The sequence below is a fragment of the Delphinapterus leucas genome, chromosome 10 (assembly GCF_059928025.1).
Source record: "Delphinapterus leucas isolate spDelLeu-1000000601 "Yukka" chromosome 10, BTC_Dleu_Yukka2, whole genome shotgun sequence".
Classification (NCBI taxonomy): domain Eukaryota; kingdom Metazoa; phylum Chordata; class Mammalia; order Artiodactyla; family Monodontidae; genus Delphinapterus; species Delphinapterus leucas.
In genome coordinates, this window is record NC_143138.1 from 23,315,511 (window position 1) to 23,581,485 (window position 265,975).

At 52.8% G+C, this 265,975-nt stretch overlaps 27 protein-coding genes, 1 long non-coding RNA gene and 3 other non-coding genes across 68 annotated transcripts in view; 16 read left to right on the top strand and 15 right to left on the bottom strand.

Annotated features, from left to right (window-relative positions):
* The first annotated feature begins 2,594 nt into the window (after positions 1–2,594).
* On the top strand, positions 2,595–12,886 carry LOC111170725 (lymphocyte antigen 6 complex locus protein G6f). Of its 3 annotated transcripts, none has more exons than XM_089918583.1 (6): positions 2,595–3,027; positions 3,531–3,860; positions 3,945–4,208; positions 5,166–5,321; positions 10,700–10,846; positions 12,037–12,885. In XM_089918583.1, the coding sequence occupies exons 1-6, from the start codon at positions 2,970–2,972 to the stop codon at positions 12,249–12,251; spliced, it is 1,170 nt and encodes a 389-aa protein (XP_089774709.1). In that variant the 5' UTR covers positions 2,595–2,969; the 3' UTR covers positions 12,252–12,885. The 3 variants fall into 3 exon arrangements, with proteins under 3 accessions (XP_089774709.1, XP_022421951.2, XP_022421950.1); XM_022566243.3 differs by lacking the exons at positions 10,700–10,846; positions 12,037–12,885 and adding exons at positions 5,463–5,529; positions 5,663–7,678; XM_022566242.2 differs by lacking the exons at positions 2,595–3,027; positions 3,531–3,860; positions 3,945–4,208; positions 5,166–5,321 and adding an exon at positions 7,739–10,601 and having other exon boundaries at positions 12,037–12,886.
* Positions 7,433–9,214, bottom strand: LOC111170723 (lymphocyte antigen 6G6e-like). The gene is given in 4 exon segments (XM_030760237.2): positions 7,433–7,609; positions 7,612–7,884; positions 7,992–8,117; positions 8,813–9,214. Coding segments are annotated over 4 exon segments (489 nt in total). The 5' UTR covers positions 8,871–9,214; the 3' UTR covers positions 7,433–7,577.
* Positions 12,887–13,124: 238 nt separating the features above from the next.
* LY6G6C (lymphocyte antigen 6 family member G6C) lies at positions 13,125–15,868 on the bottom strand. The gene is made up of 3 exons (XM_022566221.3): positions 15,727–15,868; positions 14,245–14,355; positions 13,125–13,789 (listed from the first exon to the last, which is right to left on the bottom strand). The coding sequence occupies exons 1-3, from the start codon at positions 15,776–15,778 to the stop codon at positions 13,575–13,577; spliced, it is 378 nt and encodes a 125-aa protein (XP_022421929.1). The 5' UTR covers positions 15,779–15,868; the 3' UTR covers positions 13,125–13,574.
* On the top strand, positions 15,826–27,339 carry MPIG6B (megakaryocyte and platelet inhibitory receptor G6b). 2 transcript variants are annotated; one of them, XM_022566226.3, is made up of 6 exons: positions 15,826–17,719; positions 17,943–18,290; positions 18,449–18,539; positions 18,900–18,940; positions 19,070–19,149; positions 19,279–27,339. In XM_022566226.3, the coding sequence occupies exons 1-6, from the start codon at positions 17,659–17,661 to the stop codon at positions 19,483–19,485; spliced, it is 828 nt and encodes a 275-aa protein (XP_022421934.2). In that variant the 5' UTR covers positions 15,826–17,658; the 3' UTR covers positions 19,486–27,339. The 2 variants fall into 2 exon arrangements, with proteins under 2 accessions (XP_022421934.2, XP_022421936.2); XM_022566228.3 differs by having other exon boundaries at positions 19,051–19,149; positions 19,279–19,463.
* On the bottom strand, positions 21,427–25,049 carry DDAH2 (DDAH family member 2, ADMA-independent). 3 transcript variants are annotated; one of them, XM_089918574.1, is made up of 7 exons: positions 24,357–25,049; positions 23,151–23,514; positions 22,936–23,035; positions 22,746–22,819; positions 22,449–22,568; positions 21,816–21,909; positions 21,427–21,570 (listed from the first exon to the last, which is right to left on the bottom strand). In XM_089918574.1, exons 2-7 carry the CDS (start codon positions 23,445–23,447, stop codon positions 21,551–21,553), a joined length of 705 nt encoding a protein of 234 aa, XP_089774700.1. In that variant the 5' UTR covers positions 23,448–23,514; positions 24,357–25,049; the 3' UTR covers positions 21,427–21,550. The 3 variants fall into 3 exon arrangements, with proteins under 3 accessions (XP_089774700.1, XP_022421938.1, XP_089774699.1); XM_022566230.3 differs by having other exon boundaries at positions 21,454–21,570; positions 21,760–21,909; XM_089918573.1 differs by having other exon boundaries at positions 21,454–21,570; positions 21,760–21,909; positions 23,151–25,049.
* CLIC1 (CLIC family member 1) lies at positions 25,210–30,121 on the bottom strand. Its single transcript, XM_022566162.2, has 6 exons — positions 30,014–30,121; positions 27,809–27,918; positions 27,490–27,615; positions 27,226–27,332; positions 26,572–26,753; positions 25,210–25,606 (listed from the first exon to the last, which is right to left on the bottom strand). Exons 1-6 carry the CDS (start codon positions 30,050–30,052, stop codon positions 25,445–25,447), a joined length of 726 nt encoding a protein of 241 aa, XP_022421870.1. The 5' UTR covers positions 30,053–30,121; the 3' UTR covers positions 25,210–25,444.
* A 3,257-nt stretch (positions 30,122–33,378) lies between these two features.
* MSH5 (mutS homolog 5) lies at positions 33,379–51,185 on the top strand. 6 transcript variants are annotated; one of them, XM_089918561.1, is made up of 25 exons: positions 33,379–33,440; positions 33,802–33,952; positions 34,240–34,363; positions 34,821–34,901; positions 35,087–35,149; positions 35,865–35,986; positions 36,173–36,282; positions 36,541–36,576; positions 36,901–36,983; positions 38,117–38,162; positions 41,316–41,454; positions 41,570–41,632; positions 46,374–46,502; positions 46,800–46,872; positions 47,033–47,142; positions 47,379–47,459; positions 47,692–47,779; positions 48,030–48,219; positions 48,320–48,446; positions 48,861–49,010; positions 49,362–49,439; positions 49,641–49,784; positions 49,986–50,123; positions 50,282–50,355; positions 50,578–51,185. In XM_089918561.1, the coding sequence occupies exons 2-25, from the start codon at positions 33,815–33,817 to the stop codon at positions 50,687–50,689; spliced, it is 2,499 nt and encodes an 832-aa protein (XP_089774687.1). In that variant the 5' UTR covers positions 33,379–33,440; positions 33,802–33,814; the 3' UTR covers positions 50,690–51,185. The 6 variants fall into 6 exon arrangements, with proteins under 6 accessions (XP_089774687.1, XP_089774691.1, XP_030616086.2 ...); XM_089918565.1 differs by having other exon boundaries at positions 33,407–33,952; positions 48,822–49,010; positions 49,365–49,439; XM_030760226.2 differs by having other exon boundaries at positions 33,407–33,952; positions 49,365–49,439.
* Positions 49,435–62,714, bottom strand: VWA7 (von Willebrand factor A domain containing 7). The gene is given in 15 exon segments (XM_089918582.1): positions 49,435–53,935; positions 54,041–54,215; positions 54,418–54,940; positions 55,271–55,430; positions 55,433–55,626; positions 55,745–55,877; positions 56,342–56,527; positions 57,020–57,136; positions 57,631–57,743; positions 59,363–59,532; positions 59,647–59,842; positions 60,303–60,413; positions 61,011–61,107; positions 61,605–61,886; positions 62,212–62,714. Coding segments are annotated over 15 exon segments (2,862 nt in total). The 5' UTR covers positions 62,443–62,714; the 3' UTR covers positions 49,435–53,761.
* On the top strand, positions 51,208–56,778 carry SAPCD1 (suppressor APC domain containing 1). Of its 2 annotated transcripts, none has more exons than XM_022566165.3 (5): positions 51,208–51,330; positions 51,583–51,717; positions 52,224–52,319; positions 52,420–52,509; positions 52,604–56,778. In XM_022566165.3, the coding sequence occupies exons 1-5, from the start codon at positions 51,217–51,219 to the stop codon at positions 52,697–52,699; spliced, it is 531 nt and encodes a 176-aa protein (XP_022421873.1). In that variant the 5' UTR covers positions 51,208–51,216; the 3' UTR covers positions 52,700–56,778. The 2 variants fall into 2 exon arrangements, with proteins under 2 accessions (XP_022421873.1, XP_089774706.1); XM_089918580.1 differs by having other exon boundaries at positions 51,228–51,330; positions 51,450–51,717; positions 52,604–53,055.
* A 484-nt stretch (positions 62,715–63,198) lies between the features above and the next one.
* Positions 63,199–77,963, bottom strand: VARS1 (valyl-tRNA synthetase 1). 5 transcript variants are annotated; one of them, XR_016394586.1, is made up of 31 exons: positions 77,850–77,963; positions 77,235–77,656; positions 75,889–76,023; positions 75,655–75,793; positions 75,300–75,424; positions 75,130–75,217; positions 74,826–74,926; positions 74,563–74,690; positions 70,307–70,471; positions 69,979–70,060; positions 69,368–69,487; positions 69,180–69,288; positions 68,993–69,087; positions 68,665–68,755; positions 68,287–68,411; positions 68,099–68,202; positions 67,855–68,013; positions 67,651–67,741; positions 67,428–67,533; positions 67,281–67,351; positions 67,066–67,191; positions 66,659–66,763; positions 66,508–66,576; positions 66,349–66,427; positions 66,097–66,224; positions 65,558–65,713; positions 65,202–65,408; positions 65,006–65,117; positions 64,830–64,910; positions 64,585–64,740; positions 63,228–63,359 (listed from the first exon to the last, which is right to left on the bottom strand). XR_016394586.1 is itself a non-coding variant. In XM_022566169.3 (30 exons), exons 2-30 carry the CDS (start codon positions 77,619–77,621, stop codon positions 63,291–63,293), a joined length of 3,690 nt encoding a protein of 1,229 aa, XP_022421877.1. In that variant the 5' UTR covers positions 77,622–77,656; positions 77,850–77,963; the 3' UTR covers positions 63,199–63,290. The 5 variants fall into 5 exon arrangements, 4 of the variants coding, with proteins under 4 accessions (XP_022421877.1, XP_089774717.1, XP_022421876.1 ...); XM_022566169.3 differs by having other exon boundaries at positions 63,199–63,359; positions 64,585–64,910; positions 75,763–75,793; XM_089918591.1 differs by having other exon boundaries at positions 63,199–63,359; positions 64,585–64,910; positions 75,130–75,214; positions 75,330–75,424.
* Positions 77,964–78,878: 915 nt separating this feature from the next.
* Positions 78,879–84,478, bottom strand: LSM2 (LSM2 homolog, U6 small nuclear RNA and mRNA degradation associated; the record flags this gene model as incomplete). The annotated part of the gene is made up of 5 exons (XM_022566171.2): positions 78,879–79,358; positions 79,468–79,527; positions 79,646–79,676; positions 83,463–83,530; positions 84,143–84,478. Coding segments are annotated over 5 exons (621 nt in total), but the record flags the coding sequence as incomplete, so codon positions are not given.
* LOC111170664 (heat shock 70 kDa protein 1-like) lies at positions 84,412–89,548 on the bottom strand. 2 transcript variants are annotated; one of them, XM_022566115.3, is made up of 2 exons: positions 88,875–89,548; positions 84,412–87,717 (listed from the first exon to the last, which is right to left on the bottom strand). In XM_022566115.3, the coding sequence occupies exon 2, from the start codon at positions 87,702–87,704 to the stop codon at positions 85,779–85,781; it is 1,926 nt and encodes a 641-aa protein (XP_022421823.1). In that variant the 5' UTR covers positions 87,705–87,717; positions 88,875–89,548; the 3' UTR covers positions 84,412–85,778. The 2 variants fall into 2 exon arrangements, with proteins under 2 accessions (XP_022421823.1, XP_022421822.1); XM_022566114.3 differs by having other exon boundaries at positions 88,826–89,548.
* On the top strand, positions 89,369–91,808 carry LOC111170663 (heat shock 70 kDa protein 1B). Its single transcript, XM_022566113.3, has one exon. It carries the CDS (start codon positions 89,589–89,591, stop codon positions 91,512–91,514), a length of 1,926 nt encoding a protein of 641 aa, XP_022421821.1. The 5' UTR covers positions 89,369–89,588; the 3' UTR covers positions 91,515–91,808.
* Positions 91,809–100,338: 8,530 nt separating this feature from the next.
* Positions 100,339–102,843, top strand: LOC111170662 (heat shock 70 kDa protein 1B). Its single transcript, XM_022566112.2, has one exon. It carries the CDS (start codon positions 100,560–100,562, stop codon positions 102,483–102,485), a length of 1,926 nt encoding a protein of 641 aa, XP_022421820.1. The 5' UTR covers positions 100,339–100,559; the 3' UTR covers positions 102,486–102,843.
* A 4,364-nt stretch (positions 102,844–107,207) lies between these two features.
* Positions 107,208–110,321, top strand: LOC111170691 (uncharacterized). Its single transcript, XR_002643487.3, has 4 exons — positions 107,208–107,581; positions 107,778–107,817; positions 108,286–108,492; positions 109,404–110,321. It is a non-coding gene; the product is annotated as an uncharacterized LOC111170691 (long non-coding RNA).
* Positions 107,636–107,698, top strand: LOC115802027 (small nucleolar RNA SNORD48). The gene has a single exon (XR_004022389.1). It is a non-coding gene; the product is annotated as a small nucleolar RNA SNORD48 (small nucleolar RNA).
* On the top strand, positions 108,120–108,186 carry LOC115802026 (small nucleolar RNA SNORD52). The gene has a single exon (XR_004022388.1). It is a non-coding gene; the product is annotated as a small nucleolar RNA SNORD52 (small nucleolar RNA).
* Positions 108,523–108,603, top strand: LOC149748183 (small nucleolar RNA ZL8). The gene has a single exon (XR_016394784.1). It is a non-coding gene; the product is annotated as a small nucleolar RNA ZL8 (small nucleolar RNA).
* Positions 110,322–123,100: 12,779 nt separating the features above from the next.
* On the bottom strand, positions 123,101–129,951 carry NEU1 (neuraminidase 1). 2 transcript variants are annotated; one of them, XR_016394587.1, is made up of 7 exons: positions 129,658–129,951; positions 129,027–129,219; positions 128,042–128,304; positions 127,247–127,429; positions 126,837–127,059; positions 125,525–126,731; positions 123,101–125,434 (listed from the first exon to the last, which is right to left on the bottom strand). XR_016394587.1 is itself a non-coding variant. In XM_022566173.2 (6 exons), exons 1-6 carry the CDS (start codon positions 129,817–129,819, stop codon positions 126,505–126,507), a joined length of 1,251 nt encoding a protein of 416 aa, XP_022421881.1. In that variant the 5' UTR covers positions 129,820–129,951; the 3' UTR covers positions 123,101–126,504. The 2 variants fall into 2 exon arrangements, 1 of the variants encoding a protein (XP_022421881.1); XM_022566173.2 differs by having other exon boundaries at positions 123,101–126,731.
* A 230-nt stretch (positions 129,952–130,181) lies between these two features.
* SLC44A4 (solute carrier family 44 member 4) lies at positions 130,182–143,786 on the bottom strand. The gene is made up of 22 exons (XM_089919860.1): positions 143,753–143,786; positions 142,522–142,624; positions 142,110–142,235; positions 141,570–141,643; positions 141,357–141,435; positions 140,309–140,408; positions 140,101–140,226; positions 139,885–139,945; positions 138,265–138,349; positions 138,098–138,181; positions 137,585–137,820; positions 137,396–137,495; positions 136,805–136,897; positions 136,433–136,535; positions 132,305–132,558; positions 132,138–132,232; positions 131,915–132,018; positions 131,740–131,813; positions 131,461–131,531; positions 131,268–131,362; positions 131,068–131,152; positions 130,182–130,470 (listed from the first exon to the last, which is right to left on the bottom strand). Exons 1-22 carry the CDS (start codon positions 143,784–143,786, stop codon positions 130,352–130,354), a joined length of 2,301 nt encoding a protein of 766 aa, XP_089775986.1. The 3' UTR covers positions 130,182–130,351.
* Positions 143,787–144,284: 498 nt separating this feature from the next.
* EHMT2 (euchromatic histone lysine methyltransferase 2) lies at positions 144,285–158,829 on the bottom strand. Of its 8 annotated transcripts, XM_022566194.3 has the most exons (28): positions 158,755–158,829; positions 158,042–158,108; positions 157,727–157,945; positions 157,378–157,631; positions 156,614–156,698; positions 156,485–156,525; positions 156,167–156,322; positions 153,963–154,100; positions 153,728–153,842; positions 153,468–153,569; positions 153,099–153,247; positions 152,866–153,009; positions 152,544–152,779; positions 152,281–152,463; positions 152,075–152,157; positions 151,494–151,600; positions 151,291–151,413; positions 151,095–151,196; positions 149,187–149,291; positions 148,934–149,088; positions 148,681–148,848; positions 148,133–148,277; positions 147,678–147,755; positions 147,187–147,302; positions 146,996–147,082; positions 145,412–145,490; positions 145,093–145,268; positions 144,285–144,766 (listed from the first exon to the last, which is right to left on the bottom strand). In XM_022566194.3, the coding sequence occupies exons 1-28, from the start codon at positions 158,794–158,796 to the stop codon at positions 144,586–144,588; spliced, it is 3,636 nt and encodes a 1,211-aa protein (XP_022421902.2). In that variant the 5' UTR covers positions 158,797–158,829; the 3' UTR covers positions 144,285–144,585. The 8 variants fall into 8 exon arrangements, 7 of the variants coding, with proteins under 7 accessions (XP_022421902.2, XP_022421903.1, XP_022421900.1 ...); XM_022566195.2 differs by lacking the exon at positions 153,468–153,569; XM_022566192.2 differs by lacking the exon at positions 158,755–158,829 and having other exon boundaries at positions 158,042–158,336.
* Positions 158,830–158,945: 116 nt separating this feature from the next.
* Positions 158,946–163,345, bottom strand: ZBTB12 (zinc finger and BTB domain containing 12). 2 transcript variants are annotated; one of them, XM_089918600.1, is made up of 3 exons: positions 162,918–163,345; positions 162,178–162,410; positions 158,946–162,057 (listed from the first exon to the last, which is right to left on the bottom strand). In XM_089918600.1, exons 2-3 carry the CDS (start codon positions 162,388–162,390, stop codon positions 161,011–161,013), a joined length of 1,260 nt encoding a protein of 419 aa, XP_089774726.1. In that variant the 5' UTR covers positions 162,391–162,410; positions 162,918–163,345; the 3' UTR covers positions 158,946–161,010. The 2 variants fall into 2 exon arrangements, with proteins under 2 accessions (XP_089774726.1, XP_022421918.1); XM_022566210.2 differs by having other exon boundaries at positions 158,946–162,410; positions 162,918–163,342.
* A 16,507-nt stretch (positions 163,346–179,852) lies between these two features.
* On the top strand, positions 179,853–192,515 carry C2 (complement C2). The gene is made up of 18 exons (XM_022566205.3): positions 179,853–180,154; positions 180,316–180,525; positions 181,774–181,959; positions 183,786–183,959; positions 184,040–184,138; positions 184,331–184,464; positions 185,570–185,708; positions 186,325–186,465; positions 187,291–187,380; positions 190,086–190,226; positions 190,351–190,445; positions 190,542–190,653; positions 190,771–190,936; positions 191,047–191,123; positions 191,265–191,356; positions 191,561–191,687; positions 191,860–191,909; positions 192,060–192,515. The coding sequence occupies exons 1-18, from the start codon at positions 180,109–180,111 to the stop codon at positions 192,234–192,236; spliced, it is 2,256 nt and encodes a 751-aa protein (XP_022421913.1). The 5' UTR covers positions 179,853–180,108; the 3' UTR covers positions 192,237–192,515.
* Positions 192,516–192,854: 339 nt separating this feature from the next.
* Positions 192,855–199,760, top strand: CFB (complement factor B). The gene is made up of 17 exons (XM_089918612.1): positions 192,855–193,108; positions 193,206–193,439; positions 193,868–194,053; positions 194,190–194,363; positions 194,584–194,933; positions 195,238–195,376; positions 195,700–195,831; positions 196,112–196,213; positions 196,304–196,441; positions 196,953–197,050; positions 197,184–197,301; positions 197,523–197,676; positions 197,783–197,859; positions 198,070–198,182; positions 198,283–198,415; positions 198,496–198,545; positions 198,847–199,760. The coding sequence occupies exons 1-17, from the start codon at positions 193,045–193,047 to the stop codon at positions 198,991–198,993; spliced, it is 2,409 nt and encodes an 802-aa protein (XP_089774738.1). The 5' UTR covers positions 192,855–193,044; the 3' UTR covers positions 198,994–199,760.
* On the bottom strand, positions 199,050–205,070 carry NELFE (negative elongation factor complex member E). Of its 5 annotated transcripts, none has more exons than XM_089918607.1 (11): positions 204,924–205,067; positions 204,405–204,487; positions 202,966–203,035; positions 202,719–202,864; positions 202,175–202,249; positions 202,010–202,047; positions 201,517–201,809; positions 201,250–201,394; positions 201,036–201,090; positions 200,685–200,787; positions 199,050–199,362 (listed from the first exon to the last, which is right to left on the bottom strand). In XM_089918607.1, the coding sequence occupies exons 2-11, from the start codon at positions 204,477–204,479 to the stop codon at positions 199,265–199,267; spliced, it is 1,098 nt and encodes a 365-aa protein (XP_089774733.1). In that variant the 5' UTR covers positions 204,480–204,487; positions 204,924–205,067; the 3' UTR covers positions 199,050–199,264. The 5 variants fall into 5 exon arrangements, with proteins under 5 accessions (XP_089774733.1, XP_022421920.1, XP_089774732.1 ...); XM_022566212.3 differs by having other exon boundaries at positions 201,517–201,824; positions 204,924–205,064; XM_089918606.1 differs by lacking the exon at positions 201,036–201,090 and having other exon boundaries at positions 204,924–205,070.
* On the top strand, positions 204,874–215,135 carry SKIC2 (SKI2 subunit of superkiller complex). The gene is made up of 28 exons (XM_022566202.3): positions 204,874–205,224; positions 205,302–205,405; positions 206,244–206,353; positions 206,450–206,567; positions 206,659–206,773; positions 206,878–206,952; positions 207,249–207,302; positions 207,407–207,600; positions 207,768–207,896; positions 208,115–208,260; positions 208,609–208,755; positions 208,887–208,971; positions 209,153–209,259; positions 209,595–209,741; positions 209,816–209,912; positions 210,096–210,308; positions 210,392–210,502; positions 211,613–211,843; positions 212,196–212,333; positions 212,484–212,621; positions 212,761–212,865; positions 213,207–213,354; positions 213,450–213,576; positions 213,697–213,907; positions 214,058–214,168; positions 214,245–214,463; positions 214,648–214,788; positions 214,884–215,135. Exons 1-28 carry the CDS (start codon positions 205,203–205,205, stop codon positions 215,082–215,084), a joined length of 3,744 nt encoding a protein of 1,247 aa, XP_022421910.1. The 5' UTR covers positions 204,874–205,202; the 3' UTR covers positions 215,085–215,135.
* A 49-nt stretch (positions 215,136–215,184) lies between these two features.
* On the bottom strand, positions 215,185–217,771 carry DXO (decapping exoribonuclease). Of its 3 annotated transcripts, none has more exons than XR_002643489.3 (7): positions 217,297–217,771; positions 216,687–217,088; positions 216,288–216,523; positions 215,981–216,200; positions 215,722–215,857; positions 215,478–215,601; positions 215,185–215,392 (listed from the first exon to the last, which is right to left on the bottom strand). XR_002643489.3 is itself a non-coding variant. In XM_022566211.3 (7 exons), exons 2-7 carry the CDS (start codon positions 217,040–217,042, stop codon positions 215,242–215,244), a joined length of 1,194 nt encoding a protein of 397 aa, XP_022421919.1. In that variant the 5' UTR covers positions 217,043–217,088; positions 217,297–217,762; the 3' UTR covers positions 215,185–215,241. The 3 variants fall into 3 exon arrangements, 2 of the variants coding, with proteins under 2 accessions (XP_022421919.1, XP_089774729.1); XM_022566211.3 differs by having other exon boundaries at positions 215,478–215,572; positions 217,297–217,762; XM_089918603.1 differs by lacking the exon at positions 215,478–215,601.
* Positions 217,725–224,149, top strand: WHR1 (winged helix repair factor 1). 4 transcript variants are annotated; one of them, XM_089918610.1, is made up of 7 exons: positions 217,727–217,924; positions 218,082–218,218; positions 221,764–221,859; positions 222,149–222,288; positions 223,139–223,236; positions 223,348–223,544; positions 223,699–223,784. In XM_089918610.1, exons 1-6 carry the CDS (start codon positions 217,825–217,827, stop codon positions 223,497–223,499), a joined length of 723 nt encoding a protein of 240 aa, XP_089774736.1. In that variant the 5' UTR covers positions 217,727–217,824; the 3' UTR covers positions 223,500–223,544; positions 223,699–223,784. The 4 variants fall into 4 exon arrangements, with proteins under 4 accessions (XP_089774735.1, XP_022421923.1, XP_089774736.1 ...); XM_022566214.3 differs by having other exon boundaries at positions 217,732–217,924; positions 223,348–223,495; positions 223,699–223,853; XM_089918609.1 differs by lacking the exon at positions 223,348–223,544 and having other exon boundaries at positions 217,725–217,924; positions 223,699–224,149.
* A 651-nt stretch (positions 224,150–224,800) lies between these two features.
* On the top strand, positions 224,801–241,764 carry LOC111170700 (complement C4). Its single transcript, XM_022566197.3, has 41 exons — positions 224,801–224,877; positions 225,019–225,220; positions 225,423–225,615; positions 225,814–225,884; positions 225,969–226,057; positions 226,265–226,347; positions 226,531–226,627; positions 226,798–226,903; positions 227,016–227,148; positions 227,703–227,818; positions 227,929–228,105; positions 228,223–228,405; positions 228,536–228,721; positions 228,893–229,051; positions 229,318–229,444; positions 229,620–229,694; positions 229,971–230,168; positions 230,259–230,370; positions 230,463–230,533; positions 230,799–230,938; positions 231,047–231,256; positions 231,503–231,554; positions 231,656–231,745; positions 231,895–232,104; positions 232,284–232,359; positions 232,525–232,681; positions 232,782–232,895; positions 232,991–233,162; positions 233,382–233,614; positions 233,690–233,857; positions 234,228–234,287; positions 235,128–235,221; positions 235,299–235,485; positions 235,601–235,691; positions 235,825–235,899; positions 237,312–237,414; positions 237,551–237,640; positions 237,723–237,821; positions 237,991–238,074; positions 238,353–238,485; positions 238,631–241,764. Exons 1-41 carry the CDS (start codon positions 224,813–224,815, stop codon positions 238,770–238,772), a joined length of 5,223 nt encoding a protein of 1,740 aa, XP_022421905.2. The 5' UTR covers positions 224,801–224,812; the 3' UTR covers positions 238,773–241,764.
* Positions 241,710–244,454, top strand: CYP21A2 (cytochrome P450 family 21 subfamily A member 2). Its single transcript, XM_089918613.1, is given in 11 exon segments — positions 241,710–241,743; positions 241,746–241,979; positions 242,066–242,172; positions 242,174–242,251; positions 242,253–242,426; positions 242,512–242,869; positions 242,872–243,005; positions 243,179–243,379; positions 243,640–243,818; positions 243,900–244,003; positions 244,095–244,454. Coding segments are annotated over 11 exon segments (1,869 nt in total). The 3' UTR covers positions 244,361–244,454.
* Positions 244,188–265,975, bottom strand: part of TNXB (tenascin XB) — a 58,866-nt gene continuing 37,078 nt past the window's right edge. For 3 of the 4 annotated variants that reach the window (XM_089918588.1, XM_089918584.1, XM_089918586.1), the window contains 27 exons: positions 265,061–265,360; positions 263,479–263,766; positions 262,908–263,204; positions 262,072–262,386; positions 261,623–261,946; positions 260,913–261,233; positions 258,643–258,939; positions 256,576–256,908; positions 255,865–256,185; positions 253,488–253,811; positions 252,777–253,097; positions 251,870–252,157; positions 251,230–251,508; positions 249,651–249,938; positions 248,319–248,642; positions 247,669–248,004; positions 247,262–247,384; positions 247,003–247,146; positions 246,691–246,810; positions 246,443–246,586; positions 246,222–246,352; positions 245,965–246,097; positions 245,718–245,869; positions 245,531–245,627; positions 245,278–245,439; positions 245,027–245,190; positions 244,247–244,679 (listed from right to left, as the gene is read on the bottom strand). In XM_089918588.1, the coding sequence (XP_089774714.1) occupies positions 244,578–244,679; positions 245,027–245,190; positions 245,278–245,439; positions 245,531–245,627; positions 245,718–245,869; positions 245,965–246,097; positions 246,222–246,352; positions 246,443–246,586; positions 246,691–246,810; positions 247,003–247,146; positions 247,262–247,384; positions 247,669–248,004; positions 248,319–248,642; positions 249,651–249,938; positions 251,230–251,508; positions 251,870–252,157; positions 252,777–253,097; positions 253,488–253,811; positions 255,865–256,185; positions 256,576–256,908; positions 258,643–258,939; positions 260,913–261,233; positions 261,623–261,946; positions 262,072–262,386; positions 262,908–263,204; positions 263,479–263,766; positions 265,061–265,360 (6,428 nt within the window). In that variant the 3' untranslated portion in view covers positions 244,247–244,577. Of the gene's footprint in view, positions 244,680–245,026; positions 245,191–245,277; positions 245,440–245,530; positions 245,628–245,717; positions 245,870–245,964; positions 246,098–246,221; positions 246,353–246,442; positions 246,587–246,690; positions 246,811–247,002; positions 247,147–247,261; positions 247,385–247,668; positions 248,005–248,318; positions 248,643–249,650; positions 249,939–251,229; positions 251,509–251,869; positions 252,158–252,776; positions 253,098–253,487; positions 253,812–255,864; positions 256,186–256,575; positions 256,909–258,642; positions 258,940–260,912; positions 261,234–261,622; positions 261,947–262,071; positions 262,387–262,907; positions 263,205–263,478; positions 263,767–265,060; positions 265,361–265,975 lie in introns of all 4 variants that reach the window. The other variant, XM_089918587.1, reaches the window with a different exon arrangement.

The window sequence follows — 265,975 nt, forward strand, 5'->3', positions numbered from 1 at the left end:
AAAAAAAAAAAAGGATGGGGCTTCCCTGGTGGCGCAGTGGTTGAGGGTCCGCCTGCCGATGCAGGGGACACGGCTTCGTGCCCCGGTCCGGGAGGATCCCACATGCCGCGGAGCGGCTGGGCCCGTGAGCCATGGCCGCTGAGCCTGCGCGTCCGGAGCCTGTGCTCCGCAACGGGAGAGGCCACAACAGTGAGAGGCCCGCGTACCGCAAAAAAAAAAAAAAAAAAAAAAAAAAGGATGAATTATTGCACTTAAGCGTGAACAATTTCCAAAACCATAATGTTGAGTGGAGAAAAGAAAGCCACAGAAGATTACATACAACATGACACCATAGTACAAAATTCAAAAACACTTAAAATTTAACGATCAAGTATGTGAAAGATAAAGAGCAAATTTATAATACTGTTACACAGCATAGAGGATCTTTGGCTGAAAGGGTAATATTCTGTTTCTCGATAGATATAGAGGTTTGTTTTATTTTTTTTAGTACCTTACACCTACATAATATATAAACTCTTTAGCTTTTCGTTGCAGTAAACACATATAGAGAAAAATGCACCAATTGAATATGTCCATGTAGTCATCACCCAGATCAGGAATCTGATAACATCATTACATCATTACTGCATCTAGAAGACCCTCTCCAGATCACTACCAGTTGCTACCACCCCACCAAGAGTAACCATTACTTTTTCTTTCTGTTTAGATCTGAATTTATTTTTAAATTTTATTTTATTCAAATATAGTTGATTTACAATGTTGTGTTAATTTCTGCTTTAAGCAAAGTGATACATTCTTTTTCATATCCTTTTCCATTATGGTTTATCACAGGATATTGAATGTAGTTCCCTGTGCTACACAGTAGGACCTTGTTGTTTATCCATCCTATATATAATAGTTTGCATCTGCTAATCCCAAACTCCCAATCCATCCCTCTCCCACCCCCCCACCCCACCCCACCCCACCCCCCAACCACAAGTCTGTTCTCTATGCCTGTCAGTAGGTTTCGCAGATAAATTCATTTGTGTCCTATAAGTGATATCATATGGTATTTGTCTTTTTCTTTATTTTTGGCTGCATTGGGTCTTCGTTGCTGCGTGCGGGCTTTCTCTAGTTGCGGTGAGCGGGGGCTACTCTCGTTGTGGTGCTCGGGCTTCTCGTTGCGGTGGCTTCTCTTGTTGTGTAGCACGGGATCTAGGTGCATGGGCTTCAGTAGTTGTGGCTCACAGGCTCTAGAGCACAGGCTCAATAGTTGTGGCACACGGGCTTAGTTGCTCCAAGGCATGTGGGATCATCCCCGACCAGGGCTCGAACCCATGTCCCCTGCACTGGCAGGCAGATTCTTGACCACTGCGCCACCAGGGAAGACCTCTTTTTTTTTTGTTTGTTTGTTTGTTTATTTTGGCCGCGCTGGGTCTTCATTGCAGCATGCGGGATCTTTAGTCGCAGCATGAGGACTCTTAGTTGCGGCATGCAGACTCTTAGTTGAAGCATGCAAACTCTTAGTTGTGGCATGCATGTGGGATCTAGTTTCCCGATCAGGGATCAAACCCAGGCCCCCTGCACCAGGAGTGCAGAGTTTTAAGCACTGGACCACCAGGGAAGTCCCTGTCTCTCTCTTTCTGACTTACTTCCCTTAATATGATAACCTCTAGATCCATCCATGGGTAACCACTCTTTTAATCTCTAACCTCATAGATTACTTTTGTGTGTTTTTGCACTTTATGTAAATGAATCATACAGTACGTGCCCTTTGTTTCTGGCTTCTTTACTCTCATCATGTTTGTGGGATTCAACCTTGTTGCATGTCATTGTGGTTTGTTCATTCTAATTGCTATCGAGTGTTCCGTTATGTGAATATACCACAGTTTATTTAGCCAATATACAGTTGTACATTAGATATAGTCTTTGGTATGCATGAAATAGTTCATCAAAAACAATTTTTAAAAAATAGCCTTTAAAGATAAATAACACATTGGGACTTCCCTGGTGGCACAGTGGTTAAGAACCTGCCTGCCAATGCAGGGGACACAGGTTCGATCCCTCGTCTGGGAAGATCCCACATGCCGCGGAGCAACTAAGCCCGTGTGCCACAACTACTGAAGCCCGCGCACCTAGATCCCATGCTCCACAAGAAGAGAAGCCACTGCAATGAGAAGCCTGTGCACTGCAACGAAGAGTAGCCCCCGCTTGCCAAAACTAGAGAAAGCCCGCGCTTAGCAACGAAGACCCAGAGCAGCCAAAAATAAAAATTAATTAATTTAAAAAATAAAGAAATGCTTTACCAGGAGCCTTTTATAAAAAATAAATAAATCACACATTCAAAACTATTAGAGCAATATGAAGAGCTGCCTTAAGAGAGTCCTTCCTGAGGCAAAGGGATGAATCAGTGAATTCTCCAGGCCCCTGCTATCCTTCTCCTTGAGTAATAACTTAATATACTCATCAGGGGCTCAGAAGAAGTCTGTGATGTGCCAGGCAGCCACAGAGAAAGTCATTCTAAGTCCTCTAGGGAGTACTGACTGGATGTGCAGTCTTGCGCTGGGTTCCCTGGAAACCAATATGAAGACTCAGCTTCTTCCCTCATGGCTGGTGTCTCTTGGGCTGGAGGAGAGAACACGGAATGTACTTCCAGACTGATGGGAGGTGGACAGCTGTGACCCCTTCTGCACAGGCTTCTTCTTAGCGCATAGAGTCTTTGTTCTGAGTCCTTCAGCTGATGTGGAGTCTGAAGGGTGAAGAGGTCATCTTTGGAGTGGCCTGAACTTGGTCTTCTCCCTCTTGGCACAGAAAGGTGGTTGTCACTTTTTCCCCCATTAGACATGCAGCTGGGCTTTATCTCCCCAGCATTCGCATCCCCTTCAAAGGCCCATGTCACTCCAGAATAGGGAGTATGGGCCTTTATCTGGGCTCTGTTTCCTCCCTGGGGATAGCAGGTCCCAGGCAAGAGAACTTGGTAAGCTCTCCCCATGGCTGCCTTATTCCTCCTCCTTCTGTGCCTACATGGGCTCCCTCAGGCCGCTGCAGGTAAGGAGCAGGAATTGAGGGGTCCTTCACCTATTCACAGGGTTGGGGGGGACTGCTGCTGTTTCTCCTTAGCGGCCTGGGGAAGGCATCTGTCTCAAGAAGATAGATTTACCCCAGTTGACCTCCCCCTGCCTCTAATACTGGGAAAGATCCAGAGTCAGCGAGGGTCCAGGTCAGGTACAGTTTCCTTTAGAAAATAAGAACAGACAAGTAAATGCTCATCCAGAAGAGGAGAAACAAAAGGGAGGGGTATGGGCATTTGTCAACTATTCCAGCCTTTTCCCTCTTGCCCTCAGATTCCCTCGCTTGCCAGGAGAAGTGGGGAAAGCCCCACCCTCTTCTCTCCACCTTACTTTTTTGTTGCTGTCACTCGAGAAAAGTGCTCACAGTCAGGCCCAGTGCTGGGGGACCCCAGAAGGGGAAGAAGCCAGGGGTAGGAGGTTGACGGGTGGGGTTGTTGACCTGATGGAGGTCTCTGGTCTCACACAGCCCCCTCCCCACAGACAACATCCAGGCCATCTATGTGGCACTGGGGGAGGCAATGGAGCTGCCATGTCCTTCACCACCCACCCTGCATGGAGACGAATTCCTGTCCTGGTTCCGCAGTCCTGCAACAGGCTCCTCCACTGCTTTAGTGGCCCACGTCCAAGTAGCCAGGCCAGCCCCAGACCCTGGGAAGACCGGAAGGGAATCCAGGCTCAAGCTCCTGGGAAACAACTCTTTGTGGCTGGAAGGGTCCAAGGAGGGAGACGCTGGGCGGTACTGGTGCGCCGTGCTGGGTCAGCGCCACAAGTACCAGAACTGGAGGGTGTATGATGTCTCCGTGCTCAGAGGTGAGTGGGGAGCGTGCAGACCAGCAGCCACTGGGAAGCAGGGAAGCCCAGACAAAGAACTGAGGAGTCCCTCTCTCCCTCCAGGATCCCAGTTCTCTGCGAGGGCTGCAGATGGATCCCCCTGCTCTATCCTCCTGTGCTCTGTGGTCCCCGCCAGACGCCTGGACTCTGTGACCTGGCTGGAGGGGAAGGGTCCTGTGAGGGGGCGTGTGCAGTCCTTCTGGGGTGATGGAGCTGCCCTGCTCTTGGTGTGTCCTGGGGAGGGGCTTCCTGAGCCCAGGGGACGTAGACCAAGAAACATCCGCTGCCTCATGCCTCAGAACAAAGGGGTCAGCTTTAGCCTGGCAGGTAAACTGATGGACACTAAGGGAAGGGATGTTGCCTCCGACACATCCCGCACTGCTAGCTAGGGGAGGGGGCGAATCTGTTATTGGCTGTTTTTATCCTCCACTGCCTGGAGGAGGAGGGCTTTTTTCTCACTGACTGAATCTGTAACAGAGAAGAGGGCTGGTTAAGCCAACTTTCTGATGGAATAGACCATCAGTCAAGAGGGAGAAGAGGAATTCTGGTGGAATATACCTTTGTTTAGAAATAGGATAATCTATGATCTTTGTGGAATATCCCTTAGCAGTGAGGAAGAAGGTAAGAATTATTGCTGGGGCGGTTGTCTTTTGAAGAAAGGATATATGCACTGATGTTATAATGGCCCATTGATGGTGGAGGCAGAAGGAGAAAAAATATATAATTGTTTTACAATAAAAAGTCCATTATACAGAGAAGGAATGCTATTGGATGTAGAATAACCCATTTACAAGGCAGGAGGGAGGAGCAAATGACCATTATTTTGGTAAGCAGAGGCCAACTAACAGGCAGTGACTGGGTTTTACTTCCCTCTACATCCTCACACCTAATCTGGGGTCTGGCATGTGGTGGGCACTCAGCAAATACCTGTGGAGTGGATGAATGGAAGAATGAATAAACAGAAGCCATTTTCTTTTTTTCTTAAAAGGGTGGATTACTGTGAAGGGCTTGAGGAAAAAATCACAGTTATGGCTGGTGGTCCACCCTGGAGTTAGCCATCCATGTGTAGCCGGGGGGCATCACCACTCTCTATCAATGTTGGTTTATGGGATCAGGGTGAGAGGCCTGGAAACAGGCAAAATGGGGCGGTGGATATTGGGGGCAAGGAAGCCTTCTTTTGGAAGAGCCCACCAGACTATGGGGGAAAGCCTTTCTTTGGGGCATGAGGGACAGACCCCCCTCCCTGCCTCCCTCCTCATCCCTCTTGTCTTGCCCTTACCGCAGCCTCCATGGATGCCTCCCCTGTCCTCTGTGCCCCTTCCACAGAGTGGGATGCACCCTGGATCCTGATGCTGCTGCTCACAGTGGGCCAGGGGTTCACCATCGTGGTCCTCAGCGTCATGCTCTGGAGGCGGAGGATCCAGGGGACTAAGCACAGAAGTGAGTCCCTCCTTCCCAGAGGGGTGGGCTCATATCTTGCCTCTATACCCTGTCTTCTCTAGGGGAGGAGGGGAGTAAGGAATATAGCTCTGAGTTATCTGTGACTTCTCTGCCACACCTCATATGGCCCTTTCTCCCCAGATGCCTCGTTTCCTCAGTTCAAACCCGAGATCCAGGTCTATGAGAACATCCATTTGGCCCATCTCAGGTGAGGAACAACTAGGGGGCAGAGGCTTAAATCCCGGAGGAGACTGAGGTTGGGGTGGGGATGGGATGCTGGTTCCTGAGGACGTGGAGAATAGAAGTATCCTTAATGTCTTTCCGCTTTGCAAAACCCACAGCCTACCTGCCCCTAAGACCAGGTGATCTTGACGACATCTGCTGGGAAGTGTGACCTGCTGTCTCCCTGGCCATCTGGCACCTGAAACATTCCCGAAAACCTTGGCAAGGGGGCAGGGGCTGGGAGTGCTACTTCACAGTCCAGCTGGTCTCCAGCAGCCAAGCTTTCTGTGTGTGTGTGTGTGTGTGTGTGTGTGTGTGTGTGTGTGTAGGGGCTGGGGGCTGAAGGAAAGGAGAAGCATTATTCTGTGATGTCACCTATGAAAAGTGTGATTTTCTGTCTCACAGAAGCCAGTGGAGGGGTGGCCCTGAGCCTGCAGTACCATGGGGTTGAGGGGAGCTTGGGGTAGCTGGAAGGGGTTGAGGAGGGGTGGGGATGAAGAAAAGAGACAGAGGAATCCAGAGACTTGAGCAGTGGTGGAGAATCAGTTATGGGGGAACCAAAGGACAAATGGGGGAAACTGAAGAAGAGAGAAGGGAAGAGGCCCAAGTCAGGGTAAAGGGAAAGAGATGGAGAGAGAGAGAGAACAAATAGAAGTACAAAGTGGGAGGACAGAGGGACAGAGAGAATGGAAAGAAGACCCAACTTGCCTCTAAATTAAGCCAGATCCCCACCCCTGTCTCATCCTCACAAAGAAAAGAAATTGAGAGAGAAGCACCTCTAATCAGACCCCAGACTTCCTCAGATGGAAGTGGAGGGAACTGAGTCAGGATGGGGGTACCTGTGCCTGGCCACCACCCCCACGGCCCCCCCTTATCCTAGGCGCTCCACTGTGGCATCCGGAGCAGGGAGCAGCTTACCACCCTGACATCCTGGGGGCCCCTGGGCAGAGGGAGTGTCCACCGTGCTGGGTGGGGGAATTCCCTGGTGGGGTGAGTAATTGGGCCCTGCGTGCTTGGCTGTCAGTGAACCAGGACAAGTCTGGGCTGGTGAAGCGGGGGAGGGCACCGGTGCTCCCAGCTCCTAGCCTCACGCAGAAATGAGCTGGTCTCCTGGCCATACCCTCACCACTCCACCAGGGGCCCCTCTGTGTATCTACTCAAGCTTGGGCTTCACTGGAGAAAAGCTTTCTCAGAAATCTTACCTAAAGCCTTCACGCTGCAGTGGCTTAAGCTAAGTTAACGGCAAGAAGGAGGATATCAATGACAGATGGAGGATGATGTGAAAGTTGTGGTTCACGTGCCAGCACCCCAGCCCAACCCACCAAGCAGCTATAGTTTGCTGTTAGAGCACATGTGTGTGCGCATGCACACACACACACACACACACACACACACAGACATGGAGCAGTGTTACTGAACTCCCAGATAGCACTTTTTTTTTTTTTTTCGGTACGCGGGCCCCTCACTGTTGTGGCCTCTCCCGTTGCGGAGCACAGGCTCCGGACGCGCAGGCTCAGCGGCCATGGCTCACGGGCCCAGCCGCTCCGTGGCATGTGGGATCTTCCCAGACCGGGACACGAACCCGTGTCCCCTGCATCGGCAGGCGGACTATCAACCACTGCGCCACCAGGGAACCAGAGTCCAGCAGGTGAACTCTCAACCACTGCGCCCCAGATAGCACTTTTATTATATTTACTCTTCATAGTTCCCCAAGCCCTCCTTCCTGACCTACCAGATTAATCTCTCCTAGCAGGACCCTCATCCTCATCACACCTGGTGCCCCTTCGATCCCCTTGCCTGGGACCCACAGCTCTGCCAAACGCCTGCCTTGCCAGAGAGCTGGGGCTGAGAGAATGCATCCGCCACAGACATTTAGAAAAGACCAGAGATTTAGAACAGGTGTTCTTTATGAGGCTGGGCTCCGGGTAGGTGCCTCTGGGCAGGAAGAGGCTAGAGCAGTGCCTGTAGGAATCGGGTTTGGGGAGGGGTCCGTGAAGGTGCTGGGCCCAAGGGGTGTGAGGTCTCTGTACAAGATCAGGTTCTTGGGCAGATCTCAGAAGTGTCTATGCAGGTGTTTCCAGGGCCACGGCGATAGTGGAAGAGTCTTGGGTTGCAGGCTGGTGGAGGAGGTGGGCTCCCCAGGTGAAGCTGGCCACGAGGATGAGCGGGGTGATAAGGAGGAGCCTGGGGAGCCGATGCGGCATGGTGGCTGCATCGCACAGGTCCTCCTCGCAGCAGTGGTGCCGAGGAGTGTAGGAGAGTGACCAGTAGGTGGCATGGCCCTGCAGAGAGCGCTGGGTCCTTGGGAGGCAGGCTTTCCGCTCGATGACCTCACTGTTCTATGGGACAAAGAGGGGATGCTGAGGCAGGGGCAGGAAGGAGGCAAGGGCCAGGAGGCCACAGGAAAGGCAGGACGGATGGCGGTGGGGAAGGCCTAGGGAGTCCTCCCTGAGGTACCAATACTGATGCCACAAACTTCATCATCCGGACACTCGTTAGGAACAGGGTAGCAGGGTTTGGCGAAGTTGCAGGTGTAACAGTGGAGCCGTCTCCGGGCAGGGGAAGTGGCGAGACCTATGGGGTCGGTGGAGATCAGGCAGGGAGGAGAGGCAAACAGGACAGGTGAGAGGCCGAGCCCAGATTTGGGAACGGGATGCACAGACAGAGGTGATACACAAAGTGGGGAGAGAGGAGCAGTGAAGTGGAGGGGAAAATAGACAGAAATAGAAAAAGAGACACAGAGAAGGGAGGGGGGATAATACAGGAAAAGGAAACGACACAGAGGCACGAGGGATACAGGGAGTGTGAGAGACACACAGACATGAACAGAAGCCAAGAGAATCAGAGATGAGCACAGAGAATGACACAAAAAACCAGGCCGGGACGGGGAGGGATTGCCAGTGAAGAAGTTAAGCAGATGGTGCTAAGTCAGATGAGAAAATAGGAATTAACATTGACCAAGGGGCCCAGCAAAGAAACAGAAGGTGAGATAAGGGTCAGGGGAGACAGAGGCTTGTCAAAGATGCCACAGGAAAGAAACAGTTATTCTCAAATGCCTTTGAAAGGAAATTTTTCTTGTTCCACCTCATCAGGCTGTCCTGAGACCATTCCCAGTAGCTTTTCTTTCCAAAACCCCTACAACTCCCTCCTTGGCATTTCTCAGCACCCTCTCCGCCACCCCCCACCCCCAGACCGCAGGCTCCTCCACAAGCCCCTGCCAGCACCCCCACCCCACCCTGCGCCCAGCCCCCAAGGATTCCCCAGCCCACCCTTATCCAGTGCCCCACCGAGGAACAGAATGCAGAGGAAAATGCTGGAGGTGCCCATGGCTGGACCCGGGGCTCAGGAGTCTGGGAGAATGTGATCTGCACCCAGAGATCCTAGAGTTGGAGAGATGGAGCATCTAAGTGAGACAGGGAGGGAGCAGTAAACAAACACGCCTAGGGAGTGAATCTGAAGGTGGGGGACCAGATTTGGCAGACTGACATAGCAGGGACCCTGTTCTCACAGTTCTCACATCCTCCCTGTCTCCTACTAGAGCCTGCTCTTGCCTTAAGGGTGTTCTCCATTCCCACAGCGTTGGTCTGTTACTCTTAGCTGCGTCTGTCGCTCCTGAACCGGTGTCTGTCAGCGTCTGTCACTTCCCCTCCTACTCCTTTCCCTCCCTCCCCTTGTCTCAAGCTGTTCTTTGCTCTCTCATCTCCTTGTTTTTGTTTCTCTGTCTTTTGTCCTTCTGTGCATTTAAGTCTGTCAAGGTCACTCTCCTTGACCTTGAGCCCTGGCCCAGAGTTGGCGAGTGGTGTTTGAGTGTGGGCTCAACAATCCCCCACCCACCGGCCCACACACAGAGCCCAGCTGCAGCTGCATAAGGGAGGACGCCACCCAGCTTCCCATTCCTTTGATTCCCCCAAGCCTCAACATTCTTACCCCATAATTATCTCTCCCAGCCTTACTGCCTTAGAGGAAAGAATCATGGGTGCGGCCAGAGGGACTGCTGTGTTTCCACTGGTGCAGGGATGAGGGTCAGAAAGACCAGGAAGGAAGGCAACGTTAAGATTTGGGGAGTACGGGTGGTAGAGTCTGGAAGACGGGGGCTTAGAGATTGGGGAGAAGAGCTGCATCTGGGGAATCAGGGCAGAACGTACTGGGAGTAAGAGGCAGACAGGGTGGGGGAGATGTGAGGTGGAGGTGAGGCAGAGGAGACACAGGTATCCACTGAGCAACAGTTTTCAAAACATTTATCTCAGGACCTCTTTACACACAAAAATTACTGAACACCCCAAAGAGCTTTCCTTATGTAAGTTATATCAATATTTGCTATATGAGAAATAGAAACAGAATATTTTAATAGGTTCATTTAAAAATAAAAAGACAATAAACCTATTACATGTTAACAAAGCATAGTTTTGCGGAAAATAATTCCTTTCCCAACAGTGCAGTGAGAAGGGTGGCATGGCTTTACCCTTTGCGGAATCTGTTTAATGTTGGGCTTAATAGAAGAAATAGAAGATGGCTGGGTTTTCACATCTGCTTCTGCATTCAACCTGTTGGGATTTGTTGTTTTGATTGAAGTATCTGAAGAAAATCTGACAGATATGTAGTTGGAAAAGGAAGACGGTGGAGAACCCTCTAAAAGGGCCTTAGGGACCCGCAGGAGGTCTGGGGCCACCGTTTTAGAATTGTTCCTGAGATGGGAGAGTTTGGGGATGCCAGAGGATGCTGAGAGCTCTTTCTCCTGTGGGGGCCCCTCCCTGTCCCCACTGGGGCCCCCGGTGGCTGCTGGAGGAGTCTCTTTCCTCCCATTTTATTGCCCTATAAAGCCCAAGGCAAGCACAACTGGAGAAAGCCCACGCGCAGCAACGAAGACCCAATGCAGCCAAAAATAAATAAATAAAAAATTAAAAAAAAAAAAGCCCAAGACAAGGGGGATAAAAGGCTGGCAGAGCGGGGCCAGGGAGGCGGGTGGGCGGGAGGGAGAGGTGCTACGGACACAGGCAGACACAATGAACCCCCTGTTTGCTGGGATCCCGCTCAGCGCCCTGCTGCGGGCTGCCTTGGGTAAGGAGGCAGCCAAGGCGCCTGTCACAAAGGCCCGTCGCCCTGTGCCAGCCGCCCCCCACCCCCGCCCAGTTCCAGCACCTCTTCTCTCCTGCCAGGAAACCGCAAGCGGTGTTATGACTGCGGTGGACGCCCCAGCGGCTCCTGCAAAGAGACCGTGACCACTTGCGGCCAGGGCAAACGCTGCGGCTTCCTGGAGGGCAAACCCCAACCAGACCTGAGACAGACCAAGCCATCTGGAAACCGTGAGTCCTCCGTTTGTCCCCCTGCCTCCAGCCCCTACTACTTCAGTCCTTCTGGCTTCCAGAACCTTCCAGGCTCAGTCTGGCTCTGGGCAGATGGTGCCGCTGTCAGAGTGGAGCGGTCTGTAGCCCCTTCTGGCTCCTGGCACTGAGCCCCTGGAAGCCCGCTGTCTGTGTGGCCCCACCCCCTCCTCTTTACCCTCCAGAAAGAGTCTCAGAGACCCTTTCACTCACAAATGGGTGAAAAGCTCCCTTGAAGGCAGGGACCAAAACATTCAGCCAAACTTCAACTTGCAGGCATCAGCTAAGGACCAGGGAGGTATGTGTGTGTGTGTATTCTAATTTTTTTTGTTTCTAAATAATTTTAGGTTGACAGAAAAGTTAATTTTATTAGAAAAATAGTACAGATCAGTACTGTATAGCCTCACCCAGTTTCCTCTAATGTTAATGTCTTATATAACCATAGTACAATTAGCAAAATCAGAAAATAACACCGGTACAGTACAACAAACTAACCTACAGACCTTACTCAATTTAGCCAGTTGTCCCACTGATGTCCTTTTTCTGATCCAGGACCCACACCAGGATCCTACATTGCCTTTAGCTCTCCTGTCTTCTTAGTCGTCCCCACTCTGGGACAGTTCTGAGTCTTCCTTTGATTCCATGATCTTGACATTTTTGAAGAGTCCTGATGAGTTATTTTATAGAACGTCCCGCAATTTGGATTACCTGATATTTTCTCATGATTAGACTGAGGTCGTGAGTTTGTGGCAAGAAGTGATGTTGGTCCCTTTCAGTGCATCCCATCAGGGATTCACTTGGTTTCAGGGAGGTGGTTTTTTTGTTTGTTTGTTTTGTTTTTTTGGGTTTCTTTTGCGGTACATGGGCCTCTCACTGCCGTGGCCTTTCCCGTTGCGGAGCACAGGCTCCGGACGCACAGGCTCAGCGGCCGTGGCTCACGGGCCCAGCTGCTCTGTGGCATGTGGGATCTTCCCAGACCGGGGCACGACCCCACGTCCCCTGCATCGGCAGGCGGACTCTCAACCACTGCGCCTCCAGGGAAGCCCGACAGGGAGGTGTTTTTTGAGGGGGCAGAGGATCCCTTTGGGCTCCTTGGAATCACATCTGCTCTGCCCCAGAAGGCAAGTCCTCAAGCCAGGAGTCCAACAGCCCAATCTCATTCTCTCTCTCAGCCTCAGTGACCTTGATTCATCACCATGCAACCTGCGTGGCGGCCCATCATTGCAGTCGAGTGGAAACAGAGGTGGTGGGAGACGTGACTTATATGACCCACAGGGATTGCTGTGTCTGCGACCTGTGCAACAGTGCTGTGGCGAGCACTGCAGCCCCCGCGTGCATCGTGGCTGCAGGGGTCACCGCCCTAGCCTGGCTTTTGTGGAGAGGGTAGTGGGAGTAGGGGAAGAGAAGGGAGCAAGGGAGCAAGGGAACAAAGGGGATCTGAGGTGAGAAGATAAACACTCCTCTGTGAGCCATTAAAATCTACCGACCACTCTAGAGCTGACTGGAAAATTCCATCTTTTGTTGATGGGAGGGCTGATGGAGTAATGTGGGGGCAACCAGGCTCTAGTTTAGGGGTTATCAAGGATCAGTGGACTTAGTTGCAATGGTGCACTCCTTAACCAACTAAACCCCAAAGGACAATGGAGAATCTGCCCTATGTGACTCCTGCACCCTGTTGCTAGGGAGAATCTTCCTTAGCAACGAGGATCACTGAGGGGAGCAGGCTCTGGGCTGAGTGGGGGCCACCAGGAATCAACGAGCCTCGTTGTCTGGGCTTGTTCCCCTTCCCCGCATTTGCAACTTGGCTCCCAATATGACTACTTGGAATTGAGAAAGGAAATGTAAGCACTGTGATAGGAGGGTGGCTTGGTGCCCCACATACTGGGCCAGGTGAGGCCTCTGAATCTAACTTGAGGGACTGAGGCCTGGAAAGAGGGTCCCAGGTCCCATCCCCATGCAACTCTCCTACCCTTTCTGAGGAGCCCTCAAGCCAGACTGCACCTCTTTCTTGGCAGTACATCAGAGGTGTGGCCTAAATTTAAGGTAAATATTACTTCTCCAAACACTGGGCCCTGTACACCACAACCCAGACACTGGAAGAGAGGATGGAAGCCTGCAAAACCTGTTTTTCCATCTGCCCCAGCCCAGCCTCTGAGAGAAACTCCCTGAAGGGTTCTTGGGTGAGTGGTGTGTGTGAGGGCTGAGAGTGTTATTTCCTGGGAGGGCGCCTCTGACAATAGATCTTCTGATACACAACTGATCATATACAGACATTTATTACTCAAAATGGAAAGGGGTGAGCAAGGGGATGAGGTACGTATGGGAGCCAGGGTTTGGAGAATCAGCTCATACAGTGAGGTCATCAGGTCCTTCCTGGGAGCCTTCACTGGGGACAGGACAGAAACCCCATTTCAGGCCCAGATTCCAATCCCTCCTCACATAGGGCACAGGGGAGTTCAGGAGGCAAAGTGCGGAGCCCTTCTAGGAGACGATGGAGGATCTGGAGTGGTGTCAAGGGAAATGGAAAGAGACTCCAGAGAAGCAGAGTGGAGGGTGTGGGATGGAAGGATGGATCGGGGGACCACCGTCTAATTAAAGAAATGTGAAGGGTCTGGAGAAATGCTTTTCTGAGCAAAAGGAAGCAGAGGATATGAAGACACAAGAAGAGAGGCTAAGGCAGGTGGGAGGAGGGGCAGCCATGGGGTGAGTCTCAGTGCAACAGCCAGAGGCTAAGGCCAGCCAAGGAGGTAAGGAGGACAAGGGCCAGGGCCGGGGTGGGCCGAGGGGCTGGATTATTGCAGTTGTCCTTGTTGCAGCAGGTGGTGTTATAGGTCAGGCCTAGCTTGTGGTTGGTTTGGTTGAAGGCCTCCCGACAGGGCTCTTCTGGTGTGCCACAGCGTAGGTTGGAGAAAACCCACATCTTCCCTGGGGTTAGGAGGGGGCAGTGGGGACAGTTAAGATGGGCACCTGGCATGCCTGTGTCCACCTCCCCACCCCGTGCACCCCACCCAGGCTTCCTCCCTTCCCAACTCTGCCCTTGGCCTTCCCCTTCTGTATCTCTTCTCAGTCTATCCTTTCTCCTGCACTTCCTTACCCTGCCCCTCACCCCAATCCTGGTCCTATCACTTGCTGCCCGTGAGGCTTTGGACCTGTTACTGTCTCTTTTTGAGGCTGTTTTCTCAGTATAATAATAGCACCCACACTTCATAGGGTTGTCATGAGCATTAATTGAAACAATCCTTGTAAAGACATAGGATGGTGCCTGGCACGTAATAATCCTTGGCCAAATATTATCATTGCTGTAATTCCCTGTTCCACCTCAGCCCCAGCCACAGAGTCTCCCACTGGCCCCCTCTCCCCACTGAAGAAAGGAATGTTACCGAGGTACACATTTGTTGTCAGGCATTGCTGTCCTGGTTCCAGGTGGCAGGACTGCCGGTCCACACAGCCCAGCAAAGGGACCTTGTAGCAGGAGTGACAGCGAATGTCAGCTGGGAAGACACAAGTCGGGCTGAAGTGACGGAGTGTCTGACTCACCTGGGGATGAGCCCAGCTGGTGGGCAGGGTGGAGAAGAGCCAATCAAGCAGGTATTCTGACCTGTTTGTTCTGGTAGGGACAGAGAGGGTGAGTGATGCAGAAAAAATGCAAGTGGGTGAGGATGGAGTTGCTCTGTGAATGGCCCACACCCTAAATGTCTTCCTTCACTCCACCCCATCTGGAGATGAGTCGAGAGAGGCAGTTACCAACAATAGGGCTGGGGACAGATGAAATGTGAGAATACCATGGGGAAGGAATGGAGGTGGCGAGGGAGGAGATGAAGGAATTCAGAAGAGGTCACAGATGGAGTCTTGAAATAGGAAGAAACCTTAAAAGTAAAAACCATGGTGGTTACAACACTTGCAGAAATGGCTTGGAACTTGAGGCTGGCAAGAAAGCCACCTGGGGCCAGATTAGCAATGTATTCTTCACCTCCTGGGGCCGCCAAGAGCATGGGAAGAGGAACCAGACTTGAACTGAATCCTCCCACCCCAGTAGCTCTCTGACAGAAAGGAGAAGTATCTGGGAGACAGATCATCAGAATCCATCTGAGCACTTTACCAAAATGGAGAGGATGGGTGCAGAAAGGCAGAAGGTGGCACCCCGAAAGTTTCTGCTGCATCCGATTCAAGGTTTGAGGGACGGAAGGGTTCAGTCGGTGGAGGAGCCTGGTGACTGCACCTCAGTGAAACCCACCTCACCCTGGGGGTGAGCAACCTTGGCATTCCCTCCCTAGAAGGCCGGGAAATCTCCCTGGTTCCCTGGGAGGTTCTGAGAGGTCACTGGAGCCCTCCAGAAAGCTTGTGTTCCTGGAGGTATGCACCTCAGGGAGGAGCAGGGGGGCGATCTAGGAAAGGCCACTGCTCGAGGGACTGAGCACAAAGTCCCTGATGGAGTAGATGGGAGGAGGGGTCACAAAAGAAGCCCCAGACTGGTTGCCTAGATTTCTGGGAGGACGCCCTGGCTGAGTGCAGGTGGTGAGAGGAGAAAGCAGGTAAGCTGGATCCTGGAGAGTTCTGTATCAGAGTGGGGCTGGCAGGGGAACTGGATATCAGGGTTTCCAAGGAGTGGGGAACAGGGGACCTGGAACCCTGGGCAGGTCAGAAGAGTGCGTCTTGGAGGTGGGGAAGAGTCTGAAGATGGAGACATGGGTCCTTGAGAAACAGAGCAAGGACCCTGTCACAGCGGGGCACAGGAGAGCTGAGCCAGTTGGGTCTGGGGGCGCTTGGGACCTTGAGTAGCGGGTAGTGTAGGGCAGTGCCTGGGGCAGGGTGTAAAAGTCCTAACCAGGTGAACCAGGTCCTTGGGGCCCCCAGGTGCTCACCTGAGACCCAGCAGAGCAGAGAAGACAAGGTGATCAGCAGAAGGCCTTTCATGGTGAGGGTCCTGAGAACGGTAGCAACAGCAGCAGCTGACAGGGTAGAATTCCAGGGATCCTGCTCTGGGAGTTGAGTGGCCTTTTTGGAATTTATAGCCACAACAGTCCCGCCCTACCTGGCCTCTGGTGGCCCCTCCTTCCCCATTTAGGGAGGGGCTAAGCAGGACCCAGTGGGGCAGTAGGGATGGGGATGGCAGAGAGAGGTGGGGAGGGTAGGTAGGTGCACTAGTGGCCAACTCCATTTTGGTTCTTGGTTTCAGTCTAAGACACACCCTCCTGGCCCCCAGGAGTAACATCCCTGTCTGCCCAGTCCTCTGAAGAAGTATCACCAAAGGCCCCTGTGATGTTACAGTGGCTGTGGTGGTAGCAGTGTCTGCTGGTTCCTGGGAAATGGACAATGGGGTGTGGCCCAAGCTGACTGCAAAATTTTGCTCCCTGGGGGGCATTGGTAGGGGTATGTGGGCACAAATTGAGCACCAAATTCATCTCAGTCCACTTAGTTTTCCCAACCCCTCCTCAGCCACAGGATGGAGGAGTACGATTTGTGATGTGACCAAGAGCTTCTGTGATGTCAAAGCAGCAGAGGCATGGGCTGGAGCTGCCTGTTAGGGAGGGGCTGCCTTAGGCCCCCTGAAGGTTCTCAGGACCTCATCCTGGCTCCACCTGGGCTTGGCCTGGCCTTGGTTGCTCCAGTGCAGTGAGGGCTGATGAAGTCCTGGGTGTGGGGCTGTGCACCTGCTCCAAAGCACCTCCCCAATCAAAACCTGCCAATTTGGGCGGGCCACCTTGGGCCGGGAGGGACGAAGTGGGCACAGAGGGGTGAGGTAGCAGCTAAAATAAGAATAGAAATAGTAATAATGGCAAGCATATAGTACTCCTATGTCTTTGCCATTGTTCTAGGCATTTACTGGGTATGACTTTATTTAGTTCTCACAATACTCTGCGAGGTAGGTGCTTTTATTCCCATTTTACAGATGAGCAAGCAGGCCCAAAGAAGTTAAGCGACTTGCGCACATCACGCAGCTAGTAGGTGAAGTCGAGATTTGAATTCAGACAGCCAAGATCCAGAAACTGTGGTGTTCCCGGCAACTGCTATGCTTCAAGAGTTAAAGTCAAGGGCTTCCCTGGCGGCGCAGTGGTTGAGAGTCCGCCTGCCGATGCAGGGGACACGGGTTCGTGCCCCGGTCCGGGAAGATCCCACATCCCGCGGAGCGGCTGGGCCCGTGAGCCATGGCCGCTGAGCCTGTGCGTCCGGAGCCTGTGCTCCGCAATGGGAGAGGCCACAACAGTGAGAGGCCCGCGTACCGCAAAAAAAAAAACCAAACCAACCCTTGGGGACTTCTCAGGTATAATAGTATTGTAGGACTTCCCTGGTGGCACAGTGGTTGAGAATCTGCCTGCTAATGCAGGGGACACGGGTTCGAGCCCTGGTCTGGGAAGGTCCCACATGCCGCAGAGCAACTAGGCCCGTGAGCCACCAACTGCTGAGCCTGCGCATCTGGAGCCTGTGCTCTGCAACAAGAGAGGCCGCGATAGTGAGAGGCCCGCGCACCGCGATGAAGAGTGGCCCCCGCTCGGCGCAACTAGAGAAAGCCCTCGCACAGAAACAAAGACCCAACACAGCCAAAAAAAAAAAAAAGAGTTAAAGTCTGCTAAAGTGCTTGTGTAAAGGGCCCCAGCATGAATTCTAAGTGAGCATTGGTTGAGGGCTGTGAACCTGCCTGCAAGGATTCCCAGAGGGATGTGGGCAGCTGGTGGCCCCTCCCCCACCCCTTATCGGAGCCCCCAGACCTGCGGTCTCCCCCTCCACCCCCCTCTGATTTCCCTCCGGTCTCCTTCGCTGATTCACTGGCCTCCTCTTCCCACCACATCGCAGCCATGGCCTTGGTTCTGCAGCTGCTGCCGCTGCTGCTGTCGAGGGCCCAGGGGAACCCCGGGGGTAAGCCATCCCAGGAAAGTCGGAATGGGCGAGGAAAGACTGAGGCAGGAGAAGGAGGAGACCCGGTGCGGGTAGTGGGGGGGATGAGATGTGTATGGGAAGACCCAGGCTGGCGGGAGGGTAGAGGAGAGGGAAAAGGCGTAAGGGGGAGGGGCGTCTTGCTCTGTGGACTTGCCTTGACCACCGTCCCCCGCAACCCACCCCCCCCCCCCGCCTCCCCTAGCTTCACTGGACGGCCACCCCGGGGACCGGGTGAATCTCTCCTGCATAGGGGTCTCGCAACCCACCCGCTGGGTCTGGGCACCTAGATTCCCGGCTTGCAAAGGCCTGTCCAAAGGACGCCGCGCGATCTTGCTGGCCTCACCGAACGGGACCCCCACCGTGTCTCCCGTCCAGCCTTTTGCTGGCCGCCTACGTGCCCTGGACCTTGATATCCGGCGGCTGGAGCTGCTCCTGAGCGCGGGGGACTCGGGCACCTTTATCTGCAAGGGCCGCCAAGAGAACGAGAGCCGTACGGAGCTTCACGTGCTGGGGGACCGGGCCTATTGCAGAGCTCTGGGGCCTACCCACGGTAGGTCCAGGCCTTCACACAAAGGGGACCTAACTCAGACACACGCCCCCGTCAGGGAGGAAGCCTGGTCTGGGGGTTCCTGAGTGGGAGAGCTAGCTCTCTGTCCCCGCACCCTGACCTCGGCATCCACCGCTACCCCGCTACCAACGTTCCCGCAGGGTCCGTGTATCCCCAGACTCTAACCCCGCTGCTGGGCGCTGGGCTGGTGCTGGGACTCGGAGTACTGGGCTGGGCCTGTTGGCTGCGCAGGTGAGCTCTAGGGGCCGGGCCTGATTGAAAGGCTCTTGACCAGAGGCGGGAGGGGCAGGCCCAGAACTTTCGCGGGCCAAAACTACATCGGGAGCCCTCGGGTGTGGTTCGGAGACGAATGGGGGAGGTCGGAACTTGCGGGCGAGGCCGTGGGCTGGTGGGTGGAGCCCTAGCTAAGGAAGCCAAGCTAGAGGCCGAGCTGGCTCCAAGCGTGGGCGAAACTATCTGTGCGGGTGGGAACCGAGGTTGTTTTGCTGGTCAGAGCCGGCCTGTTGCTGGGTTGTTGTTGGCGCGTCCTGGGGCCCAGAACAAGCGAGACAAGATTAGTGGTTCTTAGAGACTCTTATCCATCCCTTACAGGCGCTCGCCCCCTCACCCGCCTCGACCACCCCCCAGATTTGGTGAGACTAACTCCACCCCATTTGCCTTCCCCGCACATTGCCCACCCAATTCCTGAGTCTGAGCCCTCGCTGGGAGCAGACAAGTTGGTCACCTTCTCTCAATCCTTCAGCTCTGTCCCCCCCACATAGTTCCATTCGTGAAAGCGGAGCCCCAGAGGCCAGTAGAGGAGGAAGAGCCCAAGATTGCAGGGGACCTGGACCAGGAGCCGGTAAAGGTTTCGGGGTGCGATGGGGGCTGGCCAGAATCCGTGAGTAAAGTGGACCAAGAAAGACATAGGCTTGGATCCCCAAGGGAGTCAGACATCTGAGACCCTCCTACCTTCCTCCCCACCTTTCAGAGCCTGCTCTACGCAGACCTGGATCATACGGCCCTCAGAAGATCCTGCCGACTGTCCCCAGTGGTCCCTGCTGATGCCTCCCCCACCTATGCGGTTGTAGTTCGAAAGGAAGCCCTTACTACCTCACAAGCTGGGGGCTCCCAGCTCTCCATAACACCCCTCCCCTTCTTGGCCCTTCACCTGGAAAAGGAAGGCACCATGGGATAGAAATGAGCACTAGACTGGGAGTCAGGAGACGGAGGATCCAGGCTATCTCTGCTGCTGATTTTGGTCCCCATCTCTCACACAGCTTTCAGGTCTCCTTCACCACTGATGTCCTTAAACCTGATCAAGCCCTGTCTCCCTATCTTAAGACATCAACAGCTCCTAGATTTTTGCCCTATCTCTTCCCTTCTCTCCACAGTCAAGCTCTTTGAACCAAGGGCCTACACCTGCCTCTTCCATTTTTCTCTTCACTCCACTCCCACTGCTCACGTGCTCGCCATGAGATTGCCAGTGAAGTCCTAATAACCACACCCACTAGACATTTATTAGCATTCATCTGGCTTGGCCTTTGATCGCTCTTATTTAAGCTGTTTTTCTTTAATGCTGTTGTCTTCCTTCTGGACTCCTCCTCCTTGCTCCCTACCCCTGCAGTATTCTCCACCATTCCAGGTTTGTCTTTTTCTTTATCTGCCTTCTCCCTCTCCTGGGATGCTGTCATCCACAGCCAGTCCTCAGCCTTTTTCTGTGCAAGCAACATCCATAACTCTCTCCAGTTCAGATCTCTGATAACGAGATTTCCAAACTGTCCCTCAGACATCCCTGCCTGGCTGGCCCTAGGCATTCTGCACACAGCAGGTCCAAAAGCCAACTCACTGTCATCTCCCAAGCCACTTACTTAATCCTTCCTCCTCTGCATTCTCTCTTGATCAACCCCATTGCCCAAGCCAGAAATGGAGAGTCATGTAGACCTCCTTCCTCTCACTCCCACACGATAAACCAAGTCCTGTCTTTCTATTTTAATGTCACTGTCAAATCCACACCCTTTTCACACCCAGCACTGCCACCTGAATGTACTCTTTATTTCCTCCCTGGATTACCCATAGCCCCACCTCATCCTCCTGCCCTTGTTCTCCTCCCTGAAACTAGAGATATTCTCCCCAAATGCTAACCTGCTCCTGACAGCCTATATTTCAGCAGTATTTCAGCTCTGGGCCCATGGGCCTCAGCTTTGGGTTCAAGGTGCTACAGTACTCTACTTACTCTCCAGGCTTATCTCTGTCACTCAGTGCCTAGAACAGGACAGCCTTAGAGAAATTCTCCCCAGCCCCCAAATGCGCCTTTGCCCAGCACAATTCCTTCTTCCTGGATTAGCCTTTGCCTCCTCCCCACTATCTGCCTGGCTGATTCTTATTTATCCTCAGGACTCAGTTCAAGTGTAGCCTTTTCTGGGAAGCTATTTCTGACCCACTTTGCCCACCCCTGCATACACTCTGATGCTCTAGGGAGCCCCCTTATTTCTCTCATAGCAACAGCCTCCTGTGAATTGTTCCATTACAACCTGTATTTCAATTTATAAGAAATTTTCATGTACTGTGAGTCCCCTGATATCAGGAGACTGACCCTTTTTATATCACCGCTAAGCCTCAGTAAATGAGTGAAAATGAATATCCCTGGAAATGTCATTTCCTCCTATCAACTAGGGATGGACTGTTGATCTCCCAGTCTCTGAATCATCTGACATTTAGATAAATTCAGTGAGTGATTCACCCATATTTTTTCTCTGCCCTGTACATGCTCCCCATCATAGAAATTCTGTCCTGTCCGTCTTGTGCCCAAGCAGCTATGACAGGGCTGGACAATGAGTCAGTGAGCACTGAATGAGGGTTTGATGAATGAAGGAGGCCTCCTTCCCAGCACTGACCCCAACCTCAGGTTTCAGCCCTGCCCTTGACCCCCTGCCCCAGTAAGACACCAGTCGCAGCCCAGTCTAAAAGGTCAGTTCTGTTTTATTAGTTCTTGGGGAGAGGACTCACCCAGTGACCTCCATCCTTTTTCTCACTCTATGCCCTCCCCCTACCTTGGGGCCATCTCCCCACTACTACCTATTCACTGTCCTCTATCTAACCTTCCTTCCCCTTCTACTCCTATGCCACCCTGCCCCTGGTCAGCCAGGACCCCAAGGCCAGGCTCTCAGCTGTGGGGGCGTGTGCTGAGCACCAGGCAGAGGGAGCTGAGCCCAGCGCCTGCCTTCTCCAGTTCCGAGCAGGACACAGGTACCAGGGTGACGTCAGAGAGCTTCTGCAGTGCCTGCAGGGAGGACAGTGTGTGGGGAGAAGGGAGTAAGACCCCAAGGCCCACAGCCGGGGCCCCATTTCAGCCAGCTAGAGTGGCCCCACCCTGGCTTCTAGAAAAGGTACCCCTTCTTCCTCCCACTAGGGAGGCCTGAGCCCCATTTCTCTGGTTGGTGGTGGTGGTGGAGCTCCTGCCTTCTCTCACCTCCTGGCTGTTGGGCAGGTCCCCGCCTCCACGGTGCAGGAGGAAAGGGGGCATACCAGGCAGCCCAGGACGCAGAAAGAGACAGTCAGCCGCTGCATCATCTGGGAGGGTCAGGGAGGCATACGGGTGATCCGTCAACACTGCCATTGCCTGGGGGAGAGGAGAGAGGAAGCATGCAAGGCTCAGAGCCTCTCCACAACTGAGTCCGGCTGCCCTACCACCGCTAAGGGCTGGGGACAGAGTTACATTATTGTGGAATAATAATGACAGCAATCACATAGCACTTACTATGTGTCAGGCACTAAGCGCTTTAATTAACTTGTCTAATTTCCACCTCGGACTCACATGCAGTTCTTTCCACCTGCTACCCACTTCTCCCCTACTTCAGACCCCACGGGTCGGTCCTGTCCATCCTTCAAGACACAGCTTGGGTGCCCTTTAGGGAGTTTCTTGAAACTCGGGAAAACGGTGTTAATTGCCCCTGTTCCTCCGTGTTCCAGCTGTCTGTCCCGTTTATAATAACTTCTTGTTTTCACACGTGTTTTCACATAGATGGACAGCTCCATGAGGGTAGGGGTTGGAGTTAATTCTCAGAGCCTCCCAACTCCCCGCCTCCCAGGCCCGGAGCCACGCCCACTTTTGTTGGCCGCGCCCCAACCTGCCCCACCCCAGCCCCAACCCCTTCTCACCCTGACAGCTTTTTGGGCAGCCTCGCTGCTACCTGCCACCACAGTGCGGGGTCCCCCCATGCCGCAGAGGCCACGCAGGTGGGAGGGGCTCGAGACCGGCACCGTGGAAACGGCAAAGTCCTAAGGAGAACAAGGGAAAGTATTCAGGGACGCGGGAAGGGTGAGAGGATACCCTCAAACACAGGCTGCTCTCAGCCTCTTCCTCCTCAGCGCGGCCCACCCCGCGCCCCCGCCCAGGTCCCTCAGACCCCCATACGCTCCCTGCTCCCCCCACCCAAGGCTGGTCCCGCTCCTCACCCGGAACGTGTCCGCCACGATCTCAGCTCCTCGGTGATTAGTCCACCTGGAGAGGCCTACGAAAAACTCCCGGCCTGAGCCCAGGGAGGCCGTCGAGGTATGAGGCGGGAGGGGGTTGGAAACAAGGCCCGAGATGGCCCAGTCTCCCTTCCCTGTGCCAAGCCCTAGGGTGCAGGCACCCCAGCCTCACCGGTGAAGAGAACATCAGTGCCATCCAGCGTCGCGTTCTCGTCCCCCATCTCCACAATTCGGAGCCCCAGGTCCTGGAGGGCTTTGCGGACGCCATCGACCTTAGGGCAGGAAAAGAGGGCGCGAAGCGGAGACATTCCCACCCCCATTCTTCCCTTAAGCCCCAGACGTCCAGATCCTCCCGTTCCCCTACCCAACCCGTGCCCAGGCGCTCACCTCCGGCCTGCGGGCGGGGCTCCAGGGCCGCGTGATTAGGGCCGTATCCCCTTGGATCACAGCGGTGTCACCAAGCAGCGGTCCCAGCGGCAGCGACTCTTCAGGAGGCAGTTCTAATAGCTGCAGCCCCAATCGCTGCCTCAGTTTACCCCCCAGCACCCCATGCTCCCTCTGAGCTTTGGCTAGGTCCAGAGCCGGAAGGCCAGCCCCCGCTCCCTCCCCCGACGCCAGGCTCTCCGGGACCCCCCGGATCAGGGCATGGGAACAGCGGCCCAGCCCCTCCCCTGGCGTCCCCATCCCATCCACACAGACGCCCCCACCGGCTGCGCTGATTTCTCAGTTGTCTCTTTTTAACTTCACCTGTCTGGGAGAAGAAACAGAACGGGGGTAGGCAGAGAGAGAGAGACATGCAAAGAAGGGCATAGGGGGATGGTTAAAAGCGCCCGGGTCTTCCTCCTGCCATCTCCGGGCGCCCCTCCCACTCCGCCCCACCCCTTCCAGACTTTCCTCTCCTGCCGACCCCACTCCACCCCGCATCCTCGCGGGTCTGCTGCTTTAGGGAAAGTCCGAGGAACGAGATCGGGATCGCTAGTCTCCAAAACACCTGTTGCCCCTGCTCGGGGTCTTCGAGAGGTCCCTGCCGGGCGCCCCTCTTGGCAGCCGCTAGGATGCGCTCACTCCCAAAAAATGCAGCGGCCCCGCCCCCTTAACCCTCTGCTGCTCGCTGCCTTAGGGACCCGAAGTGCGGCGAGGAGCCCACAAGGGTTATGGGACAGGAGGAGACAGCTGGGGAGAGAGTCAGGACCTGGGGGATGAAAGTCCTGGGTGTCCGAACGAGAACGGGAGAGAGGGACAAGGAGGGAGGAATTAGAGCCTAAGGAGTTAAACATCCTCTCTACCCTGGCCGGTCACTCCGTTCCTAGAGCGACCCAGTGTAAACCAGACTGAGTCCCGGAGGACTGGGAGAGGTCTAAAACGAAATCCGAGGGGCGGGGAAACAGGGGGGCGTGGTTCTGGGGAGCAGGCACCGCTCCGGGCGCCAGGACCGGGTGCCCCAGTCTCCCGATCCATCTTCCCCAAAGTCCACCCCGACTCAGCTCCGCACCCAAATGTCGACCCTCTGCACTGTCCGGCGCAGGCACGGGCCCAGCACCCCCAAACTACACACACACACACGGTCCGAGGAGCACCTCCCACCAGACTCACCTCCTGCGGCCACCCCCACTCTTGCAGCTCTGTGCTCTTGGCTGGGGCCCCACCCCCTGAGGACAGAGTTGGTGAAGAAGGGAGTCGTAGTCTTCAAGCCTAGGGGATTGGAGCTTTGGCTTTGAGGGGTCCCCGGGTAGGCGCGCTCAAGTACTACAGTGGGTCGGGGGCGCGACGGTCTGGCGGCTCCGGGGCATTGTCTAAGCGGGACGGGGCGGGGCTCCTCGATGTCACGCCCATTCCGCCCTGCTTTGCCGCGCCCACTCCACCCCGACTGCGCCCCCCCTTCTCGGAATTCGGCCCCGCCCCACCCAGATCTGGTCGGCTCTGGCGGCTGGGCTGCGAGTGCGACATGGAGCACAAAACAGCGCTACGGTGGACCCGCACTAAAAATGGCAGCCCCGTCACAAGCGCCCCTCTTCTAAATTCCCGGTTTCTGCCAGTTCGAGGTCATTGACCCACTCTTCATTCCGTGTTGCTCACACTTCAAGTCCCCTTTGTGTAAAAACACTAGATTTTCTTTTTTCCTTTAAAATTATTTATTTATGTTTGGCTGCGTTGGGTCTTCATTGCTATGCGCAGGCTTTCTCTAGTTGCGGAGCGGGGGCTGCTATTCTTCGTTGCGGTGCGCGGGCTTCTTCTTGTTGCGGGAGCACCGGCTCTAGGCGCGCGGGCTTCAGTAGTTTTTGCACCCGGGCTCACAGGCTCTGGAGCACAGGCTCAGTAGTTGTGGCGCACAGGCTTAGCTGCTCCGCAGCATGTGGGATTTTCCCGGACCAAGGCTCGAACCCATGTTCCCTGCATTGCCAGGTGGATTCTTAACCACTGTACCACCAGGGAAGTCCCAAAGCACTAGATTTTCATTCTGTACTTTATTACTGAAATACGTTGTCCTACCCACCCCACAGTAAAAATCTCACCCAGATCCCCCATCCTTTCTCCTCATCCCCCCAGCAAGCCCTGCACAGGTGCTCCAGGATTCTATGCCCACTGGCCATTTTGGAGTGTGTCCATTGGGTAACCATGTGGAAACCACCCAGGGCCTTTGTGGAGAAAATGGAGGGGGGCGAGGGAGCTCCAGGAGGGGCTTATTTGAGGGCCTTGGCCACTTGCTCATAGGCCAGCTCGATCTCCTCATCATCTGGACAGGTGGAGGCAAACTCTTCCCGAGCATAGGCATTGCGCAGGTACCTATGCACTCCCCGAAACACATCCGGAATGGAGAATCCTCGGTACTTCTTACATACCACCTAGGGGTGGGGAGAGGAGAACCAGTAGGTTTAGCTTCAGGGAAGTGACATTGGCTGCCATGCTCTTGGTCTTTCCCTCATCCCAAGGCTTCATGATAAAATCCAGGCATTCAAGTAGGTCCACTATCTGGTTTCTCTTCCGATGATTCTTATCTCCCATATAAATCATCTTCAATCATCTTTCTTAACTCCTCACTGTCTTGTAAGGCCTTCACCCATCCTCTCTGCTTACTGAAATCCTGGCCATTTATAACCAGCCCCTTTTCAGGCCACCCCAGTCCATGGTGCTAGTTTTCCCCTCTTGATTTTGAAATATAATTCACAAACCATAAAACTCTCCTCTTGAATTTCCACAGCAACTTTTTTCTACTTTTCATTTGGCTTTTAATCATGTATTATTAATCATGTGAATGTTTTATCTTCTCAGCTAGATTTCAGATCCTTTGAGGGCAAGGACCAATCACCACATATCTTGTCTTTCCGTGCCTAGTACAGAGATTTTCAGTACACAGTTCTGCAGCAGACTGACACTGGGCCCACATTTCAGAAACTAAACCGTACCTTTGAACTATGACAAAAACATGGGAACCAGCAGTTTTCATCTTCCACAAGAGGAAGTGGAGACTGAAGCTATAGACTTAAAACTTTGATTTTAGGAAAAGTCTGCTCTCTGATCTGGGGATTTGGCAATGACAGAGACAGGAAGAGCATTCTTGAAAGTAACACTGGGATGTGTTACCCTAGGCCAGTCTGTTTGCACCCACACCTTGCATCGTGGAATGTAATTCTCTCAAGTAGTGGTCTTGCCAGCAAAGACAGCAGAGAAGGAATGGGGTGGTGTCTGCTATTGAAAGCCACCCTAAGAAAGAAAGCATCTTTGGAGTGATTGTCATGGGAAGCCTGCGTGGGAGACCCTTAAAGAGCCATCCCAGCGACCAGCCTCTCCTCCCACAGTGACCACTCACCTGTACTATGTGGAGCTTTGGCAACAGGTTGCAGTCAGCCAGAGTGAGCTCATTGCCATCCAGAAACTTCCTCTGAGAGATGCCCTCATCCTCAGTGCTGGTCTCATCTACTTCATCTGGGAGAGGGGATGTCAAGTAATTGTCTAAAACTTTCAGGGCTTTCAGGAGTCCCTTCTCCAGGTCTGTGCAAGAGAAGGGAGTTGGTAAGAACATCAGAAGGCTAACACAGTCCAAGAAGGCCCATGAGGGGGTGAACACTAATGGTGAGGCCAGTCCAAAATAATAATAGCTAACACTAATGTAGTTCATTTTCTCTGTGCTATTCTAAGCAATTTACACACAAAAACTCATTTAATTCTCACATCAACCCATGAAGTAGGTACTGTTATCCTCATTTTATAGATCTGGAAATGGATTTACAGAGAAGTTCAATGAATTCCCCAAAGTCACACAGCTACTAGAATTTGTACTCAGGTCATCTGGATCTAGAGTCTCTCTCTCTCTCTCTCGCTCTCTCTCACTGACTCTCTTTTTTTTTTTTTTAATTGAAGTAAGATTTGCCAACATTCAGGGTATCTGAATGTCCAGGTGCCCCTAATCACTGGATCTTTTCTATTCCTCCTAGGACCCAGGCCTCCAACCCACAAGACTCACTATCATTGAGAGCTGGGTTTGAATTCTTGATGTAGGCAGAGAATTTGGCAAATATGTCCAGCCCAGCTGTGTTGGATTCAGGGTTCAGAGCTGCCAGCTTGGGGTACCTGGAAGCCAATGGGACAAACAGGATAAGATATCTTCTGAGGAGGAACCTCAGCTCCCCTGCCGCAGCCCCACCACCATCTCTGTTTTTCATTTCTTCAACCTCTCTCTCCCAGAGTCTCCCAGCTCCCCTACTCCCGTTTCCAAGTTCCTCTATACCTGGGAGGGCACAGCACCGCCTCCAGAAATTCCTCAATCTTGTTGGTGTCTGTGTGCACTTCAGTGCCATACAGCAGGAATGGGAGCTGCCCTCCTGGGCACAGCTTCTGCACCGTCTCAGTCCGCCTGGAGGAGAGACCAGGCATTAAGACAGGAAAAGGGAGTTAGGGAGACCCAGAAAGGAGAGATGGAGACACGTGGCAAAGAGACTCCGGATAGAGGGGAAAACAGTTCAGGATGGAAGGACTCAGGTGGGTGAGTGTGTAAGTGTGCATGTGTGTGTGCACAAGGGAGTTTAGAGGAACAGAAGTGCACCTACCTTTTGGTGTCAACGGTGGTGACATTGAAGGTGACTCCCTTGAGCCAGAGCACCATGAACAGTCTCTGGGAGAAGGGGCAGTTCCCGATCTTGGCCCCATCACTGCCAGCCTGGAAAGCAACCCCCAGCCCAAGGTTAGGCCTGGTGCACCCCACTCATCCCCAGGCCATTCTCTGCATCTCCTACTCCCAGATCTAGCTGGTTTCTGCCTAGTCATGACACATACTCAGTCTCACCGCTAAAAACACCCCTCCAGAACTGGGCTCTCTACCCTGGGGTCTGGGTCAAACCTAAGATGGGTCAGTGAGAATATCTTCTGCAAAGGTAGGCTTCTGGTTCCCCAGAGAGTTGAGGACGGATGGAGGTAGGCAGAGGGAATGGGCTTTGGAGAATCTGGAGGATTTGGACCCTAGAGAGGGAACACTAATGGTGGTGTAGTTAGTTTTCTCTGTACCATCCTAAGCACTTTACATACAAAAACTCATTTAATTCTCACATCCACCCATGAAATAACGCCTAGAGAGGGACTTTGGTGAGGCTAGAGTTGTGGGCTAGAGGCCTGGATTCCTGAATGGAGTAGAGCCTGAGAACAGGAGAGGTGGGGCAGGGTTTGGCAGCAGGAGTTCTGGTTCCCTATACCTCTACCCAAGCAGCTGGGTGGGGAGTCAAGGGGCTCAGAGCCTCGCCCTAGAGATGTGGAGGGCCTTGCAGAGGGGGGCTGCCCTCTAATCTGCAAGTAGTGACCTCATCCCCCAAAAGACACCTCCCCGTTAGCTGAGGGATTCATCTCACTGCGTCTCCGGTCTCAGCAGCTTCCTTCCTGGCAAGCAGTGGGGGCAGGGACCTGTGAGGCTGAGGCCTGGGCAGCGAAGGCCACCTCCCTCTTCCCTGGGCACAGCTGGGGTTTCCCAGGACAAGTCCCCTGGCTCCGGATAATCTTCCTCACACAGGACCCAGGGCTGGAATCTCTATAGCGCAGACTCACTCAGGAGTAAAAATAAAAATAGCCCCTGAGGCAAGTGTGAGAGTGAGGTGGGGACCACACCTAAGGGGGTCGACCCAGGCATGGCTGAGGGAGAGCGAATGGCTACCGGAGAAGCCCCAGCATAAAGGAGAGGGAGAAACGGGCTGGAACACACAAAGGCTAGATGAACAAAAGCGGGGAAGTGGAGAGAAAGGAGGCAGGAAAGCGAAGGGTGGGGAGAATGTGTGAACCGGGAGTTACCGACGGAGGGGGAGGTCGCTAAAGGGAGGGAGGGGCACAAAGAAGAGATCCAAAGAGGGGAGAGAATGCAGTGCTAGTGGGGAAGGGAGCGGGGAGGAAACGGCAGCCTGCGGTTTCGATATGCAAATGCCTTGGGACCACCTCTGCTCATCCACACCCGCAGAGAGCACAGAGCTGGGGCGACTCTTCTTCTTCTGTTTTTGTAACCCCCAAACCTTAGACGCCCTAACTCAGCTCTCCTCCTTCTGCTCTCTCCCCATCTACCCTCGCGGTAGCCACAACTCAACTCTCATCTCCTCGCCACCACCCTTTCTCTCGATTCTCCAAGTCCTCAGGACACTCATTCTCGACCCCATCACCTCTCTGAGCCAGCTTCTGGAACTCTACTCCCCCTCTCCCGTCTCTTTCCACCCCACCAATTCTTCCCAGTTCACCTGGTCCCACTCCCAGGCCTCCGGACCACACCCTCTTCCTTGAAACCTCCCCCGCCCCGACACCCCCCCCATCCAAGTCTCCCCCACTATGCTCCTCACCCTCTGATCTTCTTGTAGGGCCCTAATCCGGATGTTTCCCTCTGTCCCACCCAAAGCCTGTAGGTCTCCTGCTGCCCCCTTCTCTCTCGGTCCTCCTATCAGCTGTCCCCCCACACCCACTCCCGTCAATCTTCTCAGCTCCTGGGAACCCTCCCTTTTCTCTACTTTCCTGTCCTTCAGGCTGCTGGAAACTTGCAGTTCTACAAACTTTTCAGGGTTGAGCCTAGATTTCTCATTACCCGCGCACACATCAATTGTCTTCCCCTCCCAAACCCCGGCCGCCACCACCCCAGGCCCCTGCCACACACGCCCTAAAGACTGCACGTGGGCTTGGGGGTGGGGATCAAAGAGGAAAGGGATTAGGGAGTTAAGGCTAGAGCTGGGGAAAAGTGCAAGTTGCCTTCCAGTAACTCGGAGGGGGGCCTAGGAGGGAGAAGGTGTTCTTACCTTCACGAACAATTCGACCTGCGGTTGTTCTTCGGCCATGGTTGCGACGGGGACCAGGAAGCGGCCTTCTCTGGGGGAACTGGGAGGGGGCGGGGCCAGGGAGAAGGCGGTCGCACAGAAAAGATTCTCTCCCCCAGACCTGGGACTACTCGCCCTGCAGCGCCGCAAGAGCCCGATCAGACCCGCACACTCCAGACGCGGCCTCTCGACCAGTCCAGCGTCCTCCACACCCAGCGGATCTAGCTCTACCCCCTCCTGGGCTGGATCTGGGAGCTGACTCACGGACCGCCCCGCCCTGAACCTGCGGAGGGGACAGGCGCGGGGGCGGAACTCGATGACCTAGGGAGTGGGCCCGGAGGGGTGAGCCTCAGGTCTCCCAGATGATGGGGAAGGGGCTGTTGAGGAGAGGGAATCCTGGGAAACTTCTTGTGTCCCTGCCAGTCTCCTTGAACAAGGGACTTTTTTCTGCCTCAGTTTCCCTGCTTCATTAATCAGGTTACACTCCCACTCAACCCTCACACAAGAAATCTGACACCGACTGCTTGAGCACGTCCCTGAGGGCCCAGAAAGGGAATTATAGAAGGGAAAGGTGGTCCTTTATTACTTTCTCCAAGTTCCCTCGGAACTCCACTCCAAATTCTGGGTTGCTAGGACTGTGGCCCAGGAGAGGGACTTGCAAGTGGAAGGCTGGGTTGGAGGAAGAGAGCGGTGAGAGGTAGGGCAGGGGTGGGGAAAGGAGATAACCAGGCCTTGTGCTGGGGAAACCGGAAGCTGAGCCAAGGGGCTTCATCACTGGCAGAGGTACTCTCCCGCTCCGTAGCCTGGTCAGATTTAATGCTTCTACTTCTGCCCCCCCCCAACCCCGGTCTGGGGCCCTTTCCTGTGCCCCTTGCCCTTTTATCACTGACGGGTTGCCTTGGAGTTAGGGTGGAAGCATGGGGTTATTATGGCCCCAGAGTAGAGCTGCACCGATGCTAGGGGCTGGTGGTAGTTGGTCCTATCATGGGGGAAAAAAGTGAAGATCAGACAGAATAGTGTGAGTGGAGTCCTCAGAAGGACTAAGGACTCCGCAACAAGAGAAGCCACCGCAATGAGAAGCCCGCGCACACAAATGAAGACCCAATGCAGCGAAAAATAAATAAATAAATACAGAAAGAAAGAAAGAAAGAAAGAAAGAAAGAAGTAGGGAGGACAGAGGAAGAAGAGCTCTCTCCCTCCCTCCCCAATAACCTTGATTTTGGAGGTTCTATCAAACCCTTTATGATCTGCTGAAAAATAGCCCAAAAATATGTCCTCCAAACTGGACATATGCCAGCCTCCACATTTGAATCTCTCTCCTATCCAGCCATCCCTTTCTTCCTCACCACCCTCTGTCTAACAGGACACCTACAGTTTCAGAAAATCATGGTGGAATGCAAGGACATAGGAGCAAAACAGGGCTTGAAACTTAAAGAAAGGGAGAGAGTTGGGGGAGGAGGGGGTGGAGTGAAGAGAGGTGCTGGAACCAGCAGTTAGCGGTTTCCTCTCATGCTTCCTCTTCTGTGGGTTTTCTCCTCCATGGAGGAAGGCCTTTCTCTGTCCTCCTCAGATAGGGGATATATTTGGTGTTTGCTCCCTTGAATTGTAACATCCGATAAGGACGTAGAATGATTCAACGAGTATGGGAATCTCCTCCAGGGTGACCCTCAAAATCTGCACACATGACCCCTTCCATCTGAGGAAGGGAGGTCAAAGCAGCGCTACTTCTCAAGGTCCTTTTCTGCTCCAGCTGGTCCATGTCCACCAGAGAATCTGCCCCACAAAAATCTCCCTTCTGGGAGAAGCCTCAGGCAAATGGGGCCAGCCCTGAGCTCAGACAGGTTTGACAGCTTCTCTCCTGCCTCTCTTTCCCTACAGCTTTTATAGCTAGAGCTGCCTTGATCAATATTGACTTTGGCTAGCTGGCATGGCTACCCACAAGGTATTTTTCCTTAACTTCTCAGGTAACAACAGGTAATGCTGCCCTCTCCTTGTATCAGTGCCGCATGGGTTTGAAGCCAGGGGCTATACCCCCAAATCCTGCATCAGAGAAGTTTCCCTCCCATCTCAATCTCCTTGCCCCTGCTTTTCTCCTATCTCAGTATCTCCCCTTTTCTTCCCCAGCCTTTCTTTCCACTCCCTTCCCTTCCTCAGGTTGGTAAACCAGTCCCTAATCTCTTCCCACCCCAGATTGGAACGTGTGTCCCTCCCCAACACTCCTTAGAGCTGTCACCTGGCCTCCTCCAGGTTTCCATAGCCCCATTGCTAAACAATTTGCCAGGGGTAACCATTAACCTAGCCCTTAACTCACTCCCCCACCTTTCTCACTAGAAGGGATTTTCCAATCATTTGTTAGCAGAGCCAGGTTACCATCTTTCTTAAGCTCTTGGGTGGGATCTCCGCATCTCAGAGTACCCAGAACAAAGCTGGGGGTGAAGATGTATTTTAAGAGGTGTTTTTAAAAGTATATGATTGTTTATTTCTTTCTCCTTCACTATCTCCTTGCTTCTCCTCCCCTCAGACACACACACTCAAAAATTAGGCTCATGGAGTAGGGATTTAATTATGTTCCCTGTTTTGAGTCCACCACCTGGCCCAGAATGAATGAATGACACCCTTCTGTCCTTAGGGGTGTGTGTGTGTGTGTGTGTGTGTGTGTGTGTGTGTGTGTCGAATGCTTCCAACTTCTCTTGGGGCGCTGAAATTATTAATTAGGCCCTGTGGTGTCCCTATGGGAGTGATCATACTCTGCACCCAGGAAACAGGCAAAGGTGGGCTGAGATAGGAGTCTCGCTTCTTATTTCCGCTTATTTATTTAAAACACGTAGTTCTTACTATGTTTGCCAGGCACTGTTCTAAGCTCATTATAAATATTAAGTTAGAATTGTTGGCATAGGTTGAATTAATGCTGCTTATCTCCACTCTCCAGAAAAAACAAAAACAAAAACAAAAACCCCCCAAAAACGTGTCTCTGTTCCTTTAAGGTCGGCCTCCTCTCCAGATTACCCAACGCCCCTAGACCCGTTCCGGGGGCTCTGACTCCAGCTCTGCTAAGGACCTTCTCACAGGCTCCACCCCGTGTCAATCAAGGGCCAGAGGCCCGGTTGCTAGGCCACAGCAGAGGGCGGGAAGTTTGAACGTTCTGGCACCGCCCCATATGCGAATAGGCCAGTCATCGTCCAGCCTTCTCTGCGGTCCCCTCCTCCCTCTCGCTCTGTTGGATCTCTAGGCAGGATCCGGGTCTCTTCGACCAATAGCGGCTAAGAAGGCGGGGCGTGTGCGCGCGCACCCCGCCCCCGCGTCGCCGCACCCTCCCGCAGGCCCGCGGCGTTTAATGACGCGGTCTCGCGCACGTCGCGACCCAGGTGACTGAAAAGGCGGGAAAACGCCGCGAACTGTCCGCAACTGGGTGGGGAAGTCAAGAGCGTGAGGCTGTGATCTTGGGGGCTTGGTTGGCAGGGGCGGAGAGAGGAGGCGTGCAAAACTTGTCCCACAGGACCCTCAGTCTCCAAATACAACCTCCGCGTGACAGGAATAAGGGTGGGGCGAGTGGTGTTTTCCACAGTCTGTACTTTAGTTAAATACCCGAGAAGTCGCCCCTCCAGATGCCCTGCACCTGTGACCACAGCTCTCGAAGGCCCTAGCAGCCCTGCCCCTCAGCCCTCTCCCATTAGTTCTCAGTGGAGTTGCATTTCTGTGCGCCCCGCTACCCCCGCCTCCTCGCGGGTGAGATCTCGCTCCTGAACCGCCTTCATTTTCTTCATCCACAGAGCCTCCAAGGCCATGGCCTCCGTAGGAGCGACCCCAGGCAGGACGCCGCAGGGACCGGGACCCAGGGAGGCCTCGGCCAGCTTCCCCAGCCCGGCCCCAGTGCCGGACCCCCGGGAGGCCGAGGAGGAGGAAGAGGAGGAGCCCGCGGAGGTCTGGGGGCGGGGTGGAGAGGCGATGTCTGAGGAGCCAGAGCTCGAATCTGGAGAGCAGGGAGTTGATTGGAACGCCTGATTGTTAGCCTATAAAGGGGCTGGGAACAAGAGCTGGGCCAGTCACTTCCCTCCGCTGAATGTCGGTTTCACATTAACTGAATGGGGGTGATGATGCCTATCTCAGAGAGTTGATAAAGTAATTAAAATTAAATAAGGCATGCCTCGACCCTGCACTTAACGAGTGATTGGTTCAAATATTCGTTTCCTTTCTTCCTTGCCGGACAGATTCATCTGTGTGTGCTGTGGAACTCAGGATACCTGGGCATTGCCTACTATGACACTAGTGACTCCACCATCTACTTTATGCCAGATGCCCCAGACCACGAGAGCCTCAAGCTGCTCCAGAGAGGTGAGGGCAGAACTAGGAATTCCTCTACTCTGGGATTAGAAGCGTATTTCACTCGTAGATCCTTACCTGACTCAATCTATTTTTATTAGTTGACTCCTAGAGGCCCCCTTTGTTGTTTTTAGGAATTCATCTCATTATTCACAAATGTACCAGGAGCTGGAGATACAGTCCTGGGCAAATCAGTCCTGTCTGTCCTTTAAGGGTCTACAGTCTAGTGATAATCTCCTGGGCACCCCTCTTCCCTCCCACCACCCCATCAGTCTTACTACTCCTTCCTTTTCTAATCTCATGTCTGACTTCGACTTATGCTTCCAATGTGGGGGGCACTCCGTACTCTTAGAGGGAGGAAATAAGTTTCTGAGGGGTGAAGGGAGATAGCAAGGGGAGGGCTACGGGTTCCCTCTTAGTCAAAAGATAAAGATCCTTGAACTCATTTGGTCTCCATTCTCATTCCAAGTTCTGGATGAAATCGATCCCCAGTCTGTTGTCACGAGCGCCAAACAGGATGAGAATATGACTCGGTTTCTGGGGAAACTTGGTAAGGACTGGGTAAAGGAGAGAGGGAAAATGGGGAAGGACTAAATTATGGAATGTTCCAGGAGACTAAAGGGTCTTGGGCGGAGCTACAGCCAGGAGACCAGAATTGGGTGAGAGGGAAGGTGGGACAGCGGCAGAAGGACTGAGATGTACAGACTGACGGCCCTTTCTTTGCCTCCCTCACAGCCTCCCAAGAGCACAGAGAGCCTAAGAGACCTGAAATCATACTTTTGCCAAGTGTGGATTTTGGTATCTCCTCCCTTTTGCTTTGCCCAATCCCCCATCCCAGTTTTCTGACCCTTTCTCCTAACTCCACCTTCATCATCAGAGGTCTCCCCTCAGCCCTATCTCATTCTAAACCTTTGTGTTCTTCAAGCCCCATGACCAGTCTCCCCACGATCTCTCCTAATCCCTAGCCTTTAATAACCTGCAGCTTAGGCTTGTCTAGGGATGAGTGCCTTCTGTGAGAAGAGGGAGTAGTAACACTTTTTGGTCAGCTTTGATTGTTGGCATTTTCCCCTTTAAGCCAAAGCCATTTACCCCTTAAAAAAAAAAAAAAAAAAGGCACTGCCTCAGTGACCTCATTCATCTAGAAGACACTTCCATAACCTTCCCGGGTTTTGCAAAAAGGACAGGGAATGTTCTATCCTAAATTAGATGTTAGGGCATTCATGTTATTAGTTCCTCTGTTAATATGATTTTTTTTGACCCCAAGTCCCCAATTCCAGACAGATATCTTACTCTCCTGAGCCATTTATCTTTCTCAGTTTATGTTCCCAGCCAACCCTTTTTAAAGTGTATGTAGAATAAAGAGTGAAAATTTGGCTCTTGTCTCAGCTTTCCATTAACTGCCTGTGTGAATTTGGCAAGCCACATCATCTCTCTTGCTTCTGTTTTCTCATTCTTAAAATAAGGTGAAGAATCGGGCTATAAGATCTTTCCCTCCCTTCTTCCCTCAAAATAGGCCTGGAGATAAGCAAACAGCGCCTCCTTTCTGGAAACTACTCCTTCATCCCAGACTCCATGACCGCCACTGAGAAAATCCTCTTCCTCTCCTCCATCATCCCGTTTGACTGCCTACTCACGGTGAGATGGGTCCCGCAAGGTAAGGGCTGGGTTGCAGCAGGTTAGAGAAAGGCACAAGCACCTGGAGACTAGGTTTGAGTCCTGGGAGATACTAGCCCAGCCCTGGAAAATAATAGTTTTCCCTGGTGTCGTCCAGCCTCCAAGACGTTGGGATTTACCCCACCTCCATTACTGATCCCCTCCTAGGTTCGAGCACTTGGAGGGCTGCTGAAGTTCATGGGTCGAAGAAGAATCGGGGTTGAACTGGAAGACTATAACGTCAGCATCCCCATCCTAGGCTTTAAGAAATTTGCGTTGTAGGTCATTTACCCTAACCTCAACCAAAGTAAGGTGGGATTGGGAGGCCTGGAAAGTAAGACGGGATGGGGGGCGTTGGCAGTGACCCATCTGGTAAAGTGCTCTAGGACACACAGGAACTCCTGAGAGGGTGTGGAGCTCTGGGGAGAAAACTGAGACAGTACTCTTGAAGGAGAGCTAAGCGGGTATAACTTAAGAATGAACTCACACCTCATATACCCCAGCTACCTTCCTTTCTGCTTGTTTTCTGTCCTCAGGACCCATCTGGTGAGCATAGATCAAGACACTTACAGGTAAGGAGATGGAGGCAGGCTGTCATCTTTGGGGAGGGAGAAGGATTAAGCTTAATGCTCTAATAATCCTTAACGGGGCTCCAATTTCTTTAATCCTGGGGCTATTAAGAGCTCTCTCCCTGAAGGAAAGAGAAGAGGGGTGAGGGCAGAGAAGAAGAAAAGCACAAAGGTGTCACCCTCCTTTTCTAAAGGGAGAAACTGAGGCAGAGGGCAGTGAGGGACAAACCTTGCATCAAGACTTCATCTCAGGAGGTGTTCCCAATCCCCATTCCGTTTTCTCAATTGCCTTTTAAAATACAAATTACCCTAATTTCTCCCTGATAGTGTTCTGCAGATATTTAAGAGTGAGCCTCACCCCTCAGTGTACAAAGTGGCCAGTGGACTCAAGGAGGGGCTCAGCCTCTTTGGTAGGTTTGCCCCCTCCCTCATCCCACACTACACAGGCCTGCCAGAAAAACAGCTGCCTCCAAAGATGTATCCCAGTCCCTCTCTTTCCACTTCACCCCATTGCCAGCTGTCTCTTCTGCTCCAATCCAGCTTCTTTTTTTTTTTTTCTTAATTTTTTTAATTTTTGGCTGCCTTGGGTCTTCGTTGCTGCACTCAGGCTTTCTCTAGTTGCAGCAAACGGGGGCTGCTCTTCACTGCAGTGCGCGGGCTTCTCATTGCGGTGGCTTCTCCTGTTGCGGAGCACGGGCTCTAGGCGCGGGGGCTTCAGTATTTGCCGCGCGTGAGCTCAGTAGTTGTGGCTCGCGGGTTCTATAGCGCAGGCTCAGTAGTTTTGGTGCACGGGCTTAGTTGCTCTGCGGCATGTGGGATCTTTCCAGATCAGAGCTCGAACCCGTGTCCCCTGCATTGGCAGGTGGATTCTTAACCACTGCGCTACCAAGGAAGTCCCAATCCAGCTTTATTATCCTCTTTGTACCCTCCCTCAGTTTGGGCATCTTCCTGAAACCTTGTCCAGTATAGTTGTCCAGTGTCTTTTGCATATCATTTCTTACTCTACCAATTCCATGTTTATTCCTTGGGTTTGTATGAATATTTCTACTAGTGGTGTACCTGTCTAGGGACTTTGGGAGGCCCTGTGTATAGAGGAGAGTTATGTAACTGCATAACTCCCATGTTTGCTTTGCATAGAGTCTTTATCTCTTATAGTTGTTTCAGGCTTTAAGGTGTATTGGGGACATCACCCCAAGTAACCACATGGTTTCACCGTGCATCTCAGTGGGTTGTGTCTAATGTTTACGTGTATGTGTTGGGCTTTTTGTGAGTCTAATTATGCCTGCTCTGCATATTTTTCTGGCTGAGTGTTCCTGTGAGTGCCCATTCCTCCCCCAAGCCCATGTAAGGTAATCCCGGCTCAGACTTGTGGCCACACGCTGGCTTTGGCTGCCTTTGTGTCCTGTATCTGGGGAACGCTCCCCAGGCCAGCCAGCTGAACACCCAAACCTCTGACCCTGATGCCTCAGCTTAGACACATCCATACATTCCTTTCCCTGACCCTGCTTATAACAGGCTCACTCCCTACCCCAACTCCCAACAGGAATCCTCAACAGATGCCGCTGTAAGTGGGGAGAGAAACTGCTCAGGTGAGTAAGAGTCACACACGTGCTACAGGTTAATGCAGGCAATCTGTAGACTCAAACACACCACCCTTAGTAGTAATGAAAACAACTGCCCTTTCCTGAATGCTGGCTAAATGCGTTTAATCCTTACAACGACCCCACGTGGTAGCTAGTGTTATTCTCATTTTGTGTTGTCAGCACAGGTGCACATGTACCCACTGATGATACACGGACTTTCACACATACACACAGCAGAAGCAGAATCACAAGACAGCAATGTACACATGGTAATATCTTTTTTTTTTTTTGCGGTACGCGGGCCCCTCACTGCCGCGGCCTCTCCCGCCGCGGAGCACAGTCTCCAGATGCGCAGGCCCAGTGGCCACGGCCCACGGGCCCAGCCGCTCCGCGGCACGTGGGATCCTTCCGGACCGGGGCACGAACCCGTGTCCCCTGCATGGCAGGCGGACTCCCAACCACTGCGTCACCAGGGAAGCCCCGGTAATATCTTTAATTATTAAAAAACACACTTCAAATTTGAGCTGTTCTCTGATGACTCTCAAATTTGTATCTCTAGTTCCGAGCTCCATATGTGGAATGCTCTTTGCACATCATCGCCACCTGCAGTTTCCACAGGCAGCTCAAACTCAGAGCATCCACACTGACACCCACTGGCCCTGTTCCTCTTCCTGCATTCCCTTTTCTGGTTAATGGCATTGCTGGCAATATAGCTTCTCAAGCTCTGAACCTTGGATTGATGCTTCTCCCTCACCCCCCATATTCAATTATTCACTGAGACTTATTGATTCTATCCAGAAATGTCTCTCTCAGCCATCCCCTTCTCCCTCTTTCCTCTGCTCTAATTCTGTCTATCTTCATTTCTAACTTGGAGCATTGCATTCACCTTCAAATTGGTCTCTCTGCCTCTAAACGCTTCTTTTTCCAATCTGTTCTTCATTCCAAAATAGAGGTCTGAGCATGTCACTCCCCCACCCCCCTTTTTTTAAGCTTAAGTAGAAACAAAACATAAACCTCAGGAGGTTTCTGCATTACCTGCATAATTAAGGGCCGCATCTTTAGCAGTATGGCATTCAGGGCCCCTCAATTTTAATTTCCAGGCTTACCTCCTCATACCCATGTTTTGTTTTGTTTTGTTTTGTTTTTTCGGCCGTGCGGCTTATGGGATCTTAGTTCCCCACCGAGGGATTAAACCCAGGCCCTCAGCAGTGAAGGTGCGGAGTACTAATCACTGGACTGCCAGGGAATTCCCCCTCAAGCCATGTTAATGCTGTTCCCTCTGGAAAGTCTTTCCCCTGCTCTCCACCTGTCAAAATCTTACATCCTCTTGCAACCCAGCTATCACCTTTCTGGTGAAGCTTTCACAGGCACCTCTGAGGAGACTGACATGCACTTTGCTGTGTGGTCACATAGTGCTTGTTTATATTTTCTAGTTGCACTATCACAGCAGGTTGGAATTAGTTGGTGAATCTACTTGCCCTCATAGCTGTGAGTGAACTCTATGCAGTGGCCCATTCCTGCTAGCGCAGCACATGGCCTTGTATGCAGTAGAATGCAAGCACACTGGTTACATCGTCTCTAAAAACTCAGGAAACCTTTGCTAGCCTGCAGGTGTACAATCTTTTCCCCCTGCCACCTGCCCTGCAATGTATGTCTTTTGGAGGTTAATTTAGCATTATCTCTGAGGCCATCTCCAGGTAATTGGCGGGGTGATTTAATTACCTCGAAGTTCTCTAGTGCTTCAGGCGCAGATCTCTAGTCTCAACCAGGGATGAAAGGGAAGGAATTCTCAAAGGAGAAGAGAACTGAGTTAAAGGTGAGGGAGGGGTGCAGATTCCTTAGATAGGATCCTGCAGGGCATAGAATCACAATCTGACGGTCAGCCAAGGGCCCAGCTGGCCTGAAGCCAGACAGGGCACCTAGAAGGTGACTAAATGTCACAGTATGCTCTAAAGAGCACTGTCCTAGCAGTCTGGAGAGCTGAGTTTGAGATCCAGTTGTACTTCTTACTAGCTGCATGACTTTGGACAATTTGCTTACCTTCTAAGGGCCTCATCCCCTCAGCTGACTTGAGTCTGGCTCGACTAAGACTTCCAGGCACTCGAAGTACATGAGTCAGAGCTACCCAGGTGTTTTATAAGACAGTCTGATGAGGCTCGTGCTCTCCAGGTGGGGAGGGTATTCACAGACTAGCCCACACTGCCTCAGACACCTCTGCTCCCTTGTGGCCAAGGAGCAGGGGTGCCTAAAACCCACCCTCGAATCCACATGAGTCTTCCACTTCATTCTAAGCTGGGGTGTTCTAACCCGGGGTAACTGGCCGTAGACTACAGTGTGAGATACACATCCTTAGGCCCCAGTGTCTCCACAGGTTGGCTCTTATACAAAATGATATGCCTAATGGCTTGCTCTAATGTGGGAAAGAATCCATGGGCTCCCAGGTCCTTGTAGAATCTCACACTCTTCATAGCCATAGGGAGATAGGGATACCCAGAATTAGACAAACACAGATGAGACATTTATTTCTGTATAATAATTTAATTTATTAGGAAATAACCTCAGACACAGAAAAGGTAATAATAATAATAATATAAACCTCTGTGTTTCCACTAGCCAATTTAAAAATAAGACAATGTTATTGAAGCCCTTTAAGTATCTCTACCCAATACTTTCTTCTCTGCAGGGATGAACATTATCACGAATTGAGGACTTATTCTACATGGAACAGTTATATACTTTCACAGGAAGAACATGAAAAGACATGAATGTCTGTGCTATTTCACAGCTAAATACGGATATACAAACTCTTTCTGACTCACTCCTGCTCAGCTGCAGAGAGAGCTAGAGTGTTGGCATTCAAATGCCTCAACACACTGCTCTCCCTCTAAAATATTGACAAACTCCATCACGTATCCACATGGAATGACACATGGTCATATCCATCAAAACCGAGATACACACAGTTGTGCTCACATCCAGAGATTTTCAGTAGATGCAAGTAAACACACCTGCATAGATAGGACACTGTATTACCAGTGCAGATACATACTGCCGCAATCCCCAGGGACCTCCAGATGCACATTTTTCACAAATTGAGATCAAGACAGTGATGACAACAGAGGTAATTTCTGGTCTCCTCACTCCAACCCTCACTTCCAGGCTATGGTTCACACGTCCAACCCAGGACCTGGAGGAACTAAATTCCCGTCTGGATGTCATTCAGTTTTTCCTGTTACCCCAGAATCTGGACATGGCTCAGATGCTGCATCGATTGCTGGGTCACATCAAGAACGTGCCTGTGAGCTCGGGGTTGGGGGCAGGGAGGTGGGGAAGGAGGTGAGGGATGCTGGGCATCTTGAGGGGCATTAGGGTGGGAGAAGGAAAACAGCGGCTGTCTCCTTGTTTGACTCTAGCTGATTCTTAAACGCATGAAGTTGTCCCACACCAAGGTCAGTGACTGGCAGGTTCTCTACAAGGTAAGACCTCCCTTCTTGAATCTAGAAGTCCAGGTTAAGACCCCCAGCATGTGTTCCAAATCCTCTTTACTCTCGTCACCCAGTCCAACTTTATCCCGACACCTTTAAAAAAACTTTGCACTGTGGAAATTGTCAAAAAAAATTTAGAGAGAATAATACAAAGAACTCCCATGTACCCACCATGTAGCTTTAACACTTTGACTTATACAAATGTTGTTTCATGTATATCTTCTCTCACTTTCCTTTTCCTGTATTATTTTGAAGCAATTCCCAGCCATCATATCATTTCACCCATAAATATTTCAATATGCTTTCTAAAAGAAAATTATTTTTAAAAAAGAATAACAATGCCATTATCTTATCTAAAAATTAATGTAATTCTTTAATATTAATTATCTCATGTTTAAATTTCTATTCATCTCTTAAATATAATGATTTTTAAAAATTTACAATTAGTTTAATTAGGATCAAAATATGTTCATATAGCGATGGGATGATGTCTTTTTGAATCTCCTTTATGGGTTCCTTCTCCATTTCACCATTCTCCTTCCCACCCTCTCTCTCTCATTCTCTCTCTCTTTCTCTCTCTCTCTCTCTCTCTCTCTCTCTCTCTCTCTCTCTCTGTCCTCCTCTCTTCCCCTCTCCCCGCCTCTCCATATATATATCTTTTCCCCCTTGCAACATATTTGTTGCAGAAGCTGGATTATTTGTCCTACAGAGTTTTCCTTAGCCTGAATTTCACTGATTACATTCCCTGTTTTGTTTTTTGTTTTTTTTTTGCGGTACGCGGGCGCCTCGCTGTTGTGGCCTCTCCCGTTGCGGAGCACAGGCTCATGGACGCAGGCTCAGCGGCCATGGCTCACGGGCCCAGCCGCTCCGCGGCATGTGGGATCTTCCCGGACCGAGCACGAACCTGTGTCCCCCGCATTGGCAGGCGGACTCTCAACTACTGCGCCACCAGGGAAGCCCACATTCCCTGTTTTTGACATGTTTCTCTCTCTTCTAGAATTTCTGTAAATTAATAGTTGAATCTAGAAGCTTGCTCAGGTTCAAGTTTAATTTTTTTCAATAGTGTTTCATAAATGGAGGAACATAATGTCAGTATGTCTGACTCTCCTTTTGTGATGATAGCAGTATTTGATGTTTAATGTTTAAGTCCATTAGTTCTTTAGAGATTGCAAAGTAGTGTTATTCTAATTCTGTCATTCTTTCTTCATTTATTAGAATGTTTCTGGAAGGAAGACTTCCTCTCATCTACTCTTTGGTTACCTAGTGATATCACAGAACATTGCTTGATTTTTTCCCCCTGATTTTATCTGTCCACCTATCAGCAAATACGAAATTAGTTCCATAATCCACCAAGGCAACCAATGAGTTTTTTTGGTTGCTGTTGTTGTTTTAGTATCATTACAAACTTACAGATTTCTTCATGCTTCAGGCCACTGCATTTTTAATCTTTACACATGTTCGAGATATTCCATCTTTAGCCAATGGGAGCCTCTTCATGTTGGCTTCTGAGTCCTTTAACATGACACTAGTAGACTTGGATAGCTTCCCCACTCTCTGGTTTGACAAGATGTACCAGATATACCACTTACACGTACTGGTTCTGACCTGGAACCAGACATTTCTCTGAGGAGCCCTGGTTCCTTTTAGTGAGAAATGGTATTTCTGTATACCACAGTGAGTGCTAGAGGGTACTCAGCATGTTTGGATTATTGCTTGTAGGCCTTTTCTGTGGACAGACCTAGGAACTTGAAAAAAAATAAAATGCATGATAAATTAGTACTGACATCACCTATTTATTTTATTTTAGTTTTTTAGATATCCAGAGATCACTATATCTATATTCTTTTTTTTAATTAATGTTTTTTGAGTATAGTCGATTTACAGTGTTGTGTTAGTTTCTGCTGTATAGCAAAGTGAATCAGTTATACATAAATATATATCCACTCTTTTTTAGATTCTTTTCCCATTTAGGTCATTACAGAGTATTGAGTAGAGTTCCCTGTGCTATACAGTAGGTCCTTATTAGTTATCTATTTTATATAGAGTAGTGTGTATATGTCAATCCCAATCTCCCAATTTATCCCTCCCCCACCGTTTCCCCCTTGGTAACCATTAGTTTGTTTTCTACATCTGTGACATCACGTATTTAAATTCAGCACCACAGGGTTCTTACCTTGTATATTCCATTTTTATCCTCTTCAATATTCTTCCATACTGGAGATTCTGTGTCTCAATAACACTAGGAATGAGAAAATCAAAGTATCACTTATTTGCTTTTTCCTACATTACATCCACAACAATCTTAGAATAGCAATATCACCATTACTACCAAAACTATATGATTATTGAACACTATTTAACATTTTTTTGGGGGAAGGAGGGATAGTTCTTTCTGTTCTCCCTAGGGATATACAGTCAAATTGCTGTGTTTTAGTCACTACTTCAAGTGGTTATGTCACTATCTGGGTATACATTATGTTCATTTGTTTCATTCTTTTTTTGATTTTTAATAATTGCTTCTTAAAATTTAATCTTATAATTATGTAGAATATTTACACAGTTCCAAGGTCAAATCTCCCAAACAAGGTATAGTCAATTAATTGTAGCTTCTATCCCTTTCCCCTCTCTCCACCTATAGATAACCTTTAAAAAAAACTTTTTTTGGCTTAAATAAGTTTATCTTTTATAGAAAAGGATAAAAATAAGCAGTCCGTGATCGTTGGGTGGTTTCATAAAGTCCTCAGTGACCCATTCTCCTTCTGTCTTCCTGTTCTGCCATCCTCAGCATGTGGCTTCTACCACCTAGCTCAAGATAGCAATGTGAATTCCAGCTGTTACATCTGCTTTCCAGCTCCTCCTCCTCCACTGCTATTCGAAGTTTCCAGTGACTCTCTGAAGTTTCTCTGTGCATGGTTTCAGTTTCCAGCTTTTTTGCTGCAGCAGCTGCTATAGTTCTATTCCCAGTGAATTTGAGGTTCTTGATGTCTCATTGCAGAAAGAATTCAGTGAGAAACAAAGGTATAGTTAAGAAGTGGGTTTATTTAGAGAGAAACACACTCCACAGACAGAGTGTGGGCCATCTCAGAAGGCGAGAGAGCCTAAAAAAATTTTTTTAATTTAAATTTATTTTTGGCTGCATTGGGTCTTTGTTGCTGCGCACGGGCTTTCTCTAGTTGCGGCGAACGGGAGCTACTCTTCGTTGCGGTGCACGGGCTTCTCACTGTGGTGGCTTCTCTTGTTGCAGAGCATGGGCTCTGGGCACGCAGGCTTCAGTAGTTGTGGCATGCAGGCTCAGTAGTTGTGGCTCATGGGCTCTAGCGCGCAGGCTCAGTAGTTGTGGTGCACGTGCTTAGTTGTTCCATGGCATGTGGGATCTTCCCCGACCAGGGCTCAAACCCGTGTCCCCTGCATTGGCAGGCAGATTCTTAACCACTGCGCCACCAGGGAAGCCCTCTACAGTATATTTACCTAACATGTAAAGTAGCTTCAATTTTATTTTACGTGAGCAGATGTGTGTGACTATTTGTATATTCCCTCCCACTACTTAACATTTATCCTTGGCTTCAGCCAGGCCAGGCTCCGCGTTCAAGCACTCTGCCTGGGAGACCCACCATGTTCCTGCTCAGGATAGCATGGTGGTTAAAAGCCAGACACCTGGGCTCAATTCCCAGCTCATCTATTTACTCTCTGTGAGACCTTGAGCAAATTGTGTTACCTCTTTGTGCTTCAGGTTGCTCACCTGTAAAATGGAGTCATGCTAGTCCCCATCTCCTAGGATTATTTTGAGAATTGAATGAAATTAACACATGTAAAAAGTTTAGAATATTGCCTGGCAGGTAGTAAACATTCAATAAGTGTTAGTTCTTATTCCTACCTCTATTCATTTGCCCATGCTCTTGCCCCCACCCAGAATACCCTCCTCCCTTTGGAATTGCCTTATTCAAGACCAAGCTTATTTCTTTTTCTCTGCAAAGATATCCCAACTATTTTAGCCCATATTAGTCTTATTCTCTGAACTTCCTTAGTAATTTTAGTCAGTTTCACAACTTGGTCAGTCTTTTTTGTGGGTAGTCATTGTTTTTGTTGCTTGTTTCCATCATGGCTAGATTATAAACTCTTTGGTTTATACACTTTTTATATCCTCTGTCACAGAGTGAGGCTCAGTCAATGTCCTTTGGATTGGGTTTATCCACTCAGTCTAATCCCTGTTTAGAGCAGCCACCTCAGGTCACTGACTTTCACGCTGGAGAATTAATTCTCAGTGACTCTCACCCATCCCCTCTTCCTGCTGTCTCTTACCCAAATGCTGTCATTGCCCCTTCTGCTCATTTACTTCTTCTCTGCCTTTCATATCCCTATTTCTCTTTCTCCTTCCTCTGTACAAACTTCTCTCTTGGGATATTGTACAAATCTCTTTCAAAGCAACTACCACTTTATTTTTAAATCTTCTGGGTGTATTTGTCTTCCTTACTAGACCACGAGCCCATCTAGGACAAGGGACCCAGTTGTCTTTGTTGTCTTTGGAGCCTCAGTGTTTAGTGTGGTGCCTGGTGAAGAGTTCTGCAGATACCATTTTCTCTCTCACTGTTTCTTTTTTGCATTTGAGATCTTCTCTCTGTCTCTGTTATTGTGTTTTTCCCTATTGGTCTTTGTTCTTCTCAGTCCATCCCTGTCCCCTCGCCTAAGCCCAGCCTGGGTATGGGCCACCCTCCTCTGTCCATTTCTCCTACAGACAGTGTACAGTGCCCTGGGCCTGAGGGATGCTTGCCGCTCCCTGCCCCAGTCCATTCAGCTCTTTCGGGACATTGCCCAAGAGTTCTCTGATGACCTACACCACATTGCCAGCCTCATTGGGAAAGTGGTGAGTGGAAGGAAAGAGGCAGAGCTCCTGGGAAACTAGGGGAGGGATGGGTTTGGGTAATAGAGAACGACTGGGCTCTGGGGAATGTGGTGTGGAAGATGGGGATGCATGGGAGACACTGAGGTCAGCTGGATGACCAAGGGATGGGATGGTGAGAGGAGATGGCAAAATATCAGGGATCTGCTTGGGGGCTTGGAGGGTTAGGGTTAAAGCAGGGACTGAAGGGGCCCAAGTAGAGGTGAGGAACAGGACGAGATGGTGCTGGATGTAAAGAACCTGGCCTTCTTGTCTCCTCAGGTGGACTTTGAGGGCAGTCTTGCTGAAAATCGCTTCACAGTCCTCCCCAACATAGATCCTGAAATTGATGCGAGTGAGTGTTAGGTGTACGGATGGGCCTGTGAGCCCTGAGACATGAGCCTGCCCAGTGATGGGGTACCATTCTCAGTAGGCGGCCACTACAACTGGGGATAATCATCGCAACCAGAGCAGGAACCTTACTTTTGATATCCACGTGTCTTTCACCCTTCTAGAAAAACGAAGGCTGACAGGACTTCCCAGTTTCCTCACTGAGGTGGCTCGGAAGGAGCTGGAAAATCTGGACCCCCGTATTCCTTCATGCAGTGTCATCTACATCCCTCTGGTGAGGGCAGGAGGGTGGGTGTGCTCCCCAGGGGTTTTTTAGGGGGACATTAGGCTTATGAAGGACACATTAGTAGATAAGAAAACCCTGGAGAAATCTGAAGAACATGAATACTTTTTGGTGGCTTTAGCCCCCTGAGGGAAGCATTGGGGGATATAGGGGACTCTGGCTTCCTCTAAGGAAAGAAAGTGCCCAGTACATCACTCTCTGTTTTATCTCTTTTCTACTCTCCGCAGATTGGCTTCCTTCTTTGTATTCCCCGCCTGCCTTCCATGGTGGACACCAGTGACTTTGAGATTGAGGGTCTGGACTTCATGGTGAGACCCTTGACCTCTGTAGGGGTTGATAAGGAAAGTGAATGAGCAGCTGAGAGGAGGGCCTTACCCCATCAGCACTGCCCAATGTGGGATCCCTCTTCTGTTGTTTTACTCTGATCTTTACCAGCTCTGGGACAAAGGAGAAAGAAATCAAGGTCAGGGCTGGAGCGGGGGTTAGATAGGATGAGGATCGAGAGAAGCAAAGCCCATAGCTTTGAACCCTTGTATCCAGTTCCTCTCAGAGGAGAAGCTTCACTATCGTAGTGCTCGAACCAAGGAGCTGGATGCATTGCTGGGGGACCTGCACTGCGACATCCGGGGTGAGGAGAAGCGAGTGGCTGGAGCGGAGTGGGCAGCATGGAGATGATTCTGATAGGCTCCTTTCCTTCCTGCCATTGCTCTCTCTTTCTCTCTCTCTCTTTCTCTCTCTTACTCTGTCTTTTCTGAATGTCTCTGGGTATTTCACATGGTATCTGCAAGCCTGTTTCTGGGTCCCTCTGCTGGCCTTTTTGTCTCTCCTTCACTTTCCCCTGGAGCTGACCCCCAGCTCCCTCCCTTACCTGCCCCCAGACCAGGAAACCCTGCTGATGTACCAGCTGCAGTGTCAGGTGCTGGCACGGGCAGCTGTCTTGACCCGGGTGTTGGACCTCGCCTCCCGCCTGGACGTCCTCTTGGCTCTTGCCAGTGCCGCCCGGGACTATGGCTACTCAAGGCCCCGTTACTCCCCACGGCTCCTTGGGGTACGAATCCAGAATGGCAGGTGAGAACAGAAAAGGGTGGAGGCATACACAAGAGGGGCCCAAAGGCCCCATCTTCTGCATCCACAGGCCACGTGCAAGGTACCTCTCCACCCACTGCAGGCATCCTCTGATGGAGCTCTGTGCCCGAACCTTCGTGCCCAACTCCGCAGAATGCGGGGGGTACAAAGGGAGGGTCAAAGTCATCACTGGACCCAACTCCTCAGGGAAGAGCATATACCTCAAACAGGTAGAGGAATCCCTACAAACTGGGCCTCTGGAATGTTCTCCATTGTCTCCATCCCCCACCTGCCAGTCAACCCAGGTCCCTACAGCTCTTCTCCCCATGTTCTGACCCCAGCTGTCATGAAAAGACCGTAGCCCACACCCGCCGCTCCTCTTCCTCCCAAGTTCTCATTCTCTACCTGAGGGAGAGCCATGCTCTAAAGATCGTTCCATGGCCTGAATTCTCCTCCCCCACCTCTGAGTTAAAGTGTGCCTTTGCTCACTCCCTGCCCTTTACTGATTCTAAAGCGAGCAGAAGGGGCTGTGATCTTCTGTTAAACTGTGTCCATCTCTCTTGATCTATTGTTCTCCCCTCAGTTTAGCCTCACCTTCACCTCAGCCACACGAGGCACCGGGCCCTGTCTCCTCCCCTATTCAGGTAGGCTTGATCACATTCATGGCCCTGGTGGGCAGCTTTGTGCCAGCAGAGGAAGCCGAAATCGGGGCAGTAGACGCCATCTTCACCCGAATCCATAGCTGTGAATCCATCTCCCTTGGCCTCTCTACCTTCATGATCGACCTCAACCAGGTCAAAAGGAGGATGGGTTGGGGGAGGGGGATAATGGGGAAGGAACCCTACCCGTGAAAAATGTCAGGAAAAACGTTCCTTCTGCCTGCTCTCTAAACTAGGGGCAGGGAGCACCCAGTTCAGAGACCAGGAGAATCAATACTGCGAACCTTTATCTATCCCCGGCTTCGTGTGAGGCACTGTTGGCAATGAAAGGATGAACAAAACATGTGTCTTCGCCGTTAAAGAACTTGCAGTCCTGTTGGGTGGACACATACACACACAAGCAGCTTTACTGCCAGGCAGACTGTGGTCAGTGCATTACAGGCCTCGAATGTTTCTGAAACTATCCCTTGTCCACCTGGTACCCAGCAGGTGGCGAAAGCAGTGAACAATGCCACTGAGCGGTCGCTGGTCCTTATTGATGAATTCGGAAAGGGAACCAACACGGTAAGGGGAGAAGCTGTTGAGGATCTAAGGAGGGGAAAATGAAGGAGGGCTAAGGAACAAGAGGGTGCGGCTGCGCCTCTGGAAAAGAATAGGGGTGTGTGGGTGGAAAAGAAACAGTGTGAGGCGGGAGAGGCCTGGCAGGAGGAGAGGGGTGCACGGGGCACCTGTGGTTCCACAGCCTCACCCCTGCCCTCTGCACAGGTGGATGGTCTCGCGCTTCTAGCGGCCGTGATCCGACACTGGCTGGCGCTTGGGCCCACGTGCCCCCACATCTTCGTGGCCACCAACTTTCTGAGCCTCATTCAGCTACAGCTGCTGCCACAGGGGCCCCTCGTGCAGTATTTGGTGAGGAACCAATCCAGCTCCCTAGGGGCCCCTAGGCCGAGCATTTCCCAGAGCTGGGAACTGGCTTCTCCGTCAGAACAGGGGCTCCTTGAGCACAGGAACCATGTCCCTTCCTGTTTCTCACTCTCCACAGCAACTGACCAAGGGACTGGGGCAGGAAGCAGAATGACTGATAACATTCCCCTTTTATTCTCTTTTAAGACCATGGAGACCTGTGAAGATGGGAATGACCTTGTCTTCTTCTATCAGGTTTGCGAAGGTGTTGCCAATGCCAGCCATGCCTCCCACACAGCTGCCCAGGCTGGGCTTCCTGAGAAACTCATTGCTCGTGGCAAGGAGGTGAGGTCCAAACAGCAACCGCCTCCATCAGGGCTCCCTTTCACTGTCCCTGCTTCTCTGAGGGACCTGGATTTCTGGGCCCATGGGATTTCTGACCCTTACTCTCTTCTCTTACCCAACACCCACTCCCACCCCTGCCCCTTCCTCCTTGGTCCTAGGTCTCAGACTTGATCTGCAGTGGAGAGCCCATCAAGCCTGTCAAGGAGCTGCTAAAGGAGAAACAAATGGAAAAGTGAGTGCAGGCCCAGGGTCCTTGTTCTCTCTAGCATGTTCTGCAGCTCTTCTACCCCTTTCAGGGACTCAGACAGTCTCTTGCCCTTTAAAGATTCAAAATTTCTTCCTGCAATTTCTAAATTCTCAAGGTCTCGGGTTTCCTGTGCTGCATCCTCTTCCCTCTGCTCAGGGATTCTGTTATCCATGCTTCCATAAATCTCACTGTTCTCTCTCCCCTCAGTTGCCAGATGTTAGTAGACAAGTTTCTGAAACTGGATTTGGAAGATCCCAGTCTGGACCTGGACATTTTCATGAGTCAGGAAGTGCTGCCTGCTGCCGCCACCATCCTCTGAGAGTCTTTCCTGGGCTCTCCTCCACATCCCAAACCCCGGGAGCCTGCCAGGCCCTCTTTGTTTCCTTACCTCCTTCACACCCAGAGTTCTCAGTTTCCCTGGAAATTTTGTTTCATGTTAGTAATAAAGTTTGTTTTGGAGAAAGTTATTGTTTCCTTAGACGAGCCAAAACAAAACAAGAGAGTAGGAAAGAGATGAAATAGGAAGCAGCAGGCCACAGAGGGACCTGCCCTGCCTCATTAAAAATAAAGTATCACTGCTGGAGGGAGGCCCTCGGGTTCTACCCAGGGGGACTTTATGAGAACCAACCACTTCAACAGACCCTACAAAAACAGATGAGAGAGAAGACAGGAGCCCAAGGGAGATGTTCTTTCCCCTCAAAGTAGGAACACCTCAGCCTGAGACAGACCCAGCAGGAAGGGCTCTGGGAGGCTGAAAGACTAGGCAGGACCGGTGCAAGGCTGGGGGAAAGGGAGGGACCAGCCCTGCACCAGTGGGTGTGGCTCCACCCTTCCCACCTCAGAGCCATGGGGAGCCGGGGTCCTGGTGGGCTGCCCCTGGTGCAGGCCCCCTACACAGTTCTGCTGCTGCCACTGGAGACAAGCCGCCAAGACCCGGGGGCCCAGCGCTTCTTCCTCTGGGTGAGTATCAGTCCCGCAAGAGGTCCCGGGAAAGCCCCTCTCCCTAGATCAGTCTCCTGCAATTCCACTCAATTTTGAGGACTCGTAAGTTCAGCCCCTTGCTTTCCCTTGCCCTCCAGGTCCTCAGTGGCCAGTCTGGGTTCACACTCAGTGACCACATAGCGAACTGAACCACGGGTTATGAGCAAGGGCCATGCGTGGCCCAGAACCCTGCTGTGGAGTGAGTCAGCCTCTGCTTCTTGCCTTGTTCAGCTGCAGAGGATGCAGGCTCTGGAGCGGGAACAGGATGCCCTGTGGCAGGGGCTGGAGCTGCTGGAGCATAGCCAGGCCTGGTATGAGGGCCGTCTGAGGGAGGCCCAGCAACAGCAGCTATATCTGGGGTCCTTGGTGAGGTATGGGGCTGACCCATGGTATGTGGGGGCAGGGGTAGCAGGGACGTGTGGACACAGCCTGACACCATCCTGGAAAGGCAAGAGTTAAGGGACAGGGATCATCAATTGGAAGCAGCATTGTAATGACAGGATGCCACCAAATGTTAGGTCGGTTCATTGTTGGGCCTAGAGGAGGCTGGTCTGCATTCCATTCAGAGGGACACAATTTGGCTCACTCCATGGAGATGGGGGAGTGGTCTGGATTGTTCCAGTGAGTCAGGGATGGACAGGAGGGAGGATCCAAAGAATAGAGAAAGCGGGTACTATGCTATTTGAGGGGGTTGGAGGAACTGGACTGCTAAAGAGATGGAGTGGAGAGTACTGGAATTTCCCACCTGCCTGGCAGGGAACTGGGATGAGGGGATCCAGATGGAGGAGAGGAATGACCTGTGGTGATAGGAGAAGAGTGGCAGATGGTACTCGAGTTTCACCACGTTGTCTGCCTCTAACTCCTCCTTTTAGAATTTTCCAACAGATTTACACTCAGAGCCTGGTGGCCCCCAGTTAGTCCAGATTCAAAAGGTGAACATCTGTTTGCAGAATCTGCTTCAGGGGAAGGTGAGTTTATTGTTTTTAGTTTACTCTGGGGAAGTGGGGGTAAAGAGAGGACTTGGGGTCAGCACTGGTCTAACAAAACAGCGAATTCCCCCCCCAACAGTTCTCCCCACATCCCCTGAACAAAGCTAGTTCCTGCGCCACCCAGGACTGGAAGGGAAGGCCAAGGAAGCAGAACGTGTGGCAGCAACACGTAAGCAGTAGAGGAGTGGGGGGAGGGCGGAAGCCCTGGCCCTCAGTGGGAGGGAGGGCACAGACACCCAGACTGTCTCCCTCCTCTTCTGCAGGTGGTGTCAAGGCAGCAGAAAGGAGTCACTAAGCCAAAGGGGGAGATGGCTCAAACAGGCTGCCCCAATGGACGGAGGGGCCCTACCCGTGTCTAATGTCTCCTCTGGTTCCCCTCAGTTGTGCTGGCAAGGCTGAGTCAGAACCCCCAGCCTCCTTATTCTGCTTCTTGACTCAATAGCTAAATGGCTCCAGGTGGTGGGTCAACTGAAATCCTGACATCTTGCTGTGAAATTTCTTCTCCACTCCTGAAAACTTCCATTTCGTCTTTCTGGTATCTTACGCTCTCATTCTTCCCTATATGATGTGCATAAGTGATCTTTCTTTGAAATCCCTCTGGGGAGAAGACATGTTTATTGGCACTGTCTTTCAACTTTAAATACAAAAATAAAATTTAAGCATCTCCAGAATTTCAAAAATAAAATAGAAGCGTCTCCAGAATTTCAATAAAAGCAATTCTATAAATAACATTTTTCAGCAGGAGGTGCGGTACCCTCCTCCCCACTTCCAATCTTAGTCACTGCCCCATGTATCTTCCCCTCTACCTGAGCTTGGGAGAGCATGAATAAGTAGCAGAATAAAGATGCTACAGAGGGCTTCCCTGGTGGTGCAGTGGTTAAGAATCCACCTGCCAATGCAGGTGACACGGGTTCGAGCCCTGGTCCGGGAAGATCCCACATGCCACGGAGCAACTAAGCCCATGTGCCACAACTACTGAGCCTGTGCTCTAGAGCCCGCGAGCCACAACTACTGAAGCCTGCGTGCCTAGAGCCCGTGCTCTGCAACAAGAGAAGCCACCGCAATGAGAAGCCCATGCACCACAACGAAGAGTAGCCCCAGCTCGCCGCAACTAGAGAAAGCCCGTGCTCAGCAACAAAGACCCAATGCAGCCAAAAAAAAAAAAAAAAAAGATGCTACAGAGAAATAGAAAGCAACTTTCTCCAAAAATGAGTCTGGTTTGTTTCCCACAAGGGTTAGGGAAAGTGCATTGTGGGAAAATCCATTGCCTTCTATCCCAATCTTGGAAGGGACAAGTGCATGAGAAGGAAAACCTCCATCCCACCTGGGAGAGGTAGGGTCTGGAGGCCCATGTTACCTTCTTACCAATGGGGCAAGATGGCAAACGGTGCCAGAGACCCATCCCTCTAGGGGCTGTTGTGTCACCAGGAGGCCAGGCCTAGCAGGAGCAGCACCGCTCCAACTGTGCCCCACCAGGGGTTGCCCACCAGCCCTCCCCCAGCCCTGCCCGGAGTCACCAAGGTGGAAAGATGAAAGGCAGGGCTGGTGGTTGTGAGGACAGGGTCAGTCGAGTGGACAGGGGCAGGGAGCTGGTCCTGGGGAGAAGAGGGAGAGGCTGTCAGGGTGGCTGCACCCAAATAAGTCTGCACCACCCTCCTCTCACCTTGCCTATCCTGCAATGGAAAGTGGGGGCGCCTCACCTGCGGGGTGGGGCCCCGCACCAGGAGCCGGAGGAAGGCATGGGTCGAGGGTACTGTGCTGGCTTCTCGATTCATCGCGGTCACAGTCACCATCACCACGGAGTCTGAGGCGGCTGTGTCTGGTACCTTCAGCCACAGGCACCCCCAGGCGGACTCATTCTGTTCCAGGCGAACCCTGGGGAGTGGATGCCGAAGTCCGGCTGAAGCCGCAGGCTCTGAATAGCCGAAAGCCAAGGGGTGGAGCCAAGCGCAGGCTGGGAGGGGAGCGAGGAATCTGAGCGCCAATTCGAAAGAGCCAGAGGAGAGAGTACCAGATCCCACGCCCTGGGAATAGAAAGATGGGACAAGAAGGGAGCAGGAGGTTTCAGGGGCTTCACCTGGAGAGGTTGGAGGTGTGAGCGAAGCTGGGGTTGACGGATGTCCTAAGATCGAGATCCTGAGGGCCCGAGAAGCTGGCAATGCGGAGGCTGAGCGGGGCCTCGGTGCCCGGCGCCAGGAAACCCGGGGGACCACTGAGCTGCGGAGGAGGGCCGGTCAGGGGAGGAGCAGCAGGCCCTGTTCTCTCCAGCCGCAGCCGCACCTTCCGCTGGCATCTCACCTCTAGAAGGACAGGAACTACAGCACAGGGCTGGGGGGCCACCCGGTGCAGGCCCTGCCCCACTCCGTCCTGGCCAATCAGCTCCAGAGAGAAGGGTCCCGCGGTGGACAGAAGCGTGGGCGGTAGCGAGGCAACGAGGAGACCTCGCTCCCGGGGTCCCATGGGCTCCAAAGGCACCCGGCCCAGCTCGGCACCGTGCGGGACCCCTCGAAGGACGACGTGGGAGAAATGCGGCAGAGGATCTCCAGGGTTTCCTCTGGAGCCCAGCCCTGTCACTTCTACCAGCAGCTGGGAATGGAGACCTGGGACAGGGGAGGGGAGGAAAGAACAGTGGCTGCGTGAGGTTTGGAGACAGGGAGAAAAGCATGAACAGCTTTGAATAGGGGTTAGCTCTCGCGGTATGGATGGGGAAAAGGGGTTACCTCTATGGGTATTGACGGCGAGGGCCAGGAGGGAGTGCTGGGATGCTGGAAATGTTCTATAGCTTGAACTGAATGACGGTTATTTTTATTATATAAAATCCACCCAGCTGTACACTGTAGTACACCTTATTAAATGTTATAACTCAATGAAAAGCTATATATATAATTTATATATATACACAAAGCAAGTTGGGGTGGGGACAGATGTACCTGCAACTGGTTGAGTCAGGGGGTAGAGGCCAGGGTGGGGTCCATCCTTCATGGGGATCCCAAAGTGGAAGAGGAAATCCAGGGAGGTCTGGGCTGAGGGAGGGCGAAGGCAGTCAGAGACCTTCCAGAGATGAACGTCACTCATATTGCTCTCTGAGCTCTGCAGTCTCCCCTTCCTTTCCCAGGAATATCTCCCTCCTTACCTTGTACTCTCACCCGGGGGGTACCCTTGGCTGTGACCTGGATCTCCCAGGTTCCTGTCTGCAGGGGGTCATTCATGCGCACCATCCAGAACTGCCCGAAGCGGCGAGTATGACCTAGAGGCCCCTCACCTTCCTCCTGGCCCTGGGAGACCCCTGGACGGGTATTGGGGGCAAGAGATTGTCACAGGAGAATTCCTTTCCCTTAGTACATTACCCCTCATTCTCCAGTCTCCATTCTTGCCTCTGCCTTGAGACACACACATGGAAGTACCTGCAGGGTTTCTGATCCAGAAGCTGCTGAGCTCCCCATGGATCCGGACTGTGACCCTCTGGAGCAGCCCATCCACACTGAACACAAGTGGCCTCTCAGGCACCACAACAGGAGGCTCCAAGGGAAGGGTCACCTTGAGGGGGCAGGACCGAAAAATGGGGGAGAAGATAAGGCATGGAATGAGGTGGGAACAAAGACAGGAGAAAGAAAGGTAGAGACAGAAAAAAACTAAGTAACACATGGGATACCAGTGAGAGAGGAAGGACCAGGGATGAAGCTATGATCAATGACAAAGTTGGAGGCAAGGGATTAAGGATGAGGTAACCACTTCTTGCCCCCCTTAAAAGATGGCAGGACTTCCTAGAGTAGCCGTGAAGACAGAATACTGGAGGCCAAGACTGAGGGTGGTAGTACTAATATGGAAGGAGCAGTGTAGAAGGTGGGTAGCTGTGGATCTCAGAGGGAGAGAAACTTCCTTTCCCACTCTCTGTCTAGAATGGCAACTCAGCAATGGGAGCCATTTGCTTTCTTCTACAAGAAAGAGAAATGCAGTGTCACCATCGTCCCCTCAGTTCTGAGCTGAGCCCCCACACTTACCAGGTCAGCTACGCTGTCCCCAACAATGGCTGCCACATCCTGAATGTACTGGTCTTTGGTGAAGATCACCTCTCCTCCTGAGGCCAGCGCCACCGCTTCATACGGCTCAAAACGCAGAGGGGACAAGACCTCACGCCGAGGTCGGCCCTGAACCCTAGATGGGTCTTCAGTCAACAGGAATGTGACCTGTGCCCAGAAGAAAGGCCAGGACTTGAAGTTTCCATTTGCCATCTACCATTGTAAATAAGGATCTCCTGTGCTCAAGCTTTCTACAGAGCTGGTGATTGGTGGTAAATTCTCTGTCTACCCTCTGACTGCTACAGCAGGGTCTCCCAATGACACAACCCCTGGGCTTCAATAAGAAGTTGCCATTCCCTGTAACTGTCACCATACGTCATCCACATAGTGGATTGCTGGCAGCCAAATCTCCAGTTCTTCAAACGGTTTATTGGGGGCAGATTCATATAAGAATTCAGCATCATTAAGGGTAGGGCCTTCCACTCTTTAGTATTGTTAAAGGGATCTGGAAATGTTATACTCATGGTTCACTTCTCCCACCCCCAAGCCAAGTCTGGTTTAACCACCCTAGTGTGAGTGTGACCCTTGTAATGAGAGTTGTCCTGCAGTTTCCCACATCCCTGGGTAGCTAACACTGAGTCTCCCACCAGCTATGCTTACTCTGCAACGCCGCTCCTGAGTCAGAGATTCCACCCGGTTGGTGAGAAAGGCATCCTTGGGGGAGGCGTCAGTGAAGACGAAGATGTCTGAGAGTGGAGGTGTGTGTAGCAGGGCCAGCTGACAGGGGAGGGAAAAAACTGGTGTTAAAAAATGGCAGCAGTGGGACTTCCCTGGTGGCGCAGTGGATAAGACTCCACGCTCCCAGTGCAGGGGGCCGGGCCTCGATCCCTGGTCAGGGAACTAGATCCCACATGCATGCCGCAACAAAGAGTTCACATGCCACAACTAAGGAGCCCGCCTGCCGCAATTAAGGAGCCCATGTGCCGCAACTAAGGAGCAGGTGAGCCGCAACTAAGGAGCCCACCTGCCGCAACTAAGACCTGGCACAACCAAATAACTTTAAAAAAAAGTGGAGGCAGTAGGGGAATGGGCAGAGCAAGGGAGGGCAGAGTAGAAGGCAATACGGCCCTGGAACCTGGAGTGAAGCGAGTGGGACTAGGTTCTGAAGATGGGGTGGAGGGATGAGGTCCCAGGGAAGCTCTAAGCTCCCTTGATGGTGGGGCCTGGAGAGGGGTGGCGAGAGAAGAAGGGAAGGGGTGGGGAGGGCAGACCTCCAGGGCTGACAGGCACATCTCGGGCTCATCTCCACCTCCCAAGGCATGTATTTCATTGAGTTGTTGCCAGAAGCTGTCAGGGTCACTGGTTGTAAAGACGGGGCCAAACCCTGGGAAAGGAGAAAGGAGATTGAGATAAGTGAGAGGAGGGCTCCCCTCATTCCCACCCATGGGCATCTCCCCAGTCAAGGGGCCCTGCTGTGCTCCTTGGGTGGACAAGTATTGAGATAACAATATTCCTTTATACTGACAGGGTAGAACAAGGCAGGGGCTAGGTACCTCTGGTGGGAAAGTGGACCTCATTTCCTCACAAAATGGTGGCACTTCCTGTGGTCCTGAGTGGGCCTTTTTGGGTATATGTGTAAGTATAAAAAACAACCGAGGGGACTTCCCTGGTGGCTCAGTGGTTAAGAATCTGCCTGCCAATGCAGGGGACATGGGTACGAGCCCTGGTCCGGGAAGATCCCACATGCTGCCGAGCAACTAAGCCTGTGCGCCAAAACTACTGAGACTGCGCTCTAGAGCCCGCGAGCCACAACTACTGAGCCCACGCGCCACAACTACTGAAGCCTGCACGCCTAGAGCCCGTGCTCTGCAACAAAGAGAAGCCACTGTAATGAGAAGCCCGCGCACTGCAACGGAGAATAGCCCCCCCCCCCCCGCTCACCACAACTAGAGAAAGCCCATGAGCAGCAACGAAGACCCGACACAGCCAAAAAAAAAAAAAAAAAAAAAGCCAACATAGATAACCAACGAGGACCCACTGTATAGCACAGGGAACTATACTCAATATCTTGTAATAACTTATAATGGAAAAGAAACTGAAAAAGAATATATATAACTGAATCACTTTGCTGGACACCTGCAACATTGTAAATCAACTATACTTCAACTAAAAAGCAACAAAAAAAACTGGGTCCTCAGTTTCCTCACAGAAAAGACAGAGAAATAATAGTACTTACCTCAGAGAGGGTTATTGGGTGATTAAATGAGTTGATTTTGTAAATCTTAGAATAGTGCTTTGACACATAATAAGTGCTAAATTCTTAATTATTCACTTACTTGTACCTTTATCAAATATGTGATAAACCCCTTTTGAATGTCAGCTACTAAGAGATTTATATAGGCAGATCAGACTCAAACCCTGCCCTTAGGGAATTCTCAATCCAAATTTTATTTCATGATCATTTTGACCCTGGGATATAGGCGGGATAAGGCAAATACTAATCCACTTTATGGTTGATGAAATTGAGGAAAGAGAGGTTAAACAATCAGCCTAAGTACACACAGTAAGTGCCGGTCAACCCAGGCCAGGTGATCTGACTTCTAATTTAGCGGGGAAAGGAATATGATGTACCTAGCTGTCTTAGACATTTCACAGGGGCCTGGACCCACCAACCCGCCCCCCATCTTCATCCCAACCTGTCTACAGGAAATGGAGAGAACTGAAAATGACTTATTAGAATGGAAGCCTAAGAAAGCAGGGGCTACCTGCCTAAGCACCCATAATGATTAAACTCATATGGAAAGTGCTGTCATGTTGGAAGCAGTAGAAGAAGTGGCTGATTGTTTCCAATATGCACACAAGTACCAGTAAAGACTCACTCAGGACCCTAGGAAGAGCCTCCCTTTTATTATGGAAATGAAGCCATTAGGCCCACTTCCCTACCAGTGGCATTTACCCCTTGCCCTGGACTTCCCTCCGCTATTCCTGCCAGACCCCAGTTACCTGGGTCATGGAAAGGCACCAGGACATAGTGGGTGGGCTCCATGGGGCCGCCCCGTCGCTGCTCCACAATGTGGCGAGCCTGGATTTTGGCAGCATTGATCTCCTCGCCCATACTTCCTGTGGTATCCAGGACGAAGCTCAGGCTGGAGGCTGGGGTGATGTCCAGCAGCCTGGGAAGCAGGCCAGAGACACAGTGAAGGGTCTGCACACTTGTCCCCAGGCCCTGGTTTCTCAACTCTGGAGCACCTACCTATTAAGGAGCCCATCCCCAGGAGGCCACTCACCTGGAGAAACCCCTGTCTCCCAGGCGGCTTCGTAGGAGGCTGAAGGCCTGGATGGAGGCCAGAAGGGCCAGGTTTGCAGCCTGGAGGTGCAGCATGTGGTGTGGGGAGAAGCCTGGGGATGTGCTATCCTTGTTGATGCCTCCCCGTGGTGGCTGGGAGCTGCTCTGGTCAAAATGGCCCCCATGGCTACATTTCCCTGGGTTGGGGAAAGGGATCTGGAGGGTGGAGGTAAAAAACCCACTGCCTCCTAATAAAACGAGGCCCTCTCTGACCTGCCCTGACCCTCTCGCTCCTCAGCAAAGGATAAGCAGAAAATTATGATATTTTGTAGAGGGCAAATCTGGAGTAAATCTGGAATGATTAGTTACCACAGCACACGGTAGATCCCTTGATCCCCCCAGTTAGTCCCCAAAAGCTGCTCTCGGGCACTGAAGTCTTATCGGCAATGTGAGAAGCTGCTCCCACCACCCCAACAATCATGGCCACCTCAGTGGGCCTTCATCCACCTGCTCCCCTCCCAGCATCCTCTCCTTCTTCCAAGAAGTGATGCCATAGGAAATAGGACAAGGGCTACAGGACTGAGGTCCCTAGGGAGAGGGTCAGGGGAGAGGAAGTGACTTTCTCCCCTTACTTCTGGGGGCTTTCCTGTCTGGTACCTGGAGGTTTGGAGGTATGAGTTCCAAAGTAGCCAGAGGTGAGGAGTGTGAAGCCCAGCAAATTCCCAGGGCAGCTCCACTCGTCACAGTCGGAGCAGGTAGGATCGCCCACTGGGAAGAGAGGGCAAGGGTCTGGCACCCAAGATTCTGCTGCCCCTGACCTTTATCCCTGTCCACCCGAACTTCTTCAGCTTTTCCTCTCAACTGGAACAAGGTAAAAGCCCATAGGTACCCTTTGCTGGTACCCTTCCAGGCTTTCTGAACTAAAACCTGGAGCTCATGGCTGGCAATGAGACTTAATATTTGAGACTGGGACTGTGCTAGAAAACCCGGAAGTGGGGGGGGCACCAATCCTACGGGAGTGTGCCCTCTGTGAGCTGTGGACAGGAAGTGAACCTGTACTAGACAGGAGGCAGCTTCCGGGTCACAGTTCAGTTGGAAGGATGAGGGGACTGAGAGAGAAAGCCCCCCGTGTGATCCAGTGGGGGGAGGAAGCCACGTGAAAGACAGAGAACTCCTGACGTCTGCAGATCTGGTCCTGGCTCTGTCCTCTGCTGCGTGACCTTGGGGAAGCAGCTGACTGGCCTTTGGCTGAACCGAGGGACCGCACAGGTGGTTCCAGAGATGAAGCCATGTTGTACCCTATTCGACCCCAGGATGTGAGGCGGCTCTGTGGGCTCACCCTCACCAGTGGGGTCCCGGCCGTACCTTGCGCCAGGTTCCGCAGCCCCTGCCTTGGCCAGAGGAGGTGAGGGTGTGGCTGCTGCTTCCCCAGTTCCACCCAGTTGCTGTGACTGTAGAAATCCTGGTCCCAAGAGGAAGGAGAAGGGGAAGAAGCACTAGCTCACTGTTCTCACCGTCTCCAGCCCTGACTCCCCTTCCTCCCAGTTCCCCAGCCTGAAAGCCTCCTCCACCCTGCTACGCCCCAGACACCCCAAGTCCCCTCCACTGCTCTCTCCCTTGCCCAGAATAGAGCTCGGCCAAAGTGGGAGCCTCCCACGTTTCTTCCCATCTCACTCAGAGCCCAGCCAGAAGCCTTTCAGTGGCCTGCACGGCCCACCTCTTGACCTCAGCACCGACCTCTCTCACTCACCTGCTCCAGCCGCCAATGCCTCCCGGCTGTTCCCACAGGAAGCTGCCAGTTTGGAGGCGGGGACTAGGGAATAGCCCCAGGGCCTTGGCAAGCAGCGCCCCAGCCCCTTCTAGAGTAGGGGGAGGCATGGCTAAGGAGGCACCATTCAGGAGACAGGAAGACTGGAAACGAAGACCCCTCTGACCACGACCCACCAACTCTGTCCTCACCTGCAAGGCATGAAGCGCAGCCCCGAGGCGCTGGCGGGCCAGGCTGTGGTCAAGGGCTCTGGCCGCCACCACAGTCTCCCCTAGAGCTCCCACCAGGCGTGCGCGCCCCTGGCCCAGCCGCTCGGCATCAAAGTGCAAGTCAGGGTCATTCCTGGAAGTCGGCAGGAAGTCCTGGGCGGCGTTGGCACGAGACACCTCTCCTAAGGCTGCTCGGAACCGCCGGGAAGGAGACCCAGGTCCGAAGTAGGCGGCAAAGAGGTTGTCGGCAAGGAGAGTGCGGCCCTGGGAGGGTGGTAGGGGGCAGGGGTTCCAGGGAAGCCCCTTGGATCGGACCACTGCCTACATTTCCTCAGCTCTGTCACTCCAGACCGGGTGTGGGAAGAATTGAGGGTGCTGAGCCCTACAAGGGAGGGGCAATCCTGGACACTCCTAAGGAGGGGGACTCCTGATTGTAGGACCAGGACTCCTGGGTATTGTTGATGTCAGGAGGGGAGGAGGGAATGTGTGCGTGGGGTCCCTTCTCTGGGCAAGCAGGACCCTCAAGTAGTATAAGTCCCCCAGAATGGGGGAATCCACCTGGGATGTGACCGGACCCAGGGACGCTCACCAGGAAGTCCTCAAGGCGAAGGGGGGGCCGACCTGGGGGCGGCTGCTCCAGGAAGAGCTGCAGGGTGACGTTGAGTGCCGCCTCCTCGGTCAGGTCCTGGTGGGTGATGGAGCCGGGGGCAGCCAGGAGGCTCCAGATATTGGGGAAGAAGGCAGCTGCGGGGCCCAGCAGCTGCAGCAACAGCAGCAGTGAGGGGCCCAGGTGGGACGGGGGCTCGTCCGTGGGGCGCATGGCTGACACATGGACCTGGGGAACAGAAGGCTCTCCAGAGAGCAGGAAGCAGCAGAGACTTCAGGGCAGGCCCGGCTCTGTCTCCATGGGCACCTGCTTTGGCCCCCTTAACTGGCTTCCCCGCCCTCTCCCTTCAACCATCCGGACAACCTGAGGGCCTCTCAGACCAATAGGGACTTACACCTGCAGGGGAAGGTCCGAGGCTCCTCCCCCACCCCCGCACCACCCCCCACCCCACCCCTCGGCTAACGCCCCCACGCAGAGGAAGTCTCCTCTCTAGGCCTCTCCCCTACCTGGTTGCTGGGTCTCCAGGCAGGGCCGGGGGGCGGGGGGGGGGCGGGGCAGGGTGTCACAGGGCACTTAGGTCAGAGTTATAATTAACCTAGGCCGGATTCAGTGGAGGGAGGGAGGGAGGCCCCGGCAGGGTGTGGGCAGGACAGGCGGCTCCTGGCCCCTCTACTCCGGCCTGCCCAAGGCCACAAGCAGCAGCCAGCACCAGGGCGGGCCTCCCACGGCTGGATGGTTGGCCGCAGTGCGGAGGTGAGGGAAGAGCTGGGAGGAGGAGGCAGCAGGAGGGGGGAGCTAGCAGCGTGACTCAGGCCTGGCTCAGGGCCAGGGCCAGACCCAGAGAGACGCACCTCTCTACCCGCAAGGACCCAGTGCCTCACGCCCAGCCTGCTGCCCTCCTGTTCACGTTGGCACCTCTGAGGATTCAGGAACCCAGCCCCTCAGCACCCCGTCCCCAGCCCCACCACACACAGCCAAGAGATGGTTTTGTGGCAAAATATTTTATTGCTGCCATCCCCATGGTGGAACACTGGGAGTTACGAGGGTTGGAGTTGGGTGTATCACAGCATCTTCTGAAATAGGGAGATGGCCTCATCGACCTTCCTGAGCTCTGCTTCTGTCTGCTGGAGCTGAGGGTGAAAAAGGGGGTGAGTGGTGAGACCTAGGGCCAAGAGAAAAGAACCCCAAAGGCCCACAGGAGCAGAGAGGTCAGGGACTTCCCTGGTGGCTCAGTGGTTAAGAATCCACTTGCCAATGCAAGGGACACGGGTTCGACCCCTGGTCCGGGAAGATCCCACATGGCGCGGAGCAACTAAGCCCGTGCGCCACAACTACTGAGCGTGTGTCCTAGAGCCCGTGAGCCATAACTACTGAGCCCACGTGCCAAAACTACTGAAGCCCGCACGCCTAGAGCCTGAGCTCTGCAACGAGAAGCCACCGCGACGAGAAGGCTGCGCGCCGCAGCCAAGAATAGCCCCCACTCGCGGCAACTAGAGAAAGCCCACGTGCAGCAACGAAGACCCAACGCAGCCAAAAATAAATAAATATATATATTAAAAAAAAAAAAAAGCAGAGGGGTCAGAGTTGGAAAGATGGGTAAGGACCACGGGCAGGGAGTAGTCTGGGGGAACTGTGTGCTTGGCTAGCCTGCTTCCCCCTAATTCCCCACCTCCCTGTTCTCTTCCACCATCACTGGTGTCCTGGGTCCTGTCTTTTCCCAGAGTGGTCTACTCCCAAAGACAAAGGGGCTTCAGAGCTCATGTGCGCCACCCAGTGGCTCAGCCCCAGCCAATGACTGGGGAAGCAGGCACAGTGGTTAGGGACAGAGGCTCTGAGGGGCCCTCAGCCTTCATCTGGAAAATGGTGTTGGTAATACTGCCCTGCCATGAGAGGGCTACTGGGACAATCACGTGAGACAACCCTGCTCAGCTGCCAAGGCTCTGTAGCTCCTAGCCTCCACTCATGTTTCTCTTTTTGTCCCTGTGGTTTACCCCATGGCTCCTCCCTGCAGGGGTCCCAGGTGATCTGCCAAGCTTCCTGACTGTATTGGGTCAATCCCAATCCCAGCCCCCCGGCATGTGGATACCAAGTTCTGGGAAGCGGGTGGTGCACGAGGGGTCTGACTGGGAGGAAGGATGGATGGATGGTCTGCTTCCATCTTCAACTTGCTGTGTGACCCTGGACTGTGCCCCTGCCCTGGCTGTTCTTCACGTGTGAGAGCGGGGATTACGTGGTCCCACCTGCTCCTCCATGGATTGCCTGGGGCCCGGCAGAGCAGGCGCAGGAGGGGGTTTGATGGTGGGGGGAGTGATGGGGTGGGAAATGGGGAAGGAAACGCCCACCCACACCACACACCTTGACTTCATCTGCCTCCTGGACTTTGAGGGGCACCTTGACAGTGTAGCCCGAGGCAGCACGGCGTTCCCGCAGACGCTGGGCCTGCCGCTGCGCCTCACTGCGCTTGGCCTGCAGTTTGCCCAGCTCCCGGGCCGGGTCTACCAGCCCCTGCAGCTGCAGGTGGACAGAGCAGCGGTCAGAAGCCAGGGCCACAGCGCAGCCCTGGGGTGCAGAAGCCCCCAGTGCCAGGACAGCCACTATACCCGCGCTGGCCAGCGTCTGCACATGGCCCGACACTGCTGATGCCAGGGCGCCCGTGGCCTCGTCAGCCACTTCCAGGAAACCTGCGTGGGAGGGAGAAAGGAGACGAGACAGCCACACTGGACACGGGTCCCAGAGTGGGCTGAGGGGACGGGGGATGCGGGGGCCTGAGGCTCACAGTCGGGCCGGATCCGGGTGAGGTTGTAGTCGGCACGCAGGGAGCGCACGGCTCGAGTGATGCTCAGGGCCAGCTCGAAGGCGCCTTCCGCCTCAGGGTCCTTCCAGGAGCACTGTGGGGTGGAGAAGCGGGTGAGGGAAGCTGGGGGCTGGCTCTGCACAGCTACCCGGAGCCCACGCCAGGCCACACCCCATACCTCCGAGGGCTCCGGATAGGAGGTAACGCAGAGGCTAGGGGGAGCTTGTGGCGTCCGCCGGGGCAGCCTCTGGAACAGCTCCTCGGTCACAAAGGGCATGAAGGGCGAGAGCAGCCGCAGGCCGACGTCCAGGCAGGTGTAGAGGGTCTGGCGGGCGTGCTCGGCCGCCACCTGGTCCACCCCACTCAGCACAGGCTTCAGGCACTCCTGGGGAGGGGGAGGCACAGGGCTCAGGGCTGGGGAGGCCTAGCTTCCAGCCCTCGCTGAACTGCTGAGGACGGGGAGGGGGACAGGCTGGCTCAGGTCTCATGCCAACCCAGGGCTCTGTGCACCCCGGCCCCTCGGCCCCTCCTCACCAGGTACACATCACAGAGCTCGTAGAGCCAGAAGCTGTACTGGGCGGTGGTGACAGCTGGGAAGTCGTAGGCCTGGAAACCCTGGTTGCTGAGCCTCACAGCTTCAGTCAGCCGGCTGCGGATCCAGCGGTCCACCAGGCTCCCGCGGCCTCCAGGCTTGGGGGGAAGCACCATATCAGGCGGGGGGCCACCATATGCCCAGGCGGAGGGGAGCCAGAACCCCATGGGAACGGGAACCATGGGGAAATCTGCATTCCAGGAGCCTGATGGGTCCAAGGCAACCACCATGTGCCCAGTGCCCTGGGGGAGAAGGGGTAGGCCTCCCTCCACCTTGTGGAAGGACCACAGTGCCTGAGGCTCTCCTGATGACAATCTGTCCCTATATCCTTCTGTCTCCTCAGCTAGACAGAGGCTCCTTGGGGGCAGGAGCCGGGCTTCCTGACTCTGTGGCTACAATCCTGAAACAGCATGGGCCGTGCTTGATGGCAAGGATGCAACCTGTGTGGGTGCTGCCCACCTCGCGCCTACCAGGCCCTCACCTCAGAGGTGGGTGAGGGCACAAAATCCTTCCCAAGGCCACGGAGGGCAAACTTGGTGGCGTTCCAGAGCTTGTTGCAGAAATGGCGGTATCCCAATATCCGGTTCACATCCAGGTTGATATCACGGCCTGGGTGGAGGTGAAGTGTGAGTCCACACCGTTCTCCCTCCCAGCTCACGCCCAGGGCAGAGGAGAGAGCTGTGCCTCAGGGAAGGAGGAACGATGCAGCTGAGACAGGTTTGAGGAGCCGTACCCTGGGATGTGTAGGCGCACAGTCCAAACCGGAGAGCATCGGTGCCACACTCAGGGATCCCCGCCGGGAAATCTGCCTTCTGCGGGTAAGGAGTGAGCGTCCTGAGCCAGCCTCACCTGCCTTCTGCCCAAACTCCAGCCCCGGGCCCACCCTCTGTACCTGCCCTTCTTTAGCCTTTTCCACCTCGCTGGGATCCAGGTTGCTGTTCAGTAACTGGTCATGGAGGCCCTAAGGGTGAGGTGGGAGTAGTCAGAGGCCCGCGGCCACCACCCCACAGCCCTTCCCGGCCTGAGCCAGCACCCAGCCCCACCTGCAGAGAGACTCCGTGGATGACGTCCAGGGGGTCAATGACGTTGCCTAGAGACTTGCTCATCTTCCGGCCGTGGGCATCCCGCACGATGGCGTGGAGGTAGACCTGCGAGGCAGGGAAGGGAAGGCCTGTGGAGATGTCTCCCCACCTAGACCCCAATGCCTATCCCCCTACTCCTACCTCTGGCTTGCCCTCCTCTGAACCTCAGGCCCCTCGGTGTCCCTGCCAGCCCCTTCAGTGCCTTCGTGTGAATTAGAAGTGCTCCCTCCTCTAGGAAACTGGGGTGCAGAATCACCTAGTAGAGCCCAGGCTGGCTTTGAGACCCCACAAGCCTCCTTGGCCAGGCCCACCCACAGCTGCCTGGGTGAGGGAGGGGACAGTGGGAGGGGTCTCAGCAGTCTCCACACCTCTCTGAAGGGCAGCCTGCCAGTGAGCTTCAGGCCAAGCATGACCATCCTGGCCACCCAGAAGAAGAGGATATCATGGCCCGTCTCCAGCAGCGTCCCCGGGTAGAACACACTCAGATCTTCTGACTGGGGGCAGAGCAGGGCGTGAGTGATGGGGAGCCAAGCACCCACCCCCACGACTCCCACCCCACCCTGCGCTGGCCCCGGGAATGTACCTGGTTGGGCCAGCCCAGGATGGAGAAGGGGAAGAGGCCAGAGGAGAACCAGGTGTCCAGTACGTCTTCATCTGAGGGGGGCCAGAGGTCAGACGGGGTGGAGGTGAGGATCAGCCCCCCTGCCCCCACCCCAAGGCCCCGCCTTGCCTTGCTGGAGACTGATCTTGTCCGGGGACACTCCGAACTCCTCGGCTGCCTTCTCCAGAGCCTCGGCCTTGGTGCGCCCGCTCACCCAGTACCGCCCATCAGGGTCCTGCCACAGGTGGAGTGAGTATCCAAGGGGGCACCTCTGCCTGTCCCCCCACCAAGATCCAATGAACACAGAGCCCCCTCAAGAGGTGCCAGTACCCAGCCCTGGCCCGGTTCTCACCTCCCCTGGGGGTACAGCTGGGTCACTGACAGTGACGAAATAGGCTGGAATGCGATGGCCCCACCACAGCTGCCGGGAGATGCACCAGTCCCTGCAAGTGGCAGGGGGAGGAGAGGGAATGAAGGAAGGGCAGGAGGTGCCCGGCCTCTGCCCCACTTGGCCCCTTGCCCAGTCGCCATTCCCACATCGAGGGGCCTGACGCACCTGATGTTGTCCATCCAGGCATGCCATGTGCGTTGATGGGCCTCGGGCAGGATGCGGAGGTCGCCCCGTGTCACAGCAGCGCTGGCGGCCTGGGCCATCTCCCCACAGCGCACGTACCACTGCGGCCGCAGGAGAGGCTCCACCACGTCCTTGGAGCGGCTGCAGGTACGTGTGGGTGGGGAAGCTGGGTGGTGAGCACCCCGAGAAACCTGTCCCCGCCCCCTTCCCTGGCCTCCACCCTCACTTGCAAAGTGGCACCACCATGGGGTTGTCCTCAGTGCCACGGAACAGTCCCCGCTCCTTCAGCGCCGCCAGCACTGCCTTTCTGGCCTCAAACCTGGGCAGGCCCTGGATGTGAGACAGGCTCTGTCACGGCCGTGCCAGGTACCCCGCCGTCTCCTGAGCCAGCCACCACGCCCCAGGCAGTCTCACCAGGAAAGGTGGGGGCACGTTGACAAGGGCCCCTTGGGCGTCCATGATGCTGATGGCCTCCAGCCCATGCCGCTGCCCAACCTCATAGTCATTCTGGTCGTGTGCAGGGGTGATCTTCACCGCGCCTGGGGTGTGCGCCGGGGTGCCAGGGTCACGAGGGACTCAGAAGAGTCTCTGCCCACACGCACTCCCCCTTTTGCCGACGGATGTGGCTCTCAGATCACCCCTGTCCCCCATCCCCCTCACACAGTCCCCTGAGAACCAGCCCAACTCCTGCCTGCTCAGGTGAAGCTTATTTTTTTCTTTGAAAGGGGAGATGGACAGCAGGAGTGTGTCTCATGGCTCCTTCCTCTCCCCACAGGACAGCCCTGTGCTCACCTGTGCCGAACTCCATGTCCACAAAATCATCGAAGATGATGGGAAGGCTCCGAGACACGAATGGGTGGATCACGCTCTTCCCCTTCAGGTGCTGGGGACAGAGGGAGATGCCAAAAACGCACAAAGGGCTGGGCCCGCCTCCCTCCTACGCAGGGTCCTAACTTTCTAACATCCAAATTCCATCTACACGTCCAGAAAACAGCCAGCAGATGAGTTTCTGATCCAATTTCTCTCATCAGCTGGGGGCTCAGCACCCATCCCCCCACGTAGCGTGGGGGCCGCCTCAGCCAGCATTCATCCCCCAACTGTGGGCAGCACACCGCCACACCTGATATCTGGGGTCTTTGGGGTGCACGGCTACGGCCACGTCTCCCAGCATCGTCTCAATCCGAGTTGTTGCCACCAGCACCTCCTCGTCGCTGTCTGGGGTGACAGAAGGCCTTGTGGGCTCAGCGCTGGGCCCTTCCCACCCCCCAGCCAACCCAGCCCAGGACCCTGGTGCCCCTGGCTCCTACCTGAGCCTTGGACCTTGTAAGCAAAGGAGACGAGGACCCCAAACTCCACCTTCTCCTTGTAGCCAGGCACAGAGAGCAGTGTGCGGCCTGTCAACTCCTTCTTATCCACCTGTGAGGCGGAGATTAAGAAGAGTGGCCCAGGGGCTGAGGGTGGAGATGGGGAGAGCCGGGGGAGGGAAGGGGCACACCTCGATGTCTGAGATGGCAGAGTTGAGGGTACAGGACCAGTTGACAAGGCGGGTACTACGGTAGATGACTCCTTCCTCATGGAGCTGGACAAAGGCCTCCGTCACGGCTGCTGACAGTTTCTAGGGGGGAACAGGGGGAGCCAGAGATGGGCCTCGGTGTCAAGGCAGCAGGGGCCAGTGAGACCCGGCTGGCCCAGAGCCCCACTGCCCGGCACACAGACCCCTTTAGGGGCTAGAGGAGAGAAGTGCTTTTCTTGAGGGGGAGAGGGCACTATGGGAACACAGATTGGCAACAGCCTGGTGATACTGTAGATGGCAGGGAAACCACTCAGCTAGGGACAGGTGCTAATGCAGAAAATCTTGGGGGTTCAGGCTCCAGGGGAGGGTGAGGCCCCACCATGTGCCACTGGAAGGAATTTGAGCTCCTAAGGTAGGTGACAGGTAACACAAAGGGCCATGACATGGGGTAGAAAGTGGCATTTGCAGCTGAGCCCTAGTGGTTTCCTATGAGTGGGCCACCTCCTGGGGAAGGGCCCTGGGCATATGCTCTCTTCCGTGGGGAGCTTCCTACTCCTACCCCAGCCCCGAGACCCGCCCCTATTCCTACTCACAGGATCCATGGTGAAACAGGCTCGATTCCAGTCCAAGGAGCTGCCAAGCTTCTTCAGCTGGTGGTAAATCCGGTCCCCTTTCCTGGAAGTGGACAGAAAGGCCGGGATCAGCATTCAGGCCTGGGTGGAGGGAGACACCAGGCAGCTAATGGGGCAGAATATGGGGATCACTCATCCCTCTGAAACGGACGTTGTCCCTGGGGCCAAATGACCCTCAGCCTCTGTGGGAGGGTCTGACCCTGCAGCCAGGGTTGCAGGTGACAGAGATCTTATCTGGACAAGGGACAGGGAGGCAGGGCTGTGATGTCTGCAGGGATGCTGCACTCACTCCTCCTTCCACTTCCAGACCTCCCGCAGAAAGGCCTCTCGGCCCAGCTGGTGCCGACTCAGCCCCTGCTCGCGCCAGAGTTTCTTCTCCACCACCACCTGGGTGGCAATGCCCGCGTGGTCACAGCCAGGATTCCACAGGGTGGTCTCCCCGCGCATGCGGTGCCTGTGGGAGGAGCACGGAGAAGCAGAGGTGAGCAGGCAGTAGAGCTGCCCCGAAGGAGGAAGGGACTCCAGGCAGGCAGTCGGTGAACTTGAGAAAGAGAGGGGCGATGGGGCAGGACTCTCCCAACTCTAAAATCACTGTCAGACAGAGATGTGTGAGGACAGCCAAGGCAATTTGGCAAAAGAAGGACAAAGAGGAGGCTCTCGCCCAGCTAGATATCAACACATGTGAGAAAGTTACGATTACTAAAAGAAGTTTTCACAGGAACTAGGAACAAAGTTATAGATTAAGGAAACAAAACGGTGACTGGAAACAGATTCAAGCATATTTAGTATTTGTTAAAGGTAGCATTTCATATCAGTGGAGAAAGGACAAACTATTCAATAAATTTGTTTGGGACACTAGCTAATTGGTTGGAAAAATCGCCCTACTTCCCCAAAGCCACAAAAATAAACTTATTTACTTTAAAATAAATCTAAATTTAGTTTAATTCTAATTTAGTTAAAAAGAAAAACCGTCAACTTTAGAAAACAAAACTATAAGAAAAGCATTAGAAAATGGTATCGTTTCCAAAAATTAAAAAAAAGAAGAAAATAATAGGTGAGCGATCATGTTTGTAACTTGGAGGCAGGAGAGATTTTCTTTAACAAGACAGTAAACATTAAGTCAAAGAACATTGGTAAACTGACTAGGTTAAAACATAAAACCTCAGAACAATAAAATCTCTGAGTTGAAATTCAAGGACTCGACTATTTTGGAGAAAATGACTGGAAGTTAGTAATACTTCAGGGAATTAATCAGGGGATGAATTAGAGAAATAGAGATGGTAGTATCGTGAGTCTTCACCTACCATATTCTGGTACAAGTAAATGCAGTTTACTCTTAATCAAGCTCTGCACTGATGTGGCCCATGAAGCATTAAACTGTAATGAACTTTTTTTTTTTTTTTTTTCTTTTTTGCGGTACGCGGGCCTCTCACTGTGGTGGCCTCTCCCGTTGTGGAGCACAGGCTCAGGACACGCAGGCTCAGCGGCCACGGCTCACGGGCCCAGCCGCTCCGCGGCATGTGGGATCCTCCCGGACCGGGGCATGAACCCGTGTCCCCTGCATCGGCAGGTGGACTCTCAACCACTGCGCCATCAGGGAAGCCCCTGTAATGAACTTTTTGGTGACCTTTGAGAAGTACATTTTAAAGTAGGAGAGAGGACCAAATTAATGTCAGTTATTATTATTGTTATTAAAAAATGATACATGTTGGGCTTCCCTGGTGGTGCAGTGGTTGAGAGTCCACCTGCCGATGCAGGGGACATGGCTTCGTGCCCCGGTCCGGGAAGATCCCACATGCCGCGGAGCAGCTGCACCCGTGAGCCATGGCCGCTGAGCCTGCGCGTCCGGAGCCTGTTGCTCCGCAACGGGAGAGGCCACAACAGTGAGAAGTCCGCGTACCGCAAGAAACAAAAACAAAAAACGATACATGTTAATGGGACTTCCCTGGTGGTGCAGTGGTTAAGAATCTGTCTGCCAAAGCAGCAGACACAGCAGAGCTGGTCTGGGAAGATCCCACATGCCATGGAGCAACTAAGCCTGTGCACCGCAACTGCTGAGGCCGCGTGCCACAACTACTGAAGCCAACAGGCCTAGAGCCCATGCTCCACAACAAGAGAAGCCACTGCAATGAGGAGCCTGCGCAGCACAACAAAGAGTAGCCCCCAACTGCTGTAACTAGAGAAAGCCCATGTGCAGCAATGAAGACCCTACACAGCCAAAATTTAAGTAATTAATTAATTAATTTTAAAAAATGATAATGTTTAAAAAAAGAGTGGGGGAGAGAAAATTACTGTAGAAATACAGTAACGCTGTGTTCATACATTATTTTCAATGACTCATCAAACTGCATTATATCCATTACTTTATCAGTCTGTTTACCCCCACTGGGTTTAGATCTCCTTGGGGACAGGACTGTAGCAACTCCATTCTCTTACAGATCACAGACATTCTTATATGCTGTAATGGATATGAACATTTTCTGACCTTTTCAAGATGTTGTTAAACAATACTATTAAAGAAATCAAGCATGAGAGAGGAAGATAAAAATATTATTTCACTAAGTGTCTCTTGGGGAGCATATAAATTTGGCCAAAAAAAAAAAAATCAATAAAATGTCATGGATATTTGTAGAAAAACACCTTATTCTCTGCTAGAAGAAAAAGGAAAAAACATAGGTAGATAGTCACTTTTACTTCATTTTTATGTCTTACTGGTGGAGATACCTATGGCTGTTATTTCACGTTATCTGTGATTCTAAAACACTGACGTGAATCTATTCCAGTTAAGTAATGGGAGTTTCTAATATTTGATTTAAACCGTGCTCATTAGAAAAAAATGTTGGTAGCTTAAGTGTTCTGTAAGAAGTGTAACCTTTCCTCACGTAAATAATCTGGCTGTTGTATGTATTTAACACAACTCTGTTTTTCCAACTCTTCATTCCTTGCAAAATGCTAAGTCTGACATATCCCAGTGCCCTGAGCAGAGCTGGCACACAGTTATGTCCTGTAAATATTTTTGACCAATTAATTGAGTTAAGTAGGACACTAGAAAAACGTCTCAAAATTTAAAATATAATAAATAAACCCTAGTTTCAATAGATAAAATGCTGTTTTAAAATACTTTTTAAAAGAAATTCATCACCTGAAATATTAGCCTTTGTGGTTGTTAACTAGTCAAAATATTAACAGTGGGGGAAAAAAAGTCAACTGCTAGAACAGGAGAAAATGTTTATAACATATGTAACAACAACAAAAAAAATCAATAGCCAAAATGTATACATACACTCTATAAAGAATCTTCTAACGAAACAATTAAAAAAGTAAACAAACAAACAAAGAATAGAAAGATGGGCAAACAACAGGTTCAGACAATACATATAAAGAGAAACCTGACTGGCCAGGATACATGAAGAGACACAGCCTCACTAGTAATCAGCGGTAACAGAAATAACCATTTTCCCCCATCAGACTGGCAGAACAAAGACAGATAATGCCCAGGGTTGGCAGGGGCACACCTCACATGCAACTCATGGAGTATAAGCTGGTAAAGCCGTTTTGGAGGGCAACTTGCCAGCTTCTATTTGTACTCAATAAAGGCAGGCCCCTTGGACACAGAGATTTCACTTCTTGGTATCTACGCCAGAGATATGCTTCCACAGGAGCTTGAGAAAGCATGTATAGGAAATGTGCATTCCAGCACTTTTCAACAGAGAAAAATTAGGAACATCCATTAATAAAAAGTGACACCAGGGCTCCCCTGGTGGCGCAGTGGTTGAGAGTCTGCCTGCCGATGCAGGGGACACGGGTTCGTGCCCCGGTCCGGGAAGATCCCACATGCCGCGGCGTGGCTGGGCCCGTGAGCCATGGCCACTGAGCCTGCGCGCGTCTGGGGCCTGTGTTCTGCAACGGGAGAGGCCACAGCAGTGAGAGGCCCGTGTACCAAAAAAAAAAAAAAAAAAGTGACACCGTTATGTAAAGCCACACTAAGGAGCAATGAGGAGAATCAAGTCAGTCCACATATAAGGATGAGGAAAAATCTCTAGATAAACTGTTAAGGGTAAGAAAAAAGTTATAAAATAACAAGTTTGGTGTGAGCCCTTTATGTTACAGAAAAGAAAAACCCATTTACCAAAAGGAAAACTACACATTTCTATGGGTACATGTAAGCAAATAGGAAAGGTCTGGAAAGATACACATCCAAGTGATGACAATGATGTGTGCTAATTCTTAGGAGGGAGTAAATCTGGAGGAGGGTGGTCAAAGAAACTTGAAGTTTTAAATTTCTTACAAGAATATATTCACATATTTCTCGCTAAATTCAAAATAATGTTATTTTTAGTGGCAAGAGAAGAGAGTCTGCAAGTGGAAGTGCTGGTTACTTGACCAGGAGAGGATGCTAAGTCATCAGATGGGAGTGACCCAGAGAGGTGTAGCACCACCAGGGGACAGAGCTGAGGGCCCCAGTCGGCAAAGAGAAGGGAACCACAGGAGTGTGGAGCCAGAGAAGGCAGAGGGAACCAGTTGGAGGGGAAGACGGGAGCTCACCATCGGGTCAGGGAGTCCTGGATGGCGTTGGTGAGCGCGTGGCCCAGGTGCAGAGAGCCTGTCACGTTGGGGGGTGGAATGCACATCATGAAGATGCCCCGAGGATTTGGTGCTGACACACTGGAACGCTGACGGGGAGGAAGGATGGGTACTTACTAAGGCCTCATGTCACCTCTTCTGGTCCGCTCCCAGGCAATGTATCCTTCAGCCCTGTCCTTCCCCGCCCCCATCCCCTCCAGGCCTGGGCAGCAGTGCCCACTCACCCCATACTCGGGCTTGAAGAAGCCCTGCTGCTCCCACCAAGGGTACCAGGCAGCCTCCACATACTGAGGGCTGTAGGAGTCAGGCATGGTGCCACTGACATCTGAGGGGGAGGAAGGGAAGGGTCAGAGCCGAGGCTGGGAGCAGCTGGGAAGGGGATGAAGGGCCAGCAGAGAAGGACCTGGGACTCTGCAAATCCTCACTAAGCAAAGTAGTGGGAGCAAGGACAGAGCAAAAGGGGTAAAAAGAGAAGAGACAAGGAGGGTAGAGGTGAAGAGTGGAGGTCTCTCTTCCCCCTCCTAGTACCTTTCTTTTCTCCAGGTGGGGTTGGGAGGTCATAGGTAATGACCCCAGGATCCCGTTTCTCCCTCTTCTCTGGTTTTGGTTTCTTCTGCTTGGGAGGGAAAGGATATAGGCCCAGATATCAGCCGCTCACCATGGCACCAACCCTCCATCCAGCTCCACCAACCTCTCACCTCCCCAGGGGGTGGCTGCTGCTGTTGGACCTTCTGCTTCTGTTGGAATTTCTCTAGCTTCTCCCGTTTCTTTGCCTCTTTCTTGAGTTGAGCAGCTGTCTTTGGGGGTGCAGGGACCTCAGAGCCTGGAAAGAGGCACAGAAATGCAGACCTGCTGGGGACCCTCTGTGAAGAGTGCTGTTACGTCTCAGATGGCCTATTTCAGCTGCCCAAAGGCTCCCCCGTGCTGACCTCCCACCTACCCCCGCCCAGCTCCTGTCCCGGTGATTCTGCTATTCCTAAGAGACAAAAGAAAGTGAGCTGCATGAAAGGCCCCAGAGGAACCCCTTCGCTCCCACCCTCCATGCTTCCCCACCTGGCTGTTGGGAGAGAGGCCTGGCCCCTGAATACACAGCCACCTCTCCCAGCACGGCCCGGAATTCTGGCTGCTGGACACATGTGATAAACCAGCGAGTCACATTACCCCAAATCCGGCGGGCAGAGGGGTCCAGGACCTGGGGTGGGGAAAAGAAATGAACTATCCTTACTCACCCTATAGTGAGGTCTAAGGGAACCTGCCTTCATTCTTCCCCAAGCCCCAATGACTCACATAACGGAAAGGCAGCAGCAAAGCTGTGACAGCCGCCAGGTCAGCCAGAGTGGGTGCCTCTCCAGCCAAGTAGGTGTGCAGCCGAAGCCACTCTTCCAAGGGGCTCAGGGCCCTGTCCAGGGCCGCCAGTGCAGCCTAACAGGAAGGAAAAGGGGTATGAGATAAGGCTCGGCCCACCTCAATCCCCACCCCCATTCAATCCATTTGGCCTCCTTCCATTCCCACAAATCACGTTTCTTCTTCACTGAAATGATCATAATAAAAATACTTTCCATTCATTCAATAAATTCCTACTGAACACTTTTTTTTTTTTTTTGGCCATACCACGCAGCATGCGGGATCTTAGTTTCCCAAAGAGGGCTCAAACCTGCGCCCCAGGCAGTGGAAGCATGGAGTCTTAACCACTGGACTGCCTACTAAACACTTATATGTCAGATACAATATACTGAGCACAGGAAGTTAAAGGTCACATGAAGCAACACAGTAACCGCTTCAACAAATATTTTTTAAGTACTTACTGCATGCCAGGCCTTCTCTAATGAATGAGGAGACAATATGAACAGATGGAGCCTCTGACCTGTTGAAATTTACATTCTAGGGGCGGAGACAATAAATGTGCAAATATATAATGTATTACCCTATTTTCCTCCTAAGTGCTATGAAGAAAAATAAATGAAGCTGAGGGGGAGAGAGAATTCCAATGAGGGGGGCCGCTATTTACATAGGGTAGTCAGGATATGAGGGAGCAAACCAGGATCTAAGTCATATATTCATTTCATTCATTCAAAAAATACTAGATATCCACCATGTGCTCAATACTCTGCAAGGAGGTGGTGTTATAAGGGCGGTAAGGCACAGCTCCACTCAAGAAGAATTTAATTATAATCTGGTATGATTCTCTCTCCTTTCTCCTACTTCCCTTCTTCCTCATTTCACTTCTCCATCTTCTCCCAGCAACTGTCATCTCTCCAGGCCTGCCTGCCTCTCCTCATCTCTCCTTCACCCAATCTTTTCCTACAATTCACAGTAACCTCTACCTAACCTCATCAGTTTCAGGTTCATCAAACGCTTACTCTGAGACTTTAAAACACCTGGCACTAGATTATGTGCTCTGCACACATCTTTCCAACTTCTCAACATGTTCTCAATTTTCGTTTTCACAGACATAGAAAGACCAAGGCTCAAAGAGTTTAAGAAAGCTACCCAAGATTACCATAGCAGGTGGCAATCTGGAATACGATCAATTTTTTTCTACGTCTGACATGCTGACTTCCTGGCTCACCATCCATTCCAAGTCTTGCTTCCTTCTTCTAAATTTCCCCCTTCCCCTCTGCGCTTCTTCTCACCTGGGGGTCCTGGCCAGAGCTTCGGAGTCCCAAGGCTGGCAGCGTTGCCCCACAGGCAGCTGGTATCAGCTCCGTGTCTGCGTAACTGACCCACTGTTGGACGAGGACGGCTGCCCGACTACCCCCAGGGCCCCCCAGGCCTGCTGGCCACAGCAGCTGGGCCACAGCAGTGGCCCCCCACACCCAGAGCCCACCGGGCCCCTGTTCCAGGGCGGGCAGGCGGGGTGGCGGAAAGGGACTCCTGCTGGTCGGGGGCGGCTGAAGACAGATGCGGGGGTGGGCTCCTCCCCATCCCGGACCCTCCCCATGCTCCCCGTAGCGAGCAGCTATAAGGGCTCGGAGGCTGGGGAAGGCATCGGGGTGAGGAGAGACGTAGAGAACGGACATGGTTATGCAGGAGATCCGAACGAGGTGGAAAAACCCTAAGGAGAAAGAGACAGGGTAAGACCGAGGGACCCAGGAATCTGACTGGACTTCAAGAGCCGAGGACCCAGCTCTCGGAGTGGCAATGACAGTGGGGAACTTCCCGTGACCGCGGGCCCTCGGGGAGTGTGGGAAGCTCGTAGGAGCCCCTCAGCGGCCGGCAGGACGCGGGTTCGGGATGTATGTACGTACTGGAGGGAGGTGGTCACACTGAGCCTGGTATCCACCTCATAGCCGGGCGCCGGCCGAAGCTGGACTGGTCTGGCGGCTGGAGCCGGGGAGTCCAGCGGGCGTCGACGGCGGGCAGTTGTCCGGGCGACCGTAGCTCCCTGCGACAGCAGCCCGGGCCGTCGGCGCCCACGTGTGGCTGCAAGCGTTTCCGGGCCCGCGAGTCCTGGCGGGGGCAGCCGTGCCCCGCCTGAGTGTGCGGGCGCTGCCCTGGCCCGACCCTGGCCCGGGGACCGCGCCGCCCGCCGCAGACCGCGCTCCGGAGGAACAGCTAGGGGCGCGGGCACGGGGTCGCGACGCGCCCGGGAACCGCGCTCCCGTCAGGCACCGCCGCGGGCACCCCGCGCTGGTCCTCGGCCGGGCGGGAGGGCGGTGCCGAGCGGGCAGCTGGGGAAGCGGCGGGGAGGGCGCTCCCTGACGCGGACGCGGATCTATTTGGCGAAGGTTCCTGGTGTCCAGGTCCTCCCTGGCCCTCATTTCCTCCTATGTGGGAAGAGGGAGTCACGCTGGATGGCCTCTAAGGTCCCTTCATACTGAGAACTCATATCTGTAGCGGCAACTCTTGTTCGCTAAACGAGCGAAAGTTAATTTCCAGTCACAACTCTCCACAGTATTTTGTCACTTGTATTTATTTATCTGCAATAGATATTGGGAAAGAGTGTACTGGTTTGGCTGGGCTGAGGAAGAAATCCAGCAGCATTAAACGCATTTTGGTGTCTCATTAGCTTTCATGGTAATAGGGCAGCAAGCACTCATAGGTACAGGATAAGCAAAAGGCTGCGATAGGTAGGCCATTTAAGTAGGGAAATGTTCAGGAAACACGTGTAGTCTAATTGAGGTAATGATATGGTTTATACCAAGGAGAGTAGCAGCAGATAATGCCGGGATGGGTTGGATTCTTGGCTGGGGTAATGAGAGTAACACGGCTTGGATGAATTTAGCACCCCTTTCCCATTCTCCAGCCCCCTTCCCAAAACACACACAGAACCAGAATTTGCGTCATAAATTTTATTCCCGATGCGGGACAGATTCCTTCCATCCCCAAAATGAATCACGTGCTACCCTGGAGAGATCTGGGAGATCTTCCCACCATCTCCAGGGAAGAAGTGAGAAAGGCAGGTGCCGGGGCCAGGGAAGGTTTCGCAGTTCCCAGCCTACTTTTCCTCCCCTTCTCAACAGAGGATAGCTGCTCCCTACTATTATTCCTCTCATCCACATCCCTTAAAAAAAAAAAAAGCCTTTGCTATGTAGAAACAAACAACACCTCAAGTATGGGAGGGAGGCCTCCCGGGCTGGGACATGAGGTTAAGGGTCACCAGTGGAAGGAGGGGAAGGGAGGAGGAACCATCACTGCTTCTGCTGCAGGGCCTCCTTCCTTGCCGCATCCTGTAGCAACTGTGTGTCGACCTCATCTGCTGGCAGCTGCACATAGCGAACTACTGAGCCCCGGATGAAGCAGTTCTTCACTGATAACTGGACAAAGATAGACAAATGTGAAAACACCCTTAAAAAATGTCCTCTATCCACCCAGGGACCTCCTGCTTTGAGAGATGTTTCCTCTTTTCTACCATCCACAACTCACCATGTGAGGGTATTTCTCAGGGTCTGTGACACTGATGTCAGTTAGTTTGATGTTGAGATACTAAGAAAAGAAGATGAACACCATCATTAGAACTAGAGACAAGATGAATGTACGCAGCCCTTAACCTCTCCCATCTCCTTCCCCAAGACCCCATTCAGGGCCCTTATTATATTCTCACCTGATCCACAGAATGGAGGGTTCCACAGATGCTGTCAGGGGCAGAGAGAGGGTAAAACCCAATTAGTTTATACCAAAGTCAACACAGAGGTGACTGCAGAGCAGGGATAAGAGCATGGTTGGGGGGAAATAAAGGACTTGAGGTGGGCTTCCCTGGTGGCGCAGTGGTTGAGAGTCCGCCTGCCGATGCAGGGGACACAGGTTCGTGCCCCGGTCCGGGAGGATCCCACATGCCGCGGAGCGTCTGGGCCCGTGAGCCATGGCCGCTGAGCCTGCGCGTCCGGAGCCTGTGCTCCGCAACGGGAGAGGCCACAACGGTGAGAGGCCCGCGTACCGCAAAAAAAAAAAAAAAAAGTACTTGAGGAAACCAGGAAAGGCAGAACCAAAAAGGGATATGTCTAAGCTCTGGACTAGGAAAGTAGGTGCTTCCAGAGCAGTGTGTTATTTTAGACCTCTGAAAAACAGCAGTGTGTTATTTTAGACCTCTAAAATAACCTCTCCTCTCCCTAAACCAACTCACTCTTAGCAGATACCATTAAACAACTGGTATGGGCTAGACCTGTATTCTGCGTATTTGTAATATTTACAGCCACTTCATAAGGTAGCTATTAACCATCCAGGGGCTCAGAAACGTTTTATAACTTGCCCAAGTTTAGAACAAACAGAGACTTTGGTTCAGGCCTGTCCAACCCCCAGAACCACCACCTATTTTCAAATACTATTGCTTTGGAACCAGAGCCTCATATGTAAAGTAGGTAAAGTAGGTAGCTAGCAGTGTTCTTGATGATGCAGGCACAGGGATGTCCTCTCCCTTCCTCAATCCTTGAGCCCCCTGCAATGTTAAAGAGGAATGCTATCTAAATACCAGTGCTCCAAGCCATGCTACCTCTCCCAATCCTTTCATTTCTGCCAACAGTTTCAACACGAAGTCTCACAACCTCAAATCCTGTAAGTTGTACTTCTCCATCCTCCACGTCCCACGAATCCCTATGGTTTGCTGATGTCTTTCTAACATTTCTGTAATTCTCTTTGTAGTATGATTTCTACAAACCAAGGTCTAATGACTTTACAGCTCAATCCAGGCCAGCCTCCAACCTGGCTGCCTTCATCCTAACCATTCTGCATGTCATCATCAGATTCTAAGTTCCTTAGAACTGGTTCTCAAATACTGATGTGCACTCAAAGGTTTCATAAGTCCGTGACAAAAGAGGAAACGCAGGCTAGTGTAGTGTGTATATAGTGTGCTGAAGGTTGTCATTGGTTTCCTCCTAAGAATAACTGCTCTTTAATTGCCCTTCCTTTTTTTTTTTGTATTAAAAAAAATATGATTGTTAATAAATCGCAGTTTTAAAAATATCCTTACCGGGGCTTCCCTGGTGGCACAGTGGTTGAGAGTCCGCCTGCCGATGCGGGGGACGTGAGTTCGTGCCCCGGTCCGGGAGGATCCCGCGTGCCGTGGAGCGGCTGGGCCCATGGGCTATGGCCGCTGGGCCTGCGCATCCGGAGCCTGTGCTCCGCAGCGGGAGAGGCCACAGCAGTGAGAGGCCCGCGTACCGCAAAAAAAAAAAAAAAAAATCCATACCTTGCCAAAATTCAAGTTGTCAGTTCTCTGTTGGCCCTAATTTTTGTAAAATTCTAAGTGTCTGAAATCCAGTGTCTGAGACCAACTGCCTCAGTGGTGGTTTTACCACATCTCTGGCTGCTAAAAAACTTTTGACAGTGCCTTATCACCAACTGCAGCAATGCAATAACTTTCAGGAATTGCGTAAGGTGGTAACATTTCATTCAGTCCCTTTAGAATGAGATATTTAGGACAAAAGTGGTCTGACAACCAGCACAAGAGAAAGAGCTCTTCTCCCAACCCAATGGATTACCCTTGAATCTTTTAAGTCCTTGCTTTAGGATCTGGGGCTATAACATAACAGTTATTCTTGCCATGTGGAAGACCCAGGAAGAAGAGGAAAATCAAAAAACAAGTCATCTCACAGAATTGCTGAGGGTAGTTGTGCTTTCCACACTTGTCTCTATATGGACCCAATCTATCAATATATGCCCTCAATACCACATGCATTGTCAGTGCCATAAATCGAAATCTCTGATCTAAAAGGCAAATTCCTTGCCTCACCATTCCCTGCCATGTCAATGCCTCCCCCACTAAGAAATTATCTCACATAGAAATGAAGAAGAAACCATTGGGGAGAGAATACATTCATTCAAACTTTCTAAAGGACAATCAGGTAATATGTATCAATATTTTAAATGTACATTTCACTTAAAGGAATTTTTTCTAGTGAAATGAGATGTATACAAAGATGTATGCATGAGGATGTTCAGGGCAGTATCATTTATAAAAGCAAATAATTGGAAACAGCCTAAGTGTCCAACAGCAAGGTTTTGGTTAAATTAGTTCTAGCCAGCTAAGAAAAATGCCATTCAGACATTAAGAACGTTAAAACGCTAAACATCAACTTTACTGACCTGGAAAATATCCGCAACATACCATTAGGTGAAAGCAAGTTTCACAACTGCATAGAAACTATGACCCTGTTTTTAATTTTTAAAAAGGGGTCGGGGGGCAGACAGAATGGGATTTAAGTTCTGGCTTTGTCTTTTAGTATTTGTGTAGACTTAACCAAGTTTCTTAACCTATCCAAGCTTCAGTTTCCTCATGTGTAAAACAGGAACAATAGTATATATCATGTAGAGGTGTTCTGAGAATTAAATGAGTTAACAAATGTAAAGTATTCAGAGTAGTTCTTAGTCTATAGGAGGTTCTCAAATGTTGGCTATGTTTTTTTCCTTCAGCACACATTTATTAAGCACCTACTATATATTGATACCAGGCCTGTGCTAGACATTAGTTACACAGTGGTGAGCTTAAACATGGTCTTGGCCCTGTAGGAAAGATAGATCCTAAACAGTAAATACATTTCTATGAAATCACAATTTGAGAAGCCGCTAGGAAGAAAAAAAGACTCTTTGACAGAAGAGTCTATTTGGCTAGGGACTTCCCTGGAGGTCCAGTAGTTTAAGACTCCATGCTTCCAATGCAGGGGGTACAGGATCAATCCCTGGTGGGGGAACTAAGATACCACATGCTGTGTGGTACGGCCAAAAAAAAAGAAAGAAAAGGAAGCGTCTACTTGGCTAGAAGAAGAAGAACCAGGAAAGTCCAAGGATACAGCATTTAATCCAACTCCTGAAAAATGACTAGAAGCTAATGATACAAGGGAATAGGGGATGTAAAAGCAGTATAGACAGAAGGGGCTGCATTGGTCTTCTGTTTATATTTTCTTCAACAAAAAGGAGATAATGCCACATATACTATTCTGCAACAGCTTTCCATATTAATACATCTCATTTCTATGTGAACAGCTATATTATATGGAAATACCACAATCTAACGCATTCCCTGTTTATGACTATTTTAATTTTTCCCCCAACTTTTGGCTACTACTACTACAAAAAAAAAATCTACCAACATCTTTGTACATACATCTTTACTTGACGAACCGATACGTACATTTCTAGAAGTTGGGTCAAAGGAATATATAATCAGAAAAACAAAACTACGTTTTGTAAAAAATGTTATTGATGCGTCTGCCCTGTCCTCTCTCTAGTACTTACTACTTACATACTTCTTTGTATTTTTTTCCAGTACAAAATACAACTCCTCAGCTAATCTGTAAGCTTGAGGCACAAGTCATTTATTTCCTTTGTATCCCTCCCACCTTGCCTAGCCCTCAAATACTTGTTAAAGAAGTTCCAGGGCGCTGGGCACATCCACCCCCTACAGACTTGGCAGAGCAGGTACCTACCTCAGGTCATTCTTGAGTTCCACGACCACATCCTTGCCCACAAGGGACTTGAAAAAGGAATAGAAGAGCTATTGGGCGAGAGGGGGAAAACCATCATATGGGAAGGGACATGGTAAGAGGCGTGTCCCCCTGCTAGTATTACCGAATACTGGTATTGGGATCCCTGCCACATTTCTGGCAGTTCTCAAAACTTCACAGGAAGGAACACTCGGATGAACAGCTGGAGCCCAGATGATTATGCACACTACCTCGAGCCCCTGACATAAAGCCCCAGAGAGAGGCTCTGCGCTACACACCTCGGGCTCGTCTCTCAACGGGCGACCTCTCCTAGGGTCCTGTCCACGCCTCCCAGAGAACTGTAGAAAGTATTCCACCCGCACCCTCCCGGAGCCTGTTCTCCTTCAGGGAAATGATCCTTGAGGTCTAGCTGTTCCTACTGCTGTCTCCGCCGACTCTCTTTTTTTTTTCCTTCTTTCTCATGGGGGAAAAAAAATCCTATTTGCTTCCAGGTCTCTCCTCAAAGAACTTTAGGCGCAGGAACTAAGGATGGAGGGAAAAGTCCTAGGGCCCAACGCCAGTCCAGAAGAACAAAGCCCCCAGAGGGACCCCCGCCCCGCCCCCAACCGTCTCAACCGCCCGCGCTCCCCGAGGGCGCCCCCTTGTGACGTCACGGTACCTACCATGGTGCTTGCGCCGCTGGGCGCCCGCCGGACCGGGAGTACGAGGGCCGGGTGCAGTGGACCGAAGGCCTGGCGGCAACTGGAACGCAAACCCGCGCGTGCGGCGGGGCGGGGTCGCGCAGGCGCTGCGGGAAGCGCCGCGGAGAGCTCCGAGGGGTGGAGGACAGCGCCCCGCGGGCTCACGGCTCGGGGAGGGTGGGGGGGGATAGAGCCGAGGGGAACGCCGAAGCCGGGAAAGGGGCGGAGCTTCCCGCCTTCCGACTTCCTCCCCGAGTGGCAGGGTCCCACCGCGCAGGCGCGGGCCCCAGCTGCTGCACGAGCGTCGGGGAGGGCGCCTCACCGCCTCTCGGGTTTTTGTTCCTTTCTATAAGTACAGGTCCAGCATGATTTGCTCATACTCTAAAGACACTTCCTATTGCAAACTGCTGGGGAGCTTGTGAAAACCCATGATGATTTGTACACTTTTCTATGTATGTTACACTTTGATAAAAGTAAAAAAAAAAAAATGTTGAGAAGTCCCGGAGATGAGGAGCCTGCGCACATATCTCGATTTTATCAAAGGTTCCCAGTAAAGATATTACTCTCTCGGTCCACATTTCTTTTACGGTTTTGCCTAGGACTGTCCTGTAAAGGACTGAGTAAAACCAAACAGTCTGGCTCGGGGCTAGAAATACCCATTCTAATATTTTCACTTAAAAAATATTTCCCTCTCAAACAGAAAGGGACACAAATGCAGTTACACAGTTACACGTACTTCTATACTCGGGTCCCCAAGGCTTTATAAGTATGCGATATTATGACACAATAAGTGAAAATATTTTTTAAAGGAATAAGATTGTAATACATCTTCCATTTCTCATCTTGCATAAAAGTACACATTTGTTAGGAGTTTGTTGTAGAAATATTTTCAGCATGTAAAGGACTGTAATAATGAACTCTGAGTGCACAGACGCTGGATCTCCTAGGCCCCACCTGTAAGTGACATCAGGACCTCAAGCAGAAGTTTGTGCCCTCACCACCGCCCCACCCACCCACCCCTGGAAGCAGCTGAACCCTAAGCACAGAAATCAGTCTATCACTGAATATAAGCAGTAACTAATTAGCAACTACTCTAACTGGGGCTAAAGGTGCCTGATGATCAAAAGTTGTTTTTTCTTGAAACAATTAGCTCATGAAAATTCAAATACTTTGGCCTTATCAGCTTAATCATTCACAATTAGCTCACAAACAGACCACAGATGGTCTCTCCAGGAGTTCTCCTTTTCCCTACTTTACAAGATACACTCACAGTTTAAAAATACCAGAAGTAATTTGCTTTAGGAACAAATTTACTGAGGGACAGATAACCATCCACACAGGAAGAAGAATGTTGGGGAGGCTGGAAATAAATAACAGACATTCAAATTCTTCAAATGGTTCAGAGAGAGGCCTAGTTTCCCTAAGAGTCTCAATCCAGAGTCAGAAACAGGATGTTGGAGTGTGAAGAGATGGTATATGAGACTCCTCTATCAGAATCCAAAAGGTATGGTAACTTAGCTTCAGGTCCAGTCGATTCAGGAATCATAACCATGTTTAAAGATGAGGGGAACAAAATTCATCTTAGAGGCACCCTAGAACCCTCCAGCTCCAGAAAAGATTAATCTACTTCTTCAATGGTGGGGCCTGTGGCAGCCCTTCCAGGCGTATACCCTGTTGCACAGGAAGGCCCAGTGCATCCTCCCTGGTAGAGCTTTGTGATGACTGGGTTACACACCTGCTCCAATTCCTTTCTCTTATGATCAAACTCATCTTTCTCAGCCAGTTGATTGGCCTCCAGCCATGAAAGGACCTCACTGCATTTACTCAGTATTTTCTTCTTATCAGACTCATTAATCTTGCCCTGTAGACCTTTATCACTCACAGCACTCTTCATGTTAAAAGCATAGGATTCTAAGGCATTTTTTGCAGCAATTTTCTCTCTCTGGACCTCATCCTCAGCTTTATATTTCTCAGCATCCAGAACCATGTGCTCGATCTCCTCCTTGCTCAGCCGGCCCTTGTCGTTGGTGATGGTGATCTTGTTAGCCTTGCCTGTGCTCTTGTCCATGGCTGTTACATTGAGAATACCGTTAGCATCGATGTCAAAGGTTACGTCGATCTGGGGCACTCCCCTGGGTGCAGGAGGGATTCCCCTCAGATCAAAGCGCCCCAGCAGGTTGTTGTCCCGCGTCATGGCCCTCTCGCCCTCATACACCTGGATCAGCACGCCGGGCTGGTTATCTGAGTAGGTGGTGAATATCTGCGTCTGCTTGGTGGGGATGGTGGAGTTGCGCTTGATCAGGACAGTCATGACACCTCCAGCTGTCTCCAACCCTAAGGACAGGGGAGCCACGTCCAACAAAAGCATGTCCTGTACCTTTTCAGACTTATCCCCCATCAAAATGGCTGCCTGTACTGCAGCCCCATAGGCAACTGCCTCATCGGGGTTGATGCTGTTGTTGAGATCACGACCATTAAAGTAGTCCTGCAATAGCCTCTGAACCTTAGGGATGCGGGTGGAGCCCCCTACTAAAACAACGTCATGGACTTTAGCCTTATTCATCTTGGCATCCCGAAGAGCCTTTTCCACAGGCTCCAGTGTGCCCCTAAACAGGTCTGCACACAACTCTTCAAACCGGGCTCTGGTGATGGATGTGTAGAAGTCAAAGCCTTCATAAAGTGAATCAATTTCCAAGTTGGCCTGGGTGCTGGACGACAGGGTCCTCTTGGCCCTCTCGCAGGCAGTGCGCAGCCGCCTCACCGCCCGCTTGTTCTGGCTGATGTCCTTCTTATGTTTCCTCTTGAACTCTTCCACAAAGTGGCTCACAAGCCTGTTGTCAAAATCCTCTCCACCCAGGTGGGTGTCCCCAGCTGTGGCCTTTACCTCAAAAATCCCATCATCTATGGTCAGGATGGACACATCAAATGTGCCTCCACCCAGATCAAAGATCAGGACATGTCGCTCTCCCTGCCCTGCTTTATCTAAGCCATAGGCAATGGCAGCAGCTGTGGGTTCATTGATAATTCTTAGCACATTGAGACCTGCAATCACACCTGCATCCTTGGTGGCCTGGCGTTGAGAGTCATTGAAGTACGCTGGCACGGTGATCACAGCATTGGTGACACTGTGGCCCAAAAAAGCCTCAGCAGTCTCCTTCATCTTAGTCAGTACCATAGAAGAGATTTCCTCAGGGTAGAAAACTTTTTTCTCCCCTTTGTAGGACACCGTCACCTTGGGCTTGCCTCCTTCATTGATTACTTGGAAAGGCCAAAGTTTCATATCTGATTGCACTACAGGATCATTAAATTTCCTGCCGATCAGCCGTTTGGCATCAAAGACAGTGTTCTGCGGATTCATGGCTACCTGGTTCTTGGCCGCGTCGCCGATGAGCCGTTCGGTGTCCGTGAAGGCCACGTAGCTGGGGGTGGTGCGGTTGCCCTGATCGTTGGCGATGATCTCTACTTTGCCATGCTGGAACACCCCCACGCAGGAGTAGGTGGTGCCCAGGTCGATGCCAATGGCCGTTCCCTTAGCAGCAGCCATGGTTTTCCTAGGCCTGTGGGAAAAGAATGAGATAAAATTTCAGAGAGAACTTTTAATTTTTATTTATTTTTAATTGTGGTAAAATACACACAACATGAAATTTACCATCTGAACCATTTTTCAGCATACAGTTCAGTAGTAAGTCCATTCACATTTTTGCCCAACCAGTCTACAGAGTTTTTTATCTCTCAAAACAAATTCTATACCCATTAAACAACTCCCCATTTCCCCACTCCTCCAAGCCCTTGGAAACCATTAGCCTACTAGTGGTTTTCCTTTTGGCCTACTTTTTGTCTCTCAGAATTTGACTACTCTAGGTACCCCACATTAGCGGAATTACACACTATTTTTCTTTTTGTGACTGGCTTATTTAACTTACCATAATATCCTAAAAGTTCATCTATTTTACAACGTGTCAGAATTTCCTTTTTACGGCTGAATAATTTTCATTGTATGTATATACCACATTTCTTTATTCATTCCTTCTGTGGCACTTGGGCTGCTTCCACCTTATGGCTATTGTGAATAATCCTGCCACATACTGTGTGTGCAAACATCTCTTCCAGACAAGGTTATGTACAAGGTAGACAAAAGAACTCCTAGCCAACTCCTAGGACAGCGTCATAATGCTGTTTTCAATTTCTCACAGGGCCAGACTCAACTGTCCTGTTCCTCTGTCTGTGACTTTTTTTATTCTGGCATTGTACCTGTCTCCTGCTGAACTCTGATTATTTGAAGTTCTTGTCTCCACAGGAGACATCAGTCACATGGGTTTAGCAACCCTGCTGATCGCCTTTTACCCTCTATTAGGGATTGGTGGGAGTACATTTGGGCCAGTCTGAAGACGGCTGCTAGGAACCCAATCAAGCCCTCATGAGTTTTCTCAGGTGAGGTTGTGCTCTCTAAGGCTGTCTCTTTCTCTAATCTTCTTCCAAATAAAACAACTGGTATCTGGAGACAGTAACAGACCAGCTCCTTCACTTTTTTCTGGCAGCTCTAACCAATCCCAGCCACCTTGGCGGTCCTTAAACGATCCCCCTTCCCTGGCTGGCCCACATCCCCATACCTTAGATTTAAACAAACTAGAGAACTTTCCAGCACTTCCTCAAACAAGGACTTACTCGTCTTGCCTATTCCCAGCGCATTCCAATCAGAGTACTCGTGGCTCACCTAGTGTCCCGCCGCCTTCGATGCAGTTTGATACGGTTCGTTTTGCGGAGCGCCTATAACTTGGGGCTCCCTCAATATCCAAACTGCACAGCCAGTGTCCCCCCACCCCCCACCCGCCCTGCCCTACAACTTTGAGCAGGGCCCAGACAGGTTATCCTGACTCCCTGCTAGCCCATGAGGTCAGACGCAGCATCTCCATTGTAACGCAACTGCGTGGACTACGTCAACGCCCCCGGCCCCCCTCCGGACCCGCCAGCTCCTCCCACTCCTTCCCCACCCACTGCCCCCTCCCCGAGCCAGTGCCAGCCAGCAAGCCCCAGAAGAGTCTGGAGAGTTCTGGGAGCGGCAACACTCAGGACGCTGATTGGTCTCAGAAAGCCGGGGGGCAGGACCTGAGGAGAAACCCCTGGAATATTCCCGACCCGGCAGCACACTGAGCTCGGTGATTGGCTGAGGAGGGAAAAGGCGGAGCTTGATGAAAAACTATAAACACAGAGCCGCCCTCAGAGAAACTGCAAGTCCGGAGAGAGCTGCTAGGATTCGTGTGGTTGGTGAGCGCAGCTTCCGCAGACACGCTATCTGCGAGGACTACCCCGAGCAGCACCGGCGCGTTCAGTTTTCGGATACCGAAAGAACCGAGCACCTCGTCGCTGAACTCGTTGGCCGTTTTCAGGTCTGAAGTTCGTTGCGGAGCCGAGAGGACAGGACACCGGCATGGCGAAAAGCACGGCCATTGGCATCGATCTGGGCACCACCTACTCCTGCGTGGGGGTGTTCCAGCACGGCAAAGTAGAGATCATCGCCAACGATCAGGGCAACCGCACCACCCCCAGCTACGTGGCCTTCACGGACACCGAACGGCTCATCGGCGACGCGGCCAAGAACCAGGTGGCGCTGAACCCACAGAACACCGTGTTCGACGCGAAGCGGCTGATCGGCCGTAAGTTTGGCGACCCTGTGGTGCAGTCGGACATGAAGCACTGGCCTTTCCGGGTGATCAACGACGGTGACAAGCCCAAGGTGCAGGTGAGCTACAAGGGGGAGACCAAGGCGTTCTACCCCGAGGAGATCTCGTCGATGGTGCTGACCAAGATGAAGGAGATCGCCGAGGCGTACCTGGGCCACCCGGTAAGCAACGCGGTGATCACTGTGCCGGCCTACTTCAACGACTCGCAGCGCCAGGCCACCAAAGATGCCGGGGTGATCGCGGGGCTGAACGTGCTGAGGATCATCAACGAGCCCACGGCTGCCGCCATCGCCTACGGCCTGGACCGGACGGGCAAGGGGGAGCGCAACGTGCTCATCTTTGACCTGGGCGGGGGCACGTTCGACGTGTCCATCCTGACGATCGACGACGGCATCTTCGAGGTGAAGGCCACGGCCGGGGACACCCACCTGGGTGGGGAGGACTTCGACAACAGGCTGGTGAACCACTTCGTGGAGGAGTTCAAGAGGAAGCACAAGAAGGACATCAGCCAGAACAAGCGGGCCGTGAGGCGGCTGCGCACCGCCTGCGAGAGGGCCAAGAGGACCCTGTCGTCCAGCACCCAGGCCAGCCTGGAGATCGATTCCCTGTTCGAGGGCATCGACTTCTACACGTCCATCACCAGGGCGCGGTTCGAAGAGCTGTGCTCGGACCTGTTCCGGAGCACCCTGGAGCCCGTGGAGAAGGCTCTGCGCGACGCCAAGCTGGACAAGGCTCAGGTCCACGACCTGGTCCTGGTGGGGGGCTCCACCCGCATCCCCAAGGTGCAGAAGCTGCTGCAGGACTTCTTCAACGGGCGCGACCTCAACAAGAGCATCAACCCCGACGAGGCGGTGGCCTATGGGGCGGCGGTGCAGGCAGCCATCCTGATGGGAGACAAGTCTGAGAACGTGCAGGACCTGCTGCTGCTGGACGTGGCTCCCCTGTCGCTGGGGCTGGAGACGGCTGGGGGCGTGATGACTGCCCTGATCAAGCGCAACTCCACCATCCCCACCAAGCAGACGCAGATCTTCACCACCTATTCGGACAACCAGCCCGGCGTGCTGATCCAGGTGTACGAGGGCGAGAGGGCCATGACGCGGGACAACAACCTGCTGGGGCGCTTCGAGCTGAGCGGCATCCCACCGGCGCCCAGGGGAGTGCCCCAGATCGAGGTGACCTTCGACATCGACGCCAATGGCATCCTGAACGTCACGGCCATGGACAAGAGCACGGGCAAGGCCAACAAGATCACCATCACCAACGACAAGGGCCGGCTGAGCAAGGAGGAGATCGAGCGCATGGTGCAGGAGGCAGAGAAGTACAAAGCCGAGGACGAGGTCCAGCGCGAGAGGGTGTCTGCCAAGAACGCCCTGGAGTCGTACGCCTTCAACATGAAGAGCGCCGTGGAGGATGAGGGGCTGAAGGGGAAGATCAGCGAGGCCGACAAGAAGAAGGTGCTGGACAAGTGCCAGGAGGTGATTTCGTGGCTGGACGCCAACACCTTGGCCGAGAAGGACGAGTTTGAGCACAAGAGGAAGGAGCTGGAGCAGGTGTGTAACCCCATCATCAGCGGACTGTACCAGGGGGCGGGTGGCCCCGGGGCTGGCGGCTTTGGGGCCCAGGCCCCTAAAGGGGGCTCTGGATCTGGCCCCACCATTGAGGAGGTGGATTAGGAATCTTCTCCCAGATCGTTTATGTTTATGGAGACAGTTGGGATCCAAGATTTTGCATTGCCTTACATATATGCCTTTCATCAGTTATCAGCTATGCAAGTTGTTTGCAAAGTTGAACTGTGTCTCTTGGTGAAGTTATGAACTGTTTTTCAGCGTGTGAGTGTAAAGATGAATGTATACTGCCATCTTTTGTCAATTTTCTGCTTTGTAATACTCATGCCAAACTCAGGCTCCCCCCCCCCCACTTTTTAACTGATTACTTCAAAGTAAATAAACTCAGAAGAATTCGAGTGATGTCTGTCTCTGTTTTATTTTGAGGGCAGAAGGGTCTGCATAGGTTCTCTTTCTTACATAGTCTAAAATTGAATGGCAATTTACCTCTTAGATAAGGTCAGGGATCTGGAAAGTAAGGATATGTATTGTATTGTGACACACGTCTTTTAGGCAAATAGTATTCTTGGGAGGTACAAAACTGCGAATTTGAATGCTTTGGGTTTGGTGGGTCCAGAAAAAATGTTAAGAGGTACGGGCATGGTGGCCTCAAGGTGGCTGAGGGGGTAGAGGCTTTAAGGGTGGCCTCAAAAGGAGCTTGTACATGGGAGTGTTCTGGAGAAGCAGCCAAATAGAGGCAGTCGGATTGGAAGGTCATGGCTCTGCTTCCTGTGAGTACACGTGGTGCGTTAGAGCCCTGTTACTTAATCTGGATTCAGCATGAAAGAGAGGCTAAATTGGTAGTGAGGAGATGTGAGTTCAAGCAATGGCTTGACTAGTTATGCATGAATGCATTCTCCACTGTGATCCCTAGTTCTCATATTTTAGAATGGAAGGGTTTGGCCTCATGCCTCAATCTATATTTATTTCTGAAAAAATGCTGAGATAAAAATGCCACATTTCCAGCAGTGGTTACCTACATTTTAAGTATCCCAGTGAGTACCTTAGGGAGGTGTCATAGTTTCATGCCCCAGCAGGGGGACCCCAGTATTTCAGTGTGCTCTTACCTACCGGGCACTGTACAGGGGCCTTTTAGGTGTTTATGAATTCTCATTCCACTGCACTGTGTATAGGTGGTGTTTGACTTCCACAGGTGAACATATGGGGAGACTTAAAAGTTACTGGCTTAACTAAAATTTATTTCAAGGTTAAAAAAAATCAGTTCGGCAAAGATGTTGAACCTGGATTCCAACTCTGGGTTTATTGGTTTTTGCCCTGCTGCCCCAAGTCCACAGGGCTTTGTGTGTGCATGTCTGGTTCTGGGTTATGTTTCTACTGTGGGTTTCACAATCAGTATTCTTTCTGCTTTAACTCTGTATGATCGAAACAATTATGTCAGATAAACAATAGGGTTGATGACAGAGGTTTAGTATTTGTTAATTTAGAAGAGTGATAGAAAAAACTTGCAGCCCTGTAACCAGGAAGACTTACCACAGACTTGCTTCCCCTTGAGATGCTTCATACCCTAGCTGCTAGCATCCTAGAAGTAATCTCCTCCACAGCCTCTTTGTTGGAAAAGGCCTGGCACAATCCTCAAGGCTTGGGGAGTGAGCCCTTTTAAAAATCAGTTGTCTGGGGTTTACAAAGATTTTGGAACTAGGTAGCGGTAGTGATTGCACAACATGGGAATGGGCTAGGTACCACTAAGTTGTACACTTTAAAATGGTTCATTTTATGTTATGTGAATTTACTTCGCCAAAAGCAGAAAAAAAATTGTGTCAACATTCTATAAAAGCACTTTGTGAGTTTGTATACTTCAAGGCCCACCAAACCTTTCACTAAATACTTGCCTTTGATGAAAATCCAATATTATGGGAATAACATGTATAGGTAGACCTTGCCCTGTAAGTTTGGAAATGGAAATGCTTAGACTTACAGGAGAGTTTGTAAAGACACGTTTAATCCTCAGGGTAGTTGAACTGTAGCGCTGTGGAGTCTAGCCACAATGTAAGTCAACCTTCATGGGGGTATGCATTTGCTACAGGACCTCCTCTACCCCATAGAGCTGCAGTAACATTTGTGACTGTCATCTGCACACAACACAGTAACTCTTCAAGCAGCCACTACCACTACTTTAGGGGGAGGTAGCAAGGGATGGGGAGGGTGGGTGGAAAAGGGCGGAGATTGGGAAGGACCTAAGAAACACCTTTGATAGGAGAGGTTAGGGAAATCTCCAGAAATTACCTTGGAGAAAATGAGTTCCTATGGCTAAATCAGTTAAGGTTATTGAGGGTGTTTTATTGATACTAAGAAGTCAATATGTTATTGCCTTGATAACATATATACCCTTGCACGGAGTACTTTGAAAATAATCACTTTTTAAGTTCCAGATGAAGCTGAGGGAATTGCAGAACTAGCAAAGAGAATGCAATGCCATCCCTGGAGAAAGTGGTGTTTTGGGTAGTAGCAGGAACTTTGGGGGAGAGGAGGTGCATCGAGATAACTGTAGATGAGGAAAGAGTTTTTAAAATTTAATACCTTCCCTAATTCCAATCTCACCTGTCTCCCTATGCCAGCCCTCAGAAGGCAGGCGGCTATGGTAATGCGACTAATTTTATGTCTTTTAAATCCAAGATATTGTGTGATTAGTAACATACATACTGTTATTCCTGGTGTTTAACAGGGTTCTGTCATCAAAAATGAAGAAAAGATACCAAAACAACAACAACGTTTATAAATGTGAAAGAAGTGGGCAGAAGCATGGGCTTTCAGTTAAAAGAGGTTGTTTCAGGTGAAAAACCAATATTGGCGATTTCTGAGGGGGAGGTCCTCACGCTAGGAATAAAAACGGTAACTGTCATCATACTTTACGCCAACTGATCACCTTAAATCCGCCTCCGAGGGTCACCCGTAAAGTATCCAGTGCAGTTCTGTGAGAGCAACCCCACCAGCCTCCTCGCCCTCTCCTAGCTCCAGCTCATTTAGAGACGTTAAGGGATCACGTAGCGCTGCGAATTCGGGATGCCGAGGTCAACCCGCCCCACCCCGCGGGCCCCTGTCCAGCCCAGCAGAGGATCGGAGCAGAGGGCACAGCGGGGCAAACAGGGTGGGAAGGCGGGGGAGTGCGGAAGGCCAGAATCACCCCCGAGGGTGGGTCTTCGACCATTTTACCCCTCGAAACGTCCCCACGAGAACCAGGGACTAGAGTCGGGTGGGGAAGCGGCAGAGACAAGCCAGCAAGCTCCCATCTATGGCCTGTCCCTGCACAGGGCGGTGGGGCCTTCTCCCGTCTGGCCACCCAGTTCATCCGGCTTCCTAGTATCAGTTACGAACCTTTCCAGTGTTTTCATCCAATAAATTAGCGAGTTTGAGTGAAACTCTAAAGGTCTCTCCTTTCTTTACTTCTTTAATCCCATTTTGAAAAAACAACCGAAAAACGCCGGCACCGGACAGGCAGCTCCGCGGCCAGCCCTACCGTCAGGCCCCGCCCCGCCCCATTTTCTCGGGGTCTTAGGGCTTCTGGCTCCTTGCCCCCGTTTCAGGCTGTGCCAGGAACTTTCTGGAGTTCTCTGGGCTCGAAGGCGGGGACTGACTCGTAGGAACAGTCCTTAACAAACAAACTGCCCCACCCATGTCTCCCTACCCCCCAACCCCACTCTAGGATATCAAGCTTAGTCACGGCTCTACATTTAGTTTCCAGGAGATTCTTTGAACTGGGTGCCAGCCTAGCCTTACTAACGGGGCTCTCCCCCTCCTTTCCCCTCATAACAACCGACCAGTCTGGGATGAAGGGAAGAAGACACGGTTCTGGGAGAAGCTGGAAGGGTGGGGTGGGGGTGGGGCGATGGGGGAGATGGTTGTGAGTCAGAAGCAAGAGCCTGGAGGGGAATACCTGCTGGTCACATACCCCCCATGGTGCCCAAGATGCGGGCAGAGCCCTGACATTCACTCTTAACTATCTTCTATGGCCATTTGTTTTCTTCTTTTTAGTGTGAAAGGGTAAGGTCTACGTGCCAGCCTTGGGAGGAGTCCAAAATAGAAAGTATGAGGACATGTAGGTTCAGTCACTGGTTCTGTAATTATCTGTCTAGGTGACCAGACCAAGCCACGAAACCTCTGATCTTTTGTGCTTGTGTTTGAAAATGTAAAGGTTTGGCTGAAGGGCTCTGCCTAAAAATCTTAAGATAGTTTCTATGGTAAACTGAAAGTAATACTATAGTCCTGGTATTAACCCCCCACCTTCAGTAAGAATGATTGAGATATAACAGAACTGAGAGGGTGTGGGACCCCAACAAAAGAAGGGAGAAGGGAGCAAACTTTTGAACACTACTCTGTCACTGACACTGAACTAAGGCCTTATAAGTATTATCCTTGTAGTCGTCATCCTATGAAATATTGTTAATTCTAATTTAGAGATACAGAGACGTGTAATTTAGTTAACTTACAAGTACTTCATTGTGGAAGAAAGAAAAACAGCTTCAACAACGAAGTAGAGTCCAGATGCAAACCCAGGTTTTTTTCCATGCTGCTGGAAATTAGCAGGGTTCCCAGGTCTTTGAAGCCTTTGCCATTTGATGGTTAAAAATGCCTGGCTCATAAAAAGAAACGAAATTGAGCTATTTGTAATGAGGTGGATAGACCTAGAGTCTGTCATACAGAGTGAAGTAAGTCAGAAAGAGAAAGACAAATACCGTATGCTAACACATATATATGGAATTTAAGGGAAAAAAAATGTCATGAAGAACCTAGGGGTAAGACAGGAATAAAGACACAGACCTACTAGAGAATGGACTTGAGGATATGGGGAGGGGGAAGGGTAAGCTGTGGCAAAGCGAGAGAGAGGCACGGACATATATACACTACCAAACGTAAGGTAGATAGCTAGTGGGAAGCAGCCGCAGAGCACAGGGAGAACAGCTCGGTGCTTTGTGACCGCCTGGAGGGGTGGGATATGGAGGGTGGGAGGGAGGGAGACGCAAGAGGGAAGAGATATGGGAACATATGTATATGTATAACTGATTCACTTTGTTATAGAGCAGAAACCAACACACCACTGTAAAGCAATTATACTCTAATAAAGATGTAAAAAAAAAACAAACCTGGCTCTAGGTTTCATATCAGTTATCTCTTCTGCGTTCTTCTGATAAACCTAGAATTATACTATCTTTTAAAACAAATAGAATTGAGGAGAAAACGATACTGTTTGAAAAACTGTAGGAAAAAGGAGAGAGAAGAAACAAGACCCCGCAGCCACGGAGTGAGAAAGGTTCCCCTCCCCCACGCTTCCTGCCGCCGGCGGTCAGCTTTCTTGGCACTCTCTCTCCCATCCCCCACCCTTAAATTTTACCTGACAGCCCGTCAGGCTTGGGGAAACTGAGCCTTGATCCTTCCAAACACCAAACCCGATAAAAACCTAATTCCAAAGCTAATCAAATTAAAGTTCTGAAAAATCTCTTGGGGTTCATATAATCTCCTTAGACACCAAGCAAACCGGTAACTGAGTTTCTGCATTCGGAAGTGTCCAGTGCAAAAGGAAAGACAAAATTCAGGCGACTCTCCCCTTGTAGGAAATGGAAAAGGAATACAGATGCTTAGGTTTACAGGCCAGTCCACAGAGAGAAACTTAATGCAAAAGGTAGGTCAAATACGATGTGCGGCGGACTGCCCGATTCAAGAAAAACAGCATTTTCGAGTGGCTTTTTTTCTGCTAAGCCAGCAGCCACAAGATTTGAGGCCCTCTCACATCCTCTACCTGCCTGGCAGTGGAGACAATGATACCCTTTGCTTCAAACCAACAGAGGAATACAATTGCAAATTTGGAGAGAAGGAAAGAGTAAATCCAGAAGTGTTGCTGGTAGCAGCTGATGGTGAGGAAGCTTCCAGAAGGAGGGGGTGAGGTTAAGGGTCTCTGGAAGTGTTCCTATACTGGGCAGCTAAGATGTAAGTTTGGGGAATCCCCAGCCAGATATTGCATAAAGAAATGGAAAATTCCTGAACTTTGGCCAGTTTGACTAGATTAAGGAGGTGATTCATTAGGGGGTCACATCTGAAAGTAAAAAAGTTATCACCTACCTGCACAGAGAAGGACACACAGGTTTGTTAAAGCAATCTTTTTGCAACATCAGTTTAGATTAGCCTGAGCAAATTATAGAATAAACAAATGAATACCCTTGGATTCCAGGAAAAGGTGTTTTGATGGACAGGTGTGTGTGTAAAGAATGCCAATTGAGCAAAAGTGTTCAAAAGCAAGATTTCTTCCCTTCATCAGAAACTGCCTGCTGGGCTTCCCTGGTGGCGCAGTGGTTAAGAATCGACCTGCCAAAGCAGAGGACTCGAGTTCGAGCCCTGGTCGGGGAAGACCCCACATGCTGCAGAACAACAAAGCCCAGACGCCACAACTACTGAGCCTGTGTTCTAGAGCCTGCGAACCACAACTGTTGAGCCCACGTGCCACAACTACTGAAGCCTGCACACCTAGAGCCCACGCTCCCAACAACAGAAGCCACCCAATGAGAAGCCCGCGTACCACAACGAAGAGTAGCTCCCCGCAACTACAGAGAGCCCCCGCTCATCAACGAAGACCCAACACAGCCAAAAATAAATAAATAAATAGATTTATATTAAAAAAAAAAAAAGAGGAATCTGCCTGCCAATGCAGGGGACATAGGTTCATGCCCACATGCCGTCGAGCAACTGAGCCCGTGCGCTACAACTACTGAGCCTGTGCTCTAGAGCCCGTGTTCCACAACCAGAGAAGCCACCACAATGAGAAGGCCGCGCAGCACAACAAAGAGTAGCCCCCCGCTCACCGCAACTAGAGAAAAGCTTGCGCTCAGCGATGAAGACCCAAAGCAACAAAAATAAATAAATAAATAGGAAAAAAACCCCTGCCTCCTCCCACTTGTGCTCTTAATGTTTTCTATGCTCAAGACATGTGAGTACAGCAATGAGTCTATTTTTCTATGGGTTGTGAACCCCGCACTGTTCCTTTAATATCCCTCAAATTTTCATTTTAGCCGCCTAACAAGGGGTCTGGCATTTCACACAAAGGATGAAGAAACAAAGGCCAAAACAAATTACCAAATATAAAATTGTATCTAAAACAGGAAGAAAGGTAACACACAGAAAGTTGAAATCCAGGCTAAAAAACTAAGTGGAAGAATTACGTGCACAGCAAATAATGTGAAGTTTTAAAGGAGCTAGAGTCTGGGTCCCGCCAACCTCTCCCACTTTACAGCACCATCCCGACCAGTTTGCTTTTAAGTGAGCCACCTGCCAACCTGCTGTAGCATATGATGCTGTTAAAGAGGAGTGAACATTCCCGCCCCGCCCTCGCAGGCTCATCACCACATCACATTTATTTTAAAGCGGTGGACAGCCTAGAGGCTGCAAGTGACAAGGCAGAAGGCCGAATTCCGGACTCAGATTAATCCTGGCACCACCAATCATCCGAGGCTGAACCAGGAATGAAGAAGACAGAAAGGGGCATCCCTGGTGGCGCAGTGGTAGAGAGTCCGCCTGCCGATGCAGGGGACATGGGTTCGTGCCCCGGGCCGGGAAGATCCCACACGCCGCGGAGCGGCTGGGCCCGTGAGCCATGGCTGCTGAGCCTCCTTGTCCGAAGCCTGTGCTCCGCAACGGGAGAGACCACAACAGTGAGCAGGCCCGCGTACCCCCGCCTCAAAAAAAAGAAGACAGAAAGTAAACAGGGGGGTGGCCTGGAACCCAGGCTGGGAAAGATGAGGAACTGGGAGAAGCCCCAAAGGCCTAATGATAGATGAATTTCTTTTTCTTTTTTTTTGCGGCACACGGGCCTGTCACCGCTGTGGCCTCTCGCGCTGCGGAGCACAGGCTCCGGACGCGCAGGCTCAGCGGCCATGGCTCACGGGCTCAGCCGCTCCGCGGCCTGTGGGATCTTCCCGCACCGGGGCACGAACCCGTGTCCCCTGAATCGGCAGGCAGACTCTTTACCACTGCGCCACCAGGGAAGCCCGATAGCTGAATTTCTATAGAGATCATTTTTCTTCCTCAAGCCCCAGTCCAGCCCGAGGAAAACGGGAGCGATTCTGGGCGGGGACAGGGGTGCGGTGGATCCAACCCTGCCCTTCCCTCCCCACGCCCCTGACCGAACGCGTCCCTTTTAAGGCGTTGGGAACCTTCTCCAATTTAAGAACCGTCTCTTTACCTGATTACTTTTCTTTTGAAAATTCAAATTTTCCCATCCCCAGATATTCCATCCATATAGGGCTAAAGATGACGCCAAAACTGTACTTCATTATCTCTTTCCTTGTCCTTCCTATTTTAAAAATAAGATGGGAAAAACGCCGGGATGGCCAAGGCAATTCTCAGGCAGCCCGGCCCCTCCGCGAACCGGCCCAAACGTGGCTGCTTCCATCAGCGTCAGGCTCCAATCAGCGTCTCTTTGGGCCACAGATACCCCACCCTCTTAGGGAAACTCCGGATCTTTCTGTAATTTGGGTCTCCCCGGAATCGTGTACCCCCTAATCCTACTTTAAACAACCAAACTTATTTGAGCCCCACGAGCCTCTCACCGCCCTACTTATTACAAGCCTAGGACTCATCCTTCCGGTCGACAGCCAACTACTTGGCAGGCGGCTCGCCAGGGAAACGGAGACTGGGTGGGCGGAGTCAACAACGACTCTTCCCAGCGCCTCTCCCCCCTCCCCTTAGGACTCCAGTTTCCTCCAGCGAATCCGAGAAGAGTCTGGAGAGTTCTGGGAGGGGCGGCACCCACGGGGCTGATTGGTCCCAGAAAACCAGGGGGCAGGACCTGAGGAGAAACCCCTGGAATATTCCCGACCCGGCAGCCACACTGAGCTCGGTGATTGGCTGAGGAGGGAAAAGGCGGAGCTTGATGAAAAACTATAAACACAGAGCCGCCCTCAGAGAAACGGCGAGCCTTGAGAGAGCTACTAAGATTCGTGTGGTTGGTGAGAGCAGCTTCTGCAGACACACTTTTTGCGAACACCACCCCGAGCGGCACCGGCGCGTTCAGTTTTCGGAATCCGAAAGGACCGAGCTCCTCGTCGCTGAACTCGTTGGCCGTTTTCAGGTCTGAAGTTCGTTGCGGAGCCGAGAGGACAGGACACCGGCATGGCGAAAAGCACGGCCATTGGCATCGATCTGGGCACCACCTACTCCTGCGTGGGGGTGTTCCAGCACGGCAAAGTAGAGATCATCGCCAACGATCAGGGCAACCGCACCACCCCCAGCTACGTGGCCTTCACGGACACCGAACGGCTCATCGGCGACGCGGCCAAGAACCAGGTGGCGCTGAACCCACAGAACACCGTGTTCGACGCGAAGCGGCTGATCGGCCGTAAGTTTGGCGACCCTGTGGTGCAGTCGGACATGAAGCACTGGCCTTTCCGGGTGATCAACGACGGTGACAAGCCCAAGGTGCAGGTGAGCTACAAGGGGGAGACCAAGGCGTTCTACCCCGAGGAGATCTCGTCGATGGTGCTGACCAAGATGAAGGAGATCGCCGAGGCGTACCTGGGCCACCCGGTAAGCAACGCGGTGATCACTGTGCCGGCCTACTTCAACGACTCGCAGCGCCAGGCCACCAAAGATGCCGGGGTGATCGCGGGGCTGAACGTGCTGAGGATCATCAACGAGCCCACGGCTGCCGCCATCGCCTACGGCCTGGACCGGACGGGCAAGGGGGAGCGCAACGTGCTCATCTTTGACCTGGGCGGGGGCACGTTCGACGTGTCCATCCTGACGATCGACGACGGCATCTTCGAGGTGAAGGCCACGGCCGGGGACACCCACCTGGGTGGGGAGGACTTCGACAACAGGCTGGTGAACCACTTCGTGGAGGAGTTCAAGAGGAAGCACAAGAAGGACATCAGCCAGAACAAGCGGGCCGTGAGGCGGCTGCGCACCGCCTGCGAGAGGGCCAAGAGGACCCTGTCGTCCAGCACCCAGGCCAGCCTGGAGATCGATTCCCTGTTCGAGGGCATCGACTTCTACACGTCCATCACCAGGGCGCGGTTCGAAGAGCTGTGCTCGGACCTGTTCCGGAGCACCCTGGAGCCCGTGGAGAAGGCTCTGCGCGACGCCAAGCTGGACAAGGCTCAGGTCCACGACCTGGTCCTGGTGGGGGGCTCCACCCGCATCCCCAAGGTGCAGAAGCTGCTGCAGGACTTCTTCAACGGGCGCGACCTCAACAAGAGCATCAACCCCGACGAGGCGGTGGCCTATGGGGCGGCGGTGCAGGCAGCCATCCTGATGGGAGACAAGTCTGAGAACGTGCAGGACCTGCTGCTGCTGGACGTGGCTCCCCTGTCGCTGGGGCTGGAGACGGCTGGGGGCGTGATGACTGCCCTGATCAAGCGCAACTCCACCATCCCCACCAAGCAGACGCAGATCTTCACCACCTATTCGGACAACCAGCCCGGCGTGCTGATCCAGGTGTACGAGGGCGAGAGGGCCATGACGCGGGACAACAACCTGCTGGGGCGCTTCGAGCTGAGCGGCATCCCACCGGCGCCCAGGGGAGTGCCCCAGATCGAGGTGACCTTCGACATCGACGCCAATGGCATCCTGAACGTCACGGCCATGGACAAGAGCACGGGCAAGGCCAACAAGATCACCATCACCAACGACAAGGGCCGGCTGAGCAAGGAGGAGATCGAGCGCATGGTGCAGGAGGCGGAGAAGTACAAAGCCGAGGACGAGGTCCAGCGCGAGAGGGTGTCTGCCAAGAACGCCTTGGAGTCGTACGCCTTCAACATGAAGAGCGCCGTGGAGGATGAGGGGCTGAAGGGGAAGATCAGCGAGGCCGACAAGAAGAAGGTGCTGGACAAGTGCCAGGAGGTGATTTCGTGGCTGGACGCCAACACCTTGGCCGAGAAGGACGAGTTTGAGCACAAGAGGAAGGAGCTGGAGCAGGTGTGTAACCCCATCATCAGCGGACTGTACCAGGGGGCGGGTGGCCCCGGGGCTGGCGGCTTTGGGGCCCAGGCCCCTAAAGGGGGCTCTGGATCTGGCCCCACCATTGAGGAGGTGGATTAGGGGACTTACTGTTGTTTCTCTGTATTCCTCTTTGAGACAGAGGAGACCCAAGGACCTTGGTTGTTTCCCTGTATGTTAGTCCTCTACTATAGCAGTTCATTCTAAGGTTAGCTTTTAACCTTTAATAATTAGTTTGCTTGTCTTTGTTATTTCTTTATGTTATAACCAATGTGTTCACCACAATTATTTGCGTTTCATGTAAGTTGGTAGTGTAAGCGTCGCTTTCCTTTTTTTCCCCCCCCCCTCAAATGGATTAACACTGCCACCTTCTGTCCTATTTTTTGCCTTGTAAACATACCAAAACTCATGGAATTAAAAATGTATATGCTTAAGGAATAAGAATAAAGTGTTAAATATGTATGTCTGCTTTTATTTGGGGAGGGATAATAGTCTCTTCTCTGAAATCCATAGACCATGAAAGGGCTGTACTTCTGAAGAGAGTATCATACGTATTTGGATCCGTGGGTATGGCTGTTTTTGTTGGGACTTTATTGTAGGTGGTAAATCACATCCATGACAGAAAACAAATTCCAGGTGCCCATTTTCATTGGGGTGGGGTTTGTTTTAGGTACAAGTAGGGATGGGAGCTGCCGTAGGGTTTTGGGGAGGAGAGATTGTTGTGGTGTTAAAGGCAGTGTTGAGAGGGGTTCATGGTTCCTTAGGGTCTTGCACTCACTGTGTGCAGAGCTGTTCATTTCTTACTAGACCTGAGTCTTCCAGTCTTTTATTTATGAATTTAGGGGTGGACAAAACAGTAAAAATGAGATGCAGATTCATACTCTGTTTTATAAATCCCAGTTGAGTGAGTTAGTGCAAATTATTTAGCCTTAGTTTTGGTTGCCTCCTTTCAAAATAAAGCATTTGTCTGAATGGCCTCAGTTCCAAAGATCTAGATCATTTTGAGCAGAAATGTGCTGTAGGCAAGCAACATGTTCAACGAAGGTCACTGGAGCTGCAGTTATTCAACTGAGGGTCTGGGGGAGTGAGATACTGAGAGTTTGGGGGCATGGCAATAAAGAGGAATGGGCCAGGCACTGCAGCTGTTTCTCTGAGTCACTCCAGTTAATCTTCACTAGTTCTCATCACACCACCCTCTAACTTAGGTATTGTAAAGTTTCTTTTTCATAGGTAGCCATGTGGAGGTGGTCACTCAAGCTATATCCAGAGCAAAACTAGGGAGGAACAAGTGATGATTTGGGGGCCAGGGCTTTTTCACACTGCCTGAACACTGGGGCTAGTGTGGGTGGTTCCTGTCTGGCTGTAAGTGGTGGTTTTACCCCAGTTTTAACAATCAGTAGCCTTTTTGTTCTTTTCATGGACAGTCTCAAAACAAAAGCAACTTAATAGCACATTTAATTATGAACGAAGAGGAAATAAAAGCTGTGCAGCATAGATCTGGGGAGATGGGCGTTCCTCCCACACAAGCCCTTCCCTAGGGGCTGCTTCTCACTGGAGCAGTTAAACGTCCTTAACACTTCCTCTAGCCTGATAAATCCCAACCTTGTTTTTCCAAAAACTGAGCCTGGGAATATCTACTCCAGAATCAAATTAAAGTTCCCTGTGTTTTATCTTTCAATAAATCCTTCCTCTCTGGGAAACTGAAACATCTTAGGAATGACAAAGTATGGGAAGCCTTGTAAAAGAAACGCTTGTAAAGGAAATAGTATAGTTTTGGTTCCTGGGCCAATTCTCAAAGGCCGGTCTTACTTACAAGATAGGTGAATTGTAATATTATAGGCTCTGACCATAGCATATAGTATGTGCAGTTTAACTGCTGCAGCAGCAGAAATTGGGGGCTTGCTTAACTTTTAAAAAATTTAACCAGTCAGGCAATACAGGGAATAAACCTTGGTAACTTCAAATCATTGGAGCCATGGTTCTCCAGCCCAGTGGTATATTGAGATCATTTGGGAAGCTAAAGAAATACCGATACCAGTCCCGCAAGAGTCAGGCCAACAAATTGGCCTGGAAGTAGGCCAAGTAATTGTATAGAATTAAAATTGTCTCAGTGTTTCAGCCAAAGTTGAGAAAAAGCCACTGCACCAGAGGCTACTCCTGATTATGTTTTTAGAGGTATGGGGACCCAAGAGAGGCAGGACAGGAAGGTGTCAGTGCTTCCAGGAGCAGCAGCTGGTGGCAAGGGGCTTTCTGCTGTGAACCAGAGCTGGAAGCCTTCCAAGGCCTTAAAGTGTTGAATCACTGGCAGCAGCAGTGATGATAAAGGTTAGGGAAATCGCCAGCAACGTTTAACGGGCCAAAGAGAATTCCTGAAGCCGGGCCAACTACTTTCATGAGTCCTCATTAGGGAAATGGTTCATTAAAAAGCAACATCACGAAATTCCCTGGTTTCCCAGTGGTTAGGACTCGGCGCTTTCACTGCGGGCCTGGGTTCAATCCTAAGATCTTGCAAGCGGCGCAGCACAGCCAATAAAAACAGCCACTCTAGAATATGAGAAGTCATCACCTACCTGTACATATACACTTCCTGAAACTTAAAGTCATTTTGCAACATCAACCACAGGTGGAACTCAACCACTGGGAGCTGAGAAATGTGTCAAATAAACAGATGAATACTATAGGATTCTTGGAAGAGGTTTTTTAAAAATATTTATTTTCGGCTGCGCAGAGTCTTCGTTGCGGCACATGGGATCTTTGTTGCGGCATGTTTAGTTAAATTCATTAACTTGAGATGTCTGGTTTTCTTTAATTTTTTTTTAAATTTAATTTTATTTATTTTTTATACAGCAGGTTCTTATTAGTTATCTATTTTATACATATTAGTGTATATATGTCAATCCCAATCTCCCAGTTCATCCCACCACCATCTCCCCCGCCACTTTCCCCCCTTGGTGTCCATACGTTTGTTCTCTACATCTGTGTCTCTATTTCTGCCCTGCAAACCGGTTCATCTGTACCATTTTTTTAGGTTCCACATATATGCGTTTATATACGATATTTCTTTTTCTCTTTCTGAGTTACTTCACTCTGTATGACAGACTCTAGATCCACCCACGTCTCTACAAGTGACCCAATTTCATTCCTTTTTATGGCTAAGTAATATTCCATTGTATATCTGTACCACATCTTCCTTATCCATTCGTCTGTCGATAGGCATTTAGGTTGCTTCCATGTCCTGGCTATTGTAAATAGTACTGCAATGAACATTGGGGTGCATGTGTCTTTTTGAATTATGGTTTTCTCTGGGTATATGCCCAATAGTGGGATTGCTGGATCATATGGTAAGGCTATTTTTAGTTTTTTAAGGAACCTCCACACTGTTCTCAATAGTGGACATATATACACTACCAAATGTAAAACAGATAGCTAGTAGGAAGCAGCCACCTAGCACAGGGAGATCAGCTCTGTGCTTTGTGTCCACCTAGAGGGGTGGGATAGGGAGGGTGGGAGGGAGAAGCAAGAGGGAGGAGATATGGAGATATATGTATATGTATAGCTGATTCACTTTGTTATAAAGCAGAAACTAACACACCATTGTAAAGCAATTATACTCCAATAAAGATGTTAAAAAAAAAAAGCTACAATGAGGTATCAACTCACACCAGTTAGGATGGGAATCATCAGAAAGTCTACAAACAACAAATGCTGGAGAGGGTGTGGAGGAAAGGGAATCCTCTTGCACTGTTGGTGAGAATGTAAATAGATACAGCCACTATGGAGAACAGTATGGAGATTCTTTAATTTTTTATTATTTTAATTAATTAATTTTTTATTTTTTGGCTGCATTGGGTCTTCTCTGCTGCGTGAGGGCTTTCTCTAGTTGCAGCAATCGGGGTCTACTCTTCGTTGTGGTGCGCGGGCTTCTCATTGTGGTGGCTTTTTCTTGTTGCAGAGCACGGGCTCTAGGGGCACGGGCTTCAGTAGCTGTGGCACGCAGGCTCTAGACCACACGCTCAGTAGTTGTGGCGCAGGGGCTTAGTTGCTCCCCGGCATGTGGGATCTTCCTGGACCAGGGATCGAACCCGTGTCCCCTGCATTGGCAGGCAGACTCTTTACCACTGCGCCACCAGGGAAATCCCTAGTTTTCTCTAATTGACAGTAATCTTATGAAGTGCCGACTACCCGATCTTTCTCGCAAAAACTCTTTCATAGCCTGGCTCCTCCCTTACCTCTTCAGGGCTGAGAGGCTGCGACCCGGGCCTAAGTCCTCAGTTTTATCCACCAAATAAAACAGATTCTCAACGTTTAGGTCGTGCATTTTTTTTCAGTGGACACAATTATACCTTAATAAAGGTGCTTAAAAAAAAAAAAGGACAGGAAGTTTAATGTACCTGACAGGTCTTGCAAATTCAGATTTCGCTGGCTAGACAGAGCAGGGTGACAGTCCCTTGGAGTGACCCCCGAATCCAAACCGGAACAAGTGAAAACCAGAGAGAAGTCCTTTGGTTACACAAGCAGGGACTGGACTATCTGGCAGGCCATCCAGGAAGAGCGTTCAGCTGCGCGCGCACCTGGCAGCATCGGGGACGTTCTCCGGCCTGGCCAGTAAAGTCGCCTGTTTTTTGTTTTTCAAAATTCACAAAACATCTCCGAATATTTGCCCAGAAGAATGTGAAACGTTCACTCATTGCCTCTCTTTCACTTAACTTTAGTCTTGTTTGGACAAGCTATGGGGAAAATTCTGAGGGTCGAGACAGGCATCTCAGAAGACAGCTATAGGCCCGTCAGGCCCCGACGCCACGCCGCCGTAAATAAAAGGCCTGGCCCAGGCCTCATCGTTCTCTTTGTGCAGTGAACTCGTGGCTGGGGAAGATGGTGGGTTTGGGATACTCGTGGCGGCAGCTGTGCAACCTTCCGAGAGGAAGGCGACCGCCTGCGCCATCTTTGCACAGCTGCCGGCGTACAGGTACCTCAGTGCCTCAAGGCCGTGTTGGACACTGAGGGGATCGAAGTCTCGGGCTGAGCAGGATGAACTATCATTACAGACTAGAATTTCTGATGTCTTTGTGACTCCATTGCTTGGAACTGACCCAGTCCAGGGCAGGGAGACTCGTCTGGTAGTCGCCCTGGCTTCTGCTAACTCACTGGTTTCTTCCCAGGCCCCTGATTCTCGAAGGAGGGTCCGCAGCGCCTCGAAGGTGAGTGGATTGTGCGATATGGAGTGGCTCGTGGTTGTACTGGGGGAGGATGGGGGTGATGATGATCCCAGGTGATTCTGAGTGTCTCGCTGACGCCATCACCGCAGCGCGCTGACCACTTCCATCCCCCGGGTTGGGATCCCTAGTATTTGGCCTCGGGAAAGCCACTTATTCGTGTGTCTCGTTTCTCCATTAGGGGTTTAAGACGTTCACCGGTGTGTTATTTTTGAATAAAGGTGAGTGTTAGGTGTGCGGGCGCTCTTAGTATCTCTCACGTTTTTAACTCCCCAGAGTTTTGTTTGAGCCTTGCTAAACCTGCTTTCTCCACTTGTTTTCCTGCTATAAACTACCTTGCATGCTGGGCCTCCTTGATGGAGCTGTCCTCCGCAGTTCTAAATTTGTTTCCTACTCCTTTTCTCTCCTGAACTTCCCATCCCTGAATTCTTAATTTGCTAGATCCTTGTACTGGGGCTGTTGTCTTTGAATGTTGTAGATTCCTTCCCATAATGGCCTCCCTTGATCCAGGTCTCCCTAAATTGGGCGTGATGATTTCTCAGACTAGAGTCTCTGATGCTGATTCTGATGTCAAAATTAATTTCTGACTCATTTGGGGAACTGGATACTTGGAGTTTTGAGAGGAGCCAATGGGAGGGCTGTAACTCTGCTTGTATTTCTCATTGGTGGTCCTGCTTTCATCTTTCTAGCTTGAGAGCTTTGGAAGCCCAGCAGGAGCAGTGCCCCTTCACAGAGATTCAGGGATAGCCTGGTGGCTGAAGGCCTAAAGTTTGGATTTTTCCTCTTGGAGAAGTGCTGTTGGGATAGCTGGGATGCCCAGGTAATGGTTCCTGCCACTTCATCAGCAAGCTGTGACAAGAAGTAGAGAGTAGCGTGCCTTCTACCTGGGTACTGTGGTAAGTCTCTTGTTGGTTTTTCTACCAGCTCCAGAGTGGTAATGGTGACCTGGTTGGACTAGAGTCTCTGAGAGCTTCTGAGGATCTTTGAAACCACCTGATCCACTCTTATGCTTCTTTCCACATTGTGTGGCAATTCCCCTGCCCACCCAGACTTTTCTTTTTTTTAAAGTAAAACTGGTATATAACTACATTAGTTTCAGGAACATAATGTTTTGTACACTTATATACACTAGAAAGTGATCACCACCATAAATCTAGTCACCGTGCAGTTGATCCTTTTTGCCTAACCACCTTTCCCTCTGATAACTACCAACCTGTCCCCGTATCTATGATTCATGCTCTTTTTATTTTTATTTTTATTTTTTTTATTTTTTGCGGTATGCGGGCCTCTCACTGCTGTGGGCTCTCCCGCTGCGGAGCGCAGGCTCAGCGGCCATGGCTCACGAGCCCAGCCGCTCCGCGGCATGTGGGATCTTCCCGGACCGGGGCATGAACCCGTGTCCCCTGCATCGGCAGGCGGAATCTCAACCACTGCCCCACCAGGGAAGCCCCATGCTTTTTTAAAAATAAATTTATTGTATTTACTTATTTTTGGCTGCATTGGGTCTTCGTTGTGGTGCGAGGGCTTCTCCTTGTGGTGGCTTCTCTTGTTGCGGAGCACGGGCTTTAGGCGTGCGGGCTTCAGTAGTTGTGGCACGCGGGCTCTAGAATGCAGGCTCAGTAGTTGTGGCACATGGGCTTAGTTGTTCCGTGGCATGTGGGATCTTCCCGGACCGGGGCTCGAGCCCGTGTCCCCTGCGTTGGCAGGCAGATTCTTAAGCACTGTGCCACCAGGGAAGCCCTAGATTAATGCTTTACTGCCAGTTGCTTGCGTGTTACTAATATGTGTTGCTTTTATGAAATTTTAGAATTTTGCTGACACAAAGGATATTCTTTACCTGGTGTTGGACAGATCCTTGGAACTTCACGTCTTTCCTGCATTAACCCGCGTGAGCAGCTGTCAATCTCCTGGGGTGGAGGAGACTGTCTAGAAATTTGGGGACCAAAATCAATTAGGTGGCCTTTACTTCGTCTTACCCAAAAGACTCCAATAAAATATTTTAAAGCAAATAAAAAATAGATTGGTCTCAGTGAAAACAAGACGGTACAGAAAGGTTTAGGGACATGAAAGGTTAACCACCAGTGAATGAGCATCACAGTTGACATCTAGCTGTACCTCTTTGCAGCCACATACAAAAAGTAGATTCGCCACATATTGACACCAATGTTAAGGATTTCTAGATTGATTGTGGTAGTATTTTTATGTTTGAGGTTTTTATTACGCCATTCACACAGACATCCAATTTGCCGTTTGATCAATTGGTGAAAACATAGGTTGTCCAGATGTATTTTAAAAGAATATACTGGTGGTTGCCAGGGGCAGGGAATGAGGAAATGAAGAGTTACTGTGTAATGGGTATAGAGTTCCATTTTAGAAGATGAAAAGAGTTCACGGGGATGGATGGTGGTGATGGTTTCTCAATGTGATGAATGTGTTTGTTACCACTGAACCTTATGCTTAAAAGTGGTAAAGATGGGGAGGGGGATAAATTGGAAGATCAGGATTGACACATACATGCTACTACATATAAAAAAGGTAACTAATAAGGGGCTGTTGTATAGCACAGGGGACTGTACTGAATACTCTGTAATGGCCTATATGGGAAAAGAATTTAACAAAAAAGAGTGGATATATGTATAGCTGATTCACTTTGCTGTATACCTGAAACTAACACGACATTGTAAATCAACAATACCCCAATAAAAAATTTTTTTAAAATGGTAAAGATGGTAAATTTCATGTGTGTTTCACTGCAGTAAAAAATAATGGGGGAAAAGCATACTCTGTGCTCCTATTTGTCATCTTCATAAAGGAGATTCCCCACCAGCGTGTACAGAGTGTGCTGCTGTAAGGCTGTATTGGACGTTAGCCAGCTTCTGGTAAGGGGGCATTTGAGTTTCTGGTCACGGTATATACCACTGCTGATTCCCTATTTGCACCCATTTGAAGTTGTGTTGTAGAATACATTTCCAAAAGTAGAATTTCAGAGTCAAAGGATTTGGGCATTTAAAGTAATGATGTATGTAACATAAAGTTGTCCCAGTTTATACTCGTAACAGCAGTCTCCTTCAGAGTGCCTGTTTCTCTACCTGCCATCACTACTCCAGGTGGATTGTACCAGTTTGTGTACCTAATAATTCATTTTTTTAAAATAATTCATCTTTTAAATATTGCACATCTTTTGCATCTGTTTTCCTATGGAACGTTTCCATCTTGGACCCCACGCAGCAAAGATTTTTTCCAACTTTTATTTTCCTTAATCGTCTTTGCCAGGTCTTTTTTTTTTTTTCCGTCCTTGAAATTGCCCCGTTTGGTACTCTCTACAGGACGCAGTTACCTGCTCCCATTGCTATTCCCTGACCATGAGTTCTGTATAATCTTAGCAGCCACCATATATTTAGTGCTTTGGTCTGTCCTAGGCTTTTTGTGTTTTACTTCATTGAATCCTTAAAACCTTGCAAAGTAGATATGTATCTACCCTACCTTGCAAGCAAGGAGAAGAAAGCGCAGGGATGTTAAATAATTTGCTTAAGGTCACAGAGATGGGAGGTACTGAGGCCCCTGGGCTGGACACTGGTGTTTGTCAAGTGGAGTAAAATTGAAGCTTGGTTCTCACCCAGACACTCTAAGGACAAAGCAAGTGGCAGAAGCTGAGCTCTGCTGAAGTTAAGAGATAAGATGACCACTCCTGAGGTCAAGGTAAACTTCCCTGTCTACATATGTGCAGGAAGGCTCCTTGGTCAAAAAGGGAGGGGGCACCACCCCATAATAAGTGTAGACATACCCCCACAGGCCTCTGCAGTGGAATCCATCTTGGCAAAAAGCTGCACTCCCATCTTGGGGAGGGTCCTAGGACTGGTCTACTGTGAAAAAAGAAAACAAGATAATTGGCTAAAGGTAACCATAGACCCGGAAGACCCATCCTATATGTGATTTAAATCGCCCTTTTCGGTACTCCTCAGAGAGGATGCCCATATCCTTTCTCTCCGTGTATTTCTGCCTTGCTTCTGTCTTAAATAAACTGTTTCTCTGTGTGCTGTTCTCCCAATTGTGCTGTGTCTCTAGTAATAAACTTTGTACCTGTTCTTACAGTTTTTGCCTCCTTGAAACATTCTTGCTTTCAAATGGGGCAAGAGCCAGGGAACTTTGCTTCTAGCCTCTAGCAACTGGTGGACTAGCCGCTAGGTTCTATTCCCGGGCAGGAACTAAGATCTCTCTTCAGGACCACTCACTGGTCTCTCCGAGATCAGTGTCAGTCAGGATTCAAATTCCTTTCTTTCTAGTATATAATGTACCTACGGCCTAGCTTTAAACATTTCCAATAACTGAAGCAAACCTTTCTTTGATTCCGTTTTTCTTTTTCTCCCTCCCACACAGGATGTCACCCAGCTGAATTGTGGCTGTATCATTCTTTGTACTCTGATTTCAATGCGTCCCTAAAATATTGTTTGGTTTTGTATTTTGTATCTTTTTGAGCTTCATAAATATGGACTAATACTCCACGTAGTTACGTTGCAGCTTGGTTCTTTTTTGTTCACATACTTCCCTATAGTTTAGATTCTACACTTCCAAACACATTTCTGCCCATTTTTATTTAGGCAAAAAACAAAAAAACAATTCTAGGTTGACGGGTGTCTCTGGGTAGTGTACATGAGGACTTGCATTTGTAAGTGCATTTTTCTAGGGTGACAGTATCACATACGAAGCACAGGAGACTGGTTAAGATGTAGGGAGCCAGACTGAATACTTATAGCTGTTCAACTTTGGCTGAGTTACTTAGCCACTCTATTTCCTCATTTGTAAATGGATAAAAGAGTACCTACTCTTACGGAGTTGTTAGGTTTAACTATATGTAAATGCACTTAAAACTGCCTAACATAGAAAGCCTTATTTAGGCATTAGCTACAATTATATTATTCCAAATAGCTTAGACATTAGCTAACATAGCCTAGTCAGTACCTCATCCAGTTTTCCTTAGTCTTTGACATTACTATAAAATGGTCAACTTCATTTCTTGTCCATAGGGTCTCTTCTGCATTCTCTTGCCCTTATTTGTATGATCCAAGTCCTGCCCTAGGTGTTCAGACCCTCCTTCCTGTGTCAGTCCCAGGTTTAGAGTATAAGATTGAGGGACTTCCATGATGGTGCAGTGGTTAAGAATCCAGGGGACATGGGTTTGATCTGATCCCTGGTCCAGGAGGATCCCACATGCCACGGAACAACTGGGCCCATGTGCCACAACTCCTGAGCCTGCGCTGTACAGCCCGTGAGCCACACTGTTGAAGCCTGCACACCTAGAGCCCGTGCTCCGCAGCAAGAGAAGCCACTGCAATGAGAAGGCCATGAGCCGCAACCAAAGAGTAGCCCCCGCTCACTGCAACTAGAGAAAGCCTGCGTGCAGCAACGAAGACCCAACGCAGCCATAAATAAATAAATGAATAAATAAATGTATTAAAAAAAATGATTGAGCTACAGCCATGGTGAAGATGGTCACGTGAACTTTTCTTAATTCCAGGCATGGAAATCACTTTGCAGTCCTCTCATTCTTGAGCCCCACAGCCTCTCTTCACAGGGGTGACAGTGATTTGATAAGACCCCTACCCCAAAGCACACTGAATCTTCTTCACCCCCAGGAGCACTTTCAGAAGTAACCAGTCCTCCCAACCCACTAGGCAGATCTCACAACTCTCTAAAATTCATCTATGCAGAGCCTGGCCTGCCATCTCAGCTACTGAAGACCGTGAGCCTCCCAGGCCTGTTTCCCCAGGCCTCTCATCCCTGGAATCCTTAGCAACTGGCTAGTGCGCAAGCCCCTCCAGAATGATACCTCTACCTGCCTGTTGCCTGTGCCTGAACCCTTGGAGTCTGCTTGAGTCCTGTTTGCATATTCTATATCCAATTTGTCAGCAAATCATGCTGGTGATACCTTAACACCAAAATTTGGCCGCATCTCACAACTCTACTGCTCCTTGACTCTGGTGGGATCCACCATCGGCTCACTTCGCTCCTCTGTGTGATGCAACAGCCTCCAACAAAGCTTCTGGATATAATTTGGTTTGTGAGGAAATCCTAGAGCCAAGAAATAAAAACTGTTTTGGATATTGTTTGCAGGAATATAACTTTATAGAATCCCTTTGGAAAACAGTTTAGCAGTACCTACTAAAAATGAGGCATGCTCTCTTCAACCCGGTGTTTCCACTTCTGGTGATGCACCCTAAACACTCACATACAGATACAAGGATTAATATACACATCCTTGATGGTACTGTTGGTTAAGGGGGAGAAAAAAAGGAACCCAAGTGTTCTCCAATAGGGAAAAATGGGGGTATATTCATAAAATACACAATGTGTTACATGCACCAGTAGGATGACCAACATACCAGTGTGGATTAATCTCACAATGTGAAGAAAGAAAGCAGATAACAGAAAAACAGTAATGTCATGCTTAAAACATTTACCACTAAACAATATATTGTTTAAAGTTCCTACTGTATAGCACAGTATATTCAATATCCTGTGATAAACCGGATAGAAAAGAATATGAAAAGGAATATATATATATATATGTATAACAATCACTTTGCTGTAGAGCAGACATTAACACAACATTGTAAATCAACCATACTTCAATAAAATAAATTTTAAAAATATATATATTGTTTGGAGTTAAGTATCATAGTAAAAACAAAAAGAAATGCATAGCACTGGGGCTTCCATGGTGGCACAGTGGTTGAGAACCTACCTGACAATGCAGGGGACACGGGTTCGATCCCTGGTCCGGGAGGATCTCACATGCCGCAGAGCAACTAAGCCTGTGTGCCACAACTACTGAGCCTGTGCTCTAGAGCCCGTGAGCCACAACTCCCGAAGCCCACGCGCCTACAGCCCGTGCTCCACAATGAAAGAAGCCACCACAATGAGAAGCCTGCGTACTGCAACGAAGACCCAACACAGCCAAAAATAAATAAATAAAATAAATAAATTTATATATATATAAAAAGAAATGCATAGGATTGCTAAATTCAAGATGGGGTGGGCAGGGACAGTGATATAGTCAAGGAGGTGTATAGTCAAGGAGGCTCTATGGGAGCTCATTGTGTAATTCATATTTTCGTATGTCAAACTACTTCTTAATAACTTAAAAAACAATGTTTGGGACCTGTGAATCCAGAGGGCTGAGCACAGGCAAAAGCTTAAGTCAGCCCCAGAGACACCTCCAGACACAGGGAGCTCCCTTGGAAGACAACCGTTCTCAAGATGAGCCAGAACATCCCCAGGAGAACAAGTCAGGAGTCACAATAACAGGTGACTTTACAACTAAGAAACTCAGATGACAGCACGCTTGGAGACTGAAGATGTTCAAAGAGATAGAGGGGCTCATTCAATCCATTGTGCAGAAGAGGGCATTATAAAGAAGCAGATGGGTTTGAAAAGGAAACAAGTAGCAATTCTAGAATTGAAATGAACAGGTAAATTCATAAGAAGCACAACAAACAGGTTAAATAACAGACCAACTGGATAGAGAATTAGTGAACTGGAAGAAGAAATCATCCATAATGTGGAGCAGAGAAAACAGAGATGAATACGAAAAGGAGTTTTTAGGAAGGGTGAAATGAGATGCTCCAACATTTGGCATTGTTGCCTTCACCTTGCTGGTTTGTTAGAATGCTGCAGCCAGAACAGGCGCAGGCACCATGGTTAGCTCTGTGCAGTGGCATCTATGGGCATCTGGCTTTGAGAAGCTCAGGGCCATCTATTACTTTGTTTATTGTAGTACTTTCTCGACCATTAACATCCTACTTGCCCAAGATAGTCTTTCAATTGTGTTATTTCCCAAAGAGTAAGGACAGAGAGATTATCCTAAGGGTTAAAGTACCTGCTGATGCTTAAAATGTTAAATTTTATTGCCCCCAGTCAGGTGGATCTCAGGTGGAAATGGATCACATTCCAGGCTGGCTATTGCCTGTCATTAAACCATTAAATTCTAAACATAGTGAAGATAGAGATGTCAGCCAATAATCAAACCCAGTTATGTGCTGATGGGTAACAACATGGGAGAGGGAGCTGTCTTTAAAGGGCCTTGCATCAATGGCGGGCACCACCCTGGATTGGGAGCCTCCCGTTTCCCAGCACGCAGAGAGAGGCCTTGCTCCACAGTGGGTTGATTTCTTCTACAGGAGGCTGAGCAACCATTACAAAAGATTGCTTTTTAAACTTTTTATCAGGAAACTTTTCAAACAATAGGAAGAATGTAAACACCCACATACCCACCACCTAATCCAACAATTGTCAACATTTTTCCATATTTGAAAATATGGCAAATGGCAAAAATATATATTAAATTATATATGTGCGTATATACATACATATAAATATAAAATATATATATTTAGCAGGCTCATTTCAATGTGAATTATAGAGATCATGACATTTTATGCTTAAATATTTCAGCATGCATATCCACAATCTAAGGACGTTTACCTGCATATATACTTTTTTTTTTTTCTGCGAGGCTTGCAGGATCTTTTTTTTTTTTAATATATAAATTTATTTATTTATTTTATTTTTGACTGCGTTGGGTCTTTCCCTGTGTGTAGGCTTTCTCTGGTTGCAGCGAACAGGGGCTACTCTTTGTTGCGGTGCTTGGGCTTCTCACTGTGGTGGCTTCTCTTGTTGCGGAGCATGGGCTCTAGGCTCGCAGGCTTCGGTAGTTGCAGCACGCGGGCTCAGTAGTTGTGGCTTGCGGCCTCCAGAGCGCAGGCTCAGTAGTTGTGGCGCACAGGTTTAGTTGCTCTGTGGCATGTGGGATCTTCCTGGACCAGGGCTCGAACCCGTGTCCCCTGCACTGGCAGGCGGATTCTTAACCACTGTGCCACCAGGGAAGTCCTACAATACTATTATACCTGAGAAAATTAATAATTCTTAATATTACTTAATAGTTAAGGCAATACTCAAATTTTTTCAACTGTTCCCCAAATATCTTTTATGGTAATTGTTCTTTTAAAGAGCCAGTATTAATTGATTCAAGGATCAAGCACTTTCTTTTACTGTTATATCTTGTTAGTCTCTTTCTTTTTTTAATCTTTACTTATTTACTTTCTTACTTTTGGTTGTGTTGGGTCTTCGTTGCGGCAGGCAGGGTCTCCGTTGCGGCACGCGGGCTCTTCATTGTGGCGCACGGGCTTTTCTCTAGTTGTGGCGTGCGGGTTTTCTCTCTCTAGTTGTGGTGCACGGGCTTAGTTGCCCCGTGGCATGTGGGATCCTAGTTCCCCGACCAGGTATCGAACCTGTGTCCCCTGAATTGGAAGGTGGATTCTTTACCACTGGACCACCAGGGAAGTCCCTTGTTAGTCTCTTGATTCTAGAACAGTCCCCTTCTTTCTGTGACAATGATCCTTTGAAGAGACTAGGCCAGTTGTCTTGTAGAACATTCCACATGTTGGCTTCATCTAACTGTGCTCTCTTGGTGTTTTTAACTTGTTCCTCAACTTTCTGCATTTTCTTTAACCTGGAAGTTATACTTAAAGGACTAATTAGATTTCTTTTTTTTGGCTGCACCGCACAGCCTGCGGGATCTTAGCTCCCCAACCAGGGATCAAACCACTGGACCACCAGGGAATTCCCTTAAAGACCTAATTAGATTCTGATTACACGGTTTGGGCAAGAATACTTCATGAATGACACCATGTATGGCTGCTGTAACAAATTACCACAAACTTGGTGGTTTAAAGCAACAGATATTTATTCCTTCACAATGCTGGAGGCCAGAAGTTCAAAACAGTTTCACTGGGCAAAAATCAAGGTGTCCACAGGGCCTTGCCCCCTCCAGAGACACTATGGGAGAATCTGTTCCTTGTCTCTTTCAGCGTCTGGTGGCTGCTGGCATAACTTGGCTCGTGGCCACATCACTCCAATCTCTGCCTCTGTGTCACGCTGCCTCCTCCTCTTCACTTGTGTGTATTGCATCCTCTTCTGCCTCCCTCTTATAACGATATATGCGATTTCATTTAGAGCCCTCCTAGATAATCCAGAATTATCTCCCCATCGCAAGACCCTTGATTTAATCAATCTGTAAAGACCCTCTTTATCCCTGTATAAGATAGCCTTCACAGGTTCCAGGCGTTAGAGCATGGATATCTTTTAGGGGATCATTTTTTCAGTCTACCACGTGCTATATACTTCACAGGGCCTTGTGTCAGGGGGATTATAAAGTCTACTTGTTCCATTATTCTTTTTTCTTTTTAACATCTTTATTGGAGTATAATTGCTTTACAATGGTGTGTTAGTTTCTGCTTTATAACAAAGTGAATCAGCTAAACATATGCATATATCCCCATATCTCCTCCCTCTTGCGTCTCCCTCCCACCCTCCCTATCCCACCCCGGTTCCATTATTCTTTTTTTTTTTTATTCTTGACCTTAGTTTGATCGCCCGGTTACAGTAGTGACCCCCAGGATCTCTTCATTGTAGAGGTGCTTTCCACCCTTGTGAGTGGCAAGATGGGTTAATTCTTTGGCACTGTTACCAAACCAGGTTTGTTTGCCTGGCGCGCAGCGAGCCAAACGCTAGGTTTGCAGCAGAGAGTTTATCCACAAGGCAGCCAACTGACGGGATGAGAGAACAAGTCTCAAATTTTCTTCCCAAAAAGGCAAGGGGCTTGCGGTATTCATAGGATAAAGCTGAGGTGTGGGGAAAGGTAATTAGAGATAAGAGAAAGGTGCTCAATCAACGTTCTGCACAGACACAACTAAGCTACAGGTTTCTTCTTGGGACCTATGTTCAGAAAATGGCTGTGTTAGTATGCCCTGAGGGTGAATTTTTTGTCCTTCTGACGTCAAAATGTCACGGAGCAGACACTCTGTGCCTAGACACTCTGCATGCCCAGATGGAAGGTCAGTGGTCTTAACCAGTCTTAACTGGTTCTATCTTGAACTGGACACAGACAACTCCAAATCTCAAAAAAACAACTTGGGCAAACACTGTTTAGGCTATGTGATGCTCAGAGGACATGCAAGTTTTTTGTAAAAATGGAGTGAGCTTGATCAGTGAAGGCAGGTTACAGTTTATTATTTATTAATGGCTAACGGCTGACTACCCTTGGTTTCAGCATCTTGTGAATGAATATCCAGTCTCCATCAACCTTCACCTAATGATTTTGGCATCCACTGATGATCTTTGCCTGTGTAGGGGAGGAAATAGTTTTCCTTGACCCTCTTAGGGTCCCTGGCTGGGTTTGAAAAATCAAATCAAAAAGCATACACATTTATTTAAGTTTTACATGACACGAGACTTCATAAAGAAATGAAAACCCAAAGACATGGCATACTTGCTTTTACGTAAGGTTGAACAAAAGAGACAACTGTGGAAAAGTGTCTAAACTATGGGGGGAGGCTGAAGAAGGTAAGAATTACTTTTAACAAGTTCTGTGTTTGTTTTTTTTTTGGTGGGATCTTAGTTTCCCAACCAGGGATTGAACCTGGGCCCATGGCAGTGAAGGCGCTGAGTCCTAACCACTGGACCACCAGGGAATTCCCAACAAGTTCTGTTTGTATAGAATTCTCTTGGTCGCCAACTTCTTGTACTCCTGGTTCAGGGAGGGCACCTTTCAAATGGGAATTTTCACTCAAGTTTGCAAAATGATGATTTTCCAATTTGATTATTCTTTCTACGCTTATTTGCTGACATTCTTCTGTAAAACAAGTAATAAGTCATCTCATCAACTCGTACTTTGTCTAATCTGAATTATTTTTTCCTACTGCAAACGTAGGAGAAATGATTCATTCTTTTCCTGTATTTACAGTATTGTGTGTGTAAGGGGTTGGTGTAAAATTGTCCTCCAGGGGTGGCAAATGAATTCTCCCTCTTTTTTGTATACATGGGTCCAGGAAATTTCCCTGTGGTACCCTTGACCTTATCAAATGCCTTGCTGAGACTCAGATGTGCAGAGACACTGGCCTTCCCCTGACCTCTCCTTTTAGAATCTTGGCCAAGGAACATGTTAGCTGCTCTCTACCAGGCTCCCACCTCCAATGGCAAGGGCATTACAACGGCTTCAGGGATTCCAAAATACCAAAACCAAGCTTGGTGGAGGTTAAACAACACACCTCCCTTAAATTGGTTGATAGGAACATTACAAAGTTAGGTGGACTTAAGATACTGAAGCATAAAGCTCATTATGCATCTTCACTCTTCCCTCCAACCTCATCCTCTCTTGATGCACGTTGGCATTCGCTCTGGACACCACCTTTGTGGTTGTATTTTTTTTTTCCCGGTATGCGGCCGTGGCTCACGGGCCCAGCCGCTCCGCGGCATGTGGGATCTTCCCGGACCGGGGCACGAACCCGTGTCCCCTGCATCGGCAGGCGGACTCTCAACCACTGCGCCACCAGGGAAGCCCTGTGGTTGTATTTTTTTAAATATATATATTAATTTATTTTTGGCTGTGTTGGGCCTTAGTTGTGGCATGCGGGATTTTTCGTTGCAGCGTACGGGATCTCTAGTTGTGGTGCGTGGGCACTCTAGTTGTGGAGTGTGGGCTTAGTTGCCCTGCAGCATGTGGGATCTTAGTTGCCCGATCAGGGATCGAACCCGTGTCCCCTGCATTGGAAGGCGGATTCTTAACCACTGGACCACAGGGAAGTCCCTTTGTGGTTGTATTTTTGCCAAGTTACCCAGAGGTCTCCATTTATCTTTTTCCTTCTATTTATTTATTTGTCCCTTTTATTTCTTTCTATTTCATTTTATTTTATTTTAAATTTTCCTTCTACTTATTATACACAAAAGTGTATATAATAATTATGTACAATTTAAAGAAGACTAATAAACAACATGTACTCACCACTGAGCTTAAGACCAGGTACTGCTAAATGTGTGGCTGGCAGATTTGGAGGCCACAGGAAATGTGACTTCTGGTGTTAATCCCACGGGAGTATGAACTTTTTGTTAGGAATTTTCCAGATACTTTTATTTATTTTCCTTTTCTTTCCCCCCCCTCTATCCAGAGCAAAGATGGAGGCCAGTTCGCACACTGAAGATGCGGCCTTTTGATACTTTATTTACAAAGAGTAGTCAGCCTGTGAGCTGTAGTTTGCCAATTTGACTTTTTTTTAATTGCACTAAAACATGATTTATCTTGATTCCTGAGTTTTTTGGTGTTCTCTTAAATTTTGCACCCAAGGCAGTACTGCTTTCCCACCCCGGGGCGGGGGTGGGAAAAATGCTCTTTTTTAACTTTGTCAACTAAAAAAAAAAAATAGTGCAGGAGGCTGTAAATAAGAAAAGAGTTTATCTGGAGTCTTAAGAATTGCAGTTAGGGAGACACAGATTCGGGTAACCCTGAAAATGTGTTCCAAGGAAAAGAAAGAGTCAGGGGCTTATAAAGACACAAAGCCACAAGGTTGTTAAAAGTTGCCTGGCGAGAATTATGACTGACTAAGTCAGAAAATATTTGTCCACAGGGAATCACAGGTTGTTTTAGGGTAGGGGTCTGATAAGTAGACTGTCACGAGTTACTTTATATGTATCTTGAGTTTCTAGCAGGTGTTCTGGATGACTTCATAAGGTCAAAAGGTCAGATTCCATCCAGGCTGAGATGTGTATAAGTCACATTTCCTTAATGGCCTCCCAGCTCCATTTTAGAGAGCTCTCTTAGCAGTACCAACTCCTTTTGATTTTCCTTTCACAATTTCCAGAACTTTTCAGGACCTTGGCTTTATATCCTGACTGCAAATCTGTGATCCACTGTAATCCTGATTTGGTCACTGAGCATTGACTGATGTCCTCAGGGCAAATGCCAGCTCCAGGGCTCATTTGTTTTTCTGGGTTCTTGCTGTCCATTATTTATGGTTTTTGAAGATTTCCCTTACTTTCTCACCAACTAAGCCCTACAGTAAAAATGTGTTTGGTTTTTTTTTTGGCCGAGCCACGCGCCTTGCGCTATTTCAGTTCCTGGACCAGGGATTGAACCTGGGCTCTCGGCAGTGAAAGCGCACAGTCCTAACCACTGGACCGCCAGGGAATTCCCTAAAAATATGTTTAAAAAAATATTCTATCCAGAATATTAGGAAAGGGAAGACCTACCCTTTCCTTGTGGTAAATTTAAGTCCGTTTTTGTTTTTGTGTGTGTGTGTGTGTGTTTGTTTTTTGTCAAAAAGAAATGAAAGCCTATGTCTTAGATCTTCTTTCCTAATCCTTTTTTTGGGGCAAAAATGATGTACTTCGTCCTGCTCCTTCCTGATAATGACTTCTGGTTGTGAGGACTGAATTAGTGAGAAACTGTACCTGGTGCCTGGTCCCTGGTATTTGCTGCTCAATATTACCTGTTAGGCTCCTTCTATTGTTTAAGGGCAGCCTGATAAACAGGGAGAGCCCAGAGTCCTTTCAATGCCGAGCCAAGGGGCTGGGGGGAGGGGTGAGAGGCTTCGAAGGGGGCAGAAGGGCCTGTGTTAGGGGGTTAGGGCTCCATGCTAGAATTTCGCTGCTGATCCAGGTGGCACTCACCAGGCTGTAGTTTTCAAAGTCCACTTTGTCCTATTTGTACAAATAATCACATACCTTCCCCTTTCAGTCTCCTGCCACTCCTTCTAATTCCCCCTTTATATTAAAAGAAAAAAAGCCAACCAACCAACAATTCTTCAACCCTTTCTGCACCCCTGACTTGTGTTCTAACCCTGGCTTTCAAACTTGAATGTGCATTAGAATCCCCTGGAGGGTTTGCTAACACACTGAGTGCTGGGACCCACCCCCAGAGCTTCTGATTCTGCAGGTCTGGTGGGGAAAGGGGTGGTCAGTATAGGGGGAAGGTCAAGCGTTTCTAACATGTTCCCAGGGAGTGGCTGCCACCTACCTGGAACCACACTTAGAAACACTGGCCCAGCTCCTTACCCATCCTGGACTTGTCTTTCCTCCTGTAGTAAGCATCCACCATGTGCTAGGTGTTGTGGCGGGATTTAAGATGCCCAGGTAAACAGGCAGGTTCGGTCCCTGCCATCTTTTATGGTTATTGGTGTTTTTTAAACACAAATTCTTCCTGTTGAAACAGTTTCTCTTTTGAGATCTTTTCTTCAATGTTTTGAAATCTAGTCTTCCTAAGTCTAGGCTAAAACGTCTAAGAGACAGTTTCTCAAAGTGCAGCCCAAAGACCCCAGTGTTAGACTCTCCTGTAGTTCCTTTTAAAAATGCAAGGCCTGGACTTCCCTGGTGGCGCAGTGATTAAGAATCCGCCTGCCAGCGCAGAGGACACGGGCTCGAGCCCTAGTCTGGGAAGATCCCACATACCATGGAGTAACTAAGCCCGTGTGCCACAACTACCGAGCCTGGGCTCTAGAGCCCGTGAGCCACAACTGCTGAGCCTGTGAGCCACAACTACCAAAGCTCGCACGCCTAGAGCCCCTGCTCCGCACAAGAGAAGCCACCACAATGAGAACCCCGCGCACTGCAATGAAGAGTAGCCCCTGCTCGCTGCAACTAGAGAAAGCCCGTGTGCAGCAATGAAGACCCAACACAGCCAAAAATAAATAAATTTATTAAAAAAAAAAATACAAGGCCCTGCAAAGGAGGCAAGAATATATACAATGGAGAAAAGACAGTCTCTTGAGCAAGTGGTGTTCGGAAAGCTGGACAGCCGCATGTAAATCAATGAAGTTAGAACACACCCTCACAACATAGAGAAAAATAAACTCAAAATGGCTTAAAGACTTAAATATAAGACATGACACCATAAAACTCCTGCAAGAAAACATACGCAAAACATTCTGACATGAATCATACCCATGTTTTCTTAGGTCAGTCTCCCAAGGCAATAGAAATAAAAGCAAAAATAAACAAATGGGACCTAATCAAACTACAAGCTTTCGTACAGCAAAGGAAACCATAAACAAAATGAAAAGACAACCTACGAACTGGGAGAAAATATTTGCAAATGATGTGACCGACAAAAGCTTAATTTCCAAAATATACAAACAGCTCATATATCTCAATAACAACAAAATAAACAAAACAAAAACAGCCCAATTGAAAAATGGGCTGAAAACCTACATAGATATTTCTCCAAAGAAGATGTACAGATGGCCAACAGGGACATGAAAAGATGCTCGACATCGCCAATTATTAGAGGAATTATATGTGGAATCTAAAATATGACACAAATGAACTTATCCACAAAACAGAAAAAGACTCCCAGACACAGAGAACAGACTTGCGGTTGCCAACAGGGAGTGGAGGCGGAGAAGGGATGGATTGGGAGTTTGGGATTAGCAGATGCAAACTATTACATATAGGATGGATAAACAAGGTCCTACTGTATAGCACAAGGAACTATATTCAGTATCCTGGGATAAACCATAATGGAAAGGAATATGAAAAAGAATATACAAACGTATAACTGAATCACTTTGCTGTACAGCAGAAATTAACAACATTGTAAATCAACTACACTTCAATAAAATACATTAAAAAAAAAAAAAAAAGCAAGGTCCTGGACTGATTCTAGAGACACTGAACCTACAGGCAGGTTTGGGGTAGGGCCAGGACTCTGGTTTATAATGACTCCACTCCGCCCCCTCCAGGGGGGGAGATCCTTCCTTGAGGAGCCTCTCTCTTATCTGAGGGTTCTTGGCTATGAAGAAGGAACATGATTACTTCCTTACAAGCCCCCTGCCATGTCTACTTCACGAGGCAGTAGCTCATGTGGCAGACATTCATGGTATCATTTTCTCTATCTCCTCCATTATTTCTGATAAAGTTGTTAGCAAGACTTTCTCAGATGTGCATTTTTAGTGGCAGTGGATAGCAGATGTCCCAGTTTCTGCAGATGCTACCCCCCCACCGCACTTCCTGCGTCATATCTATTCGTCCAGCTGTGTTAGAAGAGCAGAGCCCGCCCTCCCCGGCCATGCTGCCTGTGTTCGTCTCCCATAGATTCTGCCTCTGTTTGTGTGTCCTGTGTGGGAACAATGTGGTTTACTGGCCAAGGTAAAATATTACATCAGGTTACTCTGAGACCTGGCAAGTTAAGGGGAGAAATGAAGCATTTATCCTGACTTTCCCATACAAATCATGCTTCAGGGTAACCCAACAGCCTTGATGAGGGACAGTTCCTTTTTACTAAAGAATTCCAGCTAATAAATGAGGACAAAATAATAGAATTCAAAAACCAACATTTCACAACCCCTCATGAAATAACTGATTCAGGCAAAAGTCATCTGTGGATGAAACTGTCAGTTGGAAGGTTGATGGGGAAACCTTACAAAGGAGGGGTCAGGCTATGGCCATCTGAACCCATCACTCAATTCAGCTTCACTCAGAGAGGGACAAGTGGGCAGCACTTGCTTCCTGAGGGAGCACAATAGGAAACACAGAGCTCCTGGGAAGGAATCTTGTCCCCCGCCTCCCTCACCCAGTGGAATATGAATCTAATTAACCCTTCAGGTTTGATAACTGGAAATACAAGGGATGGAGGAAAAAAGTTAAATGACACTCTGAGGAAGAAACAGATGAGTCCAGAGAGTGGAACATTCTACAGGACAAATGAACATATTTCTGTGTAGACGGTATCAAAAAGAAAAAAAAAAAGAGAGAGAAAGAAGAGAGGATAGGAGGCGTAGACTGAGACTTAAGAAACATCAAAATGCAATGTGCAGGGACTTCCCTTGTGGCACAGTGGATAAGACTCTGCGCTCCCAATGCAGGGGGCCCGGGTTTGATCCCTGGTCAGGGAACTAGGTCCCACATGCATGCCGCAACTAAGAGTTTGCATGCCACAACTAAGGAGCCCAGGTGCTGCAACGAAGATCCCACACCAACAACGAAGATCCTGCATGCCGGGACTGGAACTAAGACCTGGCGCGGCCAAATAAATAAATAAATAAGCAAGCAAACAAATAAATAAATATTATTTTAAAAAGAAAAGAATGTCTTGAACATTCCTACCGTCTCATCCAGGCATTGCATTTTCTTTCCATATGGAGAAAAGCTGTGGCTGTCCCACTCAGCTGTTCTTTCTTTTCACAGCATCTCCTTTAGGATGAGATGTTGTTGTCTCACATAATTGCCACAGTGCTTATTTCTCTGCCAGGCTGGCCTGGGAGAGGCTTCTCATCTGCATTTTACACACCTGCTCCCTGTTTCATGGAGGACAGTATCTCACCCCACCTTAGAAATACAAAACAGCCAGTTTTTAATTATCTTATGAGGCTCCTCCTCCTTCCCCTCATTACACTTGTTAAGAGCAAGTTGTACTTCTGTGATAAGAAGGAATGCGAAAAAGAAAGGAGGATTTGATTTGCCAAAGTCACAGATTTTCACAGGCAATAAGCACACCAGCTTCCTCCCCAAAACTCACTCCCAGTCCCACAAGTGTGCACGAGGAAAACAGACATGGAGATGTGCACTGACAGAACCACAGAGACTCTGCAAATATTCATTCTCCTTCATTAAGAACGTTAAGTTATAAACATTTTGATTCATACATAGTCAAAGTGGGTGGTGCACCTCGTTCCTTACCTTGAAACCAAATGTCCTGCCCTTCTGGAACTTTCACCAACCCTCTCCAAAGCCAGTATCTTACCCCAAAGAGGTAAGCCTTCCCCAATTCCCTGAGTTCATATTTATTTAATGCTACAGGCCCACCTAGCCCTGTCCAAGAAAAGGACCAATCATTGCCCTGAGAGGGCAGACCCAGCAATGTGGAAGAGAAGTGCTCCCACGTGTGGGCAGCTCTTCCTATGTGGGAGAAGCCAGGTTTTTAGTCCTAAGGAATGATTTCCCTGTCAAAGAGAAGTTGATTTTGCAAAACGCTAGACTTTAAAGGAAGGTGGAACCGTCTTCTAGGCTCCTCCAGTAGACCCTCTACAGACCCATGGTCCTGAGGCTGAGTCCAGGGCCTTCTATCCCCTTGGCAGGTGTACAGCTCAGAGTGTCCCATAGACGCTGACTTTGGCCAGGGAGATGCTCTCTATGTACTGTTTCCGGCCTTTCTCATACAGGACATAGAGTTGCGGGGCCTGGTCCTCCCCGCCCACACTGCCCTCCAGGGTTGCCAGTGAGGAGTAGCCACTGGGCCCCGGCCACAGCTGGACCGTCTCCTTCTGCCATGAGGTGCCATTGCTGAAGCTCCAGCGCAGGGTCAGGTTCACTCCTGGGAACAGCAGCAGAGTCAGGGGAAGGAAGGTCTCCCCCTAGAGAAGGCCTCCTTCTCTAGGTCACGGGGGCTCCTCGCCGACCCCACCTGGCAGATACTCACGGAACTCTGGATGGGCTGGGTTGGAGAAGAAGACAATGCCGGAGTTGGTGGCCACAGCCCCTGCGGCCACCACAGGGTCCACAAGCTCAGGGTCGAAGGTCACATCACGGGGCCTCAGAGTATCACAGGCATCATAGCTGCGGAGGATGATCCGGCAGTGGCAGTGGTAGTTGTTCTGGTTCCGGGCATTGATGACCACTGAGCCATCGGGAAGCTCAAAGGGCTGAGCGGAGAGAAGAGGGCTTCAGGAAGACGCAGGGTGGGGGCGGGGCGAAGGGCCCTGTCCCTGAGGGAGCAAGGCTAGGTGGCACGGAGCTGGGCAGCCAGGCCCGGGGTCCGCGAGTGAAACGGTGCTCTGGAGGACAGAGCAGGTTGAGCGGGTGGGGGACAGCCCATGGACTTCTCCTGACCTGGCACTCGTCAGGGCTGAAATCATTTTCCCGCTTGGGCTGGCCATAGGGGATGCCGCTGACCCCACTCCCATAGTGCCAGGAGGCGCCGCGGTCATCGCTGAGGAGGCAGAAGACCCCGTCCCGCTCCAGCGTCCCGTGGCCACACACAATGAGCCGGCCCTTCCGAGGCTCCCGCTGTTTCTGTGGGAAAAGGACAGGGGTGCCACAGACGGAGGAGACCTTGAGGGGGCTCAGAAGCAGGGGGGGGAACCCACCACCTCCTAAGTGTGAGGACACACCTTGTCCCCTTCCGTTCTGTCCTTGCTTGCTGAGGGTTCCACAAGCATTACAAACACCCACTGTCTGAATTAAGAAGCTCTTTGGCAGAATAAGCTCCTTCGGGACATCCAGGGTGTACTCTGGACAGGCTGTGCATAGGACAAGGGGGCCCAGCCACAGGGGGAGATGGGAGCTTAAACCCAACCTGTGTTCACAGGCCAAGCTGTGGACCATGGCACAGGCTTGTGTCTGCCCAAAGGAGGGCTTTCGTCTAATCTGCACAGGACTTTCTAACTTTTTTTCTAATCTGCATATGGATCAGTGCAGCCCTGTTGACAACCCCCAGATGGGAAGCCAATGGCAAAATTCCACCTTCCCTTGGCAGGGTGTTCCTCCCAGGATGTCCCTTTCTTCCAAGGAATGCCACCTAAGATAGAAAAATCTGACTTCACAGGATCTTCTCTTTGCAAAGGAGTCCATAACGGGGCAGACTCTCTATGAGGCACCTCCCTCCACCCATCTCAGGACAGAGACCTGAATGCCAGAGCCCGGTCCGGGGGCAAACATCTCAGTGCCTATGTCCAAGGAGAGGTTCCGAGGAGAACTCCAGGAAATGCCGTCATCCTTGCTCCACACCAGCATGGTGGAGGCCACCTGGCAGCCAGCCTTGTGAGCACAGAGAGAGTAGAAAAGGAAGACCACTCCTGTTGTTGTATCGCTCACCACTGCTCCCAAGTTCAGCCCATCTGGGCTCTCCCCATCGTCCACAATGAAAGCTGTTGGAGACCATGTGCTGCCTAAAGAAAACCGGGAAGAAACCCAGGGTGAGCACTCTGGAGGTTCCCTTTCCACCACTCGCTGCAATGTTCACCTCCTGCTAGGGACCCAAGGCCTTACGATGGCCCCACGAGACCTGCCCCTCCTTACCTCTCAGACCTTATCTATTCTACCCTTGCTCACTCCATCCAGCCGCACAAACTGCTTCTCATTCCTCAAATACTCCCCTCCTTGCGGGGGGGCAGTGAACTCTGTCTAAGCTTGTTACACCTGCCTGGCTCTTCTTCCAGGCTCACTTACCTCCTCTGAGTCTGCTCAAATGTCATCTACTTAAAATTACAGTCAAATTCTGGCACTCTCCATGCCTCTTGCCATGTTTCATTTTTCTCTACTGCACGTATCAGCTCCCAATACAAAAAATACATTTACTTATTTATTATGTTTATTGTCTGTCTCCCCCCACCCCAGTAGAATACAAGCCCTGTGAAGGCAAGGAATTTTGCTTTGTTTTGTTCATAACTGTATTCACAGAACCTAGAACAATGCCAGGTATATAGTAAGTGCTCAGTAAATGTCTGAATGAATGTTCAACTCCTTGGTGAGCCCAATTTCCAGATCACTGCCCTGGACACCTTCCTGCCTTAGGTTCCCTCTACTCTTCAGGGATCCAGCAGCCTCTGGGCCCTAAGGCAGGTCAAGCTCCCCACCCATCCAGCCTCTTGTGACCCAGGCATCTTTATACCCTGGTCCGTGGACCTCCGCAGAGCAATGAACTTAGCTCCTTTATCCGATGCTGACATTTTCCTGGCCTCAGCAAAGGCAAGGAGAGTGCCCCGAGGAGAGGTGGTGATGAGCGGGATGCGGAAGGTGTCCACAGAGCCGATCTGCTTCCCGCTCACCCACAGCAGCTGCTCCATGGTCACAAGCGGACGAACCTACGAAGCGAGGAGGGAGGGTCAACAGAACAAACGTGACTTGGGGTTTTAGGGTGAATGAACAGCGGCTCGGAGTTAGGTTCCCCTGGGAGAGGCAGGGTGATGGGGATCCCGAGTGGGAGAAGGGGTCCCAGAACAAGGAAGGGGAACCCTGAGGAGAGTTCGGAGCGAAACTGGGGGCTCGGAGAGGGGGAGGGACTACGAGGGGACAAGGAGCCCTCAGGGACAGGGAGACCTCAAAAGGGTAAGGAGCTCGAAAGAGGAGACTCAGAGGGAAAGAGGACAAGGGCCCAGAGAGGGAAAGGGACTGGGAAAGGAGGGAACGGGGTCAGAGAGTTCCTCGGAGGAGAGGGGGCTCAGCAGCCTAGGTCCCGGGGTACAACTGGGCACAGACCGCCTGCGTGAGTCGGGGATGGGGCTATGCGAGGGGTGACTCACCAGACTGAAGTCGTCCTTTGCCCGGGCCCCGACTCCTGCTGAAGACAACAGCAGCAGGAAGATCGCGGCAAACACCTGAACCCTACAGCCTCCCCATGATCCCAGCATTCGCGGTCTCCCGGGTCTGCCCGGGGGCACTGTGCCGGGTCGCTCCGCAGTCATCTCTCCCTCGCGGCAGCAGCGACCCTGGCCCCCCCAGGACTAGACGCGGGCTGGATTCGTCAACTGACCCCGGCCCTTTAAACGCTCAGCTGTCACCCTCAAACCCGCCCCAATCCCAGCCCGCCCGCCACGCTTCCGCGACTCTCTTTGGCCCTGGCACGACTCCCCACGTGACCCTTCAGCGCCTCAGAGCTACCTCTTTCCAATTGGCCCCCACTGAAGCGCCGGAGCGCGTGACCCCGGCCGGAAGCGTATTGGCTGGGGTGAAGAAGGGGGCGTGCATTACTCCTCAGGAGCCTTTTGATTGGTCGAGGCACCTGGGTTGCGTCATAGGGGCGGGATCTATTTTAAAGAGCCAGGCGAGGTTAAAAAGAGCAGCATGTAGGAGGAAATAAAAGTCCCAGAGTTTTTGAGAAAACAAAATATCAGTCTTTTAATAAAATCTTTTTACTACAAAATCGAGATCTGGAAGGCGGGTTGAGGCTGTGAGGCTGTACAGGCGGCGTGCAGTCCTGGATCAGAGCTACGCCTCTCACTTCTTCCTCTTGTCTCCTGGGGGCACCTCGTTCTTCTTGCCCAGAATCTTCAGAAGGGCCTTGGACATGTAGTAGGGCCGGTCCACGGAACCGTCGTTCCGCTCCAAGTCTTCCACTATAGCACGACATAGACTCATAAGAACGCACCGCTGGGAGCCAACCCCACTCCCCGGGAAAACCAGGGACTAAGAGACAGCTCCCTGGTTTCCAGGCTGCGCCACCACGGGCTGATTTTGGAGGGCAGGTTTTGCAACCTACTGGGTAGGTTATGTAATAGTTTCCTCATCTGTAAAGGTGGGGGTGTCAAAAATATTTCATAGCGTGATAAGGATTAACGGAAAAAACACATGTCAGTTGCTTAGCGCAGAGCCCGGTACATATGAAACCCTGAATGAACGCATACAGTAGGGTGAGAAAATCCCCACTCACTACAGCCACCTGCTGGGAAGAGTCCTGTGGCTAACTTCTTTCCCAGGTTTTCTAGGGGAAGATACCAGAGGCCTCTCCCCTGGAATGTTCCTTCTTGGGAGAGCCCAGGAGCCTGGGAGCTCACTCCCTCCTTTCTTCCCAAACACCTGCCCTGAGGATGTTAGAAGAGCCTCTGGCTCCTGTAACTCACGAGGTCGCTGTTTCTAGAAGCACCAAGTCTCCAAAAAAGCCTGAATGATCTGGTACCTTTAAGTTGAGGAGAGGAGGTAGAGGTGTGACTCACAGAAACAGAGGAAGAGAGTGTCCACACACATGCCGAAAACGCTGAAGAAGCCATTGGCGATGACATAGGCCCCCAGGATGGAGGTCTGCAAGATGCAAGGTTTCCCTTAGGGTTCCTTTGGAGAGTTGGAGGGTGAAGCGGGCATCGGGGATGGGGTGGGGTGGAGGGTGGAGCTGGGGGGTTTGGGGGGTGTCACTCACCATCATGGGCAGCCAGTAGTAGTTGAGTTGGGGACTCTCAATGTCTTTACCCAGTCCCTGGATGCGACCGGTGAAAAAAAAGAAGGACAGGGCCCCTGTGAGAGAGATCTGGAGGTCAGCATCACTCCTCTGAGGTCACCTCTTAAACTGCCCAGCACCCCTGTCCTCTGTAACTCCCTGCCCTGGTCCTTACCAACACCTCCAACCACCAGCAGCTTCCCAAAGAACAGTAGCAGGTCTGTGACTTTGTCCAGGACGACCACCCTGTACAAGGAGTTGGGGTAGGTTGGGGGTAAGAGGCCTGGCAGGGGTGGGAGTAGAACTGGCTATATAATTTGCCATGACAGGTGCAAAACAAAAACTGTTCACATTTCAAGATGGAGGCAGCAGAGATTAAACCAAGCTCAAGGCCCTTCTGAGCACAGCATGCTTATGGGTGGGAGATCACGGAGGTGGGGGGCGACAGCCTGACCTGACAATGTTCCTCATGAGCAGCATGAAGGCGTTTTTGGCTGAGACACAGAAATTCTTCCCGTAGATGGCAATCTGGGTGAGGTGGAAAGTTCAGGGTTACCTGTGGTGAGCTTACCTAGGCCAGGGGCATCCAGGGCCCCCAGAGCAAGGGGTTGCTCATGTAGTGGGCTCACCATGATGTATGCATTGCGGTTCAGGAACTTGATAAACTTTTCCAAACACCAGAGGCAGCACTTGAAGCAGCACATGATACAGCGGGCCATAGGGTTCTGGGTTCCTGGGGGTAAGGAGGGCTCACGTTTGGGCACTGGCCCCTGACAGCACACCGGCCCCGCTCCAGCGCCCAAGGGTCCAGCTGATCAGCCTAGCCTTGCCCAGCCCCCAACCTCGACTCACCTCTCAGTTTGTTGTCAATGTACTCCAGGATGACCCTGGCTATCTGCACCAGGGTCAAGATGAGGGCTCCAAAGGCTAGCGACCCAGTGTGGTAACTGCACAGGGGTTAGTGAGGTAGTCAGAGGACTCCCGGGTTCATAATTCCCAGCCCCCTGCCCCAGGCTTACCGGAGTGTGCGCATGAAGGCAGAGCTCAGGGGAAAGGTAGGGATGTCCTGGGGCTTGTGGAAGGCCCAGTAGAAGGAGGCAAAGGCCCCAGCCAGGACACACTGGCCCAGGGCTAGCACCCAGTTGATGGTCCAGAACAGCCCCAGGACCCCGTAGATTTGCAAGTTGAAGAGAGAACGTTGTACTAGGCCTGTGGACAAGTAGCCCTGGAAGACGCACATCAGCCCTGGGCAGGAGAAGTTCACCGGCTGGTCCTGGGGAGGCAGGCAGAGGAGGCTCATTCCCAACCAGCTCCTGCCCTCCCAGAGCAGAGGGTGGTAACAGCCTCCCCAGAAGTGGGGAAGCCCATTCCTTCCAGGAGATCCATCTCTGGGTTCAGACAGGGTTCAGCTTGCCTATTGTGTGAGTGTAATTAGTTTCCTTCAGTCTCCAGTCTCTGGACGGCACAAGAGCTCCCAGGCCGTGTGGACTAAGCCTTAATGGTATGAAGGCAGTGTGACAAATGCCTAGCTCTCCTTTGCACTTGAACAGCTTGTCCCGTCCCAGAGCAGCCTCTGCAACTTCAACCAAAGCACTTTCTAGCAAAATTGAACAGACTGGGTATCAGATGATGCTAAGGAACCATTAATTCTGTTTGGTGTGATAATGGTGTAGTGGTTATGCTTTTTAAAAGTCCTTATCTGTTGAGATCCATCCTGATATATTTAAAGGTGAAATGGCACAATGTTCAGAATTTGCCTTTAAAAACTCGAGGGCTTCCCTGGTGGCGCAGCGGTTGAGAGTCCGCCTGCCAATGCAGGGGACATGGGTTCGTGCCCCGGTCTGGGAAGATCCCACATGCCGCGGAGCGGCTGGGCCCATGAGCCATGGCCGCTAAACCTGCGCGTCCGGAGCCTGTGCTCCGCAACGGGAGAGGCCACAACAGTGAGAGGCCTGCGTACCGCAAAAACAAACAAACAAACAAAAACTCAAGAAAAATAAATTGCACGGGGGACTTCTCTGGTGGTCCAGTGGTTAAGACTCCACGCTCCCAATGCAGGGGGCCCAGGTTCAATCCTTGGTCAAGGAACTAGGTCCCACATGCATGCCACAACTAAGAGTTCACATGCTGCAACTAAGAGTCTGCATGCCGCAACTAAGAAGTCTGCATGCTGCAACTGAAGATCTTGCATGCCGCAACGAAGATCCTGCATATGGCAACGAAGATCCTGCACGTGACAACGAAGATCCCACGTGCTGCAACTAAGACCTAGTGCAGCCAAATAAATAAATAATTTTTTAAAATTGCAAGGGGTGGGGGATGGGTAGGGAAATAGATGAAACAAGAACAGAAGGCTGAAGGTTATGGAATCTGAGTACAGGGATTCTCCATGTTTGTGTGTGTCTGAAAATTTCCCTAATAAAAAGTAAAAAACACAGATTCGTCTCTTAAAGCAGAGGAAATAAACAAATGGGATTTAATTAATCTTAAAAGCTTTTGCACAGCAAAGGAAACCATCAAAAAATGAAAAGACAACCTACTGAATGGGAGAAAATATTTGCAAATGATATGACCAATACGGTATTAATATCCAACATGTAAAAACAGCTCATACAACTCAACATGAAAAACACAAACAACCTGATTTAAAAATGGGCAGAACGGGGCTTCCCTGGTGGTGCAGTGGTTAAGAATCCGCCTGGCAATGCAGGGGACATGGGTTCAAGCCCTGGTCCAGGAAGATACCACATGCCGCGGATCAACTAAGCCCGTGCGCCACAACTACCGAGCCTGTGCTCAAAAGCCCGTGCGCCACAACTACTGAAGCCCGCGCGCCTAGAGCCTGTGCTCTGCAACAAGAGAAGCCGCCACAATGAGAAGCCTGAGCACCACAACGAAGAGTAGCCCCCGCTTGCTGCAACTAGAGAAAGCCTGCACACAGCAACAAAGACCCAACTCAGCCATAAATAAATAAATATATTTTTAAAAAAATGGACAGAAGAACTGAATAGACATTTTTCCAAAGAGGAAATGCAGACGGCCAACAGGCACATGGAAAGATGCTCAACATCGCTAATCATCAGGGAAATGCAAATCAAACCCACAATGAGATATCACCTCACACCTGTCAGAATGGCCATCATCAAAAAGAACACAACAAATGTTGGCAAGGATGTGAGGAAGAGGCAACACTTGTACACTGCTGATGGGAAAGTAAATTGGCGCAGTCACTGTGGAAAGCAGTGTGAGAAGTGTCTCAAAAAGCTAAAAATAGAACTACCATACGACCCAGCAATTCCACTTCTGGCTGTACACATGGAAAAAAAAAACCCAAAACCACTAATTGGAAGAGACACATGCACCCAATGTTCATAGCAGCATTATTTCCAATTGCTAAGGTATGGAAGCAATCTAAGTGTCCATCAACAGATGAATGGATAAAGAAGATGTGGTACATAAATACAACGGAATACTACTCAGCCATAAAAAGGAATGAAATGTTGCCATTTACAGCAACATGGATGGACTTGGAGGGCTTCCTGGACTTGGGTGGCTATTTCCTTTCCCATGTTAGGGAAGTTTTGACTATAATCTCTTCAAATATTTTCTCTGGTCCTTTCTCTCTCTCTTCTCCTTCTGGGACCCCTATAATGCGAATGTTGTTGCATTTAATGTTGTTCCAGAGGTCTCTGAGGCTGTCTTCATTTCTTTTCATTCTTTTTTCTTTATTCTGTTCTGTGGCAGTGAATTCCACCATTCTGTCTTCCAGGTCACTTCTCCGTTCTTCTGCCTCAGTTATTCTGCTATTGATTCCTTCTAGTGTAGTTTTCATTTCAGTTATTGTATTGTTCATCTCTGTTTGTTTGTTCTTTAATTCTTCTAGGTGTTTGTTCTTTTTTTTTTTAGGTGTTTGTTCTTTAATTCTAGGTCTTTGTTAAACATTTCTTGCATCTTCTTCATCTTTGCCTCCATTCTTTTTCCGAGGTCCTGGATCATCTTCACTATCATTATTCTGAATTCTTTTTCTGGAAGGTTGCCTATCTCCATTTCAGTTAGTTGTTTTTCTGGGGTTTTATCTTGTTCCTTCATCTGGTACATAGCCCTCTGCCTTTTCGTCTTGTCTATCTTTCTGAATGTGGTTTTCCTTCCACAGGCTGCAGGACTGTAGTTCTTGCTTCTGCTGTCTGCCCTCTGGTGGATGAGGCCATCTAAGAGGCTTGTGCAAGCTTCCTAAGGGAGGGACTGCTCTGTTTGAAATTTTATAACAAGAATTTATGACCACTTTCCACTTTTATGTAATTGTGGGTTTGCGTCAGTCCCCACCGCTAGGTCATAAGCAAGTTGAAAGCAAGAAGTACTTCATTTGGGGCTTTGTATAGCCAGTGCCTGGCACATAATGGGTCCTTCTTAAATGTAAACGACCTCCCTCTCCTTTTTTAGAGTGGGGCTAACGCCTGTGGGCACAGCCCATGGTCCCAGTTCTGATGTGGTGGCCACATGAAAGCTTTGACAGTGAATACCCAGCAGTGCGGCCTCACTCCCTGGGAACTTCACAGGGGAGAGTTTGGGGTAGCAGCTACTCTCCCAGGCCCCCAGGGAGCCCACCTGCCTATCGCCTAGAACAGTGTGTTCTGAGGAAGCCTAACTAAAGATAACCTAAACAAAACCCATCTACAGTTATCAGCTCTTATCAGGTGCCAGCCATTATACTTTCATGTGCCCAGTGTCCTTTAATTTTCTCGGCCATGGCCAGGGCCACGCTGAGGCACAGATATTAAGATTATCTCCATTTTACAGGTGAGCAGACTGAGACTGAAAGGGTGAAGTGGTTAATGGTTCTCTAGGCAGAGAAATGTCCTGGGGAGGGATGGAGAAGTTCTGAGATCCACCTGCCCCAGGGCATAGTCCTGCCCTTGGGCACAGCACTCATCCTCTTGCAGCACAATGGGTGGCTCAGCGGGAGATCTGGAGTCTGCAGACAGACTCCCTTTCTGGCTCTGCTAGGGGCCTGCTGTGTGACCCGTGAGTGAGCCCCTTGCCATCTCTGGTCCTCAGTCTCCTCTGCACAATGAGGGATTTGAACCAGTTGTTCTCTAAGGTCCCCTCAGCCCTACTGGTGCCCCTCCACATCCACCCCAAATCCTCACCATGGGGTTGCATGATGTATTCATTGGCACATGCTCACAGCCGGACAAGCTGACGTTGGGCGCCCAGAACACGTACTGGGGTTGCCCAGATGTGGCCAGGTACCCAGAGGGGAGTCAAGGAAAGCATGGTGACACGGGGGCCTCCACAGTTCCCCTCCTCAGCAAGCCCTTTCCAGGTGCTTGAGCAGGTTGTTCACTGCACAGAGGGGCTGAAATTCAGCCTGTGCTTGCTTTTTCAAGGCAGGGCTGTGTCTGCTGGGAGGAAGGGGTGCCTTCTTCCAATCACACTAAGGCATACTGTCTACAAAAGTATTGCCCTGCCCCCCACCCCCAAGGGCTCCAGGAGGGCCCAGTCATGTGGGCAAAGGATACAGAGCAGTCATGCCCCAGTAGGCAATGCAGACGAGCAGCAGGACAAAGGTGAACAACGGGTAGAACATGGTAGACATCATCTGTCCTACAGCTCTGCAGGGAGATGAGAGCAGCACACCAGTGAACATACCCCCCAGTCCCCACCCATCCTCTCATGGTGCTGACCCTGGCACAGGCCACACCTCTGCCCTCTCCAGGGCCTGCTCCTTCCCCCTAAGGCTGGGCACATAGTAGGAGCTCCCTAAAAGAACTGAACTGAATAAATCAGGCTCAAGGGGACTTTAGAGGAAACTAGAGCCACAGAGAAGCCACCAGGGGCGGCTTCAGGGGGAGTAAGGGCTTGTTTCATGTTTTAGGCACTTGACAAGACACTAATTAACTTAATCCTTATGACAACCCTACAAGGTAGGAACTATTATTACCCCCATTTTACAGATGGTTAAACTGAGGCGCAGAAAGGCTAAGCCACACAGCAATGTTAAACACTGTGCTATGCTGCCTTTCTCCAGTGCTCTGCCACCTTTCCAGCACTCCCATCCTGGGCCCACCCCCCTGCCCTCTGCCCCTTCTCCTTCCCACATAGGCCCTGACCTGCTGGCTTCCTCCAGGAGGGCGATGGCGATGCGAATCCGTTGCCGCAGGAAGATGAGCATCAGTAGCAGGATGCCTTCAAGCACAGCCAGCACGATCACTGAGGGTGGACAGGGGGCAGAGTGGCCTGGGTCATGGCCAGGGCAGCCCTTGGGTGGCTGGTGGTTCATGGGTGGGCAGGGCACTCACGGGCTGCTAGCCAGGTCTCCTGAACGCTGCTGTAGGCGCTGAGGTTGGTGGTGAAGCCCAGCTGGGAGATGGAGGCACCCTTGTCCCGCAGTACGCGGTATTCCTCCCAGGAGTGATAGATGCCGTATGCCAGCACGCCCAGCACCCCTATGATCAGCACAAACACCAGGGGCCCGGCCACCAGGCGCAGAAGCAGAATAAACAGCAGGCTCAGGACCAGAGCCACGCCTAGGGCACTGCGGGCAGGGAAACATAGGTGAGTGTCACCCCACATCCCCCATATCTTTCCCCTTTCAGAGGCCCCCAAATACCTTTCCTCAAACCCCCAATGTCCCCAGATCAGAGCCCCCCCCCACGCTTTCTCTTATAAATCCTGTTGGACTTGGGATCCATTCTGAGCTCTGGCTCCACCTACCCTGCCCAAAGGCTCTGTTTCAGACGGTGGGCTAAGGGATAGAGGGTCAGAGTCGGGGGAAGGGAAGGACGAGAGAGCAGGGGAATGTGGTGACTCACATAAGAATCCAATACCAGGATTGGGCAAAGTCTTCAAAGATCTTGACACTGATGTCACGGGCATTGAGGCTGTCAAGAAGACCACTGGTGGGGAGAGACAGAGTCAGATGGGGCTGTGAGTGGGAAGGGGGAGCGGGACAGAGATGTAGGGGCAAGGGAATGCCCACCTGATGCCCTGGGCGATGGACGTGTTGGAGATCCCTGGGAGCTTAGGCACAGTACTATTGGACCATGGAAAACAACGCCCCAGAGCTGGAGGGAGAGAACCGGGCGACTGGGTGGGAGGGCCCAGAGTTTGTCTTGAAAGTCTCTGGCCCCCACCCCAGCCCGTCGTGCCCTTAGGGACAGAGTTGAGAAGGGCTCTGCCCCACTCAGAGGGCTGCTCTTGATTCCACAGCCGAAAGGGAGCTCCTGGCCCAGGAGCCCATGCTTCCTTCACTGTCTCTTAATGCTCCTTCCTCCCCACCCTGCCACTGCCTGGGTTCAGACCCTCCTGTCCTCTGGCCTGCCTCTTACAGCACCTCCACGCCCACCCGTGCCACCCTTCAATCCAGCCCCTGCCAGAATGCCCGGGAGACACGGCACAGCCCGGACCTTGGCATTCCAGGGCTCTAGGTCACTCTGCTGCCCAGACACCTCCAGATGCCTTGCCCTGGAGAGTGCCCACGCTCACGGCCAGGCTTTAAGGCCCCATCGTCTGAGCCCAGCCACTTTCCCCTCCCCTCTCTACCTTTGCGCTTCCTCCTCCAGAAATCCCATCCATGATGCCCTGTTCAGCTCCATCTCCATCTCACCCCCTCCAGGAAGCCTTCTGGCCCCACCCCTATCTCCTGTGGCACCTATTATGTGCCTACAGAGCCATTTATCTTGACCCTCACAACAGCTTTGCCAGGCAGGCTTGCTTTGCATTTACATTCTAAAGATGAGGAAACAAGGCTCAGAGAGGTTGAGTCATTTTCCTAAGACCACACAGCTGGAAAGTGCTGGAATTTAAATCCAAATCTATCTGACCCTGGAGCACTCATTGGAGATACTTCCTATTGTACCTACTGAGAGCTGGATATCTTTTCTCATGCTATAGTTACATTTTTTTTTCTATTAAAAATAACATTTAAGGGCTTCCCTGGTGGCGCAGTGGTTGAGAGTCCACCTGCCGATGCAGGGGACATGGGTTCGTGCCCCGGTCCGGGAAGATCCCACGTGCCACAGAGCGGCTGGGCCCGTGAGCCATGGCCGCTGAGCCTGTGCATCCGGAGCCTGTGCCCCGCAACAGGAGAGGCCACAACAGTGAGAGGCCCGCATACCGCAAAAAAAAAAAAAAAAAAAAAAAATTGGGAAAAAGAGCAAAAAAAAAAAAGTCAACTGTGATCCCACTACCCAGCACAGTCACTTTAACATTTGGGTGAACATCCTTCCAGTCTGTTTCCTGTGCCTGCACATAAATGCATGTGTGTACATTCACCCACGTATGTTCTCGTGGCAATCTCATGCAATCGCTTCGTGAACATCTCTGATCTCACCACCTAGGATGTAGTCCAAAAGGGGAGCAGTTTTCATCTTCGCTTCACCTGTCCCCGGTACCTGGCACACAGCAGGTACATAATAAGCACTGGTGATCTGACTGTAGGATGGTCATGCAGCAGAGAAAAAAAACGAAGACCTGGTGCTCATTCTGATTTTGTCACAGACAAGCTGTGTGACTTGCCTCTCTCTGAGCCTGGTTCCCTTGTTTGAGGGAAAAAAATCTAGGACTGGATGATGTCTGAGGAAGGAATGTGGCTTCTCACCTGGAGTGGAAGGGAGGAGGAAACTGGGGCAGAGCTCCTGTCTCAGGCTTTGGAGCACTTGCTGGAGGGTGGGGGGAGGACAGACAGACACACAGACACAGAGCAAGATGAAGGAGTGAGTCCCCTTTCTATCACCACGATCATCTACCCAACTCCCCCTCCCACCCTCCCTCATTATGGACCCTCCTTAGCAATGACATTGGGAACAGCGCTCACCATGTCCCCAGGCACCCCTGGCAGACAAAAGTTCCTATTTGCTGCATAGAAGACCTGCTCGACCGACTGTGAGAGCTGGTCCGTTTCCACAGTCCATGGGACCTCTGGGCAGGAGGACACACACACCTGGGGGCAGAGAGCGTGCTGAGGGGCTGGTATCCAGACCCTGGGGGAGATCTGGGGACAGAGGCAGGTCCCAGACTCTGACCTGGGGTGTGGGGCACGCCAGGCCATTCTGGGTGATCGTGATGATGTCGGTGGTTAGGACGCAGCTGAAGATGTTGAAGTATAGGAGATATGGTTTATCTCTGTAGGAGAGAAGGAAGCGTACGCATAAGGGCTTGGTCAAGCCTTGGGGAAAGAGAGGGACTGCCAGGGCTGTGCCTCAAGAGTGCAATGGGCGGCTTCCCTGGTGGCACAGTGGTTGAGAGTCCGCCTGCCGATGCAGGGGACACGGGTTCGTGTCCCGGTCCGGGCAGATCCCACATCCCGCGGAGCGCCTGGGCCCGTGAGCCATGGCCGCTGAGTCTGCGCTCCGCAACGGGAGAGGCCACAACAGTGAGAGGCCCGTGTACCGCATAAAAACACCAAAAAAACAAAAAAAAAGAGTGCAATGGGCCCAGTTCCTGGCCTCTGGAAGCTCAGCTCAGCTGGGAAGGTATGGGAGACACCTGAAAGATTGCCCAGAGTAATTCAGCATCTCCACTGCTAACAAACTGGTTAAGAGCTTGAACTCTGCAGCCAGCTTTATGACCTTGAATAAGTCATCTAACCACTCACTGCCTCAGTTCCATCACATGTAAAATTATAGCACCTGCCTCACAAGGTTTAACTGAGTTTGTGTGTAGAGTACACTGCCTGCCTGGAATGCCATATAAAGGTTAGTGGTTTTATTATTTACTGAACGTTTCCTGCATGCTGGGACTGATAGCCTTGCTTCTGGAATCAGCCTTGTGTTTCAGAAGAAGAAATCAAAGTTCAGAGATATTAAGTACCTTGCCGGAGGTCACAAACCAAAACTTACTTAGCCCAGTTGGGGATTCAAATGACCATCTCTGAACCCTAAAGCCCATGCATTTAACCATGACTCTTTGCTGCCTCCTAATTCTAGGAGGATTCAGAAGCCACTGGCCAGCAGTGGAGGCTGTTCTACGTGGCCTGGACTGGTGAGATTCAGGGAGGCTGAGGTGGAGTGGTCCCCTACCCATCCCCCATCTCATCTCCCTCCTGCCCCCTCTTCTTGCCTTCATACTCACTTGTTTTCCCCGATCCCGCAATAGGCCCCAGTAGAGTTCCTGGGGTAGAGGACTTGCTGGGGGTCTCCATACACCCAGGCTGGAGACAGAGACACACAGATGAATCACCGGAGTGCGGCAGGGACTTAAGAGGGAAAGGCTGTGGGTGTGGTCCCTCCTTGGGACAATAATGTCCCCCAGCCACTGCCCAGCTCTGCACTGCCAGAAACTCACCCACAAGCCCCACGGCGATGTAACCCAGAACGAAGAGGAAGAAGAGGACACAACAGATGATATCTGTGCAGCTCCTTGGAGAGAAATGGGGGAAACCTTTGGAGAGGGGATACTGGGGCGTGGGGGGTAGCATGGTCTGGAGGAGTCGTGCTCTGGAGAGTTGGGGGATGCTGGAAAGTAGGCATAGGTAGCTTTCATCTTATTCTCTTTAAGAAAACCTTTTTCTGGGTGGGTAAACTTTCTTCTGAAGTTTAAAACAGGAAAGGGCACAGTTCAGAAGTGCTCAGCTGGATGAATTTTCCCAAAGGACACATGCCTGTGTAGCCAGCTCCCAGGCCAAGACACAGAACATCACCAGCAGCCGGGAGGCCCCCTTGTGCCCCCTCCACACACAACAGTCTCCCCAGGGCCACCACCCTCCTGGGGCAGGAGGTTTTTTCCTCACAAATTTCTTACCAATATTTCAGCAAATACGAAGCAAAACCCAGACACCGCCCCCATCCGCCCCCCCACCCCAGCAGCACAGCGCCCAGAACTCACCTGTTCTTGATGGGGCCTCGGAAGAAGGGGTCATATTTGGCTGGTTTCCCTGAAGGGCATGGGGAGGAGTGTGGAGAGTGAGGCATTGAGAGGGGTCTCTCCCCCCATTTCCAGTCCCTCCAAACCCTTCCCCACAGCAGGAGCTACCCTGCACCAGGGTCCTACCTGGCCCTCAGGAGTCTGGGGGGAGATAGACAGGGGCAGGGCTGGCAGGAGGGGAAAGTAGAGAACAGGAAAGGTAGGATCAAGGCTTGGTCAGCAGCTTCACTGATCACTGTGAACTCCAACCAGGCGGCCTTGGAGGGAGGGGAAAGGGCAGCTTTTTATGGGTCATTTATGGGTCACACCTCAAGGCCCTCAGCCAAAGTCATCAATTCCCGCAGGGACTGGGGGGGGCGCTGTAGACCCCCACCCGGAAGGGAGTTTAGTCCCCAGGCTACTGCCAGTCTCTGGGAGAGCAGTCAGGGTGACACCTGAGCCGGGCAGCTTGTGGCCCGTCCTGTTCCTGGTCCTCCCTGAGTACACACAGGAAGGAGGTGAGGCCAGGCAGCCAGGGTCCCGTGTGGGCAGGGAGGAGGGAGGACAGAGGGCTGAGCCAGAGCGTGGAAAGGGGTGCGGTCCATTCTCCCAGGTGCTCTGGACTCTTGTCCCTCCGTGGTTCTCAGACGCGATGTCGATGATTGACCCAAAGCTGTTCCAGGAAGTCTGTGGGGTGTCCCCACTGCTCCCTCCCCTGACTCCCTTTGGACCAAGCCTCGCCTCTGGAAGGTCCCTCCCCTGGGGTTCCTTCCTTCCCTAGCCCTCATGCTCAAAGGGATCCCAGAGGCTGGTCCCAGCTCCCCCTCCCTGTAGACCCCTTCACCCTGCCCCCTGCCCTTGTCCTCAGGACCCCTCAGGGCAGCCCCCCAGCCTTTGCCCCTCACAGAGATGCTGGAGACAGGCTGCCCGCTCCTTCTCCTCAGGCCTTACCCTTCACAGGAGCCCCTGTGCTGCCTCTCTTCCTAACCCACTCTGAGATAGACTCCCTCCTAGCAGAGAACCTGGGGGGCTGGTCCCCAGCCCTCTCTCTCCACCAAGATCTGCAGCCCCTACTCCTCTCAGGGACCCCCAGCAGAACCCCCTCCGCCGTCACTCCTCACAGACCCCAGCAGGCAGATCCCCAGCGCCTTTTCCCCTCAGAGACCCAGAGTCCAGGCTGAAAGTCCGCCTCCTTCTCAGGGACCCCAAGCTGTTCCTCCTGACAGCGGCCCAGAGCCCAGCTCACTCCTCCCAGCCCCTGAGCCCCTTCCTCTGCTCAGGACCCTGACCCTGCCTCCTTCAGGCTCTGCTTCCCGGGGGCCCTGTCCTGAGGTGCCCAGAGTCCAGGCGTGGCATCACCCCCTCGTCCCAGGGACTCCAGCGCCCCTCCTCACGCAGACTTCAGCTTCACACCCCAAAGGCTCCTCAGCAATGGCTCCCAGCCCCTGCACCCCATCCTCCTCCGAGGACCCTGACTCTGTCTCCTTCCATCAGCTGTTCCCTGGGCCCTCCCCTCGGGGACCACGACTCCCCTCTGCTCCTCTCCCTGGTGCTGGCCCAGCCACCGTTCCCCGGAGCAGGCCTCCCCTCCCTCGCCGGGTCCTGGGCCCCCACCCCAGCCTCACCGTAGACCTCGTTCTGGTCCTGTTTTCCCCCCATGGCTCAGTCTCCAGAGTGATTGGAGCCTGGGAGACCTGGCAGCTCACCTGCCACCAGCCCCGCCCTCCCGCCCTCACGTCACAGCCCCACCCCTGCCTGTGGTCCCCGACACACTCTAGTTCCTCCTTCTAGACTCCGTGCTGGAGGGCTGGAAGCTGGAAGGCAAGCCTGGTACGTGGGTCAGGTCAGGGCTGCTTCCTCGGGCCTCATGGACCATGGCCTGAAGGACTCCCACGCTCTAAGAAAACCCTTCAGAATTTTGCAAACTACTTCAATCATAGTAGTCACGCCTACACCCTCCTGCCAAAGATTAAGTGTGGAGATGAGATTTGCCCTTGACTAGACCCTGACCCACAGTAATCCCCTCACAACCCTCCCCCTCCCCTGGAGGGTAATCCACACCAACCACACCTGTCCAGCCTGCTTCTCATCCTCTTTCTCCCCCTTGGACCCACATTCCCTCTGGCTGTGTGTGCTTTTCCGCCAACAATCACCCAGTTTATTATAAACCCAACATTTATTGAGAACAAAGGAAACCGATTAGCACAGAGGCCCAACTTCAATTCATTAGACTTCAGCTGAGGGTGGGAAACAGGGGCGTGGCCAGCCCTGAAGTCACCCTCCCAGGGAGGAACCAGCTCTGGGAGAGAGGGGCTGTCAGACCTCCAGGGCCTGGCTGGGATCTAACTGAGGAATGTGCGAAGGGGTAGGGGGAGAGGAGACGGTAGCACCCCCAGGTGTGGGCAGCAAGTGGCGGAGCTGGCTGTCCAGGGCTTGGGGTGGGGGTCACGGTCCTCTCTCAGGGGTTGACGGGAGGCAGGGAGCCGAGCTCAGGCAGCAGCTCGGGGTGGGGATCCAGGCGGGCCAGGCGGCTCTGCTCCAGGGCAATGGCCTCAGCTGAGTGCTTGCACTTCTCAGAGCCACACTGGCAGGTGAAATATTTGCTTTTGATGTCCCAGAAGCGGTCACCATAGTCAAACCTGTCAGAGAAGCACAAGAGGTCTGTGGGACCCAGACCCACTCCAAAGCATCCACCCCCATCTTTGGAGGGGCTCTAAGCCCTCCTCTGTTCTAATGCAGTTGCGGCACCAGCACTGCCTGGTAGCTTGCTAGAAGTGAAGATTCTTCAGGCCCCATCCCAAACCTACTGACTCAGAATCTGTGAGGCTCAGGACTCTGTTTACAGCGACATCGGACAAGCTTTGCTCTAATCCATGCCTGGAAACCAGGCACTCGCCAGCCGCCCGCTTTTGGTCCTGGGCTTGCTGCATCTCCCACACCCTGGCCGGGCCGCAGGACGCCTCACCCCAGTTCCTCCCCGGCCCGGATGTCTCGGGAGCTGAAGAAGGCAATGCGTGGAAATCGCAGGTCTTGGTGCAGCATGAAGACCCGGACGGGGATGATGTTGGGGTCACACAGGTGGTTGATGAAGCGACTGATGTTGCCGTAGTAACGGGCGTCGATGCAGTACACCTCTCCATCCTGATGGGAGGGCGCCATCCATCACATCCACCGCCACCCTGCTGGCCGGGCCAACCTCCGCACCCCCCTGACCACCCAGCCCCTCCTCCTCGGGTTGCCATCTGCTGACTGAGAGGAGGGCGGCAGAGGGGTCTCCTGCCCACCTTGTTGTCTAAGTCGAAGAGATAAGAGTCATCCTCTCTCACATCCGCCTCAGCATCAGAGATCAGCTCGCCGACATACCTGTTGGGCAGGGAGTGGTGGTTCCGGAGGTGAGCAGGCGTTACCGGGAGCAGGCTCCAGGCCCTGTCTCCCCTCACAGTCCCAGGATTCCCCTTCCACTGTTTGTCAGCTGTCTGTGAATCTCACAGATCAGCACAGCTGGGGCTGGGGTGGGCGACCCAAGGCACAGTGGGCCCCCAAGGATAGCGGACATCATCTGGGAGGGAGGGGGTGGGTGGCCCCCACCCAGAAGGGGGGTACAGGAGGAGGAACCTGGGGACACAGGCACGTGAGGGTACACACAGGACACACTCCCGCCAGCTGGAGTCCCACCAGACAACTAGATCAACAGGCAGGACCGACAGAGTGGGGCCAGGGATGAGCTGGAGAAGCAGCGGTGGGGAAGTTAGAGGAAGGGGCTCGAGCCGCACCAGAGGATGACTCGGGTGAGGACGGCGGCGCCCAGCCTCTGGGGTGAAGGGATCAGTATCTATGGGCAGTCGGCCTGGGTGGGGAAATCTGTTCAGGCGTAGACACGGGGGTTTGTGGACTAGGGATCACCCAGCAGATGGGGGCAACGCTGGGCTGAGGACAGGACAGGGGTGAGGACAGCAGGGAGGGGACGGAGCCACAGGAGCTAAGAAGAACTGGGGGTGAGCACACCCACGTTTGGAAAGTAGAGGGAGAGGAGCTGGTGAAGAGGAAGAATGGATGGGTCGCAGGTGAGGACGGTGTCATGGGAGCCAGAGCTGAGGGGGGTGGCAGATGCCAAGAGAATGAGGACTGAGACACGGGTCAGGGAGTGGGACTGCTGAGAGGCGGCGTCAGCAGAGGGGTGAGGGTAAAGGCAGATTTGGACAGGGATGAGCAGTGAGTGGATGATGGGGAAACTGAGGCCCAGGAGGCAGGGGTCGCTTGCCTCAGTCAAATTGAGAGATGACATGATGGAGGAAAAATGAATGGTCTCTTAAATAGGCAATTGGGGCTGGATGACTCTTTTTCTTTTTTTTTCTTCTTCTTTTTTTTAAGGCCAAAGGAGACCTAGATTACGTTTGAAGGCTATGGAGTAAAAGCCAGGGGACAGGAAGAGGTAACGGATACTGGGAAGAGAAAGAATTGATGGATGGAGAGGCCTGAGGCCCCTGATGAGGTGGACAGAAAGGTAGCTGTTATCACCTCCATTTTGCAGACAAGAAAAATGAGGCTCAGAGAGGTTGTGAACTTGGCCAAGGACACCCAGCTCTGTCTGTCTGTAAAACCGGGGCTTTCCGCAGTTGGGAAGGGCAGGGGAGAGGGAGTGTCAGGCTTGGAAATACACCGAAGGGGAGGGAAAGACGCAGGCACTGTGGTCTGGCCAGAGCGGAGGCTTGGGGATGGGGGTCAGAGGAGGCTGGCCAGAGTGGGGGTAGCATGAAGAGCTGGGACCCATCAGGGAGGAGGGCAGAGAGGGAGGCCTGGGAGTCAGCCGTGCCCTGCATCCAGCCCCACGCCCCCAGGAGCCAAAGTACCCCCTCCCCACCACTCACTCGCAAATGAAAGTCCCCTGGGGAATGGTCTGCAGGGCTCGGACCCCCCAGCCCATCTTGGCTGTTCGGTAGAGCTGCAGTCGCACCCTGGGGGTGGGAGAGAGGGTGATATTCAGTGGCGTGACCTGGAAGCGCCCCGAGGCAGAGAAGGGAGAAAGGGGAGCGAGGGGAGCTGAGGGGCTGGGCCTCACTTGATGCCACTCTGCACTACCCGGTTCTTGCAGTTTCTCCAGCAGGAGCACGCCTGGTTACACTCAAAAATCAGCGGGGGCTCGATCTTGTTAAATTCCTGGAGCAGCCGCCCGTCCTGGGGTTGAGGGAGGGGAGGACAGTGGTTTCTGTGTGGTGCCCACCTCAGCTGCCCAGGACTCCCAAGACTTCACAGAAAAATCCACTGCTGACCCCAACTCAGACACAGGGAGGACAGGCTGGGGGAGGCCACATATGCTCTTAGTTTATCCAACAGGAAACACGCAACCATCGCCCTGGGTTTGCATGTACCTGGGCCAGGCCCCTCTCTGTCCTGGCAACAGCCTAGGAACCCCAGGTCTCGCCCTGCCCTCTTTGCTGCTTCCCCCACAGGGTAGAAGGTGAGGGACAAGGTCCCAGGGAGTTGGTGTCAGAGGCCAGCTCCCCCAAAGGAGTGGATGAGTGTGTGTGCGGCCAGGGCGAGGGCACGTACCTTGTCATACCAGCAGCGAATGCTGAGCTGGCCACACAGGCAGTTGGAGCTGGAGCAGTCATCCACGCATGTGCAGTGCTGGGGCGGGAGGTAGGGTCAGCTCACCCCCCAGAATCGGCCTCGGCCCCTCAGCTTCCAGTGCTCCCTGCCCCACAACTGCTGTCCTTTCTCTAGGGTCCACCTTGTAGGACAGTGATGGTGATGGTCCCGGGATGAGGGGGAATCAAGATGTTGCTGATGGGGGTGTCTCTAGGGCCACCATGAGCCCATGTGATACCTTCACGTGTCCTAGAAAAAGGACCCCCTCCCTAGGTGGATGCAAGCCCACACCGGAGCTCCCTTTCAGCCCCACCACCTTGGCCAGGTGCCCTCGTTGGCCCACAGTGTGCCCAGCTGTACTTGGTGGCTCTGGGTGTCCCTTTGGGAGGAGGGCCCAGGGAGGGCCCTGCACTCACCTGTAGGTGGGTGATGTTGCGGTCGATGTTCATGGTGGACGTCTCGCAGTTCTCCGAGATGTACTTGTAATCCTCGGGGCAGGGCTCCCCGTCCACACCGTTGACACAGGGAATGGGCACGTTCTCATAGCCCCGAGCCACGTCCCTGGCAGGAGGGGAGATGGAGCTGGGTGGCTAGAGCATGGGGTGAGGACTCCCCTAGGTGGGGAGAGAGCTGGGTGAGGGAAGAGGGTGGTTCTGGGGGTTCACTGGGGCATGGGGAGTAAGGTTCCCAGGTCAAAGGCAGGACACTCAGTGAAATCTGAATTTCAGGGTATCAAGGAACAATTTTTTTAGTACAGGTATGTCCCAAATACTGCATGGGACCCTCCTAACGTTAAAAAAGTATGCACTGTTACCCCGAAATCCTAATTCAGCTGGATGTTCCCCGTTTTTATTTGGTGCATCTAGTTGGCGTGTGCGTGTGGCAGGTGGCTGGGGGGCTCAGAGGATCCTAGGGGCCAGGGGAGGGGCGGAGGTCGCTCTGGGTAAAGAGAGCCCGCGCTCACCGGCAGATGATCTTCTCAGTGCGGACGGCCCGATTTCCCACCCCGAGCCGCAGCTTGCGGTTGAGCTGGAGTGCAAACCACACGTCAGAGCGCTCAGGGGTCAGGTCCCACGCCGTGTCCCCCTCCTTGTTCCGCAGCTCAGGGTTTGCCCCGCGTGACAAGAACAACCTGGGAGGGGACGGGAAGCCTGTGGGGTCCGGGGCTGTGAGAGGGGGCAAAGGGGTATCCAGGTGGGGGAGGGGTGGAGACTCACAGCACGCAGTCGTGGTAGCTCTCCCGGGCTGCGATGTGTAGGGGCGTGTCCCCGTGGTAGTTGACAGCATGGAGGTCGCAGCGGGCATTCAGGAGAACCTCTGCGATGGCGGCGCTGCCGGTGAACGAGGCCCAGTGCAGGCAGATGTTCTCCTCCTGTGGAGGTGGCAGGGGGAGAGGTGTGAACCCAGCCGGCACCTTGCTCAGGGGCGGGGGGGCTGAACCCACCTCCCATATCCCGACCAAACTCTCACATTGTCTGTGAGGGTGACGTCGGCGCCCCGTGTCAGCAGCATGCGGATCACCTCGATGTGCTTGTGCTCTGCGGCCCAGATGATGGGCGTCCACCCCCCACTGTCCTGTGGGTGGGGGGGGAAGGAGGAGCGTGGAGAGGCAGCTCCAGCCCTGCTCACCCAAACAGATGGGGTCAAGAGCACAGGCTCCGGAGCTAGCCTCACACTCAGAGTCCCAGCTCCACCACTCACAGGCTGTGGAACCCTGGGCAAATCATTTAACGGCTCTGGGTCTCAGTTTCCTCGTTTACAAAATGGGACTAGTAAGTGTCTATTGCTCAAGGCCGTGAAGTGATTTTTCTCTTTTTAAAAAGTATGTATTTCCTTGGGACTTCCCTGGTGGCGCAGTGGTTAAGAATCCGCCTGCCGATGCAGGGGACACAGGTTCGAGCCCTGGTCCGGGAAGATCCCACATGCCACGGAGCAACTAAGCCCGTGCGCCACAACTACTGAGCCTGTGCTCTAGAGCCCGCAAGCCACAACTACTGAGGCCACGAGCCACAGCTACTGCAGCCCACGCGCCTAGAGCCCGTGCTCCGCAACAAAGAGAAGCCACCGTAATGAGAAGCCCGCACACCGCAACAAAGAGTAGCCCCCGCTCGCCGCAACTAGGGAAAGCCCGCGTGCAGCAAAGAAGACCCAACACAGCCAATAAATAAATACATAAATAAATGAATTTAAAAAAAAATTAAAAGAAAAAATACATTATTTCCTCGATCTGCCCACTCAAAAGTCCTAGAAGCAGGGACCCAACAACAATGACCACCCCTAGGTACACAAATTGTAGTCTCTAAAAAATATTTCCCATTTAAAGGAACCAGAGTTTCTTAGAGAAATGGTAGATCCTGAGTCGGGGGCAGGATAGGTGCTGAAAAGGATGCTCTCAAAGGCCACTGGGTCATTTCAAAAGTCACAGGAGCCTATGGCAAGGGGCTTCTTCTGGACAAGGGACAGAACAATTCAAAGATCAAGAAGGGCACCCCAATGTTCACTGCAGCACTATTTACAACAGCCAGGACAAGGAAGCAACCTAAGTGTCCATCAACAGAAAAATAGATAAAGAAGATATGGCACATAGATACAATGGAATATTACTCAACCATAAAAAGGAACAAAATTGGGTCATTTGTAGAGACACGGATGGACCTAGAGAGTGTCACACAGAGTGGAGGAAATCAGAAAGAGAAAAACAAATATCGTATACTAACTCATATGTGTGGAATCTAGAAAAATGGTATAGATGATCTTATTTGCAAAGCAGAAATAGAGACACAGACCTAGAGAACAAATGTGTGGATACCAAGGGGAGGGTGGGAGGAACTGGGAGATTGGGATTGACACATATACGCTATTGATACTATGTATAAAATAGACAACTAATGAGGACATACTGCATAGCACAGGGAACCTAACACACTGTGGTGACCTAAATGGGAAGGAAATCCAAAAAAGACAGGATGTATGTGTATGTATAGCTGATTCATTTTGCTGTACGGTACAAACTAACACAACATTGTAAAGCAACTATACTCCAATAAAAATTAATTAAATAAAAAAACCCAAAGATCAAGAAGAATGACACACAGACTAAAACACCTCCAACACATGAAAAACTGACTTAGTAAGGAATCTCACTGGACAGTTCCAGAGATTAAGGCCACAACTCATTTTGAAAAGTGATAAGGAGAAAAAAGAAAACAGAAGAGAATGAAGAGAAATACAAATGAAGGGGGAAAAACAGACGGGGACAGACTGGAACAGTGTGAAATGCAGGGAAAGGGTCAGAGGTCAGACGAGGGAGAAAGGGGACCTAAAGCCTGAGGCTGAGGCAAGGACCCCGGGGGCTGGGCCGGAAGCCCGGCCGCTGACCTGGGCGTTGACATCCACCTGTCCCGTGCCGAGCAGCAGGCTGACCATCTCCAGATTCCCAATTTTGGCTGCATGGTGGAGGCAGGTGGAGCCGTCTTCCTCCTGAGGGCGATGCAGGCAGATGAGCCGGCTGGCTGGCACCTCAAGACCAGGCCCTGAGCCCTGAGCCCTGGCCCTGGCCTGCCCGGCCGCGCACCTTGCTGTAGACGCAGCCCCCGCGCTGCACCATGTAGCGAGCCACCTCCAGGTGGTTGTTCACCACAGCCTCCATTAGCGGCGTCCGCTGCTGCTTGTCCACAGCATTGATGTTCGCCCCAGCCTGCAAGGAGAGGGCACGCAGGCTGGCACCAGGGAGGGGCTGGGCAGGGGAGGGCGTCCTAGGGCTGGGCCCGCGCTGACCTGCAGCAGTACGTGGCAGATCTCCACAGAGCCCTTCTGGGCAGCCGCGTGCAGGGGCGTGCGCTTGCTCTGCTGGTCGCTCTGGAAGTTGGGGTCCAGGTTGTCCACTGCGGGGAGGGCCCGCCACACCGGGAGAGGGAGGGACAGGTGGTAAGCAAGCTAGGGGGCGGGTGGCACCTCCTCCAGGAAGGTTTCTCAGGGCCCCAACCTGAGTCAGGGGCCCTCCTGGGCCTTCTTTGTGCTCACCTGCACTGCAGCACGGCACTGATCAGGGTAAGAAGTTAAGAGCACCAGCTCTGCCTGAGTTCAAACGGCCCTGCCCCTGCCCCTTAGTACTGCTGTGCACTGGGCAAGGTAGTTAACCTCTCTGGGCCTCCGCTGGGAAGATTTAAGTGAGTGAACGTGCAAAGCACTCAGAACAGTCCCCAGTCCCCATCATCATGGGTTATTCCCCCACCACACGAAGTCCTTCAGGGCAAGGACGATGTCCCTCATTGCTGCCGTCCTGGCCCCGAGTCCAGTGACTGGTACATAATCGGTGCTCAGGCAGGGTTTGCTGAACGAAGGAGTGGAATACTCACACAGCATCAGGATCACCTTCTGCAGCTCCCCCTGCTTCACGGACAGGTACAGCTGCCGGGGGTGGAAACGGAGTTTCTTCCGCCTGCCGTGGTGAGGGAGGGAGAGGGGGTTGACTCCCCAGATTCAAGCATCGGTCCCCACACCTGCAGCTCCACACTTCCAGCCCCAGTCCTAGCTGCTGTGCCCGAGGGAAACCCCTACTCACCTCTCTGACTCCTGGATGACCAGGGCCTTTTCCAGGGTCTCCCGGCCTGGGCCAGGTGGCAGCCCCACAGCTGAGAGGCAGCCCCCATTGGGCAGGGTTAGGGAGGGCCCCGAGCTGTCGATGGTGTCAGCCAGGGGGTCGCAGGGTGGACGCCGGGGCTCCCCCTGTCCTCGCATCCGGGCGCTGTGGGAGAAGGTGTGAACGTTCAGGGGAGACGGGGACTGGGGCAGGGAGCAGACAGAAGGGAAGGGCAAAGCCAGTACCTGGGCTGGGAAGTGTCCGCTCTCCCAGGGGCATCCTGGGCCAGGGGCGGGGGGGCAGGGGCTGCAGTGCCAGCCGGTGGGGTCACCCCATCCCCCCGGGGGATGGTCACCTCCTGGGCCTCAGATGCATCCTCCCCACAGTGGGGACAGAAGACCATCCCGTTCAGCTGGGACACACAGGCCTTGTGGAAGCGGTGGGCCACTCGGAAGTCGGGGTGGCACTCCAGAAAGGTGCCCTGGGGGCAGGAAAACAATGTGGCCAGGCTCTGGGAGCCCCTACCCCCACGGGGCATGCTGCCTGTCTGCCCCACTGGTCACTCACCGCCGTGCAGAAGTAGCCACAGCCTGGGCAGCAGTGGTGTTTGACCATGCGGGCACGGTGGGTCTCACAGAGCACCATCAGTGCCACGCGGCTGGAGGGTCTCATGGTCTCCCGCTTCAGGATTGCAGAGTTGCAGCCCGACAGCTGTGTGCAGTGAGGATGGGTGACAAAAGGTGAGGCTGGGCTCTGGGGCTGGATGCCCTGGCAACTCGCCTACCAGCCCAGAGGCCCACCTCTCCATCCACGCTCTCCGTGGCCATGCACTTGTGCCCCGCTCTCTCGCTGATGCGGTCTATCTTGGGTGCCTCCATGCGGCAGCTGCAGAGGGGCAACTCCTCAAACCCACGCTCTGTCTCCAGCGAAGATGTGTCATTGGACACCCCTTGGATGGAGGATAGAGGGAGCTGAGGGAGGCCCAGCCTCTCACCCACCGGGACCCCTCCTGGGGCCTCTCACCCCCGCCCTGACTTTCCCTCCGTGCTCCAGAACCCCCAAAGTCTGGCCACGGACACCCCAGCTCCAGCGGGGTTCCCCTCCTCCCCATTCCCTCCGGCCCCGAGGGCGCCCCCTAGTGGCTCCCTATCCCGGCAATTGGAAATTACCAGCGTGGTTGGGAGAGAGGGTCCCCTCGCTGGGCAGCTCCAGGGACCCCAGAGGGACCTCCATGTACTCACTGGGGCCTGAGGAGCCCACACCATTCACTCCTGACACAGAGACAGAGAGAGTGAGAGTGCGAGCTCACAGGTGCCTGGATGCGGGGGTACATGCGGGCGTGCATGCTGAGCGTGTGTGTGCGTGCATGCTCTCTGGGGACCGGAAGGGGGCTGCAGGAGGGGACCCCGAAACAGAGGAGCCTTCTCACCTCGTGGCTCCTTGGCCCTCGGAGGCTCCCGCTTCCGCCGTTTCCGTGATGGCTTCACCCACGGGCTGTCCTTCCGCCATTTCTTTTTGGCTTTGCGCCGGCCGCTGGAACCACTCTGGGGGGGAGGAAGAGCGTTAAAGAGCCCGGCCCCCAGCCCATAAACGCCTCCTTTGAGGACTCAGACCGCTGTCCCCGGAGCCCCCACTCCTCCGGGGACGCCAGCTTCCAGTTCTACCCTGTCAGACTGATTGCCTGACTCTTCATCTTCCTCCTCCTCTTCCTCTTCCTCCTCCTCCTCTTCCTCCTCCTCCTCTTCCTCCTCCTCCTCTTCCTCTTCCTCACTCAGTTGTTCAGCCAGAGCTTCGACCTCAGACTGGAAGAGAGGCAAAGTTAGGCTGAAGAAACAGTGACCCCCAGGCCACAGCTGTCTGCTGGGGGGAACATGGGAGACAGGCAGAGCAGGACACATCCGACCCCCGGGACTCAGAGAATGAGGCGGGATCAAGAAAACAACAATTCCCCACGGATGGCTCCCTGGTGATGATGAGTGTGAACAGGGAAGGGCTGGATACGGAGAGGGGGTGTAGCATACTATACTGTAATAAAAAATACGGTGCTGGGGCTTCCCTGGTGGCGCAGTGGTTGAGAGTCCGCCTGCCGATGCAGGGGACACGGGTTCGTGCCCCGGTCGGGGAGGATCCCGCATGCCGCGGAGCGGCTGGGCCCGTGAGCCATGGCCACTGAGCCTGCGTGTTCGGAGCCTGTGCTCCGCAACGGGAGAGGCCACAACAGTGAGAGGCCCGCGTACCGCAAAAAAATAAATAAATAAAAATTAAAAAAATAAGGTGCTATGGTGACATGCAACAACATGATGAATCTTTGCAACATAATAGTAAACAGGAAAAGAAAGGAATACGTTCTAGATAACACACGTATAGTAGGAGACTTGATGAAGCTCATAAAGAGGCAAGACTGAATACACTAAACGAAAAACGAATTAGAGGGGCTTCCCTGGTGGTGCAGTGGTTAAGAATCTGCCTGCTAATGCAGGGGACATGGGTTCGAGCCCTGGTCCGGGAAGAAATCACATGCTGAGGAGCAACTAAGCCCGTGCGCCACAACTACTGAGCCTGTGCTCTAGAGCCCGCGAGCCACAACTACTGAGCCCACGTACCACAACTACTGAAGCCCGTGCACCTAGAGCCCATGCTCTGCAAGAAGAGAAGCCTCCGCGATGAGAAGCCCACGCACTGCAACAAAGAGTAGCCCCCGCTCGCCGCAACTAGAGAAAGCCCACGCGCAGCAACGAAGACCCAGCACAGCCAAAGATTAAAAAAAAAACAAAAAAAACTAGAAACGCTATAATGAAGTCAGGCTGATATCCCCTGAATCCACTGATCTTAACTTCACTAATAAAAGACCAAATGTTCCACGCCTGATGTGATGCAACATTGGGCAGAGAGTTATGTGTTAATCCCCACCCAAACAGCCAACTCCTAAATGTGAAGAATTCTGTAGGATAACCGACTTGGTTTCTTCAATAAATAAATGGCAAGTTTGTTTTTTTTTTAAGTAGGGAACCTATACATCAAGAGAGACCTAAGAAAAGTAATCAAATCAATGTGTGGACCCCACTGAAACCTGACAGACGAAAACTCATTTATGAAACAACTGAGAAAATGTGAAGACTGACTGGTCGCAAGGTGATGGTGTTAAAGCATCATTTGTAGGGACTTCCCTGGTGGTCCAGTGGAAGGGCTCCCCGCTTCCACTGCAGGGGGCATGGGTTTGATCCCTGGCTGGGGAACTATGATCCCCACATACCGCATGGCGGAAAAAAAAAATTATTTGTAAATTTTTTAAAAACAGAAAGAGGTCTTATGTTTAGAGATACTTGTGGAAATATTTCTAGATAAAATGATATGGTATCTGCGATTTGCTCTGAAATAATCCAGTAAGTGTGGGTGTTGGGGAGGAAGAGATGAGTCAAGGTCAGCTGTGTATTGATAATCCTTAGAGCTGGGTGATGGCTACCCGGGGGCTCACTATTCCATTCTTTTGTGTATATTTGAAAGTTTCCACGATAAAACGAATGAAAAGCAAAACAGGCAAGACTAAGCATTCTGCTGCATAGACAAACATATATGTGAAATAAAACCAAACAAGGAGCAAAGGAATAAACAAGCAAACAAACAACAAATAAACCATAAACTGGGATGTTAAACCCGAAGTCCAGGATGGTGATTATCACTGTGGAGAGGGGCAAGGGGATGGTATGGGGTAGAGCACACGCTGGAAATAAGTTACAGACAGTATGGGGCAGTGAGTTAGTGGGTGTTCAGAAAAGGAAAGAGAGAAGAAAGTGGGGCAGGAAAGATTGGAGAGCGAGCCCTGGACGTGGGGGAGCACTGGCCGGGAGGGCGGCTGGCTCCCTCTCACCTTGCTGTCAGAGTCCACCCGCTCATCCACAGAGTAGGAATCGTAGTAGAGGCTGAAGTCATCCCCCACCACCGTTTCCCACTCCTCCAGGGACCCGGGGTCCCCCTTCTCCAGGGTCACTTCTCTCGAACCCCGTGCAGAACCCAACTCCTCTGACTAGAAAGAGATTTAAAGAAAAAAATTGAAGCTGCTGGCACTCCCTCACCAACACCCCATTTCCCTTGAGGGCGAGATGGAGCCCCAGCTCCTAGGATCCCTCAGAGCAGCCCCCCCCAGGTGGAGAGGCCCAGGCCCTGTTCCCTGCCTCTCCTGGCTCACCAGGCCACCTCCTGAGTTCAGCTTCCTCCTTTTGGCCACATCTGGAAAGAGAGAAAGGAGTGAGGCCCGTACTCTAAACCCTTAGCACAGGCCATAGCAAGCCGCAGGTAGGTGGGGGGTGGGACTGACCTGAGGTCACCTTCCCCAGCGAGTGCAGGTCGTCACTCATGCGGAAATGCTGCACTTCAGGGGGCCGCTTCTCAGGGACTGGGGGCTGGGGGCAGAGAGGGAGCACACTTAGGGTCAGGGAGCATCTATGGTTCTGCCTGGATTAGCTTAGAGCCAAGCCCCAGGTCGGGGTGGGGTGGTGAGCCACACCCTCAAAAAATGCCATCTGAAGTTCTGTGCCAATAATAAGAATTGTGTCCAGCACATCCCACATCTAACACTGATGCCAAGAGCCCTAAAAACACTGTCATAAAGCTTCTGAGATTCTGGGGCTCTTGTCATTTCCCTCCTCGGATGTTTCTGTGGCCCTCAGCTCCTTCCCTGTAGAGATTCATAGTAAAACCTTTAAAACAGCAAGGGCAGTTTCAAAGAAGGGAGAAGTTCCCTTGGGGCCTGCTTTGAGGTAGAAAGGAAAAGTGGTTTGAAGTTTCTCTAGTCATTATTATAAGAGTAATTAAGACATTAACTACATAATTAACTCTTTAACATTAGTGTTTTCTACTCCCCTCTGCCTAAGAATGTAAGCCCCAGGAAGATAGAAACCTGTCTGTTCCAGATTAAGCCCCAGTAGAGAAACTGACACACAGTGGCGCCTTGGTAAATATGTGAAGCAGTGACTGGAGAAGAAAACACCTGAAGGTAAATTGTAAAAAAGCAGCCCACAAGAGTTTTACGGTTAATTACCCTGCCTCTCCCACCCCCACAAACCTCCCCCTAAGCCTCACCTGTCCATTTCCTGGTTTGGACATGGTTTTCCTGGCTCGATGGACCTTGGGCTGCCCCTCCGGGCTGGCTGTGGCTGGAGGGGGTTCAGGCCCTGCTGCTGTTGCCCCCTGGGCCCCCGGCATACTCAGCAGCCTCATAGCCAAACTCTGGACTGATGGGGGTGATTTTCCGGCCCCTGTCATTGACATCTTGGCTCGGCTGGGACAAGCACCCCCCTTACTGGGGGAAGACGGGAATGACTTCGTGGCATGGCCTGAAAAACACAGGCAAGCAGGCAGGAGACAAGATAAGAGGGAAGACAAAGTCAGAGAATGCCCCACCTCACCCCCAGGCTCCCTGGCCTCTCACCCATCAGGATGCGGCCCCCATGGAGGTCCCCATCTCCCTCGAGATTCTCAGGTTCATCCCCAATGAGTGGTGTGGCCCCTACAGGTGTGTCAGCCCCCTCATCGCCGACGGTGACCGTGACAGAGGCTGGGGATGAGGGACCAGCAGTCTCCAGGGAGTCGGGGTTGGCCTTGGGCAGGATCTCCTCACTACGAGGGGTGTCCCCCAAAGAGCCATGAACTGTAATGGAAGAGAAAAAGTTCAGGGCTAAGGGCTCAAGAGATCCTGTGCTGGCGGAGGTGAAGGTCCAGTGGGGCCTGTTTCTGCTGCACTCACCTCTCTCGGTGGCTCCTCTGGGCTCCTTCTCCAGCACCAGCGCCCCCATCTCAGCGGGGGCCTCCCCCTGGGAGGGGACACAAGGGATAGGAGAGCTGGTCAGTCCCGTAGGAAGTTGAGGGGCCCAGGACGCCTGGGCCCTGGGAAGAGACAGGAGGCTCCGGGGCCTACCTCTTCCTCTATGGGTCCCCCCCCTTCCGCGGCCACGGCTGCCCGGAGGGGCCGCACGACCCCTCCCCCGGGCCCGCATCAGCCCCCTCCCTCTCGGTAGACCCCGCATCTCAGGGACCGAGAAGAGAGGAGGGGGAGGGGGCGGGGCCTCCGCACCCCGGCCCCGCCCCCTCCTCCCGGCTGCACGCGCCTCTCCCCCTTTGTCCCCCAGGCCGCGGGGACCCCGGGCACCAACCCCTCCAGCACCCGCTGTCCCCCAGCCCGGTGGACGGCCCCTCGTGCCCCTCGCGCGTGTTCCTGGGGCGCCGGCGCCCGCTGCCCACTCGGGGGCAGCCGGCGGCTGCACGCGCGCCTCGGTGCCCACTCCCCCCACCTCCCACCCCCTGGTCCCCTCATCCGCCCCCGGTGCTGGCCCTCCGGATTGCTGCAAGTCTCGCCCGGGCCCCCCGGCCCCGATGCACCCCCGGAGCATTGCACGGGCGCGCGCTTCCCCCGGGCGCGCGCGCGGGCATGCACCCGCCTCTCCCCCTCCCCTTCCGCACCTCGGCGGCCGCCGCCGCTGCAGCTCCCGCCGCCGCCGCCATCGCCGCTTGCGCTGGGGGCCGAGCCGGCGCGCGGCCGCCCCGGGTCACGTGGGCGAGTAGGCGGGCTAGGAGGAGCCTTAAAGGAGCCACTACGCACTTTCTGGCCATTTTCCCCGGAGGGCGGCCTCAGAGATGGCAGTTCCTGTACTAAGCTGGGGGCTGCAAGGGAGAATTCCTGCCATTCCTGGCCTCAGCTTAGCTGGGAACCGAAGGCGAGGCACGCCTGGGTTCAGGTGTGGCTACTCCATCTGCCACCTGGCTTTAGGTAACTAGCGGAGCGACTGAGCCTCCCGGCTCTCGGCAGTGGCTGTATTTCCAGTCCTGCCCATGTGTGCTTCTCCCGCTTCTGGTTGCTTTCTAGCTTCTCGGTCACTAGATAGAAGACTCGGCCTCAGTTTTGGCCTTGCTTCTCTAACGAGCAAGAAGGGGGCGATGGGGACGCGCGGAGGACACCTTTACTCTTGGCTGGTTCTAGCATGCAGTTTCAAGTGTCCCCTGGAGCAGCGATCCCTTTTGAAAACCTGGGGCTAAATGTCTCTTCCATTTATGCCAGGCATGTCACGCCACCACATGCACTAGAGATCCAGGTAAGCCCCTAGAGGCCCGAGTCATTACTGTCTGGTAACACTCTAATAAGTACTTTTTTTGCCAAACACTTCACAAGCATAGCAGGCACTCCGTTGGTCATAGCCCAGCCGACAGTGGAAGTATGAGTGATATTACACCAGGACACACAACTTTGAAAGCAGTATTTAGAGTACCATCTCTTTAGGTATTTACATCTGGTCAAAGTTTGGAAAATGGCTGTATCTCACATGCGATATTTGACACAGGCAAGTGGATAGGGTATAGGGCACCTGAGGCCAAATCAAGGCCTTCTGGGAACTGTAGTTCTCTTCGGTTAAGAACTATTCCAGAGCTTTCTGGGAATTGTAGTCTTCTCCGCATCTTAACCCAGTAGTTTTTATCTTTCTTCAGGACAGGAACCCGTTCCCCAGACCAAAAACGCCCAAACACAGGCTCCAGCTTACAATTTTGGTGGGCACAATGATCACGCCTACACCCCATCCCTAGCCCTGATACCAAACTCAACTAGAGTAGGTCATTTGTTAACACCTCCGCCAAACAATCACGGAACACTTGGGCTGTGAGGTATCTGCCAGGAGTTGAGGATGCAGAACTGGGAGGGTCTCTGGCCAGAGGAGCCCACTTGTCACACTCCCCTTCCCCTCTCAAGGCTCCTTCAGGCATGAGACCTGCATGAGTTGTGTCCTCTGGGTACTTAGAAAATTGCATTAGAGGGTGAGGTGGTCTAGGGTGGGATAGTCATTTACACGCAGTTGCCAGATTGAGTATAAAGAAAAAAAAGTTGTTTTTTTTTATTTTGTGGAAAACAAAAGCAGAAAAACTAAAACCCCAAACTCCAGAAAAAATCCTAAAAAATACGTTTTGTTTTCTTAAAAATACTGTATAAGTCTCTACTCCTCTCCCTCCCCCACCGCAACAGCCCTCCTTGCCGCCTCTCATCTCAGTGCCCTACCCCCCACCCCCACCACTATTCGTAGTTCCTGCTATTGTACCCCCCTTCCCAGTATCTACCCAGGATGCTCACCCCCGTATTCTCTTACCTGCCATCTTCCTTTGTTCTCCCTAGAATTTTGGTGAGCCTTGTATCCATCCCATTTCCCCAGCATGCAAGAACCGTCTCCCCCTTCCTTTTCCGGAATTCAATAATCCTTTTCCCCTACCACTCCCTCTCCCAAGGATCTAGTCCAAGCAGGAGCAGGTAAGCTGCCTCCTGCCAAATTCCCTCCCAATTCCCACCCACCCACCCACTATCTCACGAAATGCCAGAACCTCTTCCTGGGCAGCCGTAGCCAGGAATAAAATATTTTCCAGTCTTTTTCCCTCCTCATCCCATAGGACGTTTTCCCTCCCTCCACATATCCATGCACCTCCAAGAGAAGAAAATCTTTCTCTGGGACCCCCTATTCCCTTGGCCTTCTCAAAGAACTCTCTCCCTGTCCATCCTTTTCTTCTGAAGAGGCAGGGTCTTCTCTCTAAGGAATCTTCGGCCCCTCCCTCAGGATGTGTGTGTCTGCTCAGGCTCCCCACCGTACCTGCCTGCCCCTGCCCCCCACACCCCCCTATTCTCCTGGACCAAGGAGCCCCCTTCCCCCCCAGCCCAGGGACCCAGCGCCTGCCACGCTAGCGCTAGCGGATGAGGACGTTGATCTCAGCCACGCTGGCCTCCAGCACGTTCTCGGCCGTGGTCTTGCCGTGCTGCTCCTTGAGGTGCCGCCTAATGGCAGGCTTGTGAGCGAAGCGCACATCGCAGTAGGAACAGCGATAGGGCCTCGCTCCCGAGTGGAGGTTGAGGTGGTCGTGCAGCGTGGACTTCTGTGTGAAGCACTTGCCGCAGATGCCACACGAGTGCGACTTGACGCCGCGGTGCACGTTCATGTGGCGGTTGAGGTTGCTGCTGTGGTTGAACTGCTTGCCGCAGCGCGGGCACATGAATATGAAGTGCTGCGCCCGCATGTGGAAGACCAGCTTCTCCACGCCCTGGAACACTTCCGGGCACTTGGTGCACTTGATGTTCTTTAGGGGATTGCCACTGGAAAAGCCTCCGGGCAGGGGTCCCCGACTGCCCCCCGCCCCCAGGCTGCCCCCCGCCCCCCGGGCAGCCATGGCCACCGCTGCTGCCTCCACCAGGCCTGAGGTGGCCCCCACACTGGCCCGGCCTCCTGGGATCAACAGCAGGCCCTCCCCTTCTGCGTCCTCGGACAGGCTGTAGCAGGCTTTCACCACGCCCTGCGGTGGAGCCACAGTGCTGGGGGGCACGCTGCTCTGGGCCAGCTCCCCAAGATGGCTGCCCACAGAGCCTCCGATGCCCAGGCCTCCTCCCAGGCCTCCGGGAGGTTTGAGCCGGTGTGCCACCTCCAAGGCCGATTCCACCTTGACGATGCAGATGTCAGACACGTCCTCGTCCTCATCCTCATCCTCTTCCTCGGCCTTCAGCTCTAGGTCCTCATCCAGCGGGAACTCCAGCTTCACAGGCCGCAGGAGTGGAGGGGGGAGAGGGGGTGGGGGTGGGGGTTTGGGGGCTGGCTTCGGGGTCCTGGCGGGAGGGAGGAGGGATTTGGTGGCACTGACACTGCTTACAAGGCTGGCATCGCTGACCCCATCCTCTTTGAGGCCTATCTTGGGCTCGATGAACTGGCTGAGGGCATTCCGGCATTTCTCCACCACGTGCTCCATCTGCAGGTAGGAGGCGGCCGTCAGGTAGTTAACAATGTCCCTGACTGCGAATTCCAGGGCGCCCGTATAGCAAGAAAGGAGTAGGTCAGCCACTATGCGTGCACTGTGCATCAGGGAGACCTGCAACTCAGAGCTGGGATTCAGCAGGAACTGGTCCCGCAGGAACGGCGAGCAGGCGGCCAAGATGACCTTGTGGCCGCGGAACTTGAGGCTGTCGGCCACAATGGTCACGTCGCAGAACCGCTCCTCTGCGCGGAGCTGGTTCATGTTCCGCAGCGTAGCGGCCTCGTGGCCGGGCAGCTGGAAGCGCAGGACTTCCACCCCAGAGGCCATTGTGGCGGGGGTGGGCCACCCTGGTTGGGAAGGAAACCGGTCAGAGACAAAGGTCTCCGGCTTTCCTAGGCCAAGGCTCCAGGCCTCGCACCCCCATTCTTGCCTGGCCCTCCCAGCATCAGATCATCCAGTTTTCAAGCCTCTTCCTCAGTTTCCCCAGCCCCCGGGGAGGCGCTGTCCCTCCGAAAGGAGGGAGGCGTGGTTCCCGGGGGCGGGGCAGCGGCGTCCACACCCCCCAGCCCGACAGCCCGCGAAGATGGGGCGAGCCCGCGCGCCCACGGGGGAAGGCCGGCGGAAGCGGGAGCAGAGGCCTGGATTCTAGGGTGGCCCCGGTTGCAGCCTCTTCTCACCCCGCCCCCTTTACCCGCTGCCTCATTCCTCCACCCCCCCTTGCACGTTTGCACGCGACTTTCACGTCTCTTGCCTGCCTGCACGCATCGTGCACGGCCCCCCCCCACAACGTTCAGAACTCCGTGGCACGCACCCCCCCCCCCCGCCCCACGACCCTGAGTGCACGCGCCTCTCACCTGGCCGGGTTCCGCGCGCTGTTTTTTTCCCCCCCCTATTTCCCCCACCCCCCCCGGGGCCGGCTGCGCCCCCACACACGGGCAGGGCCTGGGCAGCGCGCAGGCGCGGGGGTGCACGGGGCGCGCGCGCGGGGCCGGCTCCGCGTGGGCGTAAGGGGGGAGGGGCGGGGGCGGCTCGTGGCGTGTGTTCCAGGCCCCGCGCGCGGCGGCGTCGGCGAGAACTCGGGGAGGAGGAAGAGGGGAGGGAATTAAAGGAGCAGGATTCCCCCTTTCCCGACCCCCCTTTCTTCACCAGCCCCCCCCACACGGTTAAAGGGCCGGACGGCCTGGCCTCTCCTTTGGCCGGTATTATTTGTCCGCCAGAGCGGAAATACGTTCCGCACCCCCCTCTTTCTGGCTCCCCCTCCTCTGTGCCTCGGGGCCCCGCGGCCCGTCTGCGCGTGCGTGCCAAATACCGCGCGGAGGCCCGCTCACTCGGGCCCGCCTCCCGCTCCCGGCTGCCCGCGGTGCAGCCTGCTCCTCTGCCCCCAATGCGCGCCGCCGCCCCCGGCGCTCCCCGCCTGCCTGGCTCCCCGCGGGCGGCGCTGCCACCTGCTCGCGGGAGTGGTGCTGCTCTGGCCCAGCTGTGCGGAGCGGGGCCGGAGTTGCAGCCACCGCCCCTCCCGGGGTCCCAGACCGCCCCGTGGCTATCGAGATGTTGGTTGCTGTTGCCCACGCCTGCATCCCTTGATGATTATGTTCACAGTTCCTCCAGCCACACTTCCAGATTTTTCCAACTCTTCTGAAGCTAGTAACCAACTCAGCACTCCCGGCCTAAAAGATATTTTAACTTTCTGCAAGGCCCAACAATCCAGTGTTCTCAACTTCCTCTCCTCTGTCTCAAAATTTTATGAAATCACACCTATCCTCCCCTTCCCCCCATTCTCAGAATTGATCCCAATTTCTTGCCAAGGCAAACGCCCTCGTAAGTTCGATGACCTTGACTATTTCACCCCTACTATATAAATAGACCTAGTACTAATTCTTCTAATTATGTGAATATTTATATTAGTATGATATTTATATTAGCATCCTTCCCATCCTTGCCCCCTCCACCAGACTGATAAGGTCAGAGCTCCACTGCCCTAAACAAAACTTTCCCTCAACTCTGCACCTTTGCCTTCTCTTTCTCTGTCACTCCCAAACTGAGCTGCAGTCTCCATGGCTTCATCACCAGCCTCGAAGACTGGCTCCCTTCCCTCCCTCTTCCTTGCACCTCTCATACCTACCCTCACTTCCCCACCCAACCAAGTCCAGGTGAAGAAGCCCCTGTTTCCTGCCAACTAGATTTGTTTGTTACATTCTCCAGGAGACTAGAGCATTCTCCTTACACATCAAATTTGGTGGAATGTGTTCAATATCTGGTTTCCCCATTGGATTGTAAACTTCTTGATTGCATGAATTATGTCCTGGGTTATGTCTTGCAAATAAAAGTCATACAATAAAAGACTGTTGAAGTCATTCCTCTTCAGTCCAGCCAGCATCCACCCATAAAAAGTTTGTTCCTGACTTAAACTGAATCCCGAACTCAGGGGATGCCCTCTGGTAGGGGAGTGGGGGCAATGTTTAGATGGTGCCTCTACTCTTTGCCTTTCCCTTTTAAATTCTCTGACTTTTTTTGCCTTCATCTCGTTCTCTCTATTCTAAAATGCCCTCTTTGTAGAAATATCTTTGTTGTCAGGCATTTGTGTTGGACACAACACCTAGGCTCAAAGCCATATTCCACTACTTGTGAAAAGGGCCCTTGGGAAAGTTACTTAATTCTCTGAATCACAGAGTCTTTATCTTTGAATTGGAGGGGCCCTGATTCCTCACAGGGCTAATGTGAAGTTTAACTGAGCCTGGCATATAGTAGGTGCTGAATCAATGAGACCTCCCTTCTCCTTTGCCTAATTGGGGGACAGACTGAAATTTCAAAAGAACTTTAACTAAAAATCTGCTCCCCTATCTTATCTCTTCTTTCCCTCATTGCCAAACTTCTCAGAAGAATTGTTCACACTCCAGTGAGAGCAGAAATTTTAAAAGTTGTCAAGGTAAGAATTTAAGTTTGTAAAGTTTTGTATCCTGTCCCTTTCTTGCTGCTTTTCCTTTCTGGGAGTATGAATGAGACAGGGGTCCTTATCTCAGTTTAGAGTTTAAGACAGGTGGTCCTAGGTGGCAGGTAGAGTTGACAGCTGCTGAATCCTTCAAATGCCCAGCCCACCCAGTTGCCATTTTATATGGAAACAAGCTGTAGTGCACAAGGCTGTCTCTTCCTGTACAGTCTGGTGGGGAGATCTTGTAGGGCTGTTTTCCCACATACCCCATGCAGGGATGTCTAGATCCTTGGCCTTTGGCCCCCAACTTCTGCCAATGTAAAAGGAGAGGCCCTCCCGTCCTTGGGTGGCAGTACCAAACGCCTTGGCATAGTGTCAAGAACAGATACATTCAGGATTCTTAGTGGGACTGAGAAATAAAATCTGACTAAGGATTCAAGAAAAAACTAGGGGGATTTCCCTGGTGGCGCAGTGGTTAAGAATCCGCCTGCCAATGCAGGGGGCATGGGTTCAAGCCCTGGTCCAGGAAGATCCCACGTGCCATGGAGCAACTAAGCCCGTGCGCCACAACTACTGAGCCCACGCTCCACAAGTACTGAGCCCACGCTCCACAACTACTGAAGCCCACATGCTCTAGGGCCTGCGTGCTGCAACTACTGAGCCCGCGCGCCTAGAGCCCATGCTCTGCAACAAGAGAGCCACCGCAATGAGAAGCCGCAATGAAGAGTAGCCCCCGCTCACTGCAACTAGAGAAAGCCCGCGTGCAGCAGTGAAGACCCAGTGCAGCCAAAAAAAAAAAAAGCTAGGGAACAGAAGATCTAGGTTCTAGTCCAGGTTTGAAGTCCTCAAGGCCCCAGAGGTTTCAGTATTCTCTTCAATGAAATGGAGGTTTGTCCTCTGAAGTCTCTTCCAGCCCTGTCAGTCCACAAAATTTCAACCTGAAAAGAGGTGTATGTATTTTTGTGTGTATGTTTGGGAGAAGAGGTCAAGGACTAGCGAACTCAGGGCTTAGAGCACCACTCTTGGTTACTAATGGAGGTGAGCAGTGGCCTAGTAGGAAATGTCTAAGCAGTAGGAAAGCTTAGACATTTCCCTGTGACATTCAAAGTATTTTTGGCAGTGGGTTTACTTTTACAATTGTACTTCGCCCAGACTGAAATAACTATATTCCTTGAGCAACCAAGAGAAAGGAGGAGGGAAGTCAGCCTGGGTTCTTTTTCTTTTTTGGTACGCGGGCCCCTCACTGCTGTGGCCTCTCCCGTTGCGGAGCACAGGCTCCGGACGCGCAGGCTCAGCGGCCATGGCTCACGGGCTCAGCCACTCCGCGGCATGTGGGACCCTCCCGGACCGGGGCACGAACCCGTGTCCCCTGCATCGGCAGGCGGACTCTCAACCACTGCACCACCAGGGAAGCCCCAGCCTGGGTTTTTTAATCCATAGGCTGATAAGACTTTCCTGTGTTACAACAAAAGCTCCAACTTTTCCCCCTTTCTCCTTTGCCCCACACTCAGCTCTGCCCTCACTGTAGGAATCCTGGCGAAATGGCAGCCTGTTCAGGCAATGGTGACAGGGGCTCACAGCTTGAGAAAAGAAACCCTACAAAAACAAAAGGCCCACACCAGTCCCCTCTATTTGTAAAATCACCTTTCCTAAACTCCCCTCCGTCTCCTGCAGCGTACTCCATTCCTCGACCTTTCCTCAATGCTGGCACCTTCTCCAATAACCTGTTCCCTCCACTCTTTGGAACCCTCTCACAGCCTCAGCCTCCTGATATACTCTTCCCTCCCCCTCCTGCTTTAGAGGGAATTTAGTTCTCCCTGCAGCCCATGATCTTCCCCCTCCTCCAAGTCACACTCCCACCTCCCCTCCTCCCTCCCCCCACCCCCTCTTTGCTCAGCACTAGGTCTGGGGAAACGATGGCCGTGGCGGATTCTCCTAGCTGCTTGTCAACCCCAGGAACAGGACTCTTCCACTTCATGCCAAACACCCTTTCCTTCCAGCCTCAAGAGTCCTCCTCTGCTACTCCCTGCCTCTGCTTGTTGCCATGAGCAACTGGCTTCCAGGCCTGCCAGTGTCCATGCAAATGACCTAATCCACACCCCAATTAAAATTTCTTTTTGTTTATGTTTTCATAGAATCATTTGTATGGTTCAAAATTCAAAAAGTATAAAAGGGTACATTGTCAAAGGCCTCCCTCCCACCCCCACCCAGACCCCATCCCTATGTTACTGGTTTCGTCAAAGCTTCTTGACCTCCTTCCAACAACTTTTATCTTGACTCCGTCTCATCCACTTTCTTCCCAGAATCATACTCTGGCGAATATCAGCACCTGGAACTACATCCTCTCTGAAATTTAAAATGCCAGCATACCATTCTCTGAGTAGCCCTCAGATTGCTCCCTCCTAGAGGGCAGTGAGTTTACCTGCTTCGCTTCCCCAGGGGAGCCTCCAGTCACCAGGTCTTTCCTTTTCTTTCAGGCCCTCCTCCCTCTCTCCCTCCCTCCCTCCCTCCCTTCCTTCCCTGTCCAGCCAAGGTACCACTCACAGTGCATCGCTTCAGCTGGGCTCTGGATGCCACTCTGTGCACCTGGAAGAGCCCCTCCCCCTCCCCCAGCTCCCTTCCAACCCTGTCCTCTCTCCTGAGTCCCCCACCGCACTCGGGATCCCCTTCTCCGCAGGCGTCCCGCTCAGCAAGCAGCCCTGTCTCTTAACTGAGGCTCTTGCTTCTTCGTCCTGGACCCTCTCCAGCTTCCTCCCCTCTTCCCAGCACAGCCAGCGTTCTGAGTTCCTCACTCAGCGTCTTCACTCTCTCTTCACACTCATCCTCTCTCCTAAAAATATCTATTGTGAACATATTATACACATAGAAGCATGTATAGAATGAACATGTATAGTTAAGGATGAATGTAACAGAACCCCTGGGTATTTGATCGCAGCTTAAGAAATAAATTCCCTTAGAGGTGAATTAGTGTGCTGTACACCTGAAACCAACACTATATTGTAAATCAACTATACTCCAATATAAGATTTTAAAAAATCATAATTCACATACACACACACAAAATGAAATAAATTCCCAGGGCCTCAGATGTCCCATGTGCTCCACGATGACTGCATCCCTCTCCCTCCTGGGAGAGTGAACTCCACTCTGAATTCCTTAGGTTCACTTCCTCTGTTTATCTTCATAGTTCCACTATCTATGCATGTTGTAAGTATTCCTAAACAGTATGCTGTTCAGTTTTGCCTGTTTGATCTTCACAGGGATAGAATCATAGGAATCATACTCCATGTGTTTTTCTGAGGCTGGCTTTTTTACTCAACATTATGACTGCGTTGACTGTGTAGCTGTAATTCATTCACTTTCTTTCTGTTGCATGCTTACACTGCAATTTATAAATCCCTTGTCCTGTCAATGGACAATTCTTTTTGTTTAAACTGGTGGTTATCACCACAATGCTGCTGTGAGCCCTCTTTACTCTTCTCTGGGTAACTTTCTCCAGGGCTACAGCCTTCAAACTAGGCATGTGTATCTCTGATGTGAGAGGACTGTCCAAGGGTCAGGTGGACCTGATATAAGGGAACTGTTCTCAGGTCTGACACTCCCACATGAGTTGGGACGCTGGTGGGCCCGAGAGGGCCCCTAAGAAGGAGTAGGTATCCCTTTCCCCTCCCCTTGCCCAACCCTTCCTTACCACAGAAAGAAGGCCCAAGGGGGAATCCAGGAGGGTAAAAATGCCAGGCACCAAAGGGACAGTTTCAAAATCTCACTGAGAAAGTGAGTGACCTAATTTTGCAAGTCAGATACTTTTTCTTAACTTTCAACAAAATTGAAGGAAGCTTCACTGATTGTCAGCCGATTGGTTACTTTTTTCTACCCTTTATGTTATTGAGGTGAAATTCACACAACCTAATTTTTTTTGTTTTGTTCTTTGGCTGCATTGGGTCTTCATTGCCGTGCGCGGGCTTCCTCTAGTTGCAGCGAGTGGAGCTGCTCTTCGTTGTGGTTCATGGGCTCCTTACTGTGGCCTCTCCTGTTGAGGAGCACGGGCTCCAGGGCTCTAGGTGCGCAGGCTTCAGTAGTTGTGGCTCACGGGCTCCAGAACGCAGGCTCAGCAGCTGTGGCGCAGGGGCTTAGTTGCTCCGCGGCATGTGGGATCTTCCCGGACCAGGGCTCGAACCTGTGTCTCCTGCACTGTGTCTCCTGCACATGTGTTGCTGCTCGTGGGCTTTCTCTAGTTGCTGAGAGCGGGGGGCTACTCTTCGTTTCGGTGCGCGGGCTTCTCATTGCGGTGGCTTCTCTTGTCATGGAGCAGGGCTCTAGGTGCACGGGCTTCAGTAGTTGTAGCTCGCAGGCTCTAGAGCACAGGCTCAGTAGCTGTGGCGTACCTGCTTAGTTGCTCCGTGGCATGTGAGATCTTCCCAGACCAGGGCTCAAACCTGTGTCCCCTGAGTTGGCAGGCGAATTCTTACCAACTGCGCCACTAGGGAAGCCCTGAATTTTTACTAACGCTACCTATTGGGTCAGTGGAGTGGTGCTGGGGGGCTCTGATGGTCATAGTCGCTCGGGGTCCAGATTAAAGGAGGCTCTGTCAGAAGAGGGCGCTGCAGTGTGTCACACTGCATTGGCAATGACCGCTTCTGCCAGTAGAAAACAACACATTCGGCTTGTGTTCATGCCTTGTTGGTGAAAGCAAGCTCTGTGGTTATGGCTAACTTCAAGAGCGCTGAGAAATTCATCTACTATGTGCCTGGAAGGCAGAAAATGGCAAGACTGGTGAACAGCTTCAATGACTACCATGGCCGTGTGCAGTGCTGACTAGCTTACATGTCTCTCTCCTTGGGGACACAGAGGGATCCCAGGCATGTCCCAGGGTCCCTGCCCTTGAGCAGTTTGTGCTGCAGCAATGTGGAGAGACCAGTAAATCGATGGATCCTAATTCTCTGTGTTAATGTTACAGTCCAGGGGTGACTGGGGTGTTGGTGGGGGAGCCCATGAAGGAAGAGCAATGGGATATGGGAGAGAAGGATCGGAAAGGGACTGTCTTAGTTTGAGTTCCCTGAAAGCAGAGCCTGAGACAGAGGTGTAGGCAGTCAATTTAGATGATTCCCGAAAGCAGAAGTGAGGGAGTGTGAGATCATGAAGGACGAAAAGCCAACTTAGGACAGTGACAGCGATTCGATTCCACTGGAACTTTCTGAGGAGAGAAACAGAATGTCTCCAGAAATTGTCCACCTGAAGGACGATGAAAGCAGGAGCATCTATTCCCCCATTTCCATTCTTCAACTGATTGCAGGTTGACTCTGGGGCTTAGTGCCCCTGCCTTTCCCACTCGTGTGTGCCCTTTGGGCATCGAAGCGCCGGAGAAGGCCCAGGTTGGGATGATTAGCACAAGGTGAAACTGAGCTGCAAAGAACTGCACACCTCAGCCAGTGTGGAAAACAGAGGTGGGCGAGGAGACGCAGGGTACCGGAAGTGGCAGCTACAGGGGCCTGATGTTGCATGACGGCTTCCTGTCAGTTGCTGTGCTAGGTGCTAATTTAGTACATTTTACCCTCACTTAGTACAGCAGCCTTATGAGGTAGGTTTTGTGGTAATTTATAGAAAGACAGTAGCATGTCATCTGGAGAAGGACAACAGGTGACCCTGGCAGGGTGGTTTTACTTTTCTATGGTCATTTTCCAAAGGGCTTTATGAACTCAGAAAGGGGATTTTTAAAATGTCCGCAGAATGCCTGGTCCCCAGGGAACCGACTCATGATAGTAAAACTCACGAAAGACGTGTGAATGGCTCATTTGCTAGTTTCAGTGGTAGATGTAACTTGCAAGATGATTCAATACTTATGTTCCCTGAGTTACATTTATCAGCCATTCATTCGATATTTTCGGCAGTGCCTATTGTGTGCCAGGGTCTTGGTGTCTTGTCTGGTCTTTTTAGTTCTGTGTTTAATCTTAGTCACTTAATGGTCAAAGAGTGTTTAAAAATATTTTATTTTTAACTTTTTATTGTGGAAAATTTCAAACATAACAAAAGTAGGGAGAATAGTATACAGAACTCTCGTGTATAGTCACCTGGCTTCAACAATTTTCAACAGCTTGCCAACCTTGCTTCATCTGGCCTCCCCCTCCCACTAGAGAATTTTAAAGCAAATGCCAGACATCGTAACAACTAATGTGTAAATACTGCTGTTTGCACACCTAACATCAAAAGAATTTTAAAACAGTATCACCGTGCAGATGTAATATACAGCATAAGGAATATGGTCAATAACACTGTAATAGCTTTGCATGGGGACAGATGGTTACTAGACTTATCGTGGCTATCATTTCATAATGTATGCAAATGTTAAATAGTTATTTGTATGTGGTACACCTGAAACTAACATAATATTGTATGTCAACTATATTTAAGTTAAAAAAAAGCCCACAGTGTCACCATTGTACTGTAAGGGGCACTCCTACCATTTTGCTATTTCTTTTCTATAGGCTTTCTGACTTTTCATCCCTCATTTCCTGCATTACTGTCTTCTTTTGTGTTTAGTTGATTTTTCATAGTGAACTGTTTAAATTCTCATTTCCTTTTGTGTATATTCTATAGCTATTTTCTTTGTGGTTACCATGGGGATTACTTTTAATATCCTAAAGTTATAATACTCCGATTTGAATTTATACCAGCTTACCTTCAATAACATACAAAACCTCTTTCCTTTCTAATTCTGCCCCCACCCCTTTTGATTGTGGATGCCGCAACATTATGAATGTATTTAATACCACTAAGTTGCACACTTAAAAATGGTTAAGATGGGGCTTCCCTGGTGGCGCAGTGGTTGAGAGTCCGCCTGCCGATGCAGGGCACGCGGGTTCGTGCCCCGGTCCGGGAGGATCCCACATGCCGCGGAGTGGCGGGGCCCGTGAGCCATGGCCGCTGAGCCGGCGCGTCTGGAGCCTGCGCGTCCGGAGCCTGTGCTCCGCAACGGGAGAGGCTACAACAGTGAGAGGCCCGTGTACGGCAAAAAAAAAAAAAAAAAAAAAAAAGGTTAAGATGGTAAATTTTATGTTATGTGTATTTTACCACAATAAAAAAATTAAAAAAATAGATTTGATAATGCTGATATTAAAAAATGTGAGAATTGTATTATGATTGTGTTTTCAAAAAAGTGTCCTTATAGAGGTACATACTGATGTATATTTACAGGTAAACTGTAATATGATGTCTTGGGTTTGTTTAAAAATAATCCCGGAAGGAGTGGGTGGGTATGCAGAGATAAACCAGGATCGGCTATAGGTTGATGATTGTTGAAGCTGGGTGATAGGCACACTGGAGGTTCATTATATTATTTTCTCTACTTTTGCATATGTTTGAAGTTTTACAAAATAAAACTTGAAAAGTCTGCAGAGAGACTGCATCAGGTTCTCCTGTTAGTAGTCCAGCAGGGTGCTTCTTTTGTTGCCTGGTTACATGTAGGCAGATATTCAAGCTGCTTTTTCCTGTAAAAGGTTTTTACAGGGCTTCCACTGGAGACACAGATTGAGGACACAGAAGGTGCCAACTCCCTCAGAAACCTCCTGCCCGGTTCCAGAGCTTTCTCCTGGCCTCCCTGTGTTTCCCTCCATCTATTTAAATAGGAACTATTCATACCCAACAAAAAGCTCAAAGAATAATAAAGGGAATTTAATGAAAAGTAAATCTCTGGGAATTCCCTGGCTGCCCAGTGGTTAGGGCTCCGCACAGTCACTGCCGGGTTCAATTCCTGGTTGGGGAACTAAGGTCCCACGAGCCACGAGGTGCGACCAAAAAAAAAAAAAAATCATCTCAGGGGACTTCCCTGGTGGCGCAGTGGTTGGGAGTCCGCCTGCCAATGCAGAGGACACAGGGTCGATCCCTGGTCGGCGAAGATCCCAAATGCCGCGGAGCAACTAAGCCCTTGCGCCACAACTACTGAGCCTGCAGACCACAACTACTGAGCCTGCATGCCACAACTACTGAGCCCACGCGCCACAACTATTGAAGCCTGCGCGCCTAGAGCCCATGCTCCCAATAAGAGAAGCCACTGCAATGAGAAGCCCGCGCACCGCAACGAAGAGTAGCCCCTGCTCATCACAACTAGAGAAAGCCAGCGCACAGCAACAAAGATGCAACGCAGCCAAAAAAACAAAAACTCTCTCCTTGTCCCACACCCCATTTTCCAGCCCCCAGTTCTCCCCAGAGGCAGCTTTCCTGTCTACTTTCCCGTCGAAACTTCCAGAGAAATTCCACACATATAAAGAGCATATATGGCTACATCCTCTTTTTCTCCCTTTTTGCAATCAAGGTGGCATCCCATACACATGGTTTTGAATGTCTACTTAGTTAAAAAGTATATGTTATATTACATATAATATCCTGAGACATTCCACTTCGTATGTACAGATAAGCCTTAAGCTTTCAGAGGCTGCAGAGTTTCCATTTTCCAAACCACAACATACTGTGTGTCAGTCCTCTGGTATGGACGTGGGTTAGTCTCAGACTTTTCCTCTTGGTCACAGTGAATGCTGCAGTGGCTGTCTTTGTACCTCACCCTTCCACACCTGTAGGGGAGAAGATCCTCTCATTTCGTTAGTCCTAATTTAATTCTCAGAGGTACTCTTAAGGGCAGTGTATTCTGCTGTGTGTGATAGGTGACAAAATAGGGTAAGGTTATGAAACAGCTAATAGATTCTCCAAGCTGAACCTGAGATTGCCGGGCTGCGAACTTTCATCTGAGTCTGGCAGGACAGCAAGGCGTGAATGTCTGTCCTGTTACACTGGAAAGTTCTCTCCCTGTCCCTGGGCAGCACTGCGGGGTGGGGGCAGCAGGCTGCCCATCTTCCAAGCCCAGGGCTGCCCTTTTGGTGGGAGGGACCTCGTATCCAGGGCCGGGAAGGAAACGGATCATCCTCCCCACACTCCAGGATACAGAGGAAAACATTAGAGAGGCATTTTGAATGAAAGGGCAGAGGAACTGCAGTTAGGTCTCCCCTGCCACCAAAGCTCAGTCCAGACAAGGGGGGAGGATTGTGGGGTTGATAAGAGAGGAGCCAGGGATGTTATAGCCAGGGGCCATCCCTCCCCTAACCCTTTTCCAGCTGACCCCTGACTACATGGACCATGATCACCCTCTCACCTGGGCTACACAGGGCAGCCTCCCCGTAGGCGGCAAGAAGTGGGGGAGGGGGGATGACAGGCACCACTGGCACCCCAGGACTGGAAGACCCCAAAGGGGTGGGACGGACATGGGTGAGGCAGGGGCTGTGTTGTGGGCAGACAGGCACACTGGCAGAGCCCAGGCCTAGCTGTTCCCATGGGCTAAGTTTCATCTGAAGGAGATGTGGCCCCTTATAGAGGTCTGGGACAGGTTTTCTGTTTCTTGGGAGGTCCCCTTTCCCCACTCGCTTAATTCTCAGGCATTGTTTGTGCAATGGATGGGTGAGGAGAGGAGGTTTAGGGTCCCGACCTAGAGTCTGAACTTGTAGGGTGGCCTCTGGGCCCAGGGGCCTGGAGGACCCTGGGGATGGGGGAGGGGCCAGGGGCTGGGCGTAACCCTTTTCTGGGTTCTCTAAGGATGATTAATGTAAAAGGTTTCTCAAGGTCACATTTGGGCAATTTGTTCAAAGTTAGTAGGTTGATGCACAGTAGCGTGGGTGTGGTTGTGTACCTAGTGCTCTAACAGTAGGGTGTGTTAGAAGAAGAGGGTGGGGACTGACCCAAAGTAAATACTTTTATTCAAAAAGAAATGGAAGGAATAGAAACCAAAGACACTTTTTTTTTTTTTTTTTACGCGGGCCTCTCACTGTTGTGTCCTCTCCCATTGCGGAGCACAGGCTCCGGATGCACAGGCTCAGCGGCCATGGCTCACGGGCCCAGCCGCTCCGCGGCATGTGGGATCTTCCCAGACCGGGGCATGAGCCCGCGTCCCCTGAATTGGCAGACGGACTCCCAACCACTGCGCCACCAGGGAAGCCCATTTGCCAGGCTTTTTAATGGGGCAAAAAAATAGATAAGCCACCTTCACCTAATGGGGGTCTACTGAAAATCTACTTAGGAGCCTAGAGAGGGGAATAAAGATCTAGTGTCTTTAGCCCCAGAGGCTCTCAGGTCATGGCCCTTCCACATTGGACTGGGCCCCATGGAGAACTGGACCAGTGGACCCACTCTGGTGACTCACTTTCCCTTTGTTCACCTTGATTTGCCACCGTGCAATGTGATGCTCCCGTGGACAGTTTCCCATCAAAGTTGACCTCCTCTTGCACATTGCTTGTTGTCTTCCCAAATCCATTCTCTTCTTATATAGTATCAGAGTTCTAGTTGAGCTCATGATAGACAAACTAGAGACCACCTTTCTCAGCCTCCCCTTTAACCAAGTTTTTTCCAACAGAATATGAGTGGAAGAGTTAAGTGAATTTCCATATCGTTACTTGCCTCCTGCTTCTTCTTTCATGGCACTTCCTTGGGACTGGAATGCAGACTTGATGGAAACGTGTTTCAGCCACACAGACAAGGACAGTTATCAATGGTTATGGCAAAGCCACAAGATGGAAGGAGCCCTGGGGTCCTGAATGTTGCTGATGAGAGGCACTGCCCTTCCAGCCAGGGCCACCCTTTGCCGTATCAGCCCTGCCTGCTTACACTGAGGCTCTTCTTTGAGAGAGAAGTAAACTTCTATCTTATTTTCTTTTTAAGATTTTTTTGATGTGGACCATTTTTATAGTCTTTATTGGATTTGTTACAATATTGCTTCTGTTTTATGTTTTGGTTTTTTGGCCGCGAGGCATGTGGGATCTTATCTCCCCAACCAGGGATAGAACCCGCACCCCCTGCATTGGAAGGTGAAGTCTTAACCACTGGACAGCCAGGGAAGTCCCCTGTCTTATTTAAGTCACTATATTTTGAGTTCTCTTTACTGCAGCAGTTTATTTTTTTTAAAAAAATATTTATTTATTTAGGCTGCACCAGGTCTTAGTTGCAGCATGTGGGATCTTTAGTTGCAGCATGCAGACTCTTAGTTGTGGTATGCATGCGGGATCTAGTTCCCGGACCAGGTATAGAACCCAGGCCCCCTGCATTGGGAGCGCGGAGTCTTACCCACTGGATCACCAGGGAAGTCCCTACTGCAGCAGTTTAGATTATACCCTGATAAACACATGTCTCTGGGTGTTGCCTTTGGCTCCCATGTTGATTTCTGGCTAAGAATATGAGTTAGGTAAAGGTTTGGCTGCTAAAACAAAGGCTAGAATAACAATGGCTTAAATGGTCTGAGCATAAGAATTCCGGGGCATTTATGAGAGCTCTAGAGGACTGGGGAGCAGGGCTTCTGGAACTTTATTGTTTGTCATTATCAACATGACTTCCACCTTGTGGTTTAGGGTGGCTGTTCCAGCTTCCACCAGTCTGTCTGTATTCCAGCTAGCCAGTGGGAAGGGGAGAAGAAAAATTGAGGAGCACACCCCTTTCTCAAGAGCATACTCCATGGGTCCAGCAAAAAACTTGAGAGTTTTACTACTTAAGAAAGAAGGGAGGAACTTCCCCGGCAGTCCAGTGGTTAGGACTTCGCCTTCCAATGTAGGGGATGTGGGTTTGATCCCTGATCAGGGAGCTGGGATCCCACATACCTCGCACCCAAAAAACCAAGACATAAAACAGAAACAAGGGCTTCCCTGGTGGCACAGTTGTTGAGAGTCCGGCTGCTGATGTAGGGGACACGGGTTCGTGCCCCGGTCCGGGAAGATCCCACATGCCGCGGAGCGGCTGGGCCTGTGAGCCATGGCCACTGAGCCTGCACGTCCGGAGCCTGTGCTCCGCAACGGGAGAGGCCACAACAGTGAGAGGCCTGCATACCGCAAAACAAAACAAAACAAAACAAAACAAAAAAACAGAAGCAATATTGTGGCAAATTCAGTAAAGACTTTAGAAATGGTCCACATCAAAAAAATCTTAAAAAAAAAAAAAAGAAGGGAGAGTGGATTCTGACATGCTCTGCAGAGTTTATTTAACTCAACCAATATTGGGAGAAATTCATGAAAGAAAGGCCCTTTCTTTTCAAGGCAGCTATTAGATATGAGCTGGGCTGATGTATTATTCTGCTTGGACTGCCATTAAAAAAAAAAAAAAAGGGACTTCCCTGGTGGTTCAGTGGTTAAAAATCTGCCTGCCAATGCAGGGGACACGGGTTCAAGCCCTGGCCCAGGAAGATCCCACATGCCGCGGAGCAACTAAGCTCGTGCGCCACAACTACTGAGCCTGCCTTCTAGAGCCTGTGAGCCACAACTACCGAGCCTGCGTGCCACAACTACTGAAGCCCGTGTGCCTAGAGCCCATGCTCCACAACGAGAGAAGCCACTGAAATGAGAAGCCCACACACCGCAACAAAGAGCAGCCCCCGCTCGCCACAACTAGAGAAAACCTGCGCGCAGCAACGAAGACCCAGCGCAGCCAAAAATAAATAAATAAATTTAAAAAACACACCACAGACTGGGTGGCTTAAACAGAAATTTATCTTCTCATAGTTCTGGAGACTGGAAGGAGGAGATCAAGGTCAGTTTCTGGTAAGAGCTCTCTTCCTGGCTTGTAGGCAATTCTCTGCGTGCGAGCAGGCGGGATATTATGTGTGTGGAGAGAGAGAGAGACAGGAAAGGAGGAAGGGAGAGAGGAAGAAAGAGGGAGGGAGAGAAATCTCTCTGGTATCTCTTAAAGGATACTTAGCCTGTTAGATCAGGACCCCACCCTTATGACCTCATTTAAGGTTAATTACCCCTTTACAGGCTGTGCTATCTCCAAATATAGTCACGTTGGGGGTTAGGTGTTCAACATACAAATTTGGGGGGGGATACAATTCAGTCCATAGCAGCAGCTTTAAGAGGCACCCAAAATTCAGCGGTTTAAGTATTCAGTCAGGTGAGGATTGATTATGTCCTGATGACAGCCCCCCAATCTTGGTTGCCATAGTACCTTGCAAAATATGGCTATAAATCTCTCCTATTCTGGTGTGCATGCCTCTTTGCAATGTGACTCTGCCACTCCTCCCATCAAGAGGTAGTTTCCCCTAACCTTAAATCTGGGCTGTGACCAATAGGACATGGTGGAAGTGATGTCATGTGACTTCTGAGGACAGGCCTCAAGAGACCTTGCAGCTTATGCTCTGGATTTCTTAGAATGCTGTCCTGAGACTGCCATGCTGCGAGGGGCTATGGGTGATAGACCATGGGTCCTCCTGTTCCCACTGAACTCAGCCCTCCGCTGACTGTAGCTGCGTGGGTGAGCCCAGCCCAGAACTGCCTGGCCAACCCACAGAATCATGAGAAAGAATAAATCATCTTTTTAAGCCCCTAAATTTGGGGTGGTATTTTTTTTTCCTACAGCAGTGGTAATGCAGTGGATTAAAACAACAAAGGTTTATTTTTTGCTCACATTGCATACCTGCTGAGGGTCAGCAAAGGTTCTGCTTTTGGAGTCACCAGGGCTGATAGAGCAGCCACCATCTCAAACGTGCCATAAAGAGGGAAAGAGAGCACGAGGAAGACTGCATTGGCTCATAAAACTTCCATCTAGAAGTAGTCCATGTCACTTACAGTCACATTTCATTGGCCAAAGCAAGTGGATGGGGAAGTTCAAACCTACTATGTGATTGAAAGGAGATGAAGCCAGAATGTCTCTAATACTCACCGCTCTGAAGGTAGTTTATTTCTCTCTTGTAAAAATCCAAGCAGGTGGGCAGGGCTGGTATGACATCAACACAGTGTCAGGGACACAGGCTCCTCTGTCTCTTTGCTCTATCATCTCCAGGATATTGCTCTTGAGTCACCATCAGATTTATATTCCAGCCCATGGGAGTGTGTGTGGGGGGATGTTACTTTACTTACCTTACTTGTAAGTTACACACATCAGTTCTACTCACATTCTATTGGCCAGAGTCTTGTCACCTGGCCATTAGCTGCAAGGGAAGCTGGAAAATGTAGTCTTTATCTGGGTGACTGTGTGTTCTGCTAAACATCTCTTACTGTAGAAGGAGGGAGAACAGATACTGGGTGCAAGGGAGGCACCAGCAGCTCAGTTGCAGAGGCAGCTTTGGGACCCCCAACACCAGGGGTGTCATGGTCTTCCTGCATTCAGTCGATTCTGTCCAAGGAACTGACTTTGTGTATGTTCACTTTGTGTATGTGCGTTTCTGAGAAGTTATTTGTAAATCAAAAGAGTTTTCATAAACTTAACTGATCACTTCAGAGACGTTTCATCTTCATCTTTGATTGATCTTATTTACTTACACCCCACATTGTTTGACAAATATTAAAGAGACTTCTGTGGGATGGGGAGGCTAACACACTAGCTTAGAGTTTCTTTGCTTTCTGCATTTCATACAAAAGGCCAGTTGTAATTTAAAGGCACATCCCAATTCCAAAAATACTTTCATTCCTTTGAATCACCAACCCCAGATTTATTTATTTTATAAGTTGGGGATTTTATCTACTGGACTTCCCGTAAAAACATTCTCAATATTTTTCCCAGTCTCTTAAAACTAAGTGTTGATTTCATTTTTCTCCCTAGATTCTCTCTGTGGAAGGACTGCAGCGAAGAAAAAGATGGTGAATCCTCCTAAGTATCAAGAATTTCTAAGAATTTCTAGTTTAATCCCTTGGGAGTTTATGTTCAAGAAGACAGTACGACTCTAGACTCTGAGGAAGTAAAATCCACTTGGGAAAACCCAAAAGAAAACTGAAACTTTACTTAAATAAAACGTTTTGCAATATCTCGGTTGGTTTGTGGGTTTGTGTGCTTTAGACTCTTCATGTGAGAGCATGCGTGCACTTGTGTCTGTGAGACGGTGGAAGTGGGGAGCAGTGTACAGAGCCTGTGGTGCAGATCAACTGACTCTGGATGTGTCAGGATTAGGGAGACAGACCGGAAGCTTCACGCCCTCAGCTCAGTCCCCAATCCCTGATTATTTTTCCCCTAACGAGAGAACATGCCCCCTACCTTCTGCCACTCCCTAGTTTTCTTTCTCTGGCAGCAGACAAAGCAGCTGCTGGGCCAGCTCTGGTTTTCGGGAAGTCAGATGACCTTTTCCCTCTCCCGGCTCTCTGCCTGTCCGTGCCCCTAGGGTAGACACCATGGACCCACTGATGGCCGTCCTTTGCCTGCTGCCCCTGTACCCAGGTAGGAGCAGGGGAGGGGGGATGCTGGGGTCCTGTGGGGCAAGGCCAGTGCTACCCAGATTGAGTTTCCATGTGTGAAACGGACTGTCTCTTCTGCTCTCCTTTTCTTATCCGTGCCTTCCTTCTTTTCTTCATTTCTGTGTCGTGTCCCCATGCCCACAGGCTTGGCTACGACCACTCCCTCCTGCCCTCAGAACGTGAATATCTCTCGGGGCACTTTCACCCTCAGCAACGGCTGGGCCCCTGGGAGTATCCTCACCTACTCCTGCCCCCTGGGCTTTTACCCGTACCCGGTGGCGACAAGCCTGTGCAAGAGCAACGGACGGTGGCATTTCCCGAGATCCACCCAGCGGACAAAGGCGGTCTGCAAACGTGAGGCTTCCCACCAGCGGCCACCCCAGGACTTCTATTTAGTTTACTCAGGGTGGGGCTTAATATGACTAGATGGGGTGGCAAAGCTTCTTTTCCACAGGGCTTTTCAAAATAGTGGGAAAATGTCAACTGCCCAATAGCAAGGCACCGGAGGCAGGCTCTGATGTAGATTGTGGGGTACCAAAGCCAGGGATGATTTTTTAAAAAATACATTTATTTATTTTTGACTGAGTTGTGTCTTAGTTGCTGCCCACGGGCTTTCTCTAGTCGCGGTGAGTGGGGTCTGCTCTTCGTTGCGGTGCGCGGGTTTCTCACTGTGGTGGCTTGTTGCGGAGCACGGGCTCTAGGTGCACGGGCTTCGGTAGTTGTGGCACGTGGGCTCAGTAGTTGTAGCTCGCGGGCTCTAGAGCACAGGCTCAGTAGTTGTGGTTCAGGGGCTTAGCTGCTCTGTGGCATGTGGGATCTTCCCAGACCAGGGATGGAACACGTGTCCCCTGCATTGGCGGGCGGACTCTTTTTTTTAAAAATAAATTTATTTATTTATTTATTTTATTTTGGCTGCATTGGATCTTAGTTGCTACACGCGGGCTTTCCTCTAGTTGCAGCGAGCGGGGGCTATTCTTCTTTGTGGTGCGCGGGCTTCTCATTGCAGTGGCTTCTCTTGTGGCAGGGCACAGGCTATAGGCACGCGGGCTTCAGTAGCTGTGGCTCGCGGGCTCCAGAGCACAGGCTCAGTAGTTGTGACACGTGGGCTTAGTTGATCCGTGGTATGTGGGATCTTCCCGGACCAGGGCTTGAACCCCTGTCCCCTGCATTGGCAGGCGGATTCTCAACCACTGTGCCACCAGGGAAGCCCAGGGGTGATTGTTAGAATACTGAACAATTAACTGCACAGTACTGACCATTCGGGATGGATGCTGAATGGTCCTGGCATCCCCTGTTGTACCAGGAGTCACCCATCTAGTTATCCATTCATGGGACGTCTGAGGACCCCAGGGGAGGGGCTGGGGTGGACATGGCCCTCAGGGGGCTGAGAGAAGTGGCTGTTTCTCAATCTATTAGGTTGAACTGTGTGAAATTGCCAATATTCAACCAACTGCCCAAAGTAGCAATTTCACAGGCATCAACCTAATGTTTTGACAACCAGCTGGCTCTACCCATGCATCCAAGCTGAACTTCACCCAGTTAGTGTCCAGCCCAGCTGTTATCCCTCCATCCTTATATTCTCATGCCCTTCTCTCCCTCCAGCTGTTCGCTGTCCAGCCCCTGTTACCTTTGAGAACGGCGTATACACCCCACGGCTGGGGTCCCACCCTGTGGGCGGCAACCTGAGCTTCGAGTGTGAGGATGGCTTCACACTGCGGGGCTCGCCGGTGCGGCACTGTCGCCCCAATGGCATGTGGGATGGGGAGACAGCTGTGTGTGACAACGGCGGTGAGTGCCCTGACAGATGGCTGCATGGGGGCAGGGGTCTCCCAGGAGCCCTGGAACCAGATATGTGTTTAGGGAGCCTCTGTGGGGACAGGGCCTGGTGTTTCTGGTGCCAAAATCATATTCCTAGATTTTGGTCAGTTGAGGTCTATAATCACACATCTCTGGCCTGTGGGGATCCTGGCTCAAGGAAGTTGGTGCTAAGCTTCAGATCTAACACAAAGGCTCCAAATACTCTGTCCAGCTTTTCCAAATGCCTCAAAACCAGATTGGTATTTGGGTGCCCTGGGCTATTGTAGGGAAGATATGATGAAGGGAATCAAGTGTCGCGCTTAGGTGCCTTGCCTCAGGAGCAAATTTGGGTTCCAAGCCTGGCTCTGATTTTGACAGCCTTTGGGCAGGTTATTTAACCTTTCTGTGCCTCAGTTTTCACATCTGTAAAATGGGGATGGTAAGAGTACTGACTGCATGGGGTTGCCGTGTTGATCAAGTGAGTTGCATCTGGAACAGCCCCTGGAATGTACTAAGCGCCACATATACTTTTGTCATGGTCATTACTGCCCCTGTGAAAGATGGGGGGGGGCTCTGCTTGACAGAAGTGGGGTTCCTGGGATTCCCTGGAGCCACATTGGCCTGTGGGCTTTGGAAGCTTCCTGGATCACAGTTCTAAATACACAGTACAGAAGGTTCAGAGTCCACGAGATGGCAGGACCATACCCTCACCTGGTGCCCAGCTGTTGGCTCCATATTTACGTCCTTGATTCTTTGACAATAGCCATTTATTCAAACATAAATATAATTCATTTGAAAATTGAGGTTTAAACTACCTAAAGCATACAAATCTTAAGTATTCAGCTTGATGAACTTTTATACCCACAAGTATCCTTTTACGTGTATCCACCCACGTAATCACCACCCAAGACCGAGGGTCCATTATATCAGGAGGTTGCCTCCTGTCCCCTCCCACAAGGTAACCACTCTTCGGACTTCTGTCTCCACAGATTCGCTTAGCTTATTCTTACACCTCACAGAAGTGGAATCATACAGAACGTGCTCTTTCGCATCTGTCTTCCTTTATTCAGCATTCTGCCTGTGAGATGTATCCATGTTTTCCTGTGTGTCAGCAGTTTGTTATTTTTTATTGCTTTGTAGTTCCATTTCATATTACAGTTTATCTATGCATTCTCCTGTTGATGGGTATTTGGGTTATTTCCGGTTTTTGGTTATTGTAAGTAAAACTCTATGAACATCCTTATGTGTGATTGGGTGCACTAGACACATTTCTCTTGAGCACATTATCTAGGAGTGGAATTACTGGGTCACACGTTGGCATATGTTTTCTTTCAGAAGAGGCTGCAAACAGCTTCCTGATTGACACTCCAGCAATGTAACAGTTCTGGTTGTCCCACATCGTCTCTGACACTTGGAATTACCCATCTTTTTAGTTTTAGCCATTCTGGTGGGTGTGTGGTGATGTCTCATTGTTTGCAGATATTCTCTGTGGAGAGGTAGGGCTCCTTCCCTGAGGAAGCCAGCATCTTCCCTGAGGCTCTGGGATGGATACAGGCAGAGTCCCTGGGTTGGGATTGGTATGCTTTAGCTGGAAACTGGGCCACTGAGTTCTAAACCTTTTTCCCTACTTCAGGTTTTCTATCCACACACCTGGGAGGCACAGCTGTGGTGTCTCCCAAGGGAGGGGCCAAGAGACCAGCAGAGGCTCTGAGGGTCTGTAGAGGAGGAAAAGCCTGGCGGGAAAAGGTGTCTGAGCAGCACCCAGAGGCTGAGGAGGCGGGTCCCTGCTCATTTCCATCTTCCTTTGCTCCTCACAGCCAGCCACTGCCCCAACCCGGGCATTGCCGTGGGTGCAGTGCGGACGGGGTCTCGCTTCGGCCTCGGCGACAAGGTCAGCTACCGCTGCTCCTCGAATCTGGTGCTGACGGGGTCTGTGGAGCGAGAGTGCCAGGATGATGGGGTCTGGAGTGGGATGGAGCCCATCTGCCGCCGTGAGTAGCTGCTCTGACCCTCCTGAGACTCCTGGGCCCCCACCCCTGGCCACAGCTGACCCCGGTGGCTCTCCCCACAGAGCCCTACTCTTACGACTTTCCCGAGGATGTGGCCCCTGCCCTGGGCACCTCCTTGTCCCACCTACTTGGAACCACCAATCCCACCCAGAAGAAGAAGCGTGAGTGTTTGAAGTGGGGGTGAAGGGTGCTGGGCGGGTGCAGGGAAGGGGCAAGCTTCCGAGGGGCCAGGGGCCTCCGGTGGGCTCAGCGGGGCTGAGCTGACTGGAGGGGAGGTAGAGGGGCCTGATTGCCTTGGCAAGAGAGTGGGTAGGAGGTGGAGTCTGAATCTTCCCCTTCCACATTTCTTCCAGAAAACGTGGGCCGCAAAATACAAATCCAGCGCTCGGGTCACCTGAACCTCTACGTGCTCCTGGACGCATCTCAGAGTGTGGAGGAAGAGGACTTTGAAATCTTCAAGAAGAGCGCCTCCCACCTGGTGGACAGGGTCAGGAAATAGGAGCTCACACATACCAGCAGCCTTCCTGCACTCACGGTCTTTGTCTCCTTCCCTTCCTCAGAATCCCACTCACAGCCCACCTCCTCCAAGAAGTCTTCCCAGATTACACACATGCCATGCAGGAATCACGGATTTAATTTAGAGGATCCTATTTTTCATTCCACAAACACTGTTGGGGTAGCTACTCTATGTCAGGCACTGTTCTGGGTGTGGGGGGACCTCAAAGATGAACAAGGCTGAGACCCCACTTTCCAGGAATTCATCATCTAGAACAGTGGTCTTCACAGAGGGGTACCCCAAATAAGCTTCTGGCGTGTGGCAGGAAAATACTGGTATCCATGGTGAATGATTGTAATTTAACTTAAATTAAGAACTTAATATTTAATAATTTCCTTTTAAAATTTCAATATTTTCTATATGTTTTAAAATGTGTATATTTAAATAGTGATACACTTTATAAGTATGAGTATACTTTATAAATACATATACCTATATTGAGGTACGTGCTCAGAATGTTTCGACTGACGAGGTGCATGAACGGAAGAGTTTGGAAACACTTGGTTCAGATTCCTTGCCAGGACTTTGCTTGGTAGTTATGCTTTTCACAATAGTTTGTGTAGATATATGTTTTCCCTCCCAGCTACGTTTGAAAGAAGGCAGCTTTTGTGCTCCTTAGTGTCTCTCTTAAGACGTAAAGTTAAGTAACTCACTAAGCCGTGAGGCTGCAAAACTCGACAGACAAGTGCCGTTATGTTTGAATTCTACCTCCACCTCTTACCAGGGGTGTGATCTGGGGCAAGGTAAACAAGCCTCAGCTTCCTCATCTGTATAATGGGGACCATCACGACCCTTCACAGCATTGAGGTGACGATTAAATGAAGAGTGAGCCAGTCAAAGAGAGGAGAGGACCAACAAATGTCACTTTCCTGGCTTCTTCAAGCAACCGTTTCCCAGGAAGGGACTCTCCGAGGGCCTTGCATCCGTCAGTCTCTGTCCAGGCTCTCTGCCTCCTCAAGGGCCTTTTGCTGGCTCCCTTACCAACTCCCCTTTGGTTTGGGAGCCTTTCACACTACCTCTCATTTGCCCTTCACAGATCTTCAGCTTTGAGATCAAGGTTAGCGTCGCCATCATCACTTTTGCATCAAAGCCCAAAGTCATCATGTCTGTCCTGGACAGCAAATCCAAGGATGTGACTGAAGTGGCCCACAGTCTGGAAAACGCCCACTATAAAGGTATGATGTCATCAAATGAAGGTGATGGAAGTGGGGGCAGGGGATGAGCTCTCTGTGCCTGCAGAGATACTGGACAAGTTTGAGAGAGAGTGAGGCTTCTTGGTGGCACTCAAGTCCCAGGGCTCTGGGACTAAGGTTCCTTAGGTGAGGTGGCTTCCAAGTCAGGTTCATGGTCGGGGAGTCCCAGCTCCTACCAGCTCCGGGCTTCCTCGCACGTGCTACGTGTCCAAATGCATCATGCAGGTCTTTGGCTTCTCCCTGATGCCAGAACCACATGGTCTGGTTTTCATAGTCTCCTCATGTCATTAGGAAACTACCTGGGTGGTAGGTAGCAGATGGCTGAAACAACCCACTTTCTTTGGAAACCCCATCTTTGAATCTTGGGACTTTAGGATGGCCTTTAGTGGGGTTATGCAATGAGCATTTCTAAAGGGAAAGGCTTTTAATGTCTGAACGGGCAATGATGCCAAATTTCTAACTGGATGTCAAAAGTCTGTGTTTATCAAATCTATTGATAAATGCATTTCCAGTGTTTGGGGAAAAAAGAGTGACTCCCTTCTCCCAGGTGGTAGGTGGGAAGTTTCTTAAGAGAGCTTTTCGTCTTCACATATTCCAGACCATGAAAACGGAACCGGGACCAACATCTACGAGGCCCTAAATTCCGTCTATATCATGATGAATAACCAAATGCGACGGCTCAGTATGAACACGGCGGCCTGGCAGGAAATCCGACATGCCATCATCCTTCTGACAGATGGTGGGTATCGTCGTCTCTGTGAATGAGTCTGGCATAGTGGAAGGAGAAGCAATGTGGGGTCAGAGACCTGCATTCTGGTTCTCCCCTTGCCACTTAGGGCCTTGGTTTCTTATTTATAAAGTAGAGATAGTGTTGATGATGACGGTAATGACAACCACAACAATTACTGATAATGGAAGCTGCCCTCCTTTCCGTACACAGTTTTGTTGTTGTTGTTTATTTTTTTTAACTTTTTTGGCTGCGCCGCACGGCATGTGGGATCTTAGTTCCCTGACCAGTGATTGAACCCTCGCCCCCTGCAGTGGAAGCACGGAGCCTTAACCACTGGTCTGCCAGGGAAGTCCCCTTACACAGTTTTTATGAAGAGCAATTTAAGTACTTTGTGTAAAAGTGCTTTATGATTATAAGTGTTAGTTATTGTTATTACCTGGGAGGTCACATAGAGGGAGCTGGATGGGGAGGCGTGGCTCTGGACCAGTGATGTCGAAGTCCACGGATGGAAGGGCAGACTGGCTAGTGGATCTGGGCTCTGCCATTTATCTCTTGATTTTGTCCAAATTACATGGCTCCTCTATAAATCAGATTTCTTGTCTATAAAATGAGTAGACCCACACTTACTGGGGCTTCATGAAAATCAAATGAGATAAAGTGTAGGATGCCCCTGGCCCAGTGCTAAAGAACTTCTGTAAATAATGTATCTTGAAACTCGAGTAGGGAGTGTAGGTGTTGAGGTTCCCAGGATGAATCCTTCCCCTCTCTTCCAGGGCTGGGGGGGAATCGTGATACATCACCCAGATGGACAATTCTTTTCCTTCCTTGTTCTAGGAAAGTCCAACATGGGTGGCTCTCCCAAGGTGGCTGTTGACAATATCGAGGAGGTCTTGAACATCAACCAGAAGAGGAAAGACTATCTGGGTGAGCCTCCACCCCCGCCCCATCTGTGCTGCCCTGCAGGGGGGCCCAGGGCCCACAGCCAGGGGTTCTAGCATCTTGGCTGTATTTCTATCGAGACCCCAGGCTGTGTTGTTCTGCATGAAGGCAGCCAAGTGTCACACTGAAGAGTAGTCAAACTGCCCGTGGTTTCAAACTTGGGTTCATATTTGATTGGCTGTGGCCATGGGTTGTTTCTTTACTTGTCAGGATATAGTACAAGGACCTACCTCACTGGCCGATAAGGGCAAATGCTCAAACATTGCCTGGCACAGACAAACACAGTGTGCGGTGGCGGCCACCACCATCGTCATCGTCATCGTTTTCATTCACCATCTGATGTTCCACAAACCTCTCCAGGAAGAAAAGGCCTGGATTCCTTATAGGGACTGTTCCTGGCCTTTCTTCCCTTGGCAGTGCAGATAACTAAGGCTCTGGAAGTTGCAGTCTCTGAAAGAACAGCTCCTCTAATTCAGACTAAACAAAAATTGCACTGACCTTTGACCAGAAAAGAACTTCAAAGAGAAATCCTCCAGATAAGGGAGGGCAGTTGGTTTTGAGGCCCCAAGTTTTACTTTCCCCTGGGTCCTCTCATTTCTGTTCATGCCACCCACTTCACCTGCCCCTCGGAGGTAAGCGTATTCCTCTTGAAAACCCTGGCCTAAGGAAGGCAAATCACAAACTCCACTCCCTAACTCCTTAGCATCACTGGGCCAGAGTTAAATGCTTGAACACACCTCATGAAAAAGAGGCAGGAACTGCAGGGAAATAGAGAAAACACGTGGGGTGTGATAACTGTCCAGTTCCTATCGTAACTGCAAAAAAGGCCCATGAGGGGTACAAAGGGTGGGAGAAGACCAGACTCTATGGTCCACCCCAGGGCAGTTCTGACTGGCACCCACGCTGGCTCAGAGGCTGGTGTGGATGGCTGTGTGGGCCCAGGTTCTCCTGCGGGAAGAGATGCCTCCAGGGTCCTCTCCTAGAGCCGACATTTTGCAGAGGAAGACCAGATCTGAAGTTTTGCCTCCATGCTACATCATGAGTTCTTTTTTTTTTTTTTTCTGGTGTGTGGGTCTCTCACTGTTGCGGCCCCTCCCATCGCGGAGCACAGGCTCTGGACGCGCAGGCTCAGCGGCCATGGCTCACGGGCCCAGCCGCTCCGCGGCATGTGGGATCTTCCCGGACCGGGGCACGAACCCCTGTCCGCTGCATCGGCAGGCGGACTCTCAACCACTGCGCCACCAGGGAAGCCCCATGAGTTCTTTTCATTCATTTAGTCATTTGAAAGTACTCACTGAGAGCCTCTCCTGGGCCAGGCATCACTCTAAGAACACAGCTGTAAACAAAACAGAGGAAAATGCCTGTTACATGGGGATGCCATTCTGGAAGGGGGCAATGTATTAGTTTTCTAGGGCTGTGGCAACAAATTATACAAATTTGGGTGGCATGAGACAACAGATATTTATTCTCTCATGTTTGGGAGGCCAGAAGTCCAAAATCAAGGTATCAGCAGGGCTATGCTCCCTCTGGAGGCTCTAGGGAAGACTCCTTCCTTACCATGTCCAGCTTCTGGTGGCCCCAGGCACTCCTTGGCTTGTCGTAGGATCACTCAATCTTTTTTTTTTTAAATAAATTTATTTATTTTATTTATTTTTGGCTGCATTGGGTCTTCGTTGCTGCGCTCAGGCTTTCTCTAGTCGGGGCGAGCGGGGGCTACTCTTCGTTGCAGTGCACGGGCTTCTCATTGCGGTGGCTTCTCTTGTTGTGGAGCACGGGCTCTAGGCATACGGGCTCAGTAGTTGTGGCACACGGGCTCAGTAGTTGTGGTACACGGGCTTAGTTGCTCCGCTGCATGTGGGATCTTCCCAGTCCAGGGCTCGAACCCGTGTCCCTTGCATCGGCAGGCGGATTCTTAACCACAGCACCACCAGGGAAGTCCCGGATCACTCAATCTTTGCCTCTGTCTTCACATCACTTTCTTTCCTGAGTGTATCTCTGTGTTGTCACATGGTTTTCTCTCTCTCTGTGTTTGTGTCCAGATTCCTCTATTGTTATAAAGGCATCAGATTATCACCCCTCCCCACCCCTGCCTCCATCCAGCATGACCTCATTTTAACTGATTATATCCACAAAGACACTATATCCAAACAAGGGCATATTCACAGGTCCTGGGGGTTAGGACTTGAACATATCTTTTGGGGAGACACAATTCTACCCACGCTAGGCATTAAACAAAATAAATAAGGAAACCATATGGCACGGTAGATAGTGACACGTGCTAAGGTATAAAAGGAAGCAGGGAAGGAATCGAAGTGTCTGGGGCATTGCAGTTTTACACAAGGAGGCCAGGGAAGGCCTCCCTGTGATGGTGACATTTGAGTCGAAACTTAAAAAGGTAAGAAAGTGAGGCATGTAGAAGTCTGGGAGGAGGAGTGAACCAGGCAGAGACACAGTTCATACAAAGGGCCTGAGGTGGGAGTGTGCCTGTCAGTTTGGGGAACTTCAAGGAGGCCATGTGGCTGGAAGAGAGTGAAGGGGGATGAGTGGTAGGAAATGAGGTAGGTCGTGGGGGGAGGGAGGGGGATCCCGCTCATGTAGGGCTTTGTAGGATGCAGCGAGTTCGGAATTACAGTCTTCTGTCACGGGGTAGCCCCTCAGCCACAAGATTCTGGTGATTTCCTCCCCATCAGACATCTATGCCATTGGCGTGGGCAACCTGGATGTGGACTGGAGAGAACTGAATGAGCTGGGGTCCAAGAAGGATGGCGAGAGGCATGCCTTCATTCTGAAGGACGTGAAGGCTCTGAGCCAGGTCTTTGAGCACATGCTGGGTGAGTGTGCTTTGCTCTCTCCAGAGCGGTGTGGCCAGTGTGGAGCTGGCCAAGGGTCCATGCTGGCACCTGCTCACGGTGCCCTGCACCAGCCTCCTTCACCATCTGCTCCTCACGCCCACAGATGTCTCCCAGCTCACGGACACCATCTGTGGGGTAGGGAACATGTCTGCCAATGCCTCTGCCCAGGAGAGGACACCCTGGCATGTCACTATTAAGGTACCAGGAAGGAGGGATGGGGCTTGGATCCCAGAGGTGACAGCGGCCATGAGCCAGAGACACAGCAGTCCCTGAAGATCAACTGTTCCCCTGCAGCCCAAGAGCCAGGAGACCTGCCGAGGGGCCCTCATCTCGGACCAGTGGGTCCTGACAGCTGCTCACTGCCTCCGCAACGCCGAGGCCCACCCCCTGTGGAGGGTCAGCGTGGGTAAGGAAGGGCCTGCACCCGCTTCCCAACCCCGTGGGCAGAGCTCCCACCCCTTGTCCCTAGCCTCTGGCCCCTTCAGCAGCCCTGGTCCAGCCTAACCTGCCACATTGTTTCCAGGGGATCCCAACTCCAAGTGGGGCAAAGAATTCCAAGTTGAGAAGGCGGTGATCTCCTCAGGGTTCAATGTCTTTGCCAAGAAGAATCAGGGAATCCCGGAGTTCTATGGCGATGACATCGCTCTGCTAAAGCTGGCCCAGAAAGTGAAGATGTCCACCCACGCCAGGTGCCGGAGTCTGGGATGGGAGGGTGCCCTCTGGGCGAGAAGTGCTCTGGGGAGTGCTGGAGGAGGGGACACCAAGGACGGGCCTCTGCGACCCTTGTCCTTCTCCTCAGGCCTATCTGCCTTCCCTGCACGGTGGGGGCCAATCTGGCTCTGCGGAGACTTCCAGGCAGCACCTGCAGAGACCACGGTGAGCGCTGGGCTTAGGGTGCATGAAGAACTGGGGTCAGGGCTCGGGGGTTGATGACATGGGCTGTGCTGCAGTTCCCAAGTCGGGAGTCTGGACGCTGGGTAAAGGGACCAGTACTGACATCCTTTTCCTTGACTGTAGAGAGTGAACTTCTGAACAAATTGAGCATTCCTGCTCATTTTGTGGCTTTGAATGGGAACAAGCTGAACGTTAACCTCAAGACAGGGTCGGAGGTGAGGGTCTCGGGTCCAGTATGCTGTGGGCGGATGGGATCCCCCGGTGGCAACTCCCTGAACGTCTCTCTTCATCCCCTAGCTCTGAGTGCTTTCTCCATCTGACACCAAGTCACCCCTCCTCCAGGCCTAGCTGCACTCCCAGGTGTCCCCCGGGCCTGCCTGCTCACTCCATCCTTCTGTCCTATTCCACCCCTACTGCAGTGGACAAACTGTGTCAAGGTTGTCTCCCAAGACAAAACCACGTTCCCCAACTTGACAGATGTCAGAGAGGTGGTGACAGACCAGTTCCTATGCAGTGGGATGCAGGGGGATGACAATCCCTGCAAGGGTGAGCCCCCTCCCCCCACTTCTCATCCCCAGTCCCCACCCTGGAGTCTGGATTCCTGAGGGGAAGGCCACCTGTGTCCCTCTGGCCAGCTCACATGCCAGGACACCGGTGTACCACCCTGATGCGGCGATGAGAGTCAGGATGACAGTCTCTTGTCCCTCCTTTCTGGCAGGAGAATCTGGGGGAGCAGTTTTCCTTGAGCGGAGGTTCAGGTTTTTTCAGGTGAGGAGAGAGGGGGGAAGCTCGCAGGACTGGAGTTACAGGATCTTGGCCTTGAGGAGGCACGAGGCAGGCCTTCCAAGGAACTAAGGAGGTTGGGGCTTGGGGCTGGGACCGGGGCAGCGTCCCCACCCCAACCTCTCCTTCTTTCAGGTGGGCCTGGTGAGCTGGGGTCTCTACAACCCCTGTGGCAGCTCTGATAAGAACTCCCGCAAAAGCGCGCCCCGTGGCAGGGTGCCACCGCCACGAGATTTCCACATCAATCTCTTCCACATGCAGCCCTGGCTGAGACAGCACCTGGAGGGCGTCCTGAACTTTTTGCCCCTCTGATCATGGCCACTGAGCCCTTTGCTGTCCCGCCAGGACCAGCCATCTCTCCCGTCTCCTACCACCGAACGTCCACCCTCAGCCTCCATGACCCATCCGCACGCCTTGCTCTGAGCGCATGCCTGCTTCCAGGATCCCGAAGCAGCGGCACATCCACGCTGGGGAAGCCCTGGCGCTCCTGCCAGTGCGGACCCCACCCTCTGCTTTACTTGCCTCACTCTCCTTCCGCTTTCACAGGAAGTTACCTGGCTATGAAATTAATAAAAATCAATGATTTCCACATCTATCTGTGCCTCTGCCTGGGGGCTGGCCTGGGGGGAGAGAAAGGCCAGAATGATTCCAGGAACGGCAAGAAGGCAGGTCAGAGACCCTGCTGGACAAACAATGGCTGGACTCTGCTCCATAACAGAGTCCACAGGGGAGCCAGTGAGGGCCTTATATCTAGTCCCCAAGGGGGAGGTCTGGGCTTGTTGGGGAGGAACTGGAGCTGAGAGGAGGTGCTGACAGGCAGAGTCCTGGACCTTGGGCAGCAAAAGGTGGGGTTTTGCAGTTTCCGTATCCTTGATTGGCAGTGGGGCCCTCCCACTCGGACATTCCGGAAAGTGACATGGGTAGGGTGGGTGGAGCGGGCAGCAGGTGCGAGAACACAGATTGCGTAAAAGGCTGGAGGCTGTGAGGGGCAGGGGAAGGGCGTGTGACCAGGCTCAGGTCTGGAGTTTCAGCTTGGCCATCGAGCCAAGCAGACACGCAGCAGGAGCCAGGAGAGGCCACCCTGCCACCAGCCCCAGTTTCTCTCCTGTCTTCCGTCACCATGGGGAGCAAACGCAGCCCCCAACTCTGCCTGGTACCCTTGATCCTGGGCCTCTTGTCTGGAGGTAAGTGAGGTCACAGCCCCCCTCCCCCCCACCCCTGCTGGCCCCAGGATCCGTCCTTGGCCTTGTGAGGCTGGGCTTCACCAGCCTTTCTCTTTAGGTGTGAGCATGACGCCATTGCCTGAGGCTGGGCCCCAGAGCCCCTGCTCTCTGGAGGGAGTAGAGATCAAAGGTGGCTCCTTCCGGCTTCTCAAGGCGGGCCAGTCACTGGAGTACTTGTGTCCTTCTGGCTTCTACCCATACCCTGTGCAGATTCGTACCTGCAGATCCACGGGATCCTGGAGCACCCTGCAGACCCAAGACAAAAAGATTGTCAAGAGGGCCGAATGCAAAGGTTGGAGGGCAGTGAGGATGGGCCTGGGCCAGCGGAGGGACGGAGCAGGTGGTGGCCAAGGTCCAGACCTGGATAAGATTAGACTTGTGTGGAGACCAGGCAGGCTGACAAGTTGGGCTGAGCAAGGGTAGGAGCTGAGCAAGGGCTGGAGGTGGGATGGAGGGAGAATGAAGGGGAGCTAACCTTTACTAAGCGTTTACCCCGTGTCAGGCAGCCCTGGCAGTTCAAAGAACACTCAGAAATGGGGAGGGGGGAGTGGGAGGATTCCCCATGGGTTGAGGTACCCTCCAGGGGTCAAGGGTAGCAGCTGATCCTGTAGGACCGAGAAGGCGCTATTTCTCAGTGACAGGGTCCCTGAGACTAGGAGGGATATCCTAAAGGGCAGTCCTTCCATCTCAGTAACGTCTACTTGTTCTCCTCCCCCAAAGCAATTCGCTGTCCCAGACCACAGGACTTTGAGAACGGGGAGTACTGGCCCCGGGCCCCCTACTACAATTTGAGTGATGAGATTTCTTTCCACTGCTATGATGGTTACAATCTCCGGGGCTCTGCCAATCGCACCTGCCAAGTGACGGGTCGGTGGGACGGGGAAACGGCCATCTGCGATGATGGAGGTGAGAAGCGTCCCCCTTTCCCACGACACTACCTTCTTCCCGACCACCCTCAGCCTGAGGAACTGGCACCGTAGCTCTTGGGCTCTACCTTGCCTTCAGGCTTTGGCCCTTACCTCCATGTCTCATGCTTCTGCAGCGGGGTACTGCCTGAACCCGGGCATCCCCATTGGCACAAGGAAGGTGGGCAGCCAGTACCGCCTTGAAGACAGTGTCACCTACTACTGCAGCCGGGGGCTCACCCTACGTGGCTCCCAGCAGCGAACATGTCAGGAAGGTGGCTCTTGGAGTGGAACGGAGCCTTCTTGCCAAGGTGACCCTTGATCCGTACCCTCACGTCAGATCCTGCTCTCCCATCCTCACATTCCCACACCAGAGCACTGCCTTCTCCCCCTACTGCAACCCAGCTCCTTCCTCACTTCTAAACCTCCCCAAAGAACTTCTGAGCCCTTCCCACCCTGGAAACCCACCATCTCTCGTCACTATGTTCCTGACCCTCCCAGACATTTGACCTGCTTTCTGACTTCTCCCAGGCTCCTTTATGTACGATACCCCTGCAGAGGTGGCCGAAGCCTTCCTGTCTTCCCTGACAGAGACCATAGAAGGAGTTGACGCTGAGGATGGGCACAGCCCAGGTTTGAAGATAGAGAGGGGAGGCAGGGCAGGGAACTGGGGGTGGGAGGAGGATGGAGAAGGGGCAGGAGAACCATGCCTCCTGGAGCCTGAGTCTCTCTGTTGGCACCCAGGGGAACAACAGAAGAGGAAGATTATCCTGGACCCCTCGGGCTCCATGAACATCTACCTGGTGCTGGATGGATCAGACAGCATTGGGTCCCACAACTTCACAGGGGCCAAGAGTTGTCTCAGAAACTTCATTGAGAAGGTGGGGCCCCCTCCCCCTGAATGTGGGGACCCTGAATGGACCTCACTGCCCTGCCAGGACTAGCTCCCTGATGCCCCCAGTCCCTCTGAGCCACAGGGTCCCAGAAAATCTCCAGGTCCTATTCTGTCTTCCTTTCCTTTTACTTGAAGCAGTTTCTTGATCTTTAACCCAGACTCCTCCATGAACCCCAGGGTGATGAGTCTCTTACTATGTCCTTCACTGTCTGTCCCAGTAAAGCTGCTGAATTCTCCCAGCCATATATTCTACTTTCAATGCCATGACCCCTTGCTCCCCTCACCCACAGGTGGCAAGTTATGGGGTGAGGCCAAAATATGGTCTAGTGACATATGCCACAGACCCCAAAGTTTTGATCAGAGTGTCTGACCCAAAGAGCAGCGATGCAGACTGGGTCACAGAGCAGCTCAACCAAATCAACTACAAAGGTCAGAAGTCAGGGAAGGGAATGGTGGGAGGTTCGCTTTGGGGTCAGAGAGGTCCGAAGTTTCAGGAGTGTCGTGGGGAGGGCAGTGAGACAAGGAGGACTCCTTTTTAATCCATGGATGGGCAGCAGGGTCATTGGAAAATGGGGGTTTTTGGTGGGAACCCTTTGGAACTGAGATGGTCACTTTGTTGTCAAAGGGAAGTCACTGGGGTGACAATTAACTCAAAAAGTTGACAGATGGGGATCTCAGTTGCTGCTAGGCCTCTGGGGTCAAGGATGGCTCGGAAGTCCAGGTGGAGGTGATGATTTCTTCCCTTTCCACAGACCACAAGTTGAGGGCAGGGACTAACACCAAGAAGGCTCTCCTGGAAGTATACAACATGATGAGCAGGGAAGTGAACAAACTCCCCGAAGCCTGGAACCGCACCCGCCACGTCATCCTCCTCATGACTGATGGTCAGAGGGACTGTTCCCCTGCCTCTGACTCCCCACCCTCTCCAACCAGCATGTGGCCCTGAAGTCCACGTGTAGCGCTGGGCTCACGGTTGGGGGCCTGAATGCTGCCCCTTCCTGTGAACCTTTATGAGGAGGGACCCTTCTCGCCACCATCTCTCACGTCCATCTCCTCCCCAACCTGCTCACTCTGCCGTATATGTCACTCCTTCTGGCCAGTTTATCTTCCTTGACCCTCTTCCTTCCTTGTCTCCCACCTTCATGGTCCTGGTCTCTCCTGCAGGCTTGCACAACATGGGTGGGGATCCAGTCCCTGTCATTCACGATATCCGGGACTTGCTGGACATTGGTAGAAATCGCAAAAAGCCCAGGGAGGATTATCTGGGTGAGTTTTATTGCCTAGGACTCAGCACCCCACTTTCTTAGCTCCTGCCCCCCAGGGCCTGGACCCTCACTCTCCCTTTTTCTCTCCCAGACATCTATGTGTTTGGGGTTGGGCCTCTGGTGGACCAAGACAGCATCAATGCTTTGGCTTCCAAGAAGGATAAGGAGCAACACGTGTTCAAACTCAAGGACATAGATAACCTGGAGGATGTTTTCATACAAATGCTTGGTAGGAAGATATCAGAAGGGGATAAGGAGATGGTCAGGAAACTCAGCTCTCCCCAGACCCCTCAAGGTCACTCATTCTTCCACCCCTCCTGAAGCCCTGGCAGTCTGCAAGTCCTTTCTCATTCCTCCTTCTCTACCTCCGTGTCACTATTCTTGCTTCCTGGTACTGCCCACTCCCTGATCTTAAAATCACAGAGTTCTGAATGATGCAGAGATCTTTCCTAAGTCCCTCGTTTTACAGATGTGGAAACTGGGGCCAAGAGAGGTCAAGGAATGACAAGTTAGCAAGAGCTGGGCCTGAAAACATCCAGCTCTCTGATCTTTGTTCCCCGTTCTTTTCACGATACCACAGTGGTTCCCTGCCCTCAATGTAAGGAAACAAGTGCCCCTGCCTTCCCTTTCCTCCTATGGGCATCTGGTCCCCATAGACATGTAGGCGTCCCTCCCCGAAAGGCTGCTGCCATTTGGAAATGAAGTGTCCTGGCTTTCAGTACAATCTCCTTTCTTGCCAGATGAAACCCGGACTCTGGGTCTTTGCGGCATGGTTTGGGAGCACAAGAAAGGTACTGACTATCACAAGCAACCATGGCAGGCCAAGATCTCAGTCACTGTGAGTGCAGTGTCCTGGTGGCGGGGACTTATGGGGGGGGTCAGGGTGAAACGAAGGTCGGGGGAAGGGCAAAGTGTTCGTAGATGGTGTTGTCCGTAAAAGCCGAGCTTTCCCTCTGCCACTCTCTTCCCAGCGTCCTTTGAAGGGACATGAGAGCTGTATGGGTGCTGTGGTGTCTGAGTACTTTGTGCTGACAGCCGCACACTGTTTCACTGTGGATGACGAGAAACATTCAATCAAGGTCAGCATGGGTAAGGATGCAACCAATCAATCCTGAGCTTCAGCCATGCCCTCTGGGCAGAACCTCCCACTCTCTTCAAGAGGCCACACTCCACCTGACCTCAACGCAGCCCCTTCCCTTGCACGCTGGACCACTTAGGGATGAGGAAGACTTGAGTTAGGGATGACATGGGGGCAGAAGACTGCCTACAGAGAAGTGGGTGGTCTAGAGGTACCCACTCTCCTACTTCAGGAGGGAAGAAGCAGGAGTGGGAGATAGAAGAAGTCCTATTTCACCCAAACTACGACCTCAATGCGAAAAAAGCAAAAGGTATTCCTGAATTTTATGACTATGACGTGGCCCTCATCAAGCTCAAGAAGAAGCTCAAGTATGATGAGACCATCAGGTGAGCCATCCGGATTCCCAGAGAAAAGGCTGCGAAAGGCAGGGCTGGGAGCCTGGGGCAGGTCCAGGGTTCACCACCCCCGAATTTTCCCGTCTCTCCTCAACAGGCCCATTTGTCTCCCCTGCACTGAGGGATCAAATCAAGCTTTGAGGCTTCCACAGTCAACCACGTGCCAGCAACAGAGTAAGACGGTATCAGGGAGAGTAGTGTAAGGGTGAGGTTCTGAGAGACAAGGGAGGCATGAGAGGGAGCTGCAGGAAGGGCAGGTGACGCCCAGCCGTCTCTAGCTCACAGGAAGGGGTGGAGGAACATTTGCTGAGTGACAAAGACAAAGGACAAGGACAATGGGGGAAGGGAGAGTGCTGAAATGACCCAGTCTGTCTATTTGTCCAGTGCAAGAGCTGCTCCCGGCAAAGGATATCAAAGCTCTGTTTGTGTCCGAGCTGTCTAAGGATCGTAAGAAGACACTGACTCGGAAGGAGGTCTACATCAAGAATGGGGAAAAGGTGAGGAATGTGGGATCCCGAGGTCCTTTAAACCCCAATTCTTCCTAAGCAAGCTTTGTTCATCACTCCTCTCCTGTGTGTATCCCCACCTCACCTACAGAAAACTGGCTGTGAGAGGGATGCTCTACATGCCATAGGCTATGACAAAGTCAAGGACGTCTCTGAAGTAGTCACCCCCAGGTTCCTTTGCACCGGCGGGGTGGCTCCCTATGCTGACCCCAACACTTGCAAAGGTGAGAGAAGGCTCTTTGGTTGTGATCTAAGTTCCTGAGGCCCAAGAGTCTTTTCCCCTACAGCTTCTCCCTCCTTGTAGGTGATTCTGGTGGTCCCCTGTTTATTCACAAGAAGAGTCGCTTCATTCAAGTGAGTATCCCCTTTCCTCTCTGTGGGGAGATGCCAAGTAGTCAGCATGGCCCCCAAAGCAGGAAAGCTCACTGCACGTGGCTGGAAAGGGGAGGGTGGAGCCTGCCTCACCTTTGGACTCTTCCTTGAACTGGCCAACTTAGGGGTGTGTGTCTGATCTGTGTGCCAGGGGATAGGACTGAGCTGGGCCCCTAGTCTAACCCTCCCAGGTCAGCTCAGGTGCAGCTGGGAGTAGCTGCGCTCCCTGGAATTAGGAAGGAATTCTACCAAATGGTTCCTGGGACGCCCTCACCCTCTTCAGGTTGGTGTGATCAGCTGGGGCGTTGTGGACGTCTGCAAGGGGCAGCAACAGGTACCTGCTTACGCCCGAGACTTTCACATCAACCTCTACCAAGTGCTGCCCTGGCTCAAGGAAAAACTCCGAGATGAGGATCTGGGTTTTCTATAAGGGGTTTCCTGTTGGAAACGGGCATGAGATCAAATTAAAACAACTACGACAACACCTGTGTTCAAGATCCTTTTGGGGTAAAGGAGTGGGGAGCGTGCACTGACCATGTTGTTACAACTGAGATCAAATCTAACAGCCGTTTTTAAAGGCTCAACCCCAATCCCAAGTGCTGAAAGACCAGAGGCTGAGGGAGATGTGTGAGCTTCCACCTCAGTGTTTTACTGAGACCAGCGCTGGGGCAGATGAGGCACACGGAATCCAGTTCCACTCCCTAGAAGCCGTCCACAAGGTTTTCCTTATAGACGTCATCACTGTAGACAATCTGGGTCCTCTTGTCCCGGTGGCAACCCTTAGGGCTATTCTGGACAGCTAGGGAGGGAGGAGAGTATTCATTAAGGTCTGAAGGAGGGCACTGATGAGACCTGAGGCCCAGAGTCTGACCACCTCAACTCTAGCCTCTGGCCCTTGGATGCCCAGTTTCCATGCTGCCCTCTGGTGGCCGGGATGGCCTTTCTATTAATACCTTTAGCCCCCTTAGGCCAGCGGCTACCAACCCGTGGCCCCAGCAAAAAAGAGTGTACGCTGTTATCATGGCACATGCAAATACCGTAATGAGTGTTTTGTTCTTAGAAAAACGCCAAATGTTATCGTTGAGACGTGTGAATAACGTTAGCCCACAACTTTCAGTCAGTACACCAAAAATTAAAAAATCTCTATAGTCCTTTGTTGACGTGCTGGTCCTTTTTGGTTCCTGCTTGTACAGAGGGCCACTCTTGCTCTGAACTCCCTTGTGCCCACTCCTTTACGTGAAAATCTATTTCAGGTAAAACGGGTTACTCACTCCATCAGGAGAACTCATTCTGGGTGTAGCTTTGGCCCTCGAGCCGTCCCTTCCCCTTCCTCTTTCCTCCCTACCCCCAGTGTGTCCCCTCTCTTCACCCCACCTCCAAGGATTCCATCCCTGCCACTCTGGGGCTAGAGTGAACCCCCCATACAAGCCCCCATTCTCTTGGAGCTTTGTATCTTGACTCCGCTGATCACTTCCTCTTTCTCAAAGCTTGTATCCTTTGGCTGCAATGACCCAGGCCCCTCGGGTGCTGCTCCAGGCCCCATGACCTCTCCTTCTGTCTCCTTTGCAGCATCCTCAACTTCAGCCTAACAAGTCAGGATGGCTGGGGACGTGTGGGGCATGAGGAACACAGCCCAGCTTCCCACCATATCCCCTGACTATTCCTCAAGCCCAGTCCCGGTTCATTTGCTCTTGAAATTCAGTCTCCCCTGCCAACGCTATCGTTCTGCAGCTACCCCGTGATACAGATGACTCTAGTCTACATTTTCATGCCTCACCTCACACCTGAGTTCCATATCCCTAATTTCAAAGGCTTATTTTACAACACCAACTATACTGCAACTCAAAATGAATAAGGCCGCATGAGATGTTCACCTTCTTCACCAACCTCAGTCACTTCCACTTTTTCCCCGTTCCAGTCAGTGCCTTGGAAATTGTTTTCCATACTTTTCTCTCCTTCTACTTCTAACTGACAGAAGGCCTGACGATTCTCCTTCCAATCCCCACAGCTGCCACACAAATCCAGACCTCTATCACCTCTACAGAACCCAGGGACATGCCGGGGAACGAAAAGGGGTGAGCTGTAGGGGACAGAATGAGAGAGGAAGAATCCCATTCTTACCCAGGGAGCCCCAGACAGACTTGCCAGTGGCAGCGTCCAGCATGGGCTGTTTTCGGGCAATGCTGACTTTGAGCTGTACGGACTCCACTTGGGTCCCGTTGAGCTGGGGCAGAAGAGGGGAGGGGGCAGAGGGTGGGGGGAAACATTATAGACAAACCAAAGGAGAATTTCCAGGAGTTACCATCCTAGGAACAGACTAAGTAGGGACTTGAGAATGCAAGGTTTCCTGCGTAAATAGGGAGAGACCGTCTCTGTCAAGAGGAAATGACTTCCTCCTGGCTCCCAGTATTTTAGAAAGAAAATATAAGGATGGCAGGAGGGATGGGAAGAACAGATCTGGGAAGTCCCAACCTCAGCAACGGCCTGATCTGCTGACTCCATCTTTTCATAGGTGACGAAGGCACAGCTGGGATGAGAAAACACAGGGTCAGTAGAGGGCCTATGGGCTCCTCGGGACCCAATCAAACCCAGTGTTACAGGCTGTGGAGACAGGCTAGCTTCCTCCCTCAGGTCTCATACCCCAGGTCCTCCAAGGACTATCATCCTGCCCCACTGTCATCCTTACTTTCTGGGTGGGTCCATGGAGAGGTCAATGATGTTTCCAAAGGGAGAGAAGGCCCCACGGAGGAGGGTGGGCGTCATGTCTTCTCCATACACATAGAGAGTGTTCCCCTTCCGAGGGGCCCGGCGTTCAGGAAACGAGTCCGACCCTACAGGACAGAAATCAGTAACGAGACATAGTCTAGCTCACCCTCCACTTTAAGAGTCCACTTTAGTAGGACCCACCTAAACCTTATCTGAAGTCACTTTCCCACCAGCCAAGATCACTCACTGCGGAAAGGGCCCTCTCGGTCCCGGTCCCGGTCCCGGTCTCGGTCCCGGTCCCGGTCTCGATCGCGGTCTCTGTCTCGCTCCCGTTCCCGCTCTCGGTCTCGATCCCGTTCCCGGTCTCGGTCCCGGTTCCGCTCGCGGCTGCGGTCCCGGCTGCGGCTTCGGGGAGGGGAGCCCGAGGAGCGGGCACTACCACGTTCTTCATAGCCCCAGTCGAAGCTTCGAGCAGGGGCATCACCAGCCCCCGGGCGCTCTGCCTCTTCTCCATCTGCCCCCAGTTCCCGAAGCCGATCGCTGGAAGACACAAAGCTGGGGAGAGGTAGACAGGGAGGATCAAAGGGGGCCTCTACCTCACCTTCCCAGAGCCTGGGGAGACTCAGCAATCCCTCTGTAGCCCCAGCTCCGCCCACTCCAGTCCCAAACCTCCTAAGGACCCAGGCAATCCCCCCGGCCCCGCCGCCCGCCAGTGGGACCCAGTCCTATCTTTCTCTAACCTCTCATACAGAGATTTCCTCTGTGGACGTCTAGACGACTGAAAAGGAAACCAAGGACAGTTAAGATGAGTCCTAGCTGCCGGCATGTGGTCCCAAATACGTGGGTCGCTCATTTTTCTCAATCCCCCAGAAGCCGCTCAGAGACAGACAACTGGAAACCATTACCTCCTGCAGGTCCTCATCGGCAGATATGCTCCTCTGGAACGGCTGGAAAGTGGGGACTGGCCCCTTCTCAGGGTCCTGGGAAGACGGCAGAGACCCGCCTCAGTGGGGAGCAGGAGGCTGCCTAACCACGGGGCAGAAGGAGGTCCTCTTCTCTCACCCTCTTCTCGGCTCCCCTGGCCTATCTTTTCTTTTCTTTTCTTTCCTTTTACATAAAAGATTTAATACACACTTAAAGCAGTTAGTTTACTTAAAAATGTCTTAAACCTGATGACATTCTCAGCCTGCTCAACTCCTCTGAGCAACACAATCCAGGAGCTCTACTACAGGACGGATTAGAGTCACAGAATGCGTAAAATGGAGGAGAATCTAGGAGTCATCCAGGTTCTTCACTTTACAGATAAGAAACCTGAAGCTCAGGATGGTATAGCAACTTGCCCATGATTAAACTGGCGTTACTTTCCCCCTAAACTTACCTCCATTCCAACTTGGAAGGATGCCCTCTGAAGTTAAGGAGTCCCTGAACAATCTTTCTGCCTGTGCTCACCTTTAACTTCCCCTCTAGGGTCCGGGAACGTTTGAAGCCTGAGTTCTTGGTCTCAGCCTTGATGGCACTGATGGCTCCTGACTTCACCAGCTGCTTCGCCTGCTCTGTTGCCGTGGCTGTGTCCACCACAGGCTGCTCTGACAGTGCTGGAGTGGCGAGGGAAAGAGGCATTATGTTGGCCAGGCTGTGACACAGGTCAGCCCGTGCTGCTCACTTCCAGTCTATCCCCGCTTCCCCTGTCACTCACAGCGTTTGACGCCGCCTTGGCTGGCTGTGCTGCTGCTGCTTTGCTTCTTCAGAGCCAGCAATGCCTTTTTCTGGGAACAAGAGTGAGAAGAGAGGAGTTGGTGAGGGCCAATCCCTGGCCAGGTCCTCTCCCAAGGCCCCTGGGCGCATCACTCCGGGGACACCTTGCTGAGAGAAAACAATGCAAATGGTGCCCCTGGAGTGGTACATTGAGGCTGCCCTGCCTCTTACATAGTCCCCCAGATCATCTACAAAGCCAGCCATACCTAATCTATTCAAACCATGGCCTCCAGAGGCTTTCCACAGTCTCATGTTTTTCAAGTTGAAAACAAGGCATTCAATCATAGACCAGAGCCCCCGGGTATAAGCTGCAATTAAATATAAGCCTCCGTGCCTTCTTAGGGACTTCATCCATCCACCCCTACATGTTTAATAAGAACACACAATTGCTCTGAAACAGGGATACGCAAAAGTATGAGACACAGATCCTCCCCTCAAGAAGCTTACAGTCTGAGAAATTAGATGACGACTAGGTTGAATTTTCAAGACTGATCATAAGTGCAGATTGTAGGTGAGAGCAAGTAAGATTTTTCTGATGCCAAATGGTTATTAAACTGGGTCCTGGATACAATCTGCATGACACAGACTGAGAGGAAAGGGCATTTTAGACAAAGAAAACAGGGTGGCAAAGATGCAGAGATAAGAAAGCTTTGGGAATGCATGTTTTGGGATCAAGGAATAGTTCTACAGAAAGGGATGCCTGATTAAGGCTTTGTTTTATAGACAATGTGAAACCACTGGGTTTTGAGAAAAAGAAAGGCGGTGTTTTGTGTTTTCAATGCACCATTTTAACAGGAGTGAAAAAGTCTGTCCAAAAAAAGAAACTTGTTGAGAGACCATTACGACAGGCTAGGTGAGCATCAGCAAAGACCTGATCTAGGGAATACACAGGAAAAAGTAAACGGAAGCAATTACTTCAAGGGAAGAATCAAGATGACCTGGCAAATGTTTGGCTATGCAAATTGAGCAGAAGACAGAGATAAGACTTTCATTCCAAACACATGGGAGAAGTAAACGTAGTCAGCCCTATTTGGAAGACCAAGTTTAGGACAGACAAGATGATAGCTTCAATTTTGGATATGTGAAAGTTATCAGTAAAACACTAGATGGAACTGGAAAAACCAAGCTTGGGATCGCCGGCTCTTAGGTGGTACTAAAAGCCATGGAAAAGGAAGAAAACTCCATGGCAGACTGCATAGAAAAGAGAGAAAAGAAAGTACACACTTGAGAAAGTCCATTGCTGAAACTACACTGAGAGGTGGTATGTCTCCAGGTATGAGCTAGCTGAATCCCCACCCCCCCAGCCCCGCACACTCACCCCAGGTGTTCTCAGTGTAGAGTCTTTGAAAGTTTGGGTCATACCCGCACACACTCCCTCACCTTTTTCTTGAGTTTGTTGAATTTCTTCTGCAGAGCCTCCTCCTCCTCGCTCAGTCCGGGGGGTATCACCAACATGGTGGCTCCTGGTTCAGGGGCAGGGCCCAAGACATCTTTCTCCACTGTCACCGCCCAGGGTTCACACGCCGTGCACACTGACCCCAGCCCCACCCCTCCAGGCCTGCCTACTCCTGTCTTCTGCCTCTCCCTACCCCTTGCTTAAACCAGGCTGCCGTCCAAACCCCCGCTCGTCGGGATCAACCAGCATTCCCTTCTCACTTCAGGAATCACGGATACCAGCGCCTAGGGGCACCATGTGGCCCAGGAAGGGAGAAACACCCCCTCCGTCGCCAAGACGATGGTACCAGACCCCCCTACCTCGCTGGGGTTAGTATGGCAATCGCGGGGTCCGAAAAGCAGAGGAGGCAGTGGAACCCGCGCAGCGCTTTCAGAGCAACCAAAGGGGCAAGAAGACAGAAGGAGCTCGGAAAAAAGGGACGAAGGCTGAGGAGAAGGCCTTACCTGAGGGGGCGGCAACCGAAGCCCCACGGTCTCGGGCGGCGCCCAAGCGGGCAGCGGATCGCGGGCTCGGAGCGATGACGTAGCGAAGGGCGGAGAACGCGGTAACCAAGGCGGCCCGCGGCGCACACACTTCCGCCCGGCATCCCACCAGTTTGGGCCCGCCCCTCGGTAGCGCTCATCCCCGCCCCCGGAGGGGTTGTGCCGGAAGTCGCTTCTACTTCCGCCGTTTCGGCTCCTCCCTACACTTCCGGGCTGCCAGGTAGCTGCCGAGGCTCCAGGATGATGGAGACGGAGCGAATCGGTGAGGGGCAGTGGGTGGAAAGGAGGAGTAGACAGGGAATGACCCTTGACCCCTGACCTGTGACCTTTCCCCCGTAGTGCTACCTCCCCCAGATCCTCTGGACCTGCCCCTTCGGGCCGTAGAGCTGGGATGCACAGGGCGTTGGGAGCTGCTGAATGTGCCTGGGGCTCCAGAGAGCACCGTGAGTGACTTTTGATTGACCCTAACCTTGACCCTCATTGAACTTAGAACCTCCTTCACCCTCATCACAGTAGGATCTAACTTGACCTGGCTCTTCTGTCTCTGGATGCCTGTCGTCCGGGCCTAGACTGGTGCTGGACAGACTCGCAACCCAGTGGACCTGCTGTGGGTCAGAGCCCATGGGAGGACAGAGCTGGAAGCCCTGGGGATACCTTAACCCTGAGAACTGCTCTTTCAAATGTGTCTTTTCTCCTTGGAGTCTTTTTCTCTCTCCAGGGCACTTGTTGGTGGCTGAGATGCTAGCCTTTGAGCACCTGGCTCTTCATCCTTAGGTCTGGGACCCCTTTTCCTAAAACTAGTGATTCTGAAATATCAGTGTGCCTCATGATTAGTAGGGGACTTTTTTCATTTCTTATTGGAATATAATTGCTTTATAATGTTGGGTTAGTTTCTGCTGTACCACGAAGTGAATCAGCTATATGTATACGTATAACCCCTCCCTCTTGGACCTCTCTCCCATCCCCCCCCATTACGCTCATCTAGGTCATCACAGAGCACCGAGCTGAGTGGGGGAGCTTTTTTAAAATACAAATTCTTAGGTCCATAGGTTCTGAAATCCAAAATCTGTATTATTAACCAGCACCCCAGGTAATTCGGTTGCAGGCCGTTTGTCCTGTAAAGCAGAACCACCTTTGGAAAATAGTCCTTCAGCCTGATTGTCCTAGTCTCTCTGGGACATCTCCCATTTCTGATCTAAGTATGAATCCTATCACCTTCTCTTTGCTCTGTGTCTTACTCTCTTCTCTTACCTTACGCGTCTCATCTTGCCCTTGTTCCAGCTTCCCCACGGCCTCCCTCCCTGTGCCCCAGATCTGCAGCAAGAAGCAGAGCAGTTGTTTCTGTCATCTCCCGCCTGGCTGCCTCTGCACGGTGTGGAACACTCAGCCCGGTGAGGGGTCTAGAGGGGCCTGGACTAGGGAGGTGGGTCCCTGAAGAAAGCTGGGACACAGGAGAAAGACCTGAAAATTACTTTCCTTCTGTCCAGAAAATGGCAGAGGAAGATGGATCCTTGGTCTCTCCTGGCCACACTGGGGGCCCCAGTCCCCTCCGACCTACAGGCCCAAAGACACCCAACCACAGGCCAGATACTAGGCTACAAGGAGGTAAGAGGTCACGGGCCGCGAGAAGCAGGGTTGGGAAAAGGGGAGTCAGAGGCAAGCTCAGCCTCACTGGCGCTCTGATCTCTTGCGTCAGGTCCTGCTAGAGAATACAAACCTGTCGGCCACGACCTCCTTGTCTCTTCGCCGGCCACCCGGGCCCATCTCCCAGTCCCTGTGGGGGAATCCAACACAGTACCCATTCTGGCCAGGTGACACTTGTGGAAATGGGATGGTAGGGAAGGAAGCCCTTAGTCTCCACCCCTCCTGTGTCACTCCCACCCCATGAATCCCTGTTTGTTCAACCTCTCCCCAGGGGGAATGGATGAACCCACCATAACAGATCTGAGCACTCGAGAGGAGGCTGAGGAGGAGATAGACTTTGAGAAAGGTGAGGTGGTGCCGGGATGGACCCTTGGGAGGTAGGGCTCTGAGTCTGGGCCCTGAGGAAGAGGGGCCTCGGCCTGTCACTGGGTCCTTGCTAGCTCTTCCATTTCCCTGAGCAAATTAGGAAAAGGTACCCCTTCCATAACAACCTTTACTGTCATCTGTTGGAAAATTGTCGCGATAAATACCCGCAACTGCGACGTCTGTGCTGTGAAGGATGTCCTTTAGGTTAATGTACCACGTGACTTATACGGCAGTGTGCAGGAGCCCAGATTCTCTCTCTCTGTCCCTGTCCTCCAGATCTTCTTACTGTCCCACCTGGCTTCAAGAAAGGCGTGGACTTTGCACCAGAGGGTGAGTTTTAGTTTTGAGATGGGGGCGTGTAGGGGAAGTGGTGTCCTTCTTCTTCAGAGCAGGGGTGGACATGACCAGGCCTCCGTTCTCGCCTTGCTCCTCAGATCAGCCAGCTCCAGCTCCCGGCTTGCTCAGCCTCAGCCGTCTGCTGGAGCCCCTGGATTTGGGTGGGGGCGATGAGGATGAGAGTGGCGAGGCAGTGGGACAGCCAGGCGGTCCCAGACGGGACACTGTTTCAGCCTCTCCCTGCAGTGCTCCCCTGGCCCGAGCAAGCAGCTTGGAGAACCTAGTGTTGCAGGTTGGTGGTTCTGGGCGGTTGAGGCAGGAAAGAAGGGTCTTGTCACAGACAGGGTGGGCTGGCCTGGTTGGGTCCAAGGGGAAGACTGGAGCATCTTTTGGGAGGAGTGGTAACAGAGAGGTTTCTGACTGTATCTTTATTGACCCTACACCCCTTTCCCCTTCCAGGAAGCGTCCACAGCTGTAGCTCCCCCAGAGCCTCCCAAGCCCCCCCCTCAGGAGCAGTGGGCCATTCCTGTGGATGTCACCTCCCCTGTCGATGATTTCTACCGACTCATTCCCCAGCCAGCCTTCCGGGTAGTGTGGCCCAGTCCTCACGTGCTCCCCCACCTCCTCCCAGCCCACTCCCTGTCTCCTCTCCCCACCAGAGGCCAGATGCCTTCAGGCCAGCTTGGACCTCAGTCCCAGACTGGCCTCACTCTGGCCTTCTCCCCGCTGCCCTGAATGTCCTGTGAGCTGGAGGCAGGAAGACCCCTCTCCCTTCTCCAGCCCCCATCTATTTCTCTCTCCCACAGTGGGCGTTTGAGCCAGATGTGTTTCAGAAACAGGCCATCCTACACTTGGAACGGCATGACTCGGTCTTTGTTGCGGCTCACACGTCCGCAGGGAAGACGGTTGTGGCTGAATACGCCATTGCCCTTGCCCAGAAACACATGACGCGGTACAGTCCCGTCCCCAGCTTCCCCTTCACCAGCCCTGTTCTCTCCTGCAACCTTTCTAAGTCTCATCTCTTCTCCACCTCCCTACTTCCTCCTTTAGATGAGAGTTTTGGGGGAGAAACTTGAGGCAGGGGTCCAGGGGGAAATGAGAAAGTGTGGGGAGTTTAGTTAGTTTCGGAAGGGATTGGGGGACAGAATTTTTCCTGGGTAATTCCATGAAGGGGAACATGAGGGAAGTTAGGGTGAAGGGGGGCGCCTGAGCTCTGTGGCAGGCTTCTGGGAAGGCTCAGGGTGGGAGAGGAGGTGACCTCAGCGTGGAGGGACCAGCTAACTTCATGCTCTTCTCCCAGCACCATCTATACTTCGCCCATCAAGGCTCTGAGCAACCAGAAGTTCCGGGACTTCCGAAACACATTTGGGGATGTGGGACTTCTCACCGGGGACGTGCAGCTGCACCCAGAGGCCTCTTGCCTCATTATGACAACAGAGATCCTTCGGTGAGAGATGGGCACTCAACACGGGTGGGCTTTTGGTCAGGAAGGTGAGGCTGCTCTGGAGAGCATGTTGGCTGAGTTGAGGGTAGAGACAGGAGCCACTGGGAAGTCAGCCTTGGGTCTCTTTCTTCCAGCTCCATGCTATACAGTGGCTCGGATGTCATCCGAGACCTGGAGTGGGTCATCTTTGATGAGGTTCACTACATCAACGATGCTGAGGTAGGGGGACGGGGTCCCCAGATCCTGGCAGTCCCCTCCTGTGGGGCTGGTTCAGCAGCTCCTCTATTCCACACACCCCGCGAACCTCACTGCCTCCTTTGCTCCGACACGGAACCCTGTGCCCCTTCCTAGGGGCAGAAGGGCCAGCCCCCTCTGAGCTGTCTTCCATCCCTGTGCGCAGCGCGGAGTCGTGTGGGAGGAGGTGCTCATCATGCTTCCTGACCACGTCTCCATCATCCTTCTGAGTGCTACTGTCCCCAACGCCCTTGAATTTGCTGACTGGATTGGGTGAGACTTGTGTCCTGGGGTGCTTGGGTGAAGGGGGCTATAGCGTGCCTCAGTCGGGGCTGGGGGCATAGACTATCACAGCAGGGGGAGTGGTCAGGCCTTGGGGGTGGGGATGAGAAAGGGGTGCAGCCGGGGAACATGTCCAGCTTGGGAGGCTGAGGGATCCCACCTGGGTCCAGATCGCTTCGCAAGTTGAGAGACAGGATGACGGGGACAGCCTTCCAGTCCGGCTCCCAGAAAAGACCAGGTGAAGCCAGAGTGCGGGAAGATGGTGGGGATGTGGGTTCCTCCCCGCACTCCCACCCCTGATCTTCTGTCTTCTCCTCCTCACTCAGGAGGCTGAAGCGTCGCCAGATCTATGTGATCAGCACTGTTGCTCGCCCAGTCCCCCTGGAGCATCATCTCTTCACGGGGAACAGCCCCAAGACCCAGGGGGAGCTCTTCCTGTTGCTGGACTCCCGAGGCACCTTCCACACAAAGGGGTAAGCCTGAGTTGGGAAGAGTCAGGGCTGGGCTTAGCTGGGTGTGACTGATCGCTGCCCCTCCCCTGCCCCAGGTACTACGCGGCTGTGGAGGCCAGGAAGGAGCGGATGAGCAAACACGCCCAGACCTTTGGGGCCAAGCAGCCCACGCATCAGGGGGGGCCTGCACAGGTGAGAACTGGCAGGCTTTGTACCCACCACCGCCTGTTTCTCCTGTGTCCTTCTCCCCTCATCCCTAGGTGTTTGGAGTTGAGCTTTGAGCACTGCCTGATCTGACTCGGCTTCAGTTCCCGCCACTTCGGCCCCCACTGGTTCAGGGACTCAGTCTCCACTCCCTTCTCCCCACTTCCCCAGGACCGTGGCGTGTACCTGTCCCTCCTGGCCTCCCTCCGCACCCGTGCGCAGCTGCCCGTGGTGGTGTTCACCTTCTCCCGTGGCCGCTGTGATGAGCAGGCCTCGGGCCTCACCTCCCTTGACCTCACCACGAGTTCAGAGAAGAGTGAGATTCACCTCTTCCTGCAGCGCTGCCTCGCTCGCCTCCGAGGCTCTGACCGCCAGCTGCCCCAGGTATGGAGGGGGGAACCCAGAGACTGGTGGGGATTGGGTGTTCCATGACCCCATCCCTGATCTTGGGCCTCGGCCCCCAACAGGTTCTGCACATGTCTGAACTCCTGCACCGTGGCCTGGGTGTGCACCACAGCGGCATCCTGCCCATCCTCAAGGAGATCGTGGAGATGCTTTTCAGCCGTGGCCTGGTCAAGGTGCACATGCTGGTGGGAGAGGGACTCCCCAAGGCATTCGTTGCCCCCTTAGGGGAGGGGAAAACTTTTAGGCAGGACAGTGCAGTGGTTAAGAACTTGGGCTCTGGATCCAGGCTGCCTGGGTGTGAATCCCAGCTCCACCACTTACTCACTGTGTGACCCTGGGCAAATTACTTAAAGCTCCCTGAACTGTAGATTTCACATTTTAAGATGGAGGTGTATGAAGTATGAACACGCAGTATTCAGAAGAGAAACCCCAAAAGCTAGCAAACTTACGAAGGTCATTAGTCATCAGAAGAATGCAAATTGAAATACTCACGAGATAGGACTTTACAGTTATTAGACTGGTAAAATATAGGAAAGTGGCTAATGCCAAGTGTTGCCCAAGACGTAGGAGACTGCAGGATTACAGGAACCCTTGTACAGGTGTGGCCAGTCTGAAGTGCATCCTGGCACTCTGGAGGCAAAACTAAGTATATACATACTCTTTGTCCCTAAATCCCCCTCCTGAGTGTAAATCACAATGAAATTCTCAACCCTGGTCATTGAGGGAACACGCCTGCTCTTCCTTTGTTGGCTGTACTCTTGTGGCAGGGTGTTGGTGGTACCCCTTCACTGGGAGAGCCGGTAGGTAGGTGTACAGCATGCACCCCACAAAGTGTTCTGCATCAATTGGAAGCAGTGGATTAGATATAACCACAGGAACGTGGATGGACGCTGAAAACACTACATGGAAGAAAAGAAGAAAACAGCAGGAGATGTGTAATCGCCTTTACGGCAAATTGTAAATTATACACAAAATAAGACACATTTTATAAAACACATTCACGCAAAAAGGTACGCGTTAAATACAGCGGGATGATTGATATTGGGGGGATGGGAGTGGGATATAGGGGTAAAAGGGAAGGAATAGGTAGCTAAAGAAATACAACAAAGAAAACGACGGTACATACTGTAGATTTACCTTGAGAGTTAAATGAGGTCCTGTGAGTGAACCGTCTGGGACTGTGCCCCGTGCCTTCTTAGCCTTGGCTACAAAGTGAGGTGGGCTTGGCCAGGGCTGGGCCACAGCTGCGTGTACCCCGTTGCTGATCCCCTCCCCCGTCCCAGGTCTTGTTTGCCACGGAGACCTTCGCCATGGGTGTAAATATGCCAGCCCGGACAGTGGTGTTTGACTCCACGCGTAAGCACGATGGCTCCACCTTCCGGGACCTGCTCCCTGGGGAGTACGTGCAGATGGCAGGCCGGGCGGGCCGGCGGGGCCTGGACCCCACAGGCACCGTCATCCTGCTCTGCAAGGGCCGTGTGCCCGAGATGGCGGACCTGCACCGCCTGATGATGGTGAGCCGGGGCAGCGCGAGGCCAGCTCGGGGCACCTGCTAGATTCCGCCAGCCCTCTTCCCCTCTCCCCTCTTTCTACTTTCCTTTTGCCTGGGAGAAGCCAGGGTAGGAGTGAGCAGATCCAAGGATGAGATTGGATCTCCTCTCCTCTAGTCTTTTTTCACTGTGAATATGGAGCTAGGTGGGACCTGGGAGAGTCTATGTATTTAGTCTCACTCCCTTGTTTTGCAGAGGTGAGCGAGCAGTTTGTCTAGGGCCCTGTGGTTGCGGAGCTGGGACTAGAGCTGCTGGGAGTAGAGCAGCCGAGCAGCAGGTCTCCCCTCGCCTCACTGGCTTCTTTGGCCTGGCCCAGGGGAAGCCGTCCCAGCTGCAGTCCCAGTTCCGCCTCACGTACACCATGATCCTCAACCTGCTGCGGGTGGATGCCCTCAGGGTGGAGGACATGATGAAGAGGAGCTTCTCTGAGTTTCCATCCCGCAAGGACAGTAAGGTGAGGAGGTGGGCGTGACCAGGCTGCTGTGAAGGATGTGGACGAGGGAAGCCAGGCCTGGACGAGATGGGCATCCAGAGGCCGGTGGGCGAAAGTGGAGGGTTCTGGGCCTGGAGACTCTTGCTGCACACCCACACTGGCTTCTCCCAGGCCCATGAACAGACGCTAGCTGAGCTGACCAAGCGGCTGGGGGCCTTGGAGGAGCCTGATGTAACTGGCCAACTCGTTGACCTGCCTGAGTATTACAGCTACGGGGAGGAACTGACAGAGACCCGGAGCCTGATCCAGGTACGTGCGTGTGAGTGTTGAGGGCAGGGGTGGCAGACAGGGAGGAAGAGACTGTGACACTTTGGGTACTCCTGAACTTAGTCCTAGTGTCTCTGTGACACTTCCTCCCTTATCCCCTCTTCACGTCCCTGCCCTTCAGCGACGCATCATAGAGTCTGTGAATGGGCTGAAATCTCTCTCAGCGGGAAGGGTGGTGATTGTGAAGAATCAGACGCATCACAACGCACTGGGTGTGATCCTTCAGGTGAGGGCAATGGGAATTTGAAGCCCAGAGGCAGGGAGGGTGGGGCGAGCCCTATCTCCATCTTCCCCGCTTGGCGAGGGGCCAGTTGTATTCACCAGTGCTCTCATTTTTGGCTAGAGCCCTCCTTTCCATCCCATCCCCACCACTTCATGCTCACCTCCTTGTCCTTCCCCCAAGCTCTGCCCCCAGAGTCTGCTCTGGTCACTTGACTTGGCCGCCCGTCCATACTGGTGAGCTCTGCATGGCTGCACCACAATCCCTGCCTGAGGTTGGCGATCCGCTCTCTACCTTTGACGTCCACTCCTCACACTGCCCTGTCCTGGCCTCCCCACCTCCCCTAGGTCTCCTCGAGCTCCACCAGCAGAGTATTCACAACTCTGGTCTTGTGTGATAAGCCCATGTCTGAGGACCCGCAGGAGAGGGGGCCAGCCTCCCCCAGTGTGCCCTACCCAGATGACCTCGTGGGATTCAAGCTGTTCCTGCCTGAAGGTGAGAGTGGGACAGACGGCCGAGTTCCTGACAGCAGCAGAGTTGGGATGCCTGGGCCCACGGCAAGGTCTGACTCTGCTCTCCCCTTTTCACAGGGCCCTGTGGCCACACTGTGGCCAGGCTCCAGCCAGGAGATGTGGCTGCCATCACCACCAAGGTGCTCCGGCTGAGTGGGGAGAAGATCTTGGAGGACTTCAGCAAGAGGCAGCAACCAAAATTCAAGTCAGAGATGCTGGGGCGGGGACCATGTGATGGGGGGTGGGGAGGTGTGGTTGGGCAGGCTCCCGCAGCCTGAGGAAGAGAAGCCTGCGCCCCAGGTCCCAAGACCTGCTCCTTTCTCAGGAAGGAGCCTCCCTCTGCGGCCACGACAACTGCTGTCCAGGAACTACTACGTCTGGCTCAGGCCCACCCAGCAGGACCCCCTACCCTTGACCCTGTCAATGACCTGCAGCTCAAGGATGTGTCGGTGGTAGAGGCGGGGCTCCGGGTCCGGAAGCTGGAGGAGCTGATCCGGGGGGCTCAGTGTGTACACAGTCCCCGTTTCCCTGCCCAGGTAGGTCCCTGGATGCCAGCTTCCAAGCTGGGAGCGGGACTTTTCCTCTCATTTCCTGTAGACTGGCCACCCCCATCGCAGCCCTTGTCCTCAGTGCACCCCTGCTGAGGGCGAGGAGGCTAACATGCTCCTGCCGGTGGTTCCCTGTAGTACCTGAAGCTGCGGGGGCGGATGCAGATACAGGAGGAGATGGAGCGGCTGCGCTTCCTGCTGTCGGATCAGTCGCTTCTGCTGCTCCCTGAGTACCACCAGCGAGTAGAGGTGGGAGGGCAGAGATGGGGCTGGGGGGCTAGTGAGGAGGAGGTCTGCAGGCTCCCAACACCCACCATCCTTCCAGGTGCTCCGAACCCTGGGGTACGTAGATGAAGTGGGCACCGTGAAGCTGGCAGGGCGGGTGGCTTGTGCCATGAGCAGCCATGAGCTGCTCCTCACTGAACTCATGTTTGACAACGCGCTGAGCGCCCTTCGGCCCGAGGAGATCGCGGCCCTGCTCTCCGGCCTGGTCTGCCAGAGCCCCGGGGACCCTAGTGATCAGCTCCCAAGCACCCTTAAACAGGTAGGGGACGCCCACCTCCGTCCCACCCTCGGCCGTGGCACTTCCAGTCCCCATCCCCATGTATTCCCCATGTGCCCCATCCAGCCCTGCAAGTGCCCCTAAGAGCTGGAACTGTTTCTTCCTTGATCTGGGTCTCCTTCCTGGAGTAGGAAGGCAGGGCTGAACCTCTCCTCCCCATCTGCAGGGGGTGGAACGTGTCCGGGCTGTGGCCAAGCGGATCGGTGAGGTGCAGGTGGCCTGTGGCTTGAACCAGACAGTGGAGGAATTTGTGGGAGAGCTGAATTTTGGCCTGGTCGAGGTTGTGTACGAGTGGGCCCGGGGCATGGTGAGTAGCTGGGGTTTGGGGCTTTGTGGACTCCTGACTGGGGAGAGGCTGCCCAGGCCCTACCATATTCAGTCCCCACCCTACTTCCCCCACAGCCCTTCTCTGAGTTGGCAGGGCTCTCGGGGACCCCCGAGGGCCTGGTGGTCCGCTGCATCCAACGCCTGGCCGAGATGTGTCGTTCGCTTCGGGGGGCGGCCCGCCTGGTGGGCGAGCCTGTGCTAGGTGCCAAGATGGAGACGGCAGCCACCCTGCTACGGAGGGACATCGTCTTTGCAGCCAGCCTCTACACCCAGTGAATGACGCCTGTGTAATAATTTAACAATAAAACAGCAAACCACCTGTGTGAACCTGAGGTGTTGGGCAGGGATGACAGCTCAAAAGACAGCAGGGAGAACCACCTAGAAATATGCCTTTATCTGTGCACACAGAAACAGGACCAGCCCCTGCGAAGCATCAGTCCTTGGGGGAGGGTGTCTTGGGGGGTGACAGGAGGTCCTGGGTCATGGCTTCCACGTACCATGTAGGCAGGAAGGCATGGGGTGCATCTCGATGTTCAGACACTGTGACTGGGCTGCCAGGCTCCCAGGAGAAGAGGTAGACGAGCCTGCGGGGCAGATGGAGTCCCGAGTTGAGGGCTGGAGGCTGAGCTTCTGGGACCCAGAGGGGAGGGACAGAGCTGAATGCCTCACCTGGGGTCATCCTGGACAACTGTGTTCTGGGCAAAGCTAAGGAAGGCAGCACAGAAGTTCATGCACACGGAGGGATTCCAGCCATCACGGTCATTCTGGAGGAAGCCCAGGAGGATGCAGAAGACTGGCAGTGAGGGCGAGGGTGGGAGAAGGGGAAGGTGGACTACAGATCCCTGGACACTGAACCTGTGGTCTTGGCACAGTGGGGGGGATACAGGTGGGAGCTGTGACACCATTGCCTTACCCTGACGTATTCAAACATCTCCATGGTACGAAAGGTCTTGAGGGAACAGACAAAACCCTCTGGGTTACGGAAGCCAGCAACAACATTTGGGACCCCCGGAAGGAATGACTGAGCCCACCATTTCAGGAGCTTCCGTCTGTCAGGAAAGGCAAGGGGTCAGTGGGACCCCTCCACCACCCTCCAGCCTCCTCCTCTTCCCCCAAGTCCCCTTCCCAGCTGTCAATCCTAGGCTCTCAACCTGCCCACCCCCATCCTGAACCTGTAGAAGCTCTTCCGTTGGCCAGGGCTGTGCATCTCCTTGGAGGTCTTGAGCTCCACATAGCAGGTGGGGGGCTGTGTGGTTGGGGCCTGGGGGTCTATGCAGTCTACCTCCCCGGAGAAGAGCAGAGGATGGTTTCCCAGGCGGCTGCGTAGCACAGAGCAGAAGGCCACGTTGGTGTTGACCTCCCCAGAGGGATCTGTGGAGCCTCCAGGTTTGTCTGCACAAGAAGAGAAACAGGAGCAGGGCTGGGGTCTCAGTCTCTGGGGAAGGGGGAGTGGGCCACAGAGCTGGGGGCAGTTCTCACCTGCACACATGTACTGCTCGAACTTGTACCCCATGTACATAAGCTCCTGGAGGACGGGTGGCCGGGTAAGCCTCTGAACCCGAGCAGCCGGCGTCTCCACCTCACTCAAGTACAGTGTCCCCTGGAACCGGGAGGCCGCCAGCTGCCAGCCTTCCTGCCGCTCATATGGTGTCGTCAGCAACTTTGTCAGGTGCCCCCGCCACGTCACTATGGCCCCTGCCAGCCAGCCTGGACCCCTGAGAGGGAGGAGTTAAGGGCTGAAGGTCTGACACAAGCATTGGCGCACACGGCTCCCCCAAAGAATAGCATAAGGGCTGACCCCACTCCCGCTTTGGCTCTCCCAGTTTTAGAGGGTAGGTGTAGGTCTCGAGAGCTACTTGTGTGCTATGCTTTGCTCACCCCTCTAGCCGGCCTCGGTGCTCCAGGACCCAGCACAGCAGGTGGTCCAGCCTCTCTTGGACCTCTTCATCCCGGGGCCTGTATCGATCAGGGTATCCGTCTCTGAGGTCAAAGTTGGGGCTTTGACCATTAGTGGGAGGTGGGCAGTAGTACCGCAAGGCTCGAGCATCTCCATGGTACTGGCGTTGTGCATCCAGGGAAAAGCAGCCCAGTTCAGAGGGGCGCCGGTAGAAAGGAAATGGTCCAACGTAGAGGGCAGGGTCTGTGGGCAGTGAGGATGCTGGGAGGAGGAGCTTGTTCCAAGGCTCGGCTTCCTCTATCTTTCCGGCTCCTCTCTTAGTCCCTCTGGACTCCATGAGGTCCTGAGAGACGACGGGGAAGTTCCCTTTTTAAAGAGAAGGGCTGGAGAAGAGAGACTTCTAGTCAGGACTAAGCGAGCCTCCAGATGGCCGGGCTCTGGCTTTGAAACATGCAGGCCCCATGTCCTCAAACAGAACCATGGCCAGGTGCACATCACACCTTTTCCCTTGACCTATACCCCCACCCCCAGTTCCTCCAAACGCAGCGAGGTTAGGAAGGATGTCTGGGCTCAGATCAAGGATCTGGTTACCTCAAATCCCGCCAACCTCGACTTCCACCTTCACAGAGCTATGACGTCACGGCAGGTACGTCACATGTCGAAGAGGGACGCAAAGGTGGTCCGCCCCCCGACCCCCCGCTCTCGATGACGCAATCACTCAGCGACAGCGGCGGCCTAACCCTTCGGCGGGGGGGGGCAGTGCGCTTTACACCAGGAGGGAGATCACAGCGTGGCCACCTGTGCCCCTCCGCACCTCCCAGGCCTCCCCGGACGTGTGGCTCTCGGAGGAAGCCAATCAGCAGCGGACGTGGGGCCTCAGCCAATGAGGGTGGCGCTTGTATCTGTATTGGCACCGCCCCTCCCGGCAAGGGCCAAAGGGATGACAAGTTGACGCCCCTTTCGTCACTACGTCGGCCTACTAAGACCGGGCTGACTGGTCTCTAAGGGGGGACGCCCAGGGAGCCCGTGCGTCACTGCTCTGCGCCGGATGACTATTTTCGTGTTCTTTTCCTTCAGTTATCTATCTACCTCTTCCCCGCATCCACAGGATCCCGGGATATGAACCGGAAGAGGCATCGCCTGGTCCCGGAGGCCTTCGGACAGAAGAGGCGGCGGGAAGGAGGGGATGTAGAGGCAGATCCTTTGCGGGGAGAGTCAGGTAACTATGGCAACCCCGGGGCGAGGCTAAAGACCCCCAGGTGGGAGCGGCTTCGCTTCTGGTAACCCTGTATGTTGGGACAACAGCACCCCCAGGGTCGTAACCCCGCTTCTCCCCGCCCCCGCTCACGTCTCAGTGACCCGGTCTCTCCTCCCAGGGTCTGCGCGCGCGGCAGTTGCTGAGCTACTGCGGCTGTTCCCGCGAGTCCTGTTTCAGGATGCGCTACCGCCCATCGCGCTGAGGAGCCAGGTGTACAGCCTAGTGCCCGACCGGACGGTGGCTGACCGGCAGCTGGTGAGGGGCGTCAGAGCGACCGACCGAAGGCGCTTCCGTGCCTTGCGGGCACTTACGAGGTTCTCCCCATCACTCACTCGGTCCACCAGCTATTCTGCCATTCAGCAAGCGTTGGGTCTTTCTGGGCCAGGCATTGCGCCAGGCACTGCGGTGCCAAGGAGAATGCTATAGAGAGCATGCCAAATCATGAAGGTGGAAGAGCGAAGCTTTTGGGGAAACTGAGTCACCGTGCGTGGTTCGAGCCTACAGCGCTAGGAATGCAGGCAGACGTCAGATTAGGACAGGCCTTGTACGTCAGTATTTCCATCTTCCACTGAAGGCGGTGAGCTGGTAGAGAATGTTCAACAGGAGAGAGAACGGTGTTTTGCAGGGACTGGAAGCGGTGAGATGAGGTAGGGAGATCAGTTAGGAAGATACTGCTGCTGAGAACAGGTGAAGGCCTAAATTAGGGCAGTGTATAGGGAGGGAGAGGATGGGTGAGGAATGTGGAGAGGGGGAAGAGGGAGGAATCCAGAATAACTTTCGGATCTTCTGGATGACTGAGTAGCTGGTGGAGTGAATAGAGTAGGAGCACATTGAATTGTTGGGGGCAGATGGTGTGTTTGATTTTGCACAAGCTGAGTTGGAGGTGCTTGTGGGGCATCCAAAGGCAACTGGGCAGTAGACAGTTGGGTGAGGGTTTGGAGAATTCTGGGCCACTCATACAGAACTGGAAGTCATCGAGATGTGAGTAGTTGTTCAGTCTGTGGATGTGGGTGAGACCGATAGGAAGAGGGAGGAGAGGAGCAGTTTTTAACCTTTTCACAAACTTTAGAAGACAATGAAAGCTATGGCTCTCTCCAGAAAAATGCATATATATATATGGCATATGTACAATTTGGGGGGGCAGGGGATTGTTTCACAGATCCTCTGAGGCCAAAGGTTAAGGACCCCAGGTTTGCAGTGACAGATAATAGAGCCAAATTCCCAATGCTGGGAGATACCAGCATTTAAGGCAGCGTTTCTCAAAGTATGTCCTGAGTTCTACATGTACCAAATTACCTGGACTGCTTATTCAAAACTACAGGTTCCTGGGACTCTCTCAGTGCGAATGAATTAAGATTTCTTGAGGTAGGACCTTGGAATCTACATTTTAAAGCTACTGCCCCAAGTGATTCTTAATGTGCCTTAAAATTTGTGGTTCAGTGGCAGTGTTAGAACCTGTGATTCAAGGCGGTGGTCTGTGATGAGGTCAAGTAAAATAATATCCAGTTGGATTTAGCACTTGGCAACCTGTCAGGAAGAAAGAATAGAAGAAAAGGAAGATGGAGACTAGCTCCAGTCTCTTAAGGAAGCAAGTCAGAACCACTCCTTATAGAGTATTTGTTGTTTTTAACCTATTGGTGTTAGCTTAAATTTTAGAAAAGCTTTAAAATTGCACAAAAGAAAATATAAACACACACAATTTAAAGAATGTTTATAAAGCAAATACCCACTTAACCATCACCCAAGTCAGACTGTACAACACGACCAACAACCCACATATATCGTTCTCTGATCAAAATGTCTTAAGTCCCTGGGAGGTGACACACTTGACTGGTATGATAATCATTCCCTTGGTTTTCCTTATGCCATCTATATGTTTATCCATAAGCTATATAGCTTAGTTACCTACTTTTGAACTTGATATAAACAAAAGCATACCATATGTATTTATTTACATCTTGTTTCATTAGATGAATATTTTTGAGATTCATCCGAGTTGTTACATGTAGCTATAGTTAATTCATTTTCATAGATTTCCGTTTTATGAATATATCCCATTTTGCCCATTCTAGTGGAAGAAATTGTATTTTTTAAGAATTTGTCAATTTCATCTAAATTTTCAAATTTATTGGCATAAAGTTTGTAATCTCATTTTATTGTCTGTAGAATCTTGAGTGATGATCCTTTTTTCATTCTTTATATTGGTTATCTGCTTTTTCTAGGTTCTCCTTTCCCCCTTTTTTCTTGGTCGGTCTCACCAGGGTTTATCAATTTTAATAGTCTTTCAAAGAATTATCATTTAGCTTTGTTGCTCTCTCTTGCGTGCATGTTTTCCATCTCATTTATGTTTCCCCTCTACTGTTGGGTGTATTTTACTTTTTTTCCCCATTAATTTTTCTCCTCTATTCTTTTCTAATAGATGCATGTCAGACTGTCGTTTCCCCCTAAGTTCTGAAATATATCTATATCATCTGTCAAGTTTTGGTATATGTTTTCATTATCATTCATTTCAAAATATCTTCTAATTTCCTTTGTGACTTTTTTCTTTGACTTACTGGGTTGATTAGAAATGTATGTCTTACTTCCTAAACATTTTCTAATTACCTTGTTGTTAATGATCTCTGGCATAAATGATATTATGGCCAGAGGACGTACACAATATGATTTCAGTCATTTGAAGCTTATTGAGACATGCTTTGTGCTATATGGTCAGTTTTGCTAAATATTCTATGTATTTGAAAAGAATGTGCATTATTCAGTTACTAATTTCTTAGTAACTAAAATTATTGAAATCTTTCATTTCCTCACTGATTACTATTTTGTCTATTCTGTGAGTTTATACGAGTTGGATTAATGTACTTTTGTGATTTTGTTATTGGCTCTTCAAATACTTCCCATGCCTTATTATCTCTTTTCTTTTTTTAAAAAATTTTGTTCATTTATTTATTTATTTTTGGCTGCGTTGGGTCTTCGTTGCTGCATGCGGGCTTTCTCTAGTTGCTGTGAGCGGGGGCTACTCTTCGTTGTGGGCTTCTCATTGCGGTGGCTTCCCTTGTTGTGGAGCACGGGCTCTAGGCACGCGGGCTTCAGTAGTTGTGGCTCGAGGGCTCTAGAGTGCGGGCTCGGTAGTTGTGGTGCACGGGCTTAGTTGCTCCGTGGCATGTGGGATCTTCCCGGACAAGGGCTTGAACCCATGTCCCCTGCATTGGCAGGCAGATTCTTAACCACTGTGCCAGCAGGGAAGTCCCCCAATTACTTCTATGAGTTCTTGTTTTCACTTAGATATTATATTAGTCTGGTAATTCCTTATTATCTTGTGAGCTCTTTAATGCTTAAACAATTTTTAAATAATATTTTTTGCAGCATTTTACTTAATTTTCAGTGGGTGAGTTAGTCTTGCTATATTCCTAGAAACACAAGTCGTGGTTTATTTTTATTTGTTTTAAACATTTTATCCCATATTCCTCTCTACCTTCTCCACCCAAAATCTAGACTGTTAATCCTTGAGGGCAGGGCCCATGTCTTAATCGCTATTTTATCTTAGTGTCTGCCTATGACTGGTCTTAGAAAATACGTATTCATTGTTTAACAGATAACTGATAAGGTGAGTGGGTGAAAGACTAATTGGAAGAGACTATTTGGTGATCCACTTGATTCTCTCCCCATAATTTTTCCTTAGTTTTTTAGAGGAAAAAACTCCCCAATACTTGCAAACAAAATCTCCCTGCACAGGTGTCCAGAGTATAGCAGAACATCTTACCCTGACACCCTTCTTTTCATTGTCATCTCTGTGGAGACAGAAGGCGCTTCAAGAGCAGGGGGAGATCAGAATCATCCAACTAGGCTTCGACTTGGACGCCCAAGGGATCATCTTCACTGAGGACTATAGGACCAGAGTGCGTGTGACTGTGTGTGTCATGGGGGCCAGGGGAGGGGGTACAGGGAAATTAGGGAATGGAAATAAAAAGAAGAGAGACAAGTCCCCCACCTCACATCTCACAGAGAGGGCACAGGTCTCTGGTAAGTATTGGTATGAGGGAGAGGAAGAAGAGGAAGAGGAAAAGCATGAGAGGTAGAAGGACCTGATTAGAAGGAAAAACATAGGAAGAGAAATGTTGTCTTGGGGATAGAGGTCAGTTGGGGGTGAAGGTGGGACCAGACCTTGTGTCTCATTTCTGGTTCCAGGTCCTCAAGGCTTGTGATGGCCGACCATACGCTGGTGCAGTGCAGAAGTTTCTGGCTTCAGTACTTCCAGCCTGTAGTGACCTTAGCTTCCAGCAGGACCAAATGATTCAGACCTTTGGCTTCAGGGACCCAGAAATCACGTGAGACCTGCGGGACCAACAGAATCAGGCATCTGGCCCCTCCCTACCTCCCTCCAGTCCCATCCAGCCTTGTCCTCTTTCTTTTGGTGAACCTGTTAAAAACGCTGACTCTTCTTTTTAACAAAATGACCTAAATTTGTGCTCCGCCCCCAAGAGAAGAGGCCTCTCCCATCTGGGGCCTTGGAAAGAGCCCTGGACTACAATTTAAGAGATCTGGGTGGCTAATCAAATAGAGAGAGAGGCCTGGCAGGAGCCGTAAATGCCTGATGGGAATCATGCTGAGACCAAGGGAATAGAGAATGGTAGCAGCCGTGATGCCCCAAAAGCATTCACATTCAAAAGAACAACCACCGGGCAAGGGCTAAATAGAAATACCGTTTCAGGAGGCTGGGTCTGGCTCCAGCTCCCTACTTTGTAACCCATGATATACATGAAAGCATTTTATAAACTTTCTTTTCAGTAAGATGTGGGAAGAGCTATGGTGGGGTGTGCGTAGGAAGTGGCAGGAGCTCGGGAGAAAGGCCTCTGTTTCTCCCCTGGTGGTGGGACTGAGAGTGTGTCAGGGTGTGTGGTCAAGGAGGGCTTCGGAGAGGAGGAGCTGTTTTAGTGAACATGTAATGATAACAGGAGAAGAAAGTGTTGGGGGAGGGCAGTCAGGTAGGAGAACAGAGCAAGCAAGGGCACGGGGCACTGAGCAGCGTGGTGTGCGCGGAGAACTGCTCCAGGCTGGGCTTCTGTCACCCAGTCCCTTTGCCTGGGTGCCCAGGCTTCTGGAGACTTAGTGTCCAAACATTAGTGGGCGGGAGGAGAGAGGGCTCTCAGAGCGAATGCCTCATCTCCCCCTTCTTAGGCAGCTGGTGAATGCCGGGGTCCTCACTGTCCGAGATGCTGGAAGTTGGTGGCTAGCCGTGCCTGGAGCTGGGAGATTCATCAAATATTTTGTTAAAGGTATCCTGTCTGCAGCTCAGGCCCGCAACCCCTCAAGAACACTTTTTGGTGACTCCTCAGGCCTCCAGGCCTTACTCACCATTCCCCTCTCCCGTGCCACCTCTCCTCCAGGGCGCCAGGCTGTACTCGGCATGGTCCGAAAGGCCAAGTACCGGGAGCTGCTCCTTTCAGAGCTCCTGGGCCGGCGGGCACCTGCCGCGGCACGACTTGGCCTCGCTTACCATGTGCATGACCTCATTGGGGCCCAGCTGGTGGACTGGTGAGTCTTGCCCCCCAGCCTCTGGCAGATGACAGCGTAATGACCCAAGGTTGGATTTTCTCCCCACTCGTGCTTCATTCACTAGCAAAGCCCAGCTCCTCTCTCGTTCTCTGGAACCCGGGAACATCCTCGGCCAGACTCTGAGTTCTCCTCAGACCTTAGGCCTAGGTATCTGGCTCCAGCCTTGTCTTTCTCTTGCACAGTGTCTCCACCACTTCTGGAACCCTCCTCCGCCTGCCAGAGACATGAGGATTCTGCTTGTCGTTGCACAGCTCCCCGGAGTGGGGAGCAAGGGGCCCAGGAGTGCTGGCTGCCCTGGCTGAGACAGGGTCACCTTGGGAAGGCTTGGGAGCCAGGATGAGTGTTGGGCTCGCGTCTCTGCAGAGGGTCAGATGTGACTGCTGCTGTTTACCTGGGCTCTGACCCAGTGGGGGGTTTGGGCAATGCTTCTCTGCCCTTTCATGCAAGTGGAGCCAGAAACGGTGCCAAGGCCATGGCTGCTGCCTTTCACGCAGCAAGGTGCTACCACTCTTCTGTCTTGGGATAGGAAGGAGGGGTTTCTGGTGAGGCTGCTAAAGGAGGACAGGGTTCTTTTCCCTACATGTTGGGTTGAAATTGCCAAATAAAGTACTTCTGCCTGTGATATTTTCTGGATGTCTTTTGTTTAATGTGACACGTGTGTTCGGGCACGTCGTTTTGGGGGTAGAGGTAAAGCCAAAGTTGGGCCTGAGCTTTGCCTCATTGTTCAGAGATTAAAAAGGGACACTGAGGTCAATTCCCCCTCTGGCATGCTGAGGATGTGCCTGATCTCCGAAACCACAGAATTTCTGTTAGAGGCTTTCAAAAAGCAAAAACCTAGCGTAGTTCAATTTTTATGGGGGTTTTAGTAAGAGGCAAGTCTCTTAGTACCTTGTTTGGTGGGACCAACAAAGGAGCCACGTGTCTCCAGCCGCTTGCTGAGCCATGCGGGGCCCTCCTGCACCTACGTACGTGTGTATATGCTATATGCCTACACACGCCCAGATACATGCAGTAGGTGGAGGTGCCCAGGGCATTGGGATGAGAGGGGTTAACAGGGAAGGACTGAGTCTCTGGGCCATGATTTCTTCAGATTCCCTCAGAGACCCAGGTGTCCAGGGTGCCCCCCTCCCAATACTGGGCCTGGGGCCAGTTGCAATTCTTGGTTGTCACGTGGTTTCCCGGCTTAGCTGGGCCAGGGGAGGAGCAAGGTCCAGAGTCAACTCTGCTCCAAGCCCTAAGTTTACCAGAAACGAGCAGGCGGACAGACGGGTCTGATCCCTCTTGGGTCCTCCAGCCATGAGGCTCCTCTGGGGGCTGATCTGGGCATCTGGCTTCTTCGCCTTGTCTCTGCAGAAGCCCAGGTCCCGGACACAGGATGCTGGAGAGCTCGAGCTGGGCCAGGGCTGGCGAGGGGAGAGCAGGCGCAGAGGGACCTGATTCACGGGTGGTGGTGGAGGGGCCTGAGGGGAGGCTGGCCGCTGACCCTCACCTGTTCTTCCCAGGTTGCTCCTGTTTTCTCCTTCTGTGGTTCACCTAGGGGTCCCCCTGTCAGTCGGTGTACAGCTCCAGGATGCTCCTTCAGGACAGGTAGTGAGTGGATCAGTGTTCCTGAGAAACCCATCCACAACACCTCATGAGCTCTGCTCCCCAAAGGTGGATTTCAGCCTCAGCTCAGACAAAGACTTCATCCTCCTCAGCCTCCCGGTAACTGGCCGCCACTCCCTCCTGCTGCTGCCCAGCGCCTCCCACTCCGTCCTCCTCTGTCTTCTTGTAAACATCTTTGTCTTTTCACCGGCCCCCCTCCCTTCCCCCCTCCCCCCCGAGTTGTCTTCCCTGTTTCTATCTCAGTCTCTGTCTCTCTCCTTCTGCTCTGGCTCTGACCCACTCCTGTTCCCTCTCCTGACAGACCTCCCGGAAAGGCGCGGAGGACTGTCGCCTCCATCTCCTCCACAGAGCCCCCGAGGTCCAGCTGGTGGCCCAGTCGCCATGGCTAACAAACAGACAGACAGACAAGCAGGGTGTCAACCTGTTATTCTCCTCTCGCCGGGGGCACCTCTTTCTGCAGACTGACCAGCCCGTTTATAACCCTGGCCAGCGGGGTGAGTCTCAGCCCCAGGGCCCTCACCTTTCACTTCTTCCCAGCCCCTTGAGTGAGAAACCCTGAAGTGCCCCACAGGAAGGCCGCTTTGCAAATATTTGTTCTCTTCCCCGTCGCTTCCTGGGAGGGCTGAGGGGCCCAGGGCCCACCCTCCCTTGGCCCATGGTCTCCTGCTCACCTCCTCGCCCTCCATTTCCAGTTCGATACCGAATCTTTGCTCTGGATCAGAAGATGCGCCCGTCCACTGATACCCTCACGGTCACGGTGGAGGTGAGTCCCTGACCTCTGACCTTCCTGATCGGCGAGGGCTGCTGATCTGACCTCCGACCGTGACCCCTTCTACTCCCATCACAGAACTCTTGTGGCTTGCGTGTGCGGAAGAAGGAGGTGTATGTTCCCTCCTCCATCTTCCAGGATGACTTTGTGATCCCAGACATCTCAGAGTGAGCTCCCCACTCCTGCAGATAGCCCCCACCTACACCTCCCCAGCTCCCACTTCCCCCAGCTGTCTGCCTCCAACACACGGTCCAATCCTGAGCTCCCTGAGCCTCTGGTTCACCCCTGCAGTCCTCTTCCTAGGGACCTGGGTCACTGACTCTCAGTGAGCCTCCTGCACTAATGGGCTGAGCCCCTCCCTTGTCTGTCCTCAGGCCAGGGACTTGGAAGATCTCAGCCCGATTCTCAGATAGCCTGGATTCCAACAGCAGCACCCAGTTTGAGGTGAAGAAATATGGTGAGAACTGGAGACACGAGGGATAAGCAGCCCCTTTTCTGCAAGGAATAAAGGGTGGGAGGAGAGGAGGGGGTGTTGCAGGGCAGAGGCAGGGTGATGCGGCTGCCACAGCCCAAAGGGGAGGAGAGTTTTAAAGGGTCCTTTCACGAGAGTCTGACCTGCCCTCCATTCGCCCTGGGTCAGTCCTTCCCAACTTTGAGGTGAAGATCATTCCGGAAAAGCCCTACATCCTGGCAACGCCTGGCTTTCTTAGTGAAATCCAACTAGTCATCCAGGCCAGGTAACTCCTCCTCCGGTCCCTCACGCTGGGCCCTGCTCCCAGGGCTCCCTATTCAGTATGAACGTGCTATGGAGCCCCACTTCCCTCCCTTGCCCCGGGCCTCCTCCCTCTATTCCATTATTTCCTCCAGCCCTCAGCCCAACCTCCTCCGAATCTCTCTGTGGTGGCAGGTACATCTACGGGAAGCCAGTGCAGGGGGTGGCATATGTGCGCTTTGGGCTCCTGGGTGAGGACGGTAAAAAGACTTTCCTTCGGGGGCTGGAGAATCAGACCAAGGTAGGAAGGAGCGCGGGGGGTGCACGGGTAGGTGAGGAGAGGGAGGGAGGGTGAGGAGGTGAGGTGGGAGACTCAAGTCTCGTTCCCTGTCCTGTCTTCTTCTTTGCCCCAGCTGGTAGATGGCCAGTGCCGAATTTCCCTCCCAAAGGCTGAGTTTCAGGGTGTGCTGGAGAAACTTAATATTAATATTAACGACCTCCCAGGGCTGCACCTCTATGTTGCAGCAGCGATCATTGAGTCTCCAGGTTAGTGGCTTCCCCTGATTATAACCCCAGACCCTCGCCTCTGACCTCTGAGCTGACCCTCTGTTCTCCAGCACCAACACCACCCTTCTTCCCTTCATCTGAGACGCAAAGCCAGGAAAGACCCAGGAGGCTATCTCTCTACAACTGATTTCTGGGTGGTTTCTGGGGAAGGGGGAGCTTCCCCCGTCTCAATGTATTTTTTTTCACCCATCCATCTATCCATCCAACCACCCATCCATCCATCATCTATTCATCCATCCATCCATCCATCCATCCACCCATCCACCCATCCATCCATCCATCCATCCACCCATCCTCCCATCCATCCATCATCCATCCACCCATCCACCCAGCAGACACATGTTATGCACCATCTGTGTGCTGCGTCCTGTGTTGGCCTCAGCAAACATAGAGATGGATAGGAGGCGTCTTGTGCCCTGAAGAGTTCAGCCTTGTGGGCAGGAAACACTTGAGCGCCACCTGCCGCCCCGGGCTCTACTTTTCCTCTCTCCCCAGGTCTCTGTCTCCACCTCTGTCCGCCCTGTGTCTTGCAGGAGGGGAGTTGGAGGAGGCAGAGCTCACATCCTGGCGTTTCGTGTCATCTCCCTTCTCCTTGGATCTAAGCAAAACCAAGCGACACCTTGTGCCTGGGGCCCCCTTCCTGCTGCAGGTTTCTTCTGGAAGGGGGAGGATGAGCAGTGGGGGGAAGGGGCGGGGTGGTCAGGAGGGCACAGGGTCTCACTGACTGTGCTCTTCCCTCCGCCCCTCCCACCTACCTAGGCCCTGGTCCGTGACATGTCAGGCTCACCAGCCTCTGGCATTCCTGTCAAAGTTTCTGCCAAGTTGTCTTCTGGATCTACTTCTAAAAACCAGGACTTTCAACAGAACACAGACGAGAGCGGCCAAGTCGTTGTTCCCATTGTTGTCCCTCAGACCACCTCAGAAGTGCAGCTCTCGGTAGGATTCCCCCTCAAGGGAGAGGGTGGGCTAGGAGAGAGGGTTCCCAGGCTGGGGGGAGAAGCTGGGTGCCTGGGTCCTTGCCACTGACCCTGCCACCCCTGCCCCTCTCTCCAGGTGTCTGCAGGCTCCCCCTATTCTGCCATAAGCAAGCTCACCGTGAAAGCCCCCCTGTCCAGAAGATCTGGGTTTCTGTCCATTGAGAGGCTGGATCCTCGACCCCCTAAAGTCAGGGACACTCTTAACCTAAACCTGCGAGCCGTGGGCATCAGTGGGAGCTTCTCTCACTTCTACTACATGGTATGCATGAGCTGGGTTGCAGAGGAGGACAGGGGTGCAGGAGGGTCTCAGGCAGGAAAGAACCCTTGGGGTGGGGTAGCGGTTTCAGGGCTGAGGATGTGCAGTGAAGAAGACACTGCTCTCGCCCCAGATCGTATCCCGGGGCCAGATTGTGTCTGTACATCGAGAGCCCAGGAGGGACCTGACCTCTGTCTCCCTGTTTGTGGACCATCACCTGGCACCCTCCTTCCACCTTGTGGCCTTCTACTATCATGGGGGCGTCCCGGTGGCCAACTCCCTGCGAGTGGACGTCCAGGCTGGGGGCTGTGAGGGCAAGGTAACTGGCATCGGGAGAGATGGTGTGTGTATATGCCGGGGGGATTAAGAGAGAAGGAAGACAGGGTGATTGCAAACAGGGCGTGGATTTAGTTTGGGGTACACTGAAGTTGCACAAGACCGAAGGAAGTTCTCCCCACTCTGACTGCCCCCCACCTCCTGCCTCTGCCAGCTGGAGCTGAACGTGGATGGTAGCAAGGAGTATCGTCCTGGGGACACTGTAAAACTCAACCTGCGAACAGATTCTCCAGCCCTGGTGGCCCTGGGAGCCGTGGACACGGCTCTGTATGCTGTGGGCGGCAAGTCCCACAAACCCCTCGACATGGTCAAGGTTTGTCAAGCCCCTCTCCCTAATCCTCCCTCCCGCCCATGGCTCACCCTCCTGCTGCCCTGAGCCCTGGGCCCTGGGCCAGCAGGTCGATCTCACTCATGGACTCATCCCAGCCCTCCCTGAAGCCTTGGCCCCCGTGGCCTCTGTTTCCCTACTCTCTGTGTCTCTCGTACTTGTCCGTACCCTGCCCTCTCACCTGCAGCTGAGTGGCCAATTGTGCCTACAGCCACTCTTGTCTCTGCAACATCTCTGCCTTTTCTCGCCAGGTCTTCGAAGCTATGAACAGCTATGACCTTGGCTGTGGTCCTGGGGGTGGGGACAGTGCCCTTCAGACGTTCGAGGCAGCTGGTCTGGCCTTTTCTGATGGAGACCAACTGACCCCAGTCAGAAAGAGTGAGAACAGAGGAGGAAGGGGAGCGGGTGGTGGGAAGATGAAGAAGAAGGAGGGGCCTGAGGGGGTAAGACAGGAAGAGGAGGGGTGGGAAGGGCTGGGCTGGGAGAGGGTAGCAAGGAGGGGAGGTGGGAGGCCCTGCACCCCACAGCTGGCTGCGGTCCTGCTCTCTACCAGGTCTAAGATGTCCCAAGGAGACAAAGGTCCGGAAAAAGAGAAACGTGAACTTCCAAAAGGAGATTCGTGAGAAGCGTGAGTTGTGGGTGCCTGTGAAGCTCTCCACACTTGGGCCCAAGGGTCAGGTGCGGGTCTGCCTTTTGGCTCCTGTGCTCCTGAGAGAGCCAGGATATGGTGTCGGGGCCAGAGATCCAAGTTCTGGGGTCGAAGGTGGGTGGGCCAGAGGCTCTCTCCTTTGGCCTGTCTTGAGTTCCCAGTCTCTCAGAGTCCTTGTGTATGTAGAGGTCAGGCTGGGCGAAGAGGTGTGTCTCGTTTTTGTTTCCTTGTGACCACCCTCACCTGGCCCTGCAGTGGGCCAGTACACTTCCCCCATAGCCAAGCGCTGCTGCCAGGACGGGCTGACGCGGCTGCCCATGGCGCGCACCTGTGAGCAGCGGGTGGCCCGTGTGCAGCAGCCGGCCTGCCGGGGGCCCTTCCTGTCCTGCTGCCAGTTTGCTGAGGGCCTGCGCAAGAAGGCCCAGGCGAGGGGCCAGGTGGGCCTTGCTCGAGGTAAGGGGCTGAGTGGGGCTGGGGGAGTGGCAGGGGCGCCTGGAGGGGCAGAACGGCACCCTCCTCATGGCCCTGCACTGTGGTCCCTAGCCAAGGAGCTCCTGCAGGAGGAGGACCTGATCGATGAGGATGACATCCCTGTGCGCAGCTTCTTCCCTGAGAACTGGCTTTGGAAAGTGGAAGCAGTGGACCACTCCTCCCAGTGAGGGCATGTGGTGGGCCCGGCCTTGTCTCTGGGCTGTGTCTGGGGCAGCTCAGCGTGTGACAGGGCTTCTCACCTTTCCCACCACGCAGATTGAGACAGCTGCTCCCGGACTCTCTGACCACGTGGGAAATCCATGGCGTGAGCCTGTCCAAAAGCACAGGTGCGGTCACCCTGCCTGGGCCTATGGCCTCCCTCTTCCATGCCCCCTTGACCCAGGCTCCCTGCTTAGTCCTTTGCTCTTAGTAGGAGCAGAGACCTGGAGAAGTCTGCACCCCATGCTCCAGGGCTGCGAGGCCAGAGAGCAGGGCCGGGCGGGGGTGGGGTGACGGGGGCGGGGGGAGCTGGGGCAGCTCCCGGCCCTCACTCCTGGGATCCGCGGCTGGGATGCCTGCAGGCCTCTCATATGTGCCCCCTCTCTCCATCAGGCTTGTGTGTGGCCACCCCGGCCCAGCTCCGAGTGTTCCGTGAATTCCACATGCACCTCCACCTGCCCGTCTCCGTCCGCCGCTTTGAGCAGCTCGAGCTGCGGCCTGTCCTCTACAACTACCTGGATACAGATATGACCGTGAGGCCCCTCGGGGGCTGAGCACACAGTGTTGGTGGAGGTGGGCCTGGGGCAGGTGAAGGGTGGGGAGCCTAACTGGGCTGGCCCTTCCTGTCTTCCTGCCCCCAGGTGAGCGTCCACGTGTCCCCAGTGGAGGGGCTGTGCCTGGCTGGGGGTGGAGGGCTTGCCCAGCAGGTGCTGGTCCCTGCGGGCTCTGCCCGGCCCATTGGCTTCTCTGTGGTGCCCATAGCGGCCGCTGCTGTGCCCCTGAAAGTGGTGGCTCGAGGATCCTTGGATTTCCCTGTGGGGGACGCAGTATCTAAGGTCCTACAAATTGAGGTGAGTGGAACACCCCTGAATCTAGGTCCCCGGGCTCCCAGATTTACCCCCCATTCTGGCACCCTCCCTGCTGGCCAGGCCAGAGGCTCAGCACCCAAACCCAATGCTTTGGTCTGTTTGCACCTCCTACGATTCTGATCCAACTCTGTCCCTGAAGTTCAAACTCTTAAGTCCTGAGGAGTCTGCGCTGGGAGGGGCAGGCTCTAGCCTGTGTGATCTCTCACGGCTATGTTTCCTCCGAGACAGAATGAAGGGGCCATTCAGAGGGAGGAGATTGTCTATGAACTCAACCCGCTGGGTGAGCGACACCCACGCCCAGCCATCAGTGTCCTAAGGGGGTCGTAGGGGGCAGGGGATATGGACAGCAGGACAGACTGCCGACTTCCCTCATCTCCCCAGACCCCCGAGGCCGAACCTTGGAAATTCCTGGCATCTCTGATCCCAATACTATCCCTGATGGAGATTTCAGGAGCTTTGTTAGAGTCACAGGTGGGAGTGTCCTCCAGTCCCTTCCCAGTGGCCACCCTTGGATTCATGTGAAACCTGCGGACCCCTGTTTGATCCCATGACTCCATGACCCTCTGACCCTGGGCCCCCAGACCTGCTCTCTGATCCTTAACCCTCTCCCTCCCTTATAGCCTCAGATCCATTGGACACTTTGGGCTCTGAGGGGGCCTTGTCACCGGGAGGCATGGCCTCCCTCCTGAGGCTTCCCCAGGGCTGCGGGGAACAAACCATGGTCCTCTTGGCTCCAACACTGGCCGCTTCCCGCTACCTGGACAAGACAGAGCAGTGGAGCATGCTGCCCCCTGAGATGAAGGACCACGCTGTGGATCTGATCCAGAAAGGTTCTGGGTGCAGCGGCAAGCAGGAATGGGGGCCAGGAGAGGACAATTAATGGAAGATGGGCAGCCTAGGTGGCTAGAGTGGGCAAGGGAGGGGGTAGCCAGTGGAGATGGGGAGCGTGGCCTCGGCACAAGTAGCAGGAGAGTCAGTGTCACCTCAGCAGCTACCTCTCCTCTCCAAGGCTACACGCGGATCCAGGAGTTTCGAAAACCAGATGGTTCCTATGGGGCCTGGTTGAAGCGGGACAGCAGCACCTGGTGAGCTTGGGAGAGTGGTTCTGGGTTTCTGAGAGGGGCCAGGGCTGGTGGGGCAGAGGTGGGTACTATGCGGGGGTAAGTAAATAACCAGGTGCCTGGGGGAGCGGGGCCACGTCGCCTACAGGGACCAGTCCCTATTCCTAGCCCTCCCTTCCTCCCCTCTAGGCTCACGGCCTTTGTGCTGAAGATCCTGAGTTTGGCCCGGGAACAGGTGGGCGGCTCACCTGAAAAGCTGCAGGAGACGGCCAGGTGGCTGCTACTGCAGCAGCTGGCTGACGGGTCATTCCACGACCCCCATCCAGTTATTCACAGGGGCATGCAGGTACAGGGCTGGGAGGCTGGGCCGCGGGGCACAGGAGGGAAGGCGCTCCCTGCCCCTCCCCCTCCTGGTCGACGTCTCCTTTTCTCCCCGCTTCAACCAGGGGGGCTTAGTGGGAAATGATGAGACTGTGGCGCTCACAGCTTTTGTGGTCATCGCCCTTCATCATGGGCTGGCTGTCTTCCCGGACAAGAATTCAGAGCAGTTGAAGAGAGTGGTAAGGCACCCAACGTGTGTGCCCTTTGCTGATCCCCTTTCTCCTCAGGAATCCAGGTGTCCAGCCCGCAGACCTTCCTCCCCACTTTCTTCTAGGAAGACTCCATCTCAAGGGCAAACACCTTCTTGGGGGCAAAAGTAGGTTCTGGGCTCCTGGGGTCCCACGCAGCCGCCATCACGGCCTACGCCCTGTCGCTGACTGAGGCCCCTGAGGACCTGCGGGATGTTGCCCACAACAACCTCATGGCCATGGCCCAGGAGACCGGCGGTAAGGGGGCCTTGGCAGTGAGCCTGGGGCTCGGAGAGCCTTGAGACCCCTGAGTGTGTCCAAAGGGAGAAACTGAATGAGTGAGGACGCCCGGAGGGGATCAGAGCATAAGCAGGGATGGTTGGGGTAGAATCAGGCGAGCCTGATGGGGGGAGTGTCAAAGGGCCAGGCAACTAAGATCCTCCCCCTGTTCACCTGTGGGCCTCCTTTCACTCCCAGATAACCTGTACTGGGGCTCGGTCACCAGTTCTCAGAGCAATGTCCTGTCACCCACCATGGCTCCTCACAGCCCAGCAGACCCCGTGCCCCAGGCCCCGGCCCTGTGGATTGAAACCACGGCCTACGGCCTTCTACACCTGCTGCTTTGGGAGGGCAAGGGCGAGTTGGCCGACCAGGCTGCATCCTGGCTCACCCGCCAGGGCAGCTTCCAAGGCGGATTCCGCAGCACCCAGGTAGGGGCTGCCCTGGGGCTCTGGGGGTGGGTGGTCCTGAGACCAAGTGCCTGAGTCCTGGCCCATCCTCCCCAGGACACGGTGATGGCCCTGGATGCCCTGTCTGCGTACTGGATCGCGTCCCACACCACCGAGGAGAAGGGGCTCAACGTGACCCTCAGCTCCGTGGGCCGCAGTGGATTCAAGTCCCACGTGCTGCAGCTGACCAACCACGAAGTTCAGGGGCTGGAGGAGGAGCTGCAGGTGAACCATTCCCTCACCTGGGTTGCCAGGACACCTGCGCCTGCCTCGGCCCGACCAGAAGCCACCCCCTGTCCCCCACCCCTGCAGAATCCCCACGGTACCTCTTTCTGGTATCTTTGTGGGAAGACGTACTGGCTCTGCTACCTGTAGAAAGTCACCTAGCCTCTGCGCTTCACTTTTCTGATCCGAAAATGAAACATGCAGAGTCTACCCGACAGGGGTTTTTAGGAGATGGCAGTGAGATAGTGCAGGTGAAGGTGAAACGTTGTGGAAAGCTGGGGAGAGGAGGTGGGGTTGCTTTTAGGGAGGAGATAAGTCGGAACAACAGGGTGCCATTCTGACATCTCTTTCCCTTTTCTGTTTCCAAAAGTTTTCCTTGGGCAGCAAGATTAATGTGAAGGTGGGAGGAAACAGCAAAGGAACCTTGAAGGTGAGAGCTGGCAGCACTGCCCGCCCGGGCCCAGCAGGGTGAAGCCGGGCTGTTCAGTGGGGGACCTACCGGCAGACCTCACGGCTGGGGAGGGAGGAAGAGACACCTGGGTTGGCGTTCCCTGTGCTCCGTCCTGGGCATGTCCCCCTCGCTCTGGTCTCCACCCTCTCTGGGTGCCTGTCATCCCCTTCACCCCCCTCAGTGCTGATGCTTGAACACACCTGATGCCTCAGCCCAAGCCTCTCCCCTGAGCCCTGGGCCCCTGTGTCCCACAGCACCTCAGACATGGTTGTGCCCCAAACTCCTTCTTCTTCCTGGGTCCCCTTATCTGGCTGATGGAGTCCCTTCCCTACAGGAGCCCAGCTGCCACTCTGGGGGCCATCTTAGTGCCCCCCCAGCCCCAGCCCCTCCTTATGACCCCAGTAACTCCTCCTCTGCTTTCACCCCAGCCCTGCCCACCTCCCCAGCCAGCCAGATCCACCCGTCTACACAGGTCTCCTGCCCTCGAATGTGCTTCCCCTGCTGCTTGTCCCACGTGACACACTCATTCTCCTCCTTCAAGCCTCGGTCGGAAGCCTTTCCTGAACTTTCCATTCCAGCGTCCTCTGTGCACCCCGTACAGTGCTCACCCCCAGGCCAGGCCCCCGCTCCCCACTCTGTCTCACCGTCTAACCCAACACCTGGGCCCGTTCGCATTCCTGGACTGGTCTGCGATGGGGATGAGAAGAGGCTGAAGGCCTCAAATCCCTTAGCCCAGGGAGGTGCCCTTCGGTGTGGCCCTGGAGAGACCTCTGTGGCCCCAACTGTCCCGTGTCCTCCCCCCACCCCTTGCTGAGCCAGGTCCTTCATACCTACAACGTCATGGACGTGAAGAACACGACCTGCCAGGATCTTCAGATTGAAGTGACGGTCGTGGGCCACGTCCAGTACACAAGTGAGTGTTGGGGTCAGAGGCCGTGGGTCCCTGCGGGGCTGGTGCCAGGCCTGAGCCACGGTGCTGTCCCCGCTCAGTGGAAGCCAACAAGGACTACGAGGACTATGAGTACGAGGACCTTCCGGCCGGGGATGACCCGGGGGCCCACTCCCAGCTCGTGACGCCCCTGCAGCTGTTTGATGGCCGGAGGAGCCGCCGCCGGAGGGAGGCCCCCAAGGTGGCTGAAGAGCAGGAATCCAGGGTGCAGTACACCGTGTGCATCTGGTGAGCTCTGGGGGTTGCACTGGCTGTGGGGCGGCTGTGGGCTGGCTCAAGGCTGGGGCTGGGTGTCTACAGCCTGACACAGGGCGACCCGGACGACAGGCATGTGTCTCCACAGGCGGAATGGCAAGGTGGGGCTATCGGGCATGGCCATTGCAGACATCACCCTCCTGAGTGGATTCCACGCCCTGCGGGCGGACCTGGAGAAGGTGTGGCCAGACACCTGGAGGCCCCTGTGCCCTCGGGAGCCCTGCGCCGTCCCCGCAGTACCCCAGCTGCTGAGCCCCTCAGTGCAGGGGGGCCCAGGGCTACCTCCCTGTGACCAGCTCCCCTTCCCCACAGTTGACCTCCCTCTCTGACCGTTACATGAGTCACTTTGAGACCGAGGGGCCCCACGTCCTGCTGTACTTCGACTCGGTGAGCAAGGAGGGTGACAGAGGGGGGCACATACGGCACCGGGTTTTCTGAGCTCGTGTTAAGAGGTTTCCCAGGAGGCAGCTGTACCAGCGTCTAGTGCGCTTAGAGAGAACTCGTGATGTGAGCAGGGAGACAGGACAGGAGTGGCCAGAGCAGAGGCCGGGGAGGCTCCCTGCTGCCTGTCGGCGGGCAGGGTCTGAGCCCCTTGTGGCTTGGGGGCCAGTGCCAGTGCTTGGGGTGAGCCTTTTGTAAAGCTGAACTGATTCAACTTGAGGGGCTGCTTTTGTTTTTTTGTTGTTGTCTCCCTTCCCAGTTTTTGTGTTTGTTTGTTTTGTTTTTGATATTAAAGTGTATTCTGTTTTTTAAAATGATGCTTGTCCTAGACGAGTTGTTTTTGTTTTTCCACAGCCTTATTTGGCTAACACAAAGTTATCAACCCTCTGACGGCCCTCAAAAGTTTTTTTTGAACATTTACTGTAACGTCTTGGAGAAAATGTGCAAAAGGCGTGTTAATGCTGTGGTGCTATTAGCCAAGTGTTTGCGGTCAGGGGAGACCCCCCCCGCCCTGTGTGTGCAGAGGGGACGGACCCTATTAGCTTGAGAAGCCAAGCAGAGGAGTCTGGTTGGACACAGTGGAAAATGAGGAGCCAGGAGGATTTCAAGTCAGGTTGCTGACCACGCAGCTTAGGAGGGAAACCCGCGGGATACCAGGCTGGACTGGACCAGCGTGGGCATGAAGAGAGGGCTCTGGGCCTGGACATGAATGGCTGGGCCGTGGAGGACGGGCCGCATGGGAGCACCTGCTGTCAGGTTATGGCAGATAAGGCAGGCCTCGGCTGTATCAGTGAAGGGAGGCTGTCAAGAGGCTGAGTGGGTTTGGAGGGCAGGCAGAGGGAATTTGGAGAATTTAATACATCCTACAAAAATCCCAGTGCAAGAGTAAGGCTGAAAGTTTGGTTCGGGAATCGCCAGTCTGAAGGGTTTGGGGAGAGCCAGGGAGTGGTGAGACCTCCAAAGGGGAGCGCAGAGGAGGGGAAGGGCCAGGGCTGGGGACTGTGCTTCTGGGAGGGAGGGAGAGGGATGTCAGAAGCGACCAGGTCAGAATCAGGGCTGGTCCGGAAGCTAACCCCGAGCTTAGGGAGCGTTTCATGGAGAATGTGTCCATGATTTGAGACTCTGCAGAGGGGCCCAGGGCTCTGGAGACTGGGATGAGGTCACCACGTGGGCAGTGAAGTCACCAGAGACCTTGGGGAGCAGTTTTTAGAAATCCGGAGGCTGGAAGGTAACAAACTGTGAAGGACGCTGACGATAAGATCAACCGGAACTGAACAGGCCAAGGAAATACATCAGAGCAGCCTGCAGGGCCCAGAGGTGGGTGCCTGACCTCTCCGCCCTCCCCCCGCCCACGCCAGGTCCCCATGTCCCAGGAGTGCGTGGGCTTCGGAGCTGTGCAGGACGTGGCCGTGGGGCTGGTGCAGCCAGCCAGCGCCGTCCTGTATGACTACTATAACCCTGGTGAGCACACCGGGGACACTCGGGAGGTTTGGGATAGGTGGCAGGGAAGGGTGGCAGGGAAGTCCTGCGGCTCCATGGGACTGGAGAGCAGAAAGGGGGGACTGCGCCCTAACGCCCCGGTCTGCTTTTTCTCCAGAGCACAAATGTTCTGTGTTTTACGGGGCACCAACTAAGAGCAAACTCTTGTCCACTTTGTGCTCTGGTGACGTCTGCCAGTGTGCTGAAGGTGAGACCCAGGGCCCAGGGGCAGGGGTGGGGAGATGGCATGGCTGGGGCCTGCACTCGCTCATCTGGGCCCCCGACTTCAGGGAAGTGCCCTCGACAGCGCCGGGCCCTGGAGCAGGGGCGGCAGGATATGGATGGTTACAGGATGAAGTTCGCCTGCTACTTTCCCCGAGTGGACTACGGTCAGTCTTCCCGCCTGGGCCCCGGCCCCGACCCTGAGCCACCCTCAGGGTCTCCTTGGTTGTGCCTGCTCCTCTCAGGCCACGGGCAGCCTTTTTGCTCTGCACTGACTTACAGCCCTCTCAGCCTCGGGCTAACTAACCTTCCCTCCCTTCTCCTGAACCCCCACAGGCTTCCAGGTTAAGGTTCTCCGAGAAGACAGCAGAGCTGCTTTCCGCCTCTTTGAGACCAGTATCACCCAAGTCCTGCACTTCAGTGAGGAGACAGATAAGTGGGCGGGGCTGGAGGGATACAGAAGAGCTGAGCTCTGGCTTTGGGGCCTTCGCGCCTGGAATAGAATTCAGCCATTCTGAGCCCAAATCCCCTCGGCCTCTTAGAAGTTCTGGGCTTGTCCATAAACAGGAAAGCAGTCGCACCTCCCCATCGGGAGCGGTGAGGGTCAAATGAGAGGCTCGGCGCAAAGCCCCTGGCCCCAGTGCCGTCCAACCCCTTCTCTTCCCCTCTGACGACTCTTGTGGACGCTCTCCCCTCAGCCAAGGATACCAAGGCCACTGCTGGTCAGACCAGAAACTTCCTGGTTCGAGCCTCTTGCCGCCTTCACTTGGAACCTGGGAAAAAATATCTGATCATGGGTCTGGACGGGACCACCCATGACCTCAAGGGAGAGTGAGTTCTCTGGGCCCCTCGGTCTCTTGCTCTCCTCACACCTCACGAGGGAACTGATCCCCTGTCCCCTCAGAAGCCAGGTGCCTCGGGCTTTTCCGCCTGACCATCCTCCTGACCCCTGCTGCCTGCCCCCTGGCCCCTGCAGCCCCCAGTACCTGCTGGACTCGAACAGCTGGATCGAGGAGATGCCCTCGGAGCGCCTGTGCCAGAGCACCCGCCAGCGGGCAGCCTGTGCCCAGCTCAGAAGCTTCATCCAGGAGTACGGCATGCAGGGCTGCCAGGTGTAAGGGCTGCCAGGTGTAAGGGCTGCCCTCCCATCTTCCCCAGAGGAGCCGGAGCCAGGGAGAGATCGCGCCTGGATCGCTGCCGTGCCCGGCCCCCGGCACGCAGCCCCAGGCAGCACCAGGGACTCAATAAAGGCCTTTGGCAGCAAAGTGTCAGTGTGTAGCTCCAGGACTGAGACCGGCGTCCCCACTGCCCCTTCCAGGGTCTGGGGGGCCCAGGCCAGGGTTTGCATAATCTTAGGCTCTCAGAGCCTGGGTGACCCTTGCAGTGTCCAGCTCTGCCTGAATCCCCCCCGCCCCAGATGACCCCCTGGGAGCTCAGTCCCTCATAGTGACCACCCCAGGCAGATCACCCTGCACTCCGAGGATCCAGTGTCCACACCAGAGCCTCCCTTTCACTGTGCCTGCAGGGCGCTCCCCGCGCCCATACAACCCGTCACTGTGGCCTCAGGCAGGGCTGGCGCTCAGCCAGCACCTCAGCTCTTCTGCTTCGAGAGCAGCTATTCAGCTACACGTCTCCCACTCTGTCCTCATGCAGTTGGCAGTTCTGGGGTCTTGCTTGTAGCTGAGACCTGGTCTGTTGAAAGCCCGTTTGACACTTGATCCCTTTATCAGCAGTATTAGGTAACTTTCCCAGAATTGTGCAATCCTCACATCTGATGATGTCTTCATCAAAAGGCCAACTGCTGTTCTACTGGGGTCAACCCTCCCCACCCGCCTGCCTAGCTCTCCCCCTTTGGCAGCACCCCTTGGGTCTGCAGGGCTGACCTAGAAATTCATCTAGAGAAATTTGCTGAGATCAGTTTTGATGAAAACTGAGACGGCTCAGCAGCCTGCCATTCAATCATTCAACAGAAATCTATGGAACTCTCACTCCGTGCCATGCCCTGTGCCAGGCTCCCATCCGCTGTGAAAGGTGTGATGTCGGGGAGCTACATGATCCTATGGGGCACATAGTTTGGGCATCTGACCCAGTCTGGGGGAATGTGAGAAGTGGGCAGGGGAGGCTTCCTGGAGGAGGTGACATCTAAGTGGGATTCTGAAGGCTGAGGAGTCAAGCAAAGAGAGTAGGGGTAGATGAGGGTATTTGAGGTAGAAGAAAGCATATAAAAGACCCAGAGGCTGGGGGCAGGACAGAGCACAGAGGCTGGGGGCAGGGCAGAGCACATTCGGGGGCACTGCGTGTCATTCATCATGTCTGGAATTTGGATTTGGAGGTGGTGTGGAAAAGATGGGGCTGGCAAGGTAAATGGTGTCAGTTTATGAAGGGATACTCACAGGCATGCCAGCATTCCAGGTCACTCTCCTTTTGAATGGATCCCCTCCTATTCCATGCAACTTTGAGAAGTTCTGACCTTCCCCAGTATTTCCGAGGCTTCCGAGGGCTATTGTCTACGTGGCCTGGTCACTGCCCATCAGATCTCTCCCAAAAGCTGGTCAGCATGGTGGTGGCATAAACCCACCTATGAGAGCCAAAGAGTCAGCTATAGTTGTCAACTATGAGGAAGTTTCCAGCTGTTGCTGCCCAATCCCAGAAGTCCCATGTTTTCTCCTTCCCAGTGCTGGGCGTGGATCCAGGCTCAGCCTGAGCCTCTTCCATCCGGACCCCCAGAAGTTAACTCTTCAAGCTAGTGGGTAGCACAGCTGGAATCTCGACTCAGGCTCTCTGGTAGCACAGCCTCGCTCTGGTTAAAGCTCTGAGGTCGGTTCACAGAGCCAGAGATGGGGAATTGGGGGATGCGTGGACTGCAGGTCATCTGCTAGCCCTCACCCCATCCCCTAGGTGCCCCAACCTCTCACGGAGCCCCGCCTCCCCTCTTTAGCATGACCTCTCCTAAGCCCCTCAACTGCCTCCTCACCCATAAAAGTGGCCCCTGATAGCCCTACTTGGTCCACTAGGACCCCACCCCTTGTGGCAACGGCTCCCAGAATAAGGCTGGACCCCTGATCCCAGCTGTGGCTATCAAGTTCCTTCCTGTGGACTTTGGAATCTATGGGGGGCATGTTCATTCATGCTGGGAAACCCCACTTGCCCTGGTGCTAAACCTGTAATCTGTGGACTCTAACCCGGAAGGCAGTCCTGTTCTGCCTGCACCTGGAAGGACAATCAGCTTGACGGCAGAGTGGGAGGAGACAGCAGACTAAGAGGACGAGGAGAAAAGAGTGAGGGAGCAGCCCCGTCTCTAGGGCTTCTTCGTTCCCTATCCCTGGCCTTCCAAGGCCAGCGAGGTCCCTTCTACTTTCCTGCTCTTGGGTTCCGTGAGATACCCCTGTATTTGTAAAACAATTCTTAATTTTGGCTCAAGCCAGCTCAAGTGGGTCTCTTTTGCTTGCAACCAAAGAGCATTAGGTACATGGTAAGAGCTCCAAATTAAGGGGCCATTCACTTGTTCATCTTCAACTTTTGAGAGTGAAATGAGGCGCTATTAGTGATTACACTGGGACTACAGGTATAAACTGGGATAACGCAGGCAAACCGGGACATCTGGTTCCCCTATCTGTAAGTGAAAAGAAAAACACACAAATCACTTTCATCTCCTTTTGTTCTTCAGGCAATCTGGGAGGGCGTATTAGGCGGGGGTTGTCATTTTTCTCTCTGAGACAAAGTCCGTGGCAGTAAGCTGGTCCGAGGTGGCAGGGTTGGGGGGGCGTGGTGGGGATCCGGAGAGGCTCAGGCCCAAGAATGGACGTATTTTCTTTCTTGCCTGGTTGATGTGGAGGCGGAAAGCTGATTCTGGCTGCTGAAGAAGGTCAGGGCTGTGTTTCCCTTCGTTTCTTCTTGATAGATGAATGGGAAAAGGCCTGCTCTTTGATATGTGGATTTTCGAAGGCCAAGAGGGTTGGTGCCATTCCAGGAATATACTATTTTGTGGGCGGGACAGTGGGCAAGGACCTGAGGGAAGGAGTCAAGGGAGGCCTCAGAACAGCCCAAGTAGCCAGATGGCTGGAGGTCTCAAGAGCTCCAAGTGGCCAGGCTTGGGCCCCTGCCCGCATCTCCAGCCATGGTACTCGTAGGGCTGCTGCTGCTGCTGCTGCTGCCCTTGCTAGTCGGCACTCGCCTGCTGTGGGGCCAGTGGAAGCTCAGGAGCCTCCACCTCCCACCTCTTGTCCCCGGCTTCCTGCACCTGCTGCAGCCCAACCTCCCCGTCTATCTGCTTGGCCTGACTCAGAAACTCGGGCCCATCTACAGGCTCCGCCTCGGGCTGCAAGGTGAGCATCTGCTCCCTCCCTCGCCCCACAGCGGTGTGGAGGTGGGGTCCTCTCCCTGCTGACACCCTGCTTTTCCTCTCCCCCAGATGTGGTGGTGCTGAACTCCAAGAGGACCATTGAGGAGGCCCTGATCAGGAAGTGGGTGGACTTTGCCGGCAGACCCCAGATACCATCTTGTAAGGGGTGGGGGGCATTTCTTGATGGAAGAAGCAGGGGCTATGGGAGGCAGGGAAGGTCAGGCCCGGGGCTTCCTTGGTCAGTTCGACCCCCTGCCCCCAACCCCTACTCACAGACCAGCTGGTATCTCAGCACTGCCAGGACATCTCACTGGGAGACTACTCCCTGCTCTGGAAGGCCCACAAGAAACTCACGCGCTCAGCCCTGCTGCTGGGCGTCCGCAGCTCCATGGAGCCCCGGGTGGAGCAGCTGACCCAGGAGTTCTGTGAGGTGAGGCTCGACTCCCACAGTTGGCCCAGGTCAGCTTCACCCCTCCCGGCAGCCTCCCTATTTAGTTCATGCTGCTTCTCCTCAGCGCATGAAAGCCCGGGCTGGTGCCCCCGTGACCATCCAGAAGGAATTCTCTCTCCTCACCTGCAGCATCATCTGTTACCTCACCTTTGGAGACAAGGTCAAGGTTCTCTTGCCCTCACATAGGCTTGGGCCCCCCACCCCCCGCCAGCCCCTCCCGTACCCTCTCCTGGTCCTGAACCGAAAGGATTCCCTCCTTTTCTGGCAGGAGGACACCTTAGTACATGCCTTTCACGACTGTGTCCAGGATTTGATGAAAACCTGGGACCACTGGTCCATCCAAATTTTGGACATGGTTCCCTTTCTCAGGGTGAGGAGGTGAAGCCCCGACACACCTGGTCCTGGGAGACAGGGCGGAGGTGGGCAGAGGCTCCCTTCCCGGCGGCTAAACTCTCTTGCTGTCTGCCCCAGTTCTTCCCCAACCCCGGGCTCCGGAGGCTGAAGCAGGCCATGGAGAACAGGGACCACATTGTAGAGAAGCAGCTGAGGCAGCACAAGGTGGGAACCGTGCGTGCACCGGGCTCCTCCTCAGCTCACAGCAGTGATGCTACTGCCCCAGAGCTGGGCAGCTTCTTTGGCGCCCCACCAGTCCTGGACCTGCTGCCCCCTGCTGAACACCGCCCACCCCCCCCAAGCCAGGCACTCAGCCTGGCTCCTCCTCCCCTCTCCAGGAGAGCATGGTGGCGGGCCAGTGGAGGGACATGACGGACTACATGCTCCAGGGGATGGGGAAGCAAAGAGTGGAAGAGGGCCCCGGGCAGCTCCTTGAAGGTCACGTGCATATGTCCGTGGTGGACCTTTTCATCGGTGGCACTGAGACCACAGCAAACACCCTTTCCTGGGCTGTGGCGTTCCTGCTTCACCACCCTGAGGTATGCCCTGGAGGCAGGCGAAAGGCTCCTTCCTGGCAGCTTGGCCAGGGCAGCGGGAACCCAGCTCGCTGAACCCACCGTGGGCTGTGTTGGGAGGGGGTTGGGGGGGAGTGAGTCTGGGGCGGGCTGGGAGGGGGTTCTCCTACTTGGCACAGAGTCTCCGGTGAGCTGCTCCAGGGAGTGGTGGGAGGCTGGGCAGCCGTGGGTCGGCCAGCAGCACGGCTTGGGCCCCGGACCTCGGGCTTGCCCCACTTTCCCAGATTCAGCGGCGACTGCAGGAGGAGTTGGATCGCGAGCTGGGCCCCAGAGCCTCGGGCTCCCGAGTCCCATACAAGGACCGCGCTCGGCTGCCCTTGCTCAACGCCACCATCGCTGAGGTGCTGCGCCTGCGGCCCGTCGTGCCCCTGGCCTTGCCGCACCGCGCCACGCGGGCTAGCAGGTGACTCCCGAGGGGGGAGGGCTGAGTGGCAAAGGCCCCTGCGGGGTCCTGGCAGGCCTCTAACTTAACCCTACCCCTCAGCATCTTTGGCTACGACATCCCCGAGGGCATGGTTGTCATCCCCAACCTCCAAGGTGCCCACCTGGACGAGACTGTGTGGGAGCGGCCGCACGAGTTCCGGCCCGGTGCGTGGCGGGGCGGGTGCCCGCGGCGCGGGGGCGGCGGAGGCCGAGTGCAGGCGGCCGCTGAACTGCAGGTCCGTCTTTCCGCCCGCAGACCGCTTCCTGGACGCGGGCGCGAACCCCAGCGCGCTGGCCTTTGGCTGCGGGGCGCGCGTGTGCCTGGGCGAGCCGCTGGCGCGCCTCGAGCTCTTCGTGGTGCTGGGGCAACTGCTGCAGGCCTTCACGCTGCTGTCGCCCGCGGGCGCCCTGCCCTCGCTGCAGCCCCATCCCTACTGCGGCATCAACCTCAAGATTCAGCCTTTCCAGGTGCGGCTGCAGCCCCGGGACGGCGGAGGCCGGGGCGTGCGCGAGCACCAATGACCAGTGACGGAGCCCGGACTCACTGGCCTCGGTTTCTCCTTTTATTGCTCCCGTACAAACCCCTTCCCTCCCCCCTGTAAACATGGTGCTGTGAGATCGCGGGTGGAGAAGGCTTCCTCCGGCGGCTGGATGGTGAAGGTGGCCCTCGGCTCTTCTCTGAGCGCAACCCCTCAGTGCTCGACAGTCATAGTAGGGCGCTGGAGGGGTGAGCAGCGGCTCAGCCTCCCCTGCCCGGGGGCCGGTAGCTTCTTGGTCTCAGCTTCATTTCCGTGAAGGGCACGGAGAAGTCAAAGCCCTTCCAGTAGTACCAGCTCACTCCCTGGGAAGGGGTTGTCGAGAGAGAGAGTCAAAGCCTGACATCCCATCTGCTCCCACCTCTGCTCCCCTCTGGTGAGATGGTTCCCACAAATCAATCAAGGATCCTCCCTCCCTTTATCCTTCTTAAACCCTCAATTACAAAGGACTGAGGCTGAATCCTGAGCTGTCCCATTACATCCAATAAATCATTTCCTCGAGAAAACTTGCAGAGACTGGCATTACTGTTCCATTTCACAGACAAGGGCCCTGGGGCGCCGAGCGGCTCAGTAACTTGTCTTGTCACACCGTGCGTCACAGACACCCAGGCAGGCTGAGCCCCCGCTCCGTGCTGCCTCCTGGGCCTCTCACCTGGTGGTCCACTGTGCTCCCGTAGAGCCCGTTGAGGTTGGCATAGTGGCAGTTCTTATACCACCAGGCCCCTCGGTAAGAGACGGCGCAGGAGATGAGCAAGTTGTTGGGGTCTCGGTCACGGGCAGAGAAGACACTGCCGCTGTGGTAGCTCATGGAGTCCCCTGGGCAGGGCGTGGAAGGCGCAGTGAGGGCCTCTCCTCCCCATTCCCACCCCGTCCCTGCCCCCCACCCCCAGGCCCACCCCTCACCTGCAGTGCCGTGGTAGCCTTCCAGGTGGAGGCGGTAGTACTCATTGGCCGAGTCTACTTGGAAGGAGTCGTACTGGGCAAACACGGCCTCGTCCCCATCCCGCAGGTCCACACGCAAGGAGTAGTCGCCGGCTTTGGTCAGGCTGTGCAGGGCCTCGTTGCCTGGGGGTGGGAAATGTGTGCTCATCGGGGTCCTTGTGTCCACAGGGCCCCCATCCCTTCCCTGGTCCCACAATCCCTATGAGGCACTAACCCAGCCAGAACTCCTCGGAGATGTTCCCAAAGCCACGGGCATAGTCCTCCCAGTCTCTCCAGAAGTCAGTTTTTCCATCCATGCGGCGCTGGAACACCTGGAAGCAGGTGGGGACACCATCAGCCTATGGCCCCGGGCACAGCAACCCTACCCTGTGCAGACCCCTGGGCTTCTGACTGCCACCCACCAGCCAGCCACCCCCATCGGTCTTCATGTCACAAAAGACGTTCAGGGGCCGCTCGCGGTTGCCGTTGAGGAAGATGGTGGTGGTCCTTGAGGTGCTGACCCCGTTCTGTATCTCCTCCCCACAGTCCCGGGGGAAGGGGATCCGAAGTCCACCTGGGGAGAGGAGAGTGAGGGTCCAGTCCTTCTTCCAGATTCTAGACGCCCACTACACACTCAGCCCCCAACCTCAGGTCCCAGCGCCTGAGTACCAGTGGTGAAGGAAGTGGACACGGGGGGAGTGAAGCTGTGGTCCCACATGGCCCGGAGCCACGCGCTATAGAGGGTGGAGGGAAACAGGCCGTGAAGCTGGTGAGAGGTGACCCCTCCTGGGAGCAGGATCTCCTGTGGAACAGACAAGGGGCAGGTCAGAGGAGAGAGAGGTGGGCCCCACCCGGGAGGCAGAGGCAGCACTTCCCGGACTGGAGCCCAGGGAGGGAGCTGGCCAGAGTGGCAGGGGTGAGGGCACCTGGGTCTGTCCACCAGGGGTGTTGAAGCTGAGCAGGTAGCCAGTTGGGGGGACTTGGGGCGTGGTCCAAGTGAGCAGGGCTGTGCGGGGGGTCACCTCCTTGGCCTCCAAGTCCTGGGGGGCCTCCAACCCTGGGAGGGGGAGGAAGAGAAGATGGAGATGAGGCCCATCCTGGCGCTCTCGCTTCTTCCCCGCCCTCCAAGGCACCTCACAGACCGCACCTGTGGTGAAGGTGATGCTGGCTGGGGAGGTGAGGTTGGGGCCCCGAAGGCCATGCAGGGTCGCCGTGTAGTTGGTGTGGAGTACAAGGCCTTGCAGGGGGTAGTCCACGGCGCTGCCAGGGGCTGAGTCCTGTAGCGAGGGGGCTGGGAGAGCGGGTGCGGCATCAGCGGCTGCCCTGCCGGAGCCCAGCCTGCCCTCTGCTCTCCCACCCTGACCAGTCCCCTCCAGAGGCCTCAGCCCTGCTCACCTCCTGGGGCTGTGACCTTGATGTCATAGGTATCCACCGGGGCCTGGGGGGGCTGCCAAAGCAGCAGGGCGGATCCTTCCGTCAAGTTCAGTGCACGCAGCTGGGTGGGGCCGTCAGGAACTGGGAGAAGGGGGGGGCCCAGAGCTGTTCCCCGCTGCTCTCCCCATTCCTCGCCTTCCCAAACTCTGCTGGACCTCTCGTCTGCCATTGGCGCCTCCAACACCCCCTTTCCCTTTCCCCGTTCACTCTCAACTCCCACCCGTGCCCGCATTTTCTCCCGCTACTTCCTGCCCGGGTCCCGGACTGTCTCACCTGTGGTAAGGAAGCCTGTGAGAGGCTCACTCTCCTCAAAGCCACGGACAGAGACCACGGTCACGTTGTAGTGAGCGCCTGGGACGAGCCCCTCGAGTTTCTGGGTCCGGGCTCGGCCATCCACCTGAACACTCTGTGGCTCCCCTGAAAACACACTGGGCTGGGGAGGCGGCCGGGAAGCAAGGAGGAGCTGCAGGGTGGGCAGAGCGCAGGGCGCAGGAGGAATGGGGCAAGTGACACACGGGCAAGAGGGTATCACCTCCATCTGCCAGCTGGTAGGAAACTTTGAAGCTGTCCACTCTGGACGGCGGGGGCATCCAGCTGACCTTGGCTGACGTCTCCCCGATCTCGCTGAACTGGAGGTCACGGGGGCGCTCCAGAGCTGACGGGACAGATGTGCCAAGGAATCATGGTGAGGACAGAGGGCAGGGAGGCTCCTGCCCCGGGATTCCCACCCTCCTTCTTCTCCCTGGGCCCCACGGCCTCCGGATGTGCTCACCACCCCGCCTTTCCTCTAGGCCTAGAGATGGAAGCCGCTCCGCAGACTCCAAGCTCGTCACCACTCACCAACTTCCCCTCTGGCTGAGGCACTAGGTGCCACCCTAGGGAGTACAGAGACCCCCTACTTTGGGGCAGCATGTGTATGTGCCCAGCATGGGGCCTTACCTGGGCTGAGGGTCCGGGCTGTGCCCTGGATGCCGTCGGCCTTGTGAGGCCCGCGCAGCCCATACAACGTAAGGGTGTACAGGGTCCCTGGACTCAGGTCCCAGAGCACGGCCGAGCGCCGTGTCCCTGGCACCGTCAGCTCCCGCTGCAGCGGGGAACGTGGATGTAGCTCCAGGGCGCTCAGTGACGGGACCCCAAAGCGGAGCAGGAAGGAGTCAAAGGCCTCGGGTGGGGCCTCCCAGCTGAGCCGCAGCGAATTGGTGGTGACGTCCGTCACCGACAGGTGGGACAGGCGGGGCCCTGGCTCTCCGGGGGTCTGCCCAGCAGGAGCTGGCCCTGCAGAGTGGGTGGGAAAGAAGGCTTTGGAGACTGAAGCACACCAGCTAGGCGACCTGGTGCTAGATCCCTTCCACCACCCCGCCCTGGCCCTCATTTCCTCATCTGCGAAACGGCGCTAACGAGGGGCTGGCACCCGCGGGTCGGACATAAGGGTAACATGTGTAGAGCCGAAGGCTGTGCACGCGCCCCTTCCTCCCTCCGTGGCGCCCTCGCGGTGTTCCTTCCCCATGGTCACCGCTTCTGGGTGCCCCCTTTCGCCTCTTCAGTCCCAGACCAGAGGCAGGCAAGGCCAGGCCCTACCCTGACGGTACCTGTGGTGCCCTCGGCTGAGACGGGCCCCAGGCGTTTCCCTTCACGCAAGCCGTAGAGGAAGAACTTGTAGGAGGTGCTGGGCTCCAGGCCTGACACGAGGACCTTGTTCTGGTCGCCACCCACGAGCAAGGCCTGGGGCTCCCCACCTGTGCTCTGATACTGGACCACGAAGGAGTCAAAGGGGCCCTGGGCCACGCTCCATGAGAGGCGCAGGGAGTCCGGGGACACGTCCTTCACTGCCAGTGCCCCTAGGCGGGGCCCTTTAGAGGGCTCGGGGGCCTCCGTGGCCAGGTGCAAGGGTGCTGGCATGTCCTCTTCTGGGGCTGCGTGGGAGAAGCCCAGAGAGAAGCTGAGCGGGGCTGGGTGGGGGGCGGGGCCCTCCCACTCCATCTCACCCTCCAGAGAGGTGATCGGGGCTGGCCGAGGCAGGGGACCTCACGGTCCCGGCCACGGCAGCGTGGAGAGAAGACAGGGACTGAGGCTCTCCTAGCATCTTCCTTCTCTTGAATCTGCCACAACCCTGCTTGGGCACTGACTCCTGCCACCCCTTGGCCTCTCTTGAGTGCCAGCCCAGTGGCCCCATGACCTCTCTGTGGGGCTCCTTTGCTGTCTGAATCCGGTGCTTGCTTTCTCCTTCTTCACCCTGATGTCTCAGCGTGCCCCACTCTAGATGTCTGCACGGGCCCTGTTCCCTCCCCAACCTGCCAGGGCGCCTGGTGCCATGGCTTGAGGCAGGACTAACTCAGTCCCTCCCTGAGCTCAGGGCACGTGGTCCTCCCTGCCGAGAAGAGCTGAGGATGGAACTGGCTGGTGAACTCGAAGGGCACATCCTGCCAGCCAAGACGGCCCCGCCACCACCAGGCTGATTTGAGGTGGGTGTTAGGAAATCTGGAAGGGGAACTCCATCAGTGTAGCCACTCCTGTTGGTTTCTATGACCCTGGCCTGCTTTGTTTTCCAGTAATTTTCCATTTGAGAAAATGCTCCTGACTCATCCACGGGAGGGGGTTTGCCCTCATCTGGGCAAGGCCAGCGTGCCAGGAGGTAAGAGCCGCCCCAGTAGAGTAATGGGGAGCAGCTGGCAGCACTGGGGCTGGGCGGGGGTCGCAGATTAGGGACCACTGCCAGGGCTTTGCCTTGCCACCTGTCCTGGCTCCTGCTTCGGACTGACCCCTCGATCACGCTGGTTCCGAGGCTCTTCCTCCTCTGAGCCCTGTGCAGGGCCCCCTTACCGCTCTACCTCGCCCACTCGTGCCAGGCCTTCAGCACAGAGGTGTGAGGACACCCACTCAGGCCGGCTGGCTAGGACCAAGCAGGACAGCCTCCTGCTCACCTGTCATTCCCAGGACAGAGACGGGGCCCAGGTGCTGTCCTCTGAGGAGCCCATAGAGCAGAAACTTGTATTTCCTGCCAGGCTCCAGGCCCTCTATGGTGACCTCCCTCTGGTCTGCGGCCACAGGCACCACCGAGGGCTGCCCATCTGTGTCCCTGTACTGGACCACAAAGGAGTCAAAGGGGCCCTGGGCCACCGTCCACAAGAGGCGCAGAGAATCCGAGGTCTCATCTGTCACTGTCAGCTCCCCCAGGCGGGGTGGGCGCTGCCGCTCCTTCTTCAGGGGAGCTGTAGGGAGAGCGGGGGCGGAGGGAGAAAACCTAGTTAAGAGCTGCCTTTACCTCAGCCCCGGCAGCTTCTGGGGGGAGGGAGGGTCAGCCACCTGGGGAGACAGGCAGGCTGCTCCAGCCCTGCCTTGTACGAAGGAGCCCAGATTCCTCCTCTGGAGGCCGCTGCCCAAACTCCTTCCTGCCCCCACTCCCCCACTCTGAGATCAGCATGCAGAAAATGCATAAAAGAGCACCTCATGAGAGAGTTGCGGCTGGGATTGCAGGAAGGGCCTCAGTTTCCCTCTGACCCCCAGTCCCCCAGAGCAGGAGTGTGGCCAGAGCTGAGAAAGGCTCCCAGAGGGTGTCTGGGTTGTCAGGGAGATGCCCCCAAATAGTCAGAGCTGGGCGGGACAGCCAGCCAAGCTCACGGGCTCCCATTGCCCAGGCATAAACTCGCCCTCACTCACCAACAGCCTGGGCCCGCCCCTCCACCTGCTTCCCCAGCTCTGCACTCACAGCACTAGACCAGGGCGGCTGGGTCGGGCAGGGGGAGAAGCCAGGGGCAGAGCTGAGCGGACAAAGGGCAGAGCAGAGCACAAAAGAGACTTGTCTAGGTGGGTGTGGGTACTGACTGATGGGGGCTGGAGAAGCCTGTATCCAGTCTCCACAATGAAGGTCTGGGGAAGAGAATTACGGAGCCTGAGAGCCCCAGGCCCCAACTGGCTGTGCGCCCCATCCTTGTCTGGCCAGGGTGACTCATGGTCCTGGAGGTGGGGTAAGGGTCAGTGACCCACCTCCATCCCTTCCTCGGGGGCTGAGTATTGGGCACAAGACACCAGATTTTTCCATAGTCTTTTTGCAGCCAAACCCTCCCATATTTTCCACTTCTTGCCATAGGGCTGGAATGAAGGGAGGAAGATGTGAACATTTATTGAACCCCAGCAGATTTTAGTCATAACCATCATGCAGGTGTGGAAACTGAGGTTCAAGGAAAAGAAGTGGCCTGTTGAAGGCCACACAGCTGGCAGTCAGAATTTGAACACAGGCCCGCTTGGCTCCAAAGTCTGAGTTCTTCTTATTATGCTGCTAATCCGTGAGTGAAGGAAACGAATGCTTGGAACAGCGCCTGGCATTCAGCAGGGACTCAATACATGCTTGCCTTTCGTGTTAGGGTTGTCATGCCAAGGCTGAAGGGAGGAGAATAAACTTTGCGGGAAGGCCCCGGGGCCAACTCTGGGGGCTCAGATGAAAGGAAGCTCTGGAAAAAGGCGGGGGGGGGGGAGTGGGGTGGAGGCAGGGCCAGGGCTCACCCGTGCTGCCTTCAGCAGAGATGGGGCCCAGTCGTTTCCTGCCTCCCAGCCCATAGAGCAGAAACTTGTATTTGCTATTGGGCTCCAGGCCGGGGATGGTGATCTCGCGCTGGTCTGAGGCCACAGGCACCACGTGGGGCTGCCCGTCCCTGTCCTTGTACTGAAGCACGAAGGAGTCAAATTCGCCCTCGGGGACCGTCCAGGAGAGGCCCATGGAGTCTGGGGTCACGTCCGTCACTGTCAGCTCCCCCAGGCGGAGAGAAGGTTTAGTGTCTGGGACTGGAAAAGAGAGAGGTGCATGGAACGTGACAGAAATGAAGCCGACAGAGCCTCCTCGGGGCGCTAGGGCTCTGGGAGCTGGTTCTGGGTGCTGGGAGGGGTGACCAGGTCACATGTCAGGAAGAGGGAAGGCAGAGGAGTAGGGATAAAAGAGGAGCCAGGCAAGAGAGCACGTGTCCCTCGGGATGTAGGAGGAGTACGATGGGAATGGGGGGTAACGGGGGTACTCAGGACCTGGATTTCACTGGACCCAGTAAATAAATGGGTCTGGAGTGTGGAGCACAGAAACGTGAAATTCCACAAGGGAGTGGAGGATGGTCGAGGGCTCCAGGGTTAAAGGCGGCCTCCAGCCCTCACTCACGGGTCTTTGCGTCTGCAGAGACTGGACCGTGTTGTTTCTCATCCTGGAGTCCAAAGAGTAGGAACTTGTACTTGTGGCCCGGGGCCAGACCCGAAACCGAGACCTCTCGGAGGTGTCCACCCACGGGCACTGCCTGGGGCTGCCCCTGCACATCCTTGTATCGGACCAGGAAGGAGTCGAAGGGGCCCTGGTCCACTGTCCAGGACAGGTGCATTGTGTCTGAGGTCACGGCTGCCACAGCCAGCTCCCCCAGGCGGGGTGCCACGGGGGGCTCTGTGTTCAGGGAGGCTGGAACAGAGCAGAGGAGGCTGTGGTCAATGGCAGGACCCTGGGCCAGAGAGGGAGGGCTGTTCCCTGGCTATGAAATGAACATTTGTAGCAAACTCTTCTAACTGCTTAACACGTCCCAGGCATTGCTGTAGGCAGTTCACAAACAGTACACTTAATCCTCACACAACAGAGGAAGTAGATGCTTTTATCCTTATCACCCTCATTTGACGGGCATCTGCGGCACAGAGAGGTTAAGAAACATTTGAAAATCACACAGTGCCTTAGAGCAGGATTCAAACCTAGAGAACCTGATTCTGTAGCCACGCTCCGAGCCACTAAAATGCTTGGTTAGGGAGACTGAGGAAGCCACACATGAACAACTGAGCAAGTTTGAGCTGCCAGATCAAGAGGACAGGAAGAAAGCTGAAACGCATGAGGTACAGGTTACTTGCCCAGCTGACCCTGGACACACTGTCCATCAGCCGTCACTCAATTCAAGGATGAGGCGGGATCGTCAGCACCACGTGAGAAAAGAAAGGGACCCAGAGGCCCATCTGTGAGGAGTGCTGAGATGCAAAGGGAAAAACAAGAGAGCAACAGAGGGAAACCTGGGAGTCAGGGCTGCCCCCTCACTCACCGGTCACGCCCACGGTGGACACGGGGCCCACACGCCGGCCCCCGTGCAGGCCGTACAGGTGCATCTTGTACTTGCGCCCGGGCTCCAGGCCCCCAGCGGTCACCTCACGCTCCTCGCCCCCGACACGCACCACCTGGGGCCCGTCCCTGCCCTTGTACTGGACGGTGAAGGAGTCGAAGCGGCCCTGGGGGACGGTCCAGGAGAGGCTCAGCGAGTGCGGGGAGGATCCTGTCACCGTCAGCTCCCCCAGGAGGGGCTCCTCGGGGGCCTCCGAGGCCTCTGTGCTGGGCTCTGTGGGGCTGGGGGTGTCTTCCTCTGCAGCTGAGAAGGAGAGACACAGAGAGGGTGAGGCAGGGTCCCAGGTGATGTCCTTGGGTCTCCTCCCAAGCCTTGGCCCCGGCTCCGGGCCCTGAAGTCAGTTCAGAGAAGCCCGTCCTTGGGGCTGGGTGGTCCTGCTTAGCTGACATCTCATAAACATGCCTGGAGCCTCCGGGGTCAGCTGTGGGGGACCAAGGCAGCCACCAGCATGGCTCACAGAGGCCCTTCTCTGCCCAGGGGGACACACTGGTCCTCAGGGAGCCTGGAGGAGGCACACAGGGCACCATGGCTCAGCCTCGAGTAGAGGGGCCTCCTGCACCCCACTCACCCATCACCTGAGAGAGGGTGATCCTCCCACGAGGTCCCACCCTGGGGCTTCCACCATCCACTCACTTGTCACCCCGATGACAGAGACGGGGCCCACGCGCTGGCTGTCATGGAAGCCGTACAGGTTCATCTTGTACTTGTGGTCTGGCTCCAGGCCCGAGATGGTGACCCCGTCCTGGTGCCCTGGCACCCTCACTGCCTTGGGCTGCCCGTCCCCATTCTTGTACTGGATCAGGAAGTGGTCAAACTGGCCCTCGGGGATGGTCCAGGAGAGGCTCAGGGATTCGGGGGTGGTGCCTGTCACTGCCAGCTCCCCGAGGTGTGGCTTGACGGGCGGCTCGGGGGGCGCAGTGGACGGGGCTTTGGTGGTCATGGCTTTGTAGTCTGGATCTGGACAGAGACATAAAAGACAGATGAGCTCTCCTCAGTCCTCAGTTCAGCATATAAAGTGGTGTATTACAAAATTAAAATAATAAGGAACAGGATGTGTCCACAGTAGCTCTAACTCTTATTCTTTCTGGTCCCTATATCAGCCTTCCTGTCACCTTACCCTCATCTGCCCTGCCCTCACCCCCTACCTACCAGCACCCCTTCTAGGACACAGGCTCACATGGCCACTGTGCTCTGGGCCTCCCTCCACTGGGGTCTCGTTGGCATCTTACTGCCTTTGGCTAATGTCTTGCCTCCCAAACAGCTCAGAACCCCTGCCCCACTTGTCCAGTCAGAAACCTGGAGTCTTCCTGGATCTGTTCCTGTCCCCAGCTGCCATCAGACTCAGAGCGTCCAATTCTCTCTCCCAATTTCCTCCTGTGTCTCCTCACTCCCCACACCTGCAGCCCCACCGTCCCTGTCTGGGCCGCCCTTACCTGTCACCTGGGTTATCACCTCCCCATGGGTCTCTCTGCCTCCCTCCTCCATCTGTTCTTCACAGGAAGCCAGAATGCGCCTTTAGATGCACATCTGATGATGTCAGTCTCAGCTTAAAACTGTGCACAACCCTCTCTATCCCCTGGAGAAATCCCTGGCTTCCTGAGCTCTCCACCCCATCTCTTCCTACCTCTCCACCCCCATCGCAAGACTATCTCCCCCACTCAGAGGATTTGGCACAAAATCCTCTCATGTGCCGTGATGTTCCTAGTTTCCAGGCTTTGTACCAGCTGTGACGTTGATCTGATGCACCCTTCATCTTATCTCTAGGTGTCACCAAGCAACACCTGCCCGACCTCAGGTCTCAGCTGTCCCGTGGGAACCCACGGGCAGGCAGGTGGGCGTAGGCATCGCTGCCCAGTCTCGGTCTGGCCGCGGGGCTTCCTGTCATATACACATCCCCCTTTGCTCCATTTGCTGGTTCACAGCCTGTCTGTGAGCCCCAAAGGATAAGAACTGGTTTCTCTGCCGTATCCAAGGTTTCTCTCAGTGAACTTCCTCAGTACTTGGCTCAGGCCACCCACATCTTTGTTGAACCATAGGCGTCATAAGTCTGTTAGTACCCAAACGATGAGGCTAGGGGGCGTTTCAGTCAAGACACTGCATTCTGAGCATGCTCTGTCTTCCTCCACAGCCTCCAGTCAACTACACAGAGGCTGAGCCTCTGAGAGGACTCAGGGATGCAAGTATGATTCTGTTCAATAGATTCTAAGAAAGTGTCCAATTCCTTTGTTGTGAGGAGTTTTAGCAAAGTGTGGTCCTTGGACCAGCAGCATCAGCATCATGGAGGATTTTATTTGCTTTTTTTTTTTTTTTTTTTGCGGTACACGGGCCTCTCACTGTTGTAGCCTCTCCCGTTGCGGAGCACAGGCTCCGGACGCGCAGGCTCAGCGGCCACGGCTCACGGGCCCAGCCGCTCCACGGTATGTGGGATCCTCCCGGACCGGGGCACGAACCCGCGTCCCCTGCATCGGCAGGCGGACTCTCAACCACTGCGCCACCAGGGAAGCTCCTATTTGCTTTTTTTTTTTGGCTGCATCGGGCCTTAGCTCTGGCACGTGGGATCTTGTTGTGGCATGTGGCATCTTTCATTGTGGCACAGGGGCTTCTCTCTCTAGTTGTGGTGCGTGGCCTCAGTAGTTGTGGCACGTGAGCTCTCTAGTTGTGGCTCGTGTGCTCGGTAGTTGCAGCGTGTGGGCTTAGTTGCCCTGTGGCATGTGGGATCTTAGTTCCCCGACCAGGGATTGAACCTGCGTCCCTTGCATTGGCAGACAGATTCTTAACCACCGGACCACCAAGGAAGTCCCTCATGGAAGATTTTAGAAATGCAGAATCTCTGGCCCCAGCCCAAATCTGAATCTGAATCTGCCCTTTAATAAGATCCCCAGGCCATCTGATGTCCTAAAGAAGAAGTGCTGTCTAGAATATTTATGTTTTCACAAAGATGGTAATAAAGGGAAACTCTTCCAGGACCTGGCTTCCCCACCCTGCATCCCACTCCCCCAAATTCACTTACCAGTCACGCCCACGGTGGACACGGGGCCCACACGCCGCCCCCCGTGCAGGCCGTACAGGTGCATCTTGTACTTGCGCCCGGGCTCCAGGCCCCCAGCGGTCACCTCACGCTCCTCGGCCCCGACACGCACCACCTGGGGCCCGTCCCTGCCCTTGTACTGGACGGTGAAGGAGTCGAAGCGGCCCTGGGGGACGGTCCAGGAGAGGCTCAGCGAGTCCGGGGAGGATCCTGTCACCGTCAGCTCCCCCAGGAGGGGCTCCTCGGGGGCCTCCGAGGCCTCTGTGCTGGGTTCTGTGGGGCTGGGGGTGTCTTCCTCTGCAGCTGAGAAGGAGAGACACAGAGAGGGTGAGGCAGGGTCCCAGGTGATGTCCATGGGTCTCCTCCCAAGTCTTGACCCCGGCTCCGGGCCCTGAAGTCAGTTCAGAGAAACCCGTCCTTGGGGCTGGGTGGTCCTGCTTAGCTGACATCTCATAAACCTGCCTGGAGCCTCCGGGGTCAGCTGTGGGGGACCAGGGCAGCCACCAGCATGGCTCACAGAGGCCCTTCTCTGCCCAGGGGGACACACTGGTCCTCAGGGAGCCTGGAGGAGGCACACAGGGCACCATGGCTCAGCCTCGAGTAGAGGGGCCTCCTGCACCCCACTCATCCATCACCTGAGAGAGGGTGATCCTCCCACGAGGTCCCACCCTGGGGCTTCCACCGTCCACTCACTTGTCACCCCGATGACAGAGACAGGGCCCACGCGCTGGCTGTCATGGAAGCCATACAGGTTCATCTTGTACTTGTAGTCTGGCTCCAGGCCCGAGATGGTGACCCCGTCCTGGTGTCCTGGCACCCTCACTGCCTTGGGCTGTCCATCCCCGTTCTTGTACTGGATCAGGAAGTGGTCAAACTGGCCCTCGGGGATGGTCCAGGAGAGGCTCAGGGATTCGGGGGTGGCGTCTGTCACTGCCAGCTCCCCCAGGTGCGGCTTGACGGGAGGCTTGGGGGCTGTGGTGGGCAGGTCTGTTGGGGCTGGGGTCATTTCTTGGTCTTTTTCTGAGGCTGGATCAAGAGACACAGAGAATGGGTGGACATGCTTTGTGGGTTCCCTCCTAACAGGGGATGGATTTCTCCCAGACACACCAGGGACCCTGCAGCCTGGAAGCCAGTGCTCCAGGATTAAGACATCATTTCCAGGTCTTCCCTGGTTGCACAGTGGTTAAGAATCCGCCTGCCAATGCAGGGGACATGGGTTCGAGCCCTGGTCCGGGAAGATCCCACATGCCACGGAGCAACTAAGCCTGTGCGCCACAACTACTGTGCCTGCGCTCTACACCCCGCAAGCCACAACTACTGAGCCTGCGTGCCACAACTACTGAGCCTGCGTGCCACAACTACTGAAGCCTGCGTGCCTAGAGCCTGTGCTCCTCAACAAGAGAAGCCACCGCAATGAGAAGCCCGCGTACCACAACAAAGAGTAGCCCCCACTCGCCGCCACTAGAGAAAGCCCTCGCACAGCAACGAAGACCCAACGCAGCCAAATAAATAAATAAATACATTTATTAAAAAAAAAAAAGACATCATTTCCCTGGTTTGAATGTTCAGTTTCTAGCAGACAGAGCACACACTTGTGGAGATGTCAAGATGGTAGGGTGGGACCCCCATGACCTCAACATGTGCAGCATGGAACCTGTAGGGGCTGCTGAGTAAATTCATTTAGTGGGACAGGACTAATGCTTTGTAATAGCACCACACCTAACCGACACGTCACATCAGGAGGTACATGTGCTCAGGTTCGTATTTTCCTTTAATACCTCCTCTGGTTTAGAAGTCTTTTCTGAGCATTTGAGAAACTAATTTAGATTTCACAGTTGAGGGCAAAGAGATGAGACCACATGAGATCATCTTTGTAGATGGGTTGCTTTTGGACCTTGTATTAATTCTCTTGCCATCTTACAGCAGGGATGACCCATCACGCCCACAGATTTTTTTTGTCTTTTCTGTTCTGCACAGGGTTTTATTCTGCCTTAATAGCTGAATAACAAAATCATCGTGTTTCATAACTCCATTGTGTTTGGGAACCAGGTTTTAAGCATGTAGAGGGTAACAGCTACAAAAGAGCTTAATGGAAGCAACCAACAGCCATGTTAGGGAGTAATTAATGAAGAGAAAATGCCTTGTTAAGTTGCACATATGACTAATATTAACTATTGAAGTAATAGTATCCATGTTAGCAGGATTCCATGTTGATACAGCATACATGGGTATCAGTTTGGGGGTTGGGGAACAAATACAATTGTACCCACTGAAATCAATGATAATTTTAAGAATTCACCCCAAGGGTTTTCAAGAACTAATCTTCTTCCTCAGAAGGAGGGAGCCTGTAGTTACCAAATATTGTGTGTGAGACAAGCCACATTCATGCCCACCCTGCCAGACAGGTGTGGTTATTCCTTCTGTATGGATAAGGATAGGGAGGCACAGAGAGGTTGAGTGACTCCCTCGAGGTCATACAGCTCTAATGGGCTGAGGCTAGGGCCAGCCCCAGGTCTGCCTGAGTCTGTGCTATTTCTCTGGCACACTGCCTCTTCAAGGACTCAAGAAGCCCACGTGTAAAGGGTGAGACAGCTAAGGTGACACCAAAGGCTTGGAGTGCAGACAGGCACAGAACTGCTGCTCCCAGTAGCCTGGGAGGCTCAGTCTCAAAAACAGTGGGAGAAAAACACCTGAATACTGGCAATAAAAGGGAAACTGAGTCCAGCTCAGGGCAGGGCCAGTGTCCTATTGTACACTCACCAGTTAAACCGACAGTGGAGACAGGGCCCACGCGCTGGCCGCTGTGGAAGCCGTACAGGTTCATCTTGTACTTGTGGTCTGGCTCCAGGCCCGAGATGGTGACCCCGTCCTGGTGCCCTGGCACCCTCACCGCCTTGGGCTGCCCGTCCCCGTTCTTGTACTGGACCAGAAAGTGGTCAAACTGGCCCTCGGGGACGTTCCAGAAGAGGCTCAGGGAGTCATGGGTGACGTCCGTCACAGTCAGTTCTCCCAGCTGTGGCTTCAAAGGGGGGCTGGCAGGGGGCTCCTCTTTAGGGGCTGGGAAGAGATGCAAACAGAATCGTTCCTGTTGCTGGAAGGAACTGTTGAGGCCCTGCTCTCCTGGATTCAGGCCAGAAGTTGGGCCAGCTCTGTGGGCCTAACTTAAGATGCATTTCTGCTTATGAGCATCAACATCTCTTTGTGGCCTCCTTATGGTCCATCAAATGTGCCAGGCAGCTTATTGCCTCAAGGCCTTTGCACTGACCCCTCTTCCTGAATGTTCTTTCCCTAGATGTCTGCATGGCTCATGTTCACACTTCCTTTCATTCAAATGTCACCATCCCTTTAGGGCCTTCCCTGACCACCCTATTTAAAATCCCAATTCTCCCAATTTCATCCTATCTTTCTTACTTGGACCTGATTCCAACAACAAATTGCAAAATAACAATTATGACACAATCAGGAAACTGTAGCACTATCTGGATATCTGATTTTTAAAGGTACAATCATTGTATCATGGTTATTTCTAAATAGTCTTTTTGAAAAGAGCAGTACACTTAAATATGTAATAACGGGAACTTCCCTGGTGGCGCAGTGGTTGAGAATCCACCTGCCAATGCAGGGGACACAGGTTCGATCCCTGGTCCGGGAAGATTCCACATGCCGCGGAGCAACTAAGCCCGTGACACAACTACTGGGCCCGTGTGCCACAACTACTGAAGCCCACGCGCCTAGGGTCCCTGCTCTGCAACAAGAGAAGCCACCGCAATGAGAAGCCCGTGCAGTACAACGAAGCCCGCTCGCTGCAACTAGAGAAAGCCCACGTGCAGCAGCGAAGACCCAACGCAGCCAAAAAAAAAAAAAAATGTAATGATGAAGTAAAGAGTGTATGCAGTAAGTTTAAAAATATTGCAGCAGTATATCCATACAATGGAATATTATTTGGCTATAAAGGAATGAAGTACTGCTACATGCTACAACATGGATCAACCTCAAAAATGTGCTTGGTGGGCTTCCCTGGTGGCGCAGTGGTTGAGAGTCCGCCTGCCGATGCAGGGGACATGGGGTCGTGCCCCGGTCTGGGAGGATCCCACGTGCCGCGGAGCGGCTGGGCCCGTGAGCCATGGCCGCTGAGCCTGCGCGTCCGGAGCCTGTGCTCCGCAACGGGAGAGGCCACAGCAGTGAGAGGCCCGCGTACCGCAAAAAAACCCCAAAAAACCCCCCAAAAAACAAACCAAAAAAACCGTGCTTGGTAAAAGAAGCCAGACACAAAAGAACACGTGTTGTATGATTCTAGTTATATGATGCGTCCAGAAAAGGCAAATCTACAGAGACAAAAAGTAGATTAGTGGGGACCGGAACTGGGCATGGGAATGAGTCTAGACACCAGGTTTCTTCTTGAGGTAATGGAAAAGTTCTAAAATTAGTAAGTGATGCTGGTTGTACAACTCTGTAAATACACTAAAATTGGTAAGTTGTATACTTAAAACAGGTGAATTTTATGGTATGTAAATTGTACCTCAATAAAGCTGTTAATAAAGAAAACATTCTAGTCGGGGAGGGTGGGAAGTGAGTGGGGTCTGGATGAGCTAGACTGGCCAGGGGTTGAGTTTTGGTTGAAGCGGGATGATTGACATATGGGAGTTCATTATGCTATTCTTTCTCTTTGGGTATATGTTTGAAATTTTATGTAATAAATACTTGTTGAGAATTAGCATTTCATGGCATTTGTCCCAACACCCAAAAAGAGCTCTTTTCAGAGTTCCCAGGCAAAGCAGAGAGCCACAAACAGGTCAGTGCATGACTGACTTGGAGGCCTCAGTCCCCAACGGCCTCTCTCAAATGGGCAAAGCACTTCCCTGGAACTCGTTCTTCCTGCCCCCAGATCACACCTGTCCTGAGGTGTTGAATGGACAATGGATGGGTTAGAGGTTCAGGAGTTTTAGGGTCCTGGGTCTTCAGTGGAAGACGCTCAAGAGGCTCTACTATCAGACCTTTCCTGAGACCTCATCCCGAGGGCCCTCACTCACCGGTCACGCCCACGGTGGACACGGGGCCCACACGCCGCCCCCCGTGCAGGCCGTACAGGTGCATCTTGTACTTGCGCCCGGGCTCCAGGCCCCCAGCGGTCACCTCACGCTCCTCGCCCCCGACACGCACCACCTGGGGCCCGTCCCTGCCCTTGTACTGGACGGTGAAGGAGTCGAAGCGGCCCTGGGGGACGGTCCAGGAGAGGCTCAGCGAGTCTGGGGAGGATCCTGTCACCGTCAGCTCCCCCAGGAGGGGCTCCTCGGGGGCCTCCGAGGCCTCTGTGCTGGGTTCTGTGGGGCTGGGGGTGTCTTCCTCTGCAGCTGAGAAGGAGAGACACAGAGAGGGTGAGGCAGGGTCCCAGGTGATGTCCTTGGGTCTCCTCCCAAGCCTTGGCCCCGGCTCCGGGCCCTGAAGTCAGTTCAGAGAAGCCCGTCCTTGGGGCTGGGTGGTCCTGTTCAGCTGACATCTCATAAACGTGCCTGGAGCCTCCAGGGTCAGCTGTGGGGGACCAGGGCAGCCACCAGCATGGCTCACAGAGGCCCTTCCCTGCCCAGGGGGACATACTGGTCCTCAGGGAGCCTGGAGAGGCACACAGGGCACCATGGCTCAGCCTCGAGTAGAGGGGCCTCCTGCACCCCACTCACCCATCACCTGAGAGAGGGTGATCCTCCCACGAGGTCCCACCCTGGGGCTTCTACCGTCCACTCACTTGTCACCCCGATGACAGAGACGGGGCCCACGCGCTGGCTGTCATGGAAGCCGTACAGGTTCATCTTGTACTTGTGGTCTGGCTCCAGGCCCGAGATGGTGACCTCGTCCTCGTACCCCGGCACCCTCACAGCCTTGGGCTGTCCGTCCCCGTTCTTGTACTGGATCAGGAAGTGGTCAAACTGGCCCTCGGGGATGGTCCAGGAGAGGCTCAGGGATTCGGGGGTGGCGTCTGTCACTGCCAGCTCCCCCAGGCGAGGCGTGACGTGAGTCTCAGGGGTGGTAGAGGGAGATTCTGAAGGTTCATTCTCTTCCTCATTTGGGGCTGAACACAGACATGGAGAGAGAAGGACCTGAGAGAGGGGCACGGTGTCCACGGGGACTCTGCCCTCCTCCGGGCCCTCACAGCCACCTGGAAGGAAGCCGAGTGGGCAGAGTTCTTTTGCTCACCTGTCAGGGCCTCGACGTGCACAGGACCCACACGCTGCCCATCGTGGAGACCGTACAGGCTCACCAGGTATCTGTGGTCGGATTCCAGGCCAGAGAGGGTGATGTCATTCTGGTTGCCCCCTAAATGGACTACTTGGAGTTTCCCCTCCTCGTCTGTGTACTGGACCTCAAAGGAGTCAAATTCTCCCTCAATCACGGTCCAGGAGAGATGCAGGGTGTGTGGGGTGCCCTCCTCCACAGTCACCTCCCCCAGACGGGGCTCAGATGCTGGAGGGCTGGGGGCCTCAGTCTCAGCTTCGACTTCTTCCCTGGGGGCTGGTTCAGAGAGACAGGTAGAGATGGGTGACTGGTTTGTCACTGCACCAAGACTCTCCAAGAGGATGGAAGGAGGGGAGGAGGTGAAGACAAGAGGTCAGTAATAAAAAGGACCAACTACTGATACACATTGATGAATTTCAAAAGCATTATGTTAAGTGCAAGAAAAACACAAAAAACTGTGTACTGTATGATTCTGTTAAAGGAAAAGCTTAAAAAGGAAAAACTATAATGATAGAAAGCAATTAGTGATTGTCAGAAGCTGGGGGTGGGGAAACTGACTGCAAATGAGCATAGGGAAACTTCTGGAGTCAATGTTTTATATGTTTGTTGTGGTAATGGTTTCATTGAATTATGAGCTTAAAATGGGTGAATTTTATTGTATGTAAATTATGCCTCTATGAAGCTGATCCCTTCCCCCAAAAGAAGGAGTGTAGGAAGCTCTGAATTCGTGTGGCTCCATCAGACCAGGAGAGCCAGGCGGACAGGAGGCACAGTGTGTTCCCCCCAGCTGCACTCACCGGTCATGGCGATGGTGGAGATGGGACCCACACGCTTGCCCTCGTATAGCCCGTAGAGCAGCAGCTTGTACCTGCGGGCAGGGTCCAGGCCTGAGACACTGACCTCCCTGAGGCTGCCCTCCACGGGCACCACCTGGGGTTGCCCATCTCTGTCCTTATACTGGACCACAAAGGAGTCAAACTGGCCCTCAGGGACCGTCCACGAGAGGCCCACGGAGTCTGATGTCACGCTGGTCACCTGCAGCTCCTCCCCCAGACGTGGTTTTGTTCCAGCCTCGTCCACAGCTCTCCGGGTCTCTGAGATGGAAACACAGAGAGGAAATCGTTGCGTTGTTTCTTGAAGGCTGGGTGATACTGAAGGGAAGGACTGAGAGATCTAAAGACAGGGCTGTGCCATGCCTGCAACCTGCAGGGCTGGATCTTCCGGCTTGTGTAAGGAGAGGGGGCACTGGATCCCAGCCACAACAGCTGAAGCCAAACAACAACTGTGATGGCAGCCACCATAACTGACCACAAGGACCTTCCCCTGGCCTCCAGATCAGAGATGCCCCCCTGCAGGGGCTGCCCTCACCTGTGGTGCCCTCGGCGGTGAGGGGGCCATGGCGCCTCTTGCCCAGGAGGCCGTAGAGGAGGAATCTGTACTTGCGGCTGGCGTCCAGAGGGCCGATGGTGACTGAGCGCTCGTGGCCCTCTGCAGGCACCACCCGGGGCCCGTCCCTGTCCTTGAACTGGACCACAAAGGAGTCAAAGTGGCCCTCGGGGACTGTCCAGGAGAGGCGCAGTGAGTCTGGGGTGGGGTCTGTCACCCACAGCTCCCCGAGGCGGGGTGGGGCTCCTGGGCTGGTGTCACCTCGAGCAACTGACAGAGAGGAAAGGTTCTTGTGTTTATTTTTTTTTCCAAAACGACTCCTTGACTGCCTCCCACTGGAGAATGGAAAAACCCAGAACTGCCCAAATGATCAGTGCTTCCCCCCAATATTTCCATCACCCTCCCATGCCTGCCAGCATCCCCAGCTGGCCCTGCCTCTGTCCACTTAACCAGCGCAGGGAGGGGTCTTCTGTCCTGAGACATCTCTGGGGGAAGAGATTCCCTAGCTAGCTATTTATCTTATTCCTCTTGCTGTCCAGGCTCTAAGCACCTAGTAGAGACTATTTCCTTAGCAGGGTGCAGCTTATCACAGGCTTGGTCTGCTTATTTCCTTTGGCCGAGGAACCCACTCTTTGTGATCTGACTGCTCCCTGGGGAAATCCAAGGGTCCTGGGGATGTCAGAGGGGGAAAAGGATCCCTGATGGGGGCAGACAGCTGGTGGGGAGGTAAGATATTACGATGGAGGTGACCCTCATAGGACCCAGTGGAGGAGTGGGGGCTGCCTATGTATGAGGGGGGTATGGGGAGAAGAAGGGGAGCTCAGACGGGAGAAGGATCTGGTATCTGCCCAAGAAGCCATCCTGAGGCCTGAGAAGGAGCTGGCCTTCTGACTTCTTGGACAGCAAGGATGCTGACGGCATTGTTATTGTGAGAGTTTTCTGGCAACAGGGAGCCCCCAGGGGCAGGGGAGTGCCTGGATCAAAACCCAAGACAGGGGCACAGCTGGGCTGGGCCTGACTGGGTCTGATTGGGCAGCCAGTCTTGGGCTCCTCTGGTCCCCAGTTTCTGAAGCTCCAGGAAGAGGGCAGAGGAGGAAAGGGGTCCCTCTGGGGAGGCAGATATGGGACCCAGTGTGTCTGGGCCAGTAGGTGGGAAACTGGGTGAGAGTCAGAGGGAAGACTCCTCAGGAGGTGATGGCTACACAGGGCTGAGGACTCACAGGCCAAGGGAGGTGGAACGGCTCCTGGCTCCCTCCCCTGTATCTAGCCCTGCTGTTTCTCCTGTTCCACCTTCCAGGAAGGGGTCTGAAGGAGGCTCCCCCGTTCAATAGAAGTAGGAATTATGAGAAGAGGGGAAAAGTGAGCAGGGGAAACTGATCCAGGAACTGGCCCCATTTTCCTGGTTCTCATCTGCCTGGGATCGGGGCAGGCAGTGTGGCTTTTCAAATAAAACAGAAGAGGTGGATGAAGCGGAGACCCGGCGGAAGGGAGAGGTGATAGGGCAGCGTGAGGAAGGGCAGCAGGGCTGGGGCCTTAGGCTCAGCTTCGTGGGGGTCCCTCTCACCTGTCTTTGCCTCCACAGAGACTGGGCTGTGGCGTTTCCCGTCCTGGATCCCAAAGAGCAGGAACTTGTACTTCCTATCGGGCTCCAGGCCGACGATGGTGACCTCACGCTGGTCTGCAGCCACAGGCACCGCCTGGGGCTGCCTGTCCCTGTCCTTGTACTGGACCACGAACGAGTCGAATTCACCCTCGGGGACTGTCCAGGAGAGGCCCACGGAGTCCGGGGTCACATCCGTCACTGTCAGCTCCCCCAGACGTGGCTCAAGGGGGCGCTCTGTGCCCGGGGCTGGAGAGAGTGGAGCTAGGATCCAGGAGGACAAAGAACATGGCTGAGACCTCTGGCGGGAGAAATCCCCCCTCACAGGGCTCCTGGGCTCCGAGGGCCTTAGAGGGCTTTGAACTGAGATGGGAAACAGTTACATCTCTTTTGCACTGATCTCTAAGTGAAATGTAGCATTTCTTTCAATGATGAATATAGGAAAACAACCACGGTGGTACTAGCAGTGCTTGTAACCCTGTCACCAATAGGAATCACAGAGATTGTCACATCACCTTAAAATTACTGCAGAAACTTCAAAATACCCTTTACAGAGATTGGTTCAAGATGGCAGAGTAGAAGGACGTGAGCTCACTCCCTCTTGCAAGAGCACCGGAGTCACAACTAACTGCTGAACAATCATCGACAGGAAGACACTCGAACTCACCAAAAAGGATACCCCACATCCAAAGACAAAGGAGAAGCCACAGTGAGATGGCAGAGGGGCGCAATCACAATAAAATCAAATCCCATAACTGCTGGGTGAGTGACTCACAAACTGGAGAACACTTATACCACAGAAGTACACCCACTGGAGTGAAGGTTCTGAGCCCAACGTCAGGCTTCCCAAACTGGGGGTCGGGCAATGGGAGGAGGAAT

Bases quoted from the DNA above. Each gene is read 5' to 3' on its own strand.
- LOC111170725 (XM_089918583.1), top strand. From the start codon at position 2,970: ATGGCTGCCTTATTCCTCCTCCTTCTGTGCCTACATGGGCTCCCTCAG. The intron at 3,861-3,944 runs GTGAGTGGGGAG...CTCTCCCTCCAG, and splicing joins TGATGTCTCCGTGCTCAGAG to GATCCCAGTTCTCTGCGAGG. The intron at 4,209-5,165 runs GTAAACTGATGG...CCCTTACCGCAG, and splicing joins GGTCAGCTTTAGCCTGGCAG to CCTCCATGGATGCCTCCCCT.
- LY6G6C (XM_022566221.3), bottom strand. From the start codon at position 15,778: ATGAAAGGCCTTCTGCTGATCACCTTGTCTTCTCTGCTCTGCTGGGTC. The intron at 14,356-15,726 runs GTGAGCACCTGG...GTGTCTTCCCAG, and splicing joins TCTGCTCTGCTGGGTCTCAG to CTGACATTCGCTGTCACTCC. The intron at 13,790-14,244 runs GTAACATTCCTT...TCCTAACCCCAG, and splicing joins GACAACAAATGTGTACCTCG to GGAAGATGTGGGTTTTCTCC.
- MPIG6B (XM_022566226.3), top strand. From the start codon at position 17,659: ATGGCCTTGGTTCTGCAGCTGCTGCCGCTGCTGCTGTCGAGGGCCCAG. The intron at 18,291-18,448 runs GTAGGTCCAGGC...ACGTTCCCGCAG, and splicing joins AGCTCTGGGGCCTACCCACG to GGTCCGTGTATCCCCAGACT. The intron at 19,150-19,278 runs GTAAAGGTTTCG...CCCACCTTTCAG, and splicing joins GGGACCTGGACCAGGAGCCG to AGCCTGCTCTACGCAGACCT.
- DDAH2 (XM_022566230.3), bottom strand. From the start codon at position 23,447: ATGGGGACGCCAGGGGAGGGGCTGGGCCGCTGTTCCCATGCCCTGATC. The intron at 23,036-23,150 runs GTGAGCGCCTGG...TCCTGCCCTAAG, and splicing joins GCCCCGCCCGCAGGCCGGAG to GTCGATGGCGTCCGCAAAGC. The intron at 21,571-21,759 runs GTGAGAGAAGGC...TCCTCCCTGCAG, and splicing joins ACCTGCCCAACAGCCAGGAG to GCACTGCAGAAGCTCTCTGA.
- CLIC1 (XM_022566162.2), bottom strand. From the start codon at position 30,052: ATGGCCGAAGAACAACCGCAGGTCGAATTGTTCGTGAAG. The intron at 27,919-30,013 runs GTAAGAACACCT...GTTGCTTTCCAG, and splicing joins AGGTCGAATTGTTCGTGAAG to GCTGGCAGTGATGGGGCCAA. The intron at 25,607-26,571 runs GTGAGTGGTCAC...CCCCACCCCTAG, and splicing joins CAAAGCTCCACATAGTACAG to GTGGTATGTAAGAAGTACCG.
- MSH5 (XM_089918565.1), top strand. From the start codon at position 33,815: ATGGCCTCCGTAGGAGCGACCCCAGGCAGGACGCCGCAGGGACCGGGA. The intron at 34,364-34,820 runs GTGAGGGCAGAA...TCTCATTCCAAG, and splicing joins CCTCAAGCTGCTCCAGAGAG to TTCTGGATGAAATCGATCCC. The intron at 46,873-47,032 runs GTGAGTGTTAGG...TCACCCTTCTAG, and splicing joins AGATCCTGAAATTGATGCGA to AAAAACGAAGGCTGACAGGA.
- SAPCD1 (XM_022566165.3), top strand. From the start codon at position 51,217: ATGGGGAGCCGGGGTCCTGGTGGGCTGCCCCTGGTGCAGGCCCCCTAC. The intron at 51,331-51,582 runs GTGAGTATCAGT...TGCCTTGTTCAG, and splicing joins CCCAGCGCTTCTTCCTCTGG to CTGCAGAGGATGCAGGCTCT. The intron at 52,510-52,603 runs GTAAGCAGTAGA...CCTCTTCTGCAG, and splicing joins AGAACGTGTGGCAGCAACAC to GTGGTGTCAAGGCAGCAGAA.
- VARS1 (XM_022566167.3), bottom strand. From the start codon at position 77,621: ATGTCCGTTCTCTACGTCTCTCCTCACCCCGATGCCTTCCCCAGCCTC. The intron at 68,014-68,098 runs GTGAGGGTGGAG...ACGTACCTGCAG, and splicing joins ATGGTGGTGCCACTTTGCAA to CCGCTCCAAGGACGTGGTGG. The intron at 66,225-66,348 runs GTACGGCTCCTC...ACCTCCACCCAG, and splicing joins GTGCGCCTACACATCCCAGG to GCCGTGATATCAACCTGGAT.
- LOC111170664 (XM_022566115.3), bottom strand. From the start codon at position 87,704: ATGGCTGCTGCTAAGGGAACGGCCATTGGCATCGACCTGGGCACCACC.
- LOC111170663 (XM_022566113.3), top strand. From the start codon at position 89,589: ATGGCGAAAAGCACGGCCATTGGCATCGATCTGGGCACCACCTACTCC.
- LOC111170662 (XM_022566112.2), top strand. From the start codon at position 100,560: ATGGCGAAAAGCACGGCCATTGGCATCGATCTGGGCACCACCTACTCC.
- NEU1 (XM_022566173.2), bottom strand. From the start codon at position 129,819: ATGACTGCGGAGCGACCCGGCACAGTGCCCCCGGGCAGACCCGGGAGA. The intron at 127,060-127,246 runs GTCAGGAGAAGT...CTCTCCGCTCAG, and splicing joins TCAGCCCTGACGAGTGCCAG to CCCTTTGAGCTTCCCGATGG. The intron at 126,732-126,836 runs GTGAGTATCTGC...TGCTGTTCCCAG, and splicing joins CCCAGCCCATCCAGAGTTCC to GAGTGAACCTGACCCTGCGC.
- SLC44A4 (XM_089919860.1), bottom strand. From the start codon at position 143,786: ATGGGGGGAAAACAGGACCAGAACGAGGTCTACG. The intron at 138,182-138,264 runs GTGGGCATTCCC...TCTCCCCACCAG, and splicing joins TCCATCGCCCAGGGCATCAG to TGGTCTTCTTGACAGCCTCA. The intron at 136,898-137,395 runs GTCAGGGCCTAT...ATCTCCCTGCAG, and splicing joins CTCCTGGAGGAAGCCAGCAG to AGCTGTAGGACAGATGATGT.
- EHMT2 (XM_022566192.2), bottom strand. From the start codon at position 158,321: ATGCGGGGTCTACCGAGAGGGAGGGGGCTGATGCGGGCCCGGGGGAGG. The intron at 153,843-153,962 runs GTAGAACTGGAA...CCTCCCCCCCAG, and splicing joins CAGGCAATCAGTCTGACAGG to AGTGGTTCCAGCGGCCGGCG. The intron at 151,197-151,290 runs GTGCGCGGCCGG...CATCGCCCTCAG, and splicing joins GGGGCTGCGTCTACAGCAAG to GAGGAAGACGGCTCCACCTG.
- ZBTB12 (XM_022566210.2), bottom strand. From the start codon at position 162,390: ATGGCCTCTGGGGTGGAAGTCCTGCGCTTCCAGCTGCCCGGCCACGAG.
- C2 (XM_022566205.3), top strand. From the start codon at position 180,109: ATGGACCCACTGATGGCCGTCCTTTGCCTGCTGCCCCTGTACCCAG. The intron at 190,227-190,350 runs GTGAGTGTGCTT...TCACGCCCACAG, and splicing joins GGTCTTTGAGCACATGCTGG to ATGTCTCCCAGCTCACGGAC. The intron at 191,910-192,059 runs GTGAGGAGAGAG...TCCTTCTTTCAG, and splicing joins GGAGGTTCAGGTTTTTTCAG to GTGGGCCTGGTGAGCTGGGG.
- CFB (XM_089918612.1), top strand. From the start codon at position 193,045: ATGGGGAGCAAACGCAGCCCCCAACTCTGCCTGGTACCCTTGATCCTG. The intron at 194,054-194,189 runs GTGAGAAGCGTC...ATGCTTCTGCAG, and splicing joins GGCCATCTGCGATGATGGAG to CGGGGTACTGCCTGAACCCG. The intron at 198,416-198,495 runs GTGAGAGAAGGC...CCCTCCTTGTAG, and splicing joins TGACCCCAACACTTGCAAAG to GTGATTCTGGTGGTCCCCTG.
- NELFE (XM_022566213.3), bottom strand. From the start codon at position 204,479: ATGTTGGTGATACCCCCCGGACTGAGCGAGGAGGAGGAGGCTCTGCAG. The intron at 203,036-204,404 runs GTGAGGGAGTGT...TCTTGTTCCCAG, and splicing joins TCAACAAACTCAAGAAAAAG to AAAAAGGCATTGCTGGCTCT. The intron at 202,048-202,174 runs GTAATGGTTTCC...TTTCCTTTTCAG, and splicing joins CCGATGAGGACCTGCAGGAG to TCGTCTAGACGTCCACAGAG.
- SKIC2 (XM_022566202.3), top strand. From the start codon at position 205,203: ATGATGGAGACGGAGCGAATCG. The intron at 206,568-206,658 runs GTAAGAGGTCAC...CTCTTGCGTCAG, and splicing joins AGATACTAGGCTACAAGGAG to GTCCTGCTAGAGAATACAAA. The intron at 213,355-213,449 runs GTGAGAGTGGGA...CCCTTTTCACAG, and splicing joins CAAGCTGTTCCTGCCTGAAG to GGCCCTGTGGCCACACTGTG.
- DXO (XM_022566211.3), bottom strand. From the start codon at position 217,042: ATGGAGTCCAGAGGGACTAAGAGAGGAGCCGGAAAGATAGAGGAAGCC. The intron at 216,524-216,686 runs GTGAGCAAAGCA...CCTCCCTCTCAG, and splicing joins CACCGAGGCCGGCTAGAGGG to GGGTCCAGGCTGGCTGGCAG. The intron at 215,393-215,477 runs GTGAGGCATTCA...TCTGCCCCGCAG, and splicing joins GTTGTCCAGGATGACCCCAG to GCTCGTCTACCTCTTCTCCT.
- WHR1 (XM_022566214.3), top strand. From the start codon at position 217,825: ATGAACCGGAAGAGGCATCGCCTGGTCCCGGAGGCCTTCGGACAGAAG. The intron at 217,925-218,081 runs GTAACTATGGCA...CTCTCCTCCCAG, and splicing joins TCCTTTGCGGGGAGAGTCAG to GGTCTGCGCGCGCGGCAGTT. The intron at 223,237-223,347 runs GTATCCTGTCTG...CCTCTCCTCCAG, and splicing joins CATCAAATATTTTGTTAAAG to GGCGCCAGGCTGTACTCGGC.
- LOC111170700 (XM_022566197.3), top strand. From the start codon at position 224,813: ATGAGGCTCCTCTGGGGGCTGATCTGGGCATCTGGCTTCTTCGCCTTG. The intron at 232,105-232,283 runs GTTCTGGGTGCA...CTCCTCTCCAAG, and splicing joins TGTGGATCTGATCCAGAAAG to GCTACACGCGGATCCAGGAG. The intron at 233,858-234,227 runs GTGAACCATTCC...TGTTTCCAAAAG, and splicing joins GGCTGGAGGAGGAGCTGCAG to TTTTCCTTGGGCAGCAAGAT.